Source organism: Mchenga conophoros, linkage group LG2 (assembly GCF_057382185.1).
Source record: "Mchenga conophoros isolate Kocher_MC1m ecotype Shallow Benthic linkage group LG2, M_conophoros_male_GT1.1, whole genome shotgun sequence".
NCBI classification, from domain to species: domain Eukaryota; kingdom Metazoa; phylum Chordata; class Actinopteri; order Cichliformes; family Cichlidae; genus Mchenga; species Mchenga conophoros.
The window spans coordinates 14,157,920-14,446,277 of record NC_140527.1 but is presented as its reverse complement, the minus strand read 5'-3'; the positions used below and the strand labels follow the sequence as shown (position 1 = coordinate 14,446,277).

General features: G+C 44.0%; 3 protein-coding genes and 1 non-coding gene across 8 annotated transcripts in view; 1 reads left to right on the top strand and 3 right to left on the bottom strand.

Annotated features, from left to right (window-relative positions):
- pde6a (phosphodiesterase 6A, cGMP-specific, rod, alpha) overlaps positions 1 to 15,618 on the bottom strand; it is a 26,095-nt gene extending 10,477 nt beyond the window's left edge. Inside the window, exons 1-14 of the mRNA XM_085286955.1 lie at positions 15,469 to 15,618; positions 14,805 to 15,175; positions 14,404 to 14,545; positions 9,789 to 9,941; positions 7,014 to 7,103; positions 6,733 to 6,873; positions 6,009 to 6,083; positions 5,567 to 5,631; positions 4,628 to 4,694; positions 2,767 to 2,814; positions 1,846 to 1,995; positions 1,299 to 1,442; positions 771 to 836; positions 450 to 596 (exon numbers count right to left, since the gene is read on the bottom strand). Coding sequence (XP_085143081.1) covers positions 450 to 596; positions 771 to 836; positions 1,299 to 1,442; positions 1,846 to 1,995; positions 2,767 to 2,814; positions 4,628 to 4,694; positions 5,567 to 5,631; positions 6,009 to 6,083; positions 6,733 to 6,873; positions 7,014 to 7,103; positions 9,789 to 9,941; positions 14,404 to 14,545; positions 14,805 to 15,133 — 1,617 coding nt within the window. The 5' untranslated portion in view covers positions 15,134 to 15,175; positions 15,469 to 15,618. The remainder of the gene's footprint in view (positions 1 to 449; positions 597 to 770; positions 837 to 1,298; positions 1,443 to 1,845; positions 1,996 to 2,766; positions 2,815 to 4,627; positions 4,695 to 5,566; positions 5,632 to 6,008; positions 6,084 to 6,732; positions 6,874 to 7,013; positions 7,104 to 9,788; positions 9,942 to 14,403; positions 14,546 to 14,804; positions 15,176 to 15,468) is intronic.
- A 1,786-nt stretch (positions 15,619 to 17,404) lies between these two features.
- On the top strand, positions 17,405 to 30,332 carry slc26a2 (solute carrier family 26 member 2). The gene is made up of 5 exons (XM_085286942.1): positions 17,405 to 17,540; positions 24,954 to 25,570; positions 25,650 to 25,940; positions 26,229 to 26,677; positions 26,938 to 30,332. Exons 1-5 carry the CDS (start codon positions 17,507 to 17,509, stop codon positions 27,740 to 27,742), a joined length of 2,196 nt encoding a protein of 731 aa, XP_085143068.1. The 5' UTR covers positions 17,405 to 17,506; the 3' UTR covers positions 27,743 to 30,332.
- Positions 30,333 to 89,339: 59,007 nt separating this feature from the next.
- Positions 89,340 to 252,329, bottom strand: htr4 (5-hydroxytryptamine receptor 4). Of its 5 annotated transcripts, XM_085286913.1 has the most exons (8): positions 251,943 to 252,098; positions 193,077 to 193,155; positions 162,003 to 162,116; positions 154,234 to 154,434; positions 140,040 to 140,193; positions 131,450 to 132,051; positions 117,747 to 117,837; positions 89,340 to 93,283 (listed from the first exon to the last, which is right to left on the bottom strand). In XM_085286913.1, exons 2-7 carry the CDS (start codon positions 193,130 to 193,132, stop codon positions 117,774 to 117,776), a joined length of 1,191 nt encoding a protein of 396 aa, XP_085143039.1. In that variant the 5' UTR covers positions 193,133 to 193,155; positions 251,943 to 252,098; the 3' UTR covers positions 89,340 to 93,283; positions 117,747 to 117,773. The 5 variants fall into 5 exon arrangements, with proteins under 5 accessions (XP_085143039.1, XP_085143032.1, XP_085143022.1 ...); XM_085286906.1 differs by lacking the exons at positions 117,747 to 117,837; positions 251,943 to 252,098 and adding an exon at positions 252,174 to 252,329; XM_085286896.1 differs by lacking the exon at positions 117,747 to 117,837.
- Positions 252,330 to 252,520: 191 nt separating this feature from the next.
- On the bottom strand, positions 252,521 to 252,626 carry LOC146581775 (U6 spliceosomal RNA). Its single transcript, XR_014888951.1, has one exon. It is a non-coding gene; the product is annotated as a U6 spliceosomal RNA (small nuclear RNA).
- Between the last annotated feature and the right edge of the window lie 35,732 nt (positions 252,627 to 288,358).

Here is a 288,358-nt window from a genome sequence, read left to right as displayed (position 1 = left end):
TGGCGCCCCCCTGCCCTCCATCCAGGACCTGCACCTCTCAAGAACCAGGAAACGGGCAGGGAAAATCATCACAGACCCCTCACACCCTGGACACAGACTTTTTGACCTGCTGCCCTCTGGCAGACGGTATAGAAGCCTGCAGACCAGGATGGGGCTTGCCAGCATGACCTCAGAGCTAACAGCTGTAACTGCACTGTGTTGAGAGCAGGTGACTGCTATTTCATCACAACCAGCGCTCTGTTTCCTTTGTGCAGGTGTACGTAGACCCCTCCACCGATTGATGGAGGTCAGCTGCAAACTTTTCTCTTCCCTAAATGACACTTTACCGTATTCTTAGTTATATGTAACCACTAACATGATTATTGTGTTACAAGTAACATTGAAACCATCATAGCTGCTGCTGCTCCCGTGTGCATCGCACTTAAAGCCATGGATGGGGGCACACGGACCTCTCTGGGAATGTGAAACTTGTCCACCACTTTGAGTTCGTAGTACATCTTGACGCCACACTTCACCAGGTCCAGTTCGCTGTGTTCAAAGTCACAGAAGTGAAACTCGAAGATCTCGGCTTTCTTGGAGTTCGGCAGCACCTCGGACTGTCGAGGAAAACAAGAACAATGCATCAGATCAATGTGGGAATATTTTATTTGGTCATGACCCGGAGCTCCGCGTGGATTAGGAATAATAAAAATCATCAGAACAAACAGCTCCCTTCTCATCCTGCCCTGTTTTTCTTTTTGTGTGCTGATGGGAGCGTTTGGCATTTTTACCAGGATCTCCTGAAGCTCCTCCTCCTCGCACTCGTCCGGTTCCTTCCCCCACCTCTCTCTGGTGTTCTGCGGACAAACACACATCGTCAACAGTCACCTTGGATAAAATGGTTTGGCATCCATCAACTGACACCTGATCTGAGGTCAGAGCAAGTTGTCTCTCTGACAAATCACCTCATAGAAAACCTGACAGCTTATTCCAGCTTACAGATGATGCTCAGCTCCTGCTCCTGTCATCCACATCCACCAACAAAGCTTCAGAGAGACAGCTTTTAGCACGAATACTCAAACAATAAAAGACAGACATAAAAGAGAGCGCTTCATCTCCATCTGATTAGAATCACATTTATCCAAAACAATGCTGTAATTCAACGACTCTTCAAGTCTTCCACTAAAGATGTTCACTTACTGAAAGTTTCATTAATCAGAGCCAAAGAGATTAGTTTTAGAGGCCATCCTCATCTCTGAGGTGCTCCTGCCTGAAACAGGAGGAACAAAACTTGAGTGGGGAGACACAGACTCACTCACCAGGACGTTTTGGATTTCATCTTTGCGACACTTGACGTGGTAGAGCACCATGTCCTGGTAGATGTCCTTCCTGTTCTCCAGTTTGTTCATCTTATCGTAGGTGTCGGTGTTGAGCACCGACCAGCCCAGGAACTGAGTCAGAGACTGGGAGAGAAAACACTGGAGCTTCATTCACCTCACAATCCGCGTACAATTAAACAGTATGTGTTATTGCGATATAGTCTAGTGGGTAAAGGTTTGTTGTGTGTCGTGTGTAGTCCTGTATATATCTGCAGCCTCAGTCAGCTTTAAATGTACAGCAGCCGGCACCACAGGGCGCTCCCTACTGTAGGGTACAGTTCATTTAGTGATAAAATCAGGGCAACAATATTAAGAGCAGAGGTTTGTTGATGAGCTGAGGGTGTTTTGTGTTGCAGTGAGGTGGCCACAGAGACATCAGTAAAAGCCTCCAGGCCTGATTATAAATAATGCAGACGCTCTGAATGGCCTGCAGTGTATTTATAGTAAACCAGTGACACACACACACACACACACACACACAGTGTACCTCCATCAGGGTTTCATCCATCTCATCAAAAGGTTTCCCATCCTTCCTGTTATAGAACGTGGCCACACCCACAATCTCTTCCTTCTTGTTGACGATGGGCATGGACAGAACGTTCTTAATGGTCCAACCAGAGTCATCCAGCGGCTCCGTCTGAACATGAAAACACCCTGAGTTTAATTAGCGATGACAGGACGGCCTGCGTGCCCACTCTGAGCTGGTCTTATAAAGGAAAGAGTTATTTATTTTCTGTAATAATCTTTTTGTCCTACAGACCGTCTCAGAGTCAGGCGGTCTGCCTCCATCAGTCAGCAGACATCTGAGATGTTCAAATGACTGACTGCAGCTTTAAGCCAGTGTAACAGGCCCCACACTGTCAGCAGACCTGAAGCACGATCCGTGTGTGAGCTCGGACAACAGTACCCACCGCAGTAGAACGATTAGAATAAATGCACTCGGAGCTTAACAGCCCCCAGGAACATCATTTAAAGTAAGGAGAGCAGAGAATGTTGGAAATGTCACCGATTTATATGTTCATGATTAGTCTCTGGTGTACTGTTATAGTACAGGACAGACCACTGTAGTGCCAAGGCAATTTTTTTGCATACTTTATACCTACACGTCCTTCGAGCTGGCTCGCACAGTGCAATCAAATTCCAGCATCTTCTTCTACTGAACATCTGATTACAGATGACAAGCCAAAGCGGTCTCACTGAGCCCTCAAACAGGAAGCTAAAACTACTTTGTCCTTACTGAAAGACTTCAAACATCATTATGGTCATGTTGTAATCTAAGATAATACTGAGGATGATCACTTTAGTCTGGAGTCTGTGATAACTGACAGCAGGTCAGTCCTGAAGTCGTTCAGTAACATCTTTGTGTTTTATGAAGCATCCTTGGAATGAAAGATGGCGTACAGCTTACCTGAAAGCTGAAAAACTCGTCCTCAGCTGCGTTCATTATGTTACAAATCTGTGGGAAAAGGAAGTAAAAAGATGAGCACGTGAGGGGAAGAAGCTTCACATGTTAGCAAAAGACTTCAGAATCATCTGGAAGCTTCAGAAGCAGAAATATCGATGAGAATGAGGAGAAATGAGCAGAAGGTGGGATGAACGTGCTCTAGCTCTGTGGAAGAAAGAACCACATGTTCAAAATCATCACCGTCAAGCTCTCAGCTTTTTCTCTCAATCATGGAAACGTAACTCTGCATAGGAATAAAGTTTTCACCTTGTACATAAAGCAGAAGGGGAAATATGAAGCGGGAGAGATGATGTAGGCGTGACAGATGATGAGGAGCAAAGACGACGGGAGGACGGGACAGGAGGAGGACAGACGAGGAGGAGGATTAGACAGACGAGCGGCGGCAGCGGGCTCGGCGGTTTGGGAAACACTTGCCGTGATTAATTACAACGGTTGCAGAAATTACAATTATACATCACCGCAGTGTGTGGCTGAGCACTTTTCATTTCCACAGCGGCATGCACGCTGACAACTGTGTAATAACTCTGAAGGCACTCTGCTCATCGACCCACCCGCACACTGCAGCGAACATGAGTGGAAATCAGATTTTTAAAGGACAATGATCTAAAGTTTTCACTGTCTCCACATCAGTGGCAATGATTTAAGACTTTATTGTTTAAGGAGTTATTAACGTGGTTCTGACAAAGAACACAAAGTACAGTAAAATTACAAGATGGACGTAATGTTAACGACCAACATTAGAGACTTTAAAAAAAAATTTATTCAGTTCCATTCAGTCCCCTTGGGGTGCTTTATATGATAAAGAACCTACAATAATACAGAGAAAACCCAATAACCCAGTGGGAAGGAAAAACTCCCCTTTAAAAGGAGGAAACCTCTGGCAGAACCAGGCTCCGAGGGGGACAGGAATAATAACTAATAAATAACAAATAAATGTCCTCACTCAGGAATGGCTAAAGACAGTCTGAGTTTGTGGGGAAGTGCAACTTTTCAAACACTGAATCTTTTCTTCAGCTCAAACAAGTTTTTACTGCCTTTAATTAAACCTTTAATGAACCGAGCTGGCACCGTTTGTACTCATCCGGCTCTCTAAACACTCATTCATTCTCACATTTGTGACCTCCAGGGTGTCCAAGCTCCAGCCGTCATCACGTGTCCACATGACCTGACAAACTGTCCCAACTCATCGTGAGGCACAAATGCAAAAGCCTCAAATTTAAATCTCAGTACAGTCCTTGCCTATACATGGTCCCCTCGAGGCCCTCTGGGAGCTGACATTTCTCACAAGAGACAAAGGAAGAAGGGCATGTTTGTTTCTTTAGACAGAAAAGCTGATCAGGAATATTTTATGCAGTAATATGACACAAACTTTAAACACAAGTATTGCCAAAAATATTTAGATGGTTCACTTCAGGCTCCAGATCATTAACCTGCGTTTTTTCTAATGACCAGCAGGGGGCAGCAATTCAGGCTGTAAAAAACAGTCTATGAGAAGCTAAACTTGCTGCACACTTGATTTACAGCTTTGCTGATCAGTGTATGGGCTCCATTCGTGTCTTAGTTAAGAAGATCTGATGCTTACTTTGTAAACGGGAGTAAAATAGACGTAAAGTAGAAAAGCTTTAGGGTTGAGATGACAGCAACCTCAGTTTCTCGGTCAGATCATCACTTCTGGTTTTAAAAGTATTAAAATGCTAACTTGGAGCTTCTGAATGAGTTCTCGTGGGGTAAGAACAGCAGAAACGTTGGAAATTGATTATCTTGTGACAGTTAATGTGAGCTCGTAGGAACAACAGATACTGACCAGCCCAGTTTCTGCTACATAGGTGGGTAAACCGCTGACCAGGGCCCAGTGATCTGCTGGAGGACCCCTGGAAATGAAGACATGCCACACAGAAGGTTAAAATGCCACAATCACCTTTAATAAAAGCGAACAAAGTGTACATTTCAGTGGTAATACTCAGTTTACTGTATCATTGTTAAGCAAATGTCATGTAAAACGAGCTCAGGTCAAATAACGTCTGTTCAGCCTTCGGTTTGCACTGTGGTGAAGTTACTGTGAGCTGCATTGTTTGCACAGCGGTTATTAATGTTTACAGAGCAGGGTGGGATCACGGAAATCACAGCCTTATATGGCTGAAGGGAAAATATATCAGTGGCGCTGTGAGGCTTGGCTGTGAGGCTTCGCAGAGCTCCCGAATCCGTTTTTTACCCTCAGGTAAAATCTTTATTTTTCTCCCACATAGAATGTTATTACTATTAAAATCAGCCTTCTCAAATGTATTCTTGCTTCATTTAATTTAGTGCGTTTAACTTCACTTGTTTTATATATTAACTTACTTGTATTGAGTCACCTGTGCTCTCTCAGAGGACTGCTGCTCATGCTAGTAAGGACAGACTCGCCAGGCTGTTCATGTTTATCATTATACTGTCGTCACTCTTCCACGTGTTGTGTTCAGATTGTGATTCCTGTGGATGTGTTTTTTAGGACTCCAAGTATTCACGTTTGAATTAAGCCACTCTTCCTTCCTTCCTTCCTTCCATGAGAGCAGTGCAAGGGTCACAATCACGTGACCCCTGCACTGCTCTCATACACAACCATATCATCTATGTTAAGAGATCGCTGCATCCGTGCTCAGATTTCCTTCCTTGCAGACACATAAGTGTGACCCGACGTAATGCTAGTGGTCAAATCTCTGCAGCGGCACTAATATCTGCTAATGTCACATCTGCTGAGACTTACGGTATGACTTTGATGTCCTCTTTGCCATGGAGGATGTAGTCAATCACTTTGTAGAAGATGATTTCCTTGAGAGGTCAAATAAGATCACAGTTAGTTTGCTGAAACTCTCTGCACAGACTCAGGTGTGAAATCAGGTGTAAACTCCACACACAGATAGAAAAAAACCAACAACACTTTAAAGCCCACTGTGTGTGAATTCTGATCAACTAGAGACAGATAGGGGAAAAAGATTAGAGGAGAAAGACTTTGATAGGGCTGGAAGCATTATTTCACTCAGCGTGTGTCACAGAAATGAGCTTCTGATTGGCCTGCTGATGGAGATACAAGAAGCTGGCACGTTTTAACCTGCTGGAGGTGCTACAGTCACTGTGATTGGAAGCACTGAGTAACAGATGAATGCCACATGGACTTGGATCTCAGAGTTTGGTCAGGACCTCCTCACCCTGCCATCAGGAGTTTTGGGTCCATCATAAGGAGGAACCTCTCCCATCAAAACAGGCCACAAGTCAAAGAACTCCTGCACACATAACAGAGACACAGAGAGAAAAAGGCATATTTAGAGGAGAGAAACATTAACGTTATTTAATGTTATTCTGGGAAGATGTGGTGCTTTTGTTCAGTCTTCAGAACATGCCCAATTTCACAGATCACAGCGCAGCTTCTACTGCTGTTTGTTATTAAGTGTGTTATTCATGAAATCCAGTATTGTAAGCAGACGGCCATCTGTACAGACACACAACATGTGTTTGTTCTCTGAGAGCAGGTGCTGGGAATCAACTGGCAGCTGCTTGTAATTAGGTGACAGCCACAGCCAGTATTTATGACACCATGTTAGTTATTACAAATACATGGAGAAGCTAAGAAGATACTTTAAATATACTTTTGTCAGCAGAAGAAAAAAATCAAGCAGATCAGATAAAGAAAGCCCAAGGAGTCTGAAAATATGCATTCCCAAAAGATGAAGATAAAAAACACAATGGATTCCATAAAAACAAAGACTGGATGGACGCAGCATAGAAACAGGGATGATACTCTTAAACATGTTGGTTCAGCAGGTCCTGGTCCTGAACCCAGACCATTCACATTACAAATAGCAGGATGCTGGACAGCTTGCTAAAGATTTCTGGCTCCTCTGTGACTCTGGCTGTGAGTGTGTTGTTGCCTACCTTGGTCTTGGTCATGTCCAGCAAACCCACAGAGTAGCGGTCACAGTTGAGGAAAGCTCGGACTGTGTACAAGGCTTTGTGGAACTGCCTCTCGATGTCTGTCATCTCCTCAAACACCTTGCTGGCTGACCACAGCAACACCTGGACAGCAAAATCAAACAGAAACCTGAACCAAGGACAACCACGCACTCATCTCTGCTGCTTCTCTTCCTTCTAATGTCTGGTGCTTTTTTTTGTTCATCACCACTAAAGAAAGTGGCTTTGCATAGATCTATCCTTACCTGTCCTCTCCTGGTCTCACAGTTGTGTAGGTAGCTCAGGTGGAAAACTCTCAGTGCCAGGTTAGCAAAGTTCAGATATTTGTTCAGGGTCTGGGAGAGAGTAGAACATGAGTGGTGAGGATTTTGAACTGCACGCTCTTACATTTCTTATTACACCAGCAATCCTAAAAAAACCCTCTCCTCCAGCTGATCATCTCAAGGAATTAATTTGCAGACTTGGAGCTTGTGTCCATGTTTTAATGAAGAGCTATAATAATCCTAACCCAGAACACACAGTTCTGATGAGTTGCTGTCAAGAAACTTGCAGAAACGCCTCATTTTTATCTTCAAATGCAATGTTTAAACGGTCCCTGTTAGTTATGACAAAAAGATGCCTCATTATGTCTCTCCTGACATTCATCATGTTTGGAGCAGCAAAAAACCCCCAAAATTAAGCAAAAATCGACTTAAGAATAAAAAAAAACACAAAGACTGCACCAAAGAGTAAAACAGTGAAATGTGCATTATTAAGTCTCTCTGTTAGTAAATGGTTTTGTAATTGATCAACAAACGGATTTACTGTGCCTTACAGAAACCTGGTTACAGCAGGATGATTGTTAGTTTAAATGAATCAACACCCCTGAGTAATAGTAACTATCAGAATCCTCGAAGGTCGAGGAGGAGGAGTGGCAGCAATCTTTCACTCCAGCTTATCAATCAACCAAAGACCCAGACAGACTTTTAATTAATTTGAAAGCCTGATGCTTAGCCTCATACACACTAGCTGCAAAATTCAAAAAACATTTTTACTTGTTGTTGTTTCTGTTTCTAATTTCTACTTCTTTGACTTTTTATCTTAATGAAGTGCATGCAAACCTTCGGTCCAACTTGGTCACCTTACAGATCTTACAGCTCTTCATGATGCAAAATTAGTCCTGAATGCTAACAAAACCAAAGTAATGTTGTTTTCCCATAAGTGAAGCTCCGAACATCAACTCAGGAAAGTGATACCATAGAGCTTGTTGACTCAAACAAATGTCTTTGTATTTGATAAGGATCTCAAATTACATACTTGATAAAAAACCTCAAATTTACTTTACAGTTTTTTTATAGATTAAAATCGTGTTTCTCTATTGCAACTTGCGTTAAGCTTGTTTTTATCGCTGTTGGATTAAGCGATGCTGTCTATCGATTTGCCTGTCCCATTACCTTAGCTCAATTAGACCCCATTACCGTGCTGCCCTAAGATATAGAACAGGCTCACACTTCATGACTCATCACTGCACTTTGTATAGCCTTGCTGGATTTACTTCACTCAATAGTTGAATAATGAAGCATTGGTATATTTTTATATACACAGTCATTCTAAGAAAATTGCCATCATATATCTACACCAAGTTCATTGCCCTCCAGAACACCTACAATCTCAGAGCCAGGAGCTGGCTGCGGTTTAAAGTAGAACTTGTGAGCACAGAGCCAGGAATGTCAAGTCTGTCTTATTTCGGCATGTGGTCTTGGAATTATCTGCAGCTCAGGATGAGGTTGGAATTTCTTGTCCCTTTATCTAGTTTTAAACAAAAAACTGACAGAGGTCCTAGTCACCAACTGTACCTGTAAAATTTAAATGGCTTGAATTTGGAACTGTTTTAAATGTTGTAATGAATTTGATATATTTTACTGCTTCATATTTAGTGGTCAATGTGATCATTTCATACATTGTTGCAGTTGTATATAAACTGGCTTGTTTTGCACTTTACACACTGCTGCTTCTTACTTAGTCATACACCACCACAAAAACAGCCACCTCATGAGCTTTCTGTCACTTTATTATTCAGTTACACACAGTTTTTCAGTCTGTTGATGGTTTTCTGATAAATCTGCTGTGTCACAGTTAAACTACATGACGTATTGTTCACATCGGTGGCACCACAAGAACGCGATTAGATCCGAGTGGAGCGTGGTTTGGGGTTAGGGGGACGCAGCTGGCTCAACAGCCACCGTGAATTGTTCCTGGTGTGTTTGAATGTCTGTGTGATCCAGAGTTTTGAATTTTCTAATTAGTTTTTATTTTTATTTCATTTTGACTCTTGACTCTAAACTGTTTTACTTCAGTTTAGAGTCAAGAGTCAATGTTCTTGTGTCAGTTTAGTCTTTATCTGTCAGAGGCAGGGTTTATGAAAATCAGTGCTGCTGTTACAATAAAAACACTTTTTGAAAACAGCAACTCTCTGTCTCGTACCAAAACTGAGCATATTAACTCTATATGCTTATTTTCATTCTTTTTAGTTTTAGTGAACTATAATAAGTTTGGTCTCGAATGCTGCAGCTGACCATGCTTCTCTGATTGAGCCAATGGACAGTGAGGAGGACACATCATCAAAAGCAGGTGGAGTATGTCCATCCAACAATAACCATACCTGATGGAGTCAGGACCTCTGGAGTTCATGTGAGTCAAAGTTTCATGTTTTTCTGGTCACATCTGTAACATCTGTAACTTCGACTCCTTGTGTTTGTGATTGGTCTTAAATGAAGATCATTTTATTGGGGATTATTCTGGAGGTACGCTCGATAGTGTTCTTTATCAGTTCTGTCTGGTTTCCTCCACATTAACACTCAGTCTAGTCCTGCTGCCAGGTTTTCTTTTAGTCCGGGTCTATCTGGCTCCAGGTCTGAGAAACTGACCCTACATGTTACTTGTTAAGACAAAAGGGGATGCAGCTACCTAAATATCACTGACAGAATGAGACAAAGCGGAAGAAGAAAGTCTGCTGAGGGACAGGCGCTGTTACAGGTTACCTCTTCATCCTTGGCAGTGAAGCACGGGCCATCCAGCTTGTTAACAGCCATCATGACAGCCACCATGTCTTTACCGTTCATGATCGGGACGGCGAGGACATTCTTCGTCACGTACTCGGTCAGCTCATCCACAAAGCTGCTGAAGTGTGTGCTCTAGGAGGAGAGAGAAGAGGCAGAGTGGATATTTCACTGTATCTAATTATCATTGCTTTCTCGCTGCACTTTTCAAAACTCCCAGAGCTGCTTTGATGAACGCTCTGATGATATCCATAAATGCTGTAAGTGAAGCCTCTCCGTTATCCTCAGATGCCACGCGCTCTCAGCTGCGCTCCATCTATGCTTCATCTATGCTTCCTCCTGAGCAGCAGGGGTCATCAATTGTTCCTCTGGGGGTGTAACACAGGAAAAGCAGCTCATTAGCTGCCAAGCTAATCATATGATTGTTGGGTTTTTCTCTGTATCTATGAAGCGCCTTGAGGTGACTTTTGTTGTGATTTGGCGCTATATAAATAAACTTGAATTGAATTGAATTGAAGAAGGAACAAAGACCTGCACAGGGACCCATTTGGCTATGACGAGGTCTCTGTCTTTTTCTGGATGTTACCTGAGTGAGGCAGGAAAGGGATCAGAGCGCATGCAATTGTTTAAGAGGAAATATAGAGAAAGTTTGATACTTGTCTGCTTTCTGCTGAAAATACACTTGAAATCCACCCATCTATCTTCTAGAACAGGGGTGGTCAACTCCCGTCCTCGAGGGCCGGTGTCCTGCAGGTTTTAGATCTCACCCTGGGTCAGCACACCTGAATCAAACAATTAGTTCATCTGGAGAACTTCAAGACATGCTGAGGAGGTCATTTAGCCATTTAAATCAGCTGACATGTCTAAAATCTGCAGGACCCTAGAGGCCTGGAGTTGCCCACCCCTGCTCTCGACCAACCAAGTGCAGTAGGATATAAAATCAGGTGTGACAGTTAAAACTGAATAGATGCTGAAGCTGAAAACCATGTGAAACCCTTCTTCTCCCCTAAAAACACAGCGTGGAGTTTTCTTATCCAAACACTTCCACCGCAAACTGAAACGTCTTCAGGTGCATTCGCTGTTTAGATTCTAAAAGAAGGGCACAGAAACCCTGCTGTGGCTGATCCTGGATCAGCTGCTTCATCTGCTGCCTGACAAACAAACCCACTGCACAGATAGGGCACTTTGCCAGCTTGTTATTAGGTGACCTTTGACCCTCTTAAGCTCGCAGAGCTCATCACCCTGCACATGGATCATTTACCCATTTTTAGATGGAGACACAGTATTGTTTATGCAGCTCTTACGCGGTTGCTCTTCCAGTTTGGCTCTTCATCCCAGAGCACACACACCTGTAAGTACAGCTCTGCAGGTGTGATAAAAGGTGTGCAATAGTGCTGAGTCTGTGGAAGCAGCGGCCTGTGTGACCTCTGCGACTAATCTGGGATTGCTATTATTCAGGACAGATTAACCTGTTTATGTGGAGCCTGTCCACCTCCCTCACACACACTGATAAATAACAGGGTACCACTCTGAATATAATTGCATTATTCTCGGTCTCACTTTGAAGGAAGAAGAAGATGAATCGAGAGTCTTGCCTGATTGGCTGATCTGCAGTTAACTGGGTCAGGATGGAACCAGTGAGCACAAAGGCAGCAATGCCAGTCCCTGCATTTCATACAGAGCCACCCCGTGCGCATTAACATCACAAAGCCAACCTGTTATCTGGAAACACTCGTCGGTCGTTGGCTGGGGGGAGAAACTGAGGCTCTGATTGTTCCTGTCAAACTGTCACGTGTTTGTGTGAAGCTGAACACCGTTTCACAATGAAGAGCCAACAGGCTGCTGGGAGCACAACTGCTGCAAATAAACCGGGCACAATGAGCTTGAGCCCACTTTGTTCCTCCGTCAGCAGCACGGCCTTCTGAGGTCAGTGAAAGGATGCGGTGGAAGTGATACAGAGGAGCGCCTGTGTAATGTGGGCCGCTGCCCTACGTGGCGTGAATGTCTCAAAAAGAGCTGCCAGAGGCGGCTCCTGCAGGCGGACCTGCAGGAGCATGATGCAGACACGAGAAAATGCTGGCCAGCTATTTTTAAATGTCAGAGGTATTGGCTGTAATGAGATTGAGAGGAATTAGCAGCATAAACCGCATGGAGTCATGTCACCCTCTGGTGGACACACCGAAGCCGAACGGCTCTGATAGAAAATGAAACAGGTCATAAAAGCATCAGAAACACAGATGATTGCAAACATTCAGGGAACCTCGAGGCTCCTGTCTGTTAGTGATGTGTCGGTTGCGAACAAAATGGCTCTTAGAGCCGGATCTTTGACGTGAATGACGGGAGCCGGCTCCTTATTGCGAGCTGTGGGTTTTTTTTTTCTTTCTCTCACCCTCTCTCTCACACTTTTTTCCGCACAAGGTTCACATGCGGATGAGGGGGGAGGGGCGGAAGTTACACTCTCAGTAGCACAGGAGCGGGGGGGGAAGAGAGAAAGAGACCTTTCTAATGTCACATTAGAAAGGTATCCGGTTGTTCAGTCTGACATCAGTAGCCGTGTCTGGGTCTAAACTCCGCTGCAGGTCCATATATCAAACGATCACTATGGCATTACTGAGAGTTGAAAAACTGTCTAAAGTCTTTCATCTTTAATAAAATGATCAGCGTTCTGCTCTACCAGGTGTAACAATTGAGTTTAGCATCCAGGCATCCATGAAAACGGAATTTATGACATTTAACGGAGTTAGAAGTTAGCAGGAAGTTAGCTCGCTAGCTTCTATCTAAATACAATATAGCATGTCCTGACTGCGGGATTTTGGAAACAAATTCAAACATACAGCTCTGTTATCACTTCCAGCATAAATGAAGACAGAAAACTAAACAGCAGTGACGTTTGTAGGGTTACTGAAGTTGGGCTAGCTGGTATATAATGATGTCCTACGTTACCGCTAGCGACACAGCTATGTTAGCATAATATGAACAAGCTAACTTTTTTTCCACTCGATAAAAGTTAACGTGAGTGTTCTCGGTGGTCAGGAACAAATGTAATCGCATGGCAGGATGCTGTAAAAGGACAAAACTTCAGCCAGGAGAACAACTGAGATAATCCATCCACAATACGAGGTTAGTCATTCATATACTGCTGCATGGGCTGGGCTGTAGTTACACCCTAAGGTTTTAAAAACTGAGCTTAAATAAATGATTAGCGGTAATAAAAGCCGAGGGAGGTCAACAGTGATCGCTGACTGTTTTAGGAGCTTTTTGAGATCAAATATAAGAAAATACAAAACATTAAACATGTTAACACAAAAGCCATATTAAACGCAGACTACTTTAGACCCGGAAGTAGGATTCGTCGCGTCATCACTGAACAACCGGATAGTAATCAGCCACAACTATTTGCGGATGATAAAGGATTCAGAAAGTTTATTCATGCAGGTCCATATGACAGAGAATATGCATCTTCTTTTTGTTTTCATATTTTAATTTATATTTAATTGTGTTGTGGTTTGCAGTGTTTTGTGTTGTTTCACTTTAAATTTGTTAAAGGAAAAAGCTGAAAATTTAAATATTTAAAAATTGAAATGTGAATAGTTGGTTTTTGTATTATATGATTTATTTATTACATTTTATATGGAGTGAAAATATAAAAGTATATTTACGGTGGCCCCTACAGACAAAAGACAAAAACTCCAAAACATGTAAAAACTCAGAAGCACGTAAAACCTCAAAACACGTACAAAACACAACAGAAGTGTTCCAGGATGTTAGGCGCAGTGTTGAGCTTTTGTTACCTAGTGGCTACACAAGCCAGCAAGTACCAACAACCGGATTTGGTGTGTGGTAGTAACAGGCAAATGAACATTTTTTTAAATTATTTGAATATATATGAGTGCTTGTGTATAAATACACAAACAATACACATATGCTTTCAATTATGTAATTTAAGTGATCTAGGTAGCTCTGTTTTGGAAGTTCAGTTCATGCTAGAAATGTGTTTTGGAGTTTGTACGTGTTTTGTCTCTAGGGGCCACCGTAAATATTTATATATAAACATATAATAAACTTTATTTATAAAGCACACTTAAAAAAAATATATATATATAAATAAAACCACTTTTTTTTACATTAGTAATTCCTTTTGTGCATAATTTTATATTATTGTTAATAATAAATTAATTACAGCAACAAAACAACCTGAAGAGCCGGTTCGGAGCTGAAAGAGCCGGCTCTTTTTAGTGAGCCGAACCGAAAGAGCCGGTACTCTAAAAAGAGCCGGAAATCGCATCACTACTGTCTGTGCTACTGACTGTCCACGCTGTAGTTTGCTGCTAAATTAACTGCTATTACTACAAATAACTGGAGTCATAACTGCATTAATTCCCTCTGTTTAAACCAGTCGTGAGTTCTTTTACATGCTTTCATAAAGTGAACGTGTATCTGAGAGGATTTCCTCTTAGCTAAACAGCCACATGCTGCTTTTAGGCTCTAGATGTTTTTGGGGACTTTACTTCATATGTGATGGCACAAAGATGAAGGTTTCCAATCGACCAATCAATCCCCCATAAAGAGTACTTTGGGGGGGGGGGGGGGTTATTACCTGTGACACATCAGAAATGTTGACCATCTTCTTGCTGGTGGCCACGTGGCCCACGATGCCCATATCCAGCGGGTACACGATTTCACTGTCGGGTTGCACGAGGCACTCGTCAAAAATGGCGTCTTTATGAACGTTGAACAACCTGAAGGTAAATATGGAGACAGAAACGTGACCCAGGGTGACCAGGCCCTCTCTGACCTCACTAAGTGCTGGAAAGAAGGAAATCCCAGTGTGCTCCGTCACTGGTTCCTGAGGAGGAAGCTTGACCTCCGAGATAATAAACATGTCCAAGCTTCATGCTTACATTTAAAATCTTTCAATTGCCCCAGGGGGACAAATAAAGCTATCAGCATCGCTGCTACCTGCACTGCTTTCAGACACTGAAGTGGGTCTGCAATCACCTGGTGGCGAGCTCAGCGACGCCGTTCCTCTGCCGGTACATAAAGAGACTCATGCGATCCACCCGCAGCATGAAGCTGAGGTGCTTCATCAGCCTGAAAACGGACTTCTCCATGTTCAGGTTATCCTGGATGTCACGCACCAGATCGATGAGGATCTCGCTCTCATCCACCATCGTCAGCTCATGAAACGTGCTAATGTTTACTGCCGTCTTGCGGTTGGGATCCAGCAAGTCCGAGATGATCTTAGGCCGGAAGTTCATGTCAAAGTACTGCTTGGCAAACTGCGGGTTGGCATCGAGGAACTGCTCTGCTGCTGCTGCATCCACCATGATTACTGCTGACAGGGGGCAAAGCTGATTGGAGGAGTGCTTCTACGAAAGACAACAAGTAGCAGATGAGTTTAATACTGAGAGAAATATAATTTCGTGCAACAGAAGAAGAAGAGAAACTGGATTTGTTTCTGGGCTGAAGCCAAAACAATGAGCTAAAAGATGCTGAAGGGCCTTTGGCTTTTCTCAGCATTTTACTCTCAGATATGACAAGAATACAGAATGTGGTGTGAAAAGCTGGCATCACCATCCTTGCTCTGCACATACTTTTATCAATCAAACCATAAAATAACATAACAATGTAAAAACAGTTAGCAAGAATAAGGCGGCTGTACCTGTGAAAGTCCTCCTGCTGTCTCCGGCTAATCCGTCTGTGCTGCAGATGTCTGAGAGGAGAGAAAGGATTACAGGGATGGTTTTAAATGGTCATGTGTGGACATAAGCCTGTGTCCAATTACATCTTGGGGATTATATGCCTTCCAGTGTTCAACTTCTTTCTGTGTCTCAACAAAACTCTGCTAACACTCGCTGATCTTCTTCAGGACCAAGAAAATTAATATTTCTCCAGTTTTCCGTTTACTGGACGGTTTTTGGTTCATGCATCCAACCAAAGGCCTCATAACACACTTCATGAGTCAGCCACACGCACATTTAAACTACCACTCAGCATCGACTGACCAACGCACATCATTTCAGAATAACTTTGCGAGGTTCAGTTTTCAGTTTGAGCCTTGAAGGACTGAATGTTCTCAAGTATTTTAGTGGAAAAAAAACTCTCAATCGTCTCTTTCAGTGTAACCACATTCCTCTGAAACGCACTCAGACGTCAGTGTGTCTCAGCATAAAGAAGCAGTGTACGTATGACCTGACACACCAGCAGCACACGTGCTGTGCCGGCACACGGAGTCCTCGGTGTGCTGCAGGACAGTTTAAGGTTAATGGGGACGCGAGACCAACGAAGACAGGCCGGACACAAACTATGTGAGTAAGTCTGAGCGTGCTCAGATACACAGATCACATGACCCGTGTGACATGCAGTGAGTGGAAAAGCTGGACAGTCAGGGACGTGTCTATCTTTCCATTTCTCTGATTTCTTATCAAATGTTCAAATTCACACGCGGTGTGCTGGAAAGGAGAAACAGGTCCCTGAATCACCTGCGTGTACTGCAGGGCGTGTATGCACGTGTGCCACTCGTTCTGTCTGAGAACACGTCAGCGAGCTGACGGCGGACGTGTGAGCTCTCTGAATGCTTTGTGTTGGGTATCATGTTTCCTCTCCGACCTCTGACTCTGGGGTGAAAATTTTGGGGGACATCATTTGTCTCCCCAAATTCTGCAGCTTTCACAGACAGCGAGTTTGAACTCTGAGTCTGCTTTAACTTTGCGATGCCCACCCAGTGTGGTCACGACACAACCCCCGTCAGCCTTACACAACTGAGGACAAAATGAAAAGAAAGAGCTGAACCAGGTTTGCTGTGAGTACAGTCATGATGACTGACAGATATCCGTGTGTTTGTAATAAAAGCATCCAGCTCTTCTGGCCTGACGACTGTAGGGTGATATTTTTCACTTATCCTTGGACTCCAGGCGATTAGCGCATGCCTCACACCCACAGACTGTAAATAACAATGCAAACTTCTTGAACTCATGCCAGATCAAATAGCTGTAAGAACCTGTAACAGGAGCTGTACTGCCCATCCCCACTTCTAGTGGGTTGAACCTGAGATTCTGCCGTGTTTGAATCCAGGAGGACACGACTGTAAGAAAGAGGAACAAATTTTTAGGAGCTTCAGTTCACAGACCAACGAGACAAACGAGGTGGATCAGAATACTTTAATATCAAAGGAAATTCATTTGTCATTATTAGGTAACAAAAAAACAAAAACTAAAAAAAACTTCCACTAGAAAACAGGGAAAAGGGGCGGAGTCTAGTGATGTGTCAGAACAGTCAATGGTCAGAACAGTAGGAACCTGTAGATGAGTGCAGGTGAAGAGGCACAAACATCATTTCTACATGTTTCTGAGGGAGTGAAGAACGTCCACACACAAGTGTTTCCAGGGTTCATTGTCCTGCTGGAGCTCCATCTCAGCCTTTGGTCGCTGACAGTTCACCTGGCCGTGCTTCGCCAGTATCCTGGCAAACACAGGTGTGAGTTTTGACCTTTTCTTTAAGAAAAGGTGAAGCTATTAGATCTGCTGCCCCCTCCTGATCGGGTCTCGGGACAGTCAGGCTCATCAGTAACTTTGCGCATGTACGCAGCTCGTGTGACGTAACACGCTCCGTTCCACGCCATCACGCACGGAGTTGCGGCGGGGCGGAAAACAGATCCGCTGCGGGATTGGAGCGGACGGTGAGCGGCAGGGACGGCTCATATGGACTCGGTACCGGCACCGGGATCCAGCTCAGGTGAGTCCCCGCGCGAGTGAACGCCGCCTTGCTCCCGGTGTGCTGCGGGTTCGCGTGCGTGCGGCAGCTCGCGCTCAGGTTTGTTCCTGTCCACGTTTACACTGTTTACAAAGGAGCCATTCACGCCGGTGTTCACACCGGCTCCCCTGAGCCCCCACGGGAAGTGACAAGCCTTTGAAAACGGCGTCCTCGTTTCACCGTGACGCTCAGTAACGTTCTGCTCATCACACAACACAGCGCGCCGCCGTACTTCGTGACGTCACCGCAGTAGTCCGCTCGTGCCACGCTCTCACACCGGCTGTCCAGGTGAGGCAGAGGCACGCGCGCACCTGGATCAGTCAGCGCAGGGAACACCGGGACCCTACGTGCCTGCGCGTGCACACCGGCAGCGTGCACCACCTGTAACCCGTTTAGCACATCACACCGTCAGATTCCGCTGCTGCTCACGGAGGGTGGAGGTGCTCAAAAGGCCTTCATCATGATGATGTTGGTGTTTTGTGTGAGTGAGTGAGAGAGAGTGTGAGAAGGAGTGTACTACGTTTACAAATCTTTGTGGGGACCAACATCCTGGGGACAAAGTGTCCGTCCTCACGAGTTTGAAGGTATTTTTGACACTCAACATGTGGTTTTAGTGTCATTGCTACAGTTGTTGTTACGGTTATAGTTAGGTTCAGACTCAGGGTTAGAGTAAGCGGCTGGGGAAAGCATTATGTCAACTAGATGTCCCCGCAAAGATACGAAAACACGAATGTGTGTGTGTGAGAGCGAGAGTGAGCATGTGTGTGGTGGGAAGCGGAGTAAGTTACCTCCATCATCACCAGTCAGAGGGCGATGGTTAATCATCGTGGTTCAATAATGTCACAAGATACCGATAACATTAAAAATAAGAGACAGATAACAATAAAAAAAGATAGTTAACCATTAAAAATAAAAGGGAGATAACGACTTAAAAAAAGAGAGATAACGACTAAAAAAATTAAATGGAGAGATAACAATTCAAAATAAAAGACAGATAACGACTAAAAAAATAATGATAAAAAAGAGCTAACGGTGAGAAATAAAAGAGAGATAATGATTACAAGTAAAAGGGAGATAATGATTATAAAAATAAATGAGAGATAACGCAAAATTTAGAGCAGCAGTGTCTGTAACATGCAGGAGGAATGGTCAACAGCCTGAAGGAGAGAATTCTTCAAATTGCAGATGAATATCCAACTGTGACAAACATTGTTCTGCATACAGGGTCAAATGATGTGTCCAAACAACAGTCGGAGGTTCTGAAACGGGACTTTACTAGATTACTAAATACTGTAAACTCTCTGAATGCAGCTGTATTCATCAGTGGACCTGTACCGCCCGTCAGAGGAGGAGACGAGAGATTCAGCAGGTTGTTTACACTGAATAAATGGCTTATATCAGCATGTGCTGACCACTCAGTGCATTTTATCAACAACTTTAATATTTTTTGGGAATGCAGGCATCTGTTTAACCCTTTAAGACCTACCATAGAACCAAGTCCGCCAGAGCTTATATTATATTTTTACATGCTGTGGAGCCATTTTTGGGAGCATTTCAAGTTGCTATACATCAATACAACAATTATAGCCCAGATTTTAGTAATATGTATTCATTAAGTGCATAGTAATCACATAAATTGCAAAAAAGTGCAATAAACTACAAAAAAATTTAAAATCGTTTTTGTTTTTTTAACATATATTTCTAGTTAGAGAAATTTAAGAGGCTTATCCCTCAAAACTGTAAATACAAAAAAGTTGCACAAAATAGTTTCCTACCACAGGAAATTTATTTTGAGTGTCTTCATAGTTTTATTTTTGAAATACACCAATTTTTATACACTGCAGGAAAAATGAAAATAAATATTATACTGCAAATTTGCAAAAAAGCAGCATATGCATCAAAATAAACTATTTCCAGCAGTGCAATATGAGTCCTAAGCATCCCAGAAACGACACAGAAAGTCATGAAGTCAAAGATAACTTTTAAAAAATCCAGTATAGGCCCTGACGCCCTGATGGTAAAAAAAAACTACATTTCCGCGAAAATGACATCACTTCCGGTTTCGGGCAGGTAATGGCGGACATGCAAAAGTTCGTGCTGACGTCTATTCCAACGTAGGAAGTGTTATGAACAGCTGATCGGATCGGCAAAGCCTGTTTCTGGAATATTATGTTTTTGTTGCTGTAAGCGCTTTTTATGCAGTTTTTGCAAAGCTTTATGTGGAAGGAAACTGTGACCGAGGACAAGCTGATGGCATAAGATGTAAGTACAACTCCTCCGGTTTCATATGCAAAAAAAATTATTGCGCTAGCTTACGTGGTTGCAGAGCTACCGGGATTTAAAAATAGTTATGCAAAACAGAGCGTGCCCGCTCCGACCGGCTCTAAAGGGTTAAAGCAAATGGATTTAATTTTAACAAGTCAGGGGTGAAACTGTTCACCTCCAACTTGTTTTATTCCATACGTCATCCATCTGTGCTTGGTGCCAAGGCTGAGATAAACGAGGAGTTATCTCATAAAGAGGAACAAACAGTACTCCAAGAACAGACAAAGTCCAGCAGAAACCTTGAGGAGGAGCTCCATTTGCCCCCACCCGGGAAGAGCCTCAGAAAGGAGAGACATCTGAGGGAAGAAGAGGGGTCCCTATTTGCCTCCAACTCTCTCAACAACACCAACGACCAGGACCAGGACCAGGGACCACGATCTTCCCCAGTCCCCCAAACCCCTGACAGACCATCACCCCCATCACCCTCCTCCCCCTCCCTTTCTCCCTCCTCCCCACACATAAAATTCACTGAGGAGATGATGGAGCGGGTCAATGCTGGGCTCAGATCTACCCCCCGGCCCAATCCCTTTTTGTCCCCCATAAACCCCCCACCAGAGCGGCCAAAGGTTCGCCATCGAGCCCCACCCTCAACAGAGCAATCGAAGTCACATTGCCCACCCTCGCCCCCCTTAGTTCCTCCTTACCACCTTCATGCCCTGTCTCCACAGTCTGATGTGTGATGTGTGGAGGGTCCGGGCTGTGGTGACTTTTCCCAGGAGAAGCTGGGACCCTGTTTACTAGAAGGTTTTAAAATTTCTGTACTTTTAGGTGACAGGAGACATGTGGCCTGGTCAAAACACAGAGAGCTGCACTCTAAAAGATCTTTAAATATAGTAAACATACCTTGTGTGCCACAGACTACTCCCAAACACAAGGGGACAAGTAATACCTCTAAAACACTTAAGTTGGCTTTATTAAACGTTAGATCTTTAGCTGGGAAAACATTTTTAATTAATGATTTAATCACTGAGCACAGCCTTGATTTTATGTTTTTAACTGAAACTTGGTTGGACCAAAGTAACAGTGGAGCTGTTCTCATCGAGACAACCCCTCCTAACTACAGTTTTATCAGTGAGGCCAGGGTGAGCAGGAGAGGAGGAGGGGTTGCTGTCTTATTTAATGAATCATTTCAATGTAAGCAGCTATCTCCTGGAAGTTTTCAGTCTTTTGAATATGTGGCTTTACAGCTGAAGGCCCCATCCAAAGTTGTGTTTCTTAATGTTTACAGGCCTCCCAAATACTGCACAGACTTTTTTAATGACCTCAGTGAACTGCTGTCTGTGATCTGTGTTGATTTTGACTGTGTAATTATTGTTGGGGATTTTAACATCCATGTGGACAACCCTCAGGACAAAGGGACTAAAGACCTGAGTAACACTCTGGGCAACTTTGGGCTGACTCAGCATGTAACAGAGGCCACACATAATAGAGGACACACTCTTGACCTACTGATCTCCAAGGGCCTGAGCATTTCAGAGGTTACTGTGTCTGATGTGGGCCTGTCTGATCATTACTGTGTTTTCTTTGAAAGTAAAATCTCAGCCCACATAAATATATCAACAGCAGTGATCACAAAACGGTGTATAACTGAACACAGTAGTGCAATTTTTAACCAGGTCTTCCCATTAACACCTGACCTGTCCAGAGGGTCAGTCAATGAGCTCGTCAATAGCTTCAATGCTAAAATGTTAAATGTAATGGACACTATTGCTCCCATTAAGGTGAAGGTTATCTCTGGAAGGAAAAAGTCTCCATGGAGAAACTCCACACTAGTGAAAAATGAAAAAAGAGAGTGTAGGAAAGCTGAGCGCAGATGGAGAAAAACAAAACCTCCAGGTTCATTATGACATCTATAAAGAGAAACTTCACAATTATAATTTACAACTCAGGAGTGCAAGGAGGTCCTACTTCTCTGATATCATCACTAAAAACAGCCATAATGCTCGGGTCTTATTTTCTACAGTTGACAGGCTAACAAACCCTCCTGTGTCAGTTGCAGCTGAACTTCATTCGACCATGGCCTGCAATGACTTTGCCAAATTCTTCACAGAAAAAATCCAAAAAATTAGACAAGCAATTGGTACATCAACAGCAGATCCAGAATATGTACTGTGCCCACCGAAAAACTGTTTAAACACCATGAAACAGTTTCACCCTATTAACAGCAAAGACCTGGAGGACATCTTAGGTCAACTGAACTCCTCCTCCTGCTGTTTATATGTCCTGCCAACAAGTTTTTTCAAAAAGGTCTCAAAGACTTTGGAGTCAGACCTGTTACAGATCGTCAACTTTTCTTTAATATCAGGCATGTTTCCAGAACCACTAAAAACTGCTGTAATAAAACCTATACTGAAAAAGGACAATCTTGACAAGACACAAATGAACAACTACAGGCCCATCTCAAATTTCCCACTCTTAAGTAAGATCATTGAAAAAGCAGTTTCTCAACAGCTCAATTACTTCTTAACCCTTGTATGGTGTTCGGGTCTGTGAGACCCGTGTTCAGTTTTTTTCAAAAGAAAAATTAAACAATTAATTATTTTTTCACGTGTAAATGTGTTGTGTCTTTCCACTCACTCCACTTGATTATAACTGATTTATTTATAACATTTTATATAAAAGAAAAACGAGAAGCACATTAATTCATAAATGTGATCTAACAAAGGTAAAGGGAAAAAATTAACCATGTTTGCTGTTCATATGTCTTGTAATTGGGATGAAGTAAACATCTGTTGAGTAATTTAACATAAAATTGTTTGATAGTGTTAATTTGGAAAGCCAAAACTCTAGCGGGTCCACCAGACCCATGAACACTGGCTGAGTAACAAAAATACGAACACCACACAAGGGTTAACACAGAATAACTGCTATGATGCCTTCCAGTCAGGTTTTAGACAGAACCACAGCACTGAAACCGCTCTGACCAAAGTGTTCAATGACATATGTCTGAATACAGACAGTGGAAAAATGTCAGTGTTAGTTTTACTGGATCTCAGTGCAGCATTTGATACAGTTGACCACAACATATTACTCAAACGACTGGAGAACTGGGCAGGTCTTTCAGGAACTGTACTAAACTGGTTCAAAACATACTTAGAAAACAGGAAATACTTTGTATCAATAGGTAACTTCACATCTGAGCAGACAAGTATGACATGTGGAGTTCCCCAAGGTTCCATCTTGGGACCCTTTCTGTTTAACATTTACATGCTCCCACTGGCACAGATTATAAAGAACAACAAAATAAACTACCACAGCTATGCAGATGACACACAAATATATATCACAATGTCACCAGGAGACCAGGCTCTTGGTAAATGCATTGAGGAAATTAATTACTGGCTGTGCCACAATTTTCTCCAGCCAAACAAAAACAAAACTGAGGTAATAGTCTTTGGCGCCAAAGAAAAATGATTACAGGTCACCAGAGAACTTCAATCTATACACCTAAAAACCACAAACCAGGCCAGAAATTTGGGTGTAGTGATGGATGCAGACCTAAACTTAGAAAAACACATTAAGACAATAACAAAGTCAGCTTACTATCACCTCAAGAATATTTCAAGGATAAAAGATCTGATGTCTCAACAGGACCTGGAAAAACTAGTCCATGCATTCATCTTTAGTAGGCTTGACTACTATAACAGCATCTTTACAGGTCTACCTAAAAAATCAGTCAGACAACTACAGCTCATTCAGAACTCTGCTGCTCGAGTCCTCACTAAGACCAAAAAAGTGGACCACATCAGTCCAGCTCTGAGGTCTTTACACTGGCTGCCTGTCCGTCAGATGATAGACTTTAAAGTTCTGATGCTGGTCTATAAAGCTCTGAATGGCTTAGGACCAAAATACATCAGTGACCTCCTGACCCAGTATGAACCTTCCAGATCCCTCAGGTCATCTGGATCTGGTCTTTTATCAGTTCCCAGAGTCAGAACCAGACACGGAGAAGCTGCATTCAGCTTTTATGCTCCTTATATCTGGAACAAACTCCCAGAAAGCCTCAGATCAGCTGAAACACTCAGTTTATTTAAATCCAGGTTGAAGACTCACCTATTCTCAGCTGCATTTGAATAAAGCACCAAATCCACACTTTTAAGCTTAAATTTCAAAACTTACATTTAACTACTGATTTTATCTATTGTTCTGATTTTATCTGTTTTGATTTTATATACTGTTTTGTTTGTTAATTAGTTTGTTTGTTTGCTTGTTTTAATCAATTTTAAATCATGCTTTTTATTTGTTTTTGTTTCTAATGTCTCTGTAAAGCACTTTGAATCACATTGTTGTTGAATTGTGCTATACAAATAAACTTGCCTTGCCTTGCTTCTGGGTTCGGGTGGCGTTTGGGTGGTGACCCTAAACTCTGCAGCTTTTACTTGGAGCTGTTGAACGTTGACCAGAGGCAGATGTATTGGGGCGTGGTGTTCAGTTTGAAGAAGGGCTGCGACTCACAAGGACTGAAAATGCAGAAGTGTTTTATCTGTGCTGTGATGCAACATCAGAGGCAGGAAATCAGCAGAAAGTCATAAACGCACACACACTGAGCTGATCTCAGTAACCTCTGACCTCACAGCTTGAACTGTGACCACATTCAGCACACACACATTATTAGAATAAGACATACTCTCAGGTAAAGGTACCGGTCGTATCTCAGGGATGTTGAAGTGTGCTTACACGGTGGGCTGGACCGGTGAAGCAGTCCTTCCTGTCTCAGTAATGACTGCACGTCTCATCCCTGACGCTTTCTTTTGGTAGCTCATTCGCCAAACTGTCCTAGATTAACCCAAGGTTTCAATAAATCAGAAAATGTTTACCTATAACTGGCAGGCGGTGCTAGTTGCATGCTCTCTTTACACAGAATGCATCTTTAAAATCCTTGATGCTGGTTTCACCAACTGGTATTCCAGGAAAGTGCAGTCCAGCGTTTAGCTAACGTCAGTGGCTCACAGCTCCTGTGGCTTTTTAACAAGTCCATCAAATTCCCTGACCACTTCGGGGGGCTGTTACAGTCAGTGGTTTGAGGTGAAGCTGAGAAGAATAATGGCTTTTTTCTCAACCTGAACACAGATAAAGGCTCAGCCATGCTTCACGGGGAGGACAGCTGTACGGCAGTAGAAGATGGTGGTGAGGAGGACCAGCACCGGCCTCTTATCCTGGAAAGAATTGAGAAGGAAACGGGAAGAACCTGGAGAACGGTTTTGTCTCAGCGGCTCAGGAAGCACTGCTCCTGCACGCCAGAGAAGGCCAAATCCAGAATCCTCAGCTTCTTCCCGGTTCTCCAGTGGCTGCCGCGCTACAAGCTCAGGGACTGGATCCTGGGGGATGTTATGTCAGGAGTGATTGTTGGAATCCTATTGGTTCCCCAGTCCATAGCCTACTCCTTATTGGCCAACCAGGATCCCATATACGGCCTGTACACATCTTTCTTCGCTTCCATCATCTACGCCCTCCTGGGCACTTCCAGGCACATCTCGGTGGGGATTTTTGGAGTGCTCTGTCTGCTCATTGGCCAGGTGGTGGACAGGGAGTTGGCCCTGGCGGGATACCTCCCGGAGAGCAGCCTGAGTGGGAATGACAGCAGTGTCCCGTTGGCTGGAAATGACAGTGGTGTGGTGGGATGTGACCGGAGCTGCTACGCGATTGCCGTGGGGGCCACAGTTACCTTTACTGCTGGGATTTACCAGGTAAGTGTGCAGGGGCACATGTGGGCTTTAATGACTGAGCATAGAACGACACTACCTTACTTCTGCTCATCTCTTTCAGGTGCTAATGGGCCTTCTGCAGGTGGGCTTTGTGTCTGTCTACCTGTCGGACTCCCTCCTCAGCGGGTTTGCTACAGGAGCCTCCTTGACCATCCTGACGTCTCAGATCAAGTACCTGCTGGGCCTGAAGATCCCCCGTCCTCAGGGCTGGTTCACTCTGTTTAAGACATGGTACGGCCTGCTGAGCAACCTCGGGAACACCAATGTGTGTGACCTCATCACCAGTCTGGTGTGTTTGGCAGTACTCATACCTACGAAGGAGCTCAATGACCGCTTCAAGTCCAAGCTAAAGGTAAAAGTGTGGCGATATAACACTCCAGTAAAACTAAAATTAAACCTCCTTTTGGCACCGTCGGCCCTAAGGATGCTGTTGGTGGCTCACCTGGTCATTTTGTGAAATAAACTCAACTGTTGGTTTGTTTCCTTACCGAACACATTTCCCTTTGTAAATTTATTATTTATTTATTATTATTTGTATAATTTTCCTTATTATACAAATATTCATTCTATGAAAACAAAAAGCACCCTGTTTCTACCTGTGTGGTTTACTCTGTCCTCGCCCTCACCTGTCCTTCTCTAGGCTCCGATCCCATTCGAGCTCTTTGTGGTGATAATTGCCACCCTCGCATCTCACTTTGGCCATTTCAACACCGAATATGGGTCAGGTGTGGCTGGGGCCATCCCCACAGGCTTCCTCCCTCCTCAAATGCCCATGTGGTCTCTGATCCCCAACGTGGCCGTCGACGCCTTCTCCATCGCCATCGTGGGATTCGCCATCACCATCTCACTGTCGGAGATGTTCGCCAAGAAGCACGGCTACACGGTGGATGCCAACCAGGAGATGTATGCCATCGGGTTCTGCAATATCCTGCCATCGTTCTTCCACTGCTTCACCACCAGCGCCGCACTGACCAAAACCCTCGTCAAGGAGTCGACCGGGTGCCAGACGCAGCTGTCAGGGCTGATCAGTGCTCTCCTCCTGCTGCTGGTTCTTCTGGTGATCGCGCCGCTCTTCTATTCCCTCCAGAAGTAAGAAAAGCAGGACGTCAGTCTAACCTCTAAATGATTGCTAACTAGTCTTCTTGCAGACTGACCTCCTGATGAGGTCGTTCGAGTCTCGATCTTAAGTTTTAATCGGAGCAGCTTTTATGGCTTGTGCCGTCTTTACCCCATCACTCCTTCAGCTCTTCCATGCTGAGGACGTTGATGCAGGTAGAGGCCACAGCTGTGTGTAAGCTTCTGATAGGCTGCGGTGATCCTCACCTCTCTCCTCTCCTGTTTCTGCTCAGGTGTGTTCTTGCTGCCATCATCGTGGTGAACCTCCGCGGTGCTCTTCGAAAATTCACCGATATTCCCTGCATGTGGCATGCCAACCGCATCGACGCCTTCATCTGGCTGATCACCATGGCAACCTCAGCGCTGGTCAACACGGAGATGGGGCTTCTTGTGGGGGTTTTGGTGTCGGCTTTCTGTGTCCTGGGCCGAACTCAGCGGGTCCAGGTCCTGAAGCTCGGCCGGGCTATGACCAGGGAGCATTACGAAGATCTGGCGTCTTACAAAGGCCTCCAAACGCACCCCGACGTGGCCATCTTTAGATACGAAGCGCCAATCTACTATGCCAACCAGAGCCTGTTTAAAAAGTCTCTGTACAGGTGTGTAGGACTTGACCCTGTGAAGGAGAAGAGCCGCCGTGTCAAGTTCCAGAACAGCAAACTGCAGGAAGAGGCTGCCGGAGTCCCAACTAGCAAAACGGACGAGAAAGAGGCCGAAGCTCCTGCAGCCGTCACCCTGATGATGGACACAGCCTCCCGTTACTTACGCAGGATAGTGATCGACTGCAGCGCCGTCTTGTTCCTGGACACTGCCGGAGTGAATGCTCTAAAGGAGGTCCGCAAGGATTACGGAGAGCTGGGGGTGGCGGTGGAGTTGGCTCAGTGTAAGACCTCTGTGCTGGACACGTTGGAACGAGGAGGATACTACTGCAACCAAAAAGGAGGCGACGCAGGAGAGAACCGCACGATCTTCTTCACTATCGAAGACGCCGTCCGCCACGTCGAAAGCCGCAGCACTCCTAACGGAGACTATAAGTCCTAAAGAGACAACACGTCTATGTTTACATGTCTGCAGCGTGTGGCTGCACAGATGTGCCTTTGTAACAGTTTTCTGAAGTCCTACCTTCATCTCAGGTTTCTGCATCCAGACAGGTGATCAATCACCACAGTGTGAACGTCCATGTACCGATAACTCACCTGTGGACTGTATAAGAAGAACCAGCCACCCACGAGGAAAGAATACCCAGACCCTACCTGACAGCTTGAGTCTGTGTCTAAGGCAGACTCAGCAAGTTTACATCTGCATAGTACAAGTGCTGCACAGTGTAAAATATGTGTTTTATACTGCACGTGGGAAATATGTGTTTCATAATGCACAGTACTGCACAGTGAGTACAAGTACTGCACAGTGTGAAGTTCAATTCAATTCAACTGTGCAGTTGGAAGTGTTCCCAACTGCACAGTACAAGTACTGCACTCTGTGTACAAGTACTGTACAGTGTGAAATATGTGTTTCATAATGCACAGTACTGCACAGTGTGTACAGCACAATGTGATATGTGTTTTATACTGCAGAGTACAAGTACTGCACTCTGTGTACAAGTACTGTACAGTATGACACTGGTCATGCCCTAGTGTTGTTTATAGAAACCAGAGCCGTATTCTGACTTAATTTTTAGATACTGAGTTGGAACGATGCACGTGCACATGTTCAGGATGACGACTGGGGTTAGGATTTAAAACAGGTGTAAATGATTTAGTATTTTTTTTTGTTGGTTTTTTTTACAAGGTATAAACTGGATTTTTTGCCACAATCAAAAACGATCGTAATCGTCTGCTGTTTCGTGTTTGGGTCCATCAGTCCAATCATGACTGACGCCTCAGGGCAGGAAGTTTGAAACACATGTAGAAAAAAGCAGCAGCTCTGCTGCTCTGAGGAGAGACATTGGAGGTATCTAAATGCTTTAGATTTTTAGATCAGAACCCTGCTGGATAAAAACATAGATTCTTCATATGTGCTTAATAAGAAGCAGCCATCCTGTGCCTGAACATGAATGTACGTGCAATGACCCGAGGAAGCATTTGTCTGTTAGCACTGATCACAGGTGTATGCATGTGCTTCCAGATCCTCTGACAGACGAATATTCCTCCGGTGAGGATGAGAGACTCTTCCTGTTTAACTGTTAGCTGCAGTCACATGACCTTGGCCTGTGCCTTCTTTCTGTGAATCGGGTAATGAATTAGGCAAAGTTCGAGTTGAAGAAAAACAAAAGTGCAGTGTGAGATTTCGAGGTTGCTGTGATGTTGATTCGTGGGGGTCAGAGATCATGGGTTGTGCCTTAGTTAACCTGACCCCCCCACCCCCCCCACCCCCCCCCACACACACACACACGATGAACATAGCCTCCCGTTACTTACGCAGAGTAGTGATCGACTGCAGCGCCATCTTGTTCCTTGACACTGCCGGAGTGAATGCTCTAAAGGGGGTCCACAAGGATTACGGAGAGCTGGAGGTGGCGGTGGAGTTGGCTCAGTGTAAGACCTCCGTGCTGGACACGCTGGAACGAGGAGGATACTATTGCAACCAAAAAGGAGGCGACAACACACACACACACACACACACACACACACACACACAGCAGAGAGGGGTTTTGATGTACTTTCTGTAGCTTTAATGAAACCTGCCTCAATAAACTTGGTAGCATTATTATTCATAGAGCACTTAATTATTAGAAAGGCTGAAGTTAGTTCTTAAGCAGATGTATTCTACAGTTTTTTATTATGAGAAAATTTTTTATGTATACGTGTTTCTGAGTATGTGCCTAAAGCTTATGCACTAAAATTTTGTACATGAGTTTTACTGTAAAGCAGCACAATCCTGGCAGCAGTTTTACTCTTTGCGCTTTTCAAAGCTGTTTTATTAACTTAAATATCCAAACTCTCCATCCTGCTTCCATCTCAAAGGGTTTAATCATGATAATCAGATAATTGAGCGGCTTATCTCAGCTGAGACCAGAAAAGTTTTTTTGCTCTTGACCTTTCAACCCTGCTTTGTTTAATGTATGTTCACAGCACCAACGTTAAGTTTTAATGCTTGAACCTTTTAACTAGCTGATCAGGGTAAGAACAGAAGTTTGTTCTCAATGCAAAAGTGTTGCTGAAATGGAGCGTGCTGATATGCAGTGATGGAAGATTTTAAACTGAGAAAATCTTTGTAGAGTTGTTTTTATACTGGGTGTATGTGACAGGACGTGGCGTTTCCAGCCTCTGTCCTTGCTAATTTAAAGCAGTAGTGGTATATATTTTATAGCTGTTTTTACAGAGAAAATCAAAAAGAATTATGGATTAGTTTTGCTGCAGAGTTGTAAAAGTTGATCACACAGCTGTTGATGGAGGTGAATATGCTCGGTGACGCGAGAGTTTCATGTCGTTCTCTCTGAATGCTTGCCCGAGCAGCTAAACACACACGCGGTGCTTTTAGAGAACAAAGTCCTCGCTTCTGTATCTAAATGTTAAACAGAAAAACATGACGTAAGCTCCCATTTATTCCAATCAGCTTATTTAAGTTTATTGTGTATCCTGGTATCAGAATGAAGCTGTGTTTTACTGGAAAATAAAATCCTGTCTGATTCCTCTCTTGTTTTTCTTCATTACTGCATTTACATAGCCAGCTCTTATTCTGTAACAGTGGTTTTCTGTGTGACGATTTCCTTCATTAAACCAAAGTTAATGCACTTGATGAGTCCAGATGAGAAAACAGAAGACCTGCAGTATAAAAAGCAGTTTTAAAGTGGAGGGAAAGTAAAGAGAGACTCGTTTGGTCTGTGGGGAGTTTCATGGTACTGAACAATAATTGTAGAAAAGATGGACGATGCCACAGCACTTCCTCCCATTGCACAAAAATGAAGCCAAAATACCCCTCTTGTGGGAGCTGCCGTGTTGCGCTTTTGGAGCTGGAGTCTGGCTGGTAGAGACTTGAAGTGAAGTATCTGTGTGACCCTCCCGCCCACACACCCACTGGACGTGACCGCAAACACACCTATGGGCTCAAATTGTGGTCATAAATATTTTTTACTTGTAAATCAGGATTTGTATGTGGTTTACACATACAAATTTGTGTGTGTGTAAAAAATATTTGTGTGTGCACATAGCAAAAAGATACATGTGAAACTCTGCACTCAAGTTTCAACTTACAAGTACGAATTTTGACCCTATTTTTCTTCCTTTCAGCTGATTGGTCAATGTCATGTCAAACTGACACAAACTGAACTATCCAATCAGAGAACAGATGGGTTTGGCTGTCGAAGGGATGCTTTACTGAGTTCCAGGTCCTTGAAGGGTAATACAGTTTGAAGCTGGAGGATCTTTATATAAGCTAGGTCCTTTAACTTTTGGTAGCTGTTGAAAGGATACAGTTGTAGTATACCAGTGTTCAGAAATACCATTATTACTTTAGTATTACTATAACACAAAATCACAGTTCACCCAGGACCACTGCTATGAGTCATACTACTAAGCATCGGACGCGGCATGATCTGTGCTCACCGCTAACTAAGAGTGAAGGATCCTGAATTTGTTGCGCTGGCTGTTGAGCTCTGCTCGTATATTGTTTTTTGTGGTCTAGGTGTACTAGATGCACCTGATCCTTGTCGTTTCAAAACGTATCTCTCTGACTTTATGTCCTCTACGAGAGTTTGTGTTGTATTATGTTCAAATGTTTAATAAAAACGTATCGCTCATTCATAACAAGGAAAGCTTTGTAACTCTCCCGATTAGAGAAGAGTGTGTCATTTCCACATGCTTTTCCTCCGAGGTCGACCTCCCTTGAAAACGCTCTGGAGGTCCCTGTGTAAGCACGTCAACCTGTGAGAAAAAGTTTACTTGGACACCTAGATGTTTTCCTTCATGGTGTGGCGAGAAGAGACGTGAAAGGGCATTTATCCTTCAAGGACCTGCAGTTCAAAAAAGCGCCCCTTCGACAGCCAAAACCATCTGTTCTCTGATTGGATAGATCACTTTGGTCAATGTCATGTCAATCACAATCAGCTGAAAGGAAGAAAAATGGGGTCAAAATTCATACTTGTAAGTTGAAACTTAAGATAAGACTTTATTAATCCCTCGGGTGGGTTCCTCTGGGAAATTCGGTTTCCAAAAAGCACAGCACCGACAGAAGTTACAGAGTTACAGAATATTTTTTATATATATATATATATATATATATATACACACACACACACACACACACACACACACACAAAATATACGAAGGGGATGAATAGAATAAATAGGAATAAAAATAAAAATACAAGTGAATTGCACATTTCAAGTATTGAGGTCTATTGCACCATTGACTATTAACAAAAGTATTGCACAAAGGTATTGCACAGTGAAGTGAAGAGGCACTACAGCTTAGTTGTTCCCCCCTCCTTTGTCCTCCTGTTTCCCCTCCAGAGAGGAGTTAAACAGTCTGATGGCGTGTGGGACAAAGGAGTTTTTAAGTCTGTTGGTTCTTGTCTTGGGGAGAAGCAACCTGTCACTGAACAGACTCTTCTGGTTGTTAATGGCCATGTGCAGAGGATGCCCAGCATTGTTCATAATGTCCAGCAGTTTTTTTAGTGTCCTTTTCTCTGCCACCAGAGTGTCCAGCTTCATGCCGACCACAGAGCTAGCCTTCCTGATCAGTTTCTACAGCCTGGATGAGTCCTTCTTTGCAGCGCTGCTCCCCCAGCACACCACAGCATAGAAAAGTACTCCAGCAACCACCGACTGGTAAAACATCCTCAGGAGCTTCCTGCAGATGTTAAAAGACCTCAGCCTCCTGAGGAAGTACAGTCGGCTTTGGGCTTTTTTTTTTTTTATACAGGTGCTCTGTGTTGCATGACCAGTCCAGTTTATTGTCCACCCACAGCCCGAGGTACTTGTACTTGTTGACCACCTCCACCTCCTCCCCCTCTATCTGAACCGGCAGTGGACCTTCTCTGGACCTCCCGAAGTCCACAACCAGTTCCTTTGTCTTTGAGGTGTTGAGTTGAAGGTGGTTTGTGTGACTCCATGCGACAAAGTTCCTCACCAGACTTCTGTACTCCTCTTCCTGATCATCCCAGATACACCCCATGATGGCCGTGTCATCTGCAAACTTCTGAATATGGCATAATTCAGAGTTGTAGCAGAAGTCAGAGGTGTACAGGCAGGCCCGGCCCTAACCAATCTGGCGCCCTAGGCAAGATTTTAGGTGGCGCCCCCCTAAATCGGCAGTGTAGTGTATGTACTCACAAGAAACCGAATAGCTTTGTCTTTGACCTTTTTTTTTTTTAATTAAAGAAAGCAAATTCACAATCAGAATAATTAACAAGATAAAAAAAATATATGAATAAATAAATGAATACAAAAAATAAAAAATGAATATATGAAATACAATAAATTTTACATACATAAACACAATAAAACGTGTCAACAAGTTGGATAAAATAAATTAAAAATACAATATAAATAAGGCAACAGGAACACTGCTTTATGCTGCTGCAAAACTGGTGGGTTGTGCTGCTGAGGTGGAGGCAACAGGAAGACCGCTTGATGCTGCTGCATCATGGCTGGGTTGTGCTGCTGAAGTGGAGGCAGCAGCGGTAGATGTGGTAGATGGCCCAGGGGTGGGATTTAGAAACTTCAACAGTGCATCTGAAGAGAGGAGTATGTGACACCACTGAGTATTAAAGTCTAATAATAAAAGCATATGATTCCAGGAATAAAATGAAATGATATAACATAAATGAAAAACCAAAGAGATATATGTATGATGTTAACTGATATGCAAATTAGATTAGATTCAATTTATTGTGAGCTGTAGTGCCTTATGAAGCGCCTTGAGGCGACTTTTGTTGTGATTTGGCGCTATATAAATAAAATTGAATTGAATTGTCATCATTACAGTGAAATGCTGAATAGCAGAATGCAAAGTAACAGTATAATATCATATGAGAATGTTATGTTATGATTATCTTTGACCGAATCACAGCAGTGCTCATATTAAAAAACAGCATTCCCTCTCATGTGATATTGCTTAATTAACATTAATGATGTGCACTTTAACAACTAGGCTTACAACTATAATATATACAGGGGTGGAAAAGTGACTATTACCTGCAGGGTAAACGTTAGCTAACAATGTAAACAAAAAACACCTGCTTAAAAGATGAATACAAATGAGGAATGGTGGGAAAGGTGGGAGTACTGTAATTACCTAACGTTACATTATTATTTTCCATAACAATTTAGCCCCCCCCCCACAATATTAACTGACGTTAAAACAGTTAACTAGCTATTTATTGATTAGCAATTAGCGAATCATGTAACATTAGCTTAATGCTAAAAATTTAGGTTACTATCACATTCAGACAAATAATTTCATGTAGGCTAACGTTACCTACCTCTGTCTTTTTCTCGTTTCTCCTCCTCTTCTTTTCTCTTTTTTCTTCCCTGGGCACCTGACAGTTTTGGCCGTTTTGACATCTTGTGTTGATTTTTTGATGTGGTGACGTCCAAAAGGAACCATGATACGGGAAGGGAGGGGGCGCACCATGCGGGGAGGGGGAGGGGGGCGTAATGTTGTAACAAATAATATTTCTATTAAATAAGCTTTACTTTGCATTTTAATTAACGTGGGATTATTTTTTGTATTTAGAAATAATAGTACCAACTTTTTTTTTTTTTTTTTTTCCAACATTTGTGGCACTGGCGTGGCGCCCCCTGATGGACGGCGCCCTTAGCATTTGCCTATACGGCCTATGCCACGGGCCGGCCCTGTGTACAGGGTGACTGCACTGACAGAGGCGAGGCTGCCGGACACTGGTGCCGGGGTGGGGGTGGGGGGCTAGTGAGGGAGACCATCAGGACCAAGCTGGGTTTCCTGGGTCCGGAGGTTTGGAGAATCTTCCTCCCTTTCTTTCATCACAGCTGTCCTGTGCCAGATGTTCTGAGAGAAGCATCATTTCAGAAACATCAGGAAGACTGACGCTCATCCCAAGGATCATGGAGGACTCATTATCTTCACCACCAGCTCCCTCAGGAAATATTCAGAGCCCACCCCAAAAGATGTATGTTGGATGAACATGTTGGATGATCTGTGTGCTGTCACTGGATGGTGCTGAGATTTGAATCTGAGCGCAGCTCCTGTAATCACAAACATCACAAACTGTAAAATATAAAGTTTATCTCTCAAATCTTAAAGGATGTAAGCTGTACGGAGTACTGCAGTGCAGTAACTGCACATGTAACTTTGTGAACATACAGGGGCGGAGCGTGGGGGTGGCTTACTGGGCTTAAGCCCGGGTTGTTTTGTCAGAAGCCCGGGGTATTTTGGAGTGTAATTTTTTCATAGTTAGATGCCTGGCTGACAACTGTATAAAACAAAAAGTACACACAATATTCGAAGCACATAGTGCACACTGTGGGAATTTACGACTGTGCGTGAATCCCCCCTGATATTGGTATGATCCGAGCTCAGGCACTAAGGAACTGAGCGAGAGGGCGGGGCAGCTGCTGCCTGTGAGTGCGCTGTTGGAGAAACGGAGCCAGCCATACTAAGGAGAGCTTAAGTTTGACCAGGTACCAAAGCAAATCATTCCTACTGTACAAATAATGTAAATATGACGGTGCATCACGAAAGATTGATATCAAACTGATCACTTGACCAATATTACGTTACTTGCTGTTCAAGTGAATCAACAAATGGCGAAATGAAAAGCCGAACAAATGCTATTTTTTTTAGAGAATCTTAGCTTAGGTGTGTTTATTTTATATTTTCAGTTCTTACCCTCCCCGACTAAATCGGTTTCAGTTATGTACTGAAATATAAGAATGGACATTAGAGGGTTCTTTCAAAGAAAAAACTCAGGTAAATGTTATTTTATATATTATGCTTTGTATGTTGTTCAGTATATTTCTATGCAAAACAAGAGGGATTTGAGTACACAGCAGGATATTCACATTTGTAACCAGATATTTACATAAACTTTAGGGAGAAAACAAAACATTTTTACTGTACAACATCTATTTAGAGTAAACTTTTGTTTTAGATAAATATTGAAATATATTTTGAATTAGTTAAATGTCAGAATAAAGAGAGACAGAGCTATCTATTTTTATCACTTTCATTAAATGTAGGAGTACATATACACTAAGTTTATTGTTAATTAATAAGAAACTCCAGACGATTCCATTCTGAGCTGAAGAAGCTTCTGATAGGTTAGTAGAGTCCATGTGAGAAACCATGGATGGACAGATCGATCCGCACTGCAGTAAACGCCAGGACCGCCTCCTACAACGCGGGTCTCGCCACTGGCGATATGAGCGCCTACAAAGCGGCCTCATACGGCATGCGGCGCGCGGTGAGAGATGCCAAACGCCGTACCGGGAACGTGTAGAGTCCCGCTTCCACCAGGGCGACACACGGAGTATGTGGCACGGACTACGCACCATTACGGACTACAAAGCCAGGGACACTGCGCCGATCAACGCCGACTCTGCATTCACCAACGAGCTGAATCGGTTCTACGCCCGTTTCGAGGTTAGCTAGGCGGCTAATGCTATCTACCGCCTGACTACCGAGGACAGTGACGTCATCAGCGAGAGACCGGTGACCAGCATCGCGGAGCATGACGTCCGAGCGGCACTGAGGAGAGTGAACACAAGGAAAGCGGCGGGGCCAGACGGCATCACCGGCCGTCTGCTGCGCTGCTGTGCTGACCAGCTAGCAGGTGTGTTCACTTACATCTTCAACGAGTCCCTGGCGAAGTCTGTGGTCCCCACATGCTTCAAAAGATCCACCATCATCCCTGTGCCCAAGAACAGCAAACCCTCATCCCTGAACGATTACCGGCCAGTTGCACTGACCTCGGTAGTAATGAAGGTGTTTGAGAGGCTGCTGAAGAACATCATCTCCTCCTCCATCCCAGACACCACAGATCCGCTGCAGTTCGCCTACAGATCCACAGAGGATGCCATCGCCCACGTCCTACACACCACTCTCAGCCACGTGGACAAGAAACAGGGTAACTATGTGCGAATGCTGTTTGTTGATTACAGTTCAGCGTTTAACACAATAGTGCCCTGCAGACTGTTCACAAAGCTCAGGGATCTGGGACTTAACAGCCGTCTGTGTGCATGGGTGTTGGACTTCCTCACTGGCAGAACTCAGGTGCTGAGGGTGGGCAGGTGCTTCTCCAACAGCATCACCATCAACACAGGAGCACCTCAGGGATGTGTCCTCTCGCCACTGCTCTACTCCCTCTACACTTCAGACTGTGTGGCCACCCATGGCTCCAACACCATTGTGAAGTTTGCTGACGACACAGTGGTGTTGGGTGCCATCTCCAACAACGATGAGGCGGCCTACATGGATGAAGTGAAGAATCTGGCATCGTAGTGCCAGGACAACCACCTCCAGCTGAACGTCAGCAAGACCAAGGAGCTGGTGGTGGACTTCAGAAGGGGTCAGCACAGAGACTACAAGCCCATTATCATCAATGGAGCTCCAGTGGAGAGGGTGCAGTCCTTCAAGTATCTTGGTGTCCACATCTCCTCAGACCTGACATGGGCTGCCCACATTCAGGTCCAGACCAAAAAGGCTAGGCAGCGCCTGTATCACCTACGACAACTGAGGAAGTTCAGGGTCTCTCCAAAGATCCTCAGGATTTTCTATACAGGCGCTGTGGAGAGCATCCTCACACAGAACATGACATCGTGGTTCGGGAACAGCTGTGTGAAGGACCAAAAAGCTCTCCAGAGAGTGATCCGTACAGCAGAACGCTGCTGCAGGATTGCTCTCCCCCCGCTTCAGGACACCTACACCAGGAGATGCCGGACTAGAGCAGCGCAGATACTGAAGGACCCGTCCCATCCTGGCAACAAACTGTTCCAACTTCTGCAATCTGGTAGAAGGTTCCGCATCTTCCGGGCAAGGACAGAGAGACTCAAGAGGAGCTTCTATCCCCAAGCCATCCGTGCCCTAAACACACACACCCGCCCTCTCACATCATCTATAATTGACTGAGACAGGACTCTCTTCCAGACACTCTAAACCAAGGCACAATGTACATTCCAAATTCCTTTAATTTTAAATATGTTTATATTGTCTATCCTGTAAATTAGTCAAATGTCTATTCATATTAATGTACAGAATTCACCTGCTTGCTGCTACTACTGCACATTCACCTAGTGCATGCATACATACATGCATGCATGTCAAGGAGCGTGTCAGGCTACATTTCACTGTGTGTTATACTTGTATAACTATGCATGTGACAAATAAAGAACCTTGAACCTTGAGTAAATTGGTGGCACACCTGTGGATGCATATAAGGCAAAACACAGAGCCTGTTTCTTTGACATGGGAACATCAAGCGATGTCAACCAAAACACCTGGAAAAGAACTGGAGCTCCATAAGTGTGGCTCAATTTTGAATACAATTTGGTGCCATTTACAATTAGTAGTAGTATTTTTATTTATTGTCATTGTCAAGAACAATGAAATTGCGTTTGGGGCTTCCATACAACCCAAAAAAAGAAGAAAATAATAAATACCCCTTAACCCAGTGTGACTCCAATGCAATAAGACAATCCTTAGCAATAATGTTCGTAGAAATTCAGACAAAGACCTGAGAAACATGACAAAATACAACAATGCACCCATTCAATATTATTGTACTGTGAGATATGATATCAGATATGATAGTTATCTATTTAAGAAAGAGGGGGGGGGGGCAGGAGGGGGAAGAGAATAAAGATATGATGCACCAATGCAGACCAGTTCATTGCTATTAAGAAGTTGGATATGGTTATTGTCCGTGAGAGGGGGGCAGAGAGTTCAGGAGCCTCACAGCCTGTGGATACAGGCTGTTGGCCAGTCTGGATGTTCTGGCCTGTATAGACCTGTACCTTCTCCCTGAGGGCAGCAGATGGAAAAGGTGGCGCGCAGGGTGATGTTGGTCCCGCAGGATACTGTGCACCCTCCTCAGACAGCGAGTGGGGAAGATATTACTGATCTCTGGCAGACTTGTTCCAATAATTCTGCCAGCTTCTTTCACCACCCGCTGGAGTGCTTGCTGATCGGCCTTGGTGCAGCTGGGGAACCACACTAGAAATCCATACGTCAGAACGCTGCTGATGGCACAGTTGTAGAAGTTCAACATCAGAGATCTGGGAATGTGTGCGCTCCACAGTCTCCTCAGGTAGTAGAGGCGCTGTTGGGCCTTCCGTGCAACTGAGGTGATATGGTTGCCCCAGGACAGGTCCTCGGTCACAGTTACCCCCAAGAATTTAAAACTGCTCACCCTCTCCACCGCCTCACTGCCAATGAAGAGAGGCACATGGTTGTTATGACCCCTCTTCCGGAAATCTACAATGATCTCCTTGGTCTTTTTGGTGTTTAAGACCAAGTTATTGTCGTGGCACCATGACTCTAGTTGTTGCACCTCTGTCCTATAGTTTGTCTCATCATTGTTGGATATAAGTCTGAGCACTGTAGTGTCATCTGCAAACTTAACAATGAGATTGGACGCGCAGGAGGAAATACAGTCATGGGTGAAGAGAGTGTATAGCAGAGGGCTCAGAACACACCCCTGAGGGGCACCGGTGTTGACCACAAGGGTGGAGGAGGTGTTCTTACCCACTCTGACACTCTGTCTACGGTTAGTGAGGAAGTCCACAATCCAGTTGCACAGAGAGGAGTTAAGTCCCAGTTGGTGGAGTTTGGGACGGAGTTTGTATGGCCGGATGGTATTAAAAGCCGAGCTGTAGTCTACAAAGAGGAGCCGTACATAGGTGTTCCTGTGTTCCAAGTGCTTCAGTAATGTGTGCAGCACTGTGGCGATCGCATCCTCGGTTGACCGGTTCTCCCTGTATGCAAACTGGTGCGAGTCCAGGGATGGTGGAAAAGCAGCTCTGATGTGTTTAATGACCAGTCTCTCCAGGCATTTGGCGGGAATGGGGGTGAGTGCCACAGGTCTGAAATCGTTCAGACATGTGACATTTGACTGTTTTGGGATGGGAACGATGGTTGCTGCTTTGAAACAGGATGGTACCAGTGAACAGGACAACGAGGTGTTATATATAGAGGTGAAGACGTCCGCCAGGTCCGCAGCACAGTCTTTTAGCACCCGGCCCAGCACTCCATCTGGCCTGGCCGCCTTCCTGGTGTTAATGCTCCGGAACACACGCCTCAGCTCATGAGTGCTCAGGACTGGAGCAGGATCGGTTGAGGGGAGAGGGGACAGGACAGGGTCGGTGTTCTCCCTATCAAAACGGGCATAAAAGAGATTTAGATCCTCAGCCAGAGTAGAACTGTCGGCTGAGGGTGATGGTGTTCTTCTTTTGTAGTCCGTGATAGCCCTGATGCCCTCCCAGACCTGCCTTGGGTTTGTGTTGTTCTCAAACCTGGCCTCGATACGCCTCCTGTGCTGCTGCTTGGCAGTCTTGATGCCTCTTCTCAGGTTGGCCCTGGCAGCACTGTATGCCTCCTGGTCCCCGGATTTGAAAGCGTTGTTCCTTGTTCGAATAAGTTGTTGAACTCCGTGTGTCATCCAGGGTGGATTATTAGGGAACACACGGAATCGTTTCCAAGTTGTTACATTGTCCACACAGAAACAGATGTAGTCCAAGACAGTGGAGGTGTAACTGTCCAATGCGACACGATTGTCAGTGTCCTGCACCTTGAATACCTCCCAGTCTGTGCAGTGGAAACAGTCCTGAAGCATCGGAATAGCATCCTGCGGCCATGTTCTCACGGTTTTGGTTGTAATCCCAGTGCTCTTGATCTTTTGTGTGTATATTGGGTGTAGCAGAAGGGAGAGATGGTCTGACAGACCCAGGTGGGGATAAGCCTGGGCTCTGTACGCATTCGCCATGTTGGTGTACACCTGGTCCAACGTTCTATCTCCTCTGGTAGCACACTTCACATTACGGTGGAAATGTGAAGTACAGATTTCAGGTCCGCGTGGTTAAAATCCCCTGTTATTGATGCTGCTATATTTGATGATTGTCAACACACAATATTTATCAATCTAAAAAAATAAACATTTAGTCTGATTTGATGTTACAATTAAAAAAGTGTTTGTGTTTTGATCTGAAGAGTTTGTAAATATCTGGTTTCACCTGTATATTTGATGATTGTCAGCACAAAGAGAGAGAGAGAGGAAGAGGGGAACAGAGAGGGAGAGAGAGGAACAGAGAGGGAGATGGAGAATGAGGACAGAACAGAGATGGAACAAGAGCAGGTGAGACACACATGTTAGTCAAATGGTTGTTTACCAAAAGTATCACCGTATCATAGGTACTCATGTATCTCGTACCTAGTGTTTCTTTTTAGGTTTGTTATTTTTCAAATTCTATGTTTATTAAGTTTTGCAGGCTTGTTTGCACAACAAGGCTAAATAATTATATAAACTTTTCTCAATCTAAATAGTGTACTTTGGTAGAATTAAAAAATTAGTGTAGTGCAGGTCTATGATGATTTTTAGTGCTACTATCATCTAGTTCTGATTGTGGTTCTGTCTTGGTTAAATCCCAAGTAGTCCTGATTTTGAACTGTTGTAGTCCTTAATTCTGGATCAGTTCTGGGTCTGGTTGAATTGGGGTTTAGTCCTCGTGTCTTGATACAGCCCTGACCTTGTTCTGCCTTGCTGCTTAATTAAAAAACTATTTTAAGGTGTCCTGCACATGTGATATATATTTTTTCCCTATATGAAGTCATTCTGTTTTGAACAAAACTCAAAACAGAGCCAATTAATCTTTCAGTCATTTCTACCCCCCCCCATCCACTAACACGTCAGAGGCGGTGTTTATGACCTATACTGCAGCCCGACACCAGGGGGCGATAGAGACATTTTGGCTTCATTTTTGGGCGCTATCCGGTCTTTAAGTCTGACGTCATTAGCCGTGCCTGGGCCCAAACTCTGCTGCAGGTCCCTAAGTCACACGATTACTGCGGCATCACTGAGAGTTAAAAACTGTCGGAATCCTTTCATCTGTAATAAAATGATCAGCGTTGCTGCTCTACCAGGTGTAACAATTAAGTTTAATATCCAGGCATCCATGAAAACCGCATTTATGAAATTTAACAGAGTTAGAAGTTAGCAGGAAGTTAGCTCGCTAGTTTCCATCTAAATATAATATACCATGTTCTGACTGAGGGAATTCTGAAACAAATTATGATGTACAGCTCTGCTATCACTTCCAACATAAATGAAGACAGAAAACTAAACAGCAGTGACGTTTGGAGGGTTACTGAAGTTGGGCTAGCTGGCATTTAATGATGTGCTACGTGCTAGCGACACAAGTATGTTAGCATAATATAAACAGTGAAGCTGGACTATGAATGCTAACTTTTTTCAACTCAATAAAAGTTAACGTGAGGGCTCCCGTAGGTTCAGGCAATTGCATGGCAGGAAACTGTAAACGGACCGAACTTCAGTCGGGAGAACAACTGAGATAGTCCATCCACAATACCAGGTTAGTTATTAATATACTGCTGCATGGGCTGGGCTGTAATTACATCGTAAGGTTTTAAAAACTGAGCTTTAAAGTGATCAGCGGTTATAAAACCCGAGAGAGGCTGACAATGATCACTGACTGTTTTTAGGAGCTTGTTGAGATTAAATAGAACAAAGCATTAAAACATGTAAAAAACACAAAAGCCACTGACCCAGAACATGGAAACCAAAAAGTGATGATGAGTATCCACCTGTCCCAGAGTCCAGTGACAGGTCGGCCTTGTTACACATGCGTGGAGGAGATCATGGATATACGTTTCTGGAAGGATTTCAGCATCCATGTTAAAGTGAAATGCTAAACCCAGTGTGATTCTATCGTGTGTCTCAGTTTTTAATAAAGAAGGTTGTTCACAGTCGGTCACTTCCTAAAGCATCGTGCTTTATAAAGATGTAGGTGAGCACCAAGAGCAGCAATGACCTCATTTGGCCACCAAAGGGCAGTCTTCACCAGGAAACCTCACAATGATGTGCTGAATATGAAAAATGTTTAAAGAATGTTTAAAGAATAGCATGTTCCACTCCTTTACCACCAGCTCTCATGTCCTGCAGACTTTGTCTTTGACTTTATCTGAACCTTTGACCTTTGGATGCCCCAGGACATCCATTAAAATCCTTCCTGCTGTAATTTGGCAGAAAGGTTAAAAACGACCTAAATGAAAGAACTGCAGAGTTTGAGCTCGAGTTGAGAGCGGCACAGTGGCAGCGTGTATCATCAGACATCTGACCAAACTAACAGATACTGAGACCAAAGATATTTCCTCTAAAGTTTTAGTTTAGTTTAAATTTCCAAGTTCACAAAGTCATTTCAGTTAGTGAGATTTTTCTAGTCTAGTTTTTATTATTTTCGGTACATCAATTTTTAGTTTATGTATATTCGTTTCCTTTAACTTTATTACTGCTGAGAGCAGGAAACAGGTCTCATTTAAGGAGTCGGAGCAGCTTCCTGCAGGGGTGACGATGGTTGAAATCACTTTGACGGCTTGCTGCTTCTCACGGTTCACCCCACACTCACTCAGTGTGGGGTGAACCTGCGCTGATGATGGAGCAGGAAATTTCTTTTTCACGTTCAGTCTTCTGATTCTTATTATGATCATGTATTTCCAAACCAACTTTCCTAATCAGGTCTATAAACAAATTTACTCCACTGAAAACTCATGAGTGTTTCTGGCTCCAAATGATGGACTTTAATATGATTTTAATGTGATCCAAACTTAAGCCCAGGTTTCCAAACTGCTCTCACCATCAAAGCTTCTCTAACTTTGTCCATGAAACATCAAAATCTGATTTTAAAACCTCGGTCTAACTACTGATCTGCTCCTCTGGGTCCAAACACTCAAACCAGAGTTTCATTTTGTGGAAGAACCAAAAGTCAGTTTGCATAGTGAGAGCACAAACAAACAGGAACCCTGGGAAATTAACAGGAAGCGAATTATGATTTATTTTAAATGGTGAAGACCTTCATTTATTTCACATTTACGGGTGGGATTTCCAGGAGTGCTGAAGAAGAGCTGGAGGAGAGTGACCTCTATCCTCCTTGAGCTCTGCAGTTAAACATTCCAGACTTCCATATTTTCTAGTATCATATTCACACCATCCATCCATCTTCATCCGCTTTGTCCGGGGCCGGGTCGCGGGGGCAGCAGCCTAAGCAAAGAGGCCCAGACCTCCCTCTCCCCAGCCACCTCCTCCAGCTTCATCCGGGGGAATACCAAGGCGTTCCCAGGCCAGCCGAGAGATGTAATCTCTCCAGCGTGTCCTGGGTCTGCCCCGGGGCCTCCTCCCGGTGGGACATGCCTGGAACATCTCACCCAGGAGGCGCCCAGGGGGCATCCTTGTCAGATGCCCGAACCACCTCAGCTGGTTCCTTTCGATGTGGAGCAGCAGCTGCTCTACTCTGAGCCCCTCCCGGATGGCCGAACTTCTCACCCCATCTCTAAGGGAGAGGCCAGCCACCCTTCGGAGGAAGCTCATTTCTGCCGCTTGTATCCGCGATCTCGTTCTTTCGGTCACTACCCACAGCTCGTGGCCATAGGTGAGGGTAGGGACGTAGATCGACCGGTAAATTGAGAGCTTCGCTTTTACACTCAGCTCCCTCTTCACCACGACGGACCGGTGCAGCGTCCGCATTACTGCAGCTGCAGCCCCAATCCGTCTGTTGATCTCCGGCTCCCTTCTCCCATCACTTGCGAACAAGACCCCGAGATACTTGAACTCCTCCACTTGGGGCAGGAACTCATCCCCGACCCGGAGTGGGCACTCCACCCTTTTCCGGCTGAGAACCATGGCCTCAGATTTGGAGGTGCTGATCCTCATTCCCGCTGCTTCACACTCGGCTGCGAACCATTCCAGTGCGAGCTGGAGGCCCTCACCCGATGAAGCCAACAGAACCACATCATCTGCAAAAATCAGAGATGAGATTCTGAGGCCACCAAAGCGAAAGCCCTCTGCCACTTGGCTGCGCCTAGAAATCCTGTCCATAAAAATTATGAACAGAACCGGAGACAAAGGGCAGCCCTGGCGGAGCCCATCACCCACCGGGAACGAGTCCGACTTATTGCCGGCAATGCGAACCAAGCTCTTGCAACAGTTGTATAGGGATCGAATGGCCCGTAGCAATGGGCCAGACACCCCATATTCCCGCAACACCTCCCACAGGACACCCCGAGGGACACGGTCGAATGCCTTCTCCAAGTCCACAAAACACATGTAGACTGGTTGGGCAAACTCCCATGCACCCTCAAGTATCCTGGAGAGGATAAAGAGCTGGTCCAGTGTTCTGCGACCAGGACGAAAACCGCATTGTTCCTCCTGTATCAGAGGTTCGACTAACGGACGAACTCTCCTTTCCAGCACCCTGGCATAGACTTTCCCAGGGAGGCTGAGGAGTGTGATCCCCCTGTAGTTGGAACACACCCTCCGGTCCCCCTTCTTAAAGATGGGGACCACCACCCCGGTCTGCCAGTCCACAGGTACTGCACCTGATCTCCACGCAACATTGCAGAGGCGTGTCAACCAGGACAGCCCTACAACGTCCAGAGCCTTCAGGAACTAGGGGCAGACCTCATCAACACCAGGGGCTATTAGGATACCCACCCCAGCCCGCCGCCTCTCACCAGGGGCAACTCCAGACTGAGACAGAGTCCAGCCCCTCTCCAGGAGACTGGTTCCAGAGCCCAAGCCATGTGTAGAGGTGAGCCCGACTATATCTAGCCGGTACCTCTCAACCTCACGCACTAACTCAGGCTCCTTCCCCACCAGAGAGGTGACATTCCATGTCCCTATTGCCAGTCTTGGCAGCCGGGGGTCAGTCCGCCAGGGCCTCCGCTCCTGGCCGCCACCCAGCACACAATGCACCCGACCCCTATGGCGCCTCCTGCGGGTGGTGGGCCTGCGGGAGGATGGGCCCATGTCTCCTCTTCGGGCTGTGCCCGGCCGGGCCCCATGGACTAAGGCCCGGCCACCAGACGCTCGCCCTCGGGCACCCTCCCCGGGCCTGGCTCCAGGGCGGGGCCCCGGTAACCCTATCCCGGGCAGGGTAAACTGTTCCCTCGGTGTCCTTTTCATAAGGGTCTTATGAATCGCTCTTTGTCTGGTCCCTCACCCAGGGCCAATTTGCCATGGGAGACCCTACCAGGGGGCAAAAGCCCCCAGACAACATAGCCCCTGGGATCCCTGTGACACACAAACCCCTCCACCACGATAAGGTAGCGATTCAAGGAGAGGATCATATTCACACATATCTAGTAAATGTATGTTATTTATGAATAGTAAACAGAGACCTTTGGCCAGCAGAGCAATCTGTATGGATGTGCTGCTGTTTGCTGCATAAGTTTGTTTGTGAGCTCAGACAAGGATGGGGCAGATCCCAGCGCTGCTATATTTCACTGAGGTTTGATGAGGAAGCAAGCAGGCGTTTTATGTTTGCTGTCAGATTGTTTTATTACCACATTCACGCATTAGCGACACTTACTGTCTTCCTCTCATTTAATTCTTTTGTCAGCTGACAGATTTGTCTGTTTCCAGGAAACCACAACTTACTTGACTTTTCCAGCTTTTCCATGCTTCACCTGTGGAAACTCAAACCTTTCAGTATCCTCACATGACAACAGCAAATTCTTTTTACTTTTTTAGAATTGAAAACATGTAAATACTATGTACGAGAGGCAACGACACAAGTGTTGCTGTATTTTTATGAAATGGAAAGTTTATGCATGGAAAAACATTTTTTTCTCATGTGTGAAGCAGCCAGAAAAAATAAGAATAAGTTATATTAGGTATAAAAAGGCTTAGTGTATATGACAACAAATGGACATGTTAATGTGATCAAATCCCCCTGTTAGTTTGAATGGATGCAACTATATTTAAATTTGATATTGCTCTAACAAAATGTAAGTTTCTAGATTCTGTTAACTGAAATTGATTTTTTCCTGTATGATGGATTTCAGTTGCTGATATTTTCATACAAGTTCTTCAAATGAAATAAACTTTCCATCTTTTATAACATGTTCTAGATTTTTTTTCTGATAAATATCTGGAGTCTTCCAAATGGGTGTTAGCTTACATGCGATAAGTGAAGATTTTTTATTTTTTTTTATTTTTTAAATTCCCACCAGGCTGTCAGAGGTTTTTATGCTAAGACTTTTAAAGCAGTTATAGTGGAGCTGATGAAAGGCAGATTAGAGATTTTTACTTTTCCATAGAATGCTTGTTCTAGGTCTAACCACAGGCTGTCTAATAAGCTTGGTTTAATCCATTTTGAAACATATAGTAATGTATTGGATAAGAAGCAGTGATAAACATTTGGCAGTTGTAGATCACCATTGTGTTTTGGTTTTTGTAGAGTTTAGACCAGGGGTCGGTAACCTTTCTAATGAGGAGTGCCATTTAAAATTTCCTCAGAAATCAGTGTGCCATATGATTGCATTAGCAATAAATTTAATAACGCTCTATATTAACGGTTACACACTATATAGAACCACTTTACAGAATTATATTTGTTCGCAGATGTTGGCAGCTATCAGCGAATAGTTATCAGCCATTTTGAAAAAAAAAAAAAAAAAGACACTTTTTATCCATAACAAGAACTCCATAACAGCAAATGGACTGTACAACAGAAAATGCAAATGCTATTCATGGTGTCCTCACAACAATGATAAGAAAAATAAACTGGGCCAATATGGTATGTTTGTTAATACACTCTGATCTCTGGTCTCCCACTCAGAGACACAGCTCTCCGGGTGTCCAGCATTCAGACGGCTGCCTGAGGACACTCATGTGAGAGAAAATCTGCTCACACAGATATGTAGAGCCAAATACTGTCAACAAGGCCTCTGCAATGTTCTGGAGACAGTTAAACTTGTCAGGTAGTGATGTCCAGCAGGTGAAAATGCAAGCTCCATGAACACACACAGTGCTTCGATGTTATATGTATGATTTCTATACATTTTACGTTACATAAAAAAACTTTGGTTGTAAGATTCAGATAATTATTTAATAAAAGAAAGATCTTTTTAATTGAGAATAAGAAAGTATTTCTTTGTGCCCCCCTTTCCCTGTTAATGCCCTACCTGGCCCCCTGGCAAATCTTTGCTAGACCGGCCCCTGCACAGTTACCAGCTGTCAGCTACGTAAAAAAGGATCCTGGTTTTATTTGTCTCTCAGAAACAGTTCATAACTTCCCTTCAACTCATTCATGTCACCTAAAAGGTAAACTTGTTTCTCCATCACCTGTTCAGCTCTGATGATTCAGTAAGGACATCTCCTGGTTTCATCTTCATGTTTCCCTCTCACCAGATATACAAACCGCTATCATGACCAGCAGCTTTTACAGCTGTGGCTCCAGCAAACATCAGCTGATAGTAGAAAGTAATATTAAATAAATTCTAACAACAGCTGATCAAGTTTAAATGTGCTGCTGTTGTTTAGCGCAACATCGGCTGGTTTCCTCTTTCTGGCGCAAAGTGGGTGATAAACAAACAAGAGAGAAAAGCTGATCAACTGATCATTGATCAGTTTCATGATTGAAGAAGAAACCGGAGAGGGAGGGGGAGAGAATGAGAGAAGAAGAGGCAGCTGTGCAGCGTAGCGACAGAATAACTCCAGCTTTGTGTCTTTTTCCATTCTAGCTGAAGTACGGGACAAACTGTCCCTTTTCACCTCAACACGAAACGCGTAATATTTTCTCTGAATACGGGACGATTCCGTCTTTTTACGGGACGGTTGGCAACTCTACTAACTAGCCTTATGAATTAAAGTTCAACATCAGTAACATCAAAGCACCCACCCAGCTGTATAGAAACTCTGTCATGCTAGCTAGCACGCAGTACGAGTTATTGTAACTGACTGTAAAAAGTCAGCACAACGAAAATAAACTCCACCTAAACTTGGTTTATATCTGACCCAGATAGACTGCAGGTCACAACTTCTTACCTGAAGTTCAGTTCACCTGACACTCAGACCGGCGGCTGCCTCGGGGCTCTGCTCCGGCCTCCCCTTTCTCTTATCCACCTGCTGGCCTCCACCACTTGCTAATTTTACTGAATCTGAGGCAGCACCGCCATAGCCACCACCAAACAACTGAGTTATTTTTACACACCGACCAGCATCTGGCCAATCCACCACCTTTCATTGTTTATACTGTTAAAAATAAGAAAAAAAAAAAAAAAAAAAAAAAAAAAAAAAGAGTCACTGGGCCACCGAGTAAATGCCCAGTATGCCCGATGGCAAGTCCAGCTATGGTCGTGCCATCAGTTAACCCTTCGCGTGCCAACTGTGGCATGCGTGCCTAGGGTTGCAGACCCCTGGTAGAAATTTTGAAATGTTGGAGTCTAGTGATCTAAACCAATTAGAGAGGGTTTATCAGTGAATAGTTTATTTTTGGAAGTCATCCTTTTAATGGTGATAACTCTTCCCATGAGTGATATATAGGTAAAGTTCTCTATCATATAAGACTGCGGTCCCCAACCCCCATGCCAGGCCGTGAGTACTGGGCCGCGAGAGTTGAGGCTACAGACTAGGCTACGCAAACATCCACACCGGCCAGCACTTCCGAGCCTTTTCCTATCGAACGCCAGAGCCATCACCCACAAACTAGATGAATTGGAGCTACAGATAGCCAACACAAGCTTTGCACGTAACTGCAGCATTATTCTTATTACGGAGACGTGGCTTCACCCGCTGATTCCCGACGCTGCAGTCGAGTTAGCAGGCCGCATGCTACACCGGCATGACAGAAACAGCAACTCAGGTAAAAGCAGAGGAGGGGGGCTATGTGTTTATGTGCATAACAAGTGGTGTTGTAACAGCAGGATCATTCACACACACTGTTCTCCTGATTTGGAGGTTCTGGTAGTCTCGTGCAGACCTTTTTACATCCCGAGGGAGTTTACAGTAGTTATTGTGATAGCCGTCTATATACCGCCGGATGCTAACATTAGCACGGCTCTCAGCCTCTTGCTCAACACCATAAACAAACAACAGCTTGCCCACCCCGATGGGGTTTTTATTGTCGCCGGCGACTTTAACAAAGCGTGCCTAAAGACTGTGCTTCCTAAATTTGTCCAGTTTGTGGACTTTGCTACGAGAGAACAACACACTTTGGACCATGTCTATTCAAACATCAGGCATGCTTTCAGAGCGACACCCCTCCCCCACCTGGCTGGATCTGACCACCTCTGCATGTCCCTCACCCCCACCTACACCCCCCTGCTGAGAAAAACAAAGCCCCAGACAAAGACAATAAAAACCTGGCCTGAAGGAGCCCTTTCTCAACTGCAGGACTGCTTCTCAACAACTGTATGGGATTTATTCTCCAGCCACAACCTCCAGGAGTACACGGACACTGTACTCTCGTACATCAGGAACTGTGTTGACAATGTCACCATCAACAAAAGGGTCAGGGTGTTTCCAAATCAAAAACCCTGGATGAATAGCGAAGTGCAATCCCTCCTAAAAAGCCGCAACACTGCCTTCAAGTCAGGGGACAGGGCTGCGTATAGGGCGGCCAGGGTAAACCTGAGTAGAGGCATCAGGAAAGCTAAGGCTGCCTATAGGAGGAGGATTGAAGATCACTTTGCTGACAACGACCCCAGAAAAATGTGGCAGAGGATCAATCACATTACCAACTACAGAAGCAATGCAGGCAACATCTAGGACTGATGCCTCGCTGGCTGAGGATCTAAACCGTTTCTTCGCCCGCTTTGAGACGACCAGGCCCCCAGCTGCCACACCACTTCCACCCGCCCCCAGCACTGGCACACTAACACTCAGGGAGCATCAAGTGAGGTGTGTTCTAAGGTCAGTGAATCCCAGGAAGGCGGCAGATCCTGATGGAATACATGGAAAGGTTCTCAGAGCATGTGCTGACGAACTGACCGGAGTCTTCACTAAAATCTTCAACCTTTCCTTGTCATCAAACACCGTCCCGCCCTGCCTCAAAACCTCCACCATCATCCCCAAGAAGACAGCTGTGGCCAGCCCAAATGACTACAGGCCTGTTGCACTTACGCCTGTAGTGATGAAGTGCTTTGAGAGACTGGTCTGTCAGCACATCAGGGCCGGTCTGCCTCCCACTCTGGACCCCCACCAATTTGCCTACAGGACAAATCGTTCCACCGAGGACACTATCACCATAGCGCTCCACACTGCGCTGAGTCACCTGGAGCACCGAGGAAGCTATGTGAGAATGCTCTTTCTGGACTTCAGCTCAGCATTCAATCATATCATCCAGGAGATCCTGGTCCAGAAACTGTCTCACCTGGGACTCTCCACCCCATCTGCCTCTGGATCAAGGACTTCCTGACAAATAGACCACAGTCTGTCAGACTCGGCCCCCACCGGTCCAGCACCATCACACTCAGCACCGGGTCTCCACAAGGATGTGTTTTGAGTCCCCTCCTGTTTACGCTCTACACATCCGACTGCTCCCCTACCCATCTCTCAAACACCATCATAAAGTTCACGGATGACACCACAGTGGTTGGACTCATCTCAAGGGGGGATGAGTCGGACTACAGAGATGAGGTCAACAGACTGACTGGTGTTCAGTTAACCTCCAACTGAACACCACGAAAACTAAAGAACTTATCTTGGACTTCAGGAAGGGCAGAGCAGACCCGGCCCCACTTTACATTCACGGGAACTGTGTGGAGAGGGTACACTCCATGAGGTTTCTGGGCGTGCAGATCTCTGATGACCTCTCCTGGACTGCAAATACTACGGCGGTGGTTAAAAAGGCCCAGCAGTGTCTCCACTTTCTGAGAGTGCTCAGGAGGTACAACCTGGAGGAGAGGCTGCTGGTGACATTTTACAGAGCCACCATAGAGAGCATCCTAACGTACGGCATAACAACATGGTATGCAGGGTGCTCAGCTGCGGACAGGAAAGTACTGCAGAGGGTCATCAACACAGCCCAGAAGATCACTGGCTGCTCTCTGCCCAGCCTGGAGGTCACTGCAAACTCTCGGTACCTCAGCAGAGCTGGCAATATCATCAAGGACTACTCTCACCCCAGCAACCAACTGTTTGAACTATTACCGTCAGGCCGACGGTACAGGTCACATAAAACCAGGACAAACAGATTCAGGGATAGCTTCTTTCCCAGAGCTATCACCGTAGTAAATAAGCACAAAAACAATTGAACCTATTCCATACTGTCACTGTCATTATATTATGCTGCTATCCTGTATATATTGTACATACTATTGTTTGAGTACTTACGATTGTTTTTTTGTACTTTTTATATTTTACATTTATATTTATTATTGAAACTTGCACCAAGGGAGTGGCACTCCAATTTCGTTGTACTCTGTACAATGACAATAAAGGCTATTCTATTCAGGTGTGAAATTTAGGTTTTTGTTTTGTTTTTTTTAATCGTGGACTTGGTTTCCCTGGGTCTTTTCCTTTGTTGTAGTTGTGCGTCTTATTTTGAAAGAAAGCATTAAAGGGCGGAGAGGGGGATGTTACTCTCAATGTTGTTGCCGCATTTCAGGAGGACACGGCTAATAAAGTTACACAATTACACAGTGAATTCGCATTTATTATTATATTTTAAAAATACCACATTTTTGGGTTTTATCATTTTATTTTGTTGTAATTATCTGCAACACTTTAAAGGCCAGTCCGTTAAAAATTGTCTGACATTAAACTGGTCCGTGGTGCAAAAAAGGTTGGGGACCACTGGTGTAAGATCATCCTCTACCCTTTTTAAAAAGGATTCAACCATACCAGGTCTGAGAACTTGGCTGAACAATTTATACCTGGATATTTAATGTTACCTGACTGTAGTGGAGGAGTGGTGCCGTTCGGTGCCCCTTTGTAGGCTGAAGCTCTGTGAAGTAAGATCATTTGTCCTAACACAAACATTTGGAGAGCTGTACAGTGTTTAATCCAGTCTATGAAGAATGAACCAAATCCAAATTTATGTAGAACTGCTAATAAAAACCTGGAAATCTTTGCCCAGTCAAATGCTTTCTCTGAATCTAAGGAGATAACTGTGCTTTCTAATTTGTTAGAGCAGTATCTATTATATTTAGTATTATTTGCTGAGTGTCTACCCTCAATAAAACCAGTTTCGCTGGAATGTATTACGAATGGATGTAGATATAACAATGGGTTACTATCAGGTGGTTGAAGGGATTAATCTGTGATTAGTATAAAGCTTCGCAAAAGTGTTTAAAAGATGTTTTTGTGTCATAAGTAATGTTCCCAGCTAAATCCTTTATAGAACAAACAGACAGACTGTCTGTCTGGCACAGCAGCAGATGGGTGGGTTTGGTGGCATCAGCACAATTCCTGTGACAACAGACAGAATAAGAAACACCGTCAGTCACAGAGCTGCACACAACAGTGACTTTTAGAAACTCTGACAAACATGAGTCACAGTGAACTGGCTGGTTATAGCATCAGATCAACACATCCTGAATGTCTCACTAACCGATCGATGCAGCCAGTTTGTGTCATATAAAACACTTCACCCTACTAGCCTGACTGAGCTGTCCAAACTACTGCAGTCACAGGTCCAAAGTTTTTATTCATCCAGTAGGAATGTGATTTTTAGGAGGACAGAGCCTAACAGTCATGAAGAAACAAAGACAACTGACGCTTAGCACGAGTGTGAACACAAACAGCAAAAGTGCCACAGCAGCAGCTTCAACAGTCTTTAAAATCAACTGACTCTGTGACAGCGATGCCCTCTGACCACCTGAGCACCATCTGTAGGTCATTCAGGGAAAAAATGCACAGCGAGGGCAAACCTTTGAAAAGCACTGCGAGGAGGAACATTTACCTGTACAAGTAAGAAGGGAAAAGCCTGAGCAGAGTGCTTTTTAACAGAGGAACAGAATTTCAGCACATACTGGTTTCCTTCAGAAAGCATAAATGATTTTTCCACACAATAGCAGAATGAGGGGGGAAAAAAAAAAGGAGCAGGGTGAAAATTATTACTGAAAAACTGACCTTTTCTTTGAGCCACAGCACTGCTATGCAATGATGTGCTTTAACTCTAACACTCAAAGCTGTAAAATCCAGTTCAAAATGACAGTTATCTTCCAGTTTACATTTGGTATAAAAACTTGAGCAGGGTTCAAGCCGTCACTGTGCATCACCAGTCCAGACCTGAGAAACAGAATAGTCGCCTGTAACCTAGTCTGTTGATCAGTGAGTGATTGAACCTGGGCCATTGCGCCTGTAAGGATTGCTCATGGGCTCCTAAAATGGCTCCTTGCTTGGCGATAGCAATCCGAGGGGGGTCTGCTGAATCCATGTCGATGGCCGGAACGTACTGTCACGACCGGGCGGCAAGACACAGATAAGTGGACTCAAATGCAGACACCACACGGAGGCTCGGAGGTGTAGTGCAAACAAACAATTTAGCACTCAAAAATGGCACACCATGAAAGAGGTAAATGAAACAAAAATGCTATACATGAACTAAGGGCGAGAGGGAAAACAGACCTCTGAATATTAGTTACCTACTAACGTGAAGTTTCAGATTACTGTACTAAGAATCTGTAGCTACAAACACTGTGATTGGCAAGAGCTAGTAGACAAAACTGTGACTAGGGATGCTGTGAAAGTAAACAAGACTTGGCTAGGCCTATCTCCACAAGTAAACAAGGGTCACACTGCATGTGCAGCAGCAAAGTCCAAAGGAAATAGTCTCTTTATCTGGCTGGGTGCGTTATTTGGTATTTTCCGGAGCAGGCACACAAGGTACAGGGTCACAGGGTTTCTCTCTCTGAATTATTGTAATGAAAGATGTGTAGAGTCAATACGAGCCCCACGCAGCAGTCAAAGAAATGGTGGCAACAAAATACATAGTCTTACTTGTCTGGGTTGAAGGCGAGGCTTGGAGAGGATTAAAGGTCCAAGTGAGGCTAAACCAATTCGTGTACACTCACTGTGAGGTGTTGGGCAGGGAGGCAGGCAGGTGAATAATGCCGAGAATAGAAAACAGACCAGCGACGGGAAGTAGAGTGGTTATTGACAGCAAGATCCAATCCACTGTGACGCTGCAGAGGCAAGTAGGCAGGGTTGGCGTGACAAAACAGCAAACAGGGGTTTACCGAGCGATGACGCTCACTAACGTGTGTTAGCTGACGTTCTGGCAAGGAATGTTTGAGAACGCTGGTCTTAAGAGCCTCCCAGCAAATTACACACAGGTGCCACAAACGAGGGGTGTGGTGACTCTGCCCAGTGATGGATTTACTGACACGCAGGAAAACCCAGCACTCACCCGGACCATGACACTCTGGCTCTCTGCTCTCTTCATGAACAAACATAAAGTGGTCACTTCTTATGCTGAGTCATCGTGAGTGAAGATGATCTCTGAGCAATTAACAGGAAGCCAAGAAGTGTCTAATCCACGCAGGATTAATGAGCCATGACTGCAGCCGCTGAAGCGGCCTCCATTGGGCCGGAGGGGACACTCTCTGGTGCTAAGCAGATGACAGCAACACATGGACACATGAAGGTCCCTCCAAGCTACACAACGCCGCTTTATCAGCTGACTGTGAATGAGGCTCTGGGTCCAGCAGCAGAGGCTCTGACCACAAGTCAGCTGAATAACACGAGCTGGGCCTGTGGGCCAGCTTGCCTGTGGTCGCTGCGTTAGCTTGTTAAATCACTGCCAAGTCCAACCTCACCATGCTCTTATGAAAAAGGTAAAATATATGGTCAGTTTGGAAAGTAAGTGCCTTTTATCCTTGGTTCCTTCCATCCTCTGTCAGTGCCTGGCTCCCTCTGAGGTGTACTCTATCATCTCTGACCTTGGTCTGCTCACAAACATTACACACAAATGACTGTTTAATGAGAAAGACTCCCCAGAAAGGTTCAGCCCCCATGTTGCAGCAACACAAAGAAATCGTCTCCTCTCTGTTCTTTAGCGAGTCCTCGCTTTCATTTCCAGGAGAAAATGCTTTTAGTTACGGAGGTTTCCTAATGCATTCAAACGTAGCCTGTGTGTTTTAGTGGGTCAGCCTTAATGCAAATATAGATGCTAATGGAATCTACAGAACAACATTTACACTCCATCCATTTCCATCTTCCTCTGAGGCTGCCCATTTCAGCAACATCTCATTATCCAGAAAGTCGTGGCATGCTGCTACACCACATTATGTATAGCTGGAACATAAACTGTATACGACAGATGGATGTAACATTTTATCTTAGCTCAGTTTGGGAGCCAGAAGGGACCATATTTGGACAAGAGTGTCTGCATTCACAGACTCAGATATCTGCTAATCAGAAACATCCGATCAAAGCTGAAGCTCAGAGCTCTTCTTCTGTTTGTGCTCAATGCGGATCAATGCAGCCAAATTATTGGTCAGATAATGCTGTTAATCTATCTCTGGTAAAGCCTAGCACACAGTTCAATTCAATTTTATTTATATAGCCCCAAATCACAATAACAGTCACACACACGTTATATTGTAAAGGTAACGACTATACAATAACAGAGAGGAACACAGGTTAAAATTCCAACAATCAGGCTTTGGTGACAGTGGGAAGGACAAAGACATGCTGTGCCAGAGATTAATAATAACTAAGGTTTAAGTGCAGAGAGGTATACTTATGTAAGAATAAATAAATAATGAGTGAGAAAGGTGACTGAAGGAGAAACACTGAATGAATCATGGGAATTCCCCAGCAGCCTACACCTATTGCAGCAGGGAGGATTCAGGGTCACCTGATCCAGCCCTAACTATATGCTTTATCAAAAAGGGAAGTTTGAAGCCTAATCTTTTAGATCTTTTGGATTAACTGAAGTCTTTTCAGGGAGTTTTTAGGACATACTGATAATAATGAATTACAGTAGTCCAGCCTAGAAGTAATAAATGCATTAACTAGTTTTTCAGCGTAACTCTGATGCTGAATTTTTTGAGATATTGCACCAATGAAAGAACGCAGTCCTACATATTTGTTAAATATGTGCGTTGAAGGACATATCCTGGTCAAAAATGACTCCAAGGTTCCTCACAGTACTGGAAGCCAATGTAAGAATCTAGTTAGATACCATATTTCTAAGGTTTCCTGGGCTGAGTACAATAACCTCAGTTTGATCGGAATTTAGTATAAAGCTGCAGTGCCTGTAATACCTACAGCATGCTCTAATCACGCTAATAGAATATTATGTTCAACAGTATCGAATGCTGCACTGAGGTCTAGCAGGACAAGCACAGAGATGAGTCCACTGTCAGAGGCAATAAGAAGATCATTTGTAACCTTCACTAAAGCTGTTTCTGTGCTGTGCTGAGCTCTGAAACCTGACTGAAACTCTTCAAATAAGCCATTCCTCTGCAGATGATCTGTTAGTTGTTTGACAACTACTATTCAAAAATATTTTTTACATGAAAGGAAGGTTAGAGATTGGCCTATAATTAGCTAAGACCACTGGGTCTAGAGATGGCTTTTTAAGTAACGGTTTAACTGGTGCCAGCTTGAAGGCCTGCGGTATATAGCCAATTATCAGAGATAGGTTGATCATATTGAAGCTTTTTGATAAACCAGCAAAAAAACAAAGGAAAATAAATCTGGTTATTGGAGCATCGTTAGCTCCCTGGTGAAAACTCAGGGTGAGGACAGCACAGCTTGCATTTTTCTTGTTGCTGTACTTCTGCTGTCAATTTAGGCTGTTAGCTGCTTTTGGTTCTAAAGCAGATGGTGATAAATTACCACAATATAGAAAAATATTAAGTACTGTTGGCTTATGTAAATCAAATCAAATCAAATCACTTTTATTGTCACATCACATGTGCAGGTACATTGGTACAGCACATGCGAGTGAAATTCTTGTGTGCGAGCTTCACAAGCAACAGAGTTGTGCAAAATACAATAATATAAACAGGCAAAATATACGAATGGCTACATCTGAAACTAATAAATATATGTACAATATATAATAGTATATGCAAAAAAAAAAATTTTTCTGGATGTGTATACTAAATGTTTTTCTACGTGTGTGTGTGTGTGTGTGTATACACATATTTTACAAATTAAATAAAAGTGAGCATGAATGTGTGTAACCTAGGCTGCAGTGCAGATGTGAATTTGTAGTGGGAAATGTGGCCTTGGTCTCGACTGCTGCATTTGATCATTTTAATGTGTTTATGCTCTCTTTGATCTAAACTTTAATTTTCCTGAAAATCTGTGCGAATTTGTTGTAAGCAGACACTGACAGCAGCCACAATGGAAGTGCTCTGCTTCCACCGAGCTCGTGCTCGTTTCTTTCTTCTACACAACACAAAGCAGAGTTAGAGAGGTTATCCCTACTGAAAGCTGGAAGCTTCTGCCTACTACTGTGATAGCTTACGTCAACTATAATTTCACTACACAGTTTCTGAAAAGGACTCTTAGTGCTGCTCCAAGTGGGAACTCATCTCCAAGGACATTTATGAAACAGTAAGATGTGCTCCCAGAACATCACAGAGGTTTTTCTGGTTTTGATGCTGCGAACACTTTGAAACTTCAATACTAAAGATCTGTGTGAACTTTCGCTGCTCTCATCTCCATTCATCTAAAGCTGCTTCCACACACAGGAAGTGAATCGCAGGGACATGGCGACAGACCAATGACATTCAGTGAACTGAAGCAGGTATTGGTAAAAAACTCCCAATGGCCACGCAAAGTGGGCGTGAATGTCATTACTTTTATTTTGCACAAAAGAACAAGAGCATCATGGTGAAGTGCTAACAGCATACAGGAAAGAAACTTCTGCATTTTTGAGCTAACGCTGCATGTTCACAGACAGCATGCTAATGTTAAGCTAGCCAAGAACCCAGACTGAAGGTGGGTGTATGCAGACCCCGGCCCAGACACCAGAGCCTGAGCTTCAGCAGGTAACGGAGGCAGAGCTGAGCAGTCAGGCTTCAGCCTCTGTTTCTACTTTCTACAGTAGAATCATCGTGACGACCGCTTTCACTTTTGCTTTATGCTCATAGGTTAAAAATTAAAACAAAGATGGTGTGTGTCCTCTTTGACAAGGGCGACTGTATCCTCAGGTTTATGTTCTTAAATGGTGATTGTGAGACAGTTTCAAGTCTTTTTACAAAGTAATGAGCAAATAATGTAACAAATATCAAATCAAATCAAATCACTTTTATTGTCACATAAATTCTTGTGTGCGAGCTTCACAAGCAACAGAGTTGTGCAAAATACAATAATGTAAACAAGCAAAATACAAGAATGGCTACATCTGAAACTAATAAATATATGTACAATATATAATAGTATATGCATTTCTGGATGTGTATACTAAATATTTTTCTACGTGTGTGTGTGTGTGTGTACACATATTTTACAAATTAAATAGAGTAAACAATAAATAAAATATATAAATAAAATATACAGAGTGAGACATGTGCAAAACAGTGGCGTTACTGTACAGTATGGAGTGCATAATGTTAAAGTTCTAGTAGTGAAGCTGAGGTGTCTATGAAGTGTTCAGCAGTCTGATGGCCTGATGGAAAAAGCTGTCTCTCAGTCTGCTGGTACGGGACCAGATGCTGCAGAACCTCCTTCCTGATGGAAGTAGTCTGAACAGTTTATGGCTGGGGTGACTGGAGTCCTTGATGATCCTCCCCGCTTTCCTCAGGCACCGCTTCCTGTAGATGTCTTGGAGGGAGGGAAGCTCACCTCCAATTATCCGTTCAGAGCACCGCACTACTCGCTGGAGAGCTTTGCAGTTGTAGGCGGTGCTGTTGCCATACCAGGTGGTGATGCATCCAGTGAGGATGCTCTCAATGGCACAGTGATAGAAGGTCCTAAGGATGCGGGGGCTCATGCCGAATCTTTTCAGTCTCCTGAGAAAGAAGAGGCGCTGCTGCGCCTTCTTCACTGTTTTGTTTGTGTGTACTGACCACGTAAGATCCTCAGCCAGATGTACACCAAGGAACCGGAAGCTGCTCACTCTCTCCACAGCAGCGCCGTTGATGGTGATGGGGGTGTGTACTTCTCTGCACCTCCGGAAGTCCACTATCAACTCCTTTGTCTTTGCGACGTTGAGGGTGAGATGGTTGTCTTGACACCAGTGGGTCAGGGCGCTGACCTCCTCCCTGTAAGCCGTCTCATCACCGTTGGTGATAAGACCCACCACTGTAGTGTCGTCCGCAAACTTCACAATGATGTTGGAGTTGTTAGTGGCCGTGCAGTCGTAGGTGTAGAGTGAGTACAGGAGAGGGCTCAGTACACACCCCTGTGGAGCACCAGTGTTCAGTGTGACGGGGGATGAGGTGATGCTGCCCAGTCTGACCACTTAGCGTCTGTCAGACAGGAAGCTAAGGATCCAGCTGCAGAGGGAGCTGCTCAGTCCTAGATCCTGCAGTTTCCTGTCCAGCTTCGAGGGAACGATGGTATTGAATGCTGAGCTGTAATCTACAAACAGCATTCTCACATACGTGTCTCTCTTCTCCAGGTGTGACAGGGCAGTGTGTAGTGTCAGGGCTATGGCATCATCAGTGGACCTGTTGTGGCGGTATGCGAACTGTAGAGGGTCCAGTGAGTCGGGTAGTGCAGAGCAGATGAAGTCCCTGACCAGCTTCTCGAAGCATTTGCTTACGATGGGGGTCAGGGCTACAGGTCGCCAGTCGTTCAATGAGGAGATGGTGGAGGATTTGGGTACAGGGACGATGGTGGCCATTTTGAAGCAGGCTGGGACTACAGACAGAGAGAGGGAAAGGTTGAAGATGTGTGTGTGTGAACACTCCAGCCAGCTGAGCCGCGCATGACTTGAGGACGCGGCTGGGAATCCCGTCCGGACCAGTAGCTTTGCGTGCGTTCACCTTCCTGAAGCACCTCCGCACATCCTCCTCAGACACAGTGTGCGCACTGACGTCATCTGCGGTGCGCACACTGTCCGGTCTCATGGTGTTCGCTGTGTCGAATCTAGCGTAGAATACGTTTAGATCCTCACACAGAGAGGCCGTGGTCTGCGGTGTGCTGGTTTTCCCTCTAAAGTCTGTGATCGTGTTTAGTCTCTGCCACATACTCCGAGGGTTGTCAAACTGTTGCTCCACCCTGTCCCTGTACTCACGTTTGGCTGCTTTGATAGTCTTCCGGAGTTGGTAATGTGTGTGTTTGTAGTCCAATGTGTTCGCGGAGGCAAAGGCGGTGCTCCATGCCGCCAGTGCCGCGTGAACATCTCCGTTAATCCAGGGTTTTTGATTTGGGAAGGATTTAACTGTTCTGGATGGGACGACATCTTCCACGCATTTCCTGATAAATCCGCAGACTGAGTCTGTGTATTCATCAATGTCCCTAGCAGCCACGTGAAACATTTCCCAGTCCGCGTGATCAAAACAGTCCCGCAGCGCAGACTCCGATTGGTCCGTCCAACAGTGCACCGCCCTCCGGGTTGGAGCTTCCTGTTTCAGCTTCTGCCTGAAGGCGGGCAGGAGCAGGATGGAGCGGTGATCTGATTGGCCGAATGGGGCGCGGGGGAGGGCTTTGTACGCATCCCGGAAAGAGGTGTAGCAGTGGTCGAGTAGCCGATCTCCACGAGTGTTAAAATGGATGTGTTGGTGGAGTTTGGGTGAGACTTTCTTCAGGTTTCCCTTATTAAAGTCTCCGGCTGTGATAAACGCTGCCTCTGGGTGTGCGGTTTCCTCGCTGCTGATCACGCTGTACAGTTCCCTGAGTGCTCGGTCAGTGTCGGCTTGTGGGGGAATGTAAACAGCCGTAATAATCACTGCTGTAAATTCCCTCGGTAGCCAGAATGGCCGGCACGGGGTGGCTGTAGCTCAGGTGGCAGAGCAGGTCAGCCACTAATCAGAAGGTTGGTGGTTCGATCCCAGGCTGCATCCTGGCTGCATGCCAAATATCCTTGGGCAAGATACTAACCCCGTGTTTGCCTACTGGTGGTGGTCAGAGGGCCCGGTGGCACCTGTGTCCGGCAGCCTCGCCTCTGTCAGTGCGCCCCAGGGCAGCTGTGGCTACAATGTAGCTTGCCATCGCCAGTGTGTGTGAATGGGTGAATGACTGAATGTAGTGTAAAGCGCTTTGGGGGTCCTATGAACTAGAAAAGCGCTATACAAATGCAGGCCATTTACCATTTACCATTTACCACTTAATCATCAGGTACTCCAGGTCCGGTGAGCAGAAGGATTTGACCGGGTGCACGTTCGCATAATCACACCAGCTGTTGTTGATCATGAAACACACACCACCGCCTAGGGATGGGTATTGATAAGATTTTCACGATTCCGATTCCATTTTCGATTCTGTTTAATGATTCGATTCTTTATCGATTCTCTTATCGATTCTTTTTAAAAAAGGAGAACACTAAGTTCGATTAGCTTAGAACTTTGTTTTATATCTTCTCTTTGAACAAGATAGAAATTTAGGAGTAACATGGCCTTACAAACCCAACAGTGAGATCTTAAGAGATCCAGCCTACGGCTCTTCGATGGGGTGTCACAGGGTCCCCAGGAAAAAAAATTGTAAATGTAAAATAATAAAATAAATATTCTTCTGTAGCAATAACAAAGCATAACATAAATTATTCAGTAGCAATTACACAAGAATATCCAGTAATGTCCCTGCCTACAATTAAACACATTCACTTACCTAAAATTGGGGGCATCTGCTGTGGCAAATGGGTTCAAGCCAGTGTTTCCAACTTAGCGACTTTGTCGCTATATTTAGCGAGTTTTCAGACCCCTTAGCGACTTTTTCTAAAAAAAGGACGTGAAAGCGCGTATCGATTTTATGCTCAACAAGCAGTGGGTGCTGTAACGCAGTCAGTTCTTCTTTTACTCTTATGCTGTTTTGTGGATCACAAGGTTTAAAACTACTTATAAACACACACACAAAGTAACTCCACCAGAGTGCCTATTTCAGGTCACTTTTGCCGGTCCAAGCCCGGGTAAAGGAGCAGGGTTGGAATTGTGACATTAAAAAAAACAATAATTGCTAAAATAAATTTAATTTGTAGTTCTAAATAAACTCTAAATGCATTTAGGACGTTTTTTACTCACTTTATGTCTCTTCCACGATGTTATTTCTCTCTCCAACAACATAGGTTACAATTAGATTAGCATGACCAATTATGCAAATTAGGCGATGACGTCATTTAGTGGTGGTCAGAGGGCCCGGTGGCGCCTGTGTCCGGCAGCCTCGCCTCTGTCAGTGCGCCCCAGGGCAGCTGTGGCTACAATGTAGCTTGCCATCACCAGTGTGTGAATGTGTGTGTGAATGGGTGAATGACTGAATGTAGTGTAAAGCGCTTTGGGGTCCTATGGACTAGAAAAGCGCTATACAAATGCAGGCCATTTACCATTTACCATTTAGCGACTTCTAGCGACTTTTAGGACAACCAATAGCGATTTTCCTTACTGAGGAGTTGGCAACACTGGTTCAAGCCTTTTACCACAAACTTAGTCATTGCTCGGTGACATTCGTCTATCCTGGCCTGAAATGAGACGCTACCGGTAGACTGCAGCGAGAACTGCCAGCATCTGAGCCAGCCAGACTCTGTCTGTCTCTCTCATCATGGTCACCTAAATGCACAGTAATAGCAGGTTTTGTAATAAGGCAGATCGCGCTAACATAATATGCACTGTTAGTTGATTATTTACTTGCCGCATTAACGGGAGAGGACGTGCAAACGTTACCGCTGCTGCTGGGTTGAGATTCACGAGTCCGGAGCGGAATTAAAAACATGACATTCATTTAAGGTTATCGCGTGTTTTGTGAGCAAATGCTTTTGCATATTCGTAGTGTTTCCTCCCTTAAATGAAGTATCTACTTTGCAAGTATTGCAAGTTGCCCTGTTGTCATCCGTTCTCGTAAACTTTTGAGCGTTTGAGCCGCTTACGCGCCGTGTTTCCTGCCAGGTAAATGACGCTCCGCAACGTGGTGACGTCATTCGGGGCGACTGGAATCGATAAGGGAATCGTTTGCAAAAATGGCAAACAATTCCAAGGAATTGAAACAGTGGGAACCGGTTCTCAACAAGAACCGGTTTTCGATACCCATCCCTACCACCGCCTCTGCTTTTCCCAGTAAGATCCTGTGACCTGTCCGCGCGATGCACGGAGAACCCCGGTAGTTGTATTGCGGAGTGTAAATAGTGTAACGAGTTACTTTCTCCAGCTAGTAATTAACTAATGTACTGTGTTAACTTTAAGAAAAGTGCAGAGTAATGTGTAATAGATTACTTCTTGAGTAACAACCCCAATGCTGCTGATTCCTGTGATTTCTCTCACATGTACCGAATCCTAACCTCCTGCATGAGCCAGCATTTTAAACAGACCAGCGAAAGCAGAGCAAGGTCACAGCAAGCTGATGAGAACACCGGCAGCTGAGTGCCGCCCTCTATGATTACCTGCTACATCAAGAGGAATCTATTTACCCCGACGCCCCACAGCGATGCCCCATTATCGCCCCGCCAGCGCGTAATCTACTGAGACTTCCCGTTATTTCCACTGCCTCTGACGTTCACAATGAAAGCACATTATTTTACACCACGCTCTCAGAGTATGACAATAAACACACAGCAGATGTGTGCAACGACAGCAGGCTGCGTCCTTCTGAGAAACAGACTCAGAATCAGAGCAGATGGGCACCAAAGATCAGTACCACCAATTCCACATCTCACAAAATCTCTACTGTTCACTACTTCATTGCACTGAAACGCTGCCAGAAAAGTTAATCCATCCATTTTCTTACTTATACAATGAGGGAGCAGGCGGGGAGTGGAGCCTCCCCCAGGTAACATCAGGTACAGGTACACCCAGACAGGCTGACAGTGAGTCATAGACAGAAAAGCTTTTACTGAAGATGATCTTTCAACCTTCGAATATCATGCAATCTGTTTTGGAAATCTGTGTGGAATTTTGTCCTGATTGTCAAGTATTTTTAATTTTAATTTTCTTTTGCCTTTGGAGCAAAAATGTGCTTTGTGAGGTCACAGTGGCCTTGGCACAGATACACGAAGTCTTCTCACTGCAGAAATGTTAAGTCAAAGTCAAGTCAAGCCAAAAAAACTTCATTTATCCCCAAGGGGCAATTAAGATAGAATATACCTTGCAGACCACACATACAATACACAAACATCACATCGGGGAGACAGGTCAGGCTAGGTAGCACTGGCCGGACGACCACATGAGCAGCGACCTGAACCGAAACCATAGAAAATGCACAGCATGATGAAAGGCGAGGAGAAAAAAAGAACTCCTCCCAGACTGAGCTCCAACAGGGAGATCAGTTTGAGAAGAGAAAAAAAATACCTCAGCACAGACACATGAATCATCACATCTCACAACATAGAAGACATAGCTTCGAAGGCGTTTGGAGGGGGTGGGGTGGGGGGTGAGTGTAGGTATGTGTCAGTGTACATGCATATGTGTGCGCGTGTGTGTGTCTGATGTTCCGCCGAGAGAAAGTGTCCCTTCACCCGGTTAGGGAAAAGTCAACAATCTTCGGTTGACGTGGGGGCCTTGAATGAGGAGGGAGAAAGTCACAACAAACAGTCTTATTATCTAAGGGAGAATTGTTAACGTATGAAAGATGAGTTAAAAATACTGACATGATGAACTATTTTAAACTCAATTACAGAAACTGAAAAGACAGATGAAAGACAGCCTGAAGTGTTCTTAATATTATGGACTTTGAGCTCTGTACTCTGACTAAACAGACTCGATGTTCCTGCGCTGGGAAGCATGGTCAGTCCAGATGAAGATAATCAGGCTCAGCTCTGTAAAGCATGTGTTACCAATGTTATTCCAACAGGACTGATAAATGATATATCTGCCTAATGTCTTAGAGAGCAGCTCCTTTGATTCATGCAGCCCTTTCACACCTCTGACCACATTAACACGTGTACCTGATACTGTCACACATCAAAGATCATATTTAGCTGGATTTATCATAGTCCGGGTTTCCAACAAACTGTTTGGTGTTTCTGGGACAATTCTAGCACAAACTCTCACAAAGTTTATTAATCCACTCATCACATATTCTCACTGCCCACCAGCTCAGTTCTCATGTTCTATTTAGTTTTCTTTATATAGTGCCAAATCACAACAACAGGAACCTTAAGATCCTTTATAATTTAAGGTTAATACCCGACACTAACACAGAGAAAACAACAAAAATCAGATGATCACTTTTGAACAAGCACTTGGCGACAGTAGGAAAAGTTAGAAAAGTCAGTAAGAAATTCACTTTATTTTTTGATACTTGTAGAGGATGCCCTGCCCGCTATCTAATCAAGTTCAGGACAAACCATACCTTCCAAGTATTTATGTGCTACATCACAATATCTGTCAGTTTAATAAAGAAATACATTATGTTTAATGTCATATATTAGACATTATGAAAAGCTCCCCCTGTAGGGGGATCCACACTGACATGCTGTGACAGAAAACAACCTTCAGCACTTCAGCGACAGCAAGCGTCCTCATAGGATGCTGTCAGCACGCTGGCAATACCGTCTGTCTGCAAAGAAAAAGACTTTGAAACCTAGAAGAGGCTGAAAGTGTGAGAAAAGGCTGCATGAGGTCAAATAATTCTAAAGCTGAGGACAGGTTTGTTTACCTGTGTCGATCAGCTGAAATACTAAGACTTAAATCCTTGAATTACTTAAAAATTTGAATAAAACTGAAATTTCAATATATCGTTCTGTGCTAAAGTCCCAAATCACACACTCAAGACTTGGTTCAAATTTTCTAAAGTGCTCTTTCAAAAATGAGGAAATCAGGAATTTTTTGGATTGTTGAGCATCTGAACTCTGACATGTGAATCATTCAAGCATAAAAAGACTCCTAACTCAAGGATGAACCGGTGTTGTGTCTGCACATAACAGACACCTGGTTAAAGAACCAGTTTTAAATCTTAACTTTAGACTCTTTGTTTCCAGCAGCCAGTCACACAAACATTTAATTTGTTCCCATTTCTATTTCTTTAGTTCAATCTTTGAAAAATGTTAAAGATTACAAATTTTGAAATAAAATAGTATTTTTGCTCCATGTAAATTAGATGAATAGTATCTGACACAGGAGCTGAGAGATGATCTCATCAGAAATGTCTCAGTGAAGGACGGCTGTCAGGAGGACATTGTTGATGAAGGGAAACAGGAAAATGAAACAAGAGCTGGACTGAAGATCAGAGGAACAGGTCTGATGGAGAGATGGATCCACATCATGGTCAGTATGTATGAGGAGGTCAGGAGGAGGTCTGACACTGAGTCTGCAGCCATCTGTGAAGCACGGTGGAGGCTCTGTCATGGTTTCAGCTGCAGGTCAGTCACTGGTGTTGGAGATCTTTGATAAAATGATGAATTATGAAAAGTACCATGAACAGTATCAGTCATGGATGGGCCTCCCCCGAGCCCAGAGCTCAGCATCACTGAAGCAGTGTGGGGTCATCCTGACAGAGGACACAATAAGGCAGAAATATCCAAAGAAGAGCAGTGGATCGGTCAGACGAGTGAAAGTTCCCTCGCTGTCAGTGTAAAGAAGTTACACTACTTTAATGTACATTTAATCCTTGGACTTAAATTCACTGCGAATGTCCCATTTTATTTATTTATTTATTCTGATTCTAGAACCAATGTACAAAATAGAGAAAAGAAATTACTGTAATTATTACAGCCAATTACAGTCAACTTAGAAGAAAGTTGGTTTAAAAGGGGGAGTAGTTTCAGGATAAAATAAAGAAGGGTTATTTTGAACTGTGACTCATGCAAAGCTCCTGGAGAGTAGTCCAAGGATAAAATTGATCAGTATAGATCTGCCTGAAGTTAACTGCTCCGAGCAACTGCTGCAGGAGGAAATACATGAATATAATGACAGGCTAAACTTTAAACACAGCAAAAACTCAAAATCTTACCAAGTATATGTGTCCTATTTCTAGTCAAAATAATCTCACCACACTTAAAATAAGACAAAATCAGTTAAAGAATAACATCTCAGTAAGATATATGAACTTGTTTTTAGACAGTGGATCTTGAATCTAGAAGATTTTCACTTGTTCCATTGGCAGATATCTTCACTTAATACAAAATATTTTGACTAGAAATAAGACAAATATACTTGGTAAGATTTAGAGTTTTTGCAGTGAATGGCCATGCTTAAGTCAGCCCTGGTATAGTGCTAATCTGACCCCCCTTTAACTCAAACGTCACCATATCCAGATTTAAAGGTGAGTTAAAATTGACCAAGCCTTCTGATATTATTTAAATGTCAGGCTGTCGTGTTGTTATGTCTCCGTCCACGGTGGTAAGAGCACAACACGAGGGTGTTCCCGACCAAAGCCCCAAATCAAAGTCAGGATGGTTTACAACAGCAGCTAAAAATGTGACAATAACATGAAAGCCTCTCCGGGGTGAACCGAGGCCAAAATAACAAACACAGCGTCAGAGAAGTGCTGACTCTAAACTCCAACCCAGCTCCCCGAAATAAACTAAACAGTGCAAAAGGAAGCGGAGCTTCAGCGCTATTTACAGCCAAAGGAGGCAAATATTTGGACAAAGGATTGACACAAATACACCAATCGTCACTAACCACAGGCAGCGGGGCAATGACATTCACACAGGGCTGGAGGAAGCACCCAATACTTTACACAGCACCTCACCAGAGGCGGAGCCAGACATTTGAAACACCCGGGGCTTAGCCCAAAAGGGTAGTATGCATGTGGGATTTTTTTTCCTTTTGGGGGGGGGGGGGGTAGAAATGAGGGAAAGATTAATAGGCTCTGTTTTGAGTTTTGTTCAAAAAAGAATGACTTCATATAGGGAAAAATATATATCACATGTGCAGGACACCTGAAACTAGTTTTTTAATTAAGCAGCAAGGCAGAACAAGGTCAGGGCTGTATCAAGACACGAGGACTAAACCCCAATTCAACCAGACCCAGAACTGATCCAGAATTAAAACAGGACTACAAGAGTTCAAAATCAGGACTACTTGGGATTTAACCAAGACAGAACCACAATCAGAACTAGATGAAAGTAGCACTAAAAATCATCATAGACCTGCACTACACTAATTTTTTAATTCTACCAAAGTACACTATTTAGATTGAGAAAAGTTTATATAATTATTTAGCCTTGTTGTGCAAACAAGCCTGCATAACTTAATAAATATAGAATTTGAAAAATAACAAACCTAAAAAGAAACACTAGGTACGAGATACATGAGTACCTATGATACGGTGATACTTTTGGTAAACAACCATTTGACTAACATGTGTGTCTCACCTGCTCTTGTTCCATCTCTGTTCTGTCCTCATTCTCCATCTCCCTCTCTGTTCCTCTCTCTCCCTCTCTGTTCCCCTCTTCCTCTCTCTCTCTCTTTGTGCTGACAATCATCAAATATACAGGTGAAACCAGATATTTACAAACTCTTCAGATCAAAACACAAACACTTTTTTAATTGTAACATCAAATCAGACTAAATGTTTATTTTTTTAGATTGATAAATATAAAAAACATATTTGTTAACTTTAAGAGTAAAGAGAGAAACTATCTGTATTTCTTAATTGTAAATGGCACCAAATTGTATTCAAACTTGAGCCACACTTATGGAGCTCCACAGTTCTTTTCCTGGTGTTTTGGTTGACATCTCTTGATTTTCCCATGTCACAGAAACAGACTCTGTGTTTTGCCTTATATGCATCCACAGCTGTGCCACCAATTTACTCACATGGACTCTACTAACCTATCAGAAGCTTCTTCAGCTCAGAATGGAATCGTCTGGAGTTTTCTTATTAATTAACAATAAACTTAGTGTATATGTACTCCTAAATGTGATGAAAGTGATAAAAATAGATAGCTCTGTCTCTCTTTATTCTGACATTTAACTAATTCAAAATATATTTCAATATTTATCTAAAACAAAAGTTTACTCTAAATTGATGCTGTACAGTAAAAATGTTTTATGTTTTCTCCCTAAAGTGTATGTAAATATCTGGTTACAAATGTGAATATCCTGCTGTGTACTGAAACCCCTCTTGTTTTGCATAGAAATATACTGAACAACATACAAAGCATAATATATAAAATAACATTTACCTGAGTTTTTTCTTTGAAAGAACCCTCTAATGTCCATTCTTATATTTCAGTACATAACTGAAACCGATTTAGTCGGGGAGGGTAAGAACTGAAAATATGAAATAAACACACGTAAGCTAAGATTCTCTTAAAAAAAATAGCATTTGTTCGTCTTTTCATTTCACCATTTGTTGATTCACTTGAAGAGCGAGTAACGTAATATTGGTCAAGTGATCAGTTTGATATCAATCTTTCGTGATGCACCGTCATATTTACATTATTTGTACAGTAGGAATGATTTGCTTTGGTACCTGGTCAAACTTAAGCTCTCCTTAGTATGGCTGGCTCCGTTTCTCCAACAGCGCACTCACAGGCAGCAGCTGCCCCGCCCTCTCGCTCAGTTGCTTAGTGACTGAGCTCGGATCATACCAATATCAGGGGGGATTCACGCACAGTCGTAAATTCCCACAGTGTGCACTATGTGCTTCGAATATTGTGTATACTTTTTGTTTTATACAGTTTGTTGTGTTTACATACACTGCTAAGATGGTGAAGGGTTGCTTACAAGGGGGACTGAATATGAACATATACTCAGTTACCAGTAGGGGGCTCTGTGACTAAGGATGATGGAAGGAGAGAAGAAGTGAAGTGTATGGTGAGATGTAAAATGGCGAACTACTGCTGAATATATACGTTCCATTACAAACCAAGCCGTCTCCGTTCTTCTGTCGAAACACCACAAATTGGCGACGAGGATGAGTGCATCAGTTCCGAGTCCACCATCTTTTCTTCCACATGTGGGTGAGCCGCCGATTCCATTTACTACATGGCGGAAAATATTCGACAATTACATGCTAGTAATCAATGCCACGGGAGACGCATGGCCGGATGCTAGGAAACGCACTGTTTTGCTACACTGCTTGGGCCCGGAGGGACAGCGGTTATTCTACACGTTACCGGAGCAAGGTGATACATATGCTGACGCCATGAGCACACTGGAGAAGCACTTTGTGCCGAAAGTGAATGTCGTGGCGTGCCGTCATACATTCAGACAGCGTATGCAACGAGCGGATGAGACGGTTTCTCAGTATGTGGTGGCTCTGAGAGCATTAGCTTCATCTTGTAACTTTGGACAAATGGAAAGTGAAATGATAAGAGATCAGTTGATCTCCAATGCTCATCTCAGCGCTGTGAAAGACAAACTGTTACTGGAGGATGAACTCACACTGGATAAGGCTCTAACTATTGCGAGCCAGGTAGAAGCAGCAGTCAAAAACGCGACTCTACTCTCCACACCCGGCTCGTGTCCGACCGCGCCTGTTCAGACAGTCGACGCGGCAAATTCCCACTCTCACCAGAGGAGAGGACCTCGCCCCGCTAAAGGCTGCACTCCAGACCAACGCAAACGGGGAGGTTCAAAGCAGCAGCAGCGGAAGTGCTTCAGGTGTGGTTCTCACAAGCACTTAGCTAATGATAAAAACTGCCCGGCTGCTTCTTCAAAATGCAATAACTGCGGGAAAAAAGGACATTTTGCCAAGGTATGTAAGTCGTCAGTCAGTGAAGTGAGAGAAGTAGTGGTTCCAGAATTGGCAGTACTGTGCGTGCAAGATGCTAAAATGATGGCAGCTATTCAAGATAAGCTTACCTGCACTGTCGACATTGAAACTGTACAAGGTGGCTCTAAGACAGTAGAGCTGATAGTAGACACTGGAGCTTTTGTGTCTATTCTGCCAGAAACTATCTACAGACAGTATTTTGCAGACTGTTCACTGGTGCGACCTAAAGTCAAACTAGTTACTTATGCTAAAGATGAGTTGGCTGTGATGGGTTGTCTGCCTGCATCAGTTGCACTGCATGCACAGAATGAGAAAGTTCCTGCTTCCTTCTACATTGTCAAAGCTGGTTCCCCACTATTAGGCCTCGACCTCATTAGAGCACTGAACGTCTGCATCGTCGGAGGCAAAGTGGACCGTATTCAGGATGAAACTGCAGATGAGCCGGATTCGTCTAACCAGAAGTCTGCTGTGTACAATGTTGATCCTATTCCACCAGCTCAACTTGGATGTGTTAAAGGGTTCATCCATAAAGTACAGGTAAACAACAATGTGCGGCCTGTACGCCAAAAGCTGAGACGCCTGCCATTAAGTGTACGTACAGAGGTGTCAGCAGAACTCTCTCGCTTACTCAAAGCTGGCATAATTGAAAGGATCGATGCAGCTGAGTGGGTGAGTCCTTTGGTCGTGGCCAGAAAGCGAAAAAAGGAGTTGAGACTGTGTGTTGACCTTCGTGAACCCAATAAGAGCATTATTGCTGACTGCCATCCTCTTCCTCATATGGAGGATCTGTTTTCTGACTTGGCAGGTGCCACTCACTACAGCCAGATTGACCTCAGCTCAGCATACCACCAATTACCTTTGCATCCGGAGAGCCGCAAGCTGACTGCTTTCATCACTCATGAGGGACTGTTCCAGTTCACACGTGTCCCATTTGGCCTAGCATCAGCACCTTCGGCATTCCAGAAAATGATGCAAACGGTCCTGAAAGATCTGCCTGGTGTTCGCAACTACTTGGATGACATCATCGTCTATGGAACATCAAAGGAGGTGCATGATACACGCCTGCAAGCTGTTCTCCAACGTCTCAGAGATGTCGGCCTGCAGATTAATGCTGGGAAAAGTTCCTTCTGCCAGTCACACATCACATTCCTGGGCCATGTAATCTCAAAGGAAGGCCTACGTCCAAGCCAACATCACCTTACTGCTATTGCTGAGGCTCCTGCTCCAAAGGATATGGCTGCATTGCGCTCGTTCCTGGGTTTGTCATCCTGGTTCAGTAAATTTATTCCAGATTATGCTACACTGGTGGAACCACTGCGACAGTTGCTGAAAACAGACATGAAAGTCGAACTCCAGTGGAACGAGGCAGCACATGAGAGCTTCAGTAACCTGAAAAAACTCCTTCTGGAAAGTCCCGCACTTGCCGTCTATGACCCTGACTTACCTGCTTTTATCACCACAGACGCATCAGACTATGGGCTAGGCGCTGTGTTGACACAGTTACATCCAGATCAAGTGGAGCGGCTTGTGGCGTTCGCCTCCCGAACACTGTCTCCTGCTGAAAGAAAGTACTCCACCACAGAAAAGGAGGCGTTAGCCTGTGTCTGGGCGGTGGAAAGATGGCGTACATATGTATGGGGCCGCAGATTCACACTTCGTACTGACCACCAAGCTCTTACTACCCTTCTCAGCACCAAAGGTATGAACAGAGCGGGCATGAGAATCGCACGATGGTCTGCAAGGCTGATGTGTTTTCAGTATGATGTGCAGTACCGTCCTGGTGTTCAGAATGTCATCGCAGACTGCCTCTCACGGGTTCCCCTGATGTACTCCAGCACTGACATTGATGCTGAAAAAGACCTTCTCTTGGAGATAGCTGAAGTTTCTCCTCTCTTGACAGCGACACCGTTGACGGATTTTAAAGCTGAATGTGAGGACTGCCCTGACCTTTCTCTGCTGCAACAGGTTATCCGCTCAGGCTGGCCTAGGGTGAAAAGGTCTCTCCCACCTGAGATACAGCCGTATTTCCTGGTGCGACATGAACTTGCTGTGGAATCACCGTTGGTTTTCCGGGGGACACGTCTGGTGGTCCCAAGGTCCCTGCGGGAAAAGGTGATATGCCTCGCACACGAAGGTCACCAGGGCATAGTTCGCACAAAGCAGCGGCTCAGAGAGCTTTACTGGTGGCCATGCATGGATACTCAAGTCCATGCGATTCTGTCATCGTGCTCAGTCTGTCAATTGTGTGACAAAACGGCCAAAACTGCTCCTACTCCCTTACAGCCGGTTCAGTTTCCAGATGGTCCCTTTCAGCATGTGGCCGTTGACATTGTTGGACCTTTTGACCGCGGGTTGCAGGACTGCAGGTTTGCCATCACACTGGTCGATTACTTCAGCAAATGGCCAGAAGTAGCCTTTACTTCATCAGCTACTACAGACACTGTGATTAGGTTCTTGTCTTCAGTTTTTGCACGGGAGGGAAACCCTTGTGAGCTTACCACAGATAATGGACCACAATTCACTTCATCTGCCTTTGCTGATTTCCTGACGGAAAGGGGCATCAAGCACATCAGAACAAGTGTGTATCACCCTCAAGCGAACGGGTGTGTTGAAAGATTCAACAGAGTGCTGAAGGACTGTGTTCAGGCTGCACAGGTGTCCCAGAAGCTGTGGAAGCCCGCCGTGACAGAGATGCTACAGAATTACCGTGCTACAGCTCATGCAACGACTGGAGCAACTCCGTTCCAGCTTCTCAGAGGGAGACCCATGAGAACAAAGCTAAATGTCCTGCCGTTTCCCAAAGACACAGGACAGTATGACCAATGCAGGGCCAGAGTCTCTCACCAGCAACGTAAGAGTAAACACTACACTGATGCAAAGAGGGGGGCAAAACCTCCCCAGCTTGTGGTCGGTGACAGGGTGCGGATACGTAAACCTTTCCGAGTGGGGAAGGGAGAGAGACAGTTCACTGATCCACTGTCAGTGCAGCAACAGACTGGACTGAGCACCTTCATCTTGAGTGATGGAAAGAGATGGAATGCAGCCCGTCTCTCACTCTGCCGCGCAGAGAATGCTGAGCCGTTGCAGGCTGGTGACGAGGTTGAAAATAACACAAGAGAAACTCCTAAAAGACCTTCTGTTCCTAACAGACCGAGACAGTTACCAGCTTGGACCAAGGATTATGTTATGAAATGAGTTTAAAAAAAAAAAAAATGAAAAGAAAAAAAAGTGAAAAAAACACGCTTGAGCTGTTGGGTGCTAATGTTAAGTTCCATACTGCTAGTTTTGAGGTCCAAGTATAATAGAGGATTGATTTACTGTGATTTATTTGTGAGTTTTGTGACTTAAGGTTGTTAAGTTACTACAGTAACCTTAACGGTACAAGTATTCATTATAAAGGACGATTTAGGCACCATAACAAGATTGTATGTTAAGATCACGGGTATAGTTCAAACACCCAGTAATGTTATAAGTGAAATAGGTATTGAAAATGCTGTCTGGTTGCAAAGTTTACTACTGATAATGTTCTGTGCAAATAGTAATGTTGCCATGCTAAGTAAGTAATACTGAGGTAGTAGAATTCTGTGAGAATGAGGAGAGATGTTGTGTTTACATACACTGCTAAGATGGTGAAGGGTTGCTTACAAGGGGGACTGAATATGAACATATACTCAGTTACCAGTAGGGGGCTCTGTGACTAAGGATGATGGAAGGAGAGAAGAAGTGAAGTGTATGGTGAGATGTAAAATGGCGAACTACTGCTGAATATATACGTTCCATTACAAACCAAGCCGTCTCCGTTCTTCTGTCGAAACACCACACAGTTGTCAGCCAGGCATCTAACTATGAAAAAATTACACTCCAAAAGACCCCGGGCTTCTGACAAAACAACCCGGGCTTAAGCCCAGTAAGCCACCCCCACGCTCCGCCCCTGCACCTCACAGCAACAGTTATCTGAAGATTCTTTATACGCTCAGATAAAGACTGACCAATCAGACGATCCTCTTTAAATGCACATGGTGACACTGGGGAGGAAGAACTCTGTTTAAACAGGAAGAGACCTCCAGCAGGACAACAGCAGGGTCAGAGAGGCGCAGCGGAAGGCAGGACCAATAAACTGACGGAGAGACAAAACATAAGATAGTGACAAGTACCCGTGGTGTATAAACACCACATGCAGCACATGTAGTGCATCATGGGAATCCCCCAGCAGCCTACACCTATTGCAGCATAACTAAGGGAGGATTTAGGGTCACCTAATCTTAAAAGTGGAGATAGTATCTGTCTCCTGAATCCAAACTGGAAGCTGGTTCCACAGAAGAGCAGCCTAAAAACTGAAGGCTCTCCCTCCCATTCTACTTTTAAATACTCTAGGAACAACAAGTAAGCCTGCAGTGTGAGAGTGAAGTGCTCTAATGTGGTGATATGATACCAAAAAAACAGGACTTTGTATATGAGGAGAAAATCACACACAGTCAGAGGGGGAGGTAGACTCAGGTGAAAATGGTGTTCACTGATTGGTTGAGCATTGGATGTGACTGAGAAACCAAAGACACTGCAGCTCATACAGGGACACAACGTGGCCCCATAAATTACCAAATAATGTAATTTTGGATTGACTAAATCTTGAAACTAGTGCCCTATGCATAGCCAAGAAAACAGTCCTCATGAACTGGAAAAATAAAAATAATCTTAATTCTAACCAATATAGAAATTATCTATTAGATTACATTAGTCTTGATACAGCCTCTGCCACCACATCAGATCAATTGCTCTGGGCTCCTTTGATCAGCTCCATCACCTAGTGGGGGTGGGGGGTCATAGTCTGGTCCCGCCTTCACTGTTGTGATTGGTGTGGGGGTAGGGACAGGCTTAGGACGTCGGGGGGTTCCCCGGAGGCATCTTCCTTGGGGGGCTCAACCCGGGGTAGCGGTCATGTCCGGTTAGGGGCTCTGTTGGCTCTCAGGTGACTGTTTCCTCGCGGCTGCGTGCAGCGGGGCTAGGGGAGGGTCTGTGCTGACGGACGTGGGTTACTGACCTGGTAGCCTGGCTGCCCCTGGGTGGGTCCGGGATGGGCGTGAGGTTCTGGGGGCGCTCCGTCTCTGGGCTGGGACCCGGACCGGGCCTCGGGGGCTTGGGTCCTGGTTGGTGTGTTGCCGGGGTTGTGGGCGGGTGGGTGCATGGGGGCCCAGCCCTGGAGCGGGGTGCCGCCGGTGCATCGAGCCACCTGGGGGGCTCTTCAACTGGTGGGGGAGATTGTCACATCTTGCAGGAGCTTTCCTCTCTTCAGGAGCTCCCTCTGCAGGAGGGGGAGATACAGGAGAGGTGGAGGAAGATCTCAGCCTGGGTGTTTATTGTCTTATGTAGTCTGGAAGATGAGTGGATGGTGGGGTGGGTGCAGTTTTCTCTGTGGTGGGGTTGGGTGGACTGTCCCGGGCTCTGTGGGGCCGGGCGGCGCTGCTGCACTGGGCCTGGTCTGGATGGGCCTGGGCCCCCTTTCCCTGGCGGGTCGCGGAGTATGGGGGTGCCTACTGGGGTCAGCGGGGGAGCTGGCCCCAGGGAAGGGTCACTTGCCCCTCCCTTCCTTCCCTCCCCATCTCCAGCTGCCTCCCTCTTCCCGCTCCACCACAACCACCCACACATGCAGGACCTTGGAGTAGGGGTATGTCACCAGGGTGCAGAGGAGGCTACCCCCCCCTCTGTCCCCTTCTGGCTGCCTCTGCCTCAATTTTATCCCACAACTTAGACATTCACATTACTCACACTCTCATTACACATACATATAGGATCTTGGGGGTGGGCACGATACACGGAGTCCAAAGTACCATCAGGGTGTACACCCCACCCCTGGCATCGTTGCCCACCTCTCAATTTTAAATACACGTAGACATTGAGGGCTAGCAGGAGGGACCATGCGCTTACCTGCTGCTCTCTGGCAGGTAGCTCCATGCCCTCCTGGGTTTTAAATGCACCTTAGAACACACATGCATCAACACTACAATGAGCGGGTGGAGGGAGGTTTGGAGTCTTCTCTCACCCCCATTCTCTGCGACCTGCTGGAGCGGGGGGGCTAGGAGGAGTTGGCCGTCCGACTGCGGTCTGGAGTGTGGGGCCTTCCTGCTGCTGCAGAGTCGGGGCGGTCTGCCTCCCCCCACCGTAGGGAAAAGGGTAACACCACCTGGGTCTGGGTGCAGTTCCCCCCTCCAGGGGCAAGGGCACCTAGACCCGGTTTGTAGAGTACGCTTGGGGAGTGTGATCGTGTGTACAACGTCTCTTTATGTCTGTCTCCACGTTGGTTGAGTGTGGAGTAAGTGCATATGAGAGCATGAGGGTGGGAATGGATGTTTGTATCTGTGTGTGCCTGTATGTCTGAGAGCTTGGGCGATGAATACAGAGCATGAAAAGCCTGAGCTGTGTCCACCAAAGCTGGATTCACAGATAGACGGATACGCATGACCTAAACATTAGAAACATTAGAAACAGTCTATCTATAGTCAATCTATAACTTAGTTCCAGTTCAGCTCAGAAAAACCTCAAATCCAAAATCTGGAGTTTTTAAATAAAACTGCTGACCCAGTCTGACCTGGTTTTTATAGTCTTGTTAGTTTTTTTAATCAAAATGAACACATCTAATCTCACACTGAAATCTTTTCTCCTTTTACTGAAGGCCTGGCTGCACCACAGTGTTATACACAGCCAATAATAATAATAATAATAATAATAATAATAATAATAATAATAATAATAATAATAATAATAACAACAATAATAATAATAATAATAATAATAATAATTATAAATAATAATATCACCATTATATAAACTGTCTCAGCGGTTCTGGTCTGGTCCTTTGCTGAGCACAGCTCCACCTCCAGACCCACACTTCCTATGACCCAACATATCCTCATATTTGAGACACTGCCACGATCGTCTGATGTCGACATTAAAACCAGGGTGGGGTGGAGAGCACCGATCATCCCGTCACAAACAGCTGGAAGTCATCCTGATGCTCAGGCAGCAGTTCTGATCTGCAGCGATCAGCAATGCATGCGCTGCCCCGAGTCTGAAGGATTAGCTAAAGTAATCACACAACCTTTCTTACCTCTGTGATGACCCACTCCACTCCAGTCCTTCCTTTAGGCCCGTTAGTGTGGCAGGTGAGAGGTGTGGCTGTGTTCCCAGAGTGCTGTGCCCTGTAAAAGCCCTCAGAGCTCAGAGCTGGGTGGCTCTCCTCTCTCTCAGACACCTCCTTGGATGCTGGCTGTTCTTTTGTTTTCAGACTAAACAGCCGTGCAGTCAAATCTGACTGAACCTACACACAACAGGGTCCTTGTTTCTTTCTTTTTAAATAAAGCTTTTTAGGTGAGTTTATGTATCACGCAGACGTCCCACATGCTGCACTGCGACTTCCGGGTGGTTTGATTGGATTGATTGGGTGGTTTGGGATTTGACCAATCAGAGTCTCTGCACCTTTCTGAGAGACCTGAGCTGAAGGGCGCATTAAGTGCTGTGGGTTAATTGCTGAACAATGAACTGCAGCTTAGATCCACCTGAGGTTTCAGCAGCAGAGACGCCCCAGCTCCATGTCAAACACACACGCTACCGATGACACGAAGGAACAGGATAAATGGATGACTTCAAAGTCATGTATGAGATGTCCCTGCATGAAAAAGCATGGGCTCGTATCTGACAGGTGTTTGATGAATGAGCCGCAGCAGGTGCAGTTTTGCTGCTTTGTGAGGACAGCGGTTGGATTGGACTATGATGAAGATGAAGCGAGGACATAAAGACAGAGAGAAGTGTCCATGAAAATGAAAATCTTTAGGATGAGGTTTCAGTGATGAAGTCTGGACAGCAGAACACTGTGACACATGGATGTGAAGGATGCAGAGTTCACAGAAGCTGTTTTCATCATGTCACACAGAGGACTCGGCCTCTTTGTTCTATTTGTTAGCTCATCAAAAGGCATTTTGTGCCTTTTCCCCTCATCTGCCACTAGACTGTAAATGTCAGCCACTCAGGACAGCCGACGATGGAGCCGCTCTCTTTGTTTCTGTCTTCTAAAGCCAGAACAATTACAGCGGGGGCTGAAAATGGACCTTTGCTGTGAAAGTCCATTCAATATGTTGTTCCAGAAATGAAAGGACTCGGTGTGGATGAAGAAATAATGCCCCACTGTCAGTCTATCTGATGGACCAGAGGAGAGGAATGAGGGTTTCCTCTTTAAGCACACAGTGTGGGAACTGCAGCAGATGTTTTATTAAGTCTGATGAAGGACATTTACACCTTCATTCTCTGATGACCTTCTGAGGCCCTAAAGTACTAAAACACACAGAGCAGGTCAGCATGAGAGGCAAGTGTGAGAGCTTAGATATAGGCGATAGACATCGGGCAGGCAAACCTTCAGAATAAAACAAGATATAAACAACTCACCGTGTGGCGCACTCGTTGTTCTCTCACAGCAGGCGGACTCAATTCAACCAGAGAAAGTCCACACCCACTCAGTTCATCCGCATCACCTATACTGTAGTCGTTGACCCCACCATTCATCCGTCTGAGTCACGAGAACCGTCTGAGTGTCATCCCTCACCATTGTGAATCCTGCTTTTATTTCCGTTCCAGCCTCAATCCAATCATGCAGCCTTGATGAATCCCACAGGTCATCTGAGTCTCGTTCCAACATCATGAATAGTCTCACTAAAGTCTTTGCACGTCTAATTGATTTCATGCTTTACAAGCCTGTGGAGATTTAGAGCTCACATCCAGCCCAGACGTGGACGATGATCACATCCAAAGATAATTTGCTCCAGTTTATCCAGTTTGCCCGCTCACCTGTCTCTGCTCCTGCCTTCCTCCATCAGTCTCAGCGCATGCCGCTCTTTATCAGCATACACACACCTGTCACAGAGTAAAAGTTACTGCTGTTACAATAACTAGTCTGTTACAGTTACTGTAAGCTTCTTAGATTCTCTTACTGTGACGGGGAGTTCTCTGCACACTCTGTCTGCAGGACCTGCAACATACCTGCATGAAAACACGCAGACAGGCACACACCTTTCTTTCCTACATACTGACTGTAATTAATAAGGTAAAACAGCCTCAGTGTGTCATGTTACTAGTGTGCTAACGTCCCTTTCTGTGCTGAAGCACGGCTGAACTGTCATTTGAGCTTTTTAGTTTTGGAGCAGATGAATCGTCTTTTTTTCTGTTTCAGGTTGACTCAGAGTCAGAAATGAATGAACCCATCAGTCTGTTAGCCTGTTAGATCACCATGGTAACACATCACCTGGTTGGGAGCAGGTGGGCTGTAAGTGCCTCTTTTTCTGCCTGCTTAACACCTGCTCATGTGAGAATGCTCAGAGTCTGAAGTGGTTAGGTGGACTCTGCGTAGACTCTGTTTGGACTCTGCTTGGACTATGTTTGGGCTTTGGTTAGTGTGTTCAGGTTTAACAGAGGGAACAGTGAGCCAGAAGGCGTTCTCAGAAGTGGAGAATGCTTTCCCCGTGCCCCTTGGAACACTAAGCAGAGGTCAGCGTGTAGTTGGATGGAAATGGGAACGGTCAGCTCTGTCACATCTCTCTTTCCTGTGCACTCTGTTGGGTCCACAGACAACGAGCTGCCGGTAACCACATTAAACTCTCATCAGGACGGATTTTCTCCTCCTGATTAAATTGACTCGGAGTGTTGACCGGCTGCTTCATTAACTTCGCTGTCTCTGACTGCCAGTCTCAGCCCCAGCTCTGCGCCTGCTGTTCTTGTTGTTCTGCCTGCTTCTGATTGGCAAAGATCTGCTGTTGGCAAAGAGCTCGAGATCACTTCCATCAGCTGTGTTTGAATGTTGGGCAGACATGAGGACTAACACAGATTCTCTGCAGGCAGTCATGTGGAAAACTGCTGAGACAAACATGCTTAATGTTTCGTTATATTAAACCTCAGAATGCAGTACTTTAATAGCACCACAGATAAAGTACACAGTACACAGATGTGCTGGTTCTGCACACCATCCTGATGCTGCTGCACGCTCACAGACCTGCACAGAGGAGCATAAGCTGTATCAGACTCACAGGCCTGAATAATTTTCTGCCTTGATTTATTTTTGCATAACAGAGAAAATGTAAAAATAATTTCAGTGTCAGTGAAATCATTTTTTATAAGTGAATGATGCTGAAGCAAGTCTGTATTTCCTCTAGTGATGACTGGAGGGTCACCGCAGGCGTCTCTGTCTGCAGCAGGCCAAGTCTCGGTGCGGTCTGGTGTGGCAGATCTTACCCTGCAGCTGTTGGTGCAGATAAAGTGTAGTTTTCTCCAGTCTGTCCTCTTCACAGCAGGCTCTTTAAACTTCTGCGTCTGAGATGCTGTTGTGGATGCAGCACGCTCCACGGCCTGAGCTTCTGTGCATTATTCCAGTATGCACACAGATAACCACGTCCTCAGCTTCATCTGCTGTACAGAGCCCTGAATCTAAGCAGTCATAGCTGATTTCCAATCATATTACACGCAACAGTAAAAAAACCAACAACCTCAAACACTGACCTGTGACCTTTGATTATTGGGAGGTAAGATTTTCAGAAGTATACATGCAGGAATCCTGCAGTCGGGCCACAAGTCTGAATCTAAAAGCTGAAGTAAATGAAATGAAATGAAACAGCTGAAGACGACATTTTTTCAGTCAGTTATTGTTAATGTCGGTGCATGCACACCTGCAGGATTCATCAGAAGATGTGTTCAGTATTTAATGTATATGAATCCCTGTTTGTGAGCAGCTATTTGCTTTTCAGTTCTCTGTCCCCCCTGGTCCCTGCCAGAACCGGGGGAGCTGGTTCTGTTACAGCCTCACAGCATCGAGAAAAGTTTCCTCATGTTTCACCACAGTCAGGAACAGCTGAAGGCAAGGCAAGGCAAGGCAAGGCAAGTTTATTTGTATAGCACAATTCAACAACAAGGTGATTCAACGTGCTTTACAGAGACATTAGAAACAAGAACAAATAAAAAGCATGATTTAAAATTGATTAAAACAAGCAAATAAGCTAACTAACTAATTAACAAACAAACAAACAAACAAACAAACAAACAAACAAAACAGTATATAAAATCAAAACAGATAAAATCAGTAGTTAAATGTAAGTTTTGAAATTTAAGCTTAAAGTGTGGATTTGGTGCTTTATTCAAATGCAGCTGAGAACAGGTGAGTCTTCAACCTGGATTTAAATAAACTGAGTGTTTCAGCTGATCTGAGGCTTTCTGGGAGTTTGTTCCAGATATAAGGAGCATAAAAGCTGAATGCAGCTTCTCCGTGTCTGGTTCTGACTCTGGGAACTGATAAAAGACCGGATCCAGATGACCTGAGGGATCTGGATGGTTCATACTGGGTCAGGAGGTCATTGATGTATTTTGGTCCTAAACCATTCAGAGCTTTATAGGCCAGCATCAGAACTTTAAAGTCTATCCTCTGACGGACAGGCAGCCAGTGTAAGGACCTCAGAGCTGGACTGATGTGGTCCACTTTTTTGGTCTTAGTGAGGACTCGAGCAGCAGAGTTCTGAATGAGCTGTAGTTGTCTGACTGATTTTTTAGGTAGACCTGTAAAGATGCTGTTATAGTAGTCAAGCCTACTAAAGATGAATGCATGGACTAGTTTTTCCAGGTCCTGTTGAGACATCAGATCTTTTATCCTTGATATATTCTTGAGGTGATAGTAAGCTGACTTTGTTATTGTCTTAATGTGTTTTTCTAAGTTTAGGTCTGCATCCATCACTACACCCAGATTTCTCGCCTGGTTTGTGGTTTTTAGATGTATAGATTGAAGTTCTCTGGTGACCTGTAATCGTTTTTCTTTGGCGCCAAAGACTATTACCTCAGTTTTGTTTTTGTTTAGCTGGAGAAAATTGTGGCACAACCAGTCATTGATTTCCTCAATGCATTTACCAAGAGCCTGTACAGGGCCTCGGTCTCCTGGTGACATTGTGATATATATTTGTGTGTCATCTGCATAGCTGTGATAGTTTATTTTGTTGTTGTTTATAATCTGTGCCAGTGGGAGCATGTAAATGTTAGGGGTCCCAAGATGGAACCTTGGGGAACTCCACATGTGATACTTGTCTGCTCAGATGTGAAGTTACCTATTGATACAAAGTATTTCCTGTTTTCTACGTATGTTTTGAACCAGTTTAGTACAGTTCCTGAAAGACCTGCCCAGTTCTCTAGTCGTTTGAGTAATATGTTGTGGTCAACTGTATCAAATGCTGCACTGAGATCCAGTAAAACTAGGACTGACATTTTTCCACTGTCTGTATTCAGACATATGTCATTAAACACTTTGGTCAGAGCGGTTTCAGTGCTGTGGTTCTGTCTAAAACCTGACTGGAAGGCATCGTAGCAATTATTCTGTTTTAAGAAGTAACTGAGCTGTTGAGAAACTGCTTTTTCAATGATCTTACTTAAAAACGGGAGATTTGAGATCGGCCTGTAGTTGTTCATTTGTGTCTTGTCAAGATCGTCCTTTTTCAGTATAGGTTTGATTACAGCAGTTTTTAGTGATTCTGGAAACACACCTGATAATAAAGAAAAGTTGACGATCTGTAACAGGTCTGACTCTAAAGTCTTTGAGACCTTTTTGAAAAAACTTGTTGGCAGGACATCTAAACAGCAGGAGGAGGAGTTCAGTTTACCTAAGATGTCCTCCAGGTCTTTGCTGTTAATAGGTTGAAACTGTTTCATGGTGTTTAAACATTTTTTTGGTGGACACAGTACATATCCTGGATCTGCTGTTGATGTACCAATTGCTTGTCTAATTTTTTGGATTTTTTCTGTGAAGAATTTGGCAAAGTCATTGCAGGCCATGGTCGAATGAAGTTCAGCTGCCACTGACACAGGAGGGTTTGTTAGCCTGTCAACTGTAGAAAATAAGACCCGAGCATTATGGCTGTTTTTAGTGATGATGTCAGAGAAGTAGGACCTCCTTGCATTCCTCAGTTGTAAATTATAATTGTGAAGTTTCTCTTTATAAATGTCATAATGAACCTGGAGGTTTGTTTTTCTCCATCTGCGCTCAGCTTTCCTACACTCTCTTTTTTCTTTTTTCACCAGTGTGGAGTTTCTCCATGGAGACTTTTTCCTTCCAGAGATAACCTTCACCTTAATGGGAGCAATAGTGTCCATTACATTTAACATGTTAGCATTGAAGCTATTGACGAGCTCATTGACTGACCCTCTGGGCAGGTCAGGTGTTAATGGGAAGACCTGGTTAAAAATTGCACTACTGTGTTCAGTTATACACCGTTTTGTGATCACTGTTGTTGATATATTTGTGTGGGCTGAGATTTTACTTTCAAAGAAAACACAGTAATGATCAGACACGCCCACATCAGACACAGTAACCTCTGAAATGCTCAGGCCCTTGGTTATCAGTAGGTCAAGAGTGTGTCCTCTATTATGTGTGGCCTCTGTTACATGCTGAGTCAGCCCAAAGTTGCCCAGAGTGTTACTCAGGTCTTTAGTCCCTTTGTCCTGAGGGTTGTCCACATGAATGTTAAAATCCCCAACAATAATTACACAGTCAAAATCAACACAGATCACAGACAGCAGGTCACTGAGGTCATTAAAAAAGTCTGTGCAGTATTTGGGAGGCCTGTAAACATTAAGAAACACAACTTTGGATGGGGCCTTCAGCTGTAAAGCCACATATTCAAAAGACTGAAAACTTCCAGGAGATAGCTGCTTACATTGAAATGATTCATTAAATAAGACAGCAACCCCTCCTCTCCTGCTCGCCCTGACCTCACTGATAAAACTGTAGTTAGGAGGGGTCGTCTCGATGAGAACAGCTCCACTGTTACTTTGGTCCAACCAAGTTTCAGTTAAAAACATAAAATCAAGGCTGTGCTCAGTGATTAAATCATTAATTAAAAATGTTTTCCCAGCTAGAGATCTAATGTTTAATAAAGCCAACTTAAGTGTTTTAGAGGTATTACTTGTCCCCTCGTGTTTGGGAGCAGTCTGTGGCACACAAGGTATGTTTACTATGTTTAAAGATCTTTTAGAGTGCAGCTCTCTGTGTTTTGACCAGGCCACATGTCTCCTGTCACCTAAAAGTACAGAAATTTTAAAACCTTCTAGTAAACAGGGTCCCAGCTTCTCCTGGGAAAAGTCATCACTGCCATAATCCTCACAGCCCGGACCCTTCACACATCACGCATCAGACTGCGGAGACAGGGCATGAAGAGGAACTAAGGGGGGCGAGGCTGGGCAATGTGACTTCGATTGCTCTGTTGAGGGTGGGGCTCGATGGCGAACCTTTGGCCGCTCTGGTGGGGGGTTTATGGGGGACAAAAAGGGATTGGGACGGGGGGTAGATCTGAGCCCAGCATTGACCCGCTCCATCATCTCCTCAGTGAATTTTATGTGTGGGGAGGAGGGAGAAAGGGAGGGGGAGGAGGGTGATGGCCTGTCAGGGGTTTGGGGGACTGGGGAAGGTCGTGGTCCCTTGTCCTGGTTGTTGGTGTTGTTGAGAGAGTTGGAGGCAAATAGGGACCCCTCTTCTTGCCTTAGATGTCTCTCCTTTCTGAGGCTCTTCCTCAGATGCCATGGATGTCTCTCCTTTCTGAGGCTCTTCCTCAGATGCCATGGATGTCTCTCCTTTCTGAGGCTCTTCCCGGGTGGGGGCAAATGGAGCTCCTCCTCAAGGTTTCTGCTGGGCTTTGTCTGTTCTTGGAGTACTGTTTGTTCCTCTTTATGAGATAACTCCTCGTTTATCTCAGCCTTGGCACCAAGCACGGATGGATGACGTATGGAATAAAACAAGTTGGAGGTGAACAGTTTCACCCCTGACTTGTTAAAATTAAATCCATTTGCTTTGAACAGATGCCTGCGTTCCCAAAAAATATTAAAGTTGTCGATAAAGTGCACTGAGTGGTCAGCACATGCTGATATAAGCCATTTATTCAGTGTAAACAACCTGCTGAATCTCTCGTCTCCTCCTCTGACCGGCGGTACAGGTCCACTGATGAATACAGCTGCATTCAGAGAGTTTACAGTATTTAATAATCCAGTAAAGTCCCGTTTCAGAACCTCCGACTGTTGTTTGGACACATCGTTTGACCCTGTATGCAGAACAATGTTTGTCACAGTTGGATATTCATCTGCAATTTGAAGAATTCTCTCCTTCAGGTTGTTGACCATATCGTTAGGAAAGCAGAGGACTTTAGTGTTCTTACCGCACATCCTTTGTACATCCTTTACGGCAGAGTCACCCACAATCAGAGTTTCAGGCCTAGCCTTTAGCTTTCCCTGTGGCCTTTCACTTTTCAACAGATTTTCAGACCTTATTTCGCTGCTTTTAGATGGATGGTTGTCCGATATAGATCCAGGGTCCTTTGATAGTGGAGCAAATCTGTTCTGCAGTTTCACATTCAGTTGAAGGGTTCTAACTAAGCATGCTGACCATCCAAAGCAATAATATAAAGTTAGAAATAAAATACGTTTGTGCTACATTCAAGAAAATTCCAACGATTAAAGCGAACCTGGAACCTCTGGAGCTGAACACGAAGCAGTGCTGAAGCTCTAAATCAGGGGTGTCAAACTTCAATGAGCTGTGGGCCACTGCAGGCGCTGTTGTCTGATTAGCCACTTTAGTGTCCAAGTAGTACAAAACAAACATCCCAAACAAGAAAACACCCATAAATATTTCTGAAAATGTTTTGTTTTTTTCAAATATAACAAGACAAAACTGCAAACATGAATGCAGATTTTAACTAAATGAAGCCTTTCATTGAACTACCAAATAAACACATTGTTCCTCTCTGTCTGTCCAGACCACAGCTGATCCACCTGATCCAGCTGTGGTGCCTTCAAAGACACAGCTGTTTAACCCCACTGTTGATCATGTTGTTTGATTCAGAGAACTCAAGAACCTTTGTAATAACTGTAACTGTAATGTGATTACTTGATCTAGTGTAATAACACCATCGCCAGCTCTGTCATGTGACCTGTTGAGATGATCTAACTAAGCTGTGGGTGGGGGGTTAAAGTCAACACCCCCATCATCTTTGTTCACACGCAGCGTGTCCTCATGAGCACAGGGTCTGTGGGTGGGACCGCAGCCTCAGATTTACAACCAAGGGGTGGCTGTAGCTCAGGTGGCAGAGCAGGTCAGCCACTAATCAGAAGGTCGGTGGTTTGATCCCAGGCTGCATGCCAAATATCCTTGGGCAAGATACTAACCCCATGTTTGCCTACTGGTGGTGGTCAGAGGGCCCGGTAGCGCCAGTGTCTGGCAGCCTCGCCTCTGTCAGTGCGCCCCAGGGCAGCTGTGGCTACAATGTAGCTTGCCATTGCCAGTGTTTGAATGGGTGAATGACTGAATGTAGGGTAAAGCGCTTTGGGGTCCTTAGGGACTGAGTAAAAGCGCTATACAAATGCAGGCCATTTACCATAATTATGAGACAATTTCATCTTACAGAGTAAGATGACCTGAAGAAAGTAACTAATTACGTTCTTCAGTGAGTAATTAAGTATCATACTCTTAAGAAAAGTAAAGAGTAATTAGTAATCCATTACCCCACACCTTGGCTATGACCATTAGTGAGTCCTCTGAGGGGACAGCTGGGACTCTTAGGCCAAAACAATAAGCACGCCTGACCCTCTGAGCTCTGCTACACCTGCACCTGTAGAGCTGGATGCACAGGTGTGGGAGATGCACGTGTGCCGAGCCCGGCCGAAGTATCACATGTCCACTGGCATCCATCTACATGAGTGTACCTGCAGCCCTGAGCACGTCTCATCGGCACTTTAAGGATAACTTTGAACTACCTGAGGAAACTTTTTTGGATAAAATTGTTAATATAAACGTTCATAAGAGAGGGGCGATTAAAGAAATCTATGCTATATTATTAGATCTTCAATCTCCTTCTCTCTTCATCCTTAAAGCACAGTGGGAGAGAGACCTTGGGATGACTATAACAGATGAACTCTGGCAATCTTTTCTCCGGAGGGTACACTCTTCTTCGATATGTGCCAGGCATGGGCTCCTTCAATTCAAGGTCCTACACCGATTACATATCTCCAAGGAAAAGTTAGCCAAGTTCTATCCAGGAGCTGACCCTCTGTGTAACAGATGTGAAGCAGAAACAGGTTCGCTCCTTCATACCTTTTGGACATGCCCCAATCTTCATAACTATTGGGTGTCTATATTTAACACTCTGTCAGAGATGTATAACGTTAAATATGATCCTTCTGCTCTAACGGCTATCTTTGGGGTGATACCTCAAGACATCACTTTGCCAAAATGCTATTCGAATTCTATTGCCTTTGCTTCACTTATCGCAAGGCGCCTTGTACTTTTAAGATGGAAGCAGGAAGCTCCTCCCACACATGAACAGTGGCTTGCGGAGCTCATGAGGTTTTTACATTTAGAAAAGATGAGATATACACTGGCAGGTTCAACCACCAAATTTCTTAAGGCATGGAAGTCATTCCTGATGTACATGGAAACATTTAAAATGACCACCTTATCATGACCGGATGCCATATCTCTATATCACTATCATAGTTAACTGTACACTGAACGTCCCTTATACATTTTATTTTTATATTTGTTTGTTGTTGTTTGTTTGTTTTTTTTGTTGTTTTGTAGGGGTTTCTTTGGTTTGTTTGTTTGTTTTCCTTCTCTATTTCTGTTATCTTTTGGGGTATTGTAAATACTGAACAGCAAAATACTGTATGTTCAATGTTTTGTTGTTAACATGCTGCTGTGACTGAAAATAAAATTTATAAAAAAAAAAAAAAAGGATGACTTTGGTTTAAATGGTAAAACACTGAATGAGAAAGCAGAAGTGAGCAATACTTCCATTCATCACTGACTAGTGATGAAGTCTTGTCTGGGCTTTATCATCAAGTTTCAGTTCGCTAAACTGAAACTTCATCTTTATGAGCTTCACGTATCAAAAGGAAAGCGAGCTCGGCTTAGCTCGGCGGCGGTAACGAAGCGCTTTCATTACGTTTCGATCAGTCGACTGATGCCGTCTCTGTGTTCAGACTCACAAAGAAAATCAACAGCAGGCTTATCAACGTTTCTTTAATTCTCCTTTATCAGAACTGTCACATAGCAACAGAAACAAAGTCATACATATGTCAGCTCCCTGAAAGAGAAGCTTTTCTGCTCTTTTAATACATGAAAATACCCATTTTGTTCTGTCAAAATAAATACTGAAGAGTTTTATAAAAGTCATTTTGTCTCCTTTGGACAGGTTATGGGAGTTATATGTTTAGTTTATATACACATTCATGCTGCAGGCTGTGAACAGAAGTTAAAGAACCCGTCAGAGGTTTGACGTGATTCAGAGAAAGAGGAAGACGCACCAGACGTGCAGCTGGCAGCTGCTGTTCACATCCTGCTGCATGCATACATTCTGCACTCTGCTGGAAGTCTTTATCCTGATTCTGTCAATGCCATCAATGAAAGATCCAGCTGTGTTTCCTATAAAGCAGGACTTGGACAGCAGCCATGAAATGCTGGAGCATGTGGGGGGCGTCCTCCGCCTGCTCTGCCGAGAACCTTGGTCCCAAGATGATGTGTGAGCTCACGAAAGCAGAACCTTGTTGATCGCGGTGGATAAACTGGAGGTTATGAACACACTGAAGGTGTAGTGCAGTTACAGCCCCTCAAGATAAGAAGATTTGTTGTGATTTTGTGTTTCTCTCTCTAAATGCTTTGAACAAGCTGAAATTTAACTCATCCGTTTCCTTCCTTTAACCGCAGGAACAAACTTTGTGTGGCCAGATTAATAAATACCCACTACATCCTGCTGCTGCCTGTGCTTTTAGGCTCTAGTGAGAGTAGAAACAGAGAGTAGAAACTGACCTCTGTAGTCACAAAGCCAAACATTAAACGAGCTCCTCTGCAGAACTCTGAGTGTGAGCATGCAGTGTTAATCCAAGGCTGTCGTCAGACTTGATAAGACCTACATGTTTCACACGTGGAGGTGTTTCCAGTTTGGCTGCATATCCCTCTGGCCTCACACTTGCTCTCCAAACAGACAGGTGATGCTTTTGGTCTGTTTAAAAAAAACTGTCCCATTAGAGTTTTTAAAGGTTGGAGAGCCCAGGTTTCCAACACACACAAGGACGGGCACCGACTGATGTCACAGAGAGACAGTTAAAAGGAAGACTGATGATTCAGAGACACTGTCTGCAGGGATGTTAGCGAGGGACGGATCAGCTGCTTAAAGCCAGAATTCACTTTAGAAGGAGGCGATGCTGCTGCTCGCCAACTGGCTCGGATTATCTTGCCCGCACGCTTCATGTCACCGATGCTCAGAACACTGGACGACTTAAAGATCAGCTGTGTGAGGACTCTGGTGCCACACTCATAATAACAATAACAATAAATGAGAAATCATTTTGAAAAACTGCACACTTCCTGTTTGGGATCCACATCAGGAACAGTTCAGGAACTTTTCATGACAAAAGCAGCTTTGAAGAATATTTTCTGTTTGCTAAAATCTTCACGGCCCTTTACGAACCTTTTGCCCTGCTCTCCCGCTCTCAGGGGCACTGGCACAGAAACAGGCAGCCTGGGTTGGAGCTGCACCTTCAGAGAAGCGAGCAGTGAGAACAGCATCTGATCCGGTTACACGAAATTACTCCAAATTGCAAAGGATTGTGGGCAGAGGTGGAACGCGTCTGAGCCCTGAAAGCCAACTGCTTTTCAATTTTGGAGAATCGATTGCAAGTACATTATGAACCGAGGTCTAACCACGGTCTGGGCACGCTGTTTTCTCATAAATTCTTATGAGTTGGTGTAAACACGGAACAATGAGGCCTTAATTTCAATGTCTTTAACATTTAAAGTGATTCTCGAGTCCACAGATACGCGTAGGAACAAAACACGCCCGCGTTACCGGCCTCGCCGTGCATTTGCAGGCCAAAGCATAACCGAAAAACTGTGTTTATGACCACGCTCACCATCTGCACATATCCAACTGCAGCTGACATCCACCCGTGTGCCGGAGCAGCACGGGTGGATGTCAGTCTGGGAAGTTGAACGTGGTTGGATATTTCCACTTAGCCATCTCTGATGATGAGTAACTACCTTTCCGTGTCAAGAGCTCCTCGTCTGTCTTTGTGTTGCAGCATCAGCGCTCAGCAGTGTGTCCCTCTGATTAAGAGATCTGAGAGGACTGCTTGCCTCTGCCTCTGTATGACATCAGCCTTGGTCTCTGAATTTTGTTGCTTTACAGATATCTTTTCATTAACAGCTCTGTGCAGTGAGAGGAATGTTTTTATCAGCAAAAAAAGAAGAGCCAGAAACAAGAAGTAGAATTAGCTGAATGTGAGAGGCGAGCCTGCTCCAATGTTAAACTTTCATGTTTGCTCACAGTCAAACCTTCAATCGTTTTTTTGTGAAGAACATTTTGACCAAAAGAGGACCACAAATCTCCACAGTAAGCAGATACTAAGCAGCCCTGGAGTGACCTGGGTTCGTTGGACTGTCACGACCACAATGTTAGCAAAAAGGGCCAATTTAAATCAGCGGCAGAGAAGATTAATTTCATCATTGTCCCGCCAAAGCACAGGATCTGCCTCTGGAACGTGCTTCTCTTTCGCCTCCTGCTATTTTCTAACGCTGTGTGTGTTTTGGAGCTGGGTCACCATTTAACCGGGTGTGTCAGACCTGCCACCGACTGTAAAATGAAGATGTACACGTCGCAGAGCTGCAGTTCGAGCCTCACATGCCCAAGTCTCTCAGCCACCTTCAGCACAAGTGAGGGTGATAGGGGACGAAAGCAGTGACATTCATGCTCTGGTGAGTTTACTTTTAACCGGCGTCCAGCGTGTCGTAGTGCTCAGAGACTCTAGAGGTGCTGGGCCGCGTAAAGCTTCCTTGACTCGAGGCCTTTACGCACCGAGCGCGTTGCAAAAAACGAAATTTGGAATTTTTCACATGCTGCGATTTGTTACCAAACGCAGCGATCCGATTGGTCAGACTCAGTTTAATCTGGAAAAACAAACGGGACAAATTCATCGTGTGAAATGACACGGCTGATGTGTGACAGCCTTTAAGCCGATTTCTTGTGCTAATGAGAAAAAACACAACAGCAGCAGCAGGAAGAGTCCTGCATGGAGGCACGCAGGGAAACAGACGTGACTGCGAGCGGTCGGCTTGTTCAGGTTTCATGAGTGCAAATGCTTGTTTATGCAGAGGGGACGTGGTGCGTCAGGGTGGGATGGATGTAACACGGGCTGAATCCCCTTTGAGAGCCTCACAAACACCTCTGACAACACCGAAATGACCAACACTTCCAATCACTCATTGCAGCTCTCACTGTGGAAGAGAGACAATCACTCAGATGGTGGCGTATGAGCACAGCAGCCTCTGTAATAATGCACTTGGACAGTTTAAATCAAGGCTTAAATGCAACCTTATGCTCTCGGCCGAGTGAGGATTCATGAGACTTTGTGTGGATATTCGGAAAAAGCAGTTAGAAACTGAAACACTTGGTTTAAAGGCTCATTTACAGGGACATCGTGGAAACAACGCAATCACAAACGGGTCCGTTGAGTGTCATCGGAAAGCTTTGGCCACATGATTCACTTCCAAGTCATTAATCACATTCTCCTACAGACGCCACTGCCATGTGTGGTGGCCAGTGGCCCACTGATGACATCGCCGTCCTGGTTCTGCTCAGTGTCATCTGGCCTCTGCAGACGACAGAACCAATGCGACACAGCGCTGGCTTTATATGCTCGCCTCACGGGCGGGTCAAGTCTCGGCAGAGCTTTGAAACCAGATGGCCCACTGGCAGTGCCCCGCCCCTCTGACACACCGCTAAAGTCCTGCTGGGCTCTAGATTCGTAGCATCGATGACGGATTTCAGCTCCAGATGTGTGAAGGCGGCGGTGTCCGTGCCGTTGGTCACAAGCAGGACTCGTGAGACTCTATGTGGGTGTGCAGGGACTTCTTCTCCTGCTCTGAGTGGTTCCCATTGTGGAGCACGCAATACCTGAAAACACAGACGGAGGGAGTTAATTTAACAGGCAGAAAGAAGCAGCCTCCAAAATGACAAATCTGTTCCACTATTCACACAGCTTTCAGTGTCTGCTGAGGAGCACGTCACGGCTGTAAGACCATTCAAATAAGCAGAATACGGAGAATAAGGAGCGCATCGAGAGGAGGAAAGAGCTTTCAGTGAGTCTGTCTGAAACACTAAACCAGCACACATGCACAGGCTTCTGCTTTACTGTTGCATTTATGCTGAAAGCTGACACTGACTGGGCCACCACAAAAATCCATGAGCTCATCGGAGCAAAAGTGAAACACCTGAAACGTGAAGGAAGGGTCTGAATGAGAAGTCGGAGCTGAGTGGATGAGATAAGTGGTGTGGAGTTACATTAAACCATCTGCAACCTGACCAACACTCAGAGGAGAGGACGGGAAACCCGAGCTGGACTCAGATGAAGCAGCTCTGGGACTCCAACACAAATAAATAAGAGCAGTCACACACAAAAGGAAAAGGCACTTTCTAATTAAAGAGAGAGGGACGTCAGACCGGGGAGTGATCTCAGCTAACGCCTTTTATCGTTGTCATAATGGGAAAAGAAGTGTTTCAGGAGCTTTTTAACGCCGACAGCAGTCAGACTGGGAGGACAGTGTTCACCAGCTGACCTAAAACACACTCCATCTCCAAACCAGAGCTAAATACAAGCGTGAAACCAAACTGCTGCACTTCATATCGATATAAAAATGAAATAATGAGAGGAGCTGGAGGGAGCAACCATCTTTAAACACGTGCAAAACCAATGAGATGCAGACTCAGAAAAAAGATCACCTAAAATAAGTTTCATATTAATGTAGACGAACGTAATAATCGAGCACGCTGTTGTGGTGTGCTGCATTTTCAGCTGTGAATCAGCTGAGAGTATTATTATTAGTATTACTGAGAAGAGAAAAAGGAAACATCAATGAACTTTAAGTTTGAAAAGGCCAGTGAAGATGTGCCTTCTGCAGCTAATAAAAAACAGAGGTGTCTGATATTAGAAAATGACCCAGCTGGGAGGAGGTCCCAGGTTCAATGTGAGGGCTGACGTTCAAGTGCTCAGTCTCGTTCTGAACGCGCTGATTCCAGCATGATTTCCTCCTGCAGCCTGGAGCTGCTCACAGCACAAAAGATCCTTCCAGCAGGAGGACTCACAAACCTACAGAGAAAACTCAGGACCCTGCTCCAAGAAATGTGTGTGCACCATGTGCGGCACCTGTGTGCACGCACTGTGTGCACTCACAGGTGTGTGCATGCACAGAGTACGTGATTGCATACATGTTTTGTGTACGTAGACAGTGTGCGCGCAGGCTAAAACTATTACGAGCTGTTTACGCAAACACCCCGGCCCAACACACTTCCTGCCGACTAACTGGCCGTGAAATGCGTCTTCCAGACAGCCGCGAACATTTAAAGCTTCTCAAATGCAGACAGCTGCACATTCTCGTCATAGCACTACTCCAAATTGCTGCCACATTGCGGCGTTCAACCCTCGCCAGCCTCACTGAGGGGGGAACAAAGATGCTGGCTGAATCGGGACCCTCACTTTGATTCCAGGGGCCCCCTTACCTGCCAGCGTCTGCACTACAGATAAAGTTCAATAGGTACAGGATGTGACATCATCAATGGATCACCCTGTGGGTATTCAGTCTAATTATTAACGTGTTTATGTGAAAGAGGCGGAGTTTACAGTACGTAACCAATCAGGAGCATGGACAGGTGTACAGAGAGCAGAGTATTGTAATTATATAACAGTTGCCTTAAGGTGCATTAATATCTTTAAAGGCAATAAACACTAAAAAAACAAAGGAAGATAAAAGGAACATATTAGAAAATGTTCCATATTCACTTAAATGAAAAGACGTGTAAGACAGTTAAAGTTAACCAGTCTCAGGGGAAAAATTATTTCAGCATTAGTTTTATTTTATTAGTCATTTTTAGAAGAGTAAATATGCTCAGTTATACATTTTATATGAGTGAAACATGTGGTAGGCTTTGTAGTGTCTCACACAGTCAGCTGTCATCTTCAGTAACTGTGGTGGGGATGAGATGGAGTCAGTGTGTGATGAATGTGGTCACGGTGCCAATTACACTCGATTACCTGCAAAAATCACAGGAATTCAGTTCAAGCTCAGAGGTCTGAAGCAGAAATTCCTCCACCCACAGTGACGTAGTCGCTAAAGCAGCGGTCCCCAACCCCCGGGCCTCGGACCGGTACCGGTCCGTGAGTCGTTTGGTACTGGGCCGCGAGAGTTGAGGCTCTGGTGTGAAATGTATGATTTTCAGGGTTTTTATCGGTTTTCAGCGTTATGTTGTTATCGTTTTTATTGTTAACTCGGTTTTCCTGGGTCTTTTCACGTGTGTTATGAATAAATCTTCTTTTTTTTCGGTACCGGTACTAGTTTTATTTTGTTGTATTCATCCGCGACACCTTAAAGGCCGGTCCGTGAAAATATTGTCGGGCATAAACCGGTCCGTGGCGCTAAAAAGGTTGGAGACCGCTGACCCCAGTCTCACGGATCGTTCGTGATCATGGCGAGGCTGCGGTCCTGTTTTCACTAAGGTCTAAGGAATCCTCCAGGAACCTTTGAACCACAGAGCTGAACCTGAAGCATCCCTCCTGCTTCACCTTGCATCCTCGGGTTTGCTGCCGGTTGTTTCCTGGCTTCTGCTCCTGGATTTCAGGCTGCAGGTCTGGTTTGTGCTCAGTTCAGATTTGGTTTTTCTGTGAGCCTCAGACTGTGGCAGAGCTTCTGTGTTTTTTGTTTCTCCACATTGCCGTTAAATTAGAGCTCGCCTTCTGTTTGCCATCGCTGCCTTCGACACCCTGCAGACACGTCCTCGTGTCGCATAGCTGTGGATCCTGTGGCAGCGAGCCGTCATGTGAGCAGACTGTGCTTTCTGCTTTGCTGCACAGACGTCAGTCCAGCTAGCACCTTTGTGAAACAGCCCAATCAGATACAAGGAAACCAACCATAATGCATTAACATGTAACAAGCAGCAGTTTCATTCATCAGAATCAATGAAGCATCCCAGTGTTTCGTTGAAAAGCTCAAACTGAAGAAAACTAAAAGCTCAAAAAACCGCTCAGCTCTGCACGAACACAGACAGCGGTGTTCAGACAGCGGAAGTCGACCAAAGGCAGGAATGCACTTTCATATCTGGAAGAAGTGAAACTGTGGAAACGGATCCGTCCTGTGTTTAGCCGAGGCTTTGTTTGTACACAGCTGAGCCAACGGGCCAACTGGCAGAGCAGGACGGAGAGGCCGGGGAGGGAGACACGAGGCCCGGATCACAGGCAGACTAAACATTTCTGCACATTCTGGGCACTGGTGTGGCCAGCATTCATCTTGATGAAGTGCCCTGAGCAAAACTTTGAACGTGCTAAGCAACGGACATGATGCCCCGTGTGGGCGGGAGTTGAAGACGAATATCAGCCAGATAACGTAGAAACACATATTTCATACGCTGTGATCTGGACTGTGTCACACTTACAGAAAATAAACATTTTCTCTGAGCTCACAGGAAACTTCAAGTTCCCGACTTTCCTGATGCTGATGAAAACAGCGAGCATGCACATCTGCGGAAAAAGGAAGAGATGGTGGCATCGTTGTGCCTCTGTAGAACAAACTCTGGGATCGTCTCATTTTTCATTGATTTTCCTGCTGAAATCAGAAGAAAGTTTGATAAATTGAATAACTGAATTTAGAGCCAAGAGTTTCAGTAAGTGTCGCCATTCGTCCTCGTGTTCTGTGTCAGCTTATTAATGCTGTTAAAGCTCATCCAATCACTGTGCACCTGCTCTGACACTCACAGTTTCACGTCAGGCGTGCAGCAGTAAATAAATCACTCTGAATGTCGTGGCATCTTTCAAGAGCACAAGCAGGGATGGAGGCAAACCCAGCGTCATGCAGCACCTTTGGGGGGGCGTGGCCAGTCTGGCGTGGTAAACTGACGCATGAATAACAGTCTTTCTAAGGCTACATGTTTCTATTGTTTCACCTGTCATTTAACGTTGTCAAGTATGAAAGCCTCAAATCGCTGCGTGCCGCGGCACATTTTAAACCTCACGTCACCTTTGCAGTTTAATTTACAGGCTCAGGGATGCGCTTTACTCAAGCTCTCTCAAACTCTTCTCTTGTTTTAATTTCAGGTTACTGCAGACACACAGGTGTGGCCCCACGTTCTCTCCACCGTCTGTGACAGGAACACATCTGCTGATGGTGAGGATCACCAACCCTCACCATCGAACCGAACCGATGTGAAATCAGCTGCTGAGATGTTCTAGCATTTGAAGCAGCCAGCGTCTCCACAACGATCCAACCCCACGGACGGCCGCTTGATGTGTCGTCCCTGCTCCGTTTCCTCCAATCACAGGTGATCGTTACAATCAGGAAGCTCTGTGTGTGTGTCTGTGTGTGTGGTCTGTTTCTCCCCAGTTTAACTGTTAAGAAAGCAGAAGTGAGTCTTGAAAACACGTTGGGGCGCTGATAAAGGCGGGGGAGGTGTGTGTGTAATAGATTTGAGGGGAATACAATAGGCAGGAATTTGAATAGGAAAGAGATTACGCCGTATTGAGCTAACCGAAAAGAATGAGACGGAGAATTTTATGCAAAAATTATTCAAACTCCACGCCCACGAGGAATGGCTGTTTCCATCTCAGATACAGTCTGGCATAAGAAATATGAGTTTCTGAGAGGACTGAATACGGAGAGGAAATATATTCTACATAAAGCACTGATGTGAACTCCTTTGACCTTCAGGAAGATTTATTTGTTACTATGCAGGTAAGCACGAGCACTCCGAGCACGCAGAATGCCATCACCTCGACTGCAGAAACGCCAGTTTGGGAACAAAAAGAGGTGATAAGGAACTCATTTACAAAGCACCACTGGAAGCAAACTTTTCCCTCTGAGCTGGAAGAAGAAGCCAAACTTCCTGAGTAAAGCTTCACTGCTTCAGAGCCAAAAGGAAAAGCCTGAAAGTGCACACAGAAGCTAAAAAAGAGAGGGTAAAAAGGGCCAAACAAAGCCCCGTCCCAGCTCATTTAAACCTGCACAGCTCTTTCATGATGTTTGAATCGATGCTTTTAACAGCAAGTAGAAAGACAGCGGCTGTGTTCCCGGTGCCACACACAGCTTCAGCTTTTCCTTTATTTCTCCTTGTTTATCGGTTCGATTAAACTCATTTCAGCAGGAAATACACCTGTGTCTACTAAAGAGCTCATCCTGGACCAGTCCACAGAGACATTTAACAACATCCTGCAGAGATGCTGCCACACATATAACACAACTCATAGAACTCAACACAAACAGAACAAAACTCTACATTTAAACAGGAAGTTAAGTAAAAGAGGAATATATTCAGGAGCAAATAAGAACTGAGCACCATGAATGGAGCTGACGACGCCTGTGAGAGCTCATTAATCCAGAAGTGTTCCTTGGTGTGTCTGCAGCTCCTGCCTTTTGAACCTCCAACCAGAGATGGTCCTCTTTGGCTCCCCAATTTTTTCAGAGGATCAGATCAGCCAGGCAGCGCGTCAAACCAAAAAGATTGTCGCTCATTTCCTGGGACACACCTGCTTTGGCTCCTCTCCTCTGGTTTCCACTCAGGTATCAATTTCAGGATCCTCCCATTTGTCTAAAAGTCAGTCATGGTCTCCAACCTCTCACACGCCTCTCCAGCTTACAGGTTCCTCCGGTCAGCTGGTCGGATGCTCCTGACTGTCCCCACTCTAGATTTGGCCTGCTGAACAGCATCCAAACATCCTGTGGGCTCACTGTGTCTCCTGCACCTCTTTTAGCCACGTCTTTATAATGAGTGTTTCCCTCATGTACTTGTACCCAGTATAGGTGTCTTTATAAAAGCATTTAATCTGAGTCACTCATGCTTCATTTTAATCTTGATCACCTGATTAAAAACCAGTTCTGTGGTCTTCATGAAGCTTCAACTTTAAATCAAAGAAGTACAGACAGCCTGACTGCAGCGCTGAAATGAAATGTTTATGTAAAAATATGGCTGCGACTCATTAAGTCCAACAAAGTGGAAGCAGCAAGTTTGACAGAGATAAAGCAGGAGGTGTGTGTGTGGTCAGCGTTCCCTGTTAAAGCTCAGACAGCTCATCAGCATGTTTCACCCTGCAGCGTTTAAAGCCGAAAACAATAAAGCGCAGAAACGCTGCTCAGAGTCTAATCAGCTGCTGCGAGGATGCCTCCTCCGGGCCCGACATGCACATCGCAGCACACGATGCATCACTGTCTCCCACATCTTCTCTGCCGTCATGGTGATAGCCAGCTCCCCGCTGAGCTGCGTGGGATTGAAGCGCAGCTCGCTGTACGCGGCATCACTCTGCAAACGGAGCTGAAGACAGCAGCTGAACTTCATTTTTTTCTGAGAGGCGACCCTGACCGTGTCAGTGAGAAGCAGCTTCCTGAAACAGAACAGCTACTCATATGAACAGTGACACAAACCAGCCAGTCGCCGGCATGCCTTTATCTGTTCTTTGCAACAAGTTTAATTGCACAGAACAGAACTGCAATTCTGCTTTTTGCTTGAAAGTCCCAGAACTACTTAAACAGGCTCTTATTCTGAAACATCTGAAGGTGAACACTCAGTGCTTCACTGTAAATGTCACACCTGGGGTCCCACCTGACCACTCACTGAAATCTACTTCCTCAGCGACCTAACCAGGTGTGCCCCGCCTCTCAACCCATCACAGCTGGGGCAGGCCCCACACCCTGTGACCCCCAATGGAATAAGCTGAATAAACTTCACAGTAAATAAAATATAGACAGAAAAAATGAAAAAAAAGTGTAAAAACTTAACATGAAAATACAGACCTTCTTATTAAAAATATAATAAACAACCAGCCACATTTTCTTTGTGTTACTGGTTTTTAAATGGTGTAACAAAATCTCAATGAATGAGGCAGCGAGGGAAAGAGCAAGAACCGGGACCTGGTCCAGCACCGAGCCTGCAGGCGAGAGCTCCAGACATGACTCTGAAACGCTAAAGTCAATAAACCCGATTGATTTGAGCTGTTTATCATAACTCAGTGTTAACTATAAAACTCAAATAAAAAGCAGTGATTTATGACACTTTCATTTGTCCTCATAAATCACTCGAAAGGCGGGGCCAAAGATCTTATTTTGGCACAAACAGGTTGGTATTCCTCTCTTCTGTTGGTGGTCATGAAGCGTACTGATGGGATGGAGGCACATGCTGCTACTTATATGAAGAAGTCAGTGTGGAAGCCTCTGAGCAGATAAAACACACCTAAAAAATATATATACACACTCCTGCACAGCCCGATGGTCCTTTGGTTTCTCAGCTCTCTACAGTGAGCCACAGTCTAAATCAGAGACGCTGGAGGCGCGTTGAGCTGAGGAGCACCAAGGCTGAAAACACTCACAGGCAGGAGGAGGGGGAAGAATGCAGGCGGGTCGCAGGGAAGTAAACACAGCACATGTGCATGCTTCACTGCATCTATACATGCATGCATACTGTACACAACATGGGGGTGGCTGAAAGATGCTAAAAATATACAAGCAGAGCCGTCTGAGCTTCCAGGTGACTTTCACATAGTGTGTGTGTGTGTGTGTGTGTGTGTGTGTGTGTGTGTGTGTGTGTGTGTGTGTGTGTGTGTTTTCTAGGAATGAGAGTGCTGGCTCTCAGCAGATCAGAGGTTTGATTATTTTTGGATGACTGACTTCTGCAGCGTTCCTCGGCTAACTGCCTACATGACTGGAATGAGGACAAAAAAGCAGCGTGTGTTTGCACGTGTGCGACTGCACGTACACACTGCTTTAAAACAACGAGATAGAATTACTTTTATAAATACTCTACTCCTTTTTGTCACTACAGATCCCTCAGCCCCACCTAAGGCCTAAACTACAGTAAAGTATTTGGATTACACCACCAAACAGCTTGTTGTTGACTTCAGCACGTTTCCACTGCTGACCCATGATAACACTTATCCCTAAAATGGAGATGCAATGAAAGCGACTTATTGTCACGTCACTGGTTTGATGTTGATTATTTGTTGTTGGCTAACCAGCTGTTTTGGTCGTCGGGACAAATAAGCTCCAGCGACCAAAGAGTTCTCTGTCCTCAGATGATGGAGACGATTCACACTGACACCTCTGAGATCTACAAGACTCAGAGGCTAACATGACGAGCTAACACGATTGTGGTCAGGTTTATGCAACTTTATTCATACTTTTCTGTATATATTATCTGGAAATGTTGCACCCTTTCTGAACAAAATGCTGAATTCTTGTGTTAAATCCATTTCTACACAGACTTTCAGCAGTAGCAGCAACGTGTGCCTGTTAAAATGCCAAATAAAGATTCATCACAGTGTAAAAGAGGAAATATTAAATATGTTCATTTAGTTGAATCACAATATTTGTACCATACACAAGCACCCATCCATGTGCATGCATGAGAACTGGAGATGGGAATGGAGACCCGGTTCTCAATAGTTAAGTTCCTTGGAGTTGTTACTCTGCTTGCCTGAGATCCGCAGTCAGCTGATCTCAGTCGGTGTGCTGGAGGAGGAAACAGTGGTGGATATGAAGGGATCGTTTGTGTGTCGTCATTAGGATGGGGTTTGTGTTGCAGTGTGCAACGGCAGCCTCAGGTTTATATTATTAAATGTAATTATGAGACTGTGTGTTTACAGAATAACATGAATATAAGACACACAGATGAAAGTACTTTCTCTGGTGAGACACTAAAATAACACGCTGCATCAGTTTGATCAAAAGTAATGCTTAATGTGTAATGTTTTTAGAGTAATGACGCCAGCACTGATCAGAACAAAGATGGGAAAACCTCGAATAGGCATAAACGTGCAACGTGCTGTCTCTGATACACTGCTGAGAGTATAAACTATAATAGTCACATCACTATGAAATATGATAAAATGAGGGGATACGTATGAATGTGCACGTATCACCTCTGTGGTATGTAAAGTACTGCTGATTCAAAGTTAATATGTCAGTTCAGTTAAAGTTGACATTATTTGATATATTTGTGGGAGACAAGTCAGCTCATTCCATTTTACAGTGCATGCCTTCTTCAAGTGTTTTACTGAAGCAACAGAGCATGAATAAAGCCAGAGTGACCAGTAAGGACACTGGAAGTGACAGATCTGGGTCTCCACAAAAGATTTGTTTTTGTGAAAAAAAATCACAGAAATCCAAAAATTCATCGTCTTCATCGTGGTGAAACTTTCATCGTCCACAGGAACAACAAAAACACCGATGTCAGCGGTGGTTCACGCTCCGACGACAGCTTTCTAAAAATGGACCGGCTGTTTTCTCAGAGAGCTCGGCAGCATTCGAATTTAAACCTGATTCAAATTAAAACTTGATATTTGTGTGGATTTGACAACCAGTCTTTGTTTGCTCATTTGTGCGACCGGCAATGAATCCAAGCACCAGTTTACAGAAAAGTCTGAAAGCATACTGTGTACTTGTTCTTGGTCCCGGGATGATGACATCTAACTGGACTGTAAACACTTGTTTTGACATGTTATTGTAAATATGTCATGTTTGCCACGGTCCTCTGGTTTTAAAACCAACGCTTGGTACTTTTTCTGCATGAACGATCGCCCTGTGTCACCAGGAGAAGACTCGCTCAGCACCGCCACGTTTATCGGTGCTGAGCTCACAGATATTTATTCACACGCGGCTTCCTCAAACAGAGACCGGCTCTCAAAGAGCTGATTTTTGATTTACTCTGAGGTGTTAGACAACTCCTGTATACACACCATATTGTTCTGCTAAACATACAAGTGAACACTTGCATTGTATTCTGCAGCCAAGCCCTCATTTGATCCATTCTCAATATGAGAATATCGAACTCCCCGGAGTTCCCCGAAGCCCCCGGAGGACTATCATTAGAGGACTGAGCCTCAGATGAAAGCTACAAATATGTCACTGAACAACTGCCTAGAAAAATGCATCCTGACCTCACGCAGTGAACCTTTATCAATCTATGAAGGTCTCCATCTATCCATCTCATTTATTCCAGCTGTCATAGGCCAGACGTTAGCAACTGCAAGAATACAAGGCAATTAGGGCTGCCACAAACGATTATTTTGATAGTCGATTAGTCACCAGTTATTTTTGCAATTAGTCGACTAATCAGATCATGCATCCATTAGACGTAAAACATACAGCTTATTGCACCAGCACGCATCTGCTCTTATATAACTATCATTAGCTTACAGCTTTAAGTGTTTAAGGTATGTGCTAACTAAAAATAAAGACAAGATGATAGTTTATTGAATTTTAATGAAATCTGCAGATTTTTTAGATGAAGTTTAATAAACTCAGCTGTCTGCTGAAAATATGCTAAACGTTTATTTTGTGACCCAGAAAGAATAATAAGAGTAATATTAAAACTAACTAGCTGCCGCCATTGTTGGAAACTGAGCAGGGCCGCACTATGAATTCTGGGATACAGCTTCTTCTTCTTCTTCGGGGTTTAACAGCAGCTGTCATCCTTCTTCATGCAGTGCTGCCATCTTCTGTTTCAGTCCGTTATTACACTCTCTTACAAATCTTACAAAGCTTCAAATGACGCGTCGACGATTTTGATAGTCGACGTAATCGTGACTAGTCGACTAATCGTGCCAGCCCTAAAGGCAATATTAACCTCTATGGGCTGTGGCTTGTTAAGGTTTTCCCACATAGGATATAAAAATTCTTTATTTCTTTTACTATTAATAAAAAGGTAAACTGTCGCACATGAGAGGACTGAAAGACAGAAACTATTAAACAGAGTCATTGTCATTCTTTGATGGCCAAAATGATGTCGCCGTCTCTTTATATATGAAGTAAGGCCAAAAACAACTGACAGCACAAGTATCTGTCCAACCAACAAGAACAATTGCAGCCACATAGTTTCACTATGAGGCCTCAAGACTGTCATGACAGGTTTCTGGTCAGTCTGGTGGACAGAAGCTCCATCTTTTCCTGCTGTAGAGTTACTCACAGCTGGTATCCAAACGAGTCTATAAAATGATTTATTACAGTGTGGAAAACAGTGGATTTAATCTTCATGTTGTGCCACATAGATGAGGTCAGAGATGGTTGGTTGGTGTCCAAAGCACACTTCATAAAAATTCTTACATTATTAGAAGCTGCATCCACAGACTGTATGGCAGCATGACACAGACAGGTACCTGCTAATCAGTGGCATCCTGTTAACATGGGAGTCTATGGGTACTGACTCACTGCTGCCTCTGCTGGACACCAGAGGAACTGCAGTTCTTAATGTTTCCATGGTTGAATTTTGTTTTACTTGCAGTTTGTCACCAGCCCACTTTGCAGTTTAAAAAAGCTGCTTGACTCATTTTTGCTGGTGCATATAGATCAATCACTACATACTGTAGCTCCCTTTCTTTTCATCTGCACGTTTTACTCAGATCTCAGTTTGAGACGGCGCGAATGGTGGATAGTGAAGGAAGGCGAATGGAAAATTTCCTGCCAACCCGAGCTTTCTACCTGGCAGGGAGAAAAACATTACATTTGTGAAGCCTGGAGTCCCACGAGACCAGGGGAAATATCTTCATATTTATACGAAGCTCGGAAAAATAAACAGACCTCCATAAACAGAAGACGGTAATCATGAATGAAACCTCAGAGAGATTCAGTGCGTGTCTGTGTGTCCAAACTGGGTTTGTGTTCAGATTTGTGTGTCAGTAAAATGAGGAAATAGAAGACAAAAAGACTCCGTGTGTGTGTGTGTGTGTGTGTGTGTGTGTGTGTGTGTGTGTGTGTGTGTGTGTGTGCGTGCATGACAGTAAAACAAAGAGAAGGGAACAGATTCTTTGTTTTCCACCTCATAGTGTGCAGCCTAAAAAATTGAAATGTAATATATATATATATATATATATATATATATATATACATACACATACATACATACAGTGGGGCAAAAAAGTATTTAGTCAGCCACCGATTGTGCAAGTTCCCCCACCTAAAATGATGACAGAGGTCAGTAATTTGCACCAGAGGTACACTTCAACTGTGAGAGACAGAATGTGAAAAAAAAATCCATGAATCCACATGGTAGGATTTGTAAAGAATTTATTCGTAAATCAGGGTGGAAAATAAGTATTTGGTCAATAACAAAAATACAACTCAATACTTTGTAACATAACCTTTGTTGGCAATAACAGAGGTCAAACGTTTACTATAGGTCTTTACCAGGTTTGCACACACAGTAGCTGGTATTTTGGCCCATTCCTCCATGCAGATCTTCTCGAGAGCAGTGATGTTTTGGGGCTGTTGCCGAGCAACACGGACTTTCAACTCCCGCCACAGATTTTCTATGGGGTTGAGGTCTGGAGACTGGCTAGGCCACTCCAGGACTTTCAAATGCTTCTTACGGAGCCACTCCTTTGTTGCCCGGGCGGTGTGTTTTGGATCATTGTCATGTTGGAAGACCCAGCCTCGTTTCATCTTCAAAGTTCTCACTGATGGAAGGAGGTTTTGGCTCAAAATCTCACGATACATGGCCCCATTCATTCTGTCCTTAACACGGATCAGTCGTCCTGTCCCCTTGGCAGAAAAACAGCCCCATAGCATGATGTTTCCACCCCCATGCTTCACAGTAGGTATGGTGTTCTTGGGATGCAACTCAGTATTCTTCTTCCTCCAAACACGACGAGTTGAGTTTATACCAAAAAGTTCTACTTTGGTTTCATCTGACCACATGACATTCTCCCAATCCTCTGCTGTATCATCCATGTGCTCTCTGGCAAACTTCAGACGGGCCTGGACATGCACTGGCTTCAGCAGCGGAACACGTCTGGCACTGCGGGATTTGATTCCCTGCCGTTGTAGTGTGTTACTGATGGTGACCTTTGTTACTTTGGTCCCAGCTCTCTGCAGGTCATTCACCAGGTCCCCCCGTGTGGTTCTGGGATCTTTGCTCACCGTTCTCATGATCATTTTGACCCCATGGGATGAGATCTTGCATGGAGCCCCAGATCGAGGGAGATTATCAGTGGTCTTATATGTCTTCCATTTTCTGATGATTGCTCCCACAGTTTATTTTTTTCACACCAAGCTGCTTGCCTATTGTAGATTCACTCTTCCCAGTCTGGTGCAGGTCTACAATACTTTTCCTGGTGTCCTTCGAAAGCTCTTTGGTCTTGGCCATGGCGGCGTTTGGAGTCTGACTGTTTGAGGCTGTGGACAGGTGTCTTTTATACAGATGATGAGTTCAAATAGGTGCCATTCATACAGGTAACGAGTGGGGGACAGAAAAGCTTCTTACAGAAGACGTTACAGATCTGTGAGAGCCAGAGATTTTCCTTGTTCGAGGTGACCAAATACTTATTTTCCACCCTGATTTACGAATAAATTCTTTACAAAGCCTACCATGTGAATTCATGGATTTTTTTTTCACATTCTGTCTCTCACAGGTGAAGTGTACCTCTGGTGCAAATTACTGACCTCTGTCATCATTTTAGGTGGGGGAACTTGCACAATCGGTGGCTGACTAAATACTTTTTTGCCCCACTGTGTGTGTGTGTGTGTATATATATATATATATATATATATATATATATAAAAAAAACACCCAGCACGCCCCTGCAGGCGGTTTATCCTTCAAGCTCGGGTCCTCTACCAGAGGCCTGGGAGCTTGAGGGTCCTGCGCAGTATCTTAGCTGTTCCCAGGACTGCGCTCTTCTGGACAGAGATCTCCGATGTTGTTCCTGGGATCTGCTGGAGCCACTCGCCTAGCTTGGGAGTCACCGCACCTAGTGCTCCGATTACCACGGGGACCACCGTTACCTTCACCCTCCACATCCTCTCGAGCTCTTCTCTGAGCCCTTGGTATTTCTCCAGCTTCACGTGTTCCTTCTTCCTATCCTATGGATATATATATATATATATATATATATATATATATATATATATATAGTGCTTTCATGTATATTTCCAATCACAAACTGCCCAGTGCAGCCATAGCATTACCCCTGCCAACATGCGCCGTTCAATTTCACCACCAGCATTGAAGAAAAGTTCAGATGGCTCATGTGTGACATTCTAAACTCAAACACTGATGCCGCTGTTGTGACTCATGCCAGCAGGTGTCAGAAACAAATAAGAATTATTTCTTCTGCTCCCAGAAATAAAAATTCAATAATGTGAGAAGTACAGGAAAATCGAGACTGGTCACAGTGTTGGTGTTGATGACACACCAGGCTGTTAGTTAATGTGTGATAAACAAAGTACAGAGTGCTGATCAGCTGTGAAGCTTGAAGCTTTGGTTCAGAAGAATCTTTACATGCTCTTCCATCCATCATCATCATCATCATCCACCTATCCATCTATCCATCCACACAATCACCCATTTATCCATCCATCCATCCATACAATTATCCATCCATCCATCCATCCATCCAACCATTCACATATTCATCCACCCATCCACACAACCATCCATGTATCTATCCACACAATCGCCCATCCACACATCCATCCATTTATCCAACCTCAGATGTTTCCATCCACTCATCATTGGCATGAGCGTCAGGGTTATTTTGGAGTTTTAATTATGTTTTTGGGCTGTTGTCATTCTGACCACTCCTCTTGGCAGAACTCTTAGATTTCATTTACCTAGATTCCTGGTATAGATTCTGGCTTTATTAATAGCTGAGATCAGGGCTTTGGGAAGGTCATTCCAGAAGCGTAATGTTAGCCTACTTTATTCAGAAACCAGTTGTGATGTGTGCTTGGGATTTTTATCCCGTTTGTACACCACCAAATTCAAGTTTAACTGTCTACCTGCTGATTTGAGGTGTTGAAGAATTTTACAGTTGTCCTTCTTCCATATTCTATCCATTGTGTGCAATGTACCACACCCAACAAAACAGCCTAGAGCATGATGCTACCACCATTCATCTGATCATCAAACTTTTCTCCAGAAGGTGTTTGGCTCATCCATGCGGACAACTGCTCTGATTTTAGTAGATCTCAGTTTCCAGTTCATGGCCAGCTTGAGCCTTGGTGGTTCCTAAATTGATCCTCAAGATCATAACCAATTTACTGTCATCTGACAGTACTGAGTATTGATTTTTAATGACAACAACATTAAAATAGATTAGACAACTGTGTAACTATATAACACACACACCTATATTATGATTGATGTAATCAGCTATGAGGTCTTAGAACAAGACAGTAAAATTTGGCATGTATCAATGTGTCACGCTCGAGGTAGCTTTTACTTTAAAGACTCTATGTGAATTCGACAAATTTAAGGCCTGTCCTACAGAGCCTCTGATTGGCTTGTGTTTGTCACGGCTGCCGAGGCGAGCCGTGTGGAATAAATGAGGATCCAAGCGCAGGCAGTCGTAGAGGAGCGAAGGTGATTTATTGAACACAAAAGAATGTGGACAAACAGCAAACAGGGCTCGAACTAAACTAAACTGGGAAACAACTAAACTACAGAGCACAAACCTGAATGAAAACGAGCAGAGGAGGATGACGATGAACAGCAGGGAGAAGACACGGTGGCTACACAGACTGACACTGAGTAATACAGACGAACCGGCAACAGGCAGGAGAACACACAGGGCTTAAATACACACACCAGTAATCAGGGGATGAGAGACAGGAGGGCAACACAGCTGGGAGGAATCTGGGCTGACGGGACAGGGGAAACGTAAACTGATCACACTCACATACAACACGGACCTTCACAATAAAACAGGAAACTCAGATACATGGAACCAGACAAGACATTGAACTAAACAGACAGATTCACAAACAGATGGGGAGACACCATAGACAGACAGGTACAGACGCAGACTTAGAGGCAGATCGAAAATAACACAGAACTTAAACAATCATCATCTAGAAAATGATAACAAACTAAAAGCGCTGGGTCACCGACCCAGGACCATGACAGTGTTTAGGGGTTAGGTTGATGCGTGATAATTGATACCTGGTTGGTTCAGATCTGAGGTGTGAATCAGAAGCACCGCAGGGCCAGAGCTACTGAGTAGGTAACATTTTCTGTTTAGTTTTACTTAAAGGAATAATTCTGTATTTTGTTTTATGTAATGTTGTAAACACACAGCACTCATTTTCCATATTTCCTATACACAGTTGGTCCTGCAAAAGGTGGAAGCTGTATGACATGAAGAGCTGTCTTCAGTTCAGTTTATAGAACTGCAGAGAAGACAATATTTCTGATGGAAATCCTGTCTTCTGGGTTTAGAACTACTGGTGAATATACCTTTTGCCTTTCTGAATGGCCACAATAAGATGCCTTCCTCAAATGTACTGTACATACAAGACTTAAAAAGACTTCATCAGGACCACAGATGTTTAGATGGAGGTGATGGACACTAACCGACAGCCACATGTGGCAGACGTGAACTACATATGGACTGTTTATCCTGAATTTAAATTGTGTGTGTATGCAGATGTGAACCAGATGTATCTATGTTGTTTATGGGGATTGCCATCTTTCATCTGGGCAGAGCTGACAGAGAGACAGAGAAGGAACAAACAGAGAAGAGAGAAGTGAAGTTAGCGAGGCAGCGGCCCACACAGCAAGTCCATTTAATTAGGAAGAGAAAAGCCCTGCAGCCCAGTTTACTGCAGTTACCGACTGAAAACAGCTAGCTGCTCAGTGCACATGTAAAGTACTTATTGCTGAAACTAGTTCTACTGTAGCTGCTGAATAACAGCACCAGAGCTTAGGCTGAAGCTGGTTTAGAGCAGCGATGTTGTTAGGGATGGGTGGTGAAGGAGCGTCAGCTACAACTGCACCAAACCTCTTCATGCAACAGAGCTTTAAGGCCTACTAATCAAGTCAGGACTTTAAAGTGTCAGAGCCAGTTAATGGGGGTCAACTGTGGTGGTGGTTCTACCAAGACAATAAGTTACAGAAACCTGTACCAGTACTGAAGCTGATCTTTATTTTATAATTTTAATTAATATTTTTACTTCTGGTGTGCAGGTTTGAAACATTTAATAAGCTCCAATATCAGTTTTCATTGTCTGTGGTCTCAGTTATCCAAGCCACTGTAGTCTTAACTAGAGATGGCACGATACCACTTTTTTATGTCCGATACCGATACCGATATCATACATTTGGATATCTGCCGATACCGATATGAATCCGATATAGTGTTTTTTAATCAACAAAACTGTTTTTTTTAAATATCTTGCTGCATTTTGTATAAGTTCATACTCAAGTTTAAAACAACAACTACACTAAAGCTATTCTGTTATACCTGTATGCAAAAAAAAATGTTTCATAGTTCAGCAATACTGATCAATCTAATAAACTTAAACCTACACCATCCTCCCTATTCTGGTATTTTAAAGAGTACTTAGCGTAAATATTAAGCAACCTAACTAATAGGGTTCCAACTCCCAGCAACAACAAAAATAAATAAATAAAAAATAGGGAACCACCCCTCACGCTCCACCTCATGATGCTTAATCGACGTAATCAACCTTAATTTGATGCAGTGTGAAAAAAAATGCACAGAAATCAATTATTTTTCAAGAAATATTAAATAGATTCAACATCTTTCTTCAACAAAATTGCAGACTGCACAGATGGTACCTTCCCAAAGGAAAAAGTACTATAGCTTACTAGGGTATATTTATTACCGTAGACTCAACAGTTACTATATACAGTAATGGACTTCTATTCCTTTTACATCAAATTAAAACTTTGGGTGTAAGATTCGGATAATTATTTATTAAAAGCTAGGCATTTTAAATGAGAATAAAGAAAAGTGTGTCTTTGTGCCCCTTTTCCCTGTTCATGCCCTATCGGCCCCCCTGGCTAAACTTTGCTAGATCCGCCCCTGCACAGTTACAGCCGTCAGCTGCGTAGAAAAAGATCCTGGTGTAGAAAGTAATATTAAATAAATTCTAACAACAGCTTATCAAGCTTAAACGTGCTGCTGTTGTTTATCCACTGGTTTCCTCTTTCTGGTGCAAAGTGGGCCAAAAGCAAACTAGAGAGACGGACTCGCGACAGAAAAGCCGATCAGCTGATCGTTAAGCAGTTTCATGATTGAATTAGCAGCAAGAGGAGGCAGTCGCTCCATATATCGCTTGTTAAGCTTAACGCAGGAATGCTTTACAAACATTCAGAGATGGACTTACACACTTGCTTTACTTCTCTCGGGGATAACTTTGTCGGAGATGAAATGCCGGGTTGCTAGCGAAGCTCCACATGCTATCCAGACCACCGACAGGTCCCGCATGCCACAGCCGCTCTATCACGTGATGCATACTGCTCCGACGTGCTAACGTTCTGAGGCGAGTTAAGGCGCGTTGCAAGTTTTGTGAGGTGCTTTCGTGATATTTAATGGATCGGATTACATTTTTTATTTTTCTCCGATATCCGATCCAGTAATTTAGGTCAGTATCGGACCGATACCGATACGTAATATCGGATCGGTCCATCTCTAGTCTTAACTGCTGAAGACAGCTGGACTTTTATTTGGTTCATGAAGCTTTTAGCATAAATTTCTTACAGAAATTTCAGTTTGACTTTAGTTGGATTGCATTGTGCGAGATGTCCAGCCTGTCCAGGTGTAGTCTGTAGTCACCCTAACAGCTGGGATTGGCTCCAGACTAACATTATTCTGAATACTTAATCATGCAAAACTACACTAGTAGACACAAATCCACAGTGGAAGCCACGAAGTAAGAGGAACTTCCTTCTCCTGGAACATGGAGAGAAATCCGAGTTGTTTCATCTGCAGCGTCTGGAGAACTTCTGGTTGGACGTCTTGCTTCGACACACTGATGATGTTCCTGGGTTTCAGATGGCTGCTTATCTGAGTGCATACAGCAGTACCATTTAAAGAGCTATGATAACTTTCACTCTTATAGCTCTGAAAATGGCGCTGTGGTCTGCAACAGGTCTCTCAGTCGCATTTGTTCAGATGCAAGTACATCAGCAATCAGTAGTCTCTTACTCACATGTCACATATGCACCTTAGAACACCCAGTGACGGCTATTCAGTGCTGGTCAGATGATACTCTGATGGTTTTTAGTTTTGCCCTGGGATTCATTCCAGTATGGGACAGAAAACAAAAATCACAACAGAAAGAAAAACAACAGCGAGAGGTTTGCAAAGGGCATTGTTCTGTATGTCAGCACGTTTTAGGAGAAGAAAATAGAAAAAGTAAATTAAAAATTATTAATTAAAAAGTAGCAATAAATAGAATATGCATCTTTTGCCAGTTGCAGATTCAAAAACACTTATACCACATTGTTTAAAAAAATCATAATAAAGAAACTGACAAAACAAGACAGCACCATACACCACACAGGTTCATACACCAACTCGTATACAGCTATTTAAAGTTATTTTAAATCCTATTACTGGTGAGCTACCAGGTAACTGAAGTAGTTCAATGGATCAGACTGTTGCTGTACACAAATACAGGTCCACATGAAGGAGAACCAATCAGTACTTTGGGCTGTATAAGCTGGAGAAATGGCATCTACTAACTGCTATTTCTTTAGGTACACAGTGCACAACCTGATTTGAGTTTGTTTTGTGTGTGTGTGTGTGTGTGTCAGTATTAAGAGGTCTGGCAGTCTGAAAGCCCCCAGGAAGGTGAGAAGCGTTGAGGAGTGGTGTAATTAGACCTGAGCATCCTGCCAGCAGCAGCAGAGAGAGGCAGACAGACTCAAGTGGCCAGTGCAGGGTAAATAAAAAAAAGATGCTCTCTGTCAGGAGTCTGAAACCTCTCAGTCTTGTCAAGGTTCTTCTAATTCTCCATACAGCTTCCTACTCTCGTTCCAAATTAACATTGAATTATCATCTAAAATGACACCTGTGGTTTATCTGCTGTGTAATCTGATATTTCTGCTCCGAATGACCAAAAATAAAATAACAGAGGAGTTTTCTGTCTGCCAGGCATCTTTAAAGGAACTCCACCTGTTTGCAGGTCTTAGGGAGCCTGGCTGCATCTTCTGCTCATTGTCCTCATGACACACCAATGGTATCAGTCTAAAGCTCCCACGTCACCTCGTTCACCAGTTTTTACATGCCTGCCCATGCCTGAGGACAATGCCTCATCACCCTATTATGGCTGAGCGGTTTGAAAAAACTAAAAACAGCAATACATTGAAATCAGGAAATGCCACCATTTGCCAACAACCCGAGTTGACCAGTTTCAGACCAAAATTCTGATTTACAGGTAAAGAAAGAATAATCCTGACTGTGCACAGCCGTATATGTATTAACAACTAGGGCTGGGACATATCATACCGTTCACGGTAATATGGACTGGACTGATTCTTATGTAGCGCTTTTCTACTCTCCCGGAGTACTCAAAGCAACATGCCACATTCACCCAGTCACACCCATTCTCACTTGGGGTTAGAATCTTAACCAAGGATACTTTACATGCAGACTGGAGGAGCCAGGGATCGAACCCCCAACCTTCCGATCAGTAGGTGACCTGCTCTACCTCCTGAGCATACAGCCACCCCTAATACCGGTATAATGTTAAGCAATGATAAGAAAATGAAATATTGCGATAGAATATGGGTAAAATGCGCATGCGCAGTGCCCCTGTTTTCATACGCACATGGCAGAAAAAGCATGGCGGCGACGGAGAATGAGAAGGGCGAAAGTGGATCGTTTAATGAAACAGATGAACCAGAATTGGTTTGTAAAAATGCTGCAACTTCAGTGATGTGGAACTGTCCGTCAGAAACATACCAAAGCACAATTTTTGGTAGAGCATGCAAGCAGGCTGTCGTTATTACCATGTTTTTTGGAAAATAAGTCACTCTTAAAATCCTTTGATTTTCTTAAAAATCGACAGCGCCCCTTATAATCTTATGTGTGAATTCCGGTTGTACTTACTGACCTCAAACCAATTTTATGTGGTACACAGGGCTCGAAAATCTGTCAAAAAATGTCTTAGTACGACTTTGGTAAGCTACGAAGCCGCACCACATGATGGGTTGTCAGAGCATTATGGCTATCGTAGTCAGGCGCCTCGCGGAGTGATACATACAGTGCTTCAACATAATATTACTGTATTGTGTGTGTATAACCGCTTTTTAAGTTTTGTGGATATTATACATGGTTATGCTGAGGATATGTCGGCCAATTTCCACTGCAAATGTCTTTTGGTTAAACTTTCAGCAAGGAATTTACATCTGCACTGTTAAATTTTTATATAACTTTAATGCTCATAAAAACCCAGCTGCTTGTTTAAGTGAAAAATACATTGATGAAGTATTTTCTCTCACGTCAATTATATCGTCAGTTATATTGTTATCGCAAATTTTCAAATATGTATCGTGATAAATATTTTTGGCCATATTGCCCTACCCTATTAACAACCACGTTATTGCATGCATTAAAGATAAAAGAGAATATAACATAACACGTTAATGCTATGTTATATTCTGTTGTATGCAGTGTCTGCTACAAGCTACAGAGACTCTCTTAAATAATTGCCACTGTAATTTCTGAGAATGAGAGCAGACACTAAACAGCCAAATACTATAAAAACATGTAAATGTGAATCTCTAAAGTCATTAAACACAACAGCCGAGGTAAACCGAATCAATTTAAAACAGCCTCTGTGCTTCATCCTCTATTCATCTGTAAAGAAGGTTAGAAAAGAAGAGAGCTCAGCATTAAATTTGTTTCTGCAGCCCCTCCCCCCTCTGACTCTCATCATGCACCATTCCTGTATGTTTTGGACATTGATATGTTTTTCGAGGGTTAAAAATCACCAGAATCAAGGAAAAACATATTGGTGGCATACAGAAAATGTTAAATATCACAGAGCTGCAGTTTTATCACCAGAAACTAAAACCACTTTTATCTCACAGTGAAAACAGAACAATATTTTCACTCTGAGCTGCAGTCTGAGGGTCCGTCTCCCTCACTGGGAAACTCAGATGGGCTGCAGATGAGCTGTGCAGACGGAGATGTGACTGTGCGGAGGTTTTCTGGGGTTTAGTCGGGTTTAAGAGGAGGTGGGAAAGGCCAGCAGAGCCACACATGAGGAGTATCAAGGGGCTCATACTTAAGACGAGCCCTTCAAGGGCTGTCAGTAAAATCTTAATATCAGTTCTTAAATATTGATGTTTATTAGATTATTAGTTTTTGTTAATATCAGCCTGCCTGGGAATTTTATTTGGAGTTTTGTTAATTTTCTTCTTCTCATACCAATGACGCTCAGCTTTAAAACAGGAACCACACGCACACACGATTCTTCAGTCGATTACACTGTTATCGCTGCAGCAAGAACTCTTTTGTCGGAGCTGGCTGGGAATGAAAAGCCCCCCTCACTGCCATTCTTATCATCACATCACTTATCCTCACACTCATCACCACTCTTCATCCTTCTCACAGGGTAAAGTAATGATCAAGCCGGCAAAGAGCCATTCAGAAATATTTCAGGGAAACCATCTCCAGAGGCATTCATGGAAGGAGTAGCCTTTCAAACAGTCTGCTGCAACAAGAGGACGATTTTTAACTAACAGATAAAAAGCGGCGCTGCTGTGGAGCTTTTTTAAGACCAAACCGATCGAAGACAATCGGCCCGGAGCACATCAACAGGCAGGGAAGATTAGCAGCCACACACACACACACACGCACACACACACACAGAGATAAGGAAGGACAAAAAAAACAAAGGGCATTGAATACACAGCTACATTCAAAATAGAAATCCAAATACTGAGGCTGTGTTAGAGTGAGGGGCGAGAAGAGAAGATAAACCAAAAGAGGCGCAGAGATAAAACACACTCCTACATCTGCATGTACACACACACACACACACACACACACACACACACAGCTATGAGGATGTCTCCAGACCCAGCTTGTGCAACAACATTTAGCTAAAACACAGACCCCCGGTTGTACACTGAAGTCGTGCACCACAGCAGAGCTCTGTTTACCTGAGCTTTACTTTTCTTGTTGGTGATGAATATTTTCTACTGTTAGGACAAAGAAATGAGAATCTATTGGAGATTATGTATCTGAATTTCAGGAGCGGGACCGCGCCTCCAAACACACTCCTTCTGGTTGCCACCTATATAGGTTCCCCCCAGTTCTGCAACTGTTCATTCTCGTTTACATGCCCCACTCTCCCTCCCTCCTTGTTCTCAGTTCTTTAACTTCTTCACTTCTATTTAGTACACGGGGATCAGCCTGGCCCGGGAGCCGTCGCCAGTCCCCTTCGAGGCCTTCCCCAAACCGCAGCTCAATTCATGTCCAAGCATTCACCTTTACGTGCTAAAACGCTGTCAATCCTAAAATGAGGACGTGGGCCCAGCTAGTGAATTGGGATTTTTTAGCAGTACTGATTTATTTCACTCAGATAAAATATCTGTGTGCACATTTGCATGAGGAAATGGTGCGCAATAAAACACATAAGCCTTTCACACGCCTGCAGGTGATTTAAGTTTCCTACACAAAATAACTAGAATTATAATTCCAGCTGTTTGGAGTCCAGCTGTGAGTCAAATCATCTGTGAGAGCAGGTTAGCAAAGCATGAAGGAAAACTACGCCTGACTAATATATTGCGACTGCTCAGGTTAGTTTGCAGACTTTCTAAACCTACACGCAGAGAAAGATTTCACTGCTCTGAAGCTGCACACAGTAAAAAGCTGCACAGTGACCTTTAAGAGGGATGATTCCAGCAGGGCCTCAGTTACTTTGGATCTACACATCTACACGTGCAGTCGGCAGTCCACACATGTATGTTCAAAATGAAATACCTGGATAATAAATGCTGTAATAATCTGACTGCTCCCACGACTGAGCCAGAGTGAATCATCTCTGAGTCTCTGGCACTCACACTTTCAAATATTCAAACTTTTTCAACTGTAAAAGATCTAAGAAATACATCACAGTTACGCCCATTTGAGTCCAAGTGGTGTTCAAAATACACCTGATGGCCTTTAAAGATGGTGCTGGTTGTATTTTCATACCAGATCCAGGCTGACCCTGCGGGTTGGAGGGCGTAAAGTGCAAAAAGTAAATCAAATAGGAAATTAAAAGTCTGCGTTGGTGAATAAATCTCTCCCTTCTTTGATTATTGTTATTGATATTCTGGGTGCGCAGCTGTAAAAGGTCACGCTTTAACCTCACCGTCCTCTAGAGTTCAACCTTCACCCACGCCTGATGTTAAAAAATGTTCACGCTTTTAGAAATTTGAATACACACATGCTGAGTTATGAAAGGAAAGTATGACTAAAGCTTTATCACACATATAACTTCTGTCTGTTTTGAAAAGTTCATGCATGAGTTTCAGCATCATTGTTTATCGTGATCGACACAGTGGGAAATCGATGAGTCTCAGTGATCTCAGATCAGATGTTGACGTGTGTGTGTGTGTGTGTGTGCGTGCGTGCGCGAGAAAGCAGACTCACTTGATAGAGCCTTGAGACAGACAGCAGCTAGACAGGCACTGGTCTGGTGTTGCAGAACCAGAGCAGCAGCTTGGAGGCAGAGGAACAGCCGCTGGAGAGACAGGAGGAGGAAGAGGAGGAGGAAGAGGGAAAACACACGGGAAGGATGACGAAGCAATATCAGAGGTGGCAGGTGCAGCCGGTGAGGAGAGGAAATAAATGACAAAAGGAATAACATAAATAGAAAAAAAATCATGTGAAAATATAGAGATAAAGGATGACAAATGGAATAAAGAGCAAGAAAGTAGAAACAGGGTGACATTAAGAAGAAAAAGACAAAGTTAAAAAACAGAAGGAAGAAATTATGAAAGGATGGTATAAAATTGAGAAAAAAATGTGATTTATGTTCATAATGTAGTAAAAAAAAATGAAAATATGAGCAGAAAAACAGCAGGTCAGAGGAAGGAGAGAGGGAAGGAAACAAAATAGGAAAGGAGTAAACAAAGGCAGGGAGAGAGAAAGGGAAAAACAAGGTTAGTTTACACCCAGACTAGCCATTGGTCAGGACAGGTGTGTGTGTGCATCATATTCAGAAAATAAGAACTGAAAGGATAAACAAAGCTCACGCAGACACCACACTGCCTCCGCTGACTTGTTCCCATGTATTTCTCATTTATATTAGCTTATTGGGGGTGTTGGATGGTTGGGGTGGTGGAGGGTGCAGTGTGATGGTCCCAATGATTCTTACATTTTCTCTGCAGAGCGTTCAGAGAAAATAAAATACCAGCACATCAGCACAGCTGCAGTCTGACAACTTCTACAGCAGCTTGATCACGATGACTTTGAGTGTGAAAGGTGAGGTCAGTCAGTCAGTCAGTCAGTCAGTCAGTCAGTCAGTCACACACACACACACACACACACACACACACACACACACACACACACACACACACACACACACACACACACACACACACACACCATGTCCACAATAAAAAAAGTGGTGGTGAAAACACACAGCGAGACCTCAGAGAAGAGCTGTGATGTGAGATGTGCAGTCTGTGGGGGGATTTCTGGTCATCGGGCTGAACGATTCTGCAGACTACTGGAAGTGCTGTTCCTATAAACACCATCCATCACTGTGATTCCTGTGGCACAGGTAAACGAGGGACATGTAAATGCCCGAACAGCTGTGTATTAGTGCGGTTTAGGGGTGTTGGTGCTTCCACGAAGGCTATAACCTGCTCTGGGAGCTGCAGCGTCAGCCTCGATCAGCTGAATTTTATGTTTTTTTAAATACTTTTTGGTAAATGCTGAAAATCTGACAATATCTGCAGTGCTGTCTCTAATCATCAATCACTCATCAATCCTTCCAGCACTGTGGTTGTTTTTACATCACTGCCTGGAAAACCACTCCAATGTAAGCTCCGATGCATATGCAATGAACACCAGCTTCAACCTTTCAACCTGAAGGATGAGGGAAGGAGCCAGATCTGGCAATCAGGAAAGGATTTTATCTGGATGTAGCCACACAGCTTGGGTTAAAATCCACCAAGGTTAGAGGGCTCACAGAGGGCAATAAACCACGCTGCTAACGCCGCTCGTGCTCATGACCTGATGGACTCCTCTGGGCTTGATGCTGAAAGCATCGCAGCCAGAGATCCACCATGACTGCAGAGATGAATGAAATAAAATTCGGACCAGCTGGAAACACAAGCTGGAGTCTGAGGTTGAAATTCCAGGTCAGCAGGTGCAAGTGGTCTGAATGGGAATTCCATGGAGTGGCTGGAAAATAGGAGCTGCACTGGAGACACTCCAGAGTTGGATAAGAAGAACGCTCTGAAGGGAAAACAGGGATGGTTTTTAGATCCAGATGCAACAGCCTCCACAAAAACGTCCCACAGAGACGGCAGCCAGGACGATGAGACGGAAAACTGTCCAACGGTGTCAGACATGGACACGAGTCCGGCTGTTTCTGGGTCTGAATACATGATGCTGCTTTAAAGCTGTGGCATGTACACGGCAAGGACAGGCCTCCTCCTCTAGCCTCTCCACTATAAGCTCCTCCCACCCCTTCAAGGTACACCTTGTCCTGCCTTTGTGCTGACATTTCATTGATTAGAATTTTTATAATAGTTAAGCAGTGCCCACAGTTGAAGCCATCAGCTCATCACACATCACTGACGTGCGGTTGCTTAAAAATGGATTGGTTTGCATTTATATAGCACTTTTCAAGGCACCTAAAGCACTTTACAATTCATTCACTCTCACATACACACACTGGTGGAGGCAACAGTTGCCGCAGCTGCCCTGGGGCAGACTGACAGAAGCGAGGCTGCCATATCGCGCCATCGACCCCTCTGGCCAACACCAGCAGGCGGTAGGGTAAAATGTCTTGCCCAAGACCCAAGGACACAACGACCAGTGGCCTGCAGTTGCTTGAAATCATGCTATATTATTCACCTTTACCTGAGCTTAGAGTCTTTAGATCAGACTTAAATTCAGCTGACTCCTCTCAGCTTAGCCTATCACAGGTTGTTACTGAAGCTGTCATATGTGCAGGCGGAGCCTCAGTGTGAGCAAGTGCAGTAGTAGCTGCAGCTGTGAGTCCGGGGCTGAATGCAGCCGACAGCATTGTCAGCATTCATCCCGGAGCTTGTAGGCACTTCCTGTTTGGATTTTCTCTGATTTTGTTTATATCTGCAAGACAATGAAATCCAGACACACACACACATATGCAGCTACACACATGCAGACAGACAGACAGACACACACACGCAGACAAGCAAAAATGTAGATGTGAAACATGATGCAGAAACAAATATAGGAACTGGAACAAGAATGCAAAAATACAAATTTTGCATCTCTTTTCATCATCTGCAGGAGTGCCCATGGAAAGATACACTAGCCACACGCACACGGGACAGTGTGTGTGGTATTGCTTCAGGTTAGTGTCTGTGTAAATTGTGTAACCAAACACAGGGACACACACTGAAAATGTGCCGTCAGTAGGAGAGAAGCAAACAGGGAGAACATCAGGAGAATGGCAAAAAGAAAGAGATGAAAATATGAAGAGGGTGGAAAGAAATGGAGACAAAACAGGAAGTATGGAGGAAAGGTGGAAAAGTTGAAGAATATTTGTAGAAAAACAGAGCAAGACACAAATGAACGAAAACCATGGCACAGTGAAGGGGCTCAGAGCCTGCGCTGTTAATTCAGTAGCTGTGAGTAAAAGTCACCCAGAATAAGTCCACTCACTTAGGTCTTTGTCACTCAGTTCTACCTCACTCGGGTCTTTGGTAACAAGCACGGTAACTAGTTATTATTCCAAAATCAGGAACGCGTTAGTCGTTACTGGGATTTAGATAGGCTCGTTACTCGTTACTTCATGTGGTGGCTATCGCGGAGCTTCCACAGATTCAGTAACATTAGCAAGTGGTGGAGGCCAGCAGGTGGAGGAGGGAAAGTGGACGCAGAAGGAAAAGAGACCCGAGGCGAACTTCAGGTAAGAAGTTATGACCTGCAGTCTCTCTGGGTCAGATATGAACCAAGTTTAGGTGGAGTTTATTTTCATTATTCTGACTTTTTCCGTACTGCGTGATAGCTAGCATGACGGAGTTTCTATACAGCTGGGTGGGTGCTATGATGTTACTGATGTTAAACTTTATTTTGTTCATAAGTTATTAGAGTTGCCAACTGTCCCGTCTGGTATTCAGAGAAAATATTACGCGTTTCTTATTGAGGTGAAAAGGAACAGTTTGTCCCGTAATTCAGCTGCAATGAAAAAGGCACAAAGCTGGAGTTATTCTGTGTCTTTGCTGCACAGCTGCCTCTTCTTCTTTCATTCTCTCACCCTCCCTCTCCTGTTTCTACTTCAATCATGAAAATCAGTGATCAGCTGATCGGCTTTTCTCTCTTGTTTGTTTATCGCTCACTTTGCGCCAGAAAGAGGAAACCAGCCGATGTCGTGTTAAACAACAGCAGCACGTTTGATCAGCTGTTGTTAGAATTTATTTAATATTACTTTCTAGTATCAGCTGATGTTTGCTGGAGCCACAGCTGCAAAAAAGCTGCTGGTCATGATATGGTTTGGTTATCTGGTGAGAGGGAAACATGAAGATGAAACCAGGAGATGTCCTTACTGAATCACCAGAGCTGAACAGGTGATGGAGAAACAGGTTTACCTTTTAGGTGACATGAATGAGTTGAAGGGAAGCTATGAACTGTTTCTGAGAGACAAATAACACCAGGATCCTTTTTTATGTAGCTGACAGCTGGTAACTGTGCAGGGGCGGGTCTAGCAAAGTTTTGCCAGGGGGGCATGTAGGGCATTAACAGGGAGAGGGGGGCACAAAGAAATACTTTTCTTTCTTATTCTCATTTAAAATGTCTCGCTTTTAAAAAATAATTATCTGAATCTTACAACAAACGATTGATAGATTGATGCATATATACCATCAAAACAGTGTACATCACTCTCACAACAGTGTTTATTTTCATTCAAAGGCTTTATGATTTTTCCTATAATGGTGGGCCGGTCTCTAGTCAAAATGCCCGGGCCAATTTTCTGTCCCAGTCCAGCCCTGTATGCAGCTCATCTGCAGTCTGGTGTTACCTACATCTTCCTATTCAGAAGGCAGAATTTCCGAGTTCTGAGTACAATCGACAGCACCACGACTGCAGTTTTTGTGTTGGATGTAAAAGGCGCACATGACGCTGTGACGTAGGCTAGAATTATGGCAGCAGTCAATGACGGTCCAGGCGTGGGGTTTCTCTCATGGAAATATGCACATTATCTTTTCCTTTCTATTGGTAGGTGGCACAGCGCACTTGTGGCAAGTAAGCAAGCTAGAAGACTGACAAAGTTATGGAAGCAACACATTAACAAGAGAAAAGAGTAAAACCAAAGTTACTTTCCCTAGTAACTAGTTACTTTGAAAGTAACGGGTAACTTGAAGTAACTGAGTTACTTTTGATAGAAGTAACTAGTAATGTAACTAAGTTACTAATTTAAAGTAACTTACCCAACACTGATTATGACCTAACAGTTCTACCTGCACAATCTAATAGAAACAGTTCCAATGAGGCAGAAAATGGCCATTTTGGCAGCAGTGCTCAGATCGACAGTTTTTATTCTAAGCAACGAGACGCACAAAGCAGAGGCCAAAGGTGAAGATGTACAGCGTCTTCACCTTCTTTCATTTCGTTGAATTCTTTAATGAAGTCAGAATTAAACTTTCATGGAAGATTTTGTCCCTTCTCCCAGATCTGTCACTGCTTCCACAGCGTCCTGCTCTGAATAACGCTCATCACGTCTTCATTTAGAAAACTTTGACACATTTGGCTGAAGACAGCCTGAGGTGGTGTGTCTCAATGTAACACGCTCAGCTGCATCAGTCACATAATAAGCACATCAATAATCCCTCTCTTAATATGATGAGGCGCCGTGTTGAAATGAGCCACTTTTCCATCCAATATGAGATGCTAATGCGCTGATTTTCTCCATCTGAAAAGACAATTAGCTGCTAATTGAAGTACAGTGTTTCAGTGTTTTGTGCGTCTGTCAGAGGGAGATTACCCTCGGCTGTGCGTCGTTGGAGAGTGCCTCATGTTTTTACAGAAATACAAAAAGCTGCAGAGGAATTCTGTATGTGGAGAGAAAGACCGAAGATGACGTTAAAAAACATCTCTAAGTGTGAATATCAGAACAGTTCTCTCAGACACAGATACAACATTCATTAATCAGCACGAGGCCCTGGAGTCATTACCGGGAACATTTCTACAGCTTTGGAGGTTCGTTTGAGGGAGTGATACAGGCTTAAAAAGCACCCTTTAATAAGCATTAAAGAGATGTCTGGTCTCCTGGGACCAATAAGTCGTATGGTCGTATGATGGAGATCTTCTCAGCCATGACTTCTAAGGGACAAGCTGGAGCTATCAGGAGTGGACCACCACACGTCCCAGTGGATACTGGACTACCTCACAGGACGCCCACAGTATGTGAGGGCACAGGGCTGTGTCTCTGATACGCTGGTCTGTAGTACGGGGGCCCCACAGGGAACTGTGCTGGCACCGTTCCTCTTCACCCTCTACACTGCAGACTTCTCCATGAACTCCCCACGCTGCCACCTATAGAAGCTCTCTGACGCCTCTGCCATAGTCGGCCTCATCACAGGTAAGGATGTCTCAGAATACAGACTGTGGACTCTGGACTTTGTGGACTGGTGCCAGCAGAACCACCTGCTGATCAACACCGGGAAAACCAAGGAGTTGGTGGTGGACTTCCGGAGACGCAGACCCATCACACTGGCACCGGTGAACATCCAGGGAGTGGACATTGAGAGTGTTCACCTGGGTGTTCACCTGAATAATAAACAGGACTGGAGTCACAACACTAATGGTCTTTACAGGAAGGGTCAGAGCAGACTCTACCTGCTGAGGCGGCTAAGGTCTTTTAGAGTCCAGGGAGCGGTTCTAAGACATTCTATTACTCTGTGGTGTCATCTGTCATTTTTTACAGTGTTGTATGTTGGAGCAGCAGTTTATCGACAGCTGAGAGCAAGAGGTTGGATAAACTCATCAGGAAGGCCAGCTCTGTTCTGGGATGCACCCTGGAGCCAGTGCAGGTGGTGGGAGACAGAAGGACTCTGGCCAGAATAACTTCTCTGAGGGACAGAGTCTCCCACCCCATGCATGTAAATATTGCTGAACTGCAGAGCTCCTTCAGTGACACACTGCTGTATCCTAGATGCATGAAAGAGTGTTTCCGCAGGTACTTCCTCCCTGCAGCTGTGAGACTGTACAATCAAAACTGCTCCCAACAAACATAGATGTTCAGTGCTGTAACAACTTCTACTGTTATAACTTGCACATTACTTTTCTCAGTTTATATATACACTCACTTATTGGAAGTTACATGTCTACTTTTTAATGCACAGGTACAATACACAATCTGTACTTTTCTAATTATTCTAAATATTCTTAACTATTTAAACATCTTTCAGTATCCTGCTCTGTTTGCACACTACAACCTGGGTTAGCCACTTATCTGTACTCTAATTTTAATAACCTACAGTACTCTGGTTTGGTAACTATTGTCCATGATGTAAATATGTAAGAATTGTGTTTCTGTTCTGTGTCCTGTTCTGTTTGTATATGTGTGTTTTTGCTCCTGATACAACCAAATTTCTCCTTGTGGGAAAATTAAAGGATTACTCTATTCTATTCTATTCTATTCTATTCTATTCTATTGTCCACCTCTCACCGGCTAGTTTGTGATGTTTGGTGTGTGAAGAGTCTGCTAGGATCTGCTGCTGGAAACCAAAACCACCCGAAGGCTCATCAGCACCAGAGACTGTACACGGAGGAATGAAGCTGACGTCACACACCAGTTTAAACTCTTAAAATCAGCTTTTAGAGCCAAAGGTGGTCGTATTTGTGATGAGGGCGGACCACGAGGCAGGCTTTGTTAGCATCCAGCTAAAATGACTCCCTGGTCACCATCACAGCACCAACCCAGAGGTAAATTTTGTTACCATCCTCAGAAAAAGCCCACAAACTGTATTAACTTGGCGTTATATTCATAATTCATGGCAGTGGCTCGTGTTTACACCATGATCTGGATTTCCTGCCTCGCCGTTGGTCTGCTTGTAGCTGCTGTGTGTTTAACCACCTCTGTGACTCAAACTCAACGTGTCACTAATGATGGAGATCTTCCATTAAGTCAGGGTAAAATATACTTCAGGTCGCTGTCACGGATCCAAAACAATTATAAATATTCGGATATTAAATTCTGAAATATTTCCATTCATCTTTCATTTCCTCAGGATGCTTTTACCCTCCATCTCATGTTCTTTACTCTTTTCTTTCTTCTTCTCGCTTCCTCAGCCTTTGTTCTGCACCTCCTCTTCCTCATTTTTCTCGCCTCTTAAATCGCACCGGCTCGTTTTAACTCCTTACATTCTCCCGTTTGGTTCTTCTTCCTGCTTCCTTCTTCATGTTTCTCTCTGTTTAAATAATTTTCTCATACTTATTTTCTTCCTGTTTTTTCCTTCTGCACAGTCAATGTTTTTCTGTTTTCATCTTTGTGAAGAGTTATTTATCCAGTTTGTTCTTTCAGCACTGCAGGCTAATGTGTGTGTGTGTGTGTGTGTGTGTGTGTGTGTGCATAGACTATAAGTATTGTGTATCATGTTTTCCTTCAGCTGCTTCATCATAATCAGAGTGTGTATCAAACAAACAGCTGATCTTCACTACACAATAACACATACATTCATCATCTTATTTTATCGTCAAAGTGAAAACTGGACCAGTCTGCTGACTGTGCATGCAGCAGTGAAGCCTGATGAAGAGGCCAGTAAAGAATAAGAGACAGTGTGAAACAGGAGCCAAAGCACAGGTTGTGTTCACGCTGCTGTCACTGCGACAGGTTTCCTCTGTAACTGTGTGCAGCTCTGTGTGAACGGAGCGGCTTGACTCAGTGTTTGTGTCCTGGTTATGTCTCTGCTGGTTCTAATTATTACCGTCAGATCAAAACAAATTATAAGTCCCAGCTTGTCTTTGAGACATTCATCTTCCTGCGTGAAGCTCCAAACTTTCTTCTTCTTATTTATAGAATCTAATATGTTTGTGTTCATCCACTACATGTGATTTTTTTCCACTAGATTTATTTCCTGTAGCAGGAGCGAGAAGTCACATAACTTCCTTTGTCTCTTCGTATGCGTCAGCTTCCTTCACCTCCACGTTTATCAGCCGTCTCAGTCAAATTCATAACTGTACAGTAACAACGGGACAGTAACGGGCCATGTCATTATCTGCCTGACTGAGTCGTGACTTTCCTGCAGTCTGTGAATAGCTCTGGTACAGAGAGCACGCCGAGTTGAACCGGAATGAACTCCAATCAGAGCGAATGAGCGCCGAGCGCCGCATCTATCGACACATCATTTCCCCAAAAGGCAGCTTCCATGACGTCTTCCTACACATGGCCAATTTGTTAGATGAAGTGACACCTATGCACACACACACACACACTAAGATGGACCTGGTGACAGCACAGGCTCGGGTGACTCTGCATGGAAGGAGTCGCTGAAGACGAATGTGTCGTCACTTCCTGTGGATAATGTCAGAGCGCAGCGAGAGCTCGACTCAGCGCCCTGTGTGAATCAGACACGTATTAATCCCGCCGTGGGTCTCGCTCCAGAACACTCGCTGTAATGTTACAGACAAAGAAGCCATCTCAGAGCGTGCTGACACACCTCTGGCATTTGGCAGTGATTCCTCCTCCAGCTCTGTCAGGCTAAAGGTCTGCTGTAAAATCCAGCCAGTGTAGGCTTCAGGGGGATCTGTCATCAGGACTGGAACATAATATACATAATTGTGTTTTCATTAGTGTGAAGTCACCTGGAAATAAAAACCACGGTGGTGTAATTACTGCTTTAAACCTCACAGAGTGTGAAACAGTGCAGTGGTGGAAGTGACGCCAGTCTGCTTTTCACATAAATAAACCCGGCGGGTATGATGAAGATGATGAACAAGGTGTACACCCACTCCGTTGTATTTGATGCTGCGATATGTTAACACAGCCTTATGCGATTTTAATAACCGCGTTCCTCCCAGCCACTTTCGCTCTGACTATTTAAATGAATTCACTTCCTGCATGTTGCGGCACAACAATACCAGCAACAACAATACCCTCTGACCAGCAATAAGCTTATTGCTCACATTAACATCCACTTATTCATAAAAAGATTTTTGAAGACAGAAAGAAAAAGAAACAGAGCAGAAAATGGAAATGTTCTTTGCCTCCATTCTCCCCCCGTGCCTGTTTTGTCCATGAACGATTAATCAGTGAATGACTTCCTGTGTAAACACTGAGCACGGTGTCACCTCACAATGCTGCACCGCAGTACAAAACACAAAAACGCCTCAAAGCTGTGAAAACTGCTTTGGCCTGTTTGACTTCATGAGCCAATGAAGGAAGGTGACATGGGGGTTGTGCCCCATGCTCGCAGGTTGTTTTGCTGACCGTGCATGCAGTGGTGAAGCCTGATGAAGTGGATAGGTACCTCAGGTTACGTTTATATTCCTTTACTGTCACGACGTTCAGGAGGAAGATTACTCAGGCTAAACTTTAATCAGACTCATGTGAGGACATGAAAAAATCCGATCCCAAGCAACAACACAGGAAGTAAAACCAACGAGGAGTGACAGAGTGAATAGCAAAGGCACACACAGACAAAGTGTCGGTGGCTTCTGACTTCCTGTCTGAATAACAGGCTGTGGCGTGTTTCATGATGTGGGCCACAGCCCTTCAGATACGGTTGAGTCTCCGCCCAGTCATCGTCAGGCTCAGGATCAATGATTACTGGAGACGTCTGTCCGGTTCTTTTTGAGATCTGTTAATCTCACTTAGCTGGACTTCTTTATTTTTTTAATGTCATTTCTAAACCAGACTGAACATATATGATTATTTATATTAATATTTCCACAAATAAGAGGTGATGTGCGATGTCACTGATAAACACGTGTTATTGCCTGCAAGGAGCTTCACATGAATCCAGTTTTTTATAGAAAACCTTAACTGTCCCACAAAGACAACCACTGTAAATGTAATCTGATTACATTACTCAATGAGGTGATCAGGTGATAGGACTGACACACCTGCTCTTCTGTCTTTGCACCAAGAAACCTGTTTTAATTTGAAATTTTTTCATTATTTTACATTTAATTTTGATTTTATTTTAAACTACTTTGATTATGTAAATTGATGTTAGTTACTTGATTATCATCTCTCACACCCAAAGTGCTTTATCTGCGATCAGTGAATCAGAAGCTGATTCGAGTCTCACCATCGCAGACAAGGTGATCGTTTACCTGCAACATGATGCTAAATATTAAATATGGATGCTGCGTCTGTTTCCTCCATGTCTTATCAGCCATATTAGTTGTGGGAACAGCAACAACAGGTAATTCTGGTAAGAGTGATGGTAATAAGCTGAAAATGTTCTTTAGCAGTGTGGAGCATACAGAGTACGACACAGAGACATGAGGAGGACAATCTTGGATCCCAAAGGGATCCAAAAGAAAAAGAAATGATGGACAGAGCGATGCATCATTTATTTGTCACCTGCCAGGTGTGTGCAGATGTAGCTGGTATCCTGGGAATCACATTTGTATGTTTAGGTTCTTTGTGGGTGTTTGAGCGTGACTGTCAAACTCTGAAATGTGGATATTTTTAATCTGAGAGGTCACACAAGCACCAGATACAGTATAGTATACAGCAGCGGTCCCCAACCCCCAAGCCTCGGACCAGTATCGGTCCGTGAGTCGTTTGGTACCGGGCCGTGAGAGTTGAGGCTCTGGTGTGAAATGTATGGTTTTCAGGGTTTTTATCGGTTTTCAGCGTTATTTTGTTATCGTTTTATCGTTAACTCGGTTTTCCTGGGTCTTTTCACGTGTGTTATGAATAAATCTTCTTTTTTTTCGGTACCGGTACTAGTTTTATTTTGTTGTATTTATCCGCGACACCTTAAAGGCCAGTCCGTGAAAATATTGTTGGGCATAAACCGGTCCGTGGCACAAAAAAAGGTTGGGGACCGCTGGTATACAGTACATTAGATCACACATTGTTGTGCCTCCACAGAGCCCACAGATCCTGATCATTAACCAGGGAGCGCAAAACTAACTGACAAATGAATGTTCTCCAGTCCAGAGGTGGTGCTGCACGGAGTGTCACACCAGGAGGCTTAATTATGTGTTTGTGGTGAATAACATGCCTATAACACTGGTATTACAGTCAAATATTAGTACAAATTAGTACAAATATTTTAAAAAGTCACCACGCAGGAAATCCAACTTCTAATGACGTTCATTATGGAACGCCATGGATTCTTCCTCCCGAAAGCAAATAACATGCGCTGTTGGAAAACTGTGCTATGGAGGTATAGAATATTAATATGAGTGCAAAATTAAATTTAGCATGCAGTTCTGCAGACTAAATTTAATTTGATGTTAAGTTTGAACATTTGTGGATGAAAACAGTTTGATTCCACAGCGGCAGGAACACAGCAGAGCTGACAGGAAAGACAGAAACGCCCCGCAACTCAAACATGAAGGCTCCAGCAATATCTGACATCTATGTGTGTGTCCTGCAGAGAATGAACAGGTATGGCAACGGTTGAGAAAACTGAAACCACACAAAAACCGTAGCTCACAGTCGTGTAGAGCTCAACGTCTGCCTGAGCAGGAGTTTGCTTCACATTCTGCACACAGCACCTGAAATACTCCTGAAATACTCCTGAAATACTGCACAGCACCTGAAATACTTCTGAATTACTGCATAGTACCTGAAATACTACCGAAATACTGCATAGTACCTGAAATACTCCTGAAACACTGCACAGTACCTAAAATAATCCTGAAATACTACACAGCACCTGAAATACTCCTGAAATACTGCATAGCACCTGAAATACTCCTGAAACACTGCACAGTACCTGAAATACTCCTGAAATACTGCACAGCACCTGAAATACTCCTGAAATACTGCATAGTACCTAAAATACTCCTGAAACACTGCACAGTACCTGAAATACTCCTGAAACACTGCATAGTACCTGAAATACTCCTGAAACACTGCACAGCACCTGAAATACTCCTGAAATACTGCATAGTACCTGAAATACTCCTGAAACACTGCATAGTACCTGAAATACTCTTGAAATACTACTGAAATACTGCATAGTACCTGAAATACTCTTGAAATACTACCGAAATACTGCATAGTACCTGAAATACTGCATAGCACCTGAAATACTCCTGTATACTCCTGAACCACTGCACAGTACCTTAAATAGGAGGTAGGCAGGATTAAAAGGAGTGTGAGGAGCTAAGAACACCTGGGCTGAGGATAACGAAGGGAACAGAGGGACAGAATCTGTATGAACCTGTGTCCTGTATGAAGACATGATGTCCACCTATGGCTACATGTTTCTGTGTAATAGGCGGCGATGAAAGGTGTTGCAGATGTAACAACTTCCTGTCTTTTTCTTAAACATACATGACTCATATTTCAGTCACATAAACAGCCTCTGCTTGATGATTTGACCCTTCCAGCAGAAACAGGACTGCACTGCATCATTTGTCTTTCCCAAGCACAGATAAGATCCTTCTATTAAAACACACTGAAAAAATAACATATTCAACACACGTGTCCTTATTGCTGTTAAACACGTTTCTACCTTCACACACTGAATTAGGTGGACAAGTCAGAAGCCAAGGCAGCGTTTGAGTGTGCAGGGACAGGAGAGGGTACTTACAGAGATAAGGTCGTCTCTAACACACATGGAAACACAGTTTTCTCAATTCAACCCAGGCGTGATGAAAGATTACTACTGAAATACCAATAAACAGAAATACTGCAGTAATACACTAAAGTCTGGGGTGACTGTAAAACCCTGCGCTACATGTGCTCTAATACCAACAAGCTACATTGAAACTTTAAAATGCCTGCGTGCACCAGATGTCGTGCAAGTTTTCCTAAATGTTCAATTAGTTTTGAATGTTTTCCCAACATTTAGAGAAAAAAGGGGCAACAGCACCCACACCCACAGCATCCAGGTCAAGCTTGTCTGTGTGCAGACCAATAAACACTGTGCTGTATGACTGTAAATGGGTGGGCTGAGTATGACTGCACACCTTCGGTCTCTGGGTGGGACAGGACTTACTTGAGCACGTGCGTGGAGCCGTTTATCTGCGTGGCCGTGCACGGAGCGCCGGAGCCGAGGATGGACGGTCTGCGGTACCTCTGCCTCCCGCAACACAGGATGATGAGGAAGGCACGGCGGAAGGACTTGTTGAGGAACGCGTAGAGGATGGGGTTCAGCATGGAGTTGATGTAGCCCAGCCACAGGCAGGCAGCCCACAGCTGTTCGGGCACGGTGTAGTCTATAAAGGGGTCCACAACATTGGTAACGAAGAACGGCGCCCAGCACAGGCAGAAGCAGCCCATGATGATGCACAGCGTCTTTGCCGCCTTAGTTTCTGTTCGCATGCGGTGGTTGCGCTGATGGTCGGCAGAATCCGGTGCACTGGCGCCAACCCCACCAGAAGTCCCGGCGGCACTGGTACCAGCTCCTCCGGCCCGCTGCAGCATACTGATCTGCAGGGCGTGCGCCCGGGCTGTGATGTAGATCCTCTGGTAGGCCAGCACCATGAGGACCAGAGGGATGTAGAAGGCCACCAAGGAGCAGGTGAGCGCGTACGGCTTGTTGACCATGAAGACGCAGGACGTAGTGTTGCTGCTGTTGTTGAAGCGCCGCTCGTTAATCTGGTGAAAGAGCAGGGAGAAAAGTCAGTGCGCACACAGGCTCAGCTCGCTGCTGCGACCAGCTGACCTTGCCGTCCGTAACATGCGACCAGCTATTCCACTTTATCTGTTTTTCTCTAGTTTTACTCTTATTTCATTTGACCTTTGGTTTTAAATTCAGTTTCCTGGGTGAATTTTCTTACTTGAGTTCAGCTTTTACTACATTCATCGTTTTTAGAATAGAATAGAATAGAATAGAATAGAATTCAACTTTATTGTCATTGCACATGCACAGGTACAGGGCAACGAAATGCAGTTTGCATCCATCCAGAAGTGCTTTAGTGATATAGATATATTACAATATATATTAGCAATAATATAGATATGTGAGTATATTACAGAAATGGGTCTATTATGGTATGTTATAATGTACACGGTATGAAGTATGTTGTGAATATTCTATAACTATAAGTATGTACAGGCTGTAGTGAGTACAAGCTATGTACAGGATATGAACAGGATATAAATATGAAAAACTATACAGAATATGAAATGAAATAAATAACTTTACAGAATCTGGGATATACAGCTATACAGAAATGGGAACTATGCAAGTTGTAAACAGTTGTAGGATTAAAGATTATCGAATGTACAGAATGATTATTTACACAGAGCTATACAGTAGTGCAGTTAAGATAAGTGAGGGTGTAGATAGTTTCTACAGAGGCTATATAAAGTGCTAGTGGTTGTGAGTGGTGGTTCAGTCCATGTTATTATTGTGTTTGAGGGTACAGTTGTCCATTGTGGGTGTGTGTATGTTCAGTCCATGAGTTTAACGTGGGTCAGATGTCAGGAGGCAGAGTTCAGGAGTCTGACAGCTGTGGGGAAGAAGCTGTTCCGGTACCTGGTGGTCTTAGTCCAGAGGCTCCTGTGGCGCCTCCCAGAGGGCAGGAGGGTGAAGAGTCCATGTGATGGGTGACTGGGGTCTTTGATGATTTTCCCAGCCCTTTTCAGACACCGCTTCCTGTAGATGTCTTTTATGGTAGGAAGTGGTGCTCCGGCGATGCGCTGGGCAGTTTTCACGACCCTCTGCAACGCCTTCCGGTCCGAGGCAGAGCAGTTCCCGTACCAGACTGTTATACAGTTGGTCAGGATGCTCTCGATGGTGCAGCGATAGAAGTTCACCAGGATGTCTGAGGACAGGTGGTTCTTCCTCAGAGTCCTCAAGAAGAAGAGGCGCTGGTGAGCCTTCTTGACCAGCTTGGAGCAGTTGGTCGTCCAGGTGAGATCCTCGGAGATGTGGACTCCCAGGAACTTGAAGCTGCTCACACGCTCCACAGCTGTCCCCTTAATGTGGATGGGTGGATGTGGGTCAGCATTCCTCCTGTAGTCCACGATGAGCTCCTTGGTCTTCTCGGTGTTAAGCAGCAGGTTGTTTCTGTCGCACCACTCAGCCAGACGATCCACCTCCTCCCTGTAGGCGGCCTCATCGTTGTCACTGATGAGGCCAATCACCGTGGTGTCATCTGCAAACTTAATGATGGTGTTGGAACCATCAGCAGGTCTGCAGTCGTGGGTGAAGAGGGAGTAGAGGAAAGGGCTCATCACACAGCCTTGTGGTACACCGGTGTTCATTGTGATGGTAGATGAGCAGCGGTTATCCAGCCGGACATGTTGGGGGCGGTTGGTCAGGAAGTCCAGTAACCATTTGCAGATGAGGGAACTGATACCCAGGTCTGTCAGTTTCCTGATGAGTTGTGAGGGGTGGATTGTATTGAATGCTGAACTGAAGTCTATAAACAGCATTCTGGCGTAGGTGTCTATGTATTAATAGACCTCTCTGCATTGAATCATATCTGTTATTAACCTCTGTCTCTCTTCCACAGCATGTCTTTATCCTGTCTTCCTTCTCTCACCCCAACCGGTCGCAGCAGATGGCCGCCCCTCCCTGAGCCTGGTTCTGCCGGAGGTTTCTTCCTGTTAAAAGGGAGTTTTTCCTTCCCACTGTCGCCAAAGTGCTTGCTCATAGGGGGTCATATGATTGTTGGGTTTTTCTCTGTATCTATGAAGCGCCTTGAGGCGACTTTTGTTGTGATTTGGCGCTATATAAATAAAATTGAATTGAATTGAATTGAAGTTGTCCACCTCCAATTTGATCATTTTTATTTTATTCTAGTGCTTTTAGAATAAAAGCACTAGAATAGTGCTTTTAGTTTTCAAGAGTCTAGTTTGTCTGTTTGGCGTGATACGGGATTTGGGCATTTTTAGGAAAAGCACTGAACCTGCTCAGTGACCCATGATGTGATCAAAAGGTCCATTTACAGTGTAGAAACACGGTATATCTGATATTTATTCCTATAAAATATGCTGCTTACATTTTGTTGGTAGAGTCTTGCTATGCTCTGGTTCTGATGCTCAGGAAGGCAAAAAAATAGAAAACTAATCATTGGCTGTCAGGTGAGTTCCTTCCACAGTGCAATGATGTGACATTAATCATGGATCAAATCTTTCTTCAAATACTACACGACTCCTCGCTGTACCACTTATAACAGCTCCATTTACAGTCAGCAAAACTCCGGGGACATTCTTATTTGCATGTGTCCTTAAAATGTAATTAATGTAAGCATGCAAAGAAACTTCCAAACTCCTATGAGGACACGTCGGTCTAATTTATGAAGTTACACAAAGCTGAAATGATCAGAATATTAAAAGAACATTATGATAACAGTAAATGTTAGTATGGCAGAGTGTTTCAGAAAAAGCTCAGGTGACACAATGAAGGAACACCTGAAAGACTCAAACCTCACTGATGGAAATGATCAGGATAAACCACAGAGCTGTCTTCATAAAGTCATCAGCACATCAGAAACAGCAGTGACACGAGCCCCAGCTGCCTGACAGGTCTGCACAAAACACTCGTTTCCACGTGATCTGTGCCAAAATCACTTGCAACACTCAGCAGCTTAACGAGCCCCACGAGAGCTGCTGCCACAGTGTGAGTGTGTGTGTCTATGACTTTATGTGTGTCTGTGTGACCCCGGTCCTTGTGTTGACAGGCAGCTCAGAGAAAGTTTTGCTGGCGTTTCGATGAAGATGGACGGGGTGAGCGAGGTTAAAGGTGGCAGGGGACAATCTCTCTCTCTTTCACAGTCTCCTCGTGCACTCGCTCTCTAACCTTCCCTCTGTGTTTGTTTTCGGTCACACACACATGTGAGAATGATTTCCGCAATGCTCATGTTGTTAAAGACTTTATTTATCAGACTGTTTATGACACCAGAGCCCATCACCTCTGAAAACAGCGAGCAGCAACCGAGACAGCTGGAGGAATATAAATGAGTGTGTAAGGCAGGATGGACACACACACACAGACACACACACTCTCACACACAGACAGGGACACCCACACACACACACACACACACACACACACACACACACACACAGACAGGGACACACACACCCACACATCTCACTGACTGTGTGGTCACGTCATGGCTACACTGCATCACCTTACACTGACTGATCCACTCATCACAGAGGTAGTAACCTGCTCTCGCCTGAATCAGTGGATTTATACAGACTGACAGTAAATATTAGGGCTGGGTATCGTCACTGATTACTAGAATTGATTCGATTCCGATTCACAAGTTCCTGAATCGATTCGATCCACGATTCGATTCAATTCGATTTGAATCTGGGAAATCTTGCCTCAGACAGTCAGAAATATTAGAATTCAGATCAGTACATTTACATATTGTTGCATCTATAAAAAGGAAGCTGACACTTTCCAGACTTTACCAAAGGTGTGAGCGTCACAGCAGATGCCTTTGTGTCAAATTACTGAAGATAAAACACAGAAAAACATGAAGATGATTTTCCTGGCCTGGGATTTTATAAAAATATTCTGCAGTAGATCAAAAACGAAAGAAAACCATTAATCAATTTATGAACATTACCTCTGAAGTTACAGAGGTTTTATTAGAGACACGGCTAAGCGTTTTGCATTTTGTATAATTTTAAAAAGTTTAAATCTGAAACATCAGAATCAGCGAGCTGTCGGCTTTCAGCCCCGACTGTGTCCGTGCGGGTGAGAAAGGCGACATCTCACTGATTCTGATCTGCGGTCCGCGCTTTGTGTTTACGTCTTTGTGCAGAAGCCGTGTACCTGCTCTCATTTACTGTTTTAAATGTTTGGTGGTTGTCAAAAGTTTGTGACATTTCACCTGAGATTCTGGAATTTTGGGCAAAATACATTTATATAAAAAAATCGATTCAGGATTTTAATGAATCGATATCACGTTATCCAAGCCAGAATCGATTTTAATCGATGAATCGATTATTAAAACCCACCCCTAATAAATATGATCAGGGGGAGATGGTGGAGAGGATGAAGGTGCTCTGTGGGCCAGTGCTGCTCTTCAGGCTGTGTCACAGCTAAGTGAGAATGTTATCTGCCCCATTCTCGTCCCAACATCAGGGCAGCCCGATCCACATCTGCAGGGGGGCGCAGGAGCAAATCGTCTCTGTTCCTTGTGATCACTGTGGCTTATATGGAGCGAAACACCTCAGTCTCAGTGGACTGTTTTCACCGAGTGAAAGGTGGATGGGTTAAAGCAGAGATTTCCACATTTAAACATCAGAGAACACAGAGTATACAGTGGGGCAAAAAAGTATTTAGTCAGTCACCGATTGTGCAAGTTCCCCCACCTAAAATGATGACAGAGGTCAGTAATTTGCACCAGAGGTACACTTCAACTGTGAGAGACAGAATGTGAAAAAAAAATCCATGAATCCACATGGTAGGATTTGTAAAGGATTTATTCGTAAATCAGGGTGGAAAATAAGTATTTGGTCAATAACAAAAATACAACTCAATACTTTGTAACATAACCTTTGTTGGCAATAACAGAGGTCAAATGTTTACTATAGGTCTTTACCAGGTTTGCACACACAGTAGCTGGTATTTTGGCCCATTCCTCCATGCAGATCTTCTCGAGAGCAGTGATGTTTTGGGGCTGTCGCCGAGCAACACGGACTTTCAACTCCCGCCACAGATTTTCTATGGGGTTGAGGTCTGGAGACTGGCTAGGCCACTCCAGGACTTTCAAATGCTTCTTACGGAGCCACTCCTTTGTTGCCCGGGCGGTGTGTTTTGGATCATTGTCATGTTGGAAGACCCAGCCTCGTTTCATCTTCAAAGTTCTCACTGATGGAAGGAGGTTTTGGCTCAAAATCTCACGATACATGGCCCCATTCATTCTGTCCTTAACACGGATCAGTCGTCCTGTCCCCTTGGCAGGAAAACAGCCCCATAGCATGATGTTTCCACCCCCATGCTTCACAGTAGGTATGGTGTTCTTGGGATGCAACTCAGTATTCTTCTTCCTCCAAACACGACGAGTTGAGTTTATACCAAAAAGTTCTACTTTGGTTTCATCTGACCACATGACATTCTCCCAATCCTCTGCTGTATCATCCATGTGCTCTCTGGCAAACTTCAGACGGGCCTGGACATGTACTGGCTTCAGCAGCGGAACACGTCTGGCACTGCGGGATTTGATTCCCTGCCGTTGTAGTGTGTTACTGATGGTGACCTTTGTTACTTTGGTCCCAGCTCTCTGCAGGTCATTCACCAGGTCTCCCCGTGTGGTTCTGGGATCTTTGCTCACCATTCTCATGATCATTTTGACCCCACGGGATGAGATCTTGCGTGGAGCCCCAGATCGCGGGAGATTATCAGTGGTCTTGTATGTCTTCCATTTTCTGATGATTGCTCCCACAGTTGATTTTTTCACACCAAGCTGCTTGCCTATTGTAGATTCACTCTTCCCAGTCTGGTGCAGGTCTACAATACTTTTCCTGGTGTCCTTCAAAAGCTCTTTGGTCTTGGCCATGGCGGAGTTTGGAGTCTGATTGTTTGAGGCTGTGGACAGGTGTCTTTTATACAGATGATGAGTTCAAACAGGTGCCATTCATACAGGTAACGAGTGGGGGACAGAAAAGCTTCTTACAGAAGACATTACAGGTCTGTGAGAGCCAGAGATTTTCCTTGTTTGAGGTGACCAAATACTTATTTTCCACCCTAATTTATGAATAAATTCTTTACAAATCCTACCATGCGAATTCATGGATTTTTTTTTCACATTCTGTCTCTCACAGTTGAAGTGTACCTCTGGTGCAAATTACTGACCTCTGTCATCATTTTAAGTGGGGGAACTTGCACAATCGGTGGCTGACTAAATACTTTTTTGCCCCACTGTATCTGACATGCTTACAAAGCAGAGGTTTGGCAGTAAGGTTAACTTTTTACCCCTGAACTCAGAGCATTCTCCATATTTAAGGCAGCTTATAGTCTGAATGACTGCATGTGCATCAGAAGGCAGTGATGCTGGTCTCAGGAACTATTCTAATGACTTCATGGATATACACTGAGGGGTCAGAGGTCATCGAGCTGCTGAATGTGGCCTTCACATCAGTGAGCCTCACCTGCAGCTTCACAGGTGTACCTCTGAAGTCAGAGATGCCCACGTTTCTGCACATGACACCAAAGCTGTGACCTCATTAATACTCAGTCAGTTATTCCCGACATGCGGAGAGAAGATCAGAGAGTTCTTTGTCACGGTCCTGGGTCTCCTGACCCAGCGTTTTTAGTTCTTTGTGATTTTCGTATTATTGTACTTGTGTGTGATTTATTCTATGGCTTCTAGTTTTGATCCCTTGCCCTTCATGTCTCCCTGTGTGCCCCTCTGTGTATCTGTGAGCCCTCGTCTCTCCTTATGTTTTATTCCATGCTTCCCCTGCCCATTATGTCTAAGTTCTCCCCGTGCTCTCTCTTCCCCCTGTGTGCCCTCTATGTATTTATGAGCCCTCGTCCCCTTTCGTGTTTATTCCGTGTCTCCCCTGCCCGTTACGTTGGTGTTCTACTCGTGCTCTCTCTCCTCTGTACTTCCTGTTTCACCTCTCCCGTCAGTGTTCAGTTCACCCCGCCCTGTCTCGTTATGATTATCAGTGTCACCTGTGTTCCCCGTGTGTTCCCACTCCCCTCGTTAACCCTCTGTGTATTTCTGTCTGCGTCTCCCTCTGTTCAGCGTGACGTCGTCCCTCATGTTGTGTGGATCTCCCTGTGTCTCTCTGCGTATGTTAGTTTACTTTTCCCAGTTTAGTTTTGTATTTCCTATGTTCTGCCATTCCAGCATTAAAGCTGTGATTTTGAGTTCATCCCCGTGTCTGTGAGTTTTGCGTTTGGGTCCTCCTCCTGCCTGCCACACAGCCGAGCCTTGACATTCTTACACCTGAGACAGGTAAGGTGTGGTCATCGTCAGGCAGCTGAGCTCCACACTGACCTCTCTGCTCACACTGTTTTCATCTGTCTTACATCTGGATGTTAATCATCCACAGTATAATACACAGGAATATGTAGGCTGGTGGGAGGGAAACACACGTGTAAATATTCTGGGATGTTCCAGGGAAAATTAGTGTTTCCAGAGTGTCCCGGGCGCTCGTCTCAGTGTTTAGGAACTCAGTGATTTTATGAATTTTCTTTTTCAGATGGAAAACTTTCAGAGGGCAAGAAGAAATAAACATTTAAAGGGACGAGTTTTTTCCTGAAAGCCTCAAAGAGTGAGTGAAACCCGTTTGTCCAGACTGAATCTGTGAGCGCGTCATTTTGTTTCCGTTCTTTGCATGGCGCTTGTGTCACAGCGGATCTTAAACTGAACTCAAACACAACTCGACCCTGTGTCTGTGGTGTCGGCAGCCTCGTCTGTCTGTCTCTGTGTCTGATATGCTGTTGTTGTTGTTGTTGCCACAGTGACGCATGAAGCATTTCTTCTTCGTGTAAACAAAACTTCCCAGAATCCCATTTTTTTTAAAATGTTTATGCTAAACATATTTTGTTCAGCTTTTTTCCATCTTTGGCTCGTCTTTGTGGCTCCTCGGGCAGCTTTCACTTCCACGAACTTGTGAAAAAGATCCCCCCTCCCACGCGGACGCCAGCCCGCAGCACTCACCAGGTGGTCGATGCCGATACTGTTCCAGCCCTGCATGATGGGCAGGAAGGAGATGAAAGTGGGAATGACCCAGCAGCCGCCGATCATTAAAGCCACTCGCATGGGCGTCATTTTGTTCCGGTAGACCAGAGGCTGGCAGCAGATAGCGTAGTATCTGCAGGGAGATGACAGAGAGAGAGCGTAAGTATGATTACAGGAATCCGACTCACACACACTTATTAAAAATTGCCACAAACACACAGTTTCACCCCAAAGAGAAGAAGAAGAAAAGGAAGCGAGCTGTGAAATGGTTCGATAGGTAGAGCAGAGGTAGAGCAGGTGAAAGTTAAAGGAATCGACAAGTCCGAGCATCTCTTATTTTATTTTCTGTTGCCTGGAATAAATGAGCAAATCCATGAATAGAGCCAAAAACACAAAGAGTCACTGTGAATAAACTGGCTTCTGTCCCCCCGACCTCCTGGCTCTGTTTTCCAGTTTCAGAGAGTGAGACAAGAGGACATTTCCACCATCCTGCATTTACAAAAACATGCTAACCGCGAATAAAAGCCACCAATTAGCACTGACTTCAGCAATGAAACTGTTCCCATTACCTTCCCGTAATGTCTCTTTCCACTCTGTCTTTCTTTGAGCCTGTCTCTCATCATCATCCATCATCATCATCATCTCTGTACCTCTTCTCTCATCCAGCCCTCACGTCTCGCCTTTCTGCTTTTGTCCTCCATCTGTTCTGCTTTGATCCCACCCTTCGATCACAGTTTTATTGCCCCATTCTGCATCCCGAAGGCTCAGCTGAAGACCAGAGGAGCCATGCTGACACCATCACGACCATCTGAGGCCTTTTCTTCACACCGTTCAGCCACTTGTCTCCCAGAGGCACAAACCCGGATCCTCTGCTGCATCTGCCAGTAACCCAACACTGCACACAGGGGGCTGGGCCTGTCGTGGGGTATTCCTTTAAATATTATTTAAAATCAATAATAATGATGATTCTGGCCTAACTCTAACCCTGCCCTATTAAACACAAACTCCTCCCTGTGATGTTCAATCAAACTTCTGCCTCTTCACACACTTGAGGGAAGCTCCACGTCTCACTCTAAGCAACAGACTGGGAGAGACATGAAACCAAAGGAAGGAGAGGAAGCTATTAAAAAAGGAAGTAAAGATAAAAACAAAGGAGGAAGAGGAAAAGAGAAATGAGAAGGATGAGGATAAAGAGGCTGATTAATCCTTTTATCAAAGCTCTGATGACAGATGTGGTGTTCCTCATGGGAACAAAGCCTCCATATCTGCACTTTTATCTGGTCACTGAGCTCACGCCTGTTCCACCGTGACAGGAAACAGATAAAGTCAACCAACCAAAATGGACCTCCTGACCTCCTGCACACAAAGTGCTTCTGTGAGCCGCCGTATGTTTGTTTCAGGTGTAAAACTTCTTGCTGTGCTGAAGCTGCAGAGTCTGCAGTCTTGTGTGAATGGTTAGAAGGTGAAGACCCAGAAACAGGAACCCGAAAACACACAGTGAGGGTAAGCAGACACCCTCACGCACTGAGGAGTAATGAGGATTGACCACAGCTGGGAGGAAACAAGACAGAGGCGTACTCAATTATCAGAAATGCAACAGCAAGTGAACAATAAGAACTGAAGAGGGAAATGCAGACCACCAACAAATAAGAGAATGCTGTAAAAGTCCAAAAATATAACTAGAAGTCAGAAATACGAGGAATACAGAACAGAAGACTCCCACGAGTTCTTCTACTTGATTTAAGCTGTTGCGTTAAAGGTGGTGTTTGATATTCAGGTGATAAAATAGCAGTTTAACCAATCAGTATACTGCAATAGTTTTTGCACATGCCCACAAGTTTTACAGGGTAAAGTAACATGTCAATCTTATTGTAACAGACGTAGCAGACAGGGCCACATATTGCACACGTTGACTTTTCAACACTTTCTTTTATTTCCGGTTGTCATAACTTACACGCAACTGCAGCTTTTCAGTTGCCAGCCAAACACACCAACAACAACGACGCCCCCAGGACCCAGTTCATTCTGCTTTAAGCAGAGTGTGATTGCTGATGCTGCTCAGGTGTGTCCGCCTCCCCCACAGCTGCACCACAGACCATGCCCTGCCACACTTATATATTTCAGCTCTGTAATATTCTTGATATTTAATTTGAAATATTTGTATATATATTAGAGCTCTTTGTTATACTTTGTAAACTTTGTAATATAAAGTATTATTTAAATAGTTCAGCCTGTTACTGTTTTTATTGTCTTTCCTCAGGGATTATTAAAGTGTGCTTAATCTGTGTGTGTGTGTGTGTGTGTGTGTGTGTGTGTGTATTTACATAGCTACATCCAGCTTGTTGTGTGTGAATTTCCTGGTTTTTCTGTTTTTTGAGAGTACTCCTGTCTAATCCCATTTCTGTATTTGGTCTCTCGTCCCTCTGTGTCAGGTTGACATTTGAGCGCCTGGTTCTCTCCTACCTCAAGACCCTCACGGCTCCCCTCCTGGACCCCCTGCAGTTTGCATACAGAGCCAAACGGTCTGTAGATGACGCCATCAACATGGCCCTACACTTCATCCTGCAGCATCTGGACTCCCCAGGAACCTACGCCAGGATCCTGTTTGTGGACTTCAGCTCTGCCTTCAACACCATCCTTCCAGACCATCTCCAAGGCAAGCTTTCCCAGATTAATGTGCCTGATCCCATCTGCCGGTGGATCACTGACTTCCTGACGGACAGGAAGCAGCATGTGAGGCTGGGAAAGAATGTCTCGGACTCCCGGACCATCAGCACTGGCTCCCCTCAGGGCTGTGTTCTTTCTCCTCTGCTCTTCTCCCTGTACACCAACTGCTGCACCTCCACCCACCAGTCTGTCAAGCTAATCAAGTTTGCAGATGACACCACCGTTATTGGACTCATCTCGGACGGGGATGAGTCTGCCTACAGGAGGGAGGTTGAACGTCTGGTGTCCTGGTGCAGCCACAACAACCTGGTGCTGAATGCCCAGAAGACAGTGGAGATTACTGTGGACTTCAGGAAGCACACAGCCCCACTCCCCCCATCATCCTGACTGACACCCTCATCACCTCTGTGGACTCATTCCGCTTCCTGGGTACCACCATCACTCAGGACCTGAAGTGGGAGCCCACCATCACCTCCGTCATTAAGAAAGCCCAGCAGAGGATGTACTTCCTGAGGCAGCTGAAGAAATTCAACCTGCCAACACGGACAATGATGCAATTCTACACTGCAATCATCGAGTCCATCCTCACCTCCTCCATCACCGTGTGGTACGCTGGAGCCACTATCAGGGACAAACAGAGACTGCAGCATGTTGTGCGCTCTGCTGAGAAGGTAATTGGCTGCAGACTCCCATCTCTGCAGGACCTGTACACCTCCAGGACACTGGGGCGTGCAGCTCGGATCTCAGCTGACCCTTCTCACCCTGGACACAGTCTGTTTGACCTGCTCCCCTCAGGCAGGAGGCTCCGGTCCATTCGCACCAGAACCTCTCGCCATAAGAACAGTTTCTTCCCCTCTGCTGTTGGACACATGAACAATAACCACATGACTGTCCCCGCCACTAACACATGACCCTACGCTGTGTCACTGCATCATTCCATGTTTGGCACTGATCACCACCTGCAGTCATGTATATATCTATCTACTTAGTACTTTTAATTCTTATTCTTATTTTTATTTTCATGTCTATTTAAGCGTTATATGACAGTATGTTTGCACTAATCACCGCAGCAATTTCCTAATGTTGTAAACCTGCTCAACATTTGGCAATAAAACCTTTTCTGATTCTGATTCTCACATCATTTCTTAGTGTTTAGAGTTTCTCTTATCTGGGTTTTGTTCTCAGTTGTTTTCGTTATCATGTTTCCCCGTGTTCTCTGTGCGTTGTCTAGTAATCGCCTGCTTGTGATTCCAGGTTTTGTTACTTCGTGTTGTCCGTTAGTAGACGTTTGTCTCCTGTGCCTGTGTATAGTTTAAGCCTCGTGTCTCTTGTCATTCCCTTCCATGTTTCTTTGTGTCCCCGTCTCATCTACTTTTTCCTTTTGTCTCTCCCCGGTCTAGTCGTCTTGTTCTCCTCCAAAAAGTTGATTCAGTTCATCTGGACGTAGCGTTTTGTGGGAGACACGTTTCGTCACTCATCCAAGTGACTTCTTCAGTCTCAGCTGACTGCAGGTTTCCCCAATCTTATAAACAGTACATTTGCATAATGACTGAAACCAGCCCACTGAGGAACAATGGGCTGGGAGGTCAGTTCCTTAATCTTAATTATGCAAATTCTCATGACCATTGATCAACAACCACTGACCAAAACCCACTGACTTACTTGTTGTACGTCAGAAACCGCCGCAAAATACGGAGAGTGTCCTCAGCGACCAGAAGAGACAAGGATGCAACACCGAGGATGTGGACAAGTGGGTGAAGAATTTGTCTGACAGACAGCTCACCCAAACAGAGAAAAACATCCTTGCTAAAGGGCTGAATTTTGCTATAACACCGAGACAAATCCCACTAGTGGAGCTGATCGCAGCCATAGAAACAGCAATTCGTAACAACAATATTGCAGAAGTGGAAGCAGAGCAACTACGGACGAAGGTTTCGGCCTGTCTCAGCAATGTAAAGCCCCCAGCATCCAACATCACCATGGAGGAGAGGAAGGCACTCACATCACTTAGTGATGACAACAACATTATCATCCTTCCGGCAGACAAGGGTAGGTGCACAGTACTGCTAAACCAGAAAGACTATTATGAGAAAATTTTGTCACAACTCAGTGACGAAAATACTTATGAGCCCCTGAAACAAGACCAAGTAAGTGGTTACAGGAAGAGGGTGATAGACTGTCTGAAGCAGTTAGAACAAGACAAGGCTATTGACCGGACCTCGTACCACAGGCTATACCCAGGGGAATCTACACCAAGTCCGTATGGTTTACCAAAAATACATAAACAGGGTGCACCTTTAAGACCAATTGTCTGGATGATCAACTCTGTCACCTATAACATCTCCAAGTTTCTGGCTTCGATCCTCAACCCGCTGGTGGGCAGCTCTGAACACCACATCCAGAACACCCTGGATTTTGTTGAGAAGGTGAGAGATGTCATTATGGAGGCAGATGGAACCATTGATCAATGGTCATGAGAATTTGCATAATTAAGATTAAGGAACTGACCTCCCAGCCCATTGTTCCTTCAGTGGGCTGGTTTCAGTCATTATGCAAATGTACTGTTTATAAGATTGGGGAAACCTGCAGTCAGCTGAGACTGAAGAAGTCACTTGGATGAGTGATGAAACGTTTCTCCCACAAAACGCTACGTCCAGATGAACAGAATCAACTTTTTGGAGATTTACTTCCCTGGATGATTGAGAATGCATCAAGACGTCTTGTTCTCCTCTTCCTTGAGTTCCCGTTGTTCCCTGGTCAGTCTCTCTGTGCCAGTCACTCATGTCTCCATGCCTGTTCACCTCTGTTTCTGTGCCAAGCCCATGTGTCTTAGTCCCGGTGTTTATATTAGTTACTTCCTGTTTTGTTTTGATAGTCCCTCACCTCATGTGCATTATTTTCAGTTTTGCTTCCTCTGTCTTGTTGTCCCTGGTTTGTTCCTGCCTTGTTTCCTGCCTTGCTGTGCATTTACTGTGTCTGTCTCCCTCTTGTCTTTGTCACGCCATCCCTTGCACCTTTCTAGCTGAGCTCCCAGCTCTGAGGTCCCACTGGATGCGTTTTCACTTGTTTAGTGTTAAATGTTTAGATCTGCTCCACTCCTGAGTTCACCCTCAGCATTTGTCAAGCTTGTTTCAAGCAGCAAACACACAGAAAACTTTTCTCTATGATGGTGGAATCAAAGCTTTCATTGATCAGGTTAGTAAACGTGTACGACTTCTACTTGACTCCACAGCGTGTGATGACACAATCTTGTGCTCTCACATTTTGACACACACAGGCTTGTTCTGCTTGTTCCAGCTGTGACGGAGACAAGAACATGCAGATGTTTACACACAGCATAAACTTTTTTATTTCAAATATTCATGTACTGTCACTGAGTGTTTCTGTGGTGTGCACAGTGCGGTGTGGGTCACAGACTTCGCCATCACTCAGTTTTGGCTGGAGCTCAGGTTTGTGCTCAGCTGCTGCGTGTCGATGCTGTATTGCTCCAAAGTGATAAAAAAGCAAATATTGCAGCTTCTAGAAATAATCAGCGCCCAGCCTGACTGTGGTTTGTCCGCTGAACTCCAAACTTGGTATTTCTGTGACCTTTGTGTGTCCTCATAAGTCTGACTGAGGCTGCTCTGCTGCTGTATCACAGCTGTATTCTGTGGACATTTTATTTCTGCCTCCTCTGCTGTGATCCTCCCTCATTACCTACTTGCGGCAACTGGCATTTCACAGCCATCGGTAATTTGGAGTGAGAGTGTGGTCTGCATGTGCAGTGGCATTAAAAAAGGTCAATAGGGCCTTTTCTATCTGAATCCCTAAAATAGTCGTGGAGAAAGGTTGCAGATTGATTATTTAAGTGTGGATGTGGAGGTCTGAGTGACACAGCTCCCCGGTGTGTCCAGCTCCACTGTCAATCCCGGTGTTGTATGAAAGCTGAAATACACACAAAGAGCCAACAGTGGGCACAAAAGCACAAAGACACACAGTGCAGTTAAATGTCGTGACCGTGGGCCTCCAATTCACTCCCCCTGTTTATTTTCTACATTTTAATTCATCATTTATTTGAGAATATCAGAGCTGATTTCTGGAAACAAGCAAACCCGCATGCCGCCAAATGTTCCTTCACATGCGTATCTTCTCGGATGGAAATGTAAAAATAGGAAAACAGCTTTAAGACAATTTCCTGCTACTCCGAAGATACACGTGTCTGAGAGCAATGAAGTTTTCAATAAAAAAAGTATGATGCTTTGCTTTAAGACCTCGCTATAGATTTCCTCTCCTTGGCCCACAGCAACCTGAGAAACCTCATTTTGCTGTGCAGACAAAAATAAAATGACTGTAAAATTCAGCACAAATGAAATCATCTAAAAACGCAAGAATAATTTAAATCCACTTTAGTATTGATTTCTATGGACTGACTTCACCAGGGAGTCTCCATGAATAACACATTTCACATGAATCAATGTAGATAAATATATAATAACAGTCCTGGATGTCATGGATGATTACAGCAGGCTCAGACCAGCTGCTCTTATTGCCTCTCATTGAGGCTTTGATGGTCTTTGGGCTGGATGATCTCTGAACACTGTGTTACTTTCATGAGTTATGTGACTGACAGAGCTGGGGGTGTAATCACATTACATTTTCCAGTGATGAATTCAGAAACCACACTACAGTTACAATTATGTTGTCACTCACGTTACAAAGGTTCTTCAGTTACGTGTCTGAACGTCAGGTGGGCAGCTGCTGCAATCAGCTGATTTCAGCTCACGATTGACAGCGCTGAGGTTACAATTTTTTATAGCATTAAGGACAAATTTGAGATGTGAAGTGCGAACTTTGTCCAGGACAGAAACATCTGTGCTGACCGCATGCTAATGCTAAGCTAACCAAGAACCCCGAGTGTATGCAGACCCCAGCCCAGCAGCCAGAGCCTGAACTTCAGCAGGTAACAGAGGCAGAGCTGAGCAGTCAGCCTCATTTCTACCTGTGCAGGTTTTCTACAGCAGAATCACCATGACGACATCTCTGAAGTCTTTTTGGATGATTTCATATTTGCTTTTAGTTCATTGGGAAAATCAGGTAGCATCAGGTCATTTTATGGAGTAATAAAAAGTAATGTAAGAAATTACTTTCTCTTTGATTACTTAAGTACTATCCTACATTGCTTTTAAGTAAAAGTAAATTGTGTGTAATAGATTACTTTTACATTGGTCATGAACATGACCAACTTGCTTTCAGACTGGATCATTCACAAACCACTGACAGCAAAACTTTCCAGTAATATTATAAGACTGAGATCTGTTTAATGTGTTAATGTGATGACATCTTTGATCAGATTCTGTGAAAGCAGAATTCATGATGATAGAGACTGTTCTCTATCCTGTTGTTTAAAATGATTTGATTCAGCTCTGAGTGTTTTTGTGCCTTTTACTCGTAGCATCGTCCTCGAGGTGTTTCTGCTATTTTTAGTCTTCATTCACTTCTTTTCAGCTCAGCAGATGAATAAGAAGCTTTCTTGTGCAGCTGCTCTCTTCTTTTCTCTTCTTTTCTTCTCCAGCTCCCTTCAAATATATATTTTTGTAAAATTGGTGAAACACTTGATGTCTAATATTCTTTTTGTTGCACCCCTCCAACCCGCACACACACAGCTTCTGTTTGAACTTGAGTGTTTTCAGAATCTCAGCTTTATTTGGTTCTTCCAGCAGCCATGGTGACCTCTGACCTGTTTCAGGCTGACGGAAGAAGAATCCAGCTGCTGTTCAAATGTCTCCGTTCACTCAAGATGTTTGGACAAGTTAAGCTCAAATATAAATGACTGGATAATGGCTGAATTCCATTTCGCTTGGATCCGGGTGACTCCAGTCAAGCTGTCATGGATTACTGCCACAGCCAGTGAACAGTGGGCAACTCTAGTTTTATTCCAGCTTCTCTGTAATCCATGTTATTAGCCACACCTGTGCTTTTCTTTCTGGTGGCCTTCTGGAAACAGGTGCTGTGTCTCAGTTCAAGCACTTCCACGTACGAACTTCCTGCGTATAAAGACGGGTGTAGTCGTCTGTCAGTTAGCGCTTTACCCCACACTGGGAGTTTTCTGGAAGGATCTTGTTTGTGGAGAGGATGGAGTGATACAGTGATCAGACACTAGCTTGAAGCTGGAACCACAGACTGTACCGCTAAGCAAAATCATGGATATCTCCCAGTTTATTCAAACAAAATCCCAAAACCGGAGCTCAGATTTCTTGGACGGTCTGTTAGTACAGTGACATCACAGCAGCCCCGTTATTGGTCACATGATGTCATTAAAATATTCCGAAGGGCTCCAACAGCACAAACATGGTCCAGAGGTCCAGCTCAGGACGAGCTCTGAGAGAGTCTGAATAAAATCATCAAGGATGGCTGAGATGTGTGCAGGACCAGGAGGACCAGCCTTCAACAAACAGCTGCTGCATATTCGTCCACAGCGGACTAATGACCCTGAAGGCTCGAGGACTCTGGATGGACCTAATTATACACTGGCTGGGATATGAAGCTCTCTTCCTCCCTCCACATTTAGTGTAAGACTGTGGCAAAGATGACGGGTCCAGAGGTGTGATTTGAGAGCCAACTTTATTCACACAGTGCGACTACAGCTCTCAGCTGCAGGCCGCACATACTCCTTGCCACCACACACCCCAACAACCCTGAATGTCTTAACTCGGTGGGCGTGATTGCGGATGACCACGCCCCACCACAGAGACATCCTCGTAGCTCATAGCTGTTATGTTAAAGTAGTGATTTCTGATGTGATGATATAACGATTTATAATCAGACTCGATGCTTAAATGTTTAAATGCTTAAACAGTGAACTGTGCACATTAACCTTGTAATTCTGTGAATAACAGTTCAGGATTCGGTTTGTGTCTGTAACATCTAATGAACAGTCATTCCAGCCAATAAAAATGATCCTTGGGGCCTGTATCCTCGCCACTAAAGCAATAACCCAGCATCACGGCTAGAGCTTACATCATTAAGAGGAGAGGAAGCAGGGCAGGCGCTCAGATGAAGACAGCTAGGAGCTGACCGTGCCTCCTCATCGCTGGATTCAACTCTCAGCTTATTCAGACCCTTCAGATGGAGAGCCAGTCCAGATGGCCTGTACAGGTGTGCCTGGAATCTAAAGGGGGTTATGTACAATGAGCCTGATTATCTGTGAGGTCAAGAAGCTTGTGCAGCTTCTACATGGCTGTCGGTCATGTCTGGACAAATGAACGATAATGAGTGAGCGACCCAGAACATGAAATACCTTTAGCAAAGCAGAAAAAAATAACAAGACGTGTATTTCTATGAAGGTTTGGCCGAGTCGCCCCATAAAAACGATTCGCTGGAGGCAAACATACACTCTGCCTGTCTGTGTGTCATAAACACGTGAAAAATTAAATGTTAATAATTTTAAAGCTGAAAGGAGAAATGAAAAGTAATTTTTTCACAGATGGAAGATAAAACATCTCTGCATCTTTCATCTGTCTTTCATCACTTCATCATATTTTCTACATATGAATGTAGCAAAAAACAAAGGGGAAAAATGATACGTTAAGATGGAGACATTTGCGTTTCTTTCATGGACATTCTGTTGTGTTCCTGCTGTGTTTATGCTTCCTTCCACACATGCAGTCAGCAGACGCTTCTATCACAGATTTATAATTCATAACTTCTCTGGTCTGACATCTGACATCTTTTTAGGTGCAACAGAAGATCTTCCCTCTCTGTAGTGGTTTTCCGTCTGCTGCTAGCTCACTTCTCCCCACACGATGTGATGGTTGTTTGAGCTGCAGGAGCACTGACTCTCCCCCCCAGCCTGGTTTCTTTCTACTAGACTCACGATTAGCACTGAGCTCAGCCCGGGTCAAAGTTCTTCCTGTGAAATCCAACTTGCTCCACAGGTTTCTGCACAGTGGAACATGCTTTTGCCTCTGTACAGCATCTCAGCGAGCCGTGGGAGCGATTCAGGTTACAAGTTTCTGTTCAGCATTCTTTTATTGAAAGCAGAGCCAGAACCAGAGCACCCCTCCCCCCTGCAGAACCAGAGCCCCTAGTCCTGTGAAAAACTATGTCCATCGCTGCGCTGCCATGGGAATTAGGAGGGAAAGGAGCAGCTGCTAATCAAAATTAGCTGATCATCAGCAGTGAACACGTCTATAAAAGCTGAGGTTAGGTATCGTGGACGTCGCAACACATTCAGCCCATCCTCAGACAGTGCAAAGACAAAAACCCAGGAGCACAACCTCAGATCTGTAGCTGTCAGTTAGCAGGTTAAAGTTCATGACAGCACAGCAGGAGAAGTCCAGTCCTGAAGCTACGCTGTGAAGAGGAGCGGACCAAAACTCCTGCACAGTGCTAAGAGAGACTGATGACGTCTCGCAGGAACCATCACTGTGAGTTACTGCGGCTGAAGGAGGACCTAAAGCTGTTGGATCACAGGCTTTTTCCATTTTCTGATTTCTCCTGTAACGAACCACCTCTGCTGTTTCTACAGAGCAGCACACTGGCTCACATTAGCATTCCCAGAACATCAAATACTGAAGTTTAGTCAGGAAACTCTGCCCGAGTGCCCCCGGGCAGAGTGATCCTCACTATGTGATCACCCGGGCCCCCCCCCGGGTGATCACATAGTGAGGATAGTTCACAGTGATTAATGCAACTTAAGCCAAAGCAACTGAAAAACCAAAAGCAAGCCTCCAGGTTAACTTTTATGCATTTCCAAAAAAGGCTAACCCTCAGAGTCCAGAACAACATGTGGCACCCTGAGACCAGAGAGCATCGGCGTGCTTTGCCCAAACTTGGACCTACTGGACAGGATTACTGCTTTTATAAGAACCTGCAGACTGTGCCCCACCGCGGCTTCAACATGAGCTCAGCTGTACTTTACAACATTCCCTATCAGGTGTATATATTCATGCTCACTATAAATGAGGACCCTCTGGTTCAGCTCCACAGTTTCTACTTCAGTTTCCGTGCCATGGTTATTCTACACATTCACATTGTCGATAAATGTTTTTCTGACACACTTGATTTCTACCTCGAAAGGAGTGTGCCTCCGAGACAACGGGGCACAGCTGACCCGTCGGTTCATGAAGAGGTTTGTTGTCGGGGCTAAAGTGTGCTAGCAGACGCTACGTTACATGTTTTACAGAATAACACTTCATATGAAGTAAAACTGCATATGAAGAATTTCTGCTTTCCTGTTGTTGTGACGGAACCAGTGCTCACATTTGTTTCTGCTGTCCTCTGTCCATGTGTCTGTTTGTGGGATGTTACCTACACAGTATCAGAGGAACATTTAATCTGGGCACCATATGGAGCTCCAGCCTCTCTCTGCCTGACGGATAGAAAACTGCTGCACTTTCACACTGTGACATCCGTCAAGTTTTCAGCGCAACAGGCAGACACACGACAACCTGTGATTATTGCTCTACGGTTTACAAACTGCTCTGAAGCAGCTGCCTCTTCTTACAGTAATGACATGTTATTAAAGCTCACCAGCCTTTCTCATTAATTATCACATTACCTGTAACTCTTAATCAAAATGACGGTATGTTTTCACACGTGTGGACGGTTGTGTCACGTATGCGATTTGTAGCGTGTGCACTTCAGTGGGGTGGCTGTAGCTCAGGAGGTAGAGCAGGTCACCTACTGATCGGAAGCTTGGTGGTTCGATCCCTGGCTCCTCCAGTCTGCATGTCAAGTATCCTTGGGCAAGATACTAACCCCAACTTGCTCTCCGATGCATCCATCGGAGTATGAATGTGTGTGAATGTACTTAGAAAGCACTACGTATAGATAAAGTGCTTGTGAGATTGGGTGAATGAGGCATGTTGTATAGAGCGCTTTGAGTACTCCGGGAGAGTAGAAAAGCGCTATATAAGAGTCAGTCCATTTACCATCTAGCTACTGTTAGGAAAACACAGACTCGGCTGGCCGCGTGTGGAACAGCAGGAACTTTATAATCGAGAAGCTGAACAGACTGATGCACTTTGTCACTCACATTAAAAGCAGGAAGTGTGTGTGCAGCTAATTAGCAGGTAGGGGAGGAAAATGCAGGGCACAGTAGATTTGATCATACACAGGGGACGGGGCACTCGAGGGTAACGAGGGGCGATTGCCTTGCTATGAATTGGTAATTGAAGCTGTGCCAGGATGCAGAGACAGCTGTACATACACAGGAATACAAAACTCCCGAAGCCAGATAATTTAATAAAGAAACCATTTCCTCCTTTGTTGTTTGTGGCTCTGCATTAAAAATACATGCACACACATGTGAGAGACGGAGCTCACTGGTGTGAAACAGATAAATAACGGTCAGAGTCATTAAACATTTATTCTGCATTCAGCCTGCAGGCCTCAGACAGGTCACCGAGTCCTGCCTGTTTTCTGATTATGGACACATCATTAGTGAATGATGCACAGCACAGCGCTCGTCAGCATCCAGCACCGGCCCGCAGGGCCACACAGCAACTTGTAATGAGGATTGCTCCACGTGAAATCATTCAAATCCAAACAGTCCAGCCTCGGCCCGCTCACAACCAGCTGAATCTTTGTACAATAACCTAATGAAGACATGTAAAATGTTCCTTTCATACTGTGAATATTTTCACAGGAGTGGGTCGCAGTTCAAGTTACTTTACCAGCCTTCTCATAACTTTGTCATGTATGGCATTTTCAGAGCTGAAAAACACATTTAGGCTGTGTTTGCCACTGAAACCGGTTTTATATCTTTTCCCAGAGTCCGTGTGAAGATTAACTGTGCTTTGTCTCAGCAGCTCTGCTTTCACCCACATCTCACTGCTTAGCTGTGATTGCTACAGACTCATTTCAATAGTGCTGCTGCTCACACTTGTACACAGATAGCATCTGATTACTTTCAAACGTCATTAGATTAGATCAAAGTTCGAGTGAAGCCAAATACATATTCCACAAACTCTGACTTTCAGAGCTCTTTCAGGTGGAGGAGGCTGTGCAGCTTAATTTGTTCCCTCAGTATCACTTTGTTGGGATTTAAAACTGTGTTTGAAAAGTTAGGAAGAAATGCTGATGTTCACTCCAGCTGTCTGCAAAATCCTAAACAACATGATACAAGCAACTTTAATAAAAGACAAGAAAACACAAGCTAGGAATATTTGACTTAAAGGTTAAAACATGTCTTCACCCTGAAATTAAAGAAGAGCTGCTTTTGTCTGTGCGCACACACACACACACACACACACACACACACCTCAGTCTCCTGCAGGATGACGAATAATTAAGAACAGAAAACGAGCCCCTCCATCAGAGGTGTGGGAATTGATAGCCTCGAGCCAGCCAATCAAAGCCAATGGTTTGATGTGGCCTGCAGCCAATCGTTATATTCAGTATATGTGCACACATGCACGAGAGACCCCGACCAATGAGAATGAGAGTGGTGCAGGTTAAGTGGTAGATTCCAGCAGATCAGACACGCACACACACACACAGAGGACAGACAGTCAGACGGTCTCACCTGTCCAGGGCGATGCAGCACAGGTGTAGTATCGACGCGGTGGTGAGCAGAACGTCCAGAGAAGTCCTCACCAAACAGAAGGTCTCGCCGTAGATCCAGTGCTGGTGGACCAGCTCAATGGCGCCGAACGGCATCACCAGCACCGACACGAGCAAGTCGGCAAACGCCAGCGACACGATGAAGTAGTTGGTCTTGATTTTCCTGAAGAAAGAGAGGCGGGATCAGGAGGATGTCCATGCGTTGTCAGAGTTGCACGCACTGACTGAGAGCACTTACTCTCTGACTGAGGTCATAACCATTGGAGCCTGTCAGGTTTAAGAATGTGAAGTATGTATTTTAGAGAGCACAGTGCTTCCATCTGCGTCCTTAGACCCGAGCTGGAAGCAGCATTTTACCCAGCGACCACTAGTCCCTGTAGTCAGGGTCCACACCTATCTGGCTCCTCCCACAGCATGGCTATTTAAAACTCTAAGGTCTTTAAAGATGAATAAATGTCTAAAACTAAAGCTCTTCTCCTGCAGCACACCCTCTCAGAATACTCTGATCAGAGTCAGCATGCATGTTTGACCTGTCAGACATGCATGCTGTCCTGGGGAGGTCAGGGAGGACTGTGACTGGCCAATAGCTCACAGGTGAGAAGCGGGACAGTGTGTCATGGTTTGTTTTTGGTTTTAAGAAGGATTTGTGTCTGTGCTGTGACCTTACATTCATGTTATGGGTTTGGTGCCTCAGGTTTGGCTGATTAAAGGTTTGTTGGTTCCCGTTCGCGTGTGTGAGTCTGTCCTCTTACACTGCTCCTGTTACTCCCCCCCCCCCCCATCCTTTGTTGCGTCCCTTTGACTGAGTTTGCATGTGTGCTTTTCACACAGTGGTGCACGATCAGCTGCTCCTTTTCAGTGTGTGTGTTTCTTACGTTTAGTAAGAAACACACACACTGAAAAGGAACACACACACACACACACACACACACACACACACACACACACACGTACATGTCTGAGTGAAGAACATGAGATTTTGGGATGAATCCTCACTGATTTCTAAGCTCCTGCTGAGTCTTTGTTCCTTTTTTCTGTGTTAAGTGACTGTCTTTATCCAGCAGCACGGATCCCACAGACGAGTCACACTCCTCCAATTTCACCAAGATAAAGACGACAAACTTTTTACAAAAACCACAGACAGTTACTCTCATCTTCTTCACCAATTGCTACAGCGGGCTCGTGCTAGTCAGCAGTTCAGAGAGAGGAGGTTGATAACGTTTTGCTCACATTTTTATTGATTTGATGAGTCGCATGTTGTCAGAAACACAGCCCATTTCATTCAAAGCATAAACAGCCTTCACTTTTCGATGAACCACTTGTCTCTGAGTGATTCTGTGTCGCCTACACGTTTCTTAACGGTTGTGGGCAAGCATGGGGGTCTGTACGGAAATGGGAAATGGACATGTTCTTATATAGCGCTTTTCTACTCTGTCTGAGTACTCAAAGCGCTTTATACAACTAATTCATTCACCCAATCACACAAGCACTTTTTTCTGACCTAAGTGCTAAGTAGTCTACCATTCATACACATTCACACTCTGATGGATGCATCGGAGAGCAACATGGGGTCTTGCCCAAGGATATTTGGCATGCAGACTGGAGCAGCCTAGGATCGAACCACTGACCTTCTGGTTAGTGGCTGACCTCAAATAGAGAAATGTGGGTGTGGCTTCAGCACGAGTCTGCTAATGTGGGATGAGCCTGATTTAGTAACGAGCATGTGGCGGCATCTGTTATCACCATCACAAACCTGATGGTGATTTTGTGTGTTTTAGCACATGTTAACACATGTCGCACTCTGCAGCATCACACACACAAACAAAAACCACTTATTCTCTCTTATGTTTTGGATTATCTGCTGGAGTTTGAGTCTCTTGGTTATACTTTAGTCCAGTTAATGTCTACTTTCTGTTAGCTTTCTGCTTCAGGTGATTTGGTTTATTTAGTGTTTTGTGTTTCCTGTGTGCAGTGTCGCCCCGTGTAGGTGTTCTCGTCTTCTGTTACTTCCTGTTTTATTTTGTCACAGCTGGGTTAAATTTTCGGACACGTGCTGAGCATGCCCGAACCTTTGGAGCTGCACAGCACACCTCCCAGTTCACCCTCCGTCTGAAACATGCTGCTTTAGCTCCTCCCCCTCTAAGACAACTGTAGGTGGGATGAATGAGATGACCTCATTAGAAATAGCCACTCTCTATGACATCACACTGATCCAGGTGTTAAAAAACTGCCATAAATCATCTATTTTATCCGACGATGGGCCATCATATTCATCATTTCTAACATTCTAAATGATGGAGCATTCACCCCCCCCCCCCCCCCCCTCCCCAAATCAGCTTTACTTCCATCTTCTTAAGTACATTCTATGGATTTCACTCTGCAGGTTTTAAACTGTGCTTCACTGCTCACACACCTTGGACAGACAGACGCACACACACACACTTACTGCAGTTTGACAAAACAAAGAAATCCTGAGACGAGGTGATAGCTTGCCACTCTCAGTCAGCTGTAAAATCCTGGACTTGTGTGTGCAACAAATCAATTTCAGCTATTGATTAGTGGCATCACAGTTTGTCTGTGATGCCACTAATAACCTGATGGACAAAAAGGCAGCTGCACAGCAGTCAGTCAGTAATTCACTCAAAGGCAGAAAACACCACCACTAACAGCTCTGCAGACAAAAAGTCGGTCAGTCAGCCGCCTCGTCTCTGCGCTGTCAATGTCCGCGTCTATAAATAACCTCAGTACGAGGGAAAGGCCGCGAAGGCTTTCCATCCATCCACTGCTCTGGAACAGGCCGGTACACCTCTGCCTGCAGTAAATCCTGCACACACACGCACACACGGAGCTGTGTTGGCTATAATTCAGAGCAGTTTAGAAGCATTAAGAAGCCCTGAGGTGGAGGAGGAGGCACTGTGTTTAGTCAGGATGACAGACTGTGTTTAGCTGAAAGTCCTTTGAATAAATAAACTTTATTAGCAGGGACTGTGTGACGAGGACGTCCAACATGTAAGATCTAAGAAAAGATGATTCAAACAGAAAGGTCAGAGAGGAGAAGCAAACATGCAGGAATCATTTCAGATGCTCTCATATTCATCACGTTTCTGTCCTGTCCAGTCAAACTATTTCTGGCTGGGTCACCTCCTGATGGCGAAGCCACGTAAACTAAACGACCATCTGCATTTATAACAAATGCCGATAAAAAGCACAAAGCTTGTAATCTTGTTTTGCAGAATAGAGCCGGAGGCCTCGACGGCGTCTGCAACAACACAATCACAAAGACAAGCTTTAATGGGAATGATAAACCCTACAGTTCAATTAAATCCCCATAACTGGATTTTTATTTCATTACTGCCTTTCTGAGGAATTTCTGAGAGGTGCAGTCTGGAATAATAATAAAGGAATTTAAACTTTAATGTTTTTTTTAAAAAAACAGCACAAAACCCTGAAATCAGCAATTACACCGAATTAATCCTTGGAGGATACACAGTTATTTATTTCATTCATTTAAATCAGAAAAAATCATTTCAAACTCAATTAAGTCAGCCAAATATTTTATGACTACAACTAAAAACACGACTCCAAATAGCACTTTAATGAAGTGCAGGGATAATTTAACGACAATCTCAAAGGCAGAAATAAAACAATGGAAAGAATGAATGAATCGTTTGGAAAGGTCTTTCTTTCATGTTCTTTTTCACTTAAACTATTTTATTTGATGAATTTAGTTCTTACTTTTGTAAATGATGTAAATAAACTTTGATGTTAAAAGACAAAATCAGAAATGTGGAAGCAAAGTTTCTGCTGCGACCCGTTTATAACAGCGAGCACTCGCAGAGCTGCTCAGTGTCTATAAACACACACACTGTGTTGCAGCGTGTGTGTGTGTTCACACACTCGACATGACACACAGAGAGAAACAAAAGGTGGTAACAGTGATTTTGTTTGTGTGATGTTTCATGATGAGTGCTTTACCACCCTCTGAATCACCCTCTGCTGGTGTTTACTGTGTGTGTGTGTGTGTGTGTGTACTGTACATTAGGTAAACATGTAAAATGCCTCTAAGCTGTTGAGCTCCCTCACACAGACCTGGCTGCTGTGGAAAAACCCGACCTCTGCCTCGATGATTTACTGGTTACGAGAATAAAGCGCTCAGGTTATTTCAAACCACAGATGAAAGATTATGAGAGAAACAGAGACTTACTCAGCAGTTTTTATTATTTATAAATTATTCTGATTGTGACATATTGAGCTGCTAATGTTATCTTATATTATATTATCACCAAATGGCTGTGTTCCTCATTAATTTGTTCCTCGCAAATTAATGAGGAGCACCAGGTTTACAAACCTGGTGCTCTCGAGAGCACCAGGTTTACTTGTTGTTCCTAGAGTATTTAAAAGTAGAATGGGAGGCAGAGGGTTCAGTTTTCAGGCCCCTCTTCTGTGGAAGCAGCTTCCAGTTTGGATTCAAGAGACAGACACTATCTCTACTTTTAAGATTCAAACCTTCATATAGTTAGGGCTGGATCAGGTGACCATGAATCGGGGGTTCCCATTAATTTAGTAACTGGGATTATAAATTTGGAAAAGCTGGTCCCAGACTGAGTGAGAGCGACTCTGCAGTGAGGGATGAGGAAGACGTTTACAAAGGCACATGAAAAGCAGCTTCAGGAGGAATGGGCATTATGCTGTAATCTGAGTTTCTCTGACTACAACAAGACTACAAACAGACGGGTGATAGTCATCCATGAGCTGCTGGAACCGTTTTTTATTCATTCACATGGATTCTCTGAAAAACATCTCCTTAAAATAATGATTTCCACCATAAAAATAGGGGTGGGCGATATAAACGATATACGATAGCAACTATATAAATTTGGCCAATGATAGAGATTTTGACTATACCGCTCTACCGCGATAGCGCATGTTGAAGCGGCTACAACCATTATCATCTACAAATTATGCCGGGCGACAGTCATAGCAAAGAGATGAAGCACTTTTGAAATATGGGGAAAGCCAAAAACTGCGCTTCCTCCACTTCCGTAGCATTGATTCATTAATGTTGAATTCTCTCGCAGCTGCTCTATTCCCATGTTGTTGCAGCATATTAATAACTAACCTCGTATTGTGGATGAATAATCTCAGTTGTTCTCCTGACTGAAGTTTGGCCCGTGTATAGTATCCTGCTATGCGATTGCATTTGTCCCTAACCACCACAATCCCTCACGTTAACTTTTATCGAGTGGAAAAATCGTTGGCGTTCATCCTCCAGCTTCACTGTGCTAATGTTATGCTAACACAGCTGCGTCGCTAGCAATCACGTCACGTAGCACAACATTATATACCAGGTAGTCCAACTTCAGGAACCCTGCAAACGTCACTGCTGTTTAGTTTTCTGTCTTCATTTATGTTGGAAGTGATAGCAGAGCTGTACATTTTAATTAGTTACAAAAATCTCTCAGTCGGAACATGGTATGTCATGTTTAGGTGGAAACTAGCGAGCTAACTTCCTGTTAACTTGTAACTCCGTTAAATTTAATAAATTCTGTTTTCATGGATGCATGGATGTTAAACTTAATTGTTACACCTGGTAAAGGACCAACGCTGATGATTTCATTAAATATGAAAGAATTTAGACCGTTTTTAACTCTTAGTGTTCGTTTGACTTTGGGACCTGAAGTGGACGGAGTTTTGGACCCACATTACTCCGCGAAGCTTCTCACTACAGCAGCCGTAATGCTCTGACAATCCATCAAGCAGTGCGGCTTACCAAAGTTGTACTAAAACATTTTTTAACAGATTTCTGCACGCCAAAATCTGTTCGAGGTCAGTAAGCAATTCATACATAAGGAACACTCTCGATTTTTGTGAAAATGTTATACAGAAGAAAAGAATATATCGCGATATTTATATCGTTACTGCACGTGCTTCAAATTATACCGCGATATGGATTTTAGGCCATATCGCCCAGCCCTACATAAAAATTAATTCATTAATTAATAATCTACTCATCATTGTTTAACTGAGTTGAGATCTGATGACTGCTGTATGATTCACTTTCACTTTAAACTCTTTTAAACTCCCATCAGGACAGAAATATTTGAACGTAAGCTACTGTTTGTCTGTCTCACAGTGACTCTCTTCTCTCGCTGTCAGGTGTCAGCCTCCAGGTCTGAAAAACGAATCCAACGCGTACCTGCCAAAACACACAGCCCCCGATTCTATTGACAGGTGGAGGCGACACAGGCGGCTGGAGTTCCTGAACTGGACCTCTGGGCCAGGTTTGCGCTGTTGGAGCCTTTTGAGGCACTTTTAATAACATCATGTGACCAATACCATGGCTGCTGTGAGGTCACTGTACTAACATTATTGTCCAAGACTTTTTGGGGCACAGTGAGATTCAATGATTTTATCTGGATGTTACTGAGCTCAGCATCCTCCAAATATGATCAGTTCTGGCTCCAAAAAGCCAACATGACTGATTAATGTTAGGCTGCAGAAAATAATGGGAGATGTGACACTGTCCATCTTTTGTTTACAGTTTTTGGTTTGCATAAGCACTTGTCCCACATATAAACCCAAAACCACACAAATCACACACCAACTGTATGTGAGCCTTTACAGACCGACAGGCACGACCACCGTCACAGTGACTGATCTCACCACTGGTAATCTAACAGCTGTTCCTACCTGGGATACTCATGATTCCTGTAAATGATGTGCAAAGAGTTCCTATTTACTTTATCGCCCACGTTCACCAGAGGGACGTCCCCACTGAGCATTTCCCAGTGGACAAAAGAACAAAGACATAAATGTTCTCACCTCAGCAACGTAAGACATCACAGCAGACATGCCGTCACTCACTGACTTCAACATGCCACACACACACACACACACACACACACACACACACACACACACACACACACACACACACACACACACACACTACATCCCATGAGTCAAAGGTCATGAGAGGGGCAAAGAAAGAAAGATGAGAGACGTCAGACAGAGAGAGGGACAAAGAGAAGGGCGAGGTGAAGACGGAGGACTGAAGCACTGAGGTGACAGCAGCTCCCACATGACCCTCCATCCTCAGCCTGACCCTCTGACTCCGCCTCTAATTCCTTCACTTTTCATACACCCTTCTCCTTTGCTTCATGAAGATCAGAGCTGCAATGGTGGAAACCACTTTAGAAAATACAGACACACACGAAGAAGCAGTTTCTGCCATGATTCTGTAGATGTTACAGACCGTGGAGGCAAACACAAAGTCCATAAAGGAGAAAATAGCACATACACATCACACACTGAAGAAGGAGAAGGAGTGACAGCAAACATTAATACACACAGAGGGGAGCTGGAGGAAGAAGAGACAGCAGGGAGAACGAGACACAACTGAACCAAATCACAGGATGACACGAGGAAGCAAAACTAAGGCACAAGGAACACTATCAAAATAAAGGAAGTGAGATCACTAAACACAGACGTGAACGTAACACAGACTCATCACATGAGGATGGAACACAGGGAGGGATTCACATCTAAAGCAGCTAAGAAAAAACTGAATCCGCTAAAGATCCAACAATAACCATTACCAGGAATCAAAAAAATATTTAAATAAGAAACAGGCAGTGAAAAAAAAATGTGCTGCTCTGACTGTTGCTGATTTACTCTCATGCACATCAGCCAATTACACAGAAGCGCCCTTAAGAAGAAGGTCGTTCCCACCTGAGTTGTCTGTCCTTGCAGACGGCCACCATGACCAACAGGTTTCCAAAGATGCTCATCAGCATGACCAGAGACAGGAAGCAGATCAGGGCCATCCGCTTTGGCATGCTATCGCTGCAGGGAGATAAAACAACACCATGTCAGTTTAAGTCTAAAAGCCTGCTAGGATTCTGAACTGAGAGGATTCTGTCACATTTCAGGCGCCTTACAGTAAAAGAAGTTAGCCAGGGTGGTCTCTGCCTGCGTAGCTACCCTTGGAAAACACTGCTGTAATGTTTATTGATATTTGCAAAGGTGTCAGAACTCATCAGGCAGGATACAGAGAGGCTGTCAGCTCTCATTTTATGTGAGAGAGAGTTAAAACTGCAGAGTGACCCCTCATGTGGCATTTATTACAGACAATATTACAATCTTTCTTTCATCAGCCTGCACCACGCGGTGGAGCAACAAGAAATCAGCCCTGCTCCCTGCTTGCGTCGGCTCATTAAGTTCAGCCTCTGGAGCTAGTCATTAGCTGTAAAAGCTCCATTCAGGTAAAGATGGATTTACCTGTTCTTGTTTGGTGTCTCTGGCTAAGAGGATGTCACTGAAAACATTCAGATGCAAATGAGATTTATTTCCATCTCCAAGGTAGCTTGCTGAACCCGAACAAGCAGCCAGGTGCAGCAGTGATGATATCCTGTGTATTTAAAAGCAGAGGTCTCTTCCTCTGCTGCACTGATTGCTTCCACCTACATAAGCACTCGGAGAGGCTTCAGGATGCATGGATACGTTTCACAACAACAAAAAGAGACTCGGGAGTCACAGCGAGGAACAAACTCCCCTGCAGGTAAAACAGTATGGAGCAGAAGCTGAGAGCCAGAAGCATCTGCACACTCAGAAACAAAGGTGGACACATTTATGCTGTACCTATCTGATCAGTTTGAATCGTCACCAAAGTTCGCAGCAGACATTTTGTCATTTGGGTTTGATAAATGAGCGTGAAAGAAGCACTGAAACCAATGCAGTGCAATCGTCTTCTGTGAAACCATTCATCTGCACAACACTGCTGCAGGTCGAGGGGAGGCGTAAAACGGGCATTTCACAGGTCACGTGACCCTTCTTCAGCTTTAAGTGGTCCCTGTGAGCGCCCCCGGCTCGAATCACGGAGACTATGTGTGATCATGTTTCATGGTGATGATTCGACGCTCTTAAAACAAGAATCAGTGACGACGTGGTGCTTCCAGCTAGCTTTAAACAGAACCTCTGAACATGACCTGCTGCCAACCAGGTGATCAGTTCAGCACCAGTTACCATGGTAATCTAGCCAGGTAAAAAGAGAAACCCTTTAAGAAGCAGAAAGCTCACACAGCTCAGTAATACACTAGTCTGGCTTTGTAGCACAGGATAGTCGAATGAAGATCAACAAACCAAAGTGTGAGTGCATCCTATCGAGCAGAAGCAAAATAAATAAAGTCTGCAGCAGCAGGTGACCAATCGGCATGAGCCCCCGCATCCTCAGGACCTTCTATCACTGTGCCATTGAGAGCATCCTCACTGGATGCATCACCACCTGGTATGGCAACAGCACCGCCTACAACTGCAAAGCTCTCCAGCGAGTAGTGCGGTGCTCTGAACGGATAATTGGAGGTGAGCTTCCCTCCCTCCAAGACATCTACAGGAAGCGGTGCCTGAGGAAAGCGGGGAGGATCATCAAGGACTCCATTCACCCCAGCCATAAACTGTTCAGACTGCTTCCATCAGGAAGGAGGTTCTGCAGCATCCGGTCCCGTACCAGCAGACTGAGAGACAGCTTTTTCCATCAGGCCATCAGACTGCTGAACACGTCATAGACACCTCAGCTTCACTACTGGAACTTCAACATTATGCACTCCACACTGTATATAAATGCCACTTGTTTTGCACATATTCAACTCTGTATATTTTATATATTTTATTATTATTATTATTATTTTATTTTATTTTTTTACTATTTAATTTGTAAAAATGTGTATACACACACACACACACACACACACACACACACACACACACACACACACACACACGTAGGAAAATATTTAGTATACACATCCAGAAATGCATACACTATTATATATTGTACATATATTTATTAGTTTCAGGTTGGCCATTCTTGTATTTTGCTCGTTTGTGTTGTTGTGTTTGCACATCTCTGTTGCTTGTGGGGCTCGCACACAAGAATTTCACTCGCATGTGCTGTGCCAGTGTGCCTGCACATGTGATGTGACAATAAAAAGTGATTTGATTTGATTTGATTTGAGAAACCTGCACAGGTGTACCAACCGCATGGGATTTTACAAAGAAAGAGATAAAACAGAGAATTCAGTCTGAAAGTAATAAAAACAGCGACACAGAAGGTCTAAAAGCCTCCAGGCCCTTCTAGCTATGTGCAGCCCACAGGACCACACAGGGATCTGATGCTAACGTCCTGGTTAGAGATCCTCAGAGGTCCCGAGTCTGCCCCCGCTGCGTCAAAGTCCTTTTAGTAACAAAGGGGCCTAAATCAAAGTGCTTTCAGTGTTTGGCGGATTCATGCTATTCATGGCAGAGGTGCTCATGTCCTGGCTCCAGCGTCGCTGCTGCACCTCAAAGCTGTGCTCTGATTTTCTATATCAACTTTCATACACAGCCTGTTTGAAAGACCCCATTTTCACCTCCTGGGGTCGAGCTGTGCTGAGCCTGAGACACAAAAAGGTCAAAGCAGGCGAACGATCTTTGTATAATCCACAGAAACCCGGACACAAATCACTTCTCTCCAAAACACAACAAACAGCATTTACTGAGGTTAAACTGTCATCATCAGGAGCATAAACACAAAAACACACTCGCCTGTTTGACAAAGCTCATCTTCCAGCGATAACCGAGACGTCTTTGGTCATAGATACAGAACTGACATGTTGCGTATTCAGTATCCAACATGGGGAATATGATATGATAAATAATACAGGCTAAAACTGCAGGCGTTGCATTTTCGCCCCCGCACGCGTATAACCTCTAGAAAATGTCTCGGGTCCAGCCAGCGTGAGTTATGAATCGAAGCTCCTGGAGCCACTTCTGTGGTTTGAGAGATCTCAGAAAGTGACTCTTTAAACTCACACTTGTTTGACATCGTTAATGCATCACAGCAATCCTTCTGAGGTTTGCTGTCTCTCTCACAGCTCACAGCCTGGCGGGGAGGTGGGAAAACACAATGAACGACAGCGACTGACATGGCTGGGCGGGCAACATCTCCCCACATGAGAAAATGCAAATTTCTACAGGAGAAAGTGATGTTTAGAGATGTTTATCTGTGGCTTTTATGTACTGTCCACATTATCGGTAACATGCAAACATGAGCCTCTGTGCTGAATTCAGAAACCTGTCCCCGTCTGCCAAATGATTTCCCTCTCAGCATCCGAGGTTCAAAGGCAAAGTGATAGTGTGCAAATGAGGCTTGTTCTTTGATCCGTGATGCCAGTGCACTAATCAGATCAAACGGGAACGCTGACTTCTCAACAGAAGCATCGTTACCAAGAAATAATCAAGAGGCTTCACAATAATCCTTCACGTCAAGTTTGTCACGTACACCTTTCCCCTAAATGAGACATTGATACGCTCATTATGGCAGTATCACCTGGCTTCTAACATGGCGACAGGTACGAAAGTCGCTGTGCAAATATTGGCTTTGGTGAGAGTCTCGGCTCATTTTGCTTTTATAATTAATGGATCAGCTGCAGAAGCTAGAGCAGTGCTGGGCGCACACACTTACTGATCATTAGCTAGAGTCATGTTCACTCGCTACAACTGCTGGTGGTCTGCTCCTTAATGAACAATTAGGCCACACCGTCCGATGAAAAGGATTTTATTTAGGATTTAAACTCCACTGTCAAAACCTTAAACACAAACTTCCACAGCAAACTTTCAGCGAACTGACGCTTTGACACTTAAACTAAGAGGTTCAACATTTCCAAGCACAACACTGTTGTTGTTCATAGTTTTTTTCTAAAGTGGGAGTAAAGTTTGAGTAAATCATATGACGATCCACCTGTCACCAGGTTTACAGCTGTTCTCACACAGAGCTCGCTCCATAAAAAAGGGACGGTGCAGCAATCACATTAGCACATTAGGACACACACCTGACCCATACCTGGGGATACACACACAGCTGAGGACAGCCTGCTCTTGAAGCCATTATTTTAAAAAGTGACAGTGAAGTGCAGCTAATCCAACAGATGGATGAAATATGTGATAACCCTGTGATATTTATACCGTGCTGATAGGAGCATGTCTTGTTCATGTCTTGAACTTGTTCAAGGTCAGCACGGGACCACACTCAATACTGTTTAGTCTCTGAGTCTGAACCCAAGAGGACGTCTGTGTAGGTTCTCAGTGTTCCAGGTCAAGGTAGCATGAAGAAAACTGCACTTCTTCAGGTTTGTCAGGCCCTTTCAGCTCTCATCCAAGTGGCTTCTGCAGTTCTAAAGGCTGATGTCCCGCCTATTTAACCCTAACGCCCAACCCCAATCAGTGTGTGGAGTGGTTGTTCTGTTCTGTCTGATGGAACATTGGTTCTCGCCTGAGCATCTTCGCTGATTTAATAAATGCACAGTTTGGACAAACACGTGTTTTCAGTGGTCACATGATGATGGGGGACATCAAGGTGACAACACCAGTAAGGGTTAAATAGCCATCACTGTCCATCAGTTTTTAGGATGGACGACGTCTTCAGGATGAGAAGCAAGAATGAAGGCCAGCTGCTGGGAGGCAAACACACATCAGGACACCTGCATCTGTGTCTTGTTTGGGACTGTGACTACACACCTGACAGAAGGCTACACCCCAGCATCACACACAGTAACCCGGCTCCTGATCACTCGTCAAAACGCGCTTAATTAAGCTGTGACTTCTTCAGATTGAGTGTAATGTCTCATCCAAGTACGTTATAAGGTAAAGGGTTTGGAAAGAACACAGCCGACGTCCTTTGAAAGCAAATGTGCTTAAAAACAGACGGCAAAGGCAGGAATTTCCTCTGCTGCTCCTCAACGATTCTGCAGACGTACAAAAAGGGCTTTCTGCTGTTGAAGAAGAGAGACTGAGAAAGACAAACAGAGAAGCTGTGGAGCAGTGGGTTTGAAGGATGAAAGACATCAGGTAACGTGAACTTTGACCTGAGTTAAGCTGGGTAATGCTGGGTATGCTAGGTAATCAGCACAGAGCAGCCTCAATTAGGAGCTCAGAGGGGACAGATGAGCGGGGAAATACCTCCATCATCCATGACCGAACATCTGGTTTCTCTTACTCCTCGTGAAGACTAAATGCACATAAATAATGTTTTTGCACATTCTTGGCTCTGAGCTTGATATTCTCAGTTGGTCTGACTCTGGTGAGTGACAGCTGGAGAGCCAAACCTTTGAAATATGAACACACACGTATAAAAAAAATTCTTTTACAGCTATAGGGGATACCATATCATGTGGCTGAACTAAATGAGCTGTCACTGATTGGCTGCATGGAGCTGACTGTTAGTGAGAGCTGGACTGAGCTCTCAGAAGTCTTCACTGAGGTCCTCTCAGAGCTGAAGCTGCCCGACTCTTACTGTGTCAAGCAATGCCACGTGACAGCGTGCACGGGATCTGTCGAGTCAACTGAGGTGGGCCGACAGAACCGGTTCAGAGATTGTTTTGTTAGTTCCACCTGCTCGCAGTCATTTCCCCTCCTCACCACCTGACCGCAGCTGATGCAATCAAATCTGCAGAAATGCCACAGGGTGTGGTGACGCAGCTCGTCTACACAGCATAAAAACACACCAAAACCTTTTTTTCTGTTCTCTGTGCCACACATTTACACAATATTAAAGAGAGCATTTACAAAATATTATCAACAAATAAAATGAACAAAGAATCTGAGTGGGGCTGAGTGCACAGTGGTCTCTGAAGTGCAGCAGCCAGGCTTGATGCATCATTTAAATGCTTCTCTAGAAAGTTCATGTTCATCTGAGGACACAGTGTCAGGAAACAAGCTAAATTTATTTCTGGGTGAGACATCCAGCGGGACTCTGAGGTCTCTGTCAGAGAGATGAAAATTAAAGATGGAGGGAGCAGGAAGTCCTGGCCACATCCACGGGGAATTTCAGAGAAGAAGAAGAAGGGAGACGTGAGAACATGTGAATCAGTGATTTCATCTCCAAACTGAACTTCCTCCAGAGACACGGCGCTCTGGCTTTGACAAATTTCCACGATGACGATGCTCGCGGTGCATTAGCGGCTGTGCAACCAATAGACACTGATCATCTGAACCGAGATACCTGAAATGATTATCACTTATTTAGACTTTCAGCTCATTCATTTTCATTACTTTTAGGTTTTCCTCCATGTCAGGATGTGAGATGTTTATTTTAATCAGAGTTCACCAAAATCTACTCAATAACTTTCCTTTAAAAATAAAGAAACTGTTTTTAATGAGTTTTTAAAGAGCTTAATGACTGAGATCTTAGTAGTGACCATCGCTGGCAACAACGGCGGAAATACTCTCAAGAATCGGTCAAGCGGCATTTGCCTCCCTGGTGGGAGCCGTATCTTCATTATTTGCCTCTCCATTGATTTGTTGGTCCTTCGGGCGTCCATGGTACTGATAAAATCTGTCTAAGTTTCAGAAGCCCTGATTCATCGATTGTCCGGTTTTCTTTTTTCAGCTTTCACAGCTATAGGTGAGCATAGAGAAAATAAAACTGTACTACAGCCTTTTTTATTTTATTGGCCGAGAAACGTCCTTAGATTCGAAGACTTTATCAGATGACTTCATCATTGCTTTAGCCATTGCGATTCTTCTTTGGCAATAATGATAATTGTTGATGAATAATCACTGGATAATGATCTCACTGATAATTAAAAATTTATCATTAAAATAAAGTTCTTGACCTCTCATTGTCATCTATGTGGAAGCTGCCATCTTTGTAGTTTTCAGTCGTCAGGATTTTGGTTTCAGACATACATATTCCCATGTTCTGGCTTTCTCGTTAAACAGTGCAAAGTTGCGGCTCAGCCCAAATTTAATCAGGAGTTAGTCCTTTACAGCAGGCTCCTAAAAATAATTCTTCTTTAACATCATCTAAACATACCATGCTCCTCTGAGAGCGCTGTCTCTAAAAGCATATTGTTTCACATTATTTTATTATAACAGTGAGAAAAAGACTCCATTGTCTGCTCTCAAATGCCATTTCAGCCTCACACCCCACCCTGTCCATCCAAACCCGTTTTCTCTGTTCTGCTCATCCAAGCGTGGCCACTAGTTTACGCACACACACAAGAAGAGTGTGTAAACAGCGAGGATGGCCTCCAATTTCCAACCAACAGCTGCCTGTGTGCTGCTCAGTCAGGGTCTGATAGCGGCGATCTCTCCGCTGGACTCGAGATTATTTTCTTTGCTCTGATGGGTCTTTTAAGTGTGGCTGCAGCTGCTGAGGTTTACTTCTGAACGACAGGTTTTGGTTTCTGAGTTGTGAGACCGAAGATTGGGCCTAATTAAGTTCTGTTATCTTTACCTCACCAATGAAACGCGTTTAAAGCATAAAGGAGTGCAGACGAGAAGCAGCAGAAAGGTAGGAAACACAATGTGCTTTCCAAGCGCGGCTGTCAGAGCTGAAAGCGCGGTGAAGTGTTTGTGACAGCTCCGGCAGCCTCAGCTGGGGGCTATTCCCGTATATGCAGACAGACGAACATTGTAAGTGACAGACAGTCAAGTGTGACAGCAAAGAACTTCCTTTATTACATTTTTGTTTTCTTTATAGTCATGAGGGGCTCAAACCGGTTAATTAGGGAAAATTCTGGTTTTATGACACCCCATCGCTTCATATGGCCGCCCTGAGCTTGGTTCATCCTGGAGGTTTCTTCCTGTTTAAAGGGAGTTTTTCCTTCCCGCTGTCGCCAACGTGCTTGCTCATAGGGGGTCATGTGATTGTTAAGTTTTTCTCTTGTATGTATTATTGTAGGGTCTGCCTTACAATATAAAGTGAGATATATAAAGAATGAGATCACAGATACAAGCAGCAGATGTAAGATGAGCACTTTGCTCATTTGGAAGGAGCTCAGAGCTGATACTGGTGTTTTGGACATGACTGGTACTGGCTTGGGAACACCTCAGTGTCCCCTGAGAAGAAGTGAAGTAAGTGGCCAGAGGATGGATATACAGATGGGTGGAAGTATGTATTGACAGATGGATGGGTGAATGTTAGACACGTTAGAAGGACAACCTTGGTCTTATACAAATCTGTGGTTGGTTTAGGATTGTAAAGACCAAAGCACCTGTTTTAATGAACGAGAAGCCAGAAACTCCAGCATGTTCCACTGATGAGCATCTCGCAGTTTGTCAATAACACTTGTCATTTACATAATTTCATCACTGCTGTTCCTGAGAATCCATGTTGCTCTGTGCTGGAGCCTCACAAATGGATGGAGACCTTCATATTGTTGATGTTTTATCAGATTTTAAGCTCATTTTGCATTTATTTCAGCCCACTTATTTCAACTGCTGAGACTGGTGTGTGTTTCTGCTACAAATAAAAAAAAAAAAACACCAGTCTGTCGCAGGGCCCAGAATGAAAGCACTAATATATATTTATAATAATCAGTTTCTATTGTCTGTGATCAGAAACCTGAAGCACTGAAATAAAAGAAGCGCGGTGACGACCTGACTGCACCTGACATTTACAGCGATGCATCATCAGGATATTTCTGGCTGTGATGATGGGTGATAGCGGCACAGAGTTCAGTGGATTGTTTGCACAGATAAATTAAGCTCCTCCAAGCTTTCTGAGTGTCGCTAACATCGTGATTGGAAATGTCAAGTAACTCTGTCAAGTGTTTCAGCTGCAGAGCTGCAGAGCAGAGAAATACATTGTTTCAGTCATCACAGTTTGCTACACAGAATTTCAGTTTCAGAAAATCGAAAAGGTTTGAAGGTGTCTGACTGAATACTGTTTATAATCAGACCCAGTGGAGAACTTTGAGATAAATTTTCCTCACAAAACAGATAAAAACCACGAAAAACAGGAACAATTTAAGATTCCACAGGAGAAAAAAACACCACCTGAATCAGACGAACTGCAGAACACACAAGAGAAGCAAACACCATCATGATCACTGCAATCATTCAGACACACACACACACACACACACACACACACACACACACACACACACACACACACACACACAGGTTTATTTGTCTCGATCATGCAGAAACACCCTTCCTTAAAAATCCTCCTCGTGTGTGTTCACACATCTATTCACATCTTTCCCAACGGCGCACCTTTAATCAGCACAATGGCAGTCGTCCACTTCAACACTGTTTTTAAAGCTAGACCGAATTTACACTGAAAATCCCTCCAGTTCATTTAAAAGGGAGTAGGGCTACAAATGAAAGGTCATTTTAAATTCAACTTCCAGGCGCTTTGAAATCCAAACTGTTCCTCAACAACAACTGGTCTCATCATGTATCCTGAACACGTCTCCCCAAGGCTGCGTGCCGTCCACTAACGCCATTCTTTTAGGCTTCGAGCAAAATTTTTAGCCAACTGCGTCGCAGTGCTGCCTGCGCTCATTTTCCTCGGCTCATATGCGATGCTGCATCAGTGCTTTCACGTCAGGTTCAGCAATTGGACTGACAGATGACTGGCAGGAGCTCTCTTTGCAGAAACACCAGGACGGGGACCAATGCTTGACTTTGTAATTCATGCTCTGAAACCGGACAGGCATGAAAGCTGTTTGGAAAGATTGACAACTTGCACAGAAATTGGTCTTAGTTCAAGGCGGTTACTCATGCTCAGGTTCAATAAAGCTTGATCAATTTTAGGCATGCAAAGAGACAAATGGCCTCTGAGATCAAAATTTGCTGACTGTCCAAACCCACAGTCTGGCTGTGACTCCGTCGCCTCCATGCAGACGTAGACTATCCAGCTTTGAAACAATTTTAAGCCAATTGGCTCCTACAGTACGTGCTGGACCACCCGGAGACTTGGTATGTTCTCTGTTAGAAAAACCAAAACCTCCAAACCTCCTGCAGATGAGCCTGCCTGTAACCATAGTAACAGTAGTTTGGCCTGTTGCTGTGATTCTGACAGCAGACCTCTGATTAGCAGCCCATGTTTCAGGTACGTCTGCTGCTTTTGTCCACCGGCAACTCTGAAAAATGCACTCATACACAGAAGAAAGTGTGTTCAGATGTCTTTGACAGTAATTAGACATGTCAGACTAACAATCAGTTTGTAAACTCATGCGTTGGTCTCTGACGATGAAGCTCTGTTTGGAGCACTTTTCTACAGCACTTTGTACAACATGGCTCATTTACACATTCACGCTCTGAGAGCAGCTCTGGGTTCCTTCTTGCCCGAGGGTACTTTGGCATGCAGACTGGAGCAGCCAGGGATGGAACAACCCACCTTCAGTAGATGACCTGCTGAGCTCCAGTAGCTCCAGTAGCTCCTTTTCTACCTTTGGATCTGTATGAAGTCATGAGGGACAGCCAATCAGAAGAACGTTGGTTTGAAGTGGGAGGAGCTTGCTCCAGACAGAGAATGAGAGGCCCTTTCACAACAAATATTTCAATTTTTAACAATGGTCGGATAATTTGACTGCCATCATTGATTACAGTCCTCTGACATGCTGTAACACATGCACTGCCGTTATATTAACCTGACGGTCCTGACGCATCGTACACAACTAAAAGAAGTGTGCCTTGCCCTCATGCACCTGTTTTCATGATGATGACTCATCATCTGTTACTGCTTCACTGACCGGTAGAGCTGCCAAAGCTTTAAATAATGCAGAGAAAGAAGCTAAATTAAGAGAAAAGTCCAGGTCTGTTTTTAATTGAATGATCAATCAACACTAATGTGATAAATTTTGTAATTACTGAATATAGTTGATGTAAAACTTCACTTAAGCCTTGTGAAATCACAGATGTGAGTTTCATAAATGGGTTATAAATTAGAAGTACCTTCGAAAAATCCAGTTTGCTGGAAATAATAGAGGATATTTTCAGTGTAATAATATAATCAAGGGCCAAGAATAACTGAGCACATTTCACAGCCATAAAGCTCGTCTAAAGTCGGAGGATGATTGCCTGAACATAATGCAATGACGTGGTCTGCCTGAATGGGATAGGTAATGATGTGTGACCAACGGAGGAGGCAGAGAAGGACAATAAGAGTCCACGAACCAACCCAACATCAGAATAGAAAAGGCCCACACAGTCTGTGTGAAATCTGCCTGGAGATAGAAACGGTCAGGAGGCCTGGGACGCCCACTCTGTGTGATTATGTTAAGACATCATCACTACTGAGTCCTTCTCAATGAATCCTCTGCTTTCCCCGGTGGGGAAGGGTTAATTTGGCCCCGGATAAATGAAAGCGCAACACAGACTGCATGCAGACACAGCCGAGCAGCAGTCCAGATTAATGGTATCGGTAACGAGGTCCGTTTTCTCCTGAACTTCCTGGGTGTGATGAGTTTAGCAGCTCTGGTGCCACTGGCTACACCTCTTTATTTTGCTAAGCAATACTGGCTCCAAAGTGAAGGTTTGATTGGGTAATCAGACCAGTGTCATGTGTGCAGGAATGTGGACCCGAAACCTTTATTTAGGCAAAGAAAGAGTCCACAGATATAAACAGAAGACACACTGGAGATAAAAACTGCTGGGAAATAATAACAGACATCACAAAGAGCAAGGCGAGAGCTGGAGCTCTGAATATACAAAAGCTGATTGGGCTAACACGTTAACACTGGTGTGGACAATCGCCACAGCGAGGAAATAAAACTGAAGACGGTAAAGTGAGGAGCAATAATTAACAGAGAAGTGCAGACTAACCTAAGCATGGCAGGAAACACAGAGGGAATACACAAAGGTGAAAATCGAGACCACAAACAAACAGACATTCATTTAAACAGAAGCCCACGAATATAAAATACTGGTTAAAAGAGCCAGGACCACGACAAGCAGACGACATGAATTAACTATGAGGAGTTCTCCCTGGGCAGCCGTGATGGTGGGAGTGAACCAGTCTCAGTCACTGTGGGAACCCACAAAATAAAAAGAGTGAAAAAGATTAACACAGGTGGAAAACTTCACCTTAGGCAGGCGTTCACGTAGTCATTTCTACTGTAAAACAAACCAAAATACCTTCAAATAAATCCTCAGTGGCTCACTTCGACAACCTCTTTCTGATCACAGAGCAAATCTCTGGACACTCCATGGTTTTGGTTTAAACATGAAAAGTGCCTTCAGGTTTGCACTTACTTCATAAAATGTCTTAAAACAGAAAAGCATCTCCGTAAAACTCTGTTTTCATTCAGCACAAATGTTAATATTATCAGTGAGTTTACTTCACTGTCAGCAGCACAGTGAAACAAACCAGACTGAGCTCTAAATAACTTCCTCCTTTCAGCTGCAAGTAAGATAAACCTACCAAATGTAGGTCGCCAAAGGTCACGTGTTACAAAATGCACTTTTAAATAAGTAAGAACACAGAGACCATTTCAGACTGAGTCACAGTCCTGAACTAAGGCATCAGCTCCCCACCATAATAAGAGTCACTGACTAATTCAAACGTTGTGTGATTCAAACTCAAATTAGTGACAGAGCAGCATGAGCCATCAGTCAGCCGTCAGTGCTAATGTGGAATAAAAAGCCCTGCAAGTCATTTCAGGCTAATTGTCTCATAACGATTTCCCGAAGGTGCGAGGCGTGATTCTGGCAGCTTCCCACATAAACGCATCCCAAAGGCGAGGAAACAGGCTTCAGGCAATCAAATATGAGCTCAGCTACTTTACATCAGCTGGTTTGGTAGGCCGTTTCCTCCCAATTATCAATCATTCATTGGCCTCTTCTTGCAGGCCATCTGGAAATGGGTTGCACCTGGGGCCAGGTCTAAGCTGATGTTACCACATGTGACCCATCGCACGTCCTCGTCTCCGCCCACAGACCGGGTGAAGGGGTGAGGACGCCCTGACAGGTATGCCAGGAAGGAAGGAACAGGAAGTGTGTAAGTCCTAAAGTTTTAGATTCAAAGCTTTAGCTGACCGTGTGATTGAAAGGAGAACAAATGGCTCCTCAGACAGTGGAGCGTGGGACAGACTGAATCCATGAATTATTCCACCAAACACGGCATAAGGAGACTCTGGGACAAAGTGAGGCTTTATGGTAATGTACCGGTACACGATGATAATGCCCACATCATCATGCTGATGTTTACCAGGTTCAGTGTTAACCCTGTTCACCGTTTCAGTTTAGGGTGTGACATCACCAAGGGCCTTGTGGACTGTAAGATGTGGGCTGTCATCATTTTAGGAGTCATAAAACTTGTTTTTTGAAGTGGGATAGTGGAGCGCATGGATGGAGAAAACAAACGGAGTTGAGCTCCATTTTTGGAGAGTGGGAAAGTGATCGTTGTCAGCACCAACTTGTCAGAGGAGCTGTGGTTCTTCGCGCTCTCATGTCTGCTTATTTTTCACAAAAAAAACCAAAGGAAGTTCTCCATGCTGCTCCGACCTGCCAGCTTTCTCGGAAACTGGCATATAAAGTGTTTACCTTGGAGGCGTGGTGTAACGGTAAGGTTCAAATCAGGACTTCTGGTATAAAAAAATATATATATATCCAGAGGTTTTATTTTGGTGCCTCAGAGGTTTGTGTAGGTTCTCACAAATATATAATATAAAATTATGCAACACTGAAAAGAATTCCCTTCTAATGGTAAGCAGCCAACAGCCAAGTTCTCATAACAGGAACACACAGCAGACTCAGTATAATGTACTCAGCGTGCCACGTGATGATACGTGCGGCAGAATTCTTGAAGCATCTTATTTACATACTGACAGAGTGATGATAACACTTTCTTAGTAATAAACTGCATCCATCTGCTGAAGGCTCCTGGCAAAGTTCAAACTGGCGACAGTCGCAGTCAAACACCGGGTTGGGTTGCCAGGCAACATGTTTTGACCAAGTGTACATGAGCCTGATTTTGTTTGGTCCACCAGCAGAGAGATGCCCACAGACCAGCCTGGCGATTAAAGTCACCCACAGAAGACTTTGAGTCACAGAAGGTGTGGAATCATATCCGAGTGTCGCTTAAATGTTGAGCATGTGTCCCGACATGATGGTGAAACAGAAAATCAGGAAAAGATACTGCATGATCTACTAAAACAATACTGTGCTAGCGTTTAATGACTCTGGCTCCCCTGCACTGAAGCAAAGGAGTTTGCAGTACGTTTGCAGCGCTCCGAGTTATTTACTACCTCTGACAACTAACTGACTGACTGTCACTGACTGTTTACTTATCATAAAAAGTGTAATTGGGAGTCACAGCTTGGGCATGTAACACGGTCAGTTTATGCTGAAAGCACAACAATTATCCACAACTGTGCAACTACACAAAACTTCAAAATGTCATTTTAAAGGACTTATTTATGAAAATTATTATTTGTAATGAAAAATAAATTTCTCTTCTAACATGCAGAGAAGGGTTGAAATTTGTAATTAATATGCAGCACACACACACACACACACACACACACACACACACACACACACACTTTCAGGTCTTTACTTGTTTTGAAGCACATGTGAGGGGAGACGTTCAAAACACTCACTGCGGAAGATTAAGGTGGAAGCTTCTTTGTTTCTGTCTCCAGGAAAGTACCTGACATTACCAATGCAGTTATGGGTGTAGTGATATTCCCACCCTTTACTATTTTTTGACAGTTTTATGAGTTTATAAAGTAAAAGCGTACCTCTTGGAAATTCCCAGCTGACTTCCCAGCTGTTTCATGTTCAGCTGTTGTGCTCGTTCATTGTTACATGGTTTGCATTCAGGCACAATACTGAGAATATTGTGGGTCATACTCAAAACCCAACATATGAGGGAGATGAGAAATTTAGAGAGCGAGAAAACCATCCACAACTTATGTTTTGTTTTGTTGATGTGGACAAATATGAGTAGAATTAAACAGCAGTCAAATTAACTTGAACATTAAACACATAATATTAGATCAGTCGATATGCAGATGACACATTATTGTTTCTACAGAATCTCCTTCATCACTTCATGGAACTTTAAATTCCCTGAACTTGTTTTATGGTTTTTTCACCCTTCCACCACCCATCCTATCATACACATCATATGCTCAGCCATCAAATATCACAATCAATCCATCTCTACCTCAGGCTCAACTGGTTAGGCTCTGACCAATCAGCTTCAATATACGCTCAGATGGACTCTGTGGATGCTAACCCATCAGATAGCACCTGGCTGCATGCAGAACAAACACCTTGAAATAACGTGAAAGTTTCAGTTCCAGTCAAACAATCAAACAGCGTCTTTGCTTCGAATCATGACACGCAGCAGCAGCAGCAGCAGCAGCAGCTCTGACGGCCTGCTGGAAATTTCACTCAATCATAAACACTCCTCTCTTTTTCAAATTTAGTCTCATCTGGCAATTAGAAAGAAACTACACATGGACTAAAAAATGCTTCACACGTCTTCAACATATTATTCATATTAACATCCTGAAAAGGAGGTCATTCATAGAGTAATTTACGTTTTCTGTTCTGGACTGAACAGAGAACTGCAACTCCAATCATCCATCCAAGTAAAATCCAAAAATGCAAATACCTCAGAGCTAATCAGCATCCTGCACAGAGAAACATGACAATCTCCCAAATAAGTAACTCCTGGAGTCACAGAAACATCGATTTCATGGTGAGGAATGCAAACCTACAACTCAGACAATATAATTCACAGAGGGGGGGCTCACATCACAAAACACACCACATGACTATATCCACATAGATGGCTTTGCACATCAGCGAGTCGCCTCCCCCCCCCCTCTGCACCCATCCATCCGAACAAACAACCTCAACGTGGCTGGTTACGCTCCAGTTCTAAGGAGGCGGAGCTCTCATCATCAGCAGGAAAACTACAAGTGTGGTCAGCATGGAGCGTCCACATGAGCAGTCTGACAAAGTTTTCAAATGCATCAAGGACGATGACTTAACTTACTTGACTTCCCTCTGGGCTTAATAAAATCTCTCTGATTCTGAACGTTATGCATGCGTATATGTATTAACACAGGAAAACAGACCTGAAGCATAAAAATATGCATTAAATTGTGTTTGCTGGACTGATTCCAGTGTTATAATCTATCAGTTTCGGAGAGGAAGCCTCTAAAGTAGAACAGAATGAAATTCACTGCTACTGAAACAAATTCCTGCTGATTTTTACTGCAAGACTTTGGGAGGTTGCTTTGTGTTGTAGAGGAGTCTCCTGCCTGGGGATTAATGTCTGCTGATGCTTTTTAAGTTCTGATATTGAGTGCACATAATGCCAAAGGGATTCCCAGACATTATTCACTGAGCCCAGAGAAACTGTCAGAGTCACTGAGAAGATTAATAAAGGGGAGACATAAATAGAAAGTGTCGCGAAATCGATCAATGTGGAGCAGTGTCACAAACCACGGAGGCCCCAGAAAAGTGCAATCAAACGTTGAGTTTGATTGCACAAGCAGACAGAGTAAAGAAAAAAAAAGCAGCAGTCCCAGGACATTCTCCAGAATAGACTGAACAAATAGAGGTGATGGAGAAGAAGCAGGATAGGAGCGGCAGCTGCAGACTGCAGACTGCAGACTCTGTCCACATCTTACCTCATTGTGACTGGCCCACATTAATCCATCATTCTGTGTCATTTCATTGGCTCAGTCCAGAGAGGCCTTCAGACTTCACCTCATGCCAAAGAAATGTGGGTAAAACTAATGTGAAACTGCTCCTTCCACCGTTTCACTCGTGCACAGAACAGCATCTTTATCGAGTATCTGAGTTCTTCAGACGACTGTGACTGCAGGAAGCAGAGCTCATTTTCTCCTTACTGTTCACACTGTGGGAAAAGTGAGTTTTCCTGATTTAGAAGAAATGATGTGATCCACATTACAGCACATTCACATGTGGCTATTTTAATGAGGAGCTGGTAACATGATAATTACTGAAGCATTTAGTTTCATGCACGGCCAACATGGTGCTAAAACTGTCACCTCACAAAGGTTAAAGACAAAATCATCTTTGCATTTGTGATGTAGTTCAAACTTTAGCAATGAAACACTTCTTTGTTGTTTTCTTAAATTATGGCTGGAATTCCCCAAATGTTAAACTCTGTCTGCTGAATTTCTTGGAGCATTTAAGTCATAAAATACTGACTGATAATATTTGTTCCTCAGAAAGGACGATGCTCCAGTGAGCATGGGGTTCTGACAGACATGTGTGACATGTTTTTCTAGTCTTGTGTTCTTGTACAGTAAATGCTGTTGCCCAAAGTCCTGATCTGGGGAAATAGCTGAAATTTGGAGAGCTGCAAATGAGACGTTCTGGAGACCTGATGCATCATCATCATCAGAGACCTGCAGCGTGCACCACTTAAGCTTTGCCAGAGTAATCAATGAAAGCTGGTGCACCTCCTACAGAGAGCACACATCCCTGCTGCTACGCAACACCCCAAAGTATGAACTTCTCGTTCCTCTGATGGACTCGAGGGAGCTGACGCTTACCCGTCGCTGCCTCAGGCAGAAGCTCTGCTCTCATGTTGAGGCCGAATATTTGTCTTGTTATTGCACGGAGCTGGATTGTACAGCGAATGGTTTATTCACCAACATTAGACTGACTATAGATTTGAAAAGATTCTTTGTGGCACAGGTGGACAGAGACACAAATGTCCTCACTGCCAAAGCTCTTTAACTACTGTCCACCCCGTGACCCAACAGCTAGAGATCCTCCTTCAGCAGCAGTAACTCACAGTGATGGTTCCTGTGTGACGTCATCAGTCTCTCTCATCGCTGTGCACGAGATTTGGTCCGCTCTTCTTCACAGTGTAGCTTCAGGTCTTTGAGTTTTGCAACATTTATTCATGCACATGCTGAGGCCTGGACTTTGGACCACTAGACCCCACATGGGGCGATTGTGGCTCAAGAGTTGGCAGTTCGTCTTGTAATCGGAAGGTTGCTGGTTTGACAGTCTCGGTCGGACCGAGGCTGGGCAAGACACTTCACCCGTTGTCTACTGGTGGTGGTCAGAGGGCCCGGTGGCGCCAGTGTCCGGCAGCCTCACCTCTGTCAGTTCGCCCCAGGGTAGCTGTGGCTACAATGTAGCTTGCCATCACCAGTGTGTGAATGTGTGTGTGTGTGAATAGGTGAATGACTGAATGTAGTGTAAAGCGCTTTGGTGTCCTTAGGGACTAAGTAAAGCGCTATACAAAATGCAGGCCATTTACCATTTATTCACTGCAGCAGCTCCGTTCTTTCCTGTTTCAGCCGTTCTAGTGGAGATGTGCTGCTGAGCTTGGATCTTTGTTCGGGTTGGTCCGAGCTTTAGCTGTGGGACAGACAGCCTCACGCTGACTCTAGAATACTTGGTGCACTCAGGTCATCATCCCTCCACCGCCGTGCTGCCGTTCTTTTGGAGACAGACACTTTCTTCTGCAGCCCTTCAAACCAACCGCAACTTTCTTCTTTACACCAGTTCAGCACTTTGTTTTGTTGGTGTGTTCTGACATGCTCGTGTCCTCTCTGTTGCTTAGTTACCTGATTCCCCCCCCCCCCCCCCCCCCCCCCCCGTGTGTGTGTGTGTATTGCAGGTTATCTAGTATCTTTGTTTAACAGCTCAGTTCAGAGCACTCTCATTTCTCAGAGTGGAACTAAACTAATTAAATAATAAATTATCTTGCAAAAGGAAAAAGTTCAACGTTCAACAGATTTTTTTTGTTTGACTGCTGCAACATCTCAACATGTCAAACACTGGTTTTACCCAGTGCCACATAGCCAGGGGATAATGCAGTACTGTTACTGTATTGTTACAGTATCAATCAGAGAATTCATAAGAATAAAAACATAATTCATGCATTTATTAGAGAAGTTCTCGTGCTACAAATACAGCCTCGGCATTAATTTTTGGCCTTTTGAGATTCTACATAAATCAATATCATACTGTCATCTTAAAAGCATGCTACGGTCTGTGTTGAATCAGCTTTAAGCTCCACCTTTTCACCCACTTCTCGATCTGGTTGGAGCAAGATCGCGGAGCTTCTCTGCGAGCTTCCATGCCCACTCAGCTGCCGTCGAGCTGACAGACACCAAAATACCAAAGAGACGGCAGCGAGCAGCAAACCTGTGCCGCTGTGGTGGATCAGAGCCTGACGTGCTCATGTCCAACCTTTGTGTTTGATTATTAATAAACCACAATGAAGGCAGGCAGCTTTTTCCTACACAGACACACACCATGTTGGATTATTACCTCTAGTCTGACCTCCTTGTAGGGCTTGAATGATTTCTTCATTAATGGTAATCCCTTTATATCTGCATGTGCATATCTACAGGTTTATGAATCTATGTGTAATGTTTTGTTTCACAAGCAGTCAAAGTTCCCCAATATTTTTTTGACTCCTCTGTTGCTTTATGTCCACAGGATGAATATTATAATGAAGGAAGGACAAAGAAAGGAATCACCCGCTGAGCCGCTCACATAACTAATATTAACTATGGCTGCTTTGACACCACAGGAACTTAGGTCCTCTCTAAAGGACACTCCAGATGGATCTGACGACATGGTCCTGCAGCTGAAGGACAACTGTCTTCGTTACTATGCAGCACTTAAGCAAATATTAAATCAAGCTGAACAATTAGAATTGACTGGAGGTCAAAACAGCTGTTCTTTCCACCACTCAGGACACGTTATTTGCCTTTCAAATTCATCACTTTGAAAAACTGGCACACACCGAGCACAAAAAGCTTTCAGAAGGAGGGAATGAAAACACATTCAGACATTAATAAATCATAAAAAACCCACCAAATCAGACAATCTTTTATTTCTGGTCAGGAAACACATCGTCAGTGTGCCTCTCACACATATTCACTCAAAATCCCACAAAAGCCAGACTTTATAAAGTTTTCTGTGCAAGTTGACATCAGCTTTCTAAAATCACAATCACAAGAGGAGATAAGGGGAGCCGATCGCTTTGAAGGCAAACTTTAAAATGAACTAGAGAAGAAGAAGCAGTTATGAAAACACTGCAGGCGTAACAGCAGGAAGCCACTGGTCTTCTTTCCAGATGTACGAGTCGTCACACATTTCATTTTTTTTTGTCTTTTATCTAAAGTGAATGAGTCTCGTCCACTAAATGTTCTTACACTTTATGCAAAATCACCATCAGATTCGGGACATGACTGATCGCAAACAAGCGGGCTCGTGCTTGCCGTCCACACACCATCACACCTGCATTTCTCTAAATGAGGAAACAGGTTTATGTTCAGGTGAAGGGCAGAGAGCAGTGACGATGTTGGAAGACTATCATGAAATTCAGACTGAAGAAACTTAACTTTCCAAATCAGAGAGACATTGGGGATGAAATCACACGGATAATAAATATTTTAAAAAGAGAGAAAAACTTGAACATCAAAGCTGATGTGAATAAAAGAGTGTAAGACACGGACACGGAGCAGGGGATCTGTCAGACAGGAGACAAAAATCCAGATGTTTCACAGTTGTGGGACACAGTCAACAGTTTGTAATGGAAGACAAGATCGTGTTTATCAAGATTTAACTAAACTCAACTTTTCCTACAAAAACTAAATGATTGGTATTATTAGGAGTAGCAGTAATAGTAGTAGTAGTAGGATGAGGAGGAGGAGGAGGAAGAGTATTAGTAGTAGTATTAGGAGTGATGTTGGATTTATAAGTGTAAAGAACTTTTCTCTGACTGTCAGACCTTTGTACTTTCTCGACGTGTTTGTAAAGTGTGAACACATTCACATATAGAAACAGTGATGAATGTGTGAAACATACAGGAGCAGCACACAGATCTGTGCACAGCTTTAATGTAGCGTGACGGGCAGTGCAGGTATGGAAGAGTGTGAATAAAGTTTGTGAGGACAGATAGCAGACGCTACGAGCAGCATGTTTCAAACCAAAGGGCGCCATTAGCCGACCAGCGGGTGAATAAACGATGGCATCAGCGCTCTGATGTGATAACAGAGGATGTGGTTTTAAATAAATTCTGGACGCCGTCTCCAGTTTCACTCTGTTCATGTAATGAAGGAGCAGGTGTCCCGTTTCTGAGAGGGCTGTCCGGAGATCACAGGTCTCTCTTTTTACTCATATCACAGGATGTTGCTGCAAACTGAAAACCTAAACCAGGTTTTAGCTGAATGTGCATCAGGACAGACTGCAGGCTCGGTTGCTGCACGCTGCGCTGTGCTAGATTCAGTTACTCCAACTCACTCTGATTCCTGGCGTATAGAGAAGCGTGGCGGTAAAATTCTTGTTAAATAAGGCCGTTATAGCGTTACATACAACATCAGGCAAAAGGAGGAGCTTCCTGTCAGGTTTTTAAAAAAGAAGCCAAATGAATCATGACGGCAGGAAAGCGTGCACTCATGTTTCACAGCTCTGACTTTAAACTGTGCCTGATACCGACCTCATCATGTCACAGTGTGGCTCCTCTTCCAGCACATCAGAGTAACTTATTTATTTGAACTGCTGATCTTGAATCTGCAGCTGTGTGGAAACAATTTCCATCCCAACTTGGGCAAATCTGCAGTTCTCCTTCTGAGAGTTCCTCAGATTCCTCGAGCAGGCTAACGAGCTTCAAAGAGAAACTACCAGCTGGACTCAGTCATGCTCATTATCAAGAAGTTAACAGGCCTTAAAGTCACTGCAGAGCTGTGTATGGGTGTATGTCTATGTTTGACCCTGTGTGGATTAAATCCTAAATAAACACAATTTGATGACAAAAGTCATTAAAGATGTGTGCTGCACCATCACTCCACCCTGGGAACACCCACCCAGGTCCACGATGAGTTGATGGAACCTCTGGTTATAACTGTACAGTGGGGCAAAAAAGTATTTAGTCAGCCACCGATTGTGCAAGTTCCCCCACTTAAAATGATGACAGAGGTCAGTAATTTGCACCAGAGGTACACTTCAACTGTGAGAGACAGAATGTGAAAAAAAATCCATGAATTCACATGGTAGGATTTGTAAAGAATTTATTCATAAATTAGGGTGGAAAATAAGTATTTGGTCACCTCAAACAAGGAAAATCTCTGGCTCTCACAGACCTGTAACGTCCTCTGTAAGAAGCTTTTCTGTCCCCCACTCGTTACCTGTATGAATGGCACTTGTTTGAACTCATCATCTGTATAAAAGACACCTGTCCACAGCCTCAAACAGTCAGACTCCAAACTCCGCCATGGCCAAGACCAAAGAGTTTTCGAAGGACACCAGGAAAAGTATTGTAGACCTGCACCAGACTGGGAAGAGTGAATCTACAATAGGCAAGCAGCTTGGTGTGAAAAAATCAACTGTGGGAGCAATCATCAGAAAATGGAAGACATACAAGACCACTGATAATCTCCCTCGATCTGGGGCTCCACGCAAGATCTCATCCCGTGGGGTCAAAATGATCATGAGAACGGTGAGCAAAGATCCCAGAACCACACGGGGGGACCTGGTGAATGACCTGCAGAGAGCTGGGACCAAAGTAACAAAGGTCACCATCAGTAACACACTACAACGGCAGGGAATCAAATCCCGCAGTGCCAGACGTGTTCCGCTGCTGAAGCCAGTGCATGTCCAGGCCCGTCTGAAGTTTGCCAGAGAGCACATGGATGATACAGCAGAGGATTGGGAGAATGTCATGTGGTCAGATGAAACCAAAGTAGAACTTTTTGGTATAAACTCAACTCGTCGTGTTTGGAGGAAGAAGAATACTGAGTTGCATCCCAAGAACACCATACCTACTGTGAAGCATGGGGGTGGAAACATCATGCTATGGGGCTGTTTTTCTGCCAAGGGGACAGGACGACTGATCCATGTTAAGGACAGAATGAATGGGGCCATGTATCGTGAGATTTTGAGCCAAAACCTCCTTCCATCAGTGAGAACTTTGAAGATGAAACGAGGCTGGGTCTTCCAACATGACAATGATCCAAAACACACCGCCCGGGCAACAAAGGAGTGGATCCGTAAGAAGCATTTGAAAGTCCTGGAGTGGCCTAGCCAGTCTCCAGACCTCAACCCCATAGAAAATCTGTGGCGGGAGTTGAAAGTCCGTGTTGCTCGGCGACAGCCCCAAAACATCACTGCTCTCGAGAAGATCTGCATGGAGGAATGGGCCAAAATACCAGCTACTGTGTGTGCAAACCTGGTAAAGACCTATAGTAAACGTTTGACCTCTGTTATTGCCAACAAAGGTTATGTTACAAAGTATTGAGTTGTATTTTTGTTATTGACCAAATACTTATTTTCCACCCTGATTTACGAATAAATCCTTTACAAATCCTACCATGTGGATTCATGGATTTTTTTTTCACATTCTGTCTCTCACAGTTGAAGTGTACCTCTGGTGCAAATTACTGACCTCTGTCATCATTTTAGGTGGGGGAACTTGCACAATCGGTGGCTGACTAAATACTTTTTTGCCCCACTGTATATACATATTACTGCCTGCTGAAAGCTACAACGCTGAGAGACTGCAGTCACATAGATTTGTATGAAGCTAAACACAAAGAAATGAGAGAAAAACACGGATCAGCTTTGGTCACATAAAGAAAACAGCTGATAGGAAAATGATCAGCTTCAGCAGCAGCAGTTCGTTACCTTCGGTGCTGGTCGGGTACAGCGGAGGTTTTACTGAGCCCAGAGGATTTACTGCTCGGTTTTTGTTAGAAAATAAGATTCATGACTGTGAGGCATCTTTGATGAAGAATACAGAACTAAAATACAAAGTAGATCTGCAGGCCTCAGAGTTCCTGCCAGCAGGCCCTCGTATATCACATGGAGTCATCAGTGGTCAACAACTCTAACAAAAAATGGTGAAAAAGGATCCTGACGGGATAATCACCTGGTCGGCCACGAACGGGATGGGAACGATGGAGCGCTCTGGCTCAGACTCATCTCCGTGGGAAGGAAGAGAGATTCAGCTGCTTCACAGATCCCATCACTGCAGATTTTGACAGCATCGCTGTGTGTGCGCGCTCAGCTTTTATGCATCAGCAGGTGCCTTTTAAATGAATGGAGGGTTTCTTATTGATATTACATAAGCAGTTGCTGAATGAATTATTTAGTCTGTGAAAAGTGACGGTGCAGTGCGTCGCCTGCCAAGTCCTGACTGTGCAGCACAGCCACCACGTGTAGTCTGAACGAATGGATAGAAAAACAGTCAAATACACTGAGACTGTGCCGTCAGCTGCTGCCAAAGTGGCAGCAAACAATCAATGTGGCAAAATGGTAAATGCCCTGTATTTATATAGCGCCTTACTAGTCCCTAAGGACCCCAGAGCGCTTTACATATCCAGTCATCCACCCATTCACACACACATTCACACACTGGTGATGGCAAGCTACATTGTAGCCACAGCCACCCTGGGGCGCACTGACAGAGGCGAGGCTGCCGGACACTGGCGCCACCGGGCCCTCTGACCACCACCAGTAGGCAACGGGTGAAGTGTCTTGCCCAAGGACACAACGACCGAGACTGTCCAAGCTGGGGCTCGAACCGGCAACCTTCCGATTACAAGGCGAACTCCCAACTCTTGAGCCACGATCGCCCCAAAATGATGCCTCGGAGGAGAAGCCGAGGGATGCTGAATGGATTTCTGATGCTAGCACGCCTGGCAAACATGCAGTATGTCATGAGTCAAAATTCAGGCTAAATGTTGGACTTACATCTGGGTTTTCTCACTGTTTTCTATATCTGTGTAATCCCCGGCAGCAGCCGTGTGTGTCATTGTGTGTGCCGACCTGCCAGCGCTCTGATCGGATCATTATTCCTGAAATACTAACGCCACTGCTTTAGTTTACAGTCTGTTGACACTGTCAGAGATTTTCTGCATCTCAAAGTCCCTGCATTGTCAGGCACGAGCTTTTACTTTTCATACTACGACAAGAATTCCTGGTGTTCCTGATAAAAACGTACTCCGTGGGCTCGGCTGGAGCTCAGCACAGTGCGAGCAGTTCCTCGGTTTCGTGTTGGCTCATTTCTCTCCTGCGCTTTTTATCTGCAGCGCTGTGCTGGAATTTGTAGCAGAAGAAGAGTGTGGCACGTCTGCTCGCCCTGATAGTGTTTGTTAAAGTTGTGCCAGCCGGGCAGTGGCAGGACGCACGGCTTTGTGTTTAATTTTTCCTGGTGTGCAAGAATAAATACTGTTGACTGCAATTTATCTCTCGTCTGTCCTTAAAGGAACCCACAACTAGAAAAATATCTTCTTAACAGGAAAAGGAGAAAAGGAGAAGACGGCGGTGTGGGATTTAGAGAACAATGACTTTGTGCTCTTTATCTTTCGCCTCTGAAACATTTGAACTAAAGGAAGGAGCGAAGTGCGCTGACAAATGTGCTGTACGGACGGACCGGCAGGAGGCGACCTGAGGCTTCGGGTTGGGTCTTCTAGAGCTTGAGGCTCCTGTTGGAAGCAGTCATGCAGAAAACAGGATCTGTCACAGGACACCTGAGGTGACGCGGGAAGAGGCAGTAGCTCATTCGACGAGAGGGAAGAGAAGCTCACTGATATCCGAGCGCTCTGAGTCTGACTCTCTTGGATGACTCTTGCTGCTGAAAGTAGTGACTGCACTGCAGGATGTAAGCTGAGGAGAGCTCTGCACACGTCTTTGTGGACTCCATGAACACTTTATCTTTTCTTATCACAATCTGAGTTATAGACCGGCCGTCTGTGACTTACAGCATGAAATGCACACAGCTTGACTGAATTATACAAATAAACCTCAGATAAGCTGCATAACTGTGCACCCACAGCAGAAGCTGAGAAACTTTGGTGTCCATTTCTAGAACTCAGTCCTAAGCATCGACATTCGATGAACTCCCTGAAGCCTCTCACACCTCAGTATAAATCAATAAATATCAATAAAATCGAGCTTTGACAACCAATAGGATCATTTCTGTTTTTTCCAGGGTGGCTGCACAGGCACAGACCACCCTCACTAACTTCAACTCAGGAGAGAGAAACAACGCTTAGCCCAAAAGCTGAAAATCTGCACATTTCAGCTTCCTCATGTCATTTCACGGAAGCAAAGTTAAATATTTAACCTTCTTGGACGTGTCTGCATTCATGGATTATAGCACAGCATAACATAGAACAGCATAGCATAGAATAAAATTGAATTGCCCTTTATTGTCATTGTACATGCACAATAAAATCGTGTGTACTCCACCTGACTATATCTGTGAAGGTTCTCAGTCATCCAGGTCATCGTAGTCAAAGGAGCTTGCAAAGAAAAGCGTCTGGACTTCTTTAAGTTGCTTGAAGACGTTTCACCTCTCATCTGAGAAGCTTCTTCAGTTCTAAGGTCAAATGGTGGAGAGTCCCAGATATAAACCTAGTGGGAGTGACCCCCCACAGAGGGACAAAAGGACCCCCTTATGATCCTCTAATCGCCTGTGCCAAGGTGTGAAACTGGGTGTGGGTCCCAATCAGCCAGAGTTTCGGGTGAGTTCATTGTGAAACCTGGCCCCACCTTATCATGCGAATTCCTGAGATCAGATGGCCCAGGATGTGAGCGTTAAGGCGTCTGGGAAGGGATCTCAAAACTGGATTATAGATGGCAGAGAGGTGGTGTCGTAAACCCCCGCCTCTGTTCAAAGATGGTCGCTCACAGTGGACATAGATGGCTTCTTTCACTCCTCTTTCAAACCATCTGTCCTCTCTGTCCAAAATGTGAACATTGGCATCCTCGAAAGAGTGTCCTTTATCCTTAAGATGCAGATGGACTGCTGAGTCTTGTCCTGTGGAGGTGGCTCTTCTGTGTTGTGCCATGCGCTTGTGAAGTGGCTCCCACTAGGTTTATATCTGGGACTCTCCACCATTTGACCTTAGAACTGAAGAAGCTTCTCGGATGAGAGGTGAAATGTCTTCAAGTAACCTAAAGAAGTCCAGACGTTTTTCTTTGCAAGCTCCTTTGTCCACCTGACTACTGTGCAAGAAATATAAAGAACAAAACGGATTCTGTACACTTCGTTAGTGTGTGTAAAAACTGAAACCCAGTTTATTATCAATATTATTATCATTGTTTCGGATCAATGCACGCTCAGCACTGACCTACACTGAGCTACTTTACAAAGTCTAACGGCAAAGAGCTCCGGCGCAGTGTCATGCCCTGACACGTGGAACGTAAATTTAAATTTAAGTCAACAAATGAACGAGTGGAGAAAGACACGCAGCTCCAGTTTGAGGGTGGAGCTGCTGGCACTGAGGCTAAGTCCATATCCAGCTGTTACAACAGCTGTATTACACACACGCACACACTGCTGCCTGTGTGTGTCAGTGTTTAAAACCAAACAGTAACAGCTGGGTCACATGATCAGCCTCAGCTCAGCGTGCACGACTCTCTGCAGTAACAACCGGCAGCACAAAACATGTTCCCAAATCACACGGCTCAGGCTGTCACTGTGAAAAGGCCCCACTATAACAACCACTCACATACAGTACACATTCATAAGCAATAAAAAGATGATGAATAACATTTATGAATAATTATCAGTGTTGAAGGGCAGTTTGAGTGAAGTGGCGGGAACGAGACTGAGAATCTCCAAGACTCAAGCCAGAAAATGGCGGGGACACCAGCCAAGAGGAGTGTAAGTGCTTCCCGTTCCCGGGGAAACACAAGTCTGCAGCTCGCTGTGGGAACGACAGAACTGACCTAGTGATTTACTGCTCAGTCTACAGTCACACCCTCACCGATGGCCACGAGCAGCAGAAATGAATTTCTCTGAAGGTGTCTGCACTCAGAGAGAGGGTGAGGAGGAGGAGGAGTACACCTGCTCCTCCTCAACATAAGGAGAAAGTCGTTGTTGCTCAGCATCTGACCAGGATGCCTCCTCGGTGACTGTCCAGGGTACTCAGATATTGTTCTAACCAAAAATCAACCAATCACTGAACATCCATATGACTTCAGTGCTTTTAGCTTAAATGAATGTGTGTTATAAATTGTCACCAGTGGAAGTGTGATTGTGAGGAATGCTCATTTTTGTGTGCTGGACCTTTACACACACGCACACTCTTCTTTAAGCCAGGACGGTCCTGCTGTGTCTCCTCTCTGTCCAGAGGGATTCTCATGTGCTTGTTGTGTTAGCTTTAGCATGCTAGTTCTGAATTTTAAAACCGTACCATGAAGAAAGCGCTGCTCTCTGCAGTTTTGCATAACTTTGCGAGAAACCTACCTGCACAAACCTACACAACATTATTACACTACAAATGTGTGAAACTGGGTCATCTCATACGCTTTGCAGTCTTAACCCATGTCCTCCAATTAAAACCACCTGAAAAGCTCCAAACACACAACATGTGTTATAGCACATAACATAAGACCAGATGTATAAGAGTGAGGCTGCTGCTGATGCTGAGGAAGATGATGGATGATGATGATGATGATGTTTATCTGTATGAAGTTTTTCACATTCCTGGTCCCTCTTCCTCTTCCCATCTGGAAGAGGAAAAGGGGAAGAGGGGAATTCCCCTCTGCACCCTGCTCGATCATTTACTGTAATCTATTACTACACCCTTCAGATGTTAGTGCCTTCATCCTCCAGCTCTACATCAGCAATGTGTGCTCCACCCACAGCGTCTACACTCCAGGACTTCAGTCCTCACCTCCTACTTCCATCTCCACTCTCTGATGACCTCATCATCATAGTCTGACCGCCAAAGTACTTCTTATACTCCTACTACACTCAAATGTACACTGAACACTTTCTCCCACTCAGAAGGTGTAAACAATAACCGACCTGAGACTGGTGAGTTTTATGAATGTCTTACATGCCCACAACACACAGTGGGGGGAATAAGTATTTATTATCACATCATTACCACATTAATGTAAGTTGAGGCCGAGCTGTTCAGAGTCAAATTTCAGTCTCCAACAGGGACTCCATTTGGCATCTGTATGATAAAAACTGTGAGACACAAACTGAGTGCCGTGCAGAGACAGATGTCTGCCCCACAGCAGCAGCTCCAACAGGAAACTGTGCACAGAAAGATTTTCTCGCATGTTTCCTGCATCTGCGACTGAGCGTGCCTCTCTAGGATGATGGATAAAGACTCAAAGCCAAGGCTGGAGAGGAGATCAGACCACAAACCTGATTCCACCTTAAGCCCATCACTCTATAAGTTGGAGACAGAAAGTCAAAGAGCCACAAGTACTCTGTTCATTTTTATTCTGAGTGCACTCGTTTCATCTCTCATCATATTTGAAGGTAAGTCACCTGCCCACCACCTCTGACTGATATGTGCCACTCGTGTGACCACATTTAATGTATACGGGCACACGCTATGATCTCATGTATGTCAAGTGCAGCGTGAGCCTCTCCAAACGCTGCTGGAGGCAGTCATCACATGACACGGACCCCATCCATAACAGCACAGCACACAACTAGGTCATGTAGTACTACCTCATAGCTGAGCCTGAGCAACTACTGTACCGCGACCTCCTGCTTCTCGTACATCATTTTAATTCTGACTCAAACGTCCTGAGGGAATCAAATCCTGTGTGTGCCTGGTTTAGTAATGAACTCTCTTTTTCCATGAAGCTGAAAGGAAACGTTAATGTTGGATCCACATTTTATATTTCATGCTGTTGCTGTTTGTGTCACAGTTCTTCTTTGGGTTCAGCATTCGTAGTTTCAGTTTCAGATTCACTGTTGACACGCAGGAAATATCTGAACGTGAAAACAACACGACGCGCGATCAGCAGGTCTCTTTAACCTTCTTCTGATCAGCTGACCTTTGGGGTGGGTGGAGCTTGTGTGTTTAATAAAGTGAGATAAGCTTAGTGGGATAACCATCTATGCACCCACCTCATTATTAGAAACCTTATGACTAATATGGAGCAGGAAGCAGAAGCTTAGTGTAGTTAGAGGTGCTGAGTGTTGCTTCACACAGAGTGGAGATCACACTGAATAATCACACCATCAACAATGTTTTCTCACAGAAACGCCCACAGCAAAGAGGAAATATTTAATGTAGAGATGTAAAAACCTCAGCTTTCACTTGGTTCTGTGCTCCAGCTCCAGACTGACGCTCCCTGTCTCTGGCTTCTTTGAGAATTGTGTCTGTGGATCTGTGACGCTCTGAACAAAGTCTCATCCGTCTCTCATCCTCCAGGCTAAAAGTTGTTAACCAAGAACAGAAAAATGATCTCTTTGCATCCCAGCACAGCAAAAACAGACCAGCCAGCACTTTCAGCAGGATCAGTGTTTTAATCAAACCCACAAGCCGGAGGCAAAGACAACTACAGAGGCAGCGAGAACCCCCGGCTAGCTGATGTTTCCTCAGCTAAACCAAATATCTGAAGATGAGGATGTCCCTGAAGAGGAAACCAGAGCTGTCAAAATACATTTGAATATTGCTTTTACATAATGGACACCAGCGTGTGGGTGAAACCATGAGCACTTCATACTCAGTGTGACTTACAGGACTGAAGCGTCTGTTGGAATGAGATTAATTATGAAGCGTTTGGGCAGTCGGTTATGTTTCACAGTGTTTCATGTGAACATTAGTGAATTCATTCAGGTCTCAGAGTGAAGCTCACCACTGCAGCTCAGCTGATACACATCCACACAACACAGCCTGCCTGCACGTCTGCATATACGCAAATCTGCAAGCCACTTTGTAACTGGCCTCTGCACCCTCTTTTCTTGCTGTTTCATATCTGTTGTCAATGATGTTGTTTAGTTCTGTGTTGTATGAACCTGAAAGGCTGCTGAGCCACACTTACTCCTGTACAGTTTCCTGTGAAGGAGTTAGATGACATATAAGAAAACGTTTTGATTCGTACTATAAAAAAGAAGCGTCATGTCACGTCTCTGATGCATCCATGCAGTGTCAGCATCTACGAACAGTCAAAGCTCTCATCACTGAGTCTGACTGAGCTAACAGCTAAAAGGTGGATTTTGTGTTGTGTATTAATCAGCGTGACCATTGTCAGGAAGTGTGTAATCACACATGGTGTGATTATTCTCCGTAAAAGTTGATTAACTCTCACCTCTCACCGCCGAGCTCCGCCATCGCCGGCATCTGGCCTGCAGCGCTGACATTCATGTGACCATAAATGCTGAGAGTCCCTGCAGACAGAAGACCACTGTTAAAACATGAACATGATGATTTACATTATTAAAGAGGGAACTTTTAATTACTATCACACCAGTCCTGGTCTCAGCAGATTACATTAACATAGGTGAGTTAAACCACATCAGGATTATGCAAATGCGACAATTTTGGTTGACATTTGCCGTGTGCTGATGAACGACTTGCCGCTGCACGTGCAGCTTTGGATTTGGGTCGAACGAGTTTGAATTCAGAGGATTTCAAACTGACTGTAAGTCTGAGTCTGTAAGGAAAGGTGATTACTAAACATCTGACTGACCAGCTGGAGGTCAAAGACTGAGCATATAACATCCAATGTTTTATGAAATCGACTGTCGATTTAAGCATTCAGGAGACTCAGGTACCACAGTAACATTTATTACATTTCAGCACCAAGGATAAGAACAAAAAACAGAGCAGAGTCCAGGACACTCACTGAGTGGTTGAGATCAAATCCACTCGGGCTGGCCTTTAAGTCTCCACAGATATAAATCTAAAAGAAGACCACAGAGCAAAGGTCTCGAGGTCATCCACGGAGTCAGGGCATCAAATTTCAGAAAGCCGATCTGTTGTGCAATTCAATTCAGTTTCATTTATACAGCGCCAAATCACAATGACAGTCGCCTCAAGGTGCTTTATATTGTAAGGTAGACCCTACAATAATACATACAGAGAAGAACCCAACAAACACATGACCCTCTATGAGCAAGCACTTTGGCGGCAGTGGGAAGGAAAATCTCTGGCAGAACCAGGCTCAGGGAGGGGCGGGGCCATCTGCTGCGACTGGTTGGGGTGAGAGGAGGAAGACATTTCTCCAGTGGAAAATGCAACGCTGTCAGCTGATTGTGTTTTTCCAACATCGAGAAGAAAGTCGTTTTTACTTAAAAAAAACCGACTTTCTCACATTTAAGAAAACATGCTTTGTGTTTTGGAGTATCAGGAAACCCGGATGTTCAGTCAGGTAAGACAAGATCGCCGACGAAGTGCAGCATCAGTTAAAAATGTTCACAAAATAAAAATCCATCAAAGCAAAACTCGTTTCTATTCATGCAGAATTCAACAGAAACAGTATTGGAAGGCAGCCCAAGGCTGCAGGTGGGATGAACAGGGGCGGGGCAGTGAAGGTCAGCCTGGCAGAGAAAGAGGCAGAGGAGGGTCACGCCCCGCAGATTTACCCCCGTTCAGCCGAGCTGGCAGCTGTCACGAACGCTTTGCCGCGTGGACGTTTATATCTGCACAAAAACAAAGCAGAAAGAACAAAATCCTCACCTAATCTACATCCCATATGCTGACAGCTCAAAGCGTTGCACAGCATTGCAGAAAAATGTCTGCACAACCACTTATTTTTCTGTCACAAGGAATCAAAAGAACCAGACTGCGTCTGTAAATCTGCTGCACACAATCTCCCTACACCAGCGTTTATATTACATTATACCAGGATCATGTGCACCCACACGCACAGCCACAACAATCTGCTGCAGTTATTCTGTCCAGAAACAGTTGATACAGACTGATCTGAGCTCTGTTAATAATCATACTGTCACATGATTCACCAAACCTTTCCCCTCCTGCTCTGTGGAGGGGAGACTCCCAGACGGCTCATTTATTACAGCATAAACAACAGCTGTACTGAAGAGCAGTGACCCTCTCCGTTCGAGGACACGCAGGCCCAAACCGTGCCAATGAAATGCCACTCGCAGCAAAGCAGGGCCCCAGGTTGACCTCCAGGGGGGGGTTAAAGGTTCAGGGTGTTCTCTCTAATCTGTGACCCATCTGTACGACACGGCAGCCGTGAGAAAGGCGCCTGAGCAGCAGAAAAGATCCTAGCGTGTTTGTGTGATTGTGACTGAAAAACCTTCTAATCTGCACAAAATACTGAATGTTGCAGGAACAAGGAGGAGTACAGATTTAAAAAGTGCTCTGTGATATATGATTAGCCAATGTCTGTGCATTACGAATGAGAAAAAACTGATTTTATGAGATTTTAAATAATTCACAGTCCTGTCACAGTAGAGTCCAGCGATCTGTTTGTGGGGAAAGGACAAGTGTTAACCCAGAGCCACTCCTACTGGGACCCCGTAGAGAGAATAAAAGCTGCTCTGGTGGTTAGAGGGGATTTTATTGTTGTGGCTGATCTGCGGTTGTATGCAAGTGTTAGTACGGAGGATGTGTTGTTTACATATTCCATCCACATGTGAAGAGAAAAGCCTGGATACACAGAAACTTACAGCCTGCTTTGGTTTTAGGCTTAACCTCTAAATATCGGCACACTGGGATGAGATGAGCATATATAAAAGGAAGGCATATTTAATCTATCTTCAGTCAGAGAGAAGGTAATTCATCATATAGAGTCTGAGATTTATTCAGGAAGCGTGATGTACTAAATATAGATGCAGAGCTCTTTATTAGCTCTGCAGCATCGCTAACGTGCTGAATGCAGCCATGCCACCTGCACATGTGAACAAACAGCTCAATGCATGCGTAATGTGCACAATCCATCACAATACACATCTGTACAGTCCAGCTAATCCATAACTCATCTTCAGACAGGTTAACACAGACTGAGTGAACCCAGCTCAGTCCATGTAGCCTCAGCTGGAGCTGCTCTTAATTATTCTGTCATGAACCGGGTTTCCATGCGCTCACATAAACTGGAGCACACGTCACCTTCACAACAAAAACATACTGACCAAGAACATTCCTCTTCAGTACTTTATCATCTCGTCTCTAATCATTATTATATCATCACTGATTCGCCGTGAGTCAAAAACGCCTTGGAACCGTCTCCAGGTCGCCACGGGCTGCCGACTCTGTTCTATAATAGCCTCAGTCGGGGAGGTGAGGTGAGCTGAACGCATGACAGAGCTAATGGGCAAGGTTGCTAAGAGGGTTTACTGGAGTCTGTCAGCTCTCTTCCAGTCACACGGAGCTCAGAGAGTAGAAATACAAGCAGAGCTAAGACGGTGGGAGATGCTGACAGGGAGTCCAGGGAAGAAGATAAAAGACTGCTGAGCAAGAAGGAAATGAGATGACAGCAGCTCAGGTGAGCTCAGGCTGCAGGGCTGGGACATGCAAGGCTTCTTTTTGAGGCATCGAAGTCGGCCCTGACAACACGCTGAGGCAGGCCAGCCAGGAAAGCCTCCAGTGTTCCTGCTGCCAGCTGCTAAAGCGGTGGGAGGGACATCACAAGTGGACAGAAAGATGCTGCTAAGAGATTTATTCACAGCGACGTGAATGAGAGTCTCGGCACGGAGGATCAGAAGTGCACATCAGCGTTTAAAATGACGACCCTGAGTCGAGCCAACAAGCCAGTGAATGCAGAGAGACGTGTGGATGTTTGGACTGAGTCTGGCAGGAATTCCTGCATGCAGAGCAAGAGCTGGCAGACTGGACCTCATGAAGTCTTCCACATTCAGCCATGGGCTGCCTCTTACATTCACACAGCGCCGCCATTGTTTCGATGGGATATTCCCGTCATGGGGTGACTTTAACACAGCTCTGCCCACATGCAGTGGCCTGAGGGCAGGACGTGCACGCCTGTGGCTGGGCGAGGTGACGTCTATCAAAGCACATTTACCTCACACACACTTTCACATGGATCTTTGTTCACCACAGCTCTGCACTTTAGAGTCATCACGTCATCTAACATAACCGACACATCGCGCAGGCGTCGTCTCACTACCACCACAGGAGGTCTCGGTGAGTTTGAGCTTATCACCCAACTCCACAAATGTGCTTCCACACCTACGTCTCTCAGTTACCCTCACCTGCATGTGATTGGACTGTGTGGGGAAGCTAAAGAACTCAGAGAGAAGCCTCACACACACAGAACCCAGCTGAGCCGGTACATGACGTCACTTCACGTCACTAATAACATCCGTAAGAACTATAGTATATGCTCTATGCTATAGACTTGTAGTCAAGACCGCCTAAACCAAGACCAAGACAATACCAAGACCAGAGGGTATCGAGACCAAGACAAGACCAAGACAAAGTCGAGATGAGACCGAGTCAAAAAAGTCTTTAAACTGCAGCCAGATGCTGCTTCGTTTACAGGTGTCAGGCATATTTATGTGTTTTTGCGATGCACTCGCACGCTCCACTTGACTGTCGCGTCTCTCACCCTCTGTTTTTCACATAATGATATTATCCTATATCCTCGCATGCTATTGGCCACAATATGGAGGGATTGGAGCATAGCTGAGCCACTGTGTGAGAGCTGAGCAGCGAAAGGAAATTAAGTGAGGAGCCGGCTCTCGCTCAATGGGAGTCGACTCTTCTGATTCACTACTAAGCACTCTCTAAGCACGGCTCTTAGAGCTGATGCTTTTGCACATGACACATTATCGGACGTTACGTTGTGTGTCATGGATACTGTTGACTCCAAATCTCCCGACCACTACGTGGATCTGAGACAGCAAGACCGAGACAGCGAGACCAAGACAAGACCAAAACCACGTAAAAGTGGTCTCGAGACATCCAACTCTATGTGATGCTTCCGATGACAGCCGTGCAAAAGTTTCTCACATTTTCACAGGATCAGAGCACCTGTCATAAAAACAAAACTCTGTCAAAAACCACTTTAAAGTTTATAGCCAAACACAAGCCGGCGCACTGGACGCCAACATGCAACCTTTGACATATCTGGAATCTGGCATCTTAATAAAAATAATATGCTTTTTAAAACTGTAAACAGCAATAACTCTATTATAACTCTAATAATAAAAATTAGTCAGCATGAACATAAATGCATAAAAAGATTAAGTAAGTCAACCCTTTTAACATTTTTCGTGCCACAGCACGAAATGCTGAATATTAGCGATGCTGTGTGTCACATGACGTGCACTTTCCAAACGGCAGCACAGCCTGTGATCCTTCCTGGGCCCCTGTGTCCTATTTAGCTTTGCTTGAGTGTTGCCGAGCATGGATCACTGCCTAGGGCTTCAGTGTCAGTAAAGCTGGTTTTCCATATAACCCACAAGTGTTTGTGCAATCGGCGTGATTTTATTTCCTGTGTGATGCAACAGCAGGATGCTCATCTGCAGCTGGCGCTCCTGTTCTGTCACAGCCATAAACCGGCATTTAAATCACCGGCGTTTCTCTAACACATCATTAAACAAATGCTTGAAACTGGGTTAGGACAGAGCTTTCTGAGCGCACATGCAAAGCTTTCTGAGCATAAAGCTTTGAACATGAGAAAAAGAAAAATGTGAGAGAAGAAGAAACTAGTGTGGAGAGGCCAGAAAACATAAATGTGCACAAACAGCCAAGCCACGAAAAACTCGAGAAGAGTCCAGACTGAGTGACGGAGCGTCGCGAGGGTGGAGGGTAAGTGAAGTTCAGCCAATGTTCAGCCAGTGCAGGTGGGGGGAGACGAACAGCACGCTCCTGTGTGCGGGAGATACTCAGCAGCCTGCAGGAGGCCATGAACAGTGCAATAACCAGCAGGGTGGAGTAACAGGGTGGAGTTGTCCAACAATAAAATACAACAGAAAGCACAAATATTCAGATAGACCATGGATCACTAAGGGTTTACAAAATGCATGTAAAAAGAAAAATACACTCTATAGGGAATTCCTAAAACAAAGAACAAAAGATGCTGAAAATAAATATAAAAAATGCATAAATAAGTTGACCAATATTATACGTATATGTAGAAAGGAGTATTATAGTAAAATATTGAACAACAATAAACATAATATGAAGGGAATATGGGATGTTTTAAATGGTATCATTAAAAATAATTCTGAACAACAAAGTTATCCTCAATACTTTATCGACAATGGCAATATTATAGAAAACACTGCTGTCAACAGCTTTAATCATTATTTTGTAAATATTGGACCAAAACTGGCAGAACAAATTCCTGAGTCACTGCCATCAGTAGACTGTAGTGAAAACCTGATTGATAGGAACCCTAACTCAATGTTCCTCACATCAGTGGAGGAAAAAGAAATAATTGACATTGTACACATGTGTAAATATAAAACATCTACTGATTGTAATGATATTGACATGAAAATCGTCAAGAAGGTCATTGAAGGAATTGTAGGACCTCTAACATATATTTGCAACTTATCATTTCAGACGGGAAAAGTGCGACTTCACAAATTACAGGCCTGTTTCTTTACTACCTCAATTCTCCAAAATCCTAGAAAACCTGTTTAATAAACGATTAGACAAATTCTTAGATAAATATGAATTACTCTCTGACAGTCAATATGGATTCAGATCAAAAAGATCAACATCTCTGGCATTAATTGAATCAATTGAGATTACGAATGCTATAGATCAGAAACAGTATGCAGCTGGAGTATTTCTGGATCTCAAGAAAGCATTCGACACAATAAATCATGACATATTAATTAATAAACTGGAACGGTACGGGATCAGGGGGGTTGTACTGCAATGGGTGAAAAATTATTTAAGTGACAGGAAACAATTTGTGAAGCTGGGTGTCCATTCCTCATCATGCTTGGACATTGCTTGTGGTGTTCCACAAGGCTCTGTACTGGGTCCAAAATTATTTATTATTTATATAAGTGATATTTGTAAGGCATCTGATATATTAAAATTAGTATTATTTGCAGATGACACAAATATTTTTTGTTCTGGGGGGAATCTAAAGGAGCTGCTGGATACAATTACTTCAGAAATGTGCAAAATTAAAAAATGGTTAAACAGGAACAAACTAACAGGAACAAACGGTGGTTAGCACTGTTGCCGCACAGCAAGAAGGTCCTGAGTTCAATTCCAACATCAGGCCGGGGTCTTTCTGTGTGGAGTTTGCATGTTCTCCCCGTGTTTGCGTGGGTTCCCTCCGGGTACTCCGGCTTCCTCCCACCGTCCAAAGACATGCAGCTTGTGGGGATAGGTTAATTGGATAATCCAAATTATCACTAGGTGTGAATGTGCGAATGAAAGTGAGTGCGAATGGTTGTCTGTCCCTGTGTGTTGGCCCTGCGACAGACTGGCGACCTGTCCAGGCTGTACCCTGCCTCTCGCCCTATGACAGCTGGGATAGGCTCCAGTGCCCCCCGCGACCCTGAAAAGGATAAGCGGAAGCGAATGGATGGATGGATGGAGGAACAAACTATCGCTAAATCTAAGTAACACTAAAATGATCTTATTTGGGAATTCCCTTAGAAATGCACAAGTGCAGATTCATTTAGATGGTGTGGAAATTGAAAGAGTACTTGAACATAAGACTCATATAAATCATATACATAACAAAATTTCAAGAAGTGTCTCAATCTTGAGTAAAGTAAAACACATTCTGGACCACAAATCACTCCACATTCTCTATTGTTCCCTGATTGCACCGTATTTGAATTACTGTGCAGAGGTTTGGGGCAATACTTAAAAATGTTCGCCATCATCAATCTTTATATTACAAAAAAGGGCCATAAGGATAATCCATAAAACTGGTTACAGAGATCATACAAATCCACTATTCTTAAAATCAAAAATTCTAAAATTCACAGATCTGGTTCATTTTCTCACTGCACAAATTATATATAAAGCAATAAATAACCTGCTTCCTGACAATATTCTAAAAATGTTTTCTAAAAGGGAACGGGGATACAATTTGAGGGGGGAATTAAATTTAAAACATCCTCGTATCCGTACAACATTAAAAAGTTTTTGCATCTCTGTGTGTGGAGTGAAGCTGTGGAACAGACTAAGTAAAGATATGAAGCAATGTCCAAGCATGGCGCAGTTTAAAAAGCGGTTTAAGGATATGGTATTTACAGAGTACAGGGAAAAGGTAGAGATTTGATAGGGTGTTCTTGTCTAATATTTTCATGTGTGTGCGGGTGCACGGGTATGTTGGTATGGGTATATATATATATATACATACAGGGAGTGCAGAATTATTAGGCAAGTTGTATTTTTGAGGAATAATTTTATTATTGAACAACAACCATGTTCTCAATGAACCCAAAAAACTCATTAACCCTTTAAGACCTACCATAGAACCAAGTCCGCCAGAGCTTATAGTATATTTTTACATGCTGTGGAGCCATTTTTTGGAGCATTTAAAGTTGCTATACATCAATACAACCATTACAGCCCAAATTTTAATAATATGTCTGCATTAAGTGCATGGTAATTACATAAATTGCAAAAAGGTGTAATAAACTACAAAAAATTGAAAATCGTTTTTGTTTTTTTAACATATATTTGTAGTTAGAGAAATTTAAGAGGCTTATCCCTCAAAACTGTAAATACAAAAAAGTTGCACAAACTAGTTTCCCACCAAAGGAAATTTATTTTGAGTGTCTTCATAGTTTTATTTTTGAAATACACCAATTTTCATATACTGCAGGAAAAACGAAAAAATATATTATAGTGCAAATTTGCAAAATAACAGCATACGCATCAAAATAAAATATTTCCAGCAGTGCAATATGAGTCCTAAGCATCCCAGAAACGACACAGAAAGTCATGAAATCAAACATAACTTTTAAAAACACAAGTATAAGCCCATGAGGCCACGATGGTAAAAAAAAAACTACATTTCCGCAAAATGACGTCACTTCCGGTTTCGGGCAGGTCATGCGATAGTTCGCGCTGATGGACGTAGGAAGTGTTACAAACAGCTGATCGGATCGGCAAAGCGTGTTCCTGGAATATTATGTTTTTGTTGCTACAAGCGCTTTTTATGCAGTTTTTGCAAAGCTATATGTGGAAGGAAAGTGTGACCTAGGACAGGCTGATGGCATAAGATGTAAGTACAACTCGTCCGGTTTCATATGCAAAAAAAATTATTGCGCTAGCTCACGTGGTTGCAGAGCTACCGGGATTTAAAAATAGTTACGCAAAATGGAGCGTGTCCGCTCCTACTGGCTCTAAAGGGTTAATATCAAAGCTGAATGTTTTTGGAAGTAGTTTTTAGTTTGTTTTTAATTTTAGCTATTTTAGGGGGATATCTGTGTGTGCAGGTGACTATTACTGTGCACAATTATTAGGCAACTTAACAAAAAACAAATATATACCCATTTCAATTATTTATTTTTACCAGTGAAACCAATATAACATCTCCACATTCACAAATATACATTTCTGACATTCAAAAACAAAACAAAAACAAATCAGCGACCAATAAAGCCACCTTTCTTTGCAAGGACACTCAAAAGCCTGCCATCCATGGATTCTGTCAGTGTTTTGATCTGTTCACCATCAACATTGCGTGCAGCAGCAACCACAGCCTCCCAGACACTGTTTAGAGAGGTGTACTGTTTTCCCTCCTTATAAATCTCACATTTGATGATGGACCACAGGTTCTCAATGGGGTTCAGATCAGGTGAACAAGGAGGCCATGTCATTAGTTTTTCTTCTTTTATACCCTTTCTTGCCAGCCACGCTGTGGAGTACTTGGACGCGTGTGATGGAGCATTGTCCTGCATGAAAATCATGTTTTTCTTGAAGGATGCAGACTTCTTCCTGTACCACTGCTTGAAGAAGGTGTCTTCCAGAAACTGGCAGTAGGACTGGGAGTTGAGCTTGACTCCATCCTCAACCCGAAAAGGCCCCACAAGCTAATCTTTGATGATACCAGCCCAAACCAGTATTCCACCTCCACCTTGCTGGCGTCTGAGTCGGACTGGAGCTCTCTGCCCTTTACCAATCCAGCCACGGGCCCATCCATCTGGCCCATCAAGACTCACTCTCATTTCATCAGTCCATAAAACCTTAGAAAAACCAGTCTTGAGATATTTCTTGGCCCAGTCTTGACGTTTCAGCTTGTGTGTCTTGTTCAGTGGTGGTCGTCTTTCAGCCTTTCTTACCTTGGCCATGTCTCTGAGTATTGCACACCTTGTGCTTTTGGGCACTCCAGTGATGTTGCAGCTCTGAAATATGGCCAAACTGGTGGCAAGTGGCATCTTGGCAGCTGCACGCTTGACTTTTCTTAGTTCATGGGCAGTTATTTGGCGCCTTGGTTTTTCCCCACGCTTCTTGCGACCCCGTTGACTATTTTGAATGAAACGCTTGATTGTTGGATGATCACGCTTCAGAAGCTTTGCAATTTTGAGACTGCTGCATCCCTCTGCAAGATATCTCACTATTTTTGACTTTTCTGAGCCTGTCAAGTCCTTCTTTTGACCCATTTTGCCAAAGGAAAGGAAGTTGCCTAATAATTATGCACACCTGATATAGGATGTTGATGTCATTAGACCACACCCCTTCTCATTACAGAGATGCACATCACCTAATATGCTTAACCCTTTAGAGCCGATCGGAGCGGGAACACGCTGTTTTGCGTAACTATTTTTAAATCCCAGTAGCACTGCAACCACGTAAGCTAGCGCAAAAATTTTTTTTGCATATGAAACCGGACGAGTTGTACTTACAACTTATGCCATCAGCTTGTCCTAGGTCACGGTCTCCTTCCACATAAAGCTTTGCAAAAACTGCATAAAAAGCGCTTGCAGGAACAAAAACATAATATTCCAGAAACACGCTTTGCCGATCCGATCAGCTGTTCATAACACTTCCTACGTTGGAATAGACGTCAGCGCGAACTTTTGCATTTCCGCCATTACCTTCCCAAAACCGGAAGTGACGTCATTTTCGCGGAAATGTAGTCTTTTTTGCCATCAGGGCCTCAGGGCCTATACTGCTCTTTTTAAAAGTTATCTTTGACTTTATGACTTTCTGTGTTGTTTCTGGGATGCTTAGGACTCATATTGCACTGCTGGAAATAGTTTATTTTGATGCATATGCTGCTTTTTTGCAAATTTGCAGTATAATATTTATTTTCGTTTTTCCTGCAGTGTTTAAAAATTGGTGTATTTCAAAAATAAAACTATGAAGACACTCAAAATAAATTTCCTGTGGTGGGAAACTGTTTTGTGCAACTTTTTTGTATTTACAGTTTTGAGGGATAAGCCTCTTAAATTTCTCTAACTACAAATATATGTTAAAAAATCAAAAACGATTTTCAATTTTTTTGTAGTTTATTGCACTTTTTTGCAATTTATGTAATTACTATGCACTTAGTGAATACATATTATTAAAATCTGGGCTATAATGGTTGTATTGATGTATAGCAACTTGAAATGCTCCCAAAAATGGCTCCACAGCATGTACAGTGGGGCAAAAAAGTATTTAGTCAGCCACCGATTGTGCAAGTTCCCCCACTTAAAATGATGACAGAGGTCAGTAATTTGCACCAGAGGTACACTTCAACTGTGAGAGACAGAATGTGAAAAAAAAATCCATGAATTCACATGGTAGGATTTGTAAAGAATTTATTCGTAAATCAGGGTGGAAAATAAGTATTTGGTCACCTCAAACAAGGAAAATCTCTGGCTCTCACAGACCTGTAACGTCTTCTGTAAGAAGCTTTTCTGTCCCCCACTCGTTACCTGTATGAATGGCACCTGTTTGAACTCATCATCTGTATAAAAGACACCTGTCCACAGCCTCAAACAGTCAGACTCCAAACTCTGCCATGGCCAAGACCAAAGAGCTTTCGAAGGACACCAGGAAAAGTATTGTAGACCTGCACCAGACTGGGAAGAGTGAATCTACAATAAGCAAGCAGCTTGGTGTGAAAAAATCAACTGTGGGAGCAATCATCAGAAAATGGAAGACATACAAGACCACTGATAATCTCCCTCGATCTGGGGCTCCACGCAAGATCTCATCCCGTGGGGTCAAAATGATCATGAGAACGGTGAGCAAAGATCCCAGAACCACACGGGGGGACCTGGTGAATGACCTGCAGAGAGCTGGGACCAAAGTAACAAAGGTCACCATCAGTAACACACTACAACGGCAGGGAATCAAATCCCGCAGTGCCAGACGTGTTCCGCTGCTGAAGCCAGTGCATGTCCAGGCCCGTCTGAAGTTTGCCAGAGAGCACATGGATGATACAGCAGAGGATTGGGAGAATGTCATGTGGTCAGATGAAACCAAAGTAGAACTTTTTGGTATAAACTCAACTCGTCGTGTTTGGAGGAAGAAGAATACTGAGTTGCATCCCAAGAACACCATACCTACTGTGAAGCATGGGGGTGGAAACATCATGCTATGGGGCTGTTTTTCTGCCAAGGGGACAGGACGACTGATCCGTGTTAAGGACAGAATGAATGGGGCCATGTATCGTGAGATTTTGAGCCAAAACCTCCTTCCATCAGTGAGAACTTTGAAGATGAAACGAGGCTGGGTCTTCCAACATGACAATGATCCAAAACACACCGCCCGGGCAACAAAGGATTGGCTCCGTAAGAAGCATTTGAAAGTCCTGGAGTGGCCTAGCCAGTCTCCAGACCTCAACCCCATAGAAAATCTGTGGCGGGAGTTGAAAGTCCGTGTTGCTCGGCGACAGCCCCAAAACATCACTGCTCTCGAGAAGATCTGCATGGAGGAATGGGCCAAAATACCAGCTACTGTGTGTGCAAACCTGGTAAAGACCTATAGTAAACGTTTGACCTCTGTTATTGCCAACAAAGGTTATGTTACAAAGTATTGAGTTGTATTTTTGTTATTGACCAAATACTTATTTTCCACCCTGATTTACGAATAAATTCTTTACAAATCCTACCATGTGGATTCATGGATTTTTTTTTCACATTCTGTCTCTCACAGTTGAAGTGTACCTCTGGTGCAAATTACCGACCCTTGTCATCATTTTAGGTGGGGGAACTTGCACAATCGGTGGCTGACTAAATACTTTTTTGCCCCACTGTAAAAATATAATATAAGCTCTGGCGGACTTGGTTCTATGGTAGGTCTTAAAGGGTTAATTGGTAGTAGGCTTTCGAGCCTATACAGCTTGGAGTAAGACAACATGCATGAAGAGGATGATGTGGACAAAATACTCATTTGCCTAATAATTCTGCACTCCCTGTATATTTTTAGGTTGTGTATCCTTGAGGTGTTAATGGGGTTATTGAAAATGTGTATATTTGCGTATGTGTATATACATATGTATGGATAGATAGAAACATATATGTATACATATAAAAAAAATTTACACATAACATATAAGGTAATTGCAAGGAGGTGTTTTTGTAGTCTATTGATACTAGATAGTGGAAAAGGGGTGGGATTAAATAGGCTTATGCTTCTTCCTGCTCCTTTTTGAACATGAACGTTATTTGGAGTTGTGGTTGCTCGTTTTCCTTTTGTTTTGCTTGGTTCATTTGTCTCTTTTAATTCTATTTTGTTGTACTTTTTCAACATGTTCAAAATAAAGATTCAATCAATCAATCAATCAAACATCCATACCGCATGCATTTTTCATTTACGAGGCAGGCCCATGCTTACGATGAAAACCATGTTTCTGCATGTATGTTACTTAAAGCTACTGCATGGATCGTCACCTGGCTGTGCTGACAGGTTTACCTGTCCAGGTGCTGTTTTGATTCAAGAGACCCACGATGGCGGGAACAATGAGGAGCCAGGATCAAGAACACCACCCAGGACTGGGTGAAGGGAACGCCCATAGCCGGGCCCTAACTCTGAAACCACAGCCAGGCAAAGTGGAGACTTTGATGGTCTGAACAAAAGTTACCCAGACTGACCTACAGGAGATTTCATTAGGTCTGGATGGGTTCTCCTGGACTTCCACTTTAAAGGTGGCCTCAGTGAGAGGGGTGAGCAAGTATGAGTGTACATGAATCTCCATGTATGATCTCTGATGAGATCTAGGCTGGCTTGGATCACCCCAGTGTGCCCTGAGAAGAGGTGGAGGAAGCGGGGAGAAGGAGACAGTCAGTGTATTTTTATTCTTTCCACTTTGTCCTTCCAAACTCTCTGAACGAAAACACCAGCTCCATCCCTCCTGATCAGAGAAGAGTAGTTTAAGAAGAGCTGTACAGATACCTCTTCCAGCTTTTCTGAGGAGAGATACAAGCTCGGGTGAACCCCAGGTCTGAACCACCTCAGCCAGATCCTTTCGATGCCGAGGACCAGGGGCTCGAATCTAAACTGACCTGAATTACCGAGGTTGAAGATGAGCCCATACACCCTCTGGGGAACGCTCATCTCTTGTACATGAGCTCACCTCTTCTTCTTCTACAGCTTCATTCAGTACTTTTTAACTTTAATGAACATGTATGGTTTCCCTGCTCAACACAACCAAAATGTAAATGGCCTGCATTTGTATAGCGCTTTTCTAGTCCATAGGACCCCAAAGCGCTTTACACTACATTCAGTCATTCACCCATTCACACACACATTCACACACTGGCGATAGCAAGCTACATTGTAGCCACAGCTGCCCTGGGGCGCACTGACAGAGGCGAGGCTGCCGGACACAGGCGCCACCGGGCCCTCTGACCCCATAAACTAACAAGACTGCTGAACAAAACCAAAGTCAGAACAATTCTTTTGTAGTAAACTTTAGAGCCAGTACTGCATTACTGTGACAAGTATTGATCCACTTCCTGTTCTACCATCTTGTCTATATTCATGTTCAGCGCCAGTCTTCATTATGCTTAAAGACTGAATGGATGTGAACTCCGGCATGAAGACAAAGATAATACTGTAACAAATCAAAACAATAAATCGTGATGAAAATGTCAGAGAATCACAGAGACGACCTCAGACCACAGTCCTCTCTCAGTATTTGGACTACAGGTCAAAAATCCAGTTAAGCTGCTTAACATCATTTCATTCAATCCAATATTTGTATTCTGGAGCTTTTACTGAATATTGAGGCCCAGTGACATAAACAATTACTACCTCAGAGAGCCATTTGTGACATTTACAGTCAGTAATCTGATTTTATCGGGTGATACAAACACCAGCGCTTCGTGATGTTGTTATATTACACACGATAAAAGGAGCGATGTACATGTCAGCCATCCACACAAAACTGCAGACAGTGAAGCTGCTGTATTTAACATGTGAAGCACACAGGCTGTCAGCTGGCTCCGTGGAGCTAATGTGAGGCCACATGGGGACACCCTGCATGTGTTCGGGGGGCTTCGTGGTCTCATCGAAGGGAACAAATGGCGCCAAACAACTCACCTGCAACGTTTGTGGCCCCCGGATCTGACCCTAACCACGCCCCCTCACATCAGCTGACAGAACAATCTGATCTCTGGCAGCTTTTTACGACATATAATGATGTATTCATTGTTTGGTAATATTTGGAAGTTTTAGGATATTGTCACGGTTCTGGGTCAGTTTGACCCAGTATTTTGAGTTGTCATGTTTTTGCAGGTTTAGTTTAGTTCCATGTGTCATTTTCTGTCTGTCTCTCAGTGTCGAGTCTGTCTTTGTGTGATGGTTTCTTGTTCCTGTTTTATTGTGAAGGTCTGCGTCTCGTGTGAGTGTGTTCAGTTTTACCTCTGTCTCGTCTTGTTGATTATTCCCAGCTGTGTCCCCCACCTGTGTGCATTTAAGTCGCGTCTTCTGTCTTTGTAGTTGTTGGTCCGTCTGTGTTTCCACCCTGCTTCATCTGTGTGTTTCCCTGCAGTCAACCATCATCTGTTTCCGCCCGCTCTCATTCATGTCCAGGTTCATGTTCTGTAGTTAGTTTGTTCCCAGTTTAGTTTAGTCATTGCTCCGTTCGCCGTTTGTCCATTTGCTTTTTGTGTTTAATAAACCACCCTCACATCTGTACAAGTGCCTGCGTTTGGATCCTCCTTTATTTTCCACATGGCTCATCTCACTCGCCGTGACAGGATATACCACTTGCTTTAGCGTACCTTCAGGCTTGAGGATGCTGTCTGTTGCCATGGTTTCAAAGCCAGGAAAATAGTTACCGTGCAGAAACAGGAAGAGAGCCACCTTTCACCTGCTAACTGACCGACTCACACCAGCAGCCAATCAGCTCCCAGCTTTTCTCACGTAACATTACTCTCTGCATCAGGACGGCCTGGAGACTGAGAAGGCAGAGGAAATGTGTGGGTATTTATATCCCTGTGGGGACATCTCATTGACATAATGAGATGTCGCATACCCTATCACTAACCATCAAAAATGAATGCCTAGCCTAAACCTAACCATAACCTAATTGTAACCCTGACACTAAAACCACATTTTGAGTCTCAAAAATGCCTTCAAACTCGTGGGGACCGGGTTTTTGGTCCATTAATACCCCCCCCCCCCCCCCCCCCCCCACACACACACACACACACACTTTAGAACTTTTATTTCTGGATTCGCACTGAAACTCTGAATCCTGATAATCTCTTATATGATCTGATTTACAGGAAATGCAGGAAGTGAAAAAGTGAGGAGGGCCCGAATGTCTTTCCAGAGAGACTTATCTCCAACTGAGAATAGCAGCAGCTTTCACTGACAGCGCCACAGACGGGGACGCTGCTGCTTATGCTCTAAAGGTGGTGCAGAACCTGTGATATCCAGTCCCAAAACCAATGAGAAGACTAATCTTAAATACAATTATCAGTTTCTGGTATTCAATACCTATTGCACAGTCATCTCACTTAAATGTAATTGCAAATGACCACTTCATATTGTCTCCGTCTTTGTTTATTGTGATATAGTTAATAGCAGTACCTTTTTATCTCTTAATTTTACCCAAATTTAGTGAGTTATTATTTACTTGTAGTTTCTAGTTTTATATCTTGGAGATATAAATTTTTTAATTCTTATAAATGCACCATGGGGGGTTTGGGGTGAAACGGCATTTTGTTACGCTGTATACTGTGTACAGCATATTGTTGTATTGATGATAAAGAGCTTGAATCTTGAACCAATAAAATGTTTTTGTTCAAGAGAATAACACAGAGTGTTCTTCTGCTGCTTGATGGCCGGTGATGCATTATTCATATTTCATCGACACTCTTATCAGATTTGGTTTGCTGGGTCGTTTCATAAAAATGGTGTATGTAATGTATGTTTCAGATAATAATGTGCAGAATATTACAGCCTCCAGCTGAGGATTCAGCTGATTTGGTGCTTTTTGCACCCACAATTTCACCTTCGAAATATCATGTTTTGGCATTTATGCCTTTATTTGTTCGCAGTAATGGAGGGGTGTGGGAGTAGGAGGGATATGAACAGCAACAAAGATCACATTATCAAAGCCAGATAATTAATCCATTTTTTCCCTCCCAGTTCTGAGTCTGCCTTCCAACATTGAGACATGATAATGAAGATTATTGCAACAGGTTCTGTTTCTCTAGGCGCAGCCAAGTGGTGGAGGGCTTTCGCTTTGGTGGCCTCAGAATCTCCATCCATCCATCCATCTTCATCCGCTTTATCCGAGGCCGGGTCGCGGGGGCAGCAGCCTAAGCAAAGAGGCCCAGACCTCCCTCTCCCCAGCCACCTCCTCCAGCTTATCCGGGGGAATACCAAGGCGTTCCCAGGCCAGCCGAGAGATATAATCTCTCCAGCGTGTCCTGGGTCTGCCCCGGGGCCTCCTCCCGGTGGGACATGCCTGGAACACCTCACCCAGGAGGCGCCCAGGGGGCATCCTTGTCAGATGCCCGAACCACCTCAGCTGGCTCCTTTCGATGTGGAGCAGCAGCTGCTCTACTCTGAGCCCCTCCCGGATGGCCGAACTTCTCACCCTATCTCTAAGGGAGAGGCCAGCCACCCTTCGGAGGAAGCTTATTTCTGCCTCTTGTATCCGCGATCTCGTTCTTTCGGTCACTACCCACAGCTCGTGGCCATAGGTGAGGGTAGGGACGTAGATCGACCAGGAAATTGAGAGCTTCACTTTTACACTCAGCTCCCTCTTCACCATGACGGACCGGTGCAGCGTCTGCATTACTGCAGCTGCAGCCCCAATCCGTCTGTCGATCTCCGGCTCCCTTCTCCCATCACTCGCGAACAAGACCCCGAGCTGGAGGCCCTCACCCGATGAAGCCTCAGAATCTCATCTCTGATTTTTGCGGATGATGTGGTTCTGTTGGCTTCATTGGGTGATAGCCTCCAGCTCGCACTGGAACGGTTCGCAGCCGAGTGTGAAGCAGCGGGAATGAGGATCAGCACCTCCAAATCTGAGGCCATGGTTCTCAGCCAGTAAAGGGTGGAGTGCCCACTCCGGGTCGGGGATGAGTTCCTGCCCCAAGTGGAGGAGTTCAAGTATCTCGGGGTCTTGTTTGCGAGTGATGGGAGAAGGAAGCCGGAGATCGACAGACGGATTGGGGCTGCAGCTGCAGTAATGCAGACGCTGCACCGGTCGGTCGTGGTGAAGAGGGAGCTGAGTGTAAAAGCGAAGCTCTCAATTTACCGGTCGATCTACGTCCCTACCCTCACCTATGGCCACGAGCTGTGGGTAGTGACCGAAAGAACGAGATCGCGGATACAAGAGGCAGAAATGAGCTTCCTCCAAAGGGTGGCTGGCCTCTCCCTTAGAGATAGGGTGGGAAGTTCGGCCATCCGGAAGGGGCTCAGAGTAGAGCAGCTGCTGCTCCACATCGAAAGGAGCCAGCTGAGGTGGTTCGGGCATCTGACAAGGATGCCCCCTGGGCGCCTCCTGGGTGAGGTGTTCCAGGCATGTCCCACCGGGAGGAGGCTGACCCAGGACACGCTGGAGAGATTATATCTCTCAGCTGGCCTGGGAACGCCTTGGTGTTCCCCCGGATAAGCTGGAGGAGGTGGCTGGGGAGAGGGAGGTCTGGGCCTCTTTGCTTAGGCTGCTGCCCCCGCGACCCGGCCTCTGATAAAGCGGATGAAGATGGATGGATGGGTTCTGTTTCTCAGTAATACTGTCATTCCCTCACATCCACGGTTAGTTTCCATCCGTGTTTATTCGTTGACTTGCTCGCTGTCCTCAAATCAAAGATTAACTGACTGAATTAGTTGTATTATATTTATAGAGCAGCAGTCATCTGAAGGTGCTTTACAGAATCAGATAAAGGACAGGACAGGAAGGGCTCGGGAACAGGAAGAGAAAGGAAAAGCAGAGCAAGTCGAGGACAAAACACAAACTACAGAAGAAGAAACTCTCAATGCATCATGGGAGGCCACCATGCAGCCGGAGACTAGAGCAGCGCAACTGAGGACCTGATCCAGCCCTAACTAGAATACGCTTTATGAAAAAGGAAAGTAGAGATGGTGTCTGTCTCTGAATCCAAACTGGGAGCTTTTCTTTAACTCTCCATCCATTCCAGCATCCACCTGCAATCATCCTCATCCTTCCTCCTGGCAGTGTCATCAGGTTTTTATCATCAGCAGCGCGCCGGTCTGAGCGTATCCGTTTACGTCTCGTGGCACCAACGGGACGCCTTACACTTCTACTATTTGTAAATCATGCAGCGTGACCGACACTTGGCACAGCTTTGCTTTTCATGCGATGCTGCAGAGTCAAATGACATTTAACGCCACAGAAATACTTCCTTTGCCAATTTTCTTTCCCGCTCTCGTGCATTTTTCAGCATTTGGCACTGAGGCAATAAGATGACATTAACACTGTCAGTATTCACAGCTCAGGATGGGGGCATGCATCACCAGTCATCTATGAAAATAATAACAAACTGCTCAGAAGTGACACACTTTAAACTTACTACATATTCCTTTAGATTTAGTGGAAGGCTAGTGATTAGGTTTTCCTGTCTGGCTTATTGGAAATATGAGCTTGAACTGAAACAACCAATAAAAATGTCTCTTCTAAACGATGCTGGAGGTCTTTGACAGAGTCTCAATATTACCCTAAACCCGCTGCATCATGGCACCCGTGCCAAAGGACCTGTCGTGTATATCTGTGAGATGAGAGGGGCTTTGTGGAAACTGCAGTATTTTATGTCCTGGTGCTGGAAAGAATTCAGACTCCATAAAATCACCCCACTGCCACAGTAAATACTCCATTCACTCTTCTGTCCTTAGAGTAGAATAATAACAACAGGAAGCTGTCTGACAGAGAAACCTCGGCCAAGCACTCTGAGCAGGATTTCCTTCTAAGGCAATAATCTGATATTTAGAATACATTCACTTTATTTTATTTGTCCTTCTTAAACGTAATTTTTAAAAGTTTGCAGTAACAAAAGAGTGCAAAGTGCAGCTTTGGCCTGTTTAAAAACCATTTTAATACACTTGACATAATTTTGACTATAATTATTTTTTATGTGGATATAAAACATGTAGCGCTCATAAAGTTTGTTTAAATGTTCAGTAATAATACTTTTAAATGGCCTGTATTTGTATAGCACTTTACTAGTCCCTAAGGACCCCAAAGCACTTCACACATCCAGTCATCCACCCATTGGTGATGGCAAGCTACATTGTAGCCACAACCACCCTGGGACACACTGACAGAGGCGAGGCTGCCGGACACTGGTGCCACCGGGCCCTCTGACCACCACCAGTAGGTAACAGGTGAATTGTTTTGCCCAAGGACACAACGACCGAGACTGTCCAAGCCGGGGCTCGAACCGGCAACCTTCCGATTACAAGGCGAACACCCAACTCTTGAGCCACGATCGCCGTTAAGCATATTCATATTGTTATGTATTTAAACTGTTACAGACTGGTACTGTGAGGTACATAACAAAGTACATAATAAAGTAATGTAATGAAGAGAAATATGTTTAGTATGGCTGCAGGTTTGTTAAAGGAGAACTCTTTAATGTCTGACTTTGGATTGATTAACCAACATTCCCACATGGAAACACATGACGCGTACTTGTGAAATAACCCAGCGGGTGTGAGAGGGTGAGCCGGTTTCTGTAATGAGAGCTCACGGTGTCATTACTCAATCAGTTCTTGGTAGCCTGGAGTGAAAAACAATGAAAATGAGAATCAATAAAAGCCAGATGCATGGCTTTGCTCGCGCTGTGGGTCTGTCAGTCACACCATCTGCTGCCTGTCCCCCGCAGAGAGCCACAGTGCAGGGCACACTGTGACCTGAACCGGGCCCCATCGGAGCTCGACAGACTGAACCGGGACCTCTGGCAACAACTGCACATCCAAAATGAACCCTTCATCATCCTGCCAAGAATGAGAAAGGCAAGAGAAAGTTTTCTGGCCAGTCGTCTCATCTGCCAACTATTCCAAATAAGGAAAAACATTCAGTTTAGGGAACAATAAATGCTTCTAAGGCTGCTTTTGGAAATGTTCATAGCCACTATCAACTATTGGTTTTATAACTCACCTTGAAGCCTCAGCGTGAGCGTTTTACTGCCACTGAGAGCCAGAAGTAACCACAGACACTCAGACACTTGCTAATCATCCAAATGAAATTCTCAAATTTCACTGGGCACCAAAACTGGAGCTCAGACTTTATAGATGGGACAAATTGTTATTGGTCAGGTGATTGCATTACAAATGCTCCTACCTGCCACACACTGAGCTCCTGTGCAGTTGTCACTGAGGCTGAGCTAAACGGACTGTTTCTAGTAATCATATACACTCTGAGGAAAGCACAGGGATGGACCCACCAACCTTCAGCGCTAGCAGATGTCCTGCTGTACCTCCTGAGACACAGCCAGCCCCGACTATTCATAGAGACCAAGCTGCTTGTTTGTGTGTGGCAGGGTGTAAACACGGCTTTAATGCTGTGTATCGGGGATTTTAACATGCGAGTCTGAGGGCTGCCTGGCTTTTGGAGCCAGCCTGTAACCAAAGTTTTTGGAATTTCTGTGTTGGCTTAATTTCTCAGTCCCGGAGGTTGCTGCTTGACTGAAAATACAACCTGGATTATGTTAGCGGTAATGTAATAAATAATAAAGTTCTGCTTCTGGAGTGAGGCCATATAAACAAACAGATTTAGTGCTTCCACTGCGGTGCTTAAAGAGCTGCAGTTTCATGTCAGAGAGTTTGCTGTGACTCATGGTTGAGATTAAGTCTGGATTCAGAGAAAGTTTTTTTTGATGAAGCACCACACAGAGCATGATTTTATCTCAACACAGAGCAAAATACAGAAAATATATTAGTACAGATACAAGCAATAGATGGGCGACAAAAAGGTCTTGGGTTTAAGGCCAGCATCTGGCTCATTCTTTGACCTGTACAGGTGTACCTCTCACCCTGTGGCAGCTCTGACTGTGAACTGATAAGGATGGGTTGAAAAAACGGATGGACAGATGAATGGCCGGATGGACGGCTGGATGGATGGACGGACAGATGGTTGCTTATTTGGTTTCAGACTGTGTAATATGGGGAATTCTGACTCGGTGACGGTTTTTGTTAACGAGATGAATACATTTGATCTGCTGTGCAGCTCATTTTAATAAGTGCAGAGGGCAGCGATGAGGTGAGGTTTAGGAGGTTAATGGGTGTTTCTAGTTTGGGACACAATGATGTGATACTTTTACTCTGCTCTGTCTCCTCAAAGGGGGGTCAGTTTCTATCTTGACATTGCCATCCAACTGAAAATACCCCATCCCTTTTCCTTTCGCTTCAATTATCTGCCTGCCTCAGTGTGCTTAGGGGCCTCCAACCAACCCATAACTTTCCCCTTCGCTATGTTTTAAAGAGCAGAAATTACCCAGTAGACATCTGGACCGGGTGCTCCTGGGTTTCATTCCAGGAGCAGGCCCACAGATGACTCCGTTTGCTTTTATTTGACAGCGGTAATTAAATTTGTCTGCCTTTTGTTGAGGGGCAATCCAGCTGCCAGTCGTGTGGGTATCCGGCTGGGGTAATACTTCACAGTGGCAGAGCGGCATTCCGCTTAGGATGCTGCTCTGCTGTGCTCGTGTAGAGGTAGAGCTGTGTACACACGACTCTACCTCTTGATGAATTTTCCAATTTGATTTAAATGCTAATTTGAGTTTGATGGCTTTCTCTGGGATCTTCTTTCTCAGTGAAAGATGGATGCTTCTCCTGCAGTTTGTGCGTTCTATTGGGCTTCTATTAAGCTTCTATGCATTCTCAATATGGCTTCTACACATAGATGAGATCTACCATGTGTTTTTGCAGTTTTTTGGTTTGGGTGTGATTTTCACATTCGTTATGCAATTGATCGAGAAATTTAAATCGGTGAGTTATGATGAGAGTTTTAAAGACTGAGAAAGAGGCAAAGGAAAAGGTAAACAGAGGTGAAAGAAGAAGACGTATCAGGTATAAAACACAGGTGATGAATATCAGAGGCGAAAGGAGGGAGAAAGGAAGAACAGAGCAAAAGGACAGCGAGCTGAAAGGGGCTTGTTGGACCTTGCTCTGAGTTATTTGAGTCTGCATCTCTTCGTCTTATTGACTTCTAATACCAGTTGAACTGGGTGACATTTCATGGGAATTTGTCCTGTTAAATGTCAGCATGGTCTCAGTTCAAGGCCTCTGAACTTTTAAAGGAAGAGAGCATAGAAAGATAAGAATAGGCTAATTGAAGGTGTCTTTCTCCTCCTTGCCTCCTACAAATTAAAACTTCACTGACTGGCTTCAAACAACTACACAGAGTTTCCACGGTTTCAGAGTTTATTCGAAATAATCTCTGATGCACATGAAAAAAGCCCTGCACGCACACACACAGCTCTCCAAGCAAATTAATGACTTTGCAGATTTAAAAGCAGCCAGTTTGGATCTGATACTTGGTGATGATTAAATCTATGAGCTGAGACAATCTGTGTGACAATGAGTCTGTGTGCAAACTCAGCACCCTGCAACAAGTGCTTTAAGCTGATACTGTGTAAAGGAGGTAACTCCTCGAATCTGATGAAACACCTGGCGACGTATAGCATTTTGTTAAAAGCCGAGAAATGCGCCGTATTTGATAGCTTGCTGCAAGCCCTCACACCGTGCACATCTACTGCACGTGGGTTGCCTGTTATCTGACCCGGAGTTAGCAACATCCTCCAAAAACCCAAAGAGGAGAGGCCCCTAGACCTGCCAGTGTAGCAGAAACGATGACGGATGATGATGGCAGTAGCAGCCGTTCTTCTCTGCGTGAGTAGCTTAATGTTGTTCGTGTGTAATTTACGTTGAGTAGGCTAACCACATTATTAAATTAATGGATGTAAGGTGAACTAGCAAACACCGTCGTAGTTACATGCAGCTGTCTTCTTGTTTGATGGCTGATACTCCCTTCACCCTGGCCAAAAAGGCTAAAATGACCAAAGAAAAAGTGGAAAACAGCTAAACATGAGAGGTTTTTGGACAAAGTTTGTTTTTTCCATTGTTTAAGCACTGCTTCCAGCCAAGAGTGATGCCATATATCCCCTATAGCTGCAGAAAAGGCTAACATTGTTATCTCTTTACAAAAAAGCAGCTGAACATGAGAGGTTTTTGGACCAATTTTGTGTTCTCCATTCTTTAAGCACTGGCACCGTTTCAAAAGTACCGGTTTGGTACTGATATCGGATAAAACCTAAACGATACCCATCCCTAGTGACAATAAGCCAAAATTTCTGCACTGTATTGAGATGATGAGAACAAAGCTCTACTAATAGGTTCTATTTCTGGAAACTAAAAGCTGGGTTCCTTGAAAATGTAAATAAATTGGTGGAGGTTGTCAAGTTTGGTGGTGTCAGGATCTCACCCCTGCTTTTTGCAGATGATGTGGTCCTGTTGGCTTTGTCAGGTGATGAAGTCCAGCTCACGCTGTGCCGAATGTTAGATAGAAAGTGCTTCCATGAAGCAAAAAGTGCCTGAATGTGTGTGCGGTATAAAGCACTGAGTGCTCAAGTAGAATAGAAAAGCCAGTCCATTTAAAGCCATGGTCCACAGCTCGGAAAAGGTGGAGTGCCCACTCTGGGTTGGGATCCAGCAGCTGGCCCAAGTGGAGAATTCAGGCATCTCAAATCTTGTTCAGCTGTTGATGGATTTGTGCCTTAGAGATGAGGTAAGGAGCTCAGACTTCAGCTGCTACTCCTTCACATCCAAAGGAGACAGCTGAGGGAGTCTCCTGAGTCTCTTCTAGGTGAGGTGTTTGGGAAGTATCGAAGTGGAAACAGGGCTTGGGGCAGACCCTGGGCATGTTGGACTCATTATGCCTCTCGGGTGCCCCAAAGAGTTGAAAGAAGTGGCTGTGAGGGGGAGGTCTGGGGGGAGGTCTCTGCTCAGACTCCTGTCCATGTGACTTGGACCCAGATAAGAGCAGGAAATGGAAGGATGGGTATAAACACATTTGTATATTCAAGCTTTTAATTCAAACATTCACTGTAGCCCTGAAACACTCTATAGAGAACTGATTGGTAATTTTAATCATTGTGCACCAGACATAATGAAAACAAAAGCCAGAGATCATTTTCACTAATTGCAGCCTTTCAAAATGAAACTTCCCTGTAAGCAATAACTTTGGACGGCTGCTTGAACAAAACATTTTTAAGTGCTTCGTTTTACAAAGACGATCAAAAGATTCATCAAGATAATAATCCGCACAAAGTTAAAATACCTGCAAGTTGCTGAGATGTTACTTAAAAAACACAGAAAGAAAAAAAAACACACTTTTCAGCCGCTCTGAGCTGAACAGCAGACTGAGCAAGCTGAGGAATAACTATCGCTGGGATTTTGTTCAGATATTGGCTTGAACTGAATGTCAGAACACTCAATAACACAGGCAATCAAGACTGGTCCCTGAGCTCTGAGTAGTCATCACAAAGTGACCTTTCATACTGACGGATGGGTCTGTCTATCTGTCCGTCTGTCTGTCATCGGGAAGTTTCTCAGCACTGTGCTTTATGAACAGCAGAAGCCATAAAAACCCTGCTGGGCTTTCCAGAGTGCACACACAGATCTAAACGTCGGGCTGAAGGCAGGAGTGCCACGATGGCTGAGAAACAGAGTTGGTCCTCATTTTAATGGCAAACGAAGAAGGAAAGAGGTCTGATGATAATTCAATAGAGCACTCCTGAACATCTTGATCATATAATAAGTCAGCAAGTCATTGACTTCACATGGAAACACTGACAGAGACAAACAGTTTTATCCTTATTACGCTCGTGTAACCTTGTGCTGCCTCATTCACCGAACACAAACAGATAAACTTAATCACGGTGCTGATGGGGTTGGCAGGCCTGTAGGGGGAGCTACTGATGAAATACTACTCTATAAATAGAAGCAAGAACAGTATTCTGTCCAGAAACGTGTGACTTCCTGGCAGCTCGAGTTGCTGTAACTGCTCTAATAACAACAGCAGCACCATAAAAATGGCTAATCAGTGGGAAATATCTGCTATTTGCCCTCCTGATCTGCAGTTTACAGAAGCCTTCAGATATGAATGTTTGGAATAATGAAGTTCACACACTCATTTTAGGGATGCCTCAAACGGCACTGAACTCTCTCTGATCTTTTTTTTTATTTATTATTTTTTTACTAGTCTTTATCTATCCAGGAAAAATCTCATGGAGATTAAGAAACCTGGCATCATGGCAGCAAAAATTTGTATGTATGGCCAAACACAAAAAAATAAAAATAAAAAAAAATTCAAATTTTATTTGTCACGTACACAGTCATACACAGTACGATATGTAGTGAAATGCTTGGACAACTGCTCGTGACCTAAAGAAAACAAAAAAGGAAAAGGCTATGAATAAGATAGGAAATAAATATGAAAAATTAAAAAGGGTCAATTTAACTAGGAAGGAATAAAATATAAATTAAGGTTAAAAATGAAATAACTGTACAACACAAATTAGAATGAAGGGTAAATTTAACTGGGAAGAATAAGATAAAATATATAAATTAAAGTTGAAAATAAAATAACTGTACAACAAAATACACAATACACAATATAGAACTATATAAGAATGTATGAAGAAATATAAATATAAATAAATATATACACAATAACAGCAGCTGTACAAGTATTAACCGGAAATGAAGAATATAGTGACCAGTGTTGTGCAAAAAAACAATGTGTGCAAAAACAATGTCCAGAAAGTCCAGTGTGTGTGTAAGAACTGTATGCGTGGGTCAGTACTGTACACATACAGTACACAGATGAATGCCATAAGATAAAAAACCTTTAGAATTAATTAATTAATTTAATTTGACTGTAATTCTTTAATAAAGATATATGCTGTTATGTGGCAAAAGAAAAAATATTAATTATAATGCACTGCTCGCGCTGTTCTAACAACACAAAGATGAGAAGTAATAAATAATAATAATAATGGATGGATTGGATTTATATAGCGCTTTTCAAGGCACCCAAAGCGCTTTACAATACCACTATTCATTCACTCTCACATTCACACACTGGTGGAGGCAGCTACAGTTGTAGCCACAGCTGCCCTGGGGCAGACTGACAGAAGCGAGGCTGCCATATCGCGCCATCGGCCCCTCTGGCCAACACCAGTAGGCAAGTAGGGTAAAGTGTCTTGCCCAAGGACACAACGACCAGGACAGAGAGCCCAGGGATCGAACCAGCAACCTTCCGGTTACAGATGCCAAGATTCCCAACCCCCTGAGCCACGGTCGCTCAGTCTGATTTGCACACGAATAAAAAAGGTCACAGAAAGCTGAAGATAACTTGCATATTTACTCCACTCGGGTTTGTCTTTTAGTCAAACAGTGGCTGCTAATAAATAACAATCTGTTTCAGTGATGATTTCAGTAAGAATGTTGTTCACAAAGACAAACTAAGACTTCCAGTCACCACATCACACGACGACCCACCCACAAGGACACCAGACTTTATGATCCTTCAGCTGAGAACAAAGCACCCTCTTGTCTCGTCAATTATTTAACACCTTCAGGCCACCTTTTTATAGCACCCTAAACACTTAAGCAAGTCATTACCAACAAGCCTGGTTCATCTCATTTAGCAGTGGGCAAAGTCCAAAGTCAAAGCCAGGCTCCCAAACCCTTCGCTTTATAACAGCTTGAACTAGATAAAACTCCAGCTTTCAGGAATATTCGAGATGGCCTGTTTTCTCTGCCTGTGTATTTTTTTTTTCATGTCCAGTAATAAATAACTTTTACTATTTTTACAAACTTGCTTGCTGTTATGAATATTAACCTTGGCGAGTCCACACAGCAAACAAATCTTCCCTGTTATTGCTAAACATGTCTGTAAAACCATGTCGTTGGATAAAGTATTCTACAAATCAAAGTCACCGCATCACTAACAAACACCTGATATCAGCAGCATCTACATCTGAGGTCTTATTAAGTATATTTGACTGGGTCAGGATTAACATTACAAAGATTTGTACCATAAGAGATTTTATGGTGTACTAAAAGCAGTGTGGCCATCCTCTACATCATCAGCTGGTCATCAGAATAATCACACTGTCTGATTTCATTATGCAGAGGAAACACGCTCTGTTCTCCGAGGGAACACAGAAGGAAGATGAACTGTGCTTCCAAGGATTTGTTGGTGAACTGAGAGTTCAACATGCACGTCCTCAAAGCCGGCCGTTCAAAGTGACATTAAACTGAAAGTGAACTCACAGACAGACGAGGGGGGAACGGCAGGGATGAACTCCACTTAATGGCAGCTTCTGTTAAGCAGCATTGGTAGAAACTCCAAGCATGTAGGTCACAGACATACAGCTCATTAATGACACAGTTACCTGGATGCGTGCTGCAGCAGAAAGCACAGGAAACTCCTGCTGTGCATTTTTGCACAAAGGAGGCTCACATCACAGCCGTGGATCGCTGCGATAACTGCTGGGTGACTGAGCAGTTATAGTGACATACTGGGCCTTCAATATAATGTAGCCCAGCTCTAACACTCTTCTTCACTGTTTCAAAGTTTCAGCTCTGCCAATGAGTGGCTGCTCTTTGTTTTTTCCCTCACCGTCAGTGTGGTGGATCACTGAGAGAAAAGCGTCCAGATTTTGGAAACTTTGACATCACCCTGACAGGATCAGCGGCATGGACCTGGAACCCCACTACAATAAAGGAAGGAGGAATACACCAGTCTCTCCAAAACCAGAGTGTGGTCCAATAATTTAGTTTAGTCCCATCCATCCATCCATCTGTCCATCATCCATCAACTCATCCAACCATCCGTCCGTCCATCCATCCAATGAGTTTCTCCCTCTTTTATCTGATGATGCTATACAGGAGCAGCAGTCTAAGCTGATGACCCCAGACTTCCCTCATCCTAGCCCAGGGGTTGGCAACCCGCGGCTCTGGAGCCACATGCGGCTCTTTAGTCTTTATTTTGCAGCTCCGGGTGGTTTGGGAAAATAAATTAGAAGTATTTAGCTGAAGTGTATTTTACTTCTGTTTAGTTCTTTTTTTAACTTGTAGTTCTAAATTGGAAGATTATTGTGATATTGAAACATAAAAATAAAATTATATCTTATTATTTTTTTCATCGCTCAAAATAAGCGTCACACTCGCGGAAGCCGGTATACTCACTGAAACGCCGTGTATTTATCGAGACTTTCAAACCCAGGTAGGCCAATTATGGATCTTCGGATCCACATTATGTCAGCAGCTATTCTCCACTGTGAACTATGGTAAAACACATTACCAACTCCGGAAGACGATCAAAGCAGCCAAGCGTGAGTACAGGGACAGGGTGGAGCAACAGTTTGACAACCCTCAGTGTATGTGGCAGGGACTAAACACGATCACAGACTTTAGAGGGAAAACCAGCACACCGCAGACCACGGCCTCTCTGTGTGAGGATCTAAACGTATTCTACGCTAGATTCGACACAGCGAACACCATGAGACCGGACAGTGTGCGCACCGCAGATGACGTCAGTGCGCACACTGTGTCTGAGGAGGATGTGCGGAGGTGCTTCAGGAAGGTGAACGCACGCAAAGCTACTGGTCTGGACGGGATTCCCGGCCGCGTCCTCAAGTCATGCGCGGCTCAGCTGGCTGGAGTGTTCACGCACATCTTCAACCTTTCCCTCTCTCTGTCTGTAGTACCAGCCTGCTTCAAAATGGCCACCATCGTCCCTGTACCCAAATCCTCCACCATCTCATCAGTGAATGACTGGCGACCTGTAGCCCTGACCCCCATCGTAAGCAAATGCTTCGAGAAGCTGGTCAGGGACTTCATCTGCTCTGCACTACCCGACTCACTGGACCCTCTACAGTTCGCATACCGCCACAACAGGTCCACTGATGATGCCATAGCCCTGACACTACACACTGCCCTGTCACACCTGGAGAAGAGAGACACGTATGTGAGAATGCTGTTTGTAGATTACAGCTCAGCATTCAATACCATCGTTCCCTCGAAGCTGGACAGGAAACTGCAGGATCTAGGACTGAGCAGCTCCCTCTGCAGCTGGATCCTTAGCTTCCTGTCTGACAGACGCCAAGTGGTCAGACTGGGCAGCATCACCTCATCCCCCATCACACTGAACACTGGTGCTCCACAGGGGTGTGTACTGAGCCCTCTCCTGTACTCACTCTACACCTACGACTGCACAGCCACTAACAACTCCAACATCATTGTGAAGTTTGCGGACGACACTACAGTGGTGGGTCTTATCACCAACGGTGATGAGACGGCTTACAGGGAGGAGGTCAGCGCCCTGACCCACTGGTGTCAAGACAACCACCTCACCCTCAACGTCGCAAAGACAAAGGAGTTGATAGTGGACTTCCGGAGGTGCAGAGAAGTACACACCCCCATCACCATCAGCGGCGCTGCTGTGGAGAGAGTGAGCAGCTTCCGGTTCCTTGGTGTACATCTGGCTGAGGATCTTACATGGTCAGTACACACAAACAAAACAGTGAAGAAGGCGCAACAGCACCTCTTCTTTCTCAGGAGATTGAAAAGATTCAGCATGAGCCCCCGCATACATATGGCATAGAAACTGAACATTTAACAGTGTTTCCTGAAAACCCTCTCCTGTCTGATCATTTCCTGATAACATTTACTTTTACAATAATTGATTACACAGCAGTAGAGAGTAGACTTTATCAAAGTAGATGTCTTTCTGAAAGCGCTGTAACTAAGTTTAAGAATATAATCCACCCACTGTTATCATCTCCAATGCCCTGTACCAACACAGAGCAGAGCAGCTATCTGAACGCTACCCCAACAGAGGTCGATTATCTTGTTAATAATTTTACCTCCTCACTACGTACGACTCTGGATACTGTAGCTCCTGTGAAAACTAAGGCCTCAAATCAGAAGTACCTGACTCCGTGGTATAATTCTCAAACACGTACCCTAAAGCAGATGACTCGTAATCTGGAGAGGAAATGGCGTGTCACAAATCTAGAGGATCATCATTTAGCCTGGAGAAATAGTTTGCTGCTTTATAAGAAAGCCCTCCGCAAAGCCAGAACATCTTACTATTCATCACAGATTGAAGAAAATAAGAACAACCCCAGGTTTCTCTTCAGCACTGTAGCCAGGCTGACAAAAAGTCAGAGCTCTTTTGAGCCAACCATCCCTTTAACGTTAACTAGTAATGACTTCATGAACTTCTTCACAAATAAAATTTTTATCATTAGAGAAAAAATTACCAATAATCATCCCACAGATGTAACATTATCTACAGCTACTCTTAGTACCATTGATGTTAAGTTAGACTCTTTTTCTCCAATTGATCTTTCTGAGTTAACTTCAATAATTACTTCCTCCAAACCATCAACGTGTCTTTTAGACCCCATTCCTACAAAACTGCTCAAAGAAGTCCTGCCATTAATTAATTCTTCGATCTTAAATATGATCAACCTATCTCTAATGATCGGCTATGTACCACAGGCCTTCAAGCTGGCAGTAGTTAAACCTTTACTCAAAAAGCCATCTCTAGACCCAGCAGTCTTAGCTAATTATAGGCCAATCTCCAACCTTCCTTTCATATCAAAAATCCTTGAAAGAGTAGTTGTCAAACAGCTAACAGATCATATGCAGAGGAATGGTTTATTTGAAGAGTTTCAGTCAGGTTTCAGAGCTCATCACAGCACAGAAACAGCTTTAGTGAAGGTTACAAATGATCTTCTTATTGCCTCTGACAGTGGACTCATCTCTGTGCTTGTCCTGCTAGACCTTAGTGCAGCATTCGATACTGTTGACCATAATATCCTATTAGAGCGATTAGAACATGCTGTAGGTATTACAGGTACTGTGCTGCAGTGGTTTGTATCATATCTATCTAATAGACTCCAATTTGTTCATGAGGTTAATTATGGAGTTCCACAGGGTTCAGTGCTAAGACCAATTCTGTTTACATTATACATGCTTCCCTTAGGCAGTATCATTAGAAGACATAGCATACATTTTCACTGCTATGCTGATGACACCCAGCTCTATCTGTCCATGAAGCCAGATAACACACACCAATTAGTTAAACTGCAGGAATGTCTTAAAGACATAAAGAGCTGGATGGCCGCTAACTTTCTGCTTCTTAATTCAGATAAAACTGAGGTTATTGTACTCGGCCCTGAAAAATATGGTATCTAACCAGATTCTTACTCTGGATGGCATTACCTTGGCCTCCAGTAACGCGGTGAGGAACCTTGGAGTCATTTTTGACCAGGACATGTCCTTCAACGCACATATTAAACAAATATGTAAGACTGCTTTCTTCCATTTGCGCAACATCTCTAAAATTAGAAATATCCTGTCTCAGAGTGACGCTGAAAAACTAGTTCATGCATTTATTACTTCCAGGCTGGACTACTGTAATTCATTATTATCAGGATGTCCAAAAAACTCGCTGAAAAGCCTTCAACTAATCCAAAATGCTGCAGCAAGAGTCCTGACAGGGACTAGAAAGAGAGAGCATATTTCTCCTGTTTCGGCTTCCCTTCATTGGCTTCCTGTTAAATCCAGAATTGAATTCAAAATCCTGCTCCTCACATACAAGGTCTTAAATAATCAGGCCCCATCTTATCTTAATGACCTTGTAGTACCATATCACCCTATAGAGCGCTTCGCTCTCGCTCTGCAGGCCTACTTGTTGTTCCTAGAGTATTTAAAAGTAGAATGGGAGGGAGAGCCTTCAGTTTTCAGGCCCCTCTTCTGTGGAACCAGCTTCCAGTTTGGATTCGGGAGACAGACACTATCTCTACTTTTAAGATTAGGCTTAAAACTTTCCTTTTTGCTAAAGCATATAGTTAGGGCTGGACCAGGTGACCCTGAATCCTCCCTTAGTTATGCTGCAATAGACATAGGCTGCCGGGTGATTCCCATGATGCATTGAGTTTTTCCTTTCCAGTCACCTTTCTCACTCACTATGTATTAATAGACCTCTCTGCATTGAATCATATCTGTTATTAACCTCTGTCTCTCTTCCACAGCATGTCTTTATCCTGTCTTCCTTCTCTCACCCCAACCGGTCGCAGCAGATGGCCGCCCCTCCCTGAGCCTGGTTCTGCCGGAGGTTTCTTCCTGTTAAAAGGGAGTTTTTCCTTCCCACTGTCGCCAAAGTGCTTGCTCATAGGGGGTCATATGATTGTTGGGTTTTTCTCTGTATCTATGAAGCGCCTTGAGGCGACTTTTGTTGTGATTTGGCGCTATATAAATAAAATTGAATTGAATTGAATTGAATCCTCAGGACCTTCTATCACTGTGCCATTGAGAGCATCCTCACTGGATGCATCACCACCTGGTACGGCAACAGCACCGCCTACAACCGCAAAGCTCTCCAGAGAGTAGTGCGGTGCTCTGAACGGATAATTGGAGGTGAGCTTCCCTCCCTCCAAGACATCTACAGGAAGCGCTGCCTGAGGAAAGCGGGGAGGATCATCAAGGACTCCAGTCACCCCAGCCATAAACTGTTCAGACTACTTCCATCAGGAAGGAGGTTCTGCAGCATCCGGTCCCGTACCAGCAGACTGAGAGACAGCTTCTTCCACCAGGCCATCAGACTGCTGAACACTTCATAGACACCTCAGCTTCACTACTGGAACTTCAACATTATGCACTACATACTGTACAGTAATGCCACTGTTTTGCACATGTCTCAACTCTGTATATTTTTATATATTTTATTTTATTGTTTACTCTATTTAATTTGTAAAATATGTATACACACACACACACACACACACACACACACACACACACGCAGAAAAACATATTTAGTATACACATCCAGAAATGCATATACTGTATGCACATATATATATTGTACATATATTTATTAGTTTCAGATTTAGCCATTCTTGTATTTTGCTTGTTTACATTATTGTATTTTGCACAACTCTGTTGCTTGTGAAGCTCGCACACAAGAATTTCACTCACATGTGCTGTACCAATGTACCTACACATGTGATGTGACAATAAAAGTGATTTGATTTGATTTGATTAAAAACAGACACCCCTCACGCCTCACAGATGACAGCTTACAATCCTGCGTAAAGATGAAAGTGACTTCGTACAGCCCCGATTTGCAGACGCTGTGCGCAGAGGTTCAGGACCAGAAGTCCCATTGTAAACATATCACGGCAGACCCGACGATGTTTGCATGAACATGCTTTTCAGCATCTCTTTATCGACCGCTTTTCACACACGGTTGTTGTACGCATACAGCCGGCTGTAGCTTTTCAGCTCACAGCCCGACAACACAACAGCATAGATGGCACAGACTTTCAGGCGGTGAGGCGTGATTGCGGGTGCCAGTCAGGTGCGTCCGCCTCCGCTGTAGCATCACTGGAGACCACGCCCCGCCACACACATTTACCAGGTAAAATACATATTTAGGCAGAATTTTGCAAATATCTTTTTTTTAAGCAGCATAGTGCTTTTTTTCCCAATTATTTTTTAAAAGTCAGGTCAAGGCTCCAAAAGCCCAAAGGCGATATGAGGGGGGAGGCTCACAACAGTTTTTGTTTGCTACATGGATCATTTTAGTTCAGCTGGGTGTCTTTCCTTTTGTTATATTTCTTTAAGAGTTCAAAATGTGTTAATTACAGAAATAAAATGTAATTTTCTCTGTAGCACTTCATGGATTTAAGCAACACACCTTAGTTGATCTGTGGATTCTTTTAAAAAGCAGTTAAAAACTTTTCTGTTCAAACAAGCCTTTTGTTGATCTACGTATTTTATATTCTTTACATTATTTACATTTGATCTTTTACATTGTGTATAATGTCTATCGATTGTATTGTTTATTTTAATATTTGTGTACAGCGCTTTGTGACTGCCTGTCTGTGAAAAGCGCTTGATAAATAAACTTCACTTACTTACTTTAGTTGTTCACACAAAGCACAAAGGTAAAACAAACAATATCTACAGTGTTATCTTCATTTTAGATTTCAAAAAGTATTTGCGGCTCCCAGTGTTTTCTTTTGCATGAAAACCGGGTCCAAGTGGCTCTTTGGGTGTTAAAGGTTGCAGACCCCTGTCCTAGACTCTTCCAGGTCATTCTTGTGGACATAGAATAATTCCCAGGCCAGTCGAGAGATATAATCTCACCAGCAAGTCCTGGTTCTGCCCCCGGGCTCCTTTCAGGTTAGACATTCCCAAAACAAATCACTTAGCAGGTTTCACGGAGGTGTCTGAACCACAGCAGCTGGCTCCTCTGAGGGAACGGTTCTAAGTCTGACTTCCTAGCAAGTGACTGAGCTCCTGAGCCTCTAATGGAGAGCCCAGCCACCCTTCAAAGGAAGCTCACTTCTGCCGCTTATACAGGTGACCTCATTGTTTTGGTCACCACCCAAAGTTTGTGACCACAGGTGAGGGTAGGAACATGGATTGACCAGTAAATAAACACCTTTTCTTTAAATTTAATTGAGTTTTATTTATATAGTGAACTGTTGCTATTTTGTGCTTTTACAAAACACTGACTCGAGGCTCTTTAGTGGTACATGTTGTTAAAACTATGCCCCATGACTAAATTACAATTTAACCTCAAATTCATAAAGGTGTCCATGGCACTCTGTAGTGATTCAGCTTCAGAAAGATTCACAATGATCAAATTTATAAGACAAACAGCCTCATTGGACGGCGGCAATAAAGTGATTATGAAAGACACTCTCTCTACAAACATCCCCACACAGCACACCGTCCAAGCTGCTGCACCAACACTTCCGTGTCACATTAGTCTGCATGTGTGGGTTTATTTAAAGCTCTCTCTGAGTTCTTTGTGGCCTGTTTGCTCTTGTCTCTGTGAATTCTCGTACTTCCACCTCTTTATGGCAGTGTCATAATCCTGCTCGTCTTAAGCAAGTGATTCCTGGCACAGGGACACCTTACAGTTGATCTCAGAGTCCACATGTGTCAGAGTATTATAAACCATCTATCTTCAAAGCAACTATGTATTTGCTATCTGACACATTAGATTCTTGATTGTGCTGATAGCTGGAAACCTTTGACAATAAAAACATAAAAGACTTCATACAAAGGGCTTTTACCAGGAAAGTTTTCATTTGGAAAAAATGAAAAAGGAACGGGACGTTTTCTTACTGAGCTGCAAAGTCACAACTGGTAATTTTATTGTGACAAGTTGATCATCAACTGAGGCCAAGCCCTGGTCTCACAGCCAGGAAAGATAAATGAGAGAGTCCTTACAGAAGTCATAATCAGCTCTTAAAATGATGAAGAACCACTTCATGAAAACCATTACATTACATTGCTATTTTTTTCTCCAGAGTTCATCAGGCATACTTTAATCATCTGTAATTCATGTTTCAAAAACTGTGAGAACTGTGGTGAAAATGAGCAGACAGGTCCTCAGCCACAAACACAACATTTTTATAATAAATTTAACATTTAAAAATTCAAAAATATCCATCAATCAGCCATCCATTGATCCATCCATCCATCCATCCATCCATATTATCATCATTATCCATCCATCCAATCATCTATCCTTCCATCTATCGTCCGTCCATTCATCTGTCCATCTGTTGGTCAGTCCATCCATCCATCCATCCATCTATCCATCTATCCTTTATCTATAACTTTAACCTGCTGCCTGATGCCTGAACAGTCCAAGCCTGACGTGAATCACAGTTGAATGCTGCAGACCTGCACACTGCTAAAACTCTGCTTGTATAGAGGTGCTCACACTCCTGAGTTAATCATGTTCACCTGATTAGCAGCACCCGGGTGTCCTCCTGATGGAAGCAGTAAGGGTGGATTTTATTTTTCACAGGACAAAAACTCTGTGCTCTGCCATCACTGGTCACTCAGATAGCCTCATCCAAGTCTCCGCCTGCTTTATCTCCACCTCGACCACCAGGGTCTAGGCTCCAGGGAGTCCTACCATTGCTGGGACTCCACTGTGCTATGAAGTCACCAAATGGTTTATTACTAGAACACTATTACTAGAAATCTTCAGCTCAGTGCCATCAGACATCAGATGGACTTTACCCTCCCAGCTGCCTACAGTCTGCATCATGTCCAATTACTCCATGTGTGTCAAGCACAGGTAACACATCTAACCCTAACCCTTCACATACACAACAGAGAATACTCCTTTTGCGAGCAACATGTGAAACAGCAGCAGCACCCCGACCTGCTCCTCAAACTGTCCGAAGTTCATGTGTGATGTGATTTTATGGTTTGCAGGAATTATTTTTAGATTTGTTAGAGCTGCAAGCACACGCTAAACAGTGAATGACCCATAAAACCAAGACATGCCTTAAATGGCAGCACAGGGGTCCCTACGATTATTAATCCTAACGATAAATAAGTAAAAAGCACCATAGAGCTATAATAGCCTGTTTGTGTGTATGAACCTCTGATTTATTACTAACTTAAAGACAGAGATCAATAAACCCACATCATAAATAAACACAACTACTGTTAACATCATAAAGCAGGGCTTTGATGTTTGCAGTTATACTGCAGGTCACAGGAAGCCATCATTTAGGCGCCGCAGTTTGTGTCGACACACAGTGCAGAGTATGAATAAATTTAACCGTCCCCATTTGAAACAGCACAATGGCTTTTTGTGCCACAAACGGAACAAATTCAAATGTGTGTAGGAAGAACCGGCCTTCAAAACAGAGCTGCCTCAGTGGGGTCTCAGCTGAAAATAGAAGTCATTACATCAACTCATCAGCCCACAGACTGACTCGTTTCAGCGTGGCAGTAACGAGGCATCGCTCAACGGGTCATCAGACGCACAAGCAGAAACGCAGAGCGAGGATAGCGACCAGCTCTGAGCTCCCACCACAGAGGACAAATACTGGGATCAGCTTCAGAGCCTTCGATAAACAGGGTGATTCTGACCTTTCCAAACGTCAGATTCATTTCTTGTGTTCCACCCACTGAGACGTAACTGCACCAGTGAGATTTTTTATGCCTCCAGAGCAGAGCAAAGTTTGCATAACATTAATGTTGAATTCTCTCGCAGCTGCTCTATTCCCATATTGTTGCAATATATTAATAACTAACCTCGTATTGTGGATGAATAATCTCAGTTGTTCTCCTGACTGAAGTTTGGCCCGTGTATAGTATCCTGCTATGCGATTGCATTTGTCCCTGACCACCACAATCCCTCACGTTAACTTTTGTCGAGTGGAAAAAAAGTTGGCGTTCATCCTCCAGCTTCACTGTGCTAATGTTATGCTAACATAGCTGTGTGTTTAGTTTTCTGTCTTCATTTATGTTGGAAGTGATAGCAGAGCTGTACGTTTTAATTAGTTACAAAAATCTCTCAGTCAGGACATGGTATGAAATGTTTAGGTGGAAACTAGCAAGCTAACTTCCTGTTAACTTCTAACTCCGTTAAATTTAATAAATTCTGTTTTCATGGATGGCTGGATGTTAAACTTAATTGTTACACCCGATAAAGCAGCAACGCTGATGATTTTATTAAAGATGAAAGAATTTAGACCGTGTTCGTTTGACTTTGGGACCTGAAGTGGACGGAGTTTTGGACCCAGATTACTCCGCGAAGCTCCTCACTACAGCAGCCGTAATGCTCTGACGATCCATCAAGCAGTGCGGCTTACCAAAGTTGTACTAAAACATTTTTTAACAGATTTCTGCACGCCAAAATCTGTTCGAGGTCAGTAAGCACAACCAGAATTCATACACAAGGCACACTCTCGATTTTTGAGAAAAATAAAGGATTTTAAGTGTGCCTTATAGTGTGGCGAATACGTTATACAGAAGAAAAGAATATATCGTGATATATATCGTTACCGAACATGCTTCAAATTATATCGCGATATGAATTTTAGGCCATATTGCCCGGCCCTATTACCAGATAGAGACAGAAGTACAAAGATTATCTGCACTTGAGCGTAACGAACAAGGAAAACCTGTATTTCCTCACGTTCACAGGTTTTTACAGAAATAAAAATCTGCCTGCTGTTGTCAAAGCAGTTGCCGTGGCTCATTCACCGCCGTGGTGTGTAAATTTAACCAAACCGTCTCTCCCGATGACAGCCGAATTATTTTCAGAGTCTAAACCAAAGCAGTGAGTCAAAGACTAAATAAATCAGCGCGATACACAAAGGTCAACAGTACGTGAACACGCTTCAAGCTCTGAACGCAGACTTTGCTGCTCAGAATTCAAAGCTCTGTGCATGAACGTGCATGATCGAGGAAACAGCAGCGCAACAGCAAGACTGCACAACTTCACACATAACAGATCTCATGCATCCACACTCTGACAGTGAGACATACAGACACACACACGTCCTGCCTGCTTCTTACTGAAGGCATGGTGACACAGTTTAATATCTGCCTGCAGGAGGATAATAAAATCAAACATATTGAAGCCAGCCTCCTCCACTGCGTGCTTCTGATAACAAAACCACTTTGACCATTAGATGGAAACTTTCAAATTCACTACAGGAAGAAACCATCCCTGATTTTAATCATCATATCTGATCATCTCTGTGCATCTCATCTTGATCGTTCATTAACGAGCTTCTCGAGAAGCATAACTGCCAGATAATTCAGGCACGATTAGACTCACTGAGTGAGTCCCAAACTACAATTTAAACCTCAGTTTGTACATGTCTCTGTGTTTTCTGAGGGGAAACAGCTGCCCTCTGTCTCAGCCTGTTTAACTAAAGGTCTGGAGGAACTACTAGTGATAGTACTACACTTCCATACTTAAATCACAGACGTGGAAGTGAATCCATTCATAGATCACGTTTACGTGTCTGTCTATGTTAATGTGACGCTCATCTATTCTCCTCGTGATTCTGGTTCTATACAAATAAACGTTATTATTCTGAATATTATAAAGTGCAACATTCAAATGAACTTTAAACATGAAATAGAGAGCAGCTCTGACATCACAAGCTCAAGATTATCTGACAAAATGAATTGGATTTAAAAAATAATACTGCTGGGAGTCCTCTAATCAATCCCTACATTCACATGTTCAGCATGGCTCTGCTCTCAGGTTAGAGCACCGCCGTCACCCCAGGACCTAACCACGCTGATCTCTTTGCACATTCATTAGAAAATTGTTTCAGACTGAAGAGGCACTTGAGGAGCGCTTGGATTATCCCCGCAGACGCCTGAGCCACCGTGGAAGTGTGCGTCAGGTGCACTTGATTGAATTTGTGAGATGAATTTCTCTTCAATTAGAAAAAAAGGCATCCTGACCGTTTGTGCTCCGAGGATTCACAGATTTTATTTAATCATCAGCAGAGCTTTCCAATCAGGAAATGATTTAGGTCACATTTTCTGCTGCATCATCACCGAAAAACACTTTACTTATGGAAGATCTCTCAGTTTAGTCAGCACTCTTTGCTTTTCCAGACAAAGTCTTTTTATTGCCTCGTCTGCTTTGAAATTATTTGCTCCTAAAAAATCCATAAATAAACACCAATAAATCCACATACTGCCCAGTGGTCACTGAGGGAACCATAAACTAATTTTAAAAGAGGACATAGCTTCACGGGATGTAAATAACAGGAAGTTCCCTCCCTTCAGTTTCTCACCAGTAATGATTTTTATTTGGAAAGAATTGAGTATTTTTTATTTTTTATGACCTAAAACATCTGCCAGGTCACACATATCCCACTGTGACATCACAACATTCATATTCATGCTAATATATTAGCAAATGACAGTTTGATCTCCTGGGGAGCAGCATGCGGTGGGAACCATGTTCTCCTAAATCATCTCCTAATAGTGCCGCTTACAGGGTGCCTCAGTCCAATGCATGCAGATGGGAATGCTGCGAGGAATCCACCATGTAATGGATGCTGCTATGTCCACTCTGCATGGGTGCAGTATTCTTAATGTGGACATCCTTCCAACCATTTAGCTGAACATCCAACCTGAGTGGGACCTCAGTCTATGCCGAGGTGTGCCAAGTACGGATTAGTTTCAGTTTTGGCTGCAGTCGGATCTCATGTTAAGTCCAGGTTACCACTAACTTGCCTCAGTTCCTAAATCAACAGATCAATTAAAGCTCTTCATGCAATGAAGAAATGGCAACAGGAAACAGATTGGATGTTTGGAAACTCGTTTGCAGCTGCACGGAACAATGCTCTGAGTCCAGCAGCTGCTCACATCCCACAAAGCTTGTATTTTACCTGCTGCTCAGCTGCTCTTTTTTATATACCACAAATTTAGAGGAAATTGAGTTAAATGACTGCTGTCAAAAAGGGAAGTGAGATTGAAGCTCAGTCCACGAGCAATTAAAAAAAAAAGCTGACACAGAAACCTTACATTTCCAAATCACAGACAAAGCTGTAGATGTTCTCCTCTCTGAGGGATGAGCGCATCATCAGAGTGCTGTCATGCTAACCTGTTCACAACAATAACAACACTGATTCCAGGTTATCGTGTCTGCTTGAGTCTCTGTACGAGAGTTCAGGCTGAGTGCATTACGCTAACGGCACGCCGTTGTGTGTGTTTTTCCGTGGAGTCAGGTCCTCGGGTCTTATTGGTGCCACCTCAGCCGCCTGTTATTGACTGCTCACGCGGCACTGCCAGGATAAACCAATGAGTTCGCACCAAGCTCCCAACCTAAAGTAAACAGTCGCACAGTTTGCAGATGCTTGTTCACAGACTGATGTTGGCATTTCACCAGCTCCGTCTCCTTTCCTGGCTCCTGCGGAGCTCAGGGACAGGCTATCCCCTAGCCACATCTCTCCTCTAACAGTCTGGAAGAAGCAGGTTTCGCTCCCACGGAATAGAAGTCCAGGCAGTGAACATGTGGACGCATGGATGTGTCTTCCAGGCAAAGTGCAGCTAATCGATCCATCTGTTATGGATCCATTGTCTCTCCATCAAAGTTCTCTTTCTTTTTTCCCATTTGCCTTCGCTGGATTTCCTTTTTCCCCAAATGTATCCAAACTAGCTCAGCTCTCCACTCGCCTTGCCCTTTCCATTTCCATCGCCTGTGGTGTGACTGAATCTCCACTTGAGCTGAAAGAGACCAACACCAACAAGCTCATCTGTGACAAAGTGCCAGCAGATCAGTGCAGACTCTGACAAGTACACAGGCCCCAGCTGCTCCCACTTACAATCAGAAAGTCCAAAAAAAATCTCATCTGTTACTCAAACATCTTAAGTGACCCAAAGAGGGTAAATGCTCCTCTTGTTTTCCATTGTGATGGATTTTTTGTTTCCACACATAAGAAAAACAACAGAACGAGGCCTTCGATGACTCTGAGCACGTGGGTTGAGCACACATCTCCCTCGCCTCTCCAGCCTTTGGCACACTCAGAAAGAGTTTCTGCTCAGAGCTGGAGGGTTCGATGAGGAATAAGGCAGGTGGAGTCAGATTGAACCTGTGCCCGCCGTGGAGGTCGGCTTGCTCCAAACCAGGACATAGCAAAGAGGCGTTAGGTGGAGAAAAGTGACTGCAGCTGGAGCTTTAAAGAAGTTTTCCCTCCAGACTGTTGCACCGACCTTACAGAATATCATCTGTGGGATTAATAGCAAGACAAAACCAGAAAGCAATCAGGTTCTTCATGGCCCAGCAGGTGGGCAAACATATGCTACAGAATAATCAGAGCACACAACCCAGCAAACAATTTCATGAAGTCTGTTTTATGAAGTCTGGGAACAATCCACTTCAATGCAAAAACAAATATGCAATTATTCCCTCTATTCCTGAAAATCAGCTCCTATTCTAGAGCTGATCAGATAATAAAAAATAATGTCAATTTTATTGGTTTTTATTTTCAGATTACAGAACCTGTAATGTCAATAATAAGAATAATATGATAAGATATTCACGTGGCAGCAGCTCAGCGGTCAAGACGAGCTGCTGAAGTTCAGACTGAGCATCAGAAAGATGAAGAAAGAATATGGCATGGTTGTTGGTCTGAGTGTTTCACACACTCAGAGGAAATATCCAGCCAGCATCATCTCTGTGGAAGGAAATGACTGGCTGACCACACCGGTGTCACTGCTGTCAGTAAGAACAGGAAACTGAGGCTATGGCTCACACAGACTCTCAAACCTGGACAACATAAGCTAGGGAAGCGTCTCCTGGTCTGACGAGTTTAAAGCATGGATCCATCCTGCCTGTATCCGTGTTCAGCCTGCTGCTGCTGCTGAGCATCGTTTAAACTCCACAGCCTCTCCAAGTGCTGCCATTGACCACACCCATCATTTATGACCTCACTGCACCGCAGTATACAACAATTTGTCTCCATATGTGAAAGCTGAAAGTACTGAATAGCAGAAACTAGGTTTCCTTCGCTGAGTTTTCTCAGATCAAAAAGCAGACGACCACATTGTACACATGGCAGACTGCTGCGTAAAGAAGTGATGGGAAACTGCTCGTGAAGCACACTGTGCAGGAAGTGTGGTTTTATCACGGTGGAGTTTTTAGAAGCAAGACAACAAAGGTGATACAGAATTCGTGCTAATGTTTCAAATGTGATGCCTAATTTTGGTTCAGGGAAATTTAAAATGTGAGGGAACTTCTCACGAGCCTGTGAGATGTTTGCAGAGAGCGGGGGAATCTGCACCTTGTGTTTACGTCTTTGTGCAGGATGTGTTTACTGGTTCTTTAATTATTTCATGTTTCAGCTGTTTGCTGCTCATGGAAATGGTTTTGTGGGCTTTGAGCTGAGATTCTGATGTCTCTGTCAATGCCACACACGTCTATATTTAAATAACACACAGCCCGTGGTCTATTTTCAGCGGTTGCTTTTAAAAAGTGTTCACAGAGAGAGTGTTAACAGTTAGATCCTCCAGTTTAAAACACCGTCACAAACAGAAGTGTCCATGAAACTCAAATCCTGGATGGATGCCACATTCGGGTCAGGGGAACAGCAGACGGGCCTCGCTGTCTCAGCACACACAGACTCTCACCGTCTGTGTTGGTGCTCGCTGAGTCCAGCTTCTGATCGCCACAAACTAAAATATTTCTCCTGATCCCAGCGAGCATCCACAGCTCGCCACAGGCTGTCAGTTACAGCATGGACAGGGTCCCAGCTCCGTTCCCAGGTATACCTGCATTCCTCCTCCTCACCTGTCTGTCCTCTGCGGTCATGCCGTCTTCTCTCTCCTTTGGTTTTCCTGATCTAAATGAAAAAAAGCTTTAGGGTACAGTAGTTTGGGCAGCACACTGTAACCTCCCTGAAAGTGAATTTATGATGTTTGTAACTGAGCTTAAGGAGGTTTTTAAATCCAGACTAAGACAACTACATCCATAAAGAAATAAACCCAATGAATTCATGCTGTATTGAGTGGATGATGTCAGCTGCTGTTTGTGCAGATGTTACAAGGTTTTGTTATTTTAGGACATTTATTTAGACGGCAGAGACTCGGCTGTATCAGGCTTCCTGGGTCGTTGACCCCGTGTTTTACTGCGTTGGCCTTTTTTCTCTGTGCACTATGTTCAGTTCTACTTCCTGTGTCTTTAGTTCAGCTGTGTTCTCACGTGTTTCCATTCATCACCATTATCCAGTGTATTTCAGCCGTGAGTTTCCCTAACTTCTTTGTCTCATCATCATCGATTCCTCGTGTGGGTTTCCAGTCCAGCTCAGTCACTCAGTTCAGTTCATCCTGTCCTTATAATAAACACCGTGCTTGCTCTCAACTAGCCTGCGAGTCCTGCATTTGGTCCTCTCTTCCATTCCAACACACCTGAACGCGACAGGCCAGATGTTTCAGCCATGCATGAATCCAGATGTTTTTGTTTAGGGGAACAAATCAAAGATCAGCTGAACAATTTCAACTTTACAGCTTCAGACATGGCCAGGTCCTCGCTGCTTCCACAGAGACACAGCTCAGAGACCACCTTTCCTCTCCAGCCCAGTTTCTTACTTTATTACCTTCTTTAACATAACAGATATTTTAATCGTTGCTTCATGATTTGAACCCGACCCTGCATCATTTTATCTACTCACTCACTCACTCACTCACATTTTATTCTATTTTATGATGTAATTGGTTTTTAGTGAATTTCATTCATTTATTCTCAGTTTTGGGAAGGTTACTTTTACAATGTATTCCACTACAGATTACAGAATACATGCCCCAAAATGTATTTTGTAATGTATTCTGTTACGTTACTCAATGAGAGTAACGTATTCTGAATACTTTGGATTACTTAATATCATGCTTTTTACAACTACATGAATGTACTATTGCTGTGTGATTTATTACTATTACTGAAGGTCTGCGGCTCCGAACCGTAGTAAAGGGACCTCTAGCTAATACGTCGGGCTCCGTGTTGGGCTTGTAGCCGAAAAATAGCTTTACTTTGTTGTCTGGGTCAAGTTTGAGACAGAGAGAGGTGTTGAAAGGCTGCTCCAACTGAACTTCTTGGTCATGTCCAAATTCATGGGCTGCATCCTCCTGAGGACCCGGCCTTCGCGGTCTACAAAACACTGAAAAAAGCCCAACAATAACATTTTTAGGTTGTCTAAGTGACTTATATATTACGTTTAACCCGGGAGTGTGCCGGGAGTTGTGCCATTCTCGGCCGCATCAGTAACCCTCGAGCTCCCGGCTAGCTATCGAGCTGGTGGGTAGCAGACGTCTCCGAAAACGTCTGCTACCTGCTAAACGTGAAAATATGTTAAAAGTTTATTTTGTGACCCAGAAAGATTAGTATGAGTAATTTTAAAACTTAGTAGCAGCCGCCATTGTTGGAAACTGGAGTTTGGCTGGGCCGCGCTATGAATTCTGGGATATGGTAGGTCACGAAGGACACACCTGACCCATCCTTCAAATTCGGAGAAAAGGAGGACGCATTTGTCGGCTGCATTCGGAGGAGTCTACGAATTTGGACAGCCTTCGGCGCGTCACTGTGACGTAATCGGTCTACAAATGCGGCCTCAGGATGAATTTGGACACGACCATTGTTTCAGAGGAAAACACGAACACGGTGTTTAGTCGAGTCTTAATAGCTTACTTACAACTGGGCTCGTCAGGCACTCTTCTTGGCTGCAGTGGTTATTATTATATTTAGATGCTTCCAGCTCCCATTTCTGCTCGATTACAACTCGTACTTTCCCACTCTCCTTTTTCTCCCTCCTCGCGCTCACAGACACATAACGGGTATGGCAGTCCATTCTCTCTGCAGCACGGACTACACTGCCCATGAGGCTACATTCTTTAGGGCTATGCCTGTAGCATTCTGCCTATCCGGTTGTTAAGTCTGACGTCACTAACCGTGTCTGGGCCTAAACTCCGCTGCAGGTCCATATATCAAACGATCACTATTGCATTACTGAGAGTTGAAAAACTGTCTAAAGTCTTTCATCTTTAATAAAATTATCAGCGTTCTGCTCTACCAGGTGTAACAATTGAGTTTAACATCCAGGCATCCATGAAAACGGAATTTATGACATTTAACAGAGTTAGAAGTTAGCAGGAAGTTAGCTCGCTAGCTTCTATCTAAATACAATATAGCATGTCCTGACTGCGGGATTTTGGAAACAAATTCAAACATACAGCTCTGCTATAACTTCCAACATAAATGAAGACAGAAAACTAAACAGCAGTGACGTTTGTAGGGTTACTGAAGTTTGGCTAGCTGGTATATAATGATGCGCTACGTGACCGCTAGCGACACAGCTATGTTAGCATAACATAAACAAGCTAACTTTTTTTCCACTCGATAAAAGTTAACGTGAGTGTTCTCGGTGGTCAGGAACAAATGTGATCGCATGGCAGGATGCTGTAAAAGGACCAAACTTCAGCCAGGAGAACAACTGAGATAATCCATCCACAATACGAGGTTAGTCATTCATATACTGCTGCATGGGCTGGGCTGTAGTTACATCCTAAGGTTTTAAAAACTGAGCTTAAATAAATGATTAGCGGTAATAAAAGCCGAGGGAGGTCAACAGTGATCACTGACTGTTTTAGGAGCTTTTTGAGATTAAATAGAAGAAAATACATAACATTAAACATGTTAACAACACAAAAGCCATATTAAACGCAGACTACTTTAGTAGGATTTGTCACGTCATCACTTAACGACCGGATTAGCTTAGCACAACAACAACAACAAAAAGGCGCTCTCTCACCCAGGAAGCACACAGTCGCAGAGAGAGAGCGCGTCGCCCTGTAACCATGGCAACTGTAACGCTGCCTCCTGGAACAACAGAACATAGCTGTCAAACAAAACCCAAACAGTCCTGACCCGCCACAATATGAAACAGGAAAATACTGCCGTGTAATCCATTTATTTCAACAAAGTAACTGTATTCTAAATACCACCTTTTTAAACGGTAACTGTAACGGAATAAAGTTACTCATATTTTGTATTTTAAATACGTAACGGCAGTACATGTTTTTTCTTTATTGGCTCTTACCGTACTTATTTAATTCACTGATATTTTGTGTTTGAATGGTCACATATTGATGTTTTTTCAGGATTTCTCCTTAAGTCTTATCAGCTTGTGAATAATGTGTGAAGCTCTTCGAACCTCGCTAACATGCATGAAACGTGCAGATAAAATCTGAATCGTTGATCTGAGCAGCCCTGCCATTTGATTCTGTTTGCTTTGATTTATGTGGGTCAGTTCATGAAAAAGGTCACCTGTGATGTCATAAAAGGTAAAACTGGAATTATTAAAGATTATTATTATTTATTAAAGATGACTCCAGCATTTGGCGACTGTCGGGAGGAAGAACTCCCGTGGAAAACCAGCACCAGCATATGATTATAGACTCTTGATCTTAATCCCATTGCTTCTATTGGAAACAGTATCATGTGACCATGTGACAATTTCAGGTCACTGTGTGTAACGCCACCTGACAAAAAGACAGGATTATTAAAAACCAATATGATATCTGTAAATGCAGATTATCATTAAGTTCGACTTTGTTGTGTCGTTGCTTCATCCTGTTTGTATGCTGCCCTTAGAATGTGACGGTAAACACTGTCCTCGCTGATCACTGCTGTACACCGTGATGTTTCCGGTAGCGTAACTCGTATGTGTGAGCTGAGCCGCACGCTGTGATTTGACCGTTTACGTTTCTGTGACTGAGACCCGATTCCAGCCTCTGTGACCAGCACACACACACACACACACACACACTCATGCCATCGTGTAAACACGCCCCCGCTCTCTTTTCTCATGTTCCCTTCCAAACTATTTATTAGACAGCAGCAGCTTCTGCCTCACTCTCAAAGCCAAATGTGAAATGAGAAAGCCCCGGAGAGCACTGCGCAGCACAATAGACCAAACTCAGCTTTTAACACAGAAACTCTGCATGTGGCTGTGTGACAGCCTCAAGATTAATGTTTGTGCTCATCAGGTTGTGATTTCATCAAATCAAATCAAATCAAATCACTTTTATTGTCACATCACATGTGCAGGTACATTGGTACAGCACATGTGAGTGAAATTCTTGTGTGCGAGCTTCACAAGCAACAGAGTTGTGCAAAATACAATAATGTAAACAAGCAAAATACAAGAATGGCTACATCTGAAACTAATAAATATATGTACAATATATAATATCAGGCTACCTGTGCAGGTTTAAGCTTTTGGGGTTTTGCACAGACACATAACTCACAGCAAAACAGATCTACATTTCATTTCCATCTTTACGTGCACCAACTCTGAAATTTAGTTGCAGCATCTCTACGTTTTCCTCTATGCTGTCCACGAGAAGAGGAAGATGCTGAAATAGCTGCTCTTGCCCCCCGGATGCTGCCCTCTTTCTGCCAGTAAGACCCGGCGGTTATAAACAGTTGTCAGGGAGGAGTTTAAACAGCGGCTCCTCGCACACATTTAAACGGGCTACAGTACAACCATCTCATCACTCACATCATCTCTCACGAAAGGCTCGGATGTTTGTGATAAATAAATAGCGTGAAGCTCAGCGCTTGACTCCTGGCTTTTTTAGAGCCTCTGAGTAAACCGTCGGCTCAGTTTACACCAAATATGTCAGTTTTTAGCTTCCGGTGCTGCTGCTGTGTCACATAGTTTGAATTTTTTACGTTTCCTGCAGGAATTCATTGACGCTGCTTTGAAAAGAAAACAGCAAACAGCAGCTGACTGTGTGATAACATCCTTGACCGAACTTCCAGCTTCTCTGTTGCTCAGCGTTGCTCCAGACTCCTACACTACGCAGCCTCCACCCCCACTTGAGATCCATTTTGCTCTGCTCTGCTTGGTTTTTGGGGTGAATCTCAGCTCGCTGTCCTGAGAGAACAGAAATGGAGTGTGGATCACATCACCGCGTACTTGACAGGAGGAAGCTGCTCTCAAACCTCGCTTTAGGAAACACGATGGTGTCTCAGGCAGTCGTTTCTGACTCACAGCTAAAGACGCTTTACAGGAACAGGACAGGCTAATATTGATGTGTGCACATTAAATCAGTACACGCAACTTTAAGTGAGAATGAGCAGCAGGGTCTGTGCACCTGTGAAATCACAATCAGCACTCAGGAACCAGTGAGCATCCTAAATCACCCTCGGTGCACTCACAGTCCTAGTTCATCAATGACCGGAGCAGCACGCCCTCAAGTAAACCTTTACCACTGCTGAACAACAGTATCAGAATATCTGAGTCAAAGACAGCAGCACTGAAACACAAGCAAAAACAAAGACTAAAGAATCAAATCAGAAAAGAGAAAAAGAGTCAAAATTAAAGATGTTAAATCTGCAACAACAGCTGCTTTTTAAAATCACATACACACCTGTTCAATGATTTAAAAAGGACTTAAAGGCTTTTGAACCAAACAAAGGAATGACAGCTCTGAAGCTCCTGCGGCATCATTAAAGTGGACAGGAACAAGTCCCTCAGAGTCTCCGCCCACCCCCTAAAAATGGCAACAAGATCTACGACTTTCTTTTCTCACCATTCAAAGACGGCAAGGACAGTGTAAATCCAAACAGAAGCAGAATTATATCATGCTACTCAAAAAGCATCCACCTCAGGCTCTCCCAAAAAAAGCACTTAACGTGTGCAGATCCGGCACAGACACACGTCAGCAGCAACGACTCTAACGTGAAACAGCGATGCAGGAAAGCAAACAGACCCCGGAGTCTTCCTGTGTGCTTCAGCTGGAACAAATGGCCTGAGTCTTATTGAAGGTGAATGCAGACTGGAGCAGCCTGATGCATAAATGATGAGAGACGACATTTACTTTCTCACATTTGGGGAATTTTGCTGACTTTCTTATCTGGACTGACTTAGAGTGTACCAGCTCACTGAGTTCACCTCCACGTGTGATAACTGAACAAAAAGATCAATAAAACGGAGCACAGATCAGAATAAAACAGCTCGGAGCATTAAATCAGTCCACATAAAGACTTCGAGTACCTGAACTCATGCAGCTGTGCAGCACACCAACACAGAGGACACTCAAAGTCACCCATTGCATCCTGCAGGGATCCTCTCTGTCACACTTTATTTCTTTCACTGATCAGCAACGCGAGCCAAAGGCCTCCTCCTCAACGTCGTTCGCTTTTATTCTCTGACACCATCCCTGAGCTTGAACTTTAAGATTTATGTCTCTGCAGAGCTGTAACATGAACAGAGAGACTGATTCAGTGAGGTTAGCCTCCTGAATACTAGAGGAGAACACACCGAAGAGCAACGTCCAACTAACCCACATTCACAAGTCCTTTTATTCATCCAGCAGCTGGATTCATTATACTGAGGCTCAGGAATCAGAAGGTTGGCGGTTCGATCCCTCGCTGCTCCCGGTGCATTTATCAGAAGAAACGTGTTCGTGTGAGTCAGGCACGACACCCAGAAAACGAGCCACACAAGAATAATACAATCATAACAACAATGTAATAAATAATAACCATATACAGTACACACGCACAGCAGCATGACAAGCTGGTTGTCATGAAGCGTCTCGCAGTGTGAGTGAGGTTGTCGAGCGGAGTGTCTGAGGTTAACCTAAAATAAATACCCTCTCTCTCCCGCAGTGCACCTCCCCGCCCCTGCTCCTGCCCCCGGCATCACCTCACCTGCCCTTCATGCTCTTTTTCTTTCACATACGTGTCCCCTTTTGTATTTTTCGTGAACTCTAGCTACCCCAATTGTCTCCCTCGCCGCCTCTCTGTCTCTGTGTGACTCTCTCTTTAACCCTGCTTGCTTCATTATGCCTCTTTATTATCCTCCTTCTTCTGCCAGTTTTTGTTTCTAAATGTCCTTTTGTTACCTCTGAACGCACAACAGTTTAACAGGTCATGGCAATATAACCCTACACACTGCACACAATGGGACTAACAACATGGGAAAGCTTTTTTGTTTACACAATTTTTGGATATTTTGTGGAAACACAAACAGCCAAATAACTTTCTCCAGTTTTTGTCTTTTTTTAATTTGAAATGACCTCTCCTGCCGCCAACCACATTAAAAGAATCTGTAGCAAACAGGAAGTGAAGCGCTGTTTTTACAACAACCTTTGCAGGATTTTATCAATCTTCCACTCGATCCCCATCGCACTCTGCATCCACGCACATCTTTGTGCTCCTGTGTTTCCCCATGAAACAAGTTTAGAAGCTTCAGGTTTGACATTTCCTTCTTTGACTGAAGTGTGTCAGGCTGTGGCGCAGTGTGCGGGTGCTCTGCTCGGTCTCTTAAAGTGCAGTTGGTTGCAGCAGGCTCTGGTCAGGAGTGACCCTCTGTGAGGATGACGCTGTCTGACTTCCTGACGGACAGGAAGCGGCATGTGAGGCTGGGAAAGAATGTCTCGGACTCCCGGACCATCAGCACCGGCTCCCCTCAGGGCTGTGTTCTTTCTCCCCTGCTCTTCTCCCTGTAAACCAACTGCTGCACCTCCACCCACCAGTCTGTCAAGCTAATCAAGTTTGCAGATGACACCACCGTTATTGGGCTCATCTCGGACGGAGATGAGTCTGCCTACAGGAGGGAGGTTGAACGTCTGGTGTCCTGGTGCAGCCACAACAACCTGGTGCTGAATGCCCAGAAGACAGTGGAGATTATTGTGGACTTCAGGAAGCACACAGCACCACTCCCCCCCATCATCCTGACTGACACCCTCATCACCTCTGTGGACTCATTCCGCTTCCTGGGTACCACCATCATCCAGGACCTGAAGTGGGAGCATCACCTCCGTCATCAAGAAAGCCCAGCAGAGGATGTACTTCCTGAGGCAGCAGAAGAAATTCAACCTGCCAACACGGACGATGATGCAATTCTACACCGCAATCATCGAGTCCATCCTCACCTCCTCCATCACCGTGTGGTACGCTGGAGCCACTATCAGGGACAAACAGAGACTGCAGCATGTTGTGCGCTCTGCTGAGAAGGTAATTGGCTGCAGACTCCCATCTCTGCAGGACCTGTACACCTCCAGGACACTGGGGCGTGCAGCTCGGATCTCAGCTGACCCTTCTCACCCTGGACACAGTCTGTTTGACCTGCTCCCCTCAGGCAGGAGGCTCCGGTCCATTCGCACCAGAACCTCTCGCCATAAGAACAGTTTCTTCCCCTCTGCTGTTGGACTCATGAACAATAACCGTATGACTGTTCCCACCACTAACACATGACCCTACGCTGTGTTCACTGCATCATTCCATGTTTGGCACTGATCACCACCTGCACTCATGTATATATCTATCTACTTAGTACTTTTAATTCTTATTCTTATTTTTATTTATTTATTTATTTATTTTTTCATGTCTATTTAAGCGTAATTTATGACAGTATGTTCGCACTGAAGCACCGCAGCAATTTCCTAATGTTGTAAACCTGCTCAACATTTGGCAATAAAACCCTTTCTGATTCTGATTCTGTGTAAGAGACCCTGGCTGACCCATCACAGCAGTCACAAAGTGCTGTACACGAAGGATAAAAATAAATAAATAAATAAATAATAAAAAAGTAATGAATAGACAACATAAACAACACAAAAGGTTAAATGTAAAAAAATTTTTTTAAAAATGTAAAAAAAAAAAAAAAAAAAAAGTAAAACGCATTGATCAACAGAAGGCTTTTTTAAATAGAAAAGTTTAGAACTGTTCTTTAAAGGATTCCACACAGTCAACCAAACATAGTGGTGGTGGTAGACTGCTCCACAGCCTTGGTGCCACAGACTGAAAGGCTCTGTCTTCAGTCGTCTTCAGTTGTGTACGGGGAACAACCAAGAAACTCTGAGTCTGTGAGCGAAGACAACGAGCAGCAGTGTATTTTGTAAGAAGCTTGGATAAATAATATGGGGCCTGGCCATTCAGTGCTCTGTGTGTTAAAACAAGAATTTAAAACAAATTCTAAAATCTGTTGCTAGCCAATGTAAAAAAATTATAAAATAGGAGTAATGTGAGCTTGCTTGCTAGAACGTGTCAGTAGCCTGGCCGCTGCATTTTGTATAGCTTGGAGGTGAGAAAGAGATGATTTGTCCAAGCTGGTAAACAGGGCATTACAATAATCTAAAGGCGATGACACAAATGCATGAACAATTTTTTCCAGTTCAGCTAAGGAGATCACATGTCGCAGTTTAGAAATGTCCTTAAATGAAAGAAACAGGAACGAGAAAAGATTTTACATGTGAGTCAAGGCCCAGAGAAGAATCAAATATTACTCCAAGATTTCGAATATTTGACTTGGCAGAAGGACAGAAAGAGGCAAGAACCTGACTGATTTTTGAATGTAGTTCAGGAGGAGCTACAATCTTGTTCTCGGTCTTATTTGTGTTTAAAACAAGGTAACTGTTTGAAAAACAATCAGAGTTAAACACTGGACTAGGGTGGACAGCCTATGCAGCTGATGAGGCTGAGGACATATGCAGTTGAATCATCAGCATAGAAATGATACGAAATGTCACTAAAAGATTGAATAATGCCAGCTAAAGGAAGCATGTAAAAATAAAATAAAAACCCAAAACTGAGCCCTGTGGAACCCCGCAGGTTAAGGGGACAATGTTAGAGGCGAACCTGTCAGTCCTAACAGAAAAGGTCCTTTCTGATAAGTAGGAAAAAACAGTCTAAAGCAGATCCATATATACCAGCCAAAACCTTCAGTCTGTTAAGTAGGACTTTGTCGTCAGTGGTATCAAAGGCTGGACTGAGATCAAGCAAAATGATCACAGAACAATTCCCTGCATCAGAAGGGATTAACAGATCATTATAGACCCTTAAGAGAGCAGTCTCAGTGGAGTTCTGCTTTTGAAAGCCAGATTGAAAAGGGTCAACAATCTGTAATCTGCCTTAAGGACCTGAATTAATTTTCTACTATTTTTTCTAGTAATTTGCTTATAAATGGCAATTTTGAAATAGGCCGGTAATTACTAGTAGAGACTTACTACTAGGATTACTAGTAGGATCTACTAGGAATTGCATTATTGTATTAAACTCCTCACTGGAGGGGAGAGGGAGGGGAAACGGGGGGACAAAGGAGGGCTAGAACAACTGAGCTGTAGTGTTCTTTTACACTGTGCAATATTTGAAATATATTTTTTTTATATTCAACTGTGCAATAATCACTGTGCAATATACTCACTCAAATGTGCAATCCTATTTATCCATATGACATATTCTGTACTCTCAATGCAAACTAAGAGTGTGTAAAGACTTCCCCAACACATCCACCCTGACACTGCTGTTGATCATCTATGTGCAATATCTCAGTCTTACCATGTTCTGTGCAATATTTTTGGCTCATGTGCAATTATTTTGGTCCCAGTCTGTTTCAATGTTTCCTACGCATACACCATGTATATAGTTCCACTCACATATGTATACATATACACTGTTTTTTATTTTATTCTATTTATTTAATTATTTATTTATTTTCCGCCTTCGTTGTATATTGGTTTCTCTTCTTCTTACTTTAGCACCTTTGTGGTTCAGCTACCCAATTTCGCTGTGCAAGAAACTGCACAATGACAATAGAGCTCTAAGTCTATATGGCATATTTATGCTTATATCCTTACTCTCATTCCCCTTATTGTATCTGTAACATGCAACTTCTGTCGGTGCCGTGCTACTGGAAACTGAATTTCCCGGAGGAACCCACCCGAGGTATTAATAAAGTTTCATCTAATCTAATCTAATCTAATCTAATCTCAGCTAAACATTGTGCAGTTACTGGACTTTAAAATGCCTCTTTATGGTCCAACTTCTTCTAGTTTCTTTTGCAAATTTAAAGCATAATGACATACACCAGTATGTCATTGTGCATTGTGAATATATTTGTCAGAGAGTGCAACACTGACCCTAACCTGCACTGGATGTTTGTAATACTGAATCTGATGCTAATAGTTAATACTGCTGCAGGTCTGAGTGGAGGTTCTGCCACCAGCAGCTGGCCTCCATCATACTCAGGACATTGGTCCACTCATCGTCTTCTGGGATTTTTGTTGTCCTCCATATTAACCTGCTCTTTCTCTCTCTATCTCTCTCCTTTGATTTGTTCTAAGTGCTGATTGGTTGCTGAAGCTTGATGGATGTGTATAAAAGCACGGCACCTTGGTCCTTCTCTCCTGCTACATGATCTCCATCAGCACCGTCATGTTTCTGTTGATGCTGCGGTGGAGGGAGTTACCCACAGTACTGTTCTGGTTTCTTCTTCTTTGGTTTCCAGGTCGAGTTTAGGGCTCGTGATCTTCTTCATCTTTCGTTTGTTTTAGCCGGGCTCTTTTCTTTGGGAGTATTTTCAATGTTTCCATTATTTAAAGCAGCATTGTGGCATCTCATGTGCTGTGTTGCTTTGAGACAAAAATTTAGGGAGCGTAACAACTCAACTGAAAGAAAACAGACCCACTCCATGTCCTGGAGCCCGACACTGTGGATGCAGCGGGTAGCTGTGCTTATGATAAACTCCACATGAGTTTAATGAGTCAAAGTGGTGGCCCCTCCCACAGCTGCTGGGTCTTTCAATAATCACCACCTCTAATAAAAAGGAGTTGCTTATTAAGGAATCGACTAATCAAAGTCTGTTAATGACTGTTGCTTCTACTCTGCGTACATCGAGACACAGTAAGGGACGCTCTTAGATCTGCTGTAGAGCAGATCCTCCAGGTTTCTTTTTCACTGTGCAAAATTGACAAGACGTCTGACATCGAGTGGTTTGAATATCAATAAACAGCCAGAGCGATAACACATCAGCTGTGTTAATGAATGTCACAGCCACGATACAACATATGGAGGAAGCCCCCCAGCTCCTATCGCAGGGCCACAGTTTAGGTTTCACAGTTAATTACAGTCACTTTTATTGGCATCGTAAATCATCATTACTATTAACAACTGTGTGCCTTTTATGATTTCTCACCTCACAGTGAAGCTGATTTAGTTACTGCGTTTGTTCCTGTCTCACACATGAAACACGTAACCGCTGCATCCAGAGCCCAGGAGGCTGAAAATACATCTCATCAACATGCAAATGTTGTAATTGATCAAAAGTATGATTTAAATCCAATTAATTATGCAGCTAGGCTCATAAGAGCTCTGCTGTCAGCCTGCCAGGTGTGAAGCTACAGCACAGGTGGAGGCAGACAGCGACCACGTCACAGAGACGACCGGCTATAGATCCTCAGCAAATGCTGTGTGTGTGTGTGTGTGTGTGTGTGTGTGTGTGTGTGTGTGTGTGTGTGTGTGTGTGTGTGTGTGTGTGAGGGAGAGATCCAGTTATTGATCCAACCTGCTGGACTCTTGCATTTGGTCATTCTGGTCACACAGATGGTAAACGGGTCACATTAAAGCTCTTCTTTAGACTTTAGCCACACTCACAGTACAGACACAGAGCTTCAGCAGCCACCGCGGACAGTGTTGTGCATTCACTAACTTTCCCACTTAGACGTGCAGACTGTTCAGATGACCACACACGTGCATGTTTATTTGTTAACAGCCTGTGTGTTATCCTCCATAAGGGCCTTCATAAAGTGTTTGTGAACCAACATCAGAGCTGAGAGAAAAACCCATCAGATTCATTATCGTGCAGTAGAGACACGAAACATAGTCGATATAAAGTGGACAGAGCTCGTCCATGCATGTTCTGACAGACAGCACAAACAGCCGGTGACAAAGAGAACAGCACCGAGCTGAACCAATCATGCGGCTGGGACAGAGCCAGAGAAAGAGCACAGGCGCTAATGTTTGGGCTGCTCCACACTTGAGTGTCAGTGTCATGCTCTTCTTCATTTACATGAGAACGATTCTTAAATAAGTACGTGTTTCCTGTTTGGCTCTATTTCAAACATTTGGAGACACAAAAATAACAATTTTAGTTTGACTTTTTTGTATTAATAATTATTTTATGTCTTTGATTTTTCTTTAAAATGCAGCTCTACATTTTATCGTGTTCAACTTCTGACAGAAGATAAAGATTTAAACCATTTAACCAGCAGTAAAAAGAAACCTTTATATTTATCAGAAACTTACTTACTTTACTTACTTACGTAATCAATTTACTTCATTATATTTATCGATAGTGATGTGAAAAATGTATAATGCTGCTGGCAATTTTATTTATTTAGCACATTTCATAATAGCAAGCTCAATGTGCTTAATGCAGAGGATGAAACCATAGAAACCTGTGTAGGTTGATTGTGCCTTAAGGCAGTGAAAACAGACAAAGAATTATAAAACAATTATTGAGTGCAGGGCCCAGTGAAAAACGTCTGTTTTTAAATGTATGCATATCCATGTGATGTCATGTCTGCTGTTATTTTTCATGCACTGACATATTTCTGGGGATCTGTAGCTGCAGTCTTATTCCCAGCTTTGCCGAGATTGTTGCACTCCTCTCGTTTGTCTGAATGTGACGACTTTTCTCTGAGATTAGAAATCAGACAACAATTCAAAGCTTCTTTTTTTTCAGGATTAAGAACTCTGACATGAAAGGAGTAAAAGTATAAAAGTACAGAAATTAGTAAGACAGTACAGTAAGAGTGTCAAATAAATGTACGTACACTAGTCCTTCCTACTAACTGCAGCAGCTGTTACAGCATCTGTACAAGTCGGGGAAATGACACCGACAACACTCGCTCTACTCACTCGGCATTGTGTTAAGATCATCAGCGCACTATATACGTATAGTTTGAGCCAAAGTTCATCTTCTACGAGTCATCCTAACACAACACAACAACTTACAGAATATCACAGAAAAGATCAGCTGCCATACTTCCACCACCACAGCATGACTCTCAATGCTTTGAGCACACTCGCTCAAACACCTAACACTCAGCGAGACGGAGCAGCGGCTGGAGCGCAAACATGTGGATGAGGTGGGTAGGGTCTCTGCTGCTGCTGCGAGTCTACACTCTGTCCTCTGATGGACTAAAACCTCCCAACAAAGCTTAAAGTAAGAAGAGGAGCTGTTGAGGAGAAGACTCTTCGCTAGAAATGGCACAGTCTAATCACCATGAGGAGAAAAGGCTGAACACTGGAATAGGAAGGGAATCAGCCGGTCTGAGCGGCTCTGCGCTGACCCGAGGAGGAACCCGGTCACACCGAGGCCACAGCAGCTGACACTAACACTCCAAACCTGCACCTTTGATCGAGTCGTGCCAATCCCCTGCAGAGCCATAAACGTTACACAATAACGACGATAACAGCAGAGTGCGCAGAAGGAAAAACAGCCAAGTCCAAGTTTGACAAGAGTGAAGGAAGAGTCTGACTCTGCCTGCACACGGGGGTCCTTTAAAAATTGCCTCACACCCTCTGCTCATTCAACATGAAGAGTCTGCAGGTAGAAGCAGGTGAATGTGTCACCTCAGGATCAACCCAACACTCCCCAAATCACGCGAATCCAAACGGACCCACACTCAGAACCAACAATCAGGGACACGCAGTTCAGACGCGCTAACTTACAGGATCCGGTTCCGCTGCACTCACAGTCCGTTACCGATCAGTATCCGCAGACAGGTGAGTAATCCCCGCTGCGTGATCGCGTCTGCGTTTCACACGGAAACTCGCAGAAATCTGAGCATAACATCGCTCCACGGCCAAAGAGCTCCGACTCCCTCACACACGTCATCCCTGCGCGCTTCCTCCGTGCGCGCGCGGAGGTCACGGCAGAACACAGCGAGACGTTTCACTCACCGTTCCTGCGCGAGCATGTCACCACATCCCCACGGTCACTCTGCTCCACTCCGCGCTCACAGCCACGAGCACCGAGGAGCGCAGACCCGCGGGGACGCGCAGAAGGCGATGCGCGTCCGACGCAGAGAGCCGGAGAAAGGGCCAGACAGGTGGAGGAGGCGAGGGGGAAGCTGGAGAAGTGCGCGCAGCCGGAGCTGAACTCAGAACATCCACCCGCTCCACCCGCTGCGCTCTGATCCCTCCTCCTCAGGCCTCAGCCGAGGGAAGCCTGCCCCCCACTCACACCCCCACCTTCGTCACTTGACAAACGTGATCCGTTTGGTCGTTCCTGATGACGTGATCGGGCGAGAGAAAGACCAAGCCTGACGAATTTGCGTGTCATCCTTGCGCAGGGGCCATGCTAATCTTCTCTGTATCGTATCCAATTTAGCGTACGCGCTTGCCGAACCAAGCCTGACCTTGACCTAACATGATCCTTACGGGTCAGGGGTCATAGTGGGATGTGTGATCACTGTCAATATTAGAGTGTAATGTTTCTTATTCTGTGTCTGTGGACAGTCTTTAAAAAGTGTTTGTGAACCAACTTCAAACAAACTCTTTCTGGGGTCAAAATAAACAAAGGCAGAAACACAGTTTCAAAAATTATTATCGCTTTGATGCAAATTAGCATCCACAGCGATCGATAAACGTTTCATAGAGCTGAGCATCAGGCAGCATTCAGCCTGCTGTATGGTGGAGCAGCTGTGAGTGCAGCAGGGCTTTCTGAGGACACAGCATTTTACATATTACAATGGGCCTTAATTAGAATAACACTGAGAAATGTTTGTAGGTCATCAGAGGCTTTTATTTAACAGCAGGACTTAGTACAGCCTCCTCTCATAAACATTTTCATGTCTTACTACATCACTGACAAAACATAATGTATCTGTACGGCAATGTTCCCTCTAATTTGCCATTTATCTGAGCGAACACACAAACTCCCTGAGCGGTCCCTTGGACCACTGTGAGCAACAGCAGACGTGTGCACTGTGGTCATGCCAGCATCAAATCCATCCAAGTCACATGGTTTATTAAAATAATCAAATTACATAAATTTACATTTATGTTAGACTACTTTTAATTAACTGCTTTAGCCCACTTACAATGAAAACTTAAAAAAATCTTGTTCATAACCCGTGTAGTATGTTAACACTATTGGAAGTAAAAATAACTTGAACTCCAATTTTGAAAACACAACTTTCTGTCTTTCTTTCTTTTTTAACAAAAGCTCTGACTTGTATTATGAGTCTGTGGTCTGGGAGAGAGTCCTGTAACTCTGTGTCTGCAAAATACAGTATATAATGACCAGTGTTGGGCAATTAATTATATAGTTACTTCTGCAAAAAAAGTTACTGAGTTTTGCAAACAACAAAGTTTTTTGCGGCTGTTTACTTAGAAATGCAGCCAAGGCGTTTTTTTTAAATAAACATTTCAAACTATTTACAGAACAATCAGCTGTTCTGCATCAAATCTGATGCCACACAAATTATTTGTGCCACTCCAAAAATAATTTCTGTCCACTATGAGATAAAGGAGAACAACAGGCCTGACAACAGGAGATGTGTCACTCCTGTAACACCTGTAACATTCAGCAGTCGCCTCATTGTTCTGACACACACAACAAAACTATTGACTACACTACACACTAACTACACAAGATTTGAGCTAAACGTCGCAAATCTCTCACATCTCCAAAGGTTGATTCTGTTCATCTGGACGTAGTTTTGTGGGAGAAACGTTTCGTCACTCATCCAAGTGACTTCTTCAGTCTCAGCTGACTGCAGCTTTCCCCAATCTTATAAACAGTACATTTGCATAATGACTGAAACCAGCCCACTGAAGGAACAATGGGCTGGGAGGTCAGTTCCTTAATCTTAATTATGCAAATTCTCATGACCATTGATCAACAACCACTGACCAAAACCCACTGATCAATGGCCATGAGTACCATTCACAGAGAGTTGGGGTGTCACGGCGAGTGAGAGGAGCTGTGTGGAGGAAATGAAGGAGGGAGGATCCAAACGCAGGCAGTAGTGGAGAAGTGAGGGTGGTTTATTGAGCACAAAATAAGGACAAACAGCAAATGGAGCACGAACTAAACTAGACTGGAAACAACTAAACTACAGAGCACAAACCTGGACAAGAATGAGAACGAGCAGAGGAGATGGACAGCAGGGTGAACACACGAGCGAGACACGGTGGTTACACAGACGGACCAGCAACTACAATGACGGAGGACACGACTTAAATACACACAGAGAAACACGGGAATTACACACAGGTGGTGGACACAGCTGGGAACAATCAGTAAGATGAGACCAAGGTAAAACTGAACACTCACATGAGACACAGACCTTCACAATAAAACATCACACGCAGGCTCGACATCAAGAGACAGACAGGAAATGACATATGAAACTAAACCCACATCTTAAACCCAGATAAACAGAAACATGGAACTCTAATAATAGACATAATCATCACCCTTAACACAACAAGAGAACAAGAAAACAATCTCTGATGCAAAATTACACCAAAACATAATAAACTCAAAATACTGGGTCCCACGGACCCAGAACCGTGACATGGGGAATGGCTGCAATCACAGCATTGTAAGATGGCAAAAGATGTACCCTTAGGCCCCCTCCTCGATTCAGAGATGGTCTTTCCCTTTTCACGTAAATGGCCTCCTTGACTCCGCGCTCAAACCAGCGTTCCTCCCTGTCCACGATGTGTACATCCTCATCATTGAAACACAGCCATCACTCCTAAAACGTCCCCCTTCCTAAACACTAAATGCCATGTTGCCATATCATGTTTTTATTGGTCAACATGGTACATTTTTCGACCAATAGGAAAGGGTGTGGGGTTTTTTGGTTTTGGTGTTGCTCACAGGTGGAGAGTGCTTTCAAGCGTTTTCCTTATAAAACGCTGTTTTTACCATTTCTTCCCGCAGTAAATATAAACAATGATAGTATTCAGGAAGAAAACCAAACATTGCAAATATTTTTATGATAACTGGTTTCACGTGGCCTATCAACACAATTTAAAAACTGGTATAAAGTCCACACTTTTTCCATCAATTGCTCCGTCTGTCCTGCTCACATCTCCAATAGTTGTACATGTTGTCATTAACGTGGCTTCACTCCACATCAGCCACACTGCTTTGCTAGCTAAAACACCGGTGTCGGCACATAAGGACGCTGTCATAGCCTGTCAACGACGTTGATTAGCTGTGTATATACGACTGTGAATCGCATCATTGGCTAGATTATGGGATAAGGTGGCATCGTTCTAATCCCACACGGGAGCAGCCAGTCACTCACTGACTAACACTGCAAAACAGAATTGTTAAAGTTTTAATTTTAATTTTTTGTGCGTAACGCAGATTTTCTGTGCGCAGAGAGCTTGCCAGCAGTGAGCAATTGCGCACATGCGCAGTTTAGCGGGAACATTGCTGTACAGTTAGTTCATCAACACAAATACATTTGGATTGGTAGTGAAACTTTCACAATGATAATTCTTTTATTTACACTCTTTTATTGATAGTTTTATTCATTTTAAATGTCTTTAAATGTGATCTCAGAGACTTTATTAACAAGAAAACGTTTCAGGCAGCATTACCTGGGGAATGCACGTGAGTATCATTTGTTAATGTTTCAACAGATTTACAACGTTTGAATTATTTGACCTCCAAATAACGAACCCTCTGCTCTTTAACATAGACTCTCTCCACTTTAACCTCTTACTGATTGCATATCCTGTAAACTTGTTTATTATTTTTGATGTATGGGTTATTTCCATTGTTTTAACTCCAGTTTTTAGTATTATTATTGTTGTTGTTGTTAAAATGGATTTCAAACTGCGCAGTCGTAGATTTTTATTAAATATGGTCTATGAGCGGTTCATTATGGCCCCTAATTCCTGCAGATTGTTGTACAGCTGTTGCTCTAATTATTTGTTAAAAAATAAAAATAAAACAATGGTGAGATAGATTAGGAACAGAAGGGGCCCACAGACAGCCCACGGTGCCCAGAGCTCTGTGTTACGGCCTTGTTTATGGGATCATTACTTTCTAACTGTGATGTTCGGGCCTTCTTTTTAAAGTAATTCCTTCCATGTGTCAGAGATGGATAATAAAATAGGGTAATAAGATAAATATTTAAAGTAGATGACGTGTCAGTGACATATTTTTATTATGTCCGTATATTTCTGTGCAGCTAATCAGATCAAAGTCCTGCAGTGAAACCGGTTTAGCTGTGGTATCTTTGGTATGTCAGTGATGCGAGGCCGCCGCGGTTTATTTCTGTCAACAGAAAAGCATCTCAAGGTGCTTCGTTGTGTGAGATGAAGACCTGATAACATCACAGAGTAAACCCACCAATCAACATCACCACTGTGAGCGTCACTCGATTACAGTGGGGACAAAAACACGAAGAAAGAAAGAAAACTCCTTTGAAACCTCGTTTAGAGACAGCGTCTGTCTGCTGATGGTTTGGGCCGAGACAAAACAATAAGAATAAGAATAATACATTTTATTTATAGGGGTTTTTCAAACCCCTCAAAGTTACCAAATGAAAAACATACACAAATAAATGGGAATAAAAAAACATGTAAAACCATAAAACTATAAAAACTGATCAAGTAGAGAGACAGAAGGACCTGAAGACCATAGTATCAAAACATTCAATCAAAGGGAAACTGTGTGTAGTCTCTGTCGTAGGGATATATTTTCTACAGACACATTCAGAAGGAAAAACTGAGAGTTAATCCTGATGTTACCTCTGTGACTTCAGGAGGATGTTTTAGTGTCAGGGAATGCATTAGAATTATAATAATAAATCATCTGAAGCTCAGGCCTCCTTCTTCCAGCCACTGCACCCAGCTCTTCCAGGGGACACTGAGATGTCCCCAAACCAGCAGAGACGCATCATGCATGTCCCAGCTCTGCTCCGGGGCCTCTTCCCAGGTCGAAATGCCTGAAGCAGCTCACCTGCAGGGCACCCAAAGACACCCTGCATGTGCCAGGAGGGCACCTTGTCAGGTGTCTCTTATTCCTACAAATAATGGAGGAAAAACTCAACAAGCACATCATGTCAGACCCGCAGGCCTCTACAACGACACACATCATTTTCTCATGTGTCAAACTTTCCAGATACTGCATGACAATGATTTCCACCTTCAGGCCAAACTATAATTAACAATAACACTAAAGCCTAGCGACAAAGATCATCCTTCTCTGTCTGTCAAGATTTGACAAGTTGTGTCTGGTGCATGACAGCTGGATAGATGGCCCGAGGCCGAGCCGAGGTCCCACCCACTATTTTTCAGCGGAGATGGCAAACGATGAGAATGAGCAAAGAAACAATACCGACACAATCGTCCGCTCACTCTGAGTCAGCATGTGAAGAGCTGGAGTTACGCTCAGAGAAATGAGCTCTGTGGTCTCAAACTGGGCTGTGTTGACTTAAAGCTGGTCACAAACACATCCTGCTCACACAATTGTTAAACATCAGATATACGAATCAAAGTTTTTCTGTGGTGGTTTTATTAACTGTGCTTTAGCCCCGCCCAGCGTCCTTCGCAGCACAAACAAGCCCGTCCATCAAGTGTAGCACTCACCATCCCTCTGAACTCTTTTGTTCTTGCAGATCACAACAGTTTATACCTGCTTGCAGCAGGATGATGAGCTCCGAAGGCAGGTAAAGGAGCCAGAAGAGAGCACCTGCATGCGTCCCGGTCGTCTCACAGCCAAAACTTTAACATCAGTCAGGAGCTTGTTTTAGGAGGAAAGCGTCTCGTTCTGCTGTCTCCGTCTCCCTCTCTCATATCCCGCCACAGATAATTTCTGAGCATGTCATCCTCATCCATTAAGTGCCATTCTGGTTCTCTGACTCCGATAACTCAGTCAAGATTAGACTTCATGAAGGCAGACTGACGCCTTGGTAAGTGAACACAAACTCCAGTTTGTTCTAAACAGAGGTTTGATTTAGTGCAGTTTATAATTTAACCTCTTTGGTTACAACTGCGTCAGCCTGACTCACGAACTGAAGTAAAAGTGCATCATTTCTGGAGGATGGTGCATAAAACTAATTTAATAATTCTGTAATAAAATATTGATTTCACGATAAAAGTAAATTTCAGGATCTCAAAATAGGACACAGAGTCAGATTACCGGTTTCAAAGGTTTCCATCGACACAGGAAGAAACAGTTGGTCTGAGGAGAGGCAGGTACGTGAGGTCAACCACAGGTAAGCTTCCCTCCACACAGGTGTGTTTTCCACAGTGAATGCTTGTCTCTGTGACTGTGGAGGAGAGGGCTGGTACACTGGAGGAGGCAGATGGAGACAGCAGGTAGGTACATAGAGAGAACTTCAGCTGAGAGGCTTTTTTAAGGCTGGAGTAGTTACCACTCTGACACAGTTACCACTCTGACAACTGTAACCATCAGTGAATGGATGGAGAAACTTCTCATACATGTGAAGGTGGCTGGATTGATGGAAGGCAGGCTGCTGCACGGTGCTGTCATGTTTGCTGTGTGCGACAGGCAGAAAGGACCTAAAATGCAGACTCACCGGAGGAATTTAACTCAAAACTTGGTTTTATTGCTGGACTCCAAAAGAACAAAACAAACTGGGAAACTGTCATGGTCCGTGGGAGTTTCCATCTGTGGCTGCTGGTCCCCTCTCCTCCCCTTTGGGGTGGAGCCCACCTGGACCTCATTGCATGCAATCAGCAGGAGGGCTTCTTAAACCCTGAGCAGTCTACCATGCCTCACTAGTTCATTGTGTGCCATCCGGCGGTAACTTGGCCTCTAGTTTTCTTAAACTCATGATCTCTCCGTGTACAGAGGTTGACGTGGCTCGAGCTGCCTGGAGTGTTCTCACCTACCTGTCCTGGTGATCCTTGGCTACTTCTCCTGTTCGGTTACCTGCCCTCGGCCTGCCTCGACCCCCCCGACCACCCCTCCTCAGTGCACTCTGTATCGGGCCTTTTAAGTAAGGACAATTACTAACTCCAGTCATCCCCCCCAGTCAATAACTCATAATCTCGTTTTAATTATTGTTCTTCGTCTCCTTATAGACCCTCCACGGTTCCCCCGTCCCCGTTGGTTCCCCCTCGTTGTTCCCCACACCTGTCGGCAGCTTGTCCCTCAGCATCCCTCCCAAACCTTTCCCTCTTTTGTGGCTTCCTTAGTTAAATAAAGCTTTTCCTGAACTGCTCACCTGTGAGTCTGCTTTTGAGTCCTTTCCCTGGGCAAAACCGTCGGGTTATGACAGGAAACACATGAACTAAACGGGCAGCTGGGCAAAACTAACAGCAGGGAACGAGGAAGAAATACAAGAGGCTAGCGAGGGAAAACTCAGCTCGGACTAATCACACACAGACACATGAGACCGGGCAAAACACAATACACTAACCCAGTGGTTCCCAAACTTTTTTGCTAGGCCCCCCTTTGTTTTACAAGAAAAATGTTTGCGCCCCCCACCACCTAACCCCCCCCCCCCCCCCCCCCCCCCACCCACAACCACAACCACATCCTCCAACCACACACACCCATATTTTGTTTTCAAACTGCGGTTGCGGTTTATTTCACACCTCAAACATTTAGTAAACAATTAAGCAAATACTTCAAATACTTCTAATAAATCTTCAATAAATTACAGACCGTGAGTGAACCACTTGTGTTCTCTTTCAAGATGACTGTACCCCCTCCACGGGGAATGAGGGGTCACTGAGCGGTTTCGACTTTGGACTGACGTGGCAGCTTCCACCATCAAAGCACATTGAAAAGGAAGATGTTTGGGATGAAACATGTCCACCGACGTTTAGAGTCAGAGCCAAGAAGCAGCCAAGCTGCTCTGTCTTCACATGGAGACCCGATGATGTTCTCAGACACCAGGTGTTTGGATTTTTATTCATTTACCATTAAATGAACCAACAGTAATTGTTTTATGCCTCTAATGTTTAAAAATTAGTTTAAAAAATGAATCGATTGAAAACACAAAAGTGTTACCTCAAAAGGAAATCCTGTGCAGACAAGCGAGCTGCCCTGTGAAGTCTGCACTGTCAGAGTGCTTATTGGTGGGTTGGAGGTCAGCAAGCACCAAAATGGTTATGCTTTGGAAATATTGAAGTTTTAAAGCACAGAGTGTGTAACCTCAGCAGCTGCATGCATGAGAGATGAGCTCTGAGGAGGCAGTGCTGTCACGCCGCATTAATGACGCGCCACAGCAGGGGTGGGAATTCCAGGCCTCAAGGGCCTGCAGGTTATAGATCTCATCCTGGGTGAACACACCTGAATCAAATGATTAGTTCATTACCAGGCCTCTGGAGAACTTCAAGACATGTTGAGGAGGTCATTTAGCCATTTAAATGAGCTGACACGTCTAAAATCTGCAGGCCCTTGAGGCCTGGAGTTCCCCACCCCTGTGCTCCAGCTTCAAAAACACATCTGCGTGTGGCCTGTCTCTCTCTGTATGAATGCTTTGGCGATTAAAGTCAAAATTTGAATATATCTATAGAGTTTTATGAGTTCTGACTTCTGCAGCTCTTTTCCGTCCACCCAGCTCTGAAAATGAAATTCATATTTGTGACCTGGCTGTGACTTCTTCAGAAATAGATTTCAGCTGGTGCAGACCGTGAGCAAACCACTGGCTGTCTGTGGTCCATTTCATTGAGATGACTTCAAACACCAGAGCTTTCTGGGTCACATCTAATTCTTGTCATGGTGCCACGACAATAACTTGGTCTTAAACACCAAAAAGACCAAGGAGATCATTGTAGATTTCCGGAGGAAGGGTCATAACAACCATCTGCCTCTCTTCATTGGCAGTGAGGCGGTGGAGAGGGTGAGCAGTTTTAAATTCTTGGGGGTAACTGTGACCGAGGACCTGTCCTGGGGCACAGTTGCACGGAAGGCCCAACAGCGCCTCTACTACCTGAGGAGACTGCGGAGCGCACACATTCCCAGATCTCTGATGTTGAACTTCTACAACTGTGCCATCAGCAGCGTTCTGACGTATGGATTTCTAGTGTGGTTCCCCAGCTGCACCAAGGCCGATCAGCAAGCACTCCAGCGGGTGGTGAAAGAAGCTGGCAGAATTATTGGAACAAGTCTGCCAGAGATCAGTAATATCTTCCCCACTCGCTGTCTGAGGAGGGTGCACAGTATCCTGCGGGACCAACATCACCCTGCGCGCCACCTTTTCCACCTGCTGCCCTCAGGGAGAAGGTACAGGTCTATACAGGCCAGAACATCCAGACTGGCCAACAGCCTGTATCCACAGGCTGTGAGGCTCCTGAACTCTCTGCCCCCCTCTCACGGACAATAACCATATCCAACTTCTTAATAGCACTGAACTGGTCTGCATTGGTGCATCATATCTTTATTCTCTTTCCCCCTCCTGCTCCCCCCCCCCCCCCCCCTCTTTCTTAAATAGATAACTATCATATCTGACATCATATCTCACAGTACAATAATATTGAACGGGTTGCATTGTTGTGCTTTGTCATGTTTCTCAGATCTTTGTCTGAATTTCTTATGAACATTACTTGTCATGTTCTCATGTTGTTGCTAAGGATTGTCTTATTGCACTGGAGTCACACTGGGTTAAATATTTACACTTGGGTTTTAAGGGGTATTTATTATTTTCTTCATTATTTTATTTACGGGTTGTACGGAAGCCCCAAACGCAATTTCATTGTTCTCTGACAATGACAATAAATACTTAAATAAAATTAAAATAAATAAATTTCACACCAGCATTTCTACGACAGGTTTTAAGGTTGTGAGCAGCTCTCTGCTAATAACCACTCATCACAAGTTAGCTTCAGGCAGGATGAATATTTCAAAAGGACAGCTTTATCCAGTCTTATTCATCTGACTGTAAATAATGAATAGCTTAAACACACACACACACACACACACACACACACACACACACACACACACACACACACACACACACACACACCACCACCACCACCACCACCACCACACAGTACTGACCCACACATATAGTTCTTACACACACACTGGACATTCTGGACATTGTTTTCACTTCTTCACTTAAATCACTTTAATAATATTTGCACTGCACAAGACACTAAATAATGTGGATTGCACAACACTGGTCATTATATTCTTCATTTCCAGTTAATACTTGTACAGCTGCTGTTGTGTATATATATATATATTTCTTCATACATTCTTATATATTTCTATACTGTGTATTGTGTATTTTGTTGTACACTTATTTTATTTTCAACTTTAATTTATATATTTTATTTTATTCCTTCCTAGTTAAATTTACCCTTTTTAATTTTCATATTTATTTCCCACCTTATTCATAGCCTTTTCTTTTTTTCTTTAGGTCACGAGCAGTTGTCTAAGCATTTCACTGCATATCGTACTGTGTATGACTGTGTATGTGACAAATAAAATTTGAATTTGAAATTTGAATTTGAACACACACACACACACACACACACACACACACACACACACACACACACACAACTGCAGCTGCCCCACATCAGAGGGGAAACAGTAAAAGTTCAACAGCCCAGAGGTTTCCCTCCTAATTCTACCAGTTTTCTATAAATTCATACGCAGCACAACTCAGAGGGCTGGACTTTTCCTTTTTAACAGTGCTGTATGTAGTTAATCAGGATGTTCCCCACACATGAAAAAACCTAAGCCAAACCAACATAAAAGAATCATAGACATAAATAAACTAAGTACTGTGTGCTTGGGTTATGCATACTGTTGTAAAGATAAAACATTCAGAATATGAGCGTTATGGTATAAAATGATATCACTGTATTATAAAAAATAGGAACTGCAGCAGCACTGCTTTTAGCTAACGGTGTTCATTTGTCAGATGGATTTGTTGGTTGGTAATCTCAGAGATTCTCGGTGGGCTTCAGGTCTGTGGGAAAATGGTTCTTTGGTTCCGGGTAATCTGATGTGGATCAAACCGGAGTCCGATGAATCCCAGCTTTGTCATCCTGGAATATCCATCAGGAAATCCTGCTGACTCAGGATGTTCACTCAGTCTGCTCGTCTCATTTTCTTTCCATGACGTAGTTTCCTAATGCTGCTGTGAACTTTGACCTTACCATCTGAAGCAACCCTAGAAACTGCCCCACCAGCAGTGACGACGACCTGGCAGAGAACTGTTCCAGCCTCCAGCCTGATCCACATCAGATCACCAGGACTCGGACTAAGTGACTGTCTGAGGACCCATCTTCAGATATGTCTAAGAAACTAGAGGCTGCTTACTGCAGTCAGGATGAAACAGCCTGAAATCAGCTGAAACACAGCCATGACTGAGATAATGGTCCACAGAAGATTCTCACATGTATGCTCAAATTCACAGGCAGGGAGGCATTTAACCTTATCTGTGTGTGTGTGTGTGTGTGTGTGTGGTTGTGTGTGTGTGTGTGTGTGTGTGTGTGTGTGTGTGTGTGTGTGTTTCCTTCGTCTTTCTTCGTTGTTGTTGTGTCACATATTTTCATTCTCATGTCCAGAACAAAACCCATGAAACCGCCTGTTGGAAAAAAGGCTTTTTAATCATGACGCCGTTTCCTGAAACTTCGTAATATTTACTACAACTAAACATCCAGCAGCTACTGAATCGACTAATTGGAAACATGAGACAGTCCCTGGCAGCAGCAGGGACCTGCTGAGCTCTTTCAAATCCCTCCTGTTTCTGCTCAGATACTCCGGTTAAAGAGCTAATTATGTTTGGGAGCGGTCTTCCAGCCGCTTAACACACACCGAAACATACGCACAAGCACAGATGCACGGATATATCTGAAACCCCTAAAAATGTTTTCTCTGACCTTGGTGCTGTGAAAGTGTCCATCCATCATGGGTCAGTATCCGAACGTTCTCACAGCAGTAAATCAGGCAAACACGGACAGAAAAGCCAGAACGTCATCAAAGAGTGAAAGCAATGTTCTGATTGCACACGATTGATCGCAGAGCGTCAACTAAAAGGAACAGCAAGTGTGCAGCTCCTTCTCTTTGATAACACAGTGACAGTGAGAAGGCACCGCTGATGGCATGAGAGAGCAACTCGGGCTTGGTATCTTGCCCAAGGATACAGACTGGAGCAGACAGGGATTGAACCACCAACCTTCCCATTACTGGTCACCTTCTGAACTACAGACACCCACTGTGTGTGCGCGTCTGCGCATGTGTGAACGATTTCTCGGATGGATGCCAGCGTGATTCCTCACCTGCACGACCAATTCCAATAAATTCAAGTGACAATGAATGACAAATGGCCATTGCAGTAATGTGGACATCTCTAACGGGTGACTGGTGTGATGAGAAGAGCATTCACAGGGCGCCCAGAATAAAACAGCATAAAGAAAGAAACACGTGACTCAAAGGAAAGAAGCGCTAAACCAGTTTTACACACATTTTAAATATGAAAAGACAATAAAACTGTGATTACTAGATGATATTCTGGTCAGAAACAATGTCAGATTCTTATAGGTTGTATAAGATGATGTGGCCGTTTCTTGGTCCGGATGGTGTCAGTGCTGCGAGGGTGCAGAAGCTGCATCATCATGGAGACGAGACAGCCGGAAAAAATGAGGAGCCGTCAGAGTTTTTGTCTAAACAAAAGAAGCAGCGATGCGCCACGCTGCTGCACAAGCTCTATAACCACAGAGGCTTCAAAGGAAAGAAGAGGTCCGTATGGTGAGTGCAGCAGCTGTTTTATTGTTATATTGTGTGAGAAGAACTGTGGAGAAACGCAGACTTAATAAGACAGAAACAACATAACACTGTGAGGAAAAGGGAGATGGCCAAACCATCTAATACCAGGTAAATTATGAGATTATTTAGCCCTGAAATGAACTGTTTGTGGCTGAGCAAGTCTGTCTGGAGGCCTGAGCAGAGATGGATGCTGGCCAGCAGCAGGCTCAGAACCCACAGTCCATCCGCTGACACTGAAAACTGCAGAAAATATGAAGCAAAGCAGCCAATGATCACCCGAAAACAGGAGCAGCAGTCACGCTTTCTGCTGCTGCGCTGAAAACCTTTTTCAGGGAATAAAGATCCGTGGCAACCCTAGTTGATTTACACTTCTGTTAAGTTTTCTGTCAGCTCTGCACTGTCTTTGCCATGACCTCTCTCTCTCTTTGTCTTGGTCATAAAATGGAAAATATTCAGTTATTCCATCATATATATATATATATATATATATATATATATATGTATATATATATATATATATATATATATATATATATATATATATATATATATATATATATATATATATATATATATATATATATATATATACACATATATATACATATATATATATACACACACACCATGGACCATGGACCGTTGGCTTGGAGTTTTTAATGCTGAAATGGCGCTCTTATTATCTGCCGCGAGAGTTCTCAGCTGTGTTTTTGGCCATTGTTTACATCCCGCGGCGAGCTGACTCCGCGGCAGTGCTCGGCAAACTCCATGACGTCATCAGTGCATTAGAGACGCTGTTTTTATCGTCGCTGGTGACTTTAATAAATGCAACCTATGGACAGATCACCTGGACCTGCCAGAACCGCCAGACCACCCAACCCCCTCCCCCGCCAGAGGTCACAATAGACCAGGTGCACAAAGCCCTGAGGAGGATCAACCCCCGCAAGGCAGCAGGACCAGACAACATCCCAGGACAGGCTCTTAAAGCATGTGCCAATGAGATGGCGGAGGTTCTTTCTTCAACTTCTCCCTCAGCCAGAACACTGTCCCCACATGCTTCAAGACCACAACCATCATTCCTCTCCCCAAGAAAAGCCCAGCCACCTGCTTGAACGACTATAGGCCAGTTGCACTCACTCCAATGATTGCGAAGTGCTTTGAGAGAGTGGTGCTGGCCTACATCCAGAGCAACATCACAGACACTCTGGGCCCCCTGCAGTATGCCTACCAGTCCAATAGGTTTACGTCAGACACCATCGCTGCTGCCCTTCACTATTCACTCTCCCACCTGGAAAACAAAGACTCATACATACTGTCATCCCACATAAACTCACTCACAAGCTGGCAACACTTGGCCTACATCCCACCCTATGTGACTGGCTACAGGACTTTTTGACTGGCAGGCCCCAGTCCGTCAGGATCGGCAACAGGACTTCAGCCAGCATTATTACAAAAACTGGCGTCTCGCAAGGTTGCGTCCTCGGTCCCATCCTCTACCCCCTGTACACCCACAACTGTGTCACCTCCAACAAAGATAACATAATTTTGAAGTTCGTGGACGACACTGCAGTGATCGGCCGTATCACTGGAGAAGATGAGGCGGCTTACAGGAGAGAGGTGACCGGTCTGGTGTCATGGTGTGAGGATAACAACCTCACCCTCATCACTGGCAAGACAAAAGAGATGATAGTGGACACGACGGAGAAGAGGAGGCCTCACCAGCCACTGTTTATCTGGGGGCTTGAGGTGGAGATGATGAGAAGCTTAAGATACCCGGGCCTCTACATCTCTGAGGACCTTACCTGGACACTGAACACCACACAGCTGGTCAAGAAGGCTCAGCAGTGGCTGTATTTCCTGAGAAGGCTGGGGAAATTTGGTATGTCAGCCAAGATCCTCAGCAGGTTCTACAGCTGCATTGTGGAGAGCACACTGTCCAGCTGCATCACTGCCTGCAGAGAGTGATAACAACCACGGAGAAGATCACCAGGACCCCGCTGCCCTCTCTGCAGAGCATCTATAATCGCAGAGTCCAGAAGAGAGCTGCCTCCATCCCCAAAGACCCCCCACACCCCGAACAGTTCTGGTTCCTCCGGTTTCCCTCTTGTGTGTTCTGACACAGCTTAGCAGGCTATGTTCAGAGATGCTGAGCACATCACCCGGTAGGGAGCAAGTGGTCTTCAGAGTTTTGGCTTCTGAAGCGCTGAATGAAGCTCCTCTCCAAAGCTCACATCCATGAATCTTCTCTGTGGTCTTCCTCTTTCCTGCTGCCTGGCATCTCCATCATATTCACTTTCCCTCTTCTGTGCACGTCCAAACCATCTCAGCCTCTCTGACTCTGTGCTAGCCCTCATTTCTAATCCCGTCCATCCTCCTCACGCCCAGTGAACATCTGCACATACGTCTGTTTACACCCTTTAGCACATTTCCATCTCTATCCTTAATCACGTTTTCTCTGGATTACTATGGGCTCTTTACCTCACAGCAATAAGCACAGAAGCACTGAATGTATTTTAGATCAAACACAAGGAGTAGTAAACCAGTCTAAATCATGCTGGATGAGTCCGCCACTCGTCCAGCATCCTAACACGGCAAGTCTAGCTCCCTGAAACAGACGTCACGTGTGCAGTAAAGAAGCCAAAAATCAGGCTTTTGAAATCCAAAGAACCACAGAGAACTGAAATGAACCAGGAATAACTGCTGAAAGTAACATCAGACAAAACTCAAGCTCCCAGGAACCCCAGCACACGTATGTCAAAATGACCACGGAGTAAACCAGTAAACCAGGTGATTATCTGGACAACAGTCACACATCGCAGGACAAAGCAGCTTAAATGACATACATATTATGTATATATTAATTACATATTAATTATTGTATGGAAATATACATATCTCAATATATGATACATTAAGTGGGCTTGTGAGCACTTATTAAATGTGCTTCCTTTTAAATTTTCTTGCGCTCATTTGTGTGAATCCTTCTTTCGTGCAGGGTGTCGGACAGTTTGGCGCCCTGAGATTGTGACATAAGCGAGCGCCTCAGACTTTGGACTTTTATTAACGATGAACTAGTGAATTTCTTTGACCTCCTGGATGATTAGTCACACTGTATATCTTATCCACACCCTCCATAAACTCTGACTTCCAGCTCTCACTCAGATGAGCCCATCAGAGGTTATCAGACCCGAGGAACCTTTAGACCTGTGTAAAAACGAAAGACCTTAGGCTGACTTCATGTTTATGGCAGATTAGAAAATATTTGCATAGAGATGGTGATGATAATGATTATGGCATCACAGCGAGCGTAGCAGACTCCTAATTGAGGATCCTTCATTACAGTTTTTTCTGAATACTTAAACCCTAACTGTGATTCATATAGCACAATTTCTAAAACTATTAATACTTATAGCAAAACCACTCACTGAGTTTGCAAAACTAAAAGCACAAACACTGCTTTGCACTCAGTTTGCCATTTTGTAACACACACTTTGCAAACCTGTAGCTACAATCTACTGCACAGCACTCTTTTTGCAGAACTGTAAACACAACTCACTGCTTTACACTCAATTCCCAAATGATCAACGCACTCCTAGCAAAACTATACACATTATTTACACTATTTTGCCAACTGTCTGGCACACTTTCACATGTGAAAACTGTTTTAGATAATTAGTTCACTTTGCAATCAGCCTAAGCACTATAATACAGGTAAGCTGTGTGTGCGGAGTACAATGGAGGGAGCAGGAAGAGTGAGAAGTAGAAGAGGCCGAGCAAGAGGACGTGGAGGTGAAGTAGTAGGATGAAGAGGACGACACGGACAAGGAGGAACAAGAGGAGGACAAGGAGGGGGGAGAGGAAGGGTAGGAAGAGTAAGAAATAGAATTGCTGATGACATCAGAGCTACAATAGTGGACCATGTAATCAACCGTGGAATGACCCTGAGGGTAGCTGGCCAACGGGTCCAGCCTAACTCGAGCCGCTACACTGTAGCAAGTACCATGAGGACATCTTGAAATGAGAATCGGTTAGTACAGTCACTTCGCACAAAGATTTGTAGCACTGCCATATGCCAATGAGAAACACACCAATACCATTGATGTAAAAATACTGAAATTGTTACTTTACAGAATTGCTAGATGACCAGATGCTGGGGGCAGAGGAAGCATGTTCACTGCAGACCAAGTAACCCATATAGTCATTATGGCGATTGCAAATAATCCTATACTTGGAAATAAACACTTGTGTTTGTTTTGATGTGTTTGAATAAACACCAGTACTTGAAGTTTGGATCCCTCTATGCTTATGGATCTATGACAGAAGTATGAGCTCAAACTGACATAGCCTACCTTGTGCACAGAGAAAGCAAAGGCCAGATGTGTTTTGTATTCATACCATCAGTGTGCAGTTGGCGCATTGTGTGCTTAGTAGATGATGGCTTGTGTGTACTGTTTGATACGGAAGCACCATTTTTACGAAGGTGTGAAGAGTTACAGTTTTTTACAGACGCTAGGACACATTTCTCAATACTTAGGTCACGTTTGCAAAACTCCTCACACAGTGAGCACAACAGAAGTCTACGTGGGCTAAACTGAGGACCAGTTATCATTGTTTTGGCACAAAATGCATTCAATGACTACATCTCTCAAATTTCATGAATTATCTTCTCACTCAGACACAACAACTGCCAAAAATCTTTGTACGTACAGGACATTTTGCATGTGCTTACATACTGTTTTCAAAACTGTTAAACTTATGGCCAAAACAATAACACAATGCAAAACTTGAAAAGACAGCAAAATCCAACAGCAATATTTTATTGAAACATATTTTAAATCTAAAAATGCAGTTTAACCAGCCACAGCTGATTCTCATTGTAGATGAACATCTACACAGGTGTTACTCCTTCAATTTTTCAACTCCTTCAATTCTGGCAGCCAGAAGATTCTTTCCTAGGTGTGTTGCCCTAGATGACATAAGATGTGATGTGGATGAGAACCTGTGGCCAAATGGAGAAGACCGAGTAGATTAGCATTACTATTGTATGTGTATCAGTGGATGGTGTGTATACAAATTCTTGATCGTGGCTCAAGAGTTAGGAGTTCGCCTTGTAATTGGAAGGTTGCCGGTTCGAGCCCCGGCTTAGACAGTCTCGGTCGTTGTGTCCTTGGGCAAGACACTTCACCCGTTGCCTACTGGTGGTGGTCAGAGGGCCCGGTGGCGCCAGTGTCCGGCAGCCTCGCCTCTGTCAGTGCGCCCCAGGGTGGCTGTGGTTACAATGTAGCTTGCCATCACCAGTGTGCGAATGTGTGTGTGAATGGGTGGATGACTGGATATGTAAAGCGCTTTGGGGTCCTTAGGGACTAGTAAAGCGCTATATAAATACAGGCCATTTACCATTTATTTTGGGATTACTTAGTGCAAAAAAAATTAAAATACATAAACAAATATTAACGAATTCTGCATGATGTCTGATTCATTCCAGTAACATATATTGAAATTATAAACAGAGATGTGTCCTTGTTTTACACAAGAAAACACTGTGTAATGCTACATGTTGTTAGTGTTTTTTAGGTCATTGTTTTGTGGGTGACGAAGTGTGTTTGTCGGCTGTCAACCTTTGCTAGTGTTCTGGAAGAATGAGTTTATTTGAGACCTGAATTAAGTGTTTTGGTAGTTGTAGTGCATTTTGAATGTGAAATGAACTGCTTTGCCAAGCTGAAGGTCAGTTAGGAGGATTGTGTGAAGAGTTTTGCAAAAGTGACCTAAGTATTGGGAAATGTGTCCTAGCGTCTGTAAAAAACTGTAATCTAGCTGTGTTTGCTTTTGCAAGAGAACTACAATGTTTTGATTATTGGGTGACAGGTTTTCTTATTTGTGTGAAGAGTTTTGCAAAAATAGCCAATAGTTACAAAAAATGTGCTTAAGCCATCAGAAAAAACTGTAAATAACTAGATCAGCCTGTTTCACACAGAGTCTGAGGTGTCAGGGATCATTCTACAGGTTTGTAAAGTGCTTAAAGGGATTTCTGTGTGTGTGTGTGTGTGTGTGTGTGTGTGTGTGTGTGTGTGTGTGTGTGTGCGCGTGTGTGTGTGTGTGTGTGTGCGTGTGTGCGTGTGTGTGTCTGTGTAATTTGTATCAGAAAGGTGGAATGTTTTTAATGATGATGAGGTCATGTGTATTGTGAGTTTGGTGCAGGAGGGTGCAGATGTAACACACACACATTAATAAATGAAGCTAATCCACAGACAGAAACCTGCACAGATCTGCAGCTCGTATTGAAACAAATTACCATCATATGTTTCCTCCTCTGTCGACCTGCTGTGTCATCCCTCATTGGTGTAATGAATTTAATTACTTTGTCATTCCTTCCTCTTATCTGTTGCTATTCAGCTCATTACTCATTATTCATCTGCATCTCAAAGCTGCCGTGACTGCCAGGGTCTGCGGCTCCACAGGTCACTGAGCTTTTTTCTGTGGATTCCTCTGTGACAGCGAGAGACAAAAGCTTTGTGCTGTTTCAGTTCAAGTTCTTCTATCTGAAAAAAAGCTCCCACTTCACCCCCTCAGAATCTGCCATGCAAAATTAACATGTCCATGCTATGAAATGTTACATGTTGCAGGTTTTTCTGTAGAGAATGAATGCGATGCTGTTAATGTGATACATGTGATCACTGAGCCTGATTCTGCTGCAGATGACGAATCTTAGTGAAAACGCCCTTGTTAGCAGAAAGAAGCTGTAATCAGATTGTGCTCAGCTGAAGAGGCAGAAACAAAGCACAGAGAGGAGGCTACTTACTCTGTGCAACCAGAGTAAGTAGCCTCCTTTCTGAAGCACATGATTACAGCACAGAAACTCGATCTTCTCGCTCTGTTTTGCAGAACACATTGGAGGGATTTCCAGCATGAACGGCTGTTTAAGGTCACGCTGAAACATCTCGGTCTGATATAAGTCCAGACTTTTACTGGACATTTGTTTTGTGAGTCACATAGAAGTGAACCTGCTGCTGTGTTTGCATCATCATCCTGCTGCATAACCGGAGTGCTCCTGAGCTTCTGTCTCATCAGTCTTGAGTATTATCCAGATGTTTGTTGGCAGATGTGAGACCAGCATTTGTGTTCTTCTTGGTCAGCAGTGATTTTCTCCTTGGACTCTCCCATGGAGGCTATTTTTGCCCTGCCTATTTCTTATGGTTGAATCATGACCTCTGACCTTAACTGAGCTAAGTGAGGCCTGCAGGTCTTCACATGTTGTCGTCAATGGACTTTTGGAGTAATTTGGTAGACCAGTCGGTCGCTCCCGGGAATGATCAGCACTGTTCCAGGTTTCCTCCATGTGTGGCCCTCACTGCAGTCCCGCAGCCTTACATATGTCTCTGTAACCTTTCAGACTGAGAGATATCAGCGAGGTCATCTCAGCTTTCTAAAAATGGTACTGACTGATTAAACACAGGGTGTGTGACTGTTTCACAAAACACAGGTACATTTGTTTAAAAAGTGCCTTTTGTGCTCGGTCGAGTTATATTTGCCTAATATTAGAATTTGTTTCATCTTAAGTGTGCCAAATATGCAAAAACTAAGAAATCAGTAAAACGAGTAAATATATTCCCAGCTCTGCAGAGAGCTTACGTTTGATATCTTCATATTTATATTTTAACCTCCTAGGACCTGGCGTCCACATATGTGGACATCACATTTTGGGTTATTTAGACCAAAATACTAAATTTTGCTCTACAAGGGCCTGATATCCACTTATGAGGACATTATACTGCTACTGTTCTATTGAAATTTTAAACGAATATCCTCTTATGTCACTCTCATTTTTCTTAGAAACAAAAAATCTGGTAAAAAAAAATCTGGTAATTCTTTGTTTTTACGTTCATCAGGTCCCAATCAGCCCAAATATCAAAGAGAAATGCATGCCATGAAAGAGTTCGGGTCTTAGGAGGTTAATGAAGCTTCAACTGAGCTTCTATGACAAAATAGTCTCATCCCAGGATTAATGGAGCTAAAGACAAAAATGAGAAAATGCTGCAGTGAGAAAAGAACTACATGAAAGATGAGCGTGAGCAGATATTTGATGTCTTTGATTTTGATGACTAAAGAAACAGAAACACGCTACAGCTGTGATCAAATCTGTGAAGCAGCTGCTTTTCTCTGCACTCATGTCACAGTTTAACATGCTGTCATTGTTTGCAATCACCTTACGCTGTAATATTAATAACTCTGTGGATTATCAGAAATGCTGTTCATTTGGCATTTCCTTTTGTGGTTGCAGAGAAACCGCAGGAATCTGACCGTGTTTGATTATTGTTGCAATCAAAAAAGTCTGAAACAAAACGCTGAGACACAATAAGAAGCGAACGGAGTCTTTCTGTTTTTGAAACTCCTCCTTTATTCATAACGCTGCCTCACTCTTTGTTCTGCTCGCTCTCATTTCTGAAATGAAAGCTCGCTTCACACCACCTCTGCCTCGCTCTTTTGTTAGTGTCACCTTTTTATTCCCAGCAGGGACAGAATGAAGTGTTTCCCACTTATTCCCACTGTGTGCTCTGCTTTAGCAGGAAGAATTCATGCTCGGGTTTTGGACTTTTAAATATTTGCTTTTTAATCATGAAATTATTTTTAATTTGTTGCAAAGTGAAACAGATTGATTTTTTTAAAGTGGAAGGTAATTTATTCATTTTCACAGCTTGTGCCTTTAATTATATTCCCTGGACACCACTGACAATCTGTGTTTATGGGAACTACAAGCAAAGTTGCAGCTCAGCGAAACTGAGAAAGTTTTCAGAACTTTATGCAGAGTTGTTATCTTAAAAAAGACCCGGTTAGAGCAACTTCCTCAGTGAAGATGTACAGTACTTGGAGCAACTTGATTTTCCTGTGTGAATGATACAGCTGACACATGTGTCGATATGAATCAGCTGACCTGGCTACAGGTCAGAGGATCTGAACCTACGCTTTAAGCGAGCTGTCAGTTGGCTTTTAAACAGCAGCTGGTTCATGCTGACACTAAACTCCCCTGATGTGAGAGCAGATGCTGAAACTACAACATCCTCCTCTCCTCTCATGAAGGATGCTCCAGTGTCTCCTCTGCTGAAGGAGGTAACAAAGGGGCACTGAAGCTCCTTTCCTTCTTATTTAGAGGATCCAAGTGGCTCGGATATCTAACTCGTGCTAACTGATGCTCAGCTTCCATCACAGCATAGGTTGGTGCCCCGCCTTTGCTTTTTCTTTCTCAGGCTCCTCCCACCTCAAAGAAAATGACCTCACCTGTTTGGGAGTGCGTACTCACAGGTTTCCTGTCTGTCTTCTCCGGGAAGGATGCTGCCTCTGAAACACTCAGTTTGCATTTGCTGCAATTTAGTTAAAGCCATGTTTATTTTAAAGATCTACATCATTTGCTTTCTTTGATTTATTCTTGTTTTTGACATAGTAAACATGATTTCTGTGAGGATCTGAAATCTTTATCATGTCCTTTATCACGCGAATAGCATACACGGCACAGCTCCCAGGATCAGCAGATGACCTTTAGCTTTTTAAATGTTTGACGTTTCCTCTTCACTTCAAATGTGCTTCCTGGTTCGTCTCACCTGTGGAAATTTTACCTGCATTGATGAGACAGAACTTTTAATTTTGGAGGAGGCCATCAGCCCTGATCCATCGCCTCTGGGGTGCGGGACTTGCAAAACTCGAGGCACATTCTCTGAATCGTGTCAACACATTTTAAGGTTTTCACTTTGCAGCATTAAAGGACGTGCAGGAAGGTCGGGCTGTAGTTAGGGGCCTGATTAAAATAGAAGAGCATCTGCTCTTTAAACGTCATCGTACTCGGGACGCTCACAGACGCTCCTCTGCAGACGTGCATGAGTACATGTCACAAGTCGTGTGTCACATGTTCAAACGATTACTTGGACGGACAATGTGTTTACATGAAGCCTGCTGGCAGACAGTCTCTCTGGAAGCAGGAACAGCTGTGTAGGTGTTTCAGGCACTGCTGAGGACAATGAAGAGCACAGAGAAGCAGACTTAGGGCCTAATTTCTGAACGTTTTTCCAGGCAGTAATGCAGAGCCTCCAGTGACCTCTGAAAGGTCACCAACAGGATGGCTCGTGTCTCCGCTCTCTTCAGAGCTTCAGACTTTTGTTCTTACCTTTCCTCGTTGTAATTTCGCCCACCACGCTGTCTCAAAGCAGCTACTGTTTCCCCCATTACCCTCCCTCCGGTTCGACTTTTCCCACTAACACAAATATTTTCATAGTTAGGAGCAATCATTTTCTCTGAGGAGGGGGAGGGGGGGGGGGCGAGTTTGACAGAGCCCAGAGCTTCACATGTGACTGAATGCTGGTAAGAGGAGACTTCCACACGGAGCCCTCTTCAAACTTAGTTTGACTTCTTTCTCCAAAAGTTCTCAAAGTCTGATTGCTGCAGAAGTATTTTGGTCTCTGAATGTCTTCGCAAACACCATCTGTGCCACGTAGGTGGCGAGAGGTAGAAAGCTGAATTGTTGCATTTATATTTTTCCAGTTTTTCCTCACAGGGAGAAGATGATTGGGACTGATGACTCACATTTACATACTGTTGCCACAAAGCTCAGCGTGATGCCTCTTTCAGATGCCTGATTTGATTCGCTGTACCTTTTTACTCTGTCTGCTTTCTTTCAGCCTATTTTCATTATCACGTTCTCTTTAAACAGTCAAAGGCCTATTTCTTCCACCTTTTAATTACTGTGGCTCATTCTTCAAATAATCCCAAAACTTTTTAAACTCCAAACTTTTGTTGAAAGAAAGAAGAAGCCATGATCAGATAAATTCAAAGATCGATAAACTTGGACTCACCCAATGGTGATATCAGTGCATAGAAACGGGAGCGAAGATTAAAGACATTTAAGAAGAAAAGTTGCTGCATTTGTTGTAAAAGTAAGATGAGCTCAGCATGAAAACAAAATCAAATAAAATGACAGCTGTAAAAACTGCGTCAGTGTCCACCAGGCTCAGGAACTGTCACTTTATCAGCAGGCTTCATTCATGTGCCACATTCTCTTTGTGTTGCTCAGACCTGTACTCTAGATCTCTGTTAGCACCTGAAGGTGTCATTGTGAATGTGTTTGAATGCTGCTCTCTGTTCTTGTTGAATTCTTCTCCCTCTGCTCTGATTAAGTGACCTGATCTGACTCTGTAGGCCGCCGCTGTCAGAGCTGACTCCAGCTCTGACAGCGGCGACGTGTCCCTCCCCTTTACACACAGAGTGGACCAGCTGTGACTCTAACAGGGAACAACTTTTAGCCAAAATCTGAGAAGTGCTCATTAAAGGCTGAAGTGGACCAGAGAGCCAGACTGAGCCTGCTGAAACATCAGGAAGACAAAAAGTGATGAAGGACAGTTACTGCATGGAAACATTAAGAGCCTGGGGGCTTGGAGTGGGCACGGTGCACTACTTCTGCCTACGATCTTATCATCCACAATAAAATGTTGAGGGCCATGGCAGGATGGAGGAGTGTAGACAAAACCGCTTTAAAGAGCAGACCGGGCAGGGTTTGTCGGCTGGAGCAGAGTGGACTGTCTGAACTGTGGTCTGGAGGTAAAGTAGTTCCACCATGAGGGAGGAGAGCAGAGGCACTGAACTGGGAAACAGTAATCTGAGGAACCTGAGCAAGGCAGACTGTAAGAGGGAAAGATCTAGGATATTGGGAAGGTTGGTGACTGCATGGAGGGAGACACAGCATGCGACCAACCAAGATGAACTGCAAACAGACCTTCAGGGGGTCTCAGGTTGGTGTCACCGATCCTTAAATGTTGCACGCTCAGATTAAACATTAAGCACAGGCTCTTCCTCACAGACCTTGAATATGACCCCATCCACGAGCTCCTCTTTACCAAAAGCCACGAAGGCTGTTTGGTAAAATATTTATGAGTGCAGAGTGGACTGTAGCTGCTAGATAAACTTTCCACCAGCAGCATAGTAGCAGTGGTTGATTTAAAGAAGTCAGTCAGAGGAAAGGAATTTAATTCAGCTCTAATACGCGTGTAAAATCCCACAATTAAACTCAAAGTGACATCGACTCCGTGCTGTGCACTCATAAATCAGGCTCCCCGCGTCCTCTCTGATGGTGCCAAAGCTGTGTTTGTGTGTCTGAGCTGCTGGATGATGACACATACATCTAATTTATGTGCCGACGAGCTTCATTCTTCCTCCCACGTCACACCTGCAAACAAACAGTAATAAAGTGCCTGTTGGTGAAAGAAGCGTGAGCTGAAATCAATAAGATTTCCAATCGACTGTCACCCTCATTTCCTCTTCTGACTCTGTCTTAGCCGGGCTGCGGCTGTATGGAGTAATTCAGCTGTAGACAAGCATTTCCTGACAGCTTTATTTTCTGCTCTGTGATGAATTCTGCATATTTTCTTACATGATTCATATAGCTCAGATGGTGTATCGGTATTCTACAAAAAACACAGGATACAGATTAAAAATGACACGAAGTACTTTGTAAGGTTTAAACCATTTAATACCTTTTATATTCCCACAGACTGCTGCTAAATCACAAAGGAGTTGAATTTGAGATTCGTTTATTTTCAAAGCCAAGACAGAAAAGCCACGTTCCTGTTTTTTTCATAGACAGATGAAAATCTCTGTCCATGCTGTCTCTGTCTGCCGGGTCCACTCTCTTTAAACGCACACTTTGGAAGTCCTGGCTTTTCCAAACCAGATGTACTGGATGTCATTTAAAACCATGAAATAAGACGGAGACACTGTTCCCTGACTCAGCCTCCACGGAGGCCCAACCTTTCTTTAGAGGTTTATGAAGTAAAGCGTGTGATAGGTGGAAATTTGAGCCACATATGAACAACGTGCTATACTTCAGATAAGCATATAGTTAGAGCTGGGTCAGGTGACCCTGAATCCTCCCTTAAATATGAGATTCCCATGATGCACTGGGTGTTTCTTCTTCAATGTGTTTATGTTGGGTTTAAGTCAACTCTGCTGGTAAACAGAACCTGTTACTGAAAGCAACCACATAGACACCAGAGATGGGCAGTAATCCGATTACTTTTTTCAAGTAACGAGTAAAGTAAGGGATTACTATTGCAAAAACGGTAATTAGATTACCGTTACTTTCCCGTAGGAACGCTGCGTTACTGTGTTACTAAAACCGTGATTTTTTTGCGAGAATGTCTCACGACAGTGACGTAAGCAAGTGCGACGTTCGTGACAACAGCTGTGTGCAGATCAACAATGGATAACATATCGAGTGCGACAGATAGTATGAGCGTGCAGCGTTTAAAGCGTGGAAGCACTGACCTTACTTTGAGTTTGATTCCATAAAAAGTGACAAAAACATTAGTGTCTGTTGTGCGTGGGAAGAAAACTTCTTTTTACAGCAAAAAAAAGCCCTAAACTTCCAAGCAAGCACCGAGTGCGCTCCGACGTAATGGGAAACTCACAGAGAAACTCGCGGATTCTTCCACTGACCGCTGCGGCACACCTGCACCAGGGTAAACCTCCGCCTACCCTACTCCTGCTTTACAGGTGAAAATAGAGCAACAGGACCGCTAGTCTTTGACTTTATTTATTTTCTGCTGTGTTTTACTTGCATCTATTTGAAAGACTGAGTGTAAACACAAAAAATATTTTATTTTATGTGCTGGAATGTGCAGAAAATAGGTTTAAATATTAAACAAATTTCTTCCAGTCAGAGAATGTTGCAGATAATTTAATTTTTGCTTGATGCATAAAGTTAAAAGATTAAAACTAATAAAACAAGTTTTAATGTGTGCCTGTTTCTAGCCATACTATACATAGATACGACCTTTCAATGAACTTAAACTGTGTGTATGAGGTATGCAGAAAAGCAGAAATAAGCGTCTTGCTAAACTATAAAAACAGGAACTTGCAAGGTCTCAATAGGTCTCAAATGCATATTTAAAGGTGTGAAGTCCTGCACTTTAAAAGAAACAGAACACGGTGCTTTCCAAATGTATAACATAGCTCATCTCTGGACTAAGCTGCACTCTAAATAAAGAAATCACATTTTGTCAGCACAGACACAGATAAAGGAAATGTTAGAAGGTTGAAAATAAATCCTCTGACTGTCTGGCTTTTTCTTCAGAGCCATATTAGGACACATAAAGGCAATGATTATATATCTATATATTTTAGCACAAATGACAATATAAAAAATATCAATTCCAACAGTCTATACGTCTCTCTGCATTTAATCATTAGTGATTATTAATCTCTGGCTCTCTTTCACAGCATGCCTTCCCCTCCCCACTCCTAATGGCCGCCCGTCTCTGAGCTGGGAGGTTTCTTCCTGTTAAAAGGGACTTTTTCCTTCCTACTGTCACCAAAGTGCTTGCTTGAACAAGATAAATAAATATAGTTGAAGACATTGTGTTTTCACAATAATTGTCATAACTGTACCTACTGAGGGACAGCGCAAGGTAGACTTCAAACTCAGCTTCATTCACATCATTTACACGAGAAGCTTTTACTTTGAAGCTTTTATTTTGAAAGTCTAGCACATGTCTTATTATAGATATGTATGTTTATAGATTTATAATGACATTGGCAGAACTGAGTAAAGTCATATACTCTTTCACTTCCTGTTCAGAGATTCAGCTCAAAGATTTTATCATTTCTGAGTGTGGGGTATGTATGTATCATGCATGTAGAAGAAAAAAGACATTTTTTTAGAGGATTTTGCAGTTTCTGTCATGTGAGGCAGGACATGATGAAGGCCCCAAACGCAGAACTCGTAGACAGACTCAAAATGGCAATTTTATTGCTGGAAAAAAACTCTAATACAGAAAACTAAACCAAAAACCAGAAACAAGAAACTCAAACCAAAAAATTAAGAAACCAGGGAACTAAACTGGGTAATACCAGGAGCACAAAGGAAACACACTGTGAGGGTACGACACAACAAAGGGACACAGGAAAACACGGGGCGTAAATACAGAAGGGAATGGGCGACAGGAGGCAAACGCAGCTGGGACTAATCTGGCTTAACGAGACGAGGGGGAAGAAAAACTCAAAACACTGAACACAGGACGCGAGTCTATCAAAGTAAAACAGGAAACACAAAACAGACATGAAATTTAAAGTGCTCCTATGAAAATACAATAAATCTGAAATCACAGATTCAGTCAAGAAAAGTCCAAAGTTTGAAATTATGTCTCTATGATAAAGTTCGGTTCAGAGAGATGGCTCCGCAGTGGCCTGGGTCTGTGCACCATTAAAGTAAATGGGGTAGAAATGGCTAGGTTTTTGTGAAACTGATAAAAACTGTACAACGAATCATTCCCAAAACGATGAAATGGTTTCGTGTCTCTCTGCGTTGGCCCCATGAGAACTGCTTATCCATCCTTCCAGAGTGCGCGGCAGGAAGATCGGCCCTCCGCTGGTCGACGAGTGACGACTGACTCGTGAGCAGCAATGTTTGGCAGGAGTCACTAGGTCAAGCAGACACGACCCATAATGCATTAGTGTTTGTACTGTGGCAGCGCAGGTATACGATGTTAGCCACTAATCAGACATGAGAGGATGGTTTCTGATCCAGCTGCTGCTCTTTACTTTATCCACTCGGCTCTTTGGTTTCTGTGCGCTGACCTCTGAGCTAGTTATTGTTGCAGACTGCATTAATGCTGCTTCATAAATTAGGAAAACACAGGCTGGCCTTTAACCAATAAAGGCATCATTCAACAAGAGCAAATGGTCCTGCTGGAGCTCTCTGAGCTGCATGCTGTGCTCTGACTCAGCATTAATACTACAAGCTCATTGATCTCAGATTAATCATGGCCAGATAATGACAGTGTACTTTTGCAGGGATGTGATCAGAAACCTGCCCCAGCTGCAGCTGTAAGTGCAAACTCACCAAATAAAATTCAGAGGCTTTATGTTGTGAGGAATGTTCTTACATATGTTCTTACTCTTTGTTTTCCACATCACAGCTAAATGGTGAGGGCAAGTGCAGATTTGCCTTCACACTTTGAATTTTTCAGGTACAGGTGCGGAGTACACAGGTCGCATCCAGATTTGGTGCTGACACAGACCTGATGGGTTTCAGCTCAGCGGGGTGTTTTTCTGTGAGTATCAGTGTGAATAACTGCAGCAGCTTCATGTCTGTGATGCAGAGCAGCAGAAGCTACTCATTTACTACAGGAAACTTAAGAAGTGCATTCTGGGTAAACTCATACCAGCAGGTAGGATAGGTGTGTGTTAAGAACAAGTGAGAGGATCTGAAACGTCTCCTTGTTATATTCATTTAGCGACCAGGATTATGATTAAGGCTGTGGTTGGGGTCAGTGCTGACGATGACTCAGAGCTTAGGGTCAGGGGTTAGTAAGTGCCTCTGCTGCACCCACGCTCCACCCAAAGGGAACATTTAAGTCACCATCATTAGACATCAGATTTCAGGAAACATGCTGTCACAAAGACTGGAAAAGTGTGTTTAACTGGGTAAAGATGGCAGGTCGCAGTGTTGGGAGCTTTCTGTCAGGCAGAAATATATTTCTACATTTATCCTTGACATGTGCAAAGCCACTGTAAACTGCACACTTCATGTGAGGAGGTTTAATGAGACTAAAATTAAAAGTCTGAATGTAGCTGACCACCAAACTGAATGGAGCCTCTGGGTTATGCACCTCAAACAGGAAGGGTAAATGTAATCATATCTCCTGAATGCAGTCAGAGACATGAGAGGTGGAGGTATAAAGTGGGCCTGACTCATGGAGCCATGTTAAAGGACTGCTGTGCACACCAGGCTGAAAGAAACGGATCTATTCCCAGCTGTAATCGATTCTGTGATCCTCACCAAGCATGAAACATGTCATCCTTCAAATGCCGTGTAAAAATGAACCGCAGTAACTTACTGACAGTAAGACTGTGGTGTGAATGGATGTTTAATACGACTCACTAATGCTGCTAAACGCTGGGAGGAGTGTCCAGTCTTCTCCGGTCTCCCCCGGTCCCTCCCATAACTGCTCAGTGTGTGGGTAACAGCTGATGGCTTCATGTCCTCCCTGCTCTCATCTGCTTCTCACACTTTTCCTCCCATCTTTTATTTTGTCTCTATATCTCTGTAGAAACATCTTTTGTCTTCTTTCCCATTTAAAATAGATTCATTTCTTCCCGAGTGTGTGGGTGAGATGACCCAAGGCCACCACAGTCTCTGCAGGAATAACCTTGGTTCCTGAAATCTGAAAGGTTGACATAAACCAGGAGATGTTGCAGAACCTTCTGAACACAATGAAACCCTTCAGTGTGACGACAGCAGTAACATTCACACACAGTGGTTCTGTGAGGAGTTTCTACCACACGGTGGTCGTCAGACTTTCCTGAGACTTAAAGAAGCAGGGTTGGAGAATGATTCTGTGTGTTGTTGTTCTGCAGCTGGTAATGATTTTGCTGTTTCCTGCACCTCATTTTATATTCTACCAACTGGAAACCACCTGCAGGGAACTCAAGGAAAAAACTGTTCAAATGTAATCAGGAAAACACAACTCTGAGTCTGAGTGAGTCTTCTTCATTTTTATGTGTTCAGGTAAAACCTGAGCTTGTTTTTGAGGTGTGACATGGAGCTCCGGTGATTTTTGATATGTTTGCTGATTATTTTCTTGATTCATTGTTTGATGGACAGAAAATACTTGAGGACAAATCCTTTAAATGTGCTCAGCACATATTTACTTTTCTCTCTTTAGCTGCTCGCTGTGCCATTTCTCACCCAGCTTATCTGTATCTGTCAATCATTTGCTGGTGGAAATTTCACGTACAGCTGTCTGTTGCTTATCTGAGCATTTACAATTATGGAGATCATCCAGATTTAATTAAATGGCACCTGAAGGACAGCACTGAGGTTTGAATTGGAACCATTGAAAAACAACATAATTAAGACAGAAGATTGATTTGACCACAGAGCGTAAGCGTTACCTCGCAGCTGGATGAGAAGAAAACCTTCTGGTCACAAGAATGACTTATTTAGATATTTACATAATGGTTTGTTTAGTCTTTTTTTAATTGAAGAAATAATTCACCTCAAGGCCAGAGCTCAGAAAAAATAAAATCATGGAGAACTTAATTAGGGTTTAGGAAGAATTAAGTCTCGAGTCCAGATGAGAGCTGAGGCAGAGCGCCAGTGGGGACGTTTGGAGCAGGCAGCTGGTGGATTAACGAGCAGCCCGGCCACAGAAACAGTCCCAGCGGGCCGGGACTGGATCAGCGGCTGGAGGAGACTGAACACAGTGAGAAAGTTTCAAAAAAATGTGACAGAGCAGCTGAGTCAACAACCTGGTGTCATGAAGAACACAAAGGCACCCCTGATTCCACTCATGCAATCAGCTCAGAAACCCACTCACAGTTAGCAGTCCTTATACATTCAGGTTATTAGATCTTTATAAGTGATTCTACTAAAGGACTGCACGAAGGCAGTTTTGTACTAATAAAAAAAGAACCAAGTGCAAAAAACTCCTCCATTGTTTCAGTGAAATGATTAATTATTAGAAGAAGGCTGCAGACTGCAAATATTCATCAAATACGTTTCCCATAAAACAGTAAAAGTCACGATTTAGAGCGAGCAGGTGTGCTTTGGGCAGGGCTACAAATGAAGGTGAGGTCAATCTGCAAAAACAGCCCATCAGTGTGCATTTGTCCGTATTTATTCCCGAACATGTTCCCTCAGGTGACACTCAGTGTTGAACCGTGTCAGACTGCGCTCTGATTGGCCAGTTTAACCCACCAGCCTGGCTGCTGAAGCACTCACAAACTGACCATAATCATGACAAACAGAATGAATTGCAGCATTCATGATCCTCATTTGCCCTAATGAGTTTACGGTCTTTATGCCTCCCACAAATCCTGCGTTGGTTCCAGAGGATGTTCGCCCACTGAGCCCGAACCAGCTGGTAGTGGAGGCATGTGTGTGACATGGAGGGGAGTTCAGGCCGTTTCCTGGCACAGAACAGGGCTGCATGTACCCACAGACTCTAACATTAGGTCAACAGAAGTTTGTTGTGTTTCTTGTTATTTTGGGGTATTTGATGGATAAAGTGCATCAAATTTTCATCACCATCACAGTGATGGCAGGCCTGAGGTTTCTCCTCTTTCCCCCTTCTTTCTTTCTCATCCTCTCACTCTCTCTACTTTCTACTCTCAGGTGGAGTTGTGGGCTGGTTCTGCTAACCGGCACACCTGTGGGTGGAGCTAACCAGTTCCCAGACGCTAGCCTTCGCACCTGTTCTGCATCCACCATCACCTCACGTATTTAAGGAGTCTTTTCCCTCGTCTTTGAGTTTTGTGCTCTTTAATCCCGCTCTCACGGTTGTTCTCTGGTAACTGCTGCTGGGCTCCTCTGTGCCTTTTACCTGCCTGCTCTTCACCTGTCTTGAATCACATCTGCAGTTACCTGCTCATGAATGACACTTTAGCTTCAAATTCAAATTCAAATTCAAATTTTATTTGTCACGTACACAGTCATACACAGTACGATATGTAGTGAAATGCTTGGACAACTGCTCGTGACCTAAAGAAAACAAAAAAGGAAAAGGCTATGAATAAGATAGGAAATAAATATGAAAAATTAAAAAGGGTAAATTTAACTAGGAAGGAATAAAATATAAATTAAGGTTAAAAATGAAATAACTGTACAACACAAATTAGAATGAAGGGTAAATTTAACTGGGAAGAATAAGATAAAGATAAATATATAAATTAAAGTTGAAAATAAAATAACTGTACAACAAAATACACAATATAGAACTATATAAGAATGTATGAAGAAATCTAAATATAAATAAATATATACACAATAACAGCAGCTGTACAAGTATTAACCGGAAATGAAGAATATAGTGACCAGTGTTGTGCAAAACCAAAGTCCAGAAAGTCCAGTGTGTGTGTAAGAACCATATGTGTGGGTCAGTACTGTGTGGTGGTGTGATTGAGAGACCGTATCGCCTGCGGGAAGAAGCTCCTCCTCAGTCTCTCTGTGTTGGTCTTCAGGGAGCGGAATCGCTTTCCTGACCTCAACAGAGAGAACAGTCTGTTGTTGGGATGGCTGAGGTCCTTCACGATCTTCCTGGCCTTGGTCCAGCACCGCCTGCTGTAGATTGAGTGCAGGTCAGGGAGCTCGGAGCGGATGGTGCGCTCAGCTGACCGCACAACCCTCTGTAGAGCTCGTCTGTCCTGCATGGTGCTGTTCCCGAACCAGGTTAAGATGTTTCCCGCCAGGATGCTCTCTATGGTGCACGAGTAAAAGTTCCTGAGCACCTTGGAGGGCAGTTGGAAGTCTCTCAAGCGTCTGAGGTGGTAGAGACGCTGTCGGGCCTTTTTCACCATGGTGTTGATGTGACAGGACCATGACAAGTCCTGCGTGATGTGAACTCCGAGGTATTTGAAGCTGTCCACTCTCTCCACTGGGCACTCGTTGATGACAGGGGTCTGGTAGTTCCTCTCCTGCTTAGTGCTGAAGTCCACTATCAGCTCCTTTGTCTTACTGACGTTTAGAAGGAGGTTGTTCCTCTGCCAGTTCTCCAGATTCCTAATCTCCTTCAGGTAGGCCGTCTCGTTGTTATCAGAGATCAGGCCCACCACGACGGTGTCGTCAGCAAACTTGATGATGGTGGTGGAGCTGGTAGTGGCCACACAGTCATATGTGTACAAAGAGTACAGCAGGGGGCTCAGAACACACCCCTGGGGGGCTCCAGTGCTGAGAGTGGTGGAGGCTGAGACATGTCCGCCCATCCTTACTGCCTGTGGTCTGCCAGTTAGGAAGTTGGAGATCCACTGACACCTTCACCAGTAAAACCTGTGACACTGAGCCGAATCTTTGGCTAAGCATGACACTCACAGTTCTGAAATGATGCCACCTAACTGGTCAGTACCAGATTTGTTTCTCTGGAGGATCTCAGCAGAATGACAGCATCACGTGCTGCTGAGGATGATGGCGATGTCATTCGTTTTGCATCAGGAAAAAGGAGCAGATTACCCAAACTGGATTTGTTTCACAGTGACAGAAAATAGAGCCGGAGGACAACCCCATCATAAGGATTACTTATAAAGGACTCAAAGTTCATGAGGATGCATGGTTGAGATATTAAGTCTGGACTGAAGCAGAGGAGCAACGCTGTGGCTCTGCGGCATGTATGGAGAAAAGAGTAATTATGAATCTGTTGCATGAGACGTCACATAAGTAATTATCTCTGTTATCGCTCTGATAATGAAGCCTAGTTTCCTCAGCAGGGAGTAAAAGGAGACGCGACTGCACGTCCATCAGCTCTGACATTTAACAGAAGTGACTCACAGTATAACTTGATTACAGGCATGCACACTCCCTCAGAGACCTTTATTCGAGAGGACAGAAGCAGTCTGAGGGACGTGGATGTCTCTGAGGAGGGTGACAGACGTCACTCGCTGCTGTCATCTAGTAGATGTCACTTTGATTGCTGTCCTTTAAGAAAGAGGACTTCTGAACCTCGTGGGTCACACAGCACAGAGCGTGTTAACACGGAGTGTTAGTGCGGTTTCTAAATGTCAGCGATTAACCTGAAGTCTCTGGTATTCTGACACTAAAGGGATTTATGATGTTGGATCAAAGAGATGGAGATAGAGGCAGAATGACCAGGAGGTAACGAAGGCAAAAAGATCAATACCAGCATAACACGAGTAAGGAAGAACCTCAAAGATAATGAGGTTCTTCCTCATTATTAAGGAAGGACTGAATCATAAAAGTTACACACTGATCCGTGTCTGCATCTTCCACTTCCGCATCTTCCAAAACAGGTCTGAGAGACTTTTTATTTGTTTTCTTTCAGAGGAGGGCAAGATATCACTTGTCTTATCCATCCGTCCGTCTGTCCGTCCAGTGAGTGATTTATCTGAAGCCAGGTTGCCGTGGCAGCAAGCTAAGCAAAAGGGAGGCATCCTAACTAGATGTCGGTAGTCATTAAACATGGTTAAATTAGCGCCGGTCTTGGGCTAAGCAATATTTTGTGTAGTGTGGTGACTGTGTCACATTAGATCAGCGGTCCCCAACCTTTTTTGGACCCGACAATATTTTCACGGACCGGCCTTTAAGGTGTCGCGGATAAATACAACAAAATAAAACTAGTACCAGTACCGGAAAAAAGAAGATCTATTCATCACACACGTGAAAAGACCCAGGAAAACCGAGTTAACGATAAAAACAATAACAAAATAACGCTGAAAACCGATAAAAACCCTGAAAACCATACATTTCACACCTGAGCCTCAACTCTCGCGGCCCGGTACCAAACGACTCACGGACCCGGGGGTTGGGGACCACTGCATTAGATGATCACTATCACACTGTTTGAGGCCCTGGTGTGACAGCAGATTCGATTTTATCCTGACCTGATCAGAGGCAGCAGGTAGTGTCGGTCTTCATTTACACTCCACATACAGACAGAAACAGATAGAAACAGAAGAGCTGTGGATGGAAGCTGTCCTGTGGAGGAAGAGGATGACCAACATTCACGTGTTTTAAATTAAAAAGGATCTCAGACTTCACATCTCTCGTTCCAGAATCACTATCAAGTCACATGATATAATGTGTGTATGTGTGTAAGCTTCATATGTGCAGGAGGAGATGAGATTGACACTTAAATTGACACACAACAAACATGAGACGTTAAACTGTGTCACACCACACGGTGTGTGTGTAACGGGTGTATTAAAAAATAATTTATATTTCACCAAAGATCCATCCTGCAGTGTTATCTTGCTTTGTCAGTATTGGTTATGTATATGTGTTTATTTATATATGTTTATTTTCTGTATTTATATTTTGGGAGCTTTTATTTTGTTTGTGTGACCTTTGACTTCCCACGAAGTCACTTCCTGTAGCTGCGCGCTATTTTCCTCAGTCATGTAGAGGCCCCGCTGAGGAGAGGTGTTCATGCAGAAGTCCAGTAAAGTGAAGTTGCTGTACTGTTTTGTTTTTATTTTAAACAGTTCTGGGAGAATAAATCCACCCAGCTGGCAAAGTGAGAGCTGACTCCTCTGGTCATTCGCACAACACAACGCAGAGAACTAACGGCAATAAGAGTTTAAGGCCAGTCCGGCTACAGTGGTGCCATGACCCGGATCCACACGACTTCAGACTTGCTCATCGTGGTTCGCGGAGACACGATCAACATCAGTTTGGTCACCAGAGGTTGCTTTAATGGACAATGTAATGTAAGCTTTGAACACAAATCCCAAGCGTTCTAGGAAACACTTGCACCTTTTTTGGACTGTTGTTTACAAGGTAAAGTTAATTCTGCTGTTTGCATTGTACATATGTTAGAACAATGGATGATGAAAAAGGTTCAAGTGACGGGTTCAGCTTTGCAATGGGAAGAGGGAAGGTAATTGAGGGGTTGCCTAGTACACCAGTTCGTAGTGCAGGCTCCCC

Excerpts from the sequence above, each read along its gene's own strand:
- slc26a2 (XM_085286942.1), top strand. The coding sequence starts at position 17,507 with ATGGACTCGGTACCGGCACCGGGATCCAGCTCAG. Across the intron at positions 17,541-24,953 it reads GGCACCGGGATCCAGCTCAG|ATAAAGGCTCAGCCATGCTT; the intron begins GTGAGTCCCCGC and ends ACCTGAACACAG. Across the intron at positions 25,941-26,228 it reads GCTTCAAGTCCAAGCTAAAG|GCTCCGATCCCATTCGAGCT; the intron begins GTAAAAGTGTGG and ends GTCCTTCTCTAG.
- htr4 (XM_085286906.1), bottom strand. The coding sequence starts at position 193,132 with ATGAATGTCAGCGCTGCAGGCCAGATGCCGGCGATGGCGGAGCTCGGC. Across the intron at positions 154,435-162,002 it reads TGCAAGGACAGACAACTCAG|GAAAATCAAGACCAACTACT; the intron begins GTGGGAACGACC and ends CTCTTTCTTCAG. Across the intron at positions 140,194-154,233 it reads TGCTGCATCGCCCTGGACAG|ATACTACGCTATCTGCTGCC; the intron begins GTGAGACCGTCT and ends ATCTCCCTGCAG.